General features: G+C 41.8%; 14 protein-coding genes across 19 annotated transcripts in view; 8 read left to right on the top strand and 6 right to left on the bottom strand.

Moving 5' to 3' along the window:
* fam120c (family with sequence similarity 120 member C) overlaps window positions 1-8,501 on the top strand; it is a 32,526-nt gene extending 24,025 nt beyond the window's left edge. Inside the window, 3 exon segments of the mRNA XM_061673516.1 lie at window positions 692-827; window positions 2,686-2,749; window positions 2,865-8,501. Coding sequence (XP_061529500.1) covers window positions 692-827; window positions 2,686-2,749; window positions 2,865-3,116 — 452 coding nt within the window. The 3' untranslated portion in view covers window positions 3,117-8,501.
* Window positions 8,502-9,628: 1,127 nt separating this feature from the next.
* On the top strand, window positions 9,629-15,231 carry casp9 (caspase 9, apoptosis-related cysteine peptidase). The gene is made up of 11 exons (XM_061668857.1): window positions 9,629-9,683; window positions 9,763-9,899; window positions 10,890-11,094; window positions 11,595-11,663; window positions 11,744-11,823; window positions 12,343-12,519; window positions 12,594-12,683; window positions 13,573-13,720; window positions 13,797-13,985; window positions 14,220-14,329; window positions 14,467-15,231. Exons 2-11 carry the CDS (start codon window positions 9,768-9,770, stop codon window positions 14,596-14,598), a joined length of 1,332 nt encoding a protein of 443 aa, XP_061524841.1. The 5' UTR covers window positions 9,629-9,683; window positions 9,763-9,767; the 3' UTR covers window positions 14,599-15,231.
* A 15,050-nt stretch (window positions 15,232-30,281) lies between these two features.
* On the top strand, window positions 30,282-35,135 carry LOC133400625 (L-rhamnose-binding lectin CSL2-like). Its single transcript, XM_061673471.1, has 9 exons — window positions 30,282-30,390; window positions 31,578-31,610; window positions 31,688-31,756; window positions 31,967-32,102; window positions 32,747-32,856; window positions 32,938-32,982; window positions 33,803-33,935; window positions 34,475-34,579; window positions 34,952-35,135. Exons 1-8 carry the CDS (start codon window positions 30,357-30,359, stop codon window positions 34,575-34,577), a joined length of 663 nt encoding a protein of 220 aa, XP_061529455.1. The 5' UTR covers window positions 30,282-30,356; the 3' UTR covers window positions 34,578-34,579; window positions 34,952-35,135.
* Window positions 35,136-39,328: 4,193 nt separating this feature from the next.
* On the bottom strand, window positions 39,329-55,272 carry LOC133406119 (rhamnose-binding lectin-like). Its single transcript, XM_061683445.1, is given in 18 exon segments — window positions 39,329-39,440; window positions 40,311-40,443; window positions 40,616-40,660; window positions 40,742-40,851; window positions 41,457-41,509; window positions 41,511-41,593; window positions 41,823-41,891; window positions 41,969-42,001; window positions 42,316-42,352; window positions 48,354-48,445; window positions 51,885-51,988; window positions 52,859-52,991; window positions 53,167-53,211; window positions 53,293-53,402; window positions 54,008-54,143; window positions 54,373-54,441; window positions 54,519-54,551; window positions 54,865-55,272. Coding segments are annotated over 18 exon segments (1,431 nt in total). The 5' UTR covers window positions 54,899-55,272.
* Window positions 55,273-62,400: 7,128 nt separating this feature from the next.
* Window positions 62,401-66,192, top strand: LOC133400610 (L-rhamnose-binding lectin SML-like). The gene is made up of 9 exons (XM_061673448.1): window positions 62,401-62,566; window positions 62,878-62,910; window positions 62,988-63,056; window positions 63,286-63,421; window positions 64,027-64,136; window positions 64,218-64,262; window positions 64,449-64,581; window positions 65,454-65,557; window positions 65,944-66,192. The coding sequence occupies exons 1-9, from the start codon at window positions 62,533-62,535 to the stop codon at window positions 65,949-65,951; spliced, it is 672 nt and encodes a 223-aa protein (XP_061529432.1). The 5' UTR covers window positions 62,401-62,532; the 3' UTR covers window positions 65,952-66,192.
* A 4,013-nt stretch (window positions 66,193-70,205) lies between these two features.
* On the bottom strand, window positions 70,206-74,221 carry LOC133400597 (L-rhamnose-binding lectin SML-like). 2 transcript variants are annotated; one of them, XM_061673436.1, is made up of 9 exons: window positions 74,172-74,221; window positions 73,305-73,337; window positions 73,157-73,225; window positions 72,840-72,975; window positions 71,991-72,100; window positions 71,877-71,921; window positions 71,658-71,790; window positions 71,167-71,270; window positions 70,206-70,309 (listed from the first exon to the last, which is right to left on the bottom strand). In XM_061673436.1, the coding sequence occupies exons 1-9, from the start codon at window positions 74,203-74,205 to the stop codon at window positions 70,287-70,289; spliced, it is 687 nt and encodes a 228-aa protein (XP_061529420.1). In that variant the 5' UTR covers window positions 74,206-74,221; the 3' UTR covers window positions 70,206-70,286. The 2 variants fall into 2 exon arrangements, with proteins under 2 accessions (XP_061529420.1, XP_061529412.1); XM_061673428.1 differs by having other exon boundaries at window positions 73,157-73,228; window positions 74,172-74,217.
* A 2,344-nt stretch (window positions 74,222-76,565) lies between these two features.
* On the bottom strand, window positions 76,566-79,194 carry LOC133400620 (L-rhamnose-binding lectin SML-like). Its single transcript, XM_061673458.1, has 9 exons — window positions 79,143-79,194; window positions 78,768-78,800; window positions 78,603-78,671; window positions 78,080-78,215; window positions 77,654-77,763; window positions 77,537-77,581; window positions 77,059-77,191; window positions 76,787-76,890; window positions 76,566-76,647 (listed from the first exon to the last, which is right to left on the bottom strand). Exons 1-9 carry the CDS (start codon window positions 79,171-79,173, stop codon window positions 76,637-76,639), a joined length of 672 nt encoding a protein of 223 aa, XP_061529442.1. The 5' UTR covers window positions 79,174-79,194; the 3' UTR covers window positions 76,566-76,636.
* A 1,718-nt stretch (window positions 79,195-80,912) lies between these two features.
* Window positions 80,913-101,233, top strand: LOC133405980 (L-rhamnose-binding lectin SML-like). The gene is made up of 13 exons (XM_061683114.1): window positions 80,913-80,989; window positions 81,256-81,365; window positions 81,432-81,476; window positions 81,582-81,714; window positions 82,369-82,480; window positions 98,457-98,514; window positions 98,946-98,978; window positions 99,067-99,135; window positions 99,241-99,376; window positions 100,046-100,155; window positions 100,222-100,266; window positions 100,372-100,504; window positions 101,122-101,233. The coding sequence occupies exons 2-13, from the start codon at window positions 81,287-81,289 to the stop codon at window positions 101,231-101,233; spliced, it is 1,065 nt and encodes a 354-aa protein (XP_061539098.1). The 5' UTR covers window positions 80,913-80,989; window positions 81,256-81,286.
* A 2,757-nt stretch (window positions 101,234-103,990) lies between these two features.
* Window positions 103,991-109,480, bottom strand: lrrc47 (leucine rich repeat containing 47). Its single transcript, XM_061667593.1, has 7 exons — window positions 108,855-109,480; window positions 107,872-108,321; window positions 106,521-106,637; window positions 106,311-106,426; window positions 105,906-106,008; window positions 105,487-105,576; window positions 103,991-104,680 (listed from the first exon to the last, which is right to left on the bottom strand). The coding sequence occupies exons 1-7, from the start codon at window positions 109,422-109,424 to the stop codon at window positions 104,459-104,461; spliced, it is 1,668 nt and encodes a 555-aa protein (XP_061523577.1). The 5' UTR covers window positions 109,425-109,480; the 3' UTR covers window positions 103,991-104,458.
* Window positions 109,481-109,788: 308 nt separating this feature from the next.
* On the top strand, window positions 109,789-160,066 carry cep104 (centrosomal protein 104). Of its 2 annotated transcripts, XM_061673405.1 has the most exons (22): window positions 109,789-109,870; window positions 110,562-110,688; window positions 114,200-114,373; window positions 114,504-114,642; window positions 115,361-115,423; window positions 118,073-118,149; window positions 129,945-130,113; window positions 133,210-133,365; window positions 133,481-133,696; window positions 142,198-142,410; window positions 142,583-142,750; window positions 143,453-143,620; window positions 145,840-146,016; window positions 150,379-150,576; window positions 152,792-152,878; window positions 153,081-153,168; window positions 154,954-155,023; window positions 155,149-155,257; window positions 155,336-155,474; window positions 155,952-156,019; window positions 157,331-157,418; window positions 158,443-160,066. In XM_061673405.1, exons 2-22 carry the CDS (start codon window positions 110,576-110,578, stop codon window positions 158,577-158,579), a joined length of 2,817 nt encoding a protein of 938 aa, XP_061529389.1. In that variant the 5' UTR covers window positions 109,789-109,870; window positions 110,562-110,575; the 3' UTR covers window positions 158,580-160,066. The 2 variants fall into 2 exon arrangements, with proteins under 2 accessions (XP_061529389.1, XP_061529398.1); XM_061673414.1 differs by lacking the exons at window positions 109,789-109,870; window positions 110,562-110,688; window positions 114,200-114,373; window positions 118,073-118,149 and having other exon boundaries at window positions 114,522-114,642.
* Window positions 160,067-160,379: 313 nt separating this feature from the next.
* Window positions 160,380-161,606, bottom strand: b3gnt7l (UDP-GlcNAc:betaGal beta-1,3-N-acetylglucosaminyltransferase 7, like). The gene has a single exon (XM_061666367.1). It carries the CDS (start codon window positions 161,604-161,606, stop codon window positions 160,380-160,382), a length of 1,227 nt encoding a protein of 408 aa, XP_061522351.1.
* A 2,668-nt stretch (window positions 161,607-164,274) lies between these two features.
* On the top strand, window positions 164,275-168,954 carry c1h1orf174 (chromosome 1 C1orf174 homolog). Its single transcript, XM_061673392.1, has 4 exons — window positions 164,275-164,481; window positions 165,267-165,338; window positions 166,005-166,376; window positions 166,456-168,954. Exons 1-4 carry the CDS (start codon window positions 164,473-164,475, stop codon window positions 166,594-166,596), a joined length of 594 nt encoding a protein of 197 aa, XP_061529376.1. The 5' UTR covers window positions 164,275-164,472; the 3' UTR covers window positions 166,597-168,954.
* dffb (DNA fragmentation factor, beta polypeptide (caspase-activated DNase)) lies at window positions 168,487-172,701 on the bottom strand. Its single transcript, XM_061673380.1, has 7 exons — window positions 172,515-172,701; window positions 172,186-172,312; window positions 171,888-172,073; window positions 170,716-170,795; window positions 170,482-170,655; window positions 170,302-170,402; window positions 168,487-169,335 (listed from the first exon to the last, which is right to left on the bottom strand). Exons 1-7 carry the CDS (start codon window positions 172,635-172,637, stop codon window positions 169,104-169,106), a joined length of 1,023 nt encoding a protein of 340 aa, XP_061529364.1. The 5' UTR covers window positions 172,638-172,701; the 3' UTR covers window positions 168,487-169,103.
* A 1,836-nt stretch (window positions 172,702-174,537) lies between these two features.
* nphp4 (nephronophthisis 4) overlaps window positions 174,538-273,469 on the top strand; it is a 191,303-nt gene continuing 92,371 nt past the window's right edge. For all 4 annotated transcript variants that reach the window (XR_009768367.1, XM_061673501.1, XM_061673493.1 and 1 more), the window contains exons 1-11: window positions 174,538-174,927; window positions 175,543-175,680; window positions 209,420-209,580; window positions 209,789-209,853; window positions 220,065-220,214; window positions 225,290-225,426; window positions 238,084-238,268; window positions 239,144-239,279; window positions 260,788-260,997; window positions 261,789-261,912; window positions 266,652-266,704. Coding sequence is in view for 3 of the 4 variants with exons in the window: in XM_061673501.1 (XP_061529485.1) it covers window positions 174,751-174,927; window positions 175,543-175,680; window positions 209,420-209,580; window positions 209,789-209,853; window positions 220,065-220,214; window positions 225,290-225,426; window positions 238,084-238,268; window positions 239,144-239,279; window positions 260,788-260,997; window positions 261,789-261,912; window positions 266,652-266,704 (1,536 nt within the window). In the remaining variant the exon portion in view is untranslated. The remainder of the gene's footprint in view (window positions 174,928-175,542; window positions 175,681-209,419; window positions 209,581-209,788; window positions 209,854-220,064; window positions 220,215-225,289; window positions 225,427-238,083; window positions 238,269-239,143; window positions 239,280-260,787; window positions 260,998-261,788; window positions 261,913-266,651; window positions 266,705-273,469) is intronic.

The raw sequence follows: 273,469 nt of genomic DNA, 5'->3' as shown, positions 1-273,469 counted from the left end.
GACTTCTGTCCGTTGGTACTGAGTGTACAGTATAAATGCGGTATGCAGATTGTGAGACACCAACAAGATGGGGTCACAAACAGCATCATGTTATATGTACATTAAACATATAATAGTTTCTGAAAAATCACTTACAGACAATGCATCAATAAGAATAATCCATAAGAAAATGTAGAGTGGAGCTTCCAGTTGGCTACGATGAGGTTGATGGGCCCAGATTGGGTCCGTTTAGTGCAATTTCTTTATTTTAATTTGCTTTGACTTGCGAGCCCAAACTTGAGATCCAAGCGCTATATGATGGCAGCAAGCTCAACGCACTTCACAATAAGCAGCAGAGCAGCAGTTTTGCAGAAAGCGAACAATTCTTCAAAAAGGGGGCTTCAAGGTGTTTAAACCCACTCATCCACTACGAGTATCACTAGTGGTTCACAATCTCTCTCGAGTACACCAAAGAATCACTGCTTACGTACAGTTCAGTTGTATTTAAAATAAAGTTCAATACATTAACATTTCAATAGGAAAAGATGATTTGAGAAATGACTGTTTTGTGTTACAAAGGAACAAATTAAACTCAAAGCACCACTGTACCTGAATGCTTTAATTGCACTTGGACAAGCAATTTAAACTCCACAATAGTATATCTTCTTCATCATCCTTTTTGATTGATTTATTTATTTTTATAATCCCCCAGGCATCCAGTCAATACCCCCTCAGGGAGGAAAGCTGGAAATTGCTGGCATGGTTGTTGGCCAGTGGGCTGGGAACAAACCAATACGCAGCAGAGGGGGGTTCAACATGCAGGTGGTTTCAGTCGGAGCTGGGAAAGGGTGAGTCATGAGTTGTTCGCTAGAAAGGCATGATTGCAAGTTATCAAATATGCCTGCAGTTCAGAGATGAAAGGGAAAGAGTCCAGTTTCTCTTTCTAGCGGAGAAGCTGGTAAATTCCACAAAATGCATTTTTAGATCATGTTGCACGTACAGGTCTGTTTATAAAAACTACGTGAGAATGTTCCATATAAAATGATCTCTACGGTGTCATTTGTGACAGAAGCGCGACTATAAATACAGTACCTCCTGGCGATATAGCTGCATCCAAGCCAAACAGCTGTCCAGTATATCTAATCGTACCGCTACACTGCCTTCCAAATTATTATCCAAAGAATATTGTTATCTGATTTTCCTAGTCGACACAAATGACAGTCAGCATAATTTTCAAGTTATCAACTGAACGTTCCAACAATAATTGGAACGTTTTTGAACAAACCTCCCAATGAGCTGTGCGTGTGTGTGTGTGTGTGTGTGTGTGTGTGTGTGTGTGTGTGTGTGTATATGTGTGTATATATATATATATATATATATATATATATATATATATATATATATATACACACACACACACACATTTTATTATTTTTTTTAAATAAAAAATGTAAAATGCATTGTTCCATACAATTATGCACAACAGAGTTTTAAGACATTTAATAGGTTTTAAAAAAACTGAAAATCATCATTAGTTGAATTTGAAGCATTAGGAGGTTATTTACTGAAATAAAAAAACTATTTCATCTTAACGGTCAAGTTACATTTTTGACATAGGTTTTTTTATTTTTGTATTTTTTTTTTTATAGAGTTTCTTGTTGAATTTCTTTGCACGGTGTCAGAATAGCGTCCTAAAGCTGCTGTTTGGATGTGAACTGTCTCCCACCCTCATAAATCCTTTGCAACTGGTTCCCACCCTTATAAATCTTTTGTTTAATGTTAAATATTTTGGCTATTTTAGACCTCCATAGAGTGACTGTCTTACATGGGCTTAGTATAAAAGTGTCAATTTAATTTCAAAACACACCTTGCTTTTGTCATGTGTGTCCCCAGAAAAGGCCCTTCTGACTGCTACTTCTGTTTGACTCAGTTTTGTATCCGCTTTGTCCATATTTGGCTAAGACCGCCCCCTTTTCTCTGATTGGTTGCCTCCGTGTAGAAGACCCGACCCTCACTGAGTACATGTTTGTTATGTTGCTAGCGCTAGGTTTGGAACGGAAAGGGAATGCGGAGATCTTCACTAGTTATGTTGATAAGTTTGAGAAATTCATATGACCTGATTTTAGGCCTCTCGGCAGAAAAAAGTCTGGAACACAGAAATGCCTGGACGATTTTAATTTCTATTTAATCTATCTATTCCTGAGGCACGACAGAGCTAATATAACATCCCAAATACTAGAAAACATTGGTTTTGTAAAATATGGGATCTTTTAAGATGTTTTTTGTTTGAACTACTTTCTGATTTCAGATATGGCCTCCTAATGAATATTTTCAGTTCTTTAAAACCTGTCAAATATCTTGAGATTGTTGTGTGCAATATTTTGGAACTGCGTTTTTTTGTTTTTGTTTGTTAAATGGTATTATCGTTGGAAGGTTTGTTCAAAAACATTCCAATTATGCTCTAACAATTCATAACTTGAAAATTACCCTGACTGTCATTTGTGTCAGCTATTAAGGAAAATCAGAGAAAAATACCATTTGTATAATAACTTGGAAAGCATTGTAGGTGTAAACACGCTTGTTTTATCTGGTACGGCGACTTTAGTAATTTGATATATAGCCGAATGTTGCTGAATTTTTGGCTCAATCGCGGAATCGCCTGACTCAACCTCTAGTCCTGAAGTCTTGTCTGTTTGCTCACCACAGGAGGGGTAAAGATGTCACAGCAAAGCTAAGGGGAGGGAAAAAAGCTACTGCCAACAGAACACAGGTACGGCCACTTTCCTGCTGCCGATATTTGAACATTTGAATCTGGAACATCACGGGAGAACTGAGAAGGAGCTCTCTGCCATTACACCGTCTCCTAACTCCTCCTCTCCCCACAGACATCGTCACCTCCTCCATCCAACAGTCCCCCAAAGCCCTCCGAGGAGGCGGGTTCGGCGCCAGAGGTCGCAACTCGGCAGCTGAATGGCAGCTCGGCAGCCGTGGGACAGCCCTTGGAGCTGGCCCCCCTGGCCCAGCCAATCCAGTGTGCCTTAGCCAGCAGAGACAACCAATCAGAAGGGGTGCAAGCGGAGGCCCCCTGTTGCCTTGACGACTGCCCGTCAGACGGAGCGCTACAAAAGGAGGAGTGACGATGTCCTCTGAGAGAGAGAGAGAGAGAGAGAGAGAGAGAGAGAGAGCGAGAGAGAGAGAGTTATGTGTTTGACTGCTTTTCCCCGTCTTTGTAGCCCCGCCTGCCATCTGTGCACGTGATCACATGGAGCAGGAAGCCGCCGTCGCGAGCTGCTCCGTGTGATGCGTCCAAAACAGTTGGCTGTCACAGCGGCTAAATCCCATTTTTCGTTTTCTCATGTGGTTTTATGTTGTTTTGTTTTTTTAGATTTTCTCCATGAGTCTGTAAGCACCCCACCCCTCCAAAAATAGCCTCCCTCCCGCACACAAACTCAAATAAGCTTAAAAGGTCCGCCCTATCACCACCACCACATAAGCGAGACCCCCACCACCAAAAAAAAAAAAAAACCCACCCCACCCCCCAACACCCCCACCCCCGCTCCCTTCAAGTATGGCTTCCTGTGCAGTTTCTTATGTTGTCTTTTAACGGTCCTGTGGTTCCAAACTCTGCACACAGAGGTTACATTCGCGCTTAACGGTGACAGATTGGATGTGGTTCCCACGGTTATGGCATCTGGGCCTGGTCGCCACGGTCGGTAGCTGTGGTTCTGTGCGGTTTGCGATTGTCATCTCACGTAAGGTTTGAATTACGGGAGCTGAGCGATATTCAGAGCTGAAAAGAGGCGAACCGAATCAAGTGACTCTCGTCTGTACGTTTTGCAAGATAGTCACACTGCTCAAATATTGTTTGCGTTCTTGCTTAGCACGATCTTTATAGATGGATTGACTGCACCATCATTTTAGGATACCTTTTTTAGCTTGACCTATGTAGCGTAGCCTAGCTTTTAGCTGTGCTAAGAACTCCCATGAATTTACGCACCTTAATCCTTAAAGTATGAAAGGTTTTACCCAGCCCCCCTCCACCCCCCCTAAAAGTGCATTATTATATTCTATTCCCACCCTCCTGTCCCTTTCTCCTAAAGCTTTGATTGTACTTCCCAACACAAGCACTTGATGTTGTATTTAAATGTAAAAAGTTTTTTTTAAGACAAAAAAAAGAGAAGCCCCTGATACCAATTAATTGACATTGTGTGGGGTGCGCGTCTAAGTAAATGTTAATGATGACAGAGAACTACATTTAAAGGTAGAGATATATTTGAGAGACATCAGAATGTGTACAGAGTGGTTCCAGACAAAGAGGCACTTTGTTTTTCCAAGATGTAAAACCACACTGGACGGTCCTCTGACAGGTGATCGAGAAGTCAAACACCTTGAGGCACCTTTCGAGAGTTAAAGGCCAAAAAGACAAGACTGCTGCGGCCCAGCAGATAACGGAAGGTTCCTCGCAGACCCTGCAAAGCAGCCTAAAACATTCACTAAAGAACTTTTGAAGGACACCCAGTTCTCCTTTTCTGGGAATTGTCGTCCCTTTCAGAAAAGTCATGTCCAAAGTGTATTTTAATGCGCCTAGCCGACCGCCGATGTAAAAGGGGCGCGCCACCTTAGCCTCAAAGATCCCTCCATCCTCGTGGTGGCGATTGAGGAAGTGCTGTCTTAATGCTAAGAGCAGCGCGCGCCACCGAGCTCTGGCGTGTCACTTATAGACCAACAGAATGCACTTTCCTGCCCTAGAGGAACTCTGCCGAGCAAGGCGAAGGCTTCGTGGGTGGGAACATGTCAGAGTTCCCCTCCCGCACCCCCACGAGTGTCCCGCTCACATCCGGAGACTACGGTAGTGAATTGTTTTCGTTAGAGCACTTATGTTTGTATAGAAGCAGGTGTCCCCCACAGTAGGTTTCTTCTGATAACGGAAATACAAGTTATATATACAGAACAACTGCACGTTTGAAGGCAGTAGACATCTAACCGAGCGCATCGATCGATGTGTGCTCATCACAGACTAAAAGGCAAGTCAACAAGAAAGCACCTTATTTTCATACCATGTTGATGACTTGTGCTCTTTCGCGTGTCGCAAAATTGACATGGATATTGTTTTGAAGGACAAAAACATGACTGTGTGTGAGTGTCAATGTAGTCGCGTCAGACATCCCCCTTGTTACGAACACAACCATTACAGTTGAGACGCCGACGGCCCCCCCCGGCCGGCCACGAGCGCTCGTCACGCCGCCGGGCCGCGCTCGCTGTCGTCTCTTGAACACCAAATGAAAGGAAAATGATCAACTTACAACGCAGAGTGCTGTACGTTGTCATAGGTTAAGAGTAGGTGACCACGTCAATGGACTCAAAACACTCAAGACATCACGAATAGGCTAGAGAATACGGTTCCACTGGCCGAAACGCTTTACAGCGAGACTTCCTGGGAGTCGCGTACTTAACTGCTTTCAACTATTTTGACATTAGGACATGTATTGCAATAGTACATTGTTGGAGGATGGCGTTTCTGCGGCGAGCCAGAGTGTGATCTGGTATATGATGCCCTCTACCGATTTGCTCGCCACTCGTACACACGCAGGCACGCACACACACGCACGCACGCACACACACACACACACACCTTGGACAAATAGAAATTCAGTTGCGTTTGTTACCAGCAGCATTCTCTCTGCTTTCGTGCCGAAGTGATATATTTGTGCAGTTTCAGTTGCCAGTGGAGTGCTTGTCAGTTCATTGGAGATCATTTGGTAACACATTCGACTGACTTTGAATCCCTGCACTCACTTTTGCATGGACACATGAAAAATACATGTTAGAAGTTTCAGGTAGGCACACAGACACGCACGAACACACACGCATATACGTAGATGTTAAACCCTGAGTTACACAGTAGCTAGTATGGATCAAACAGCAACACATGACAATGTAGTATCCCTCTTTTGTCCTCGTCTGTTTTCGTTCGGTAGAGATTTGATTAGTGACCTTTTTTATTTCGTTTTTTATGCTTGTTAACCTGACCACCGCTTCCCCTGCTTTGATTCATTGTCCCCTCCTCTACCGCCACACTTTTCTTTTTCTATGCTCTGCTCTTTATCTTCCACAGTGCACGCACACACACACCACACACACACACACACACACACACATGCATTTTGGTCCCCACGAAGTGACAAGACTACTAAGGACTAAGGTCCCCCCGATTCCATGTCATGAAACAAAAAAACAAAAAACAAAAACGCTGCGTGCGTATCTCCAACTTAAGAAATGTATACATAATATTTTTTACGTGAATATCTTTTGGGGCAGGATACTTTCAGCTCGATAATACAATATTTACCAAGTCTTTAACTCTTTCAAGACACATCTTCACATTGTTTGACAAGATACATCTCGATGACAAAAGTTTTTATTTCCAACTTTGAGCTGGTTTGCCTCACAGCTCGTCAAGGATTGCTTCGTGGGGACCACGCTGTCACGTCTGTTCTAGTTGATACGCTCACACACATACACAATGGTATAATCCTCCATGAATTTCTCTTTCCCCACCACGCCTCCTTGCTTGTCCTGTAGCCCTAGGATCATTTGTATCGGCGGCCGTTTTCTTTTCTCTCGAGGCTGCCCTGCCCCTTAATCAACCCAACTAACAGTAAAGGTTATATTAACGTTAATAATCAGTTTCTGTATGTATCTAGCCAGAGTTTGAAAAAAAAATCTGAAAAAAACTGTTAAATTCAGTTGTGCAAATGTGTTTTTCTTACTATTTTAATGTTATTACATCTAATCCTTCAACCATTGCTTCAGTTAGTACTGAAATACGCTTAGCCAACCTAGAGATTTGAACTGTAATAATTGCGATTTTCCTCACCTTTATATGGCATCTTTAGACAGTTTCACCATTAATGTACGTAAGTAAATATTGCCCGTTATCGATTGAGAGCCATTGTCTGCACTGTTGATTTTCATAATATCCCTGATGATAATTTTGTGGTCAATCTAAGCTGAACTCTGCGCCCTTGCACAAAGCAGCGGAACATCTCACCTGAGAACCAAAGTACACCTAGCATCCCCTTTAACCCCCCCCCCCCCTCCTCCCCACCACCACCAATAGTCTATCCCCCCCTCCCGCGAATGTCGACAGCTTGCCCTGAGTTTATAGACGAGTCAGAATATATATATATGTATAATGACATTGCAGCACATGTGATTTATGTGACAAGACTGAGGCAATGGCGGCTGTAGACCGCGGTTGTCACAGAGATGCAAACAGACAGGGAAGCAGGGAGGAAGTGTGAACAGCGATGCCGAGTGCTTGTTCGCGACTTCCACATTGACTGAATTTAGGCTGTGTGAACCCGCCGCACATGCACGTCAGATCCAGTACGCGGGAAGCAACACCGTTGGATTTAAAAAATACTCACTCGGGTTGGTAGGATCCCTTTTTCTGTCCCCTTGATTTTTCTAATGTTGTTGCCTTAATCCCCACGAGTGCACACCAAAGTGGGCCAGTTTTCCTCGAAAAACACAGCTTACAGATAGATGGCCGTAAATTGAAATGATTATCACGTCCATTTGTTTTAACTCTTCACCCCCTAAGGTGAGCATTTTAGAGTGCAAGCCTCCACTAAAAATCCGGAGGCTGTTTTTGTTTTAATTTGTTTTTAATTTGTAGATTAAGAAGAAAAAAGTTGTTTTACCAATCAGGGAAAGGATTGAGCGTTCCCAAATTCTCAGCTGTTGTTTTGCAAGGAAAACTTGACTGACAAATTGACGCAGGCCGCCCATCACGTTGCCCAAGCTAGTGGGAGTCTCCCAGAAGAGTCCGACCGACAATGTTCGACTTGCTGAAGTCCCGGGGAAGAAAAGTGCTGTGCAGTGTCAGCGTAAAACAGTATTAATGTTGTTAAGTGTGGAAAAGAATCTCCGCTTGCCTTGCTTGTACCTGCTCTGATCAATTTGCGAGATTATCACAGCATTATGTCCAGATTCAATAAAGGTCCCTATCAGTCGGTCTCTACACTGCCACTTCCCTCTCAGCAGCCCTCCTGACGGCGTATTAATAAACCCTGCATCCCCTCCACCCGTACCCCCTCCCCCCAAACCCCCCCAACCCCCCTGCAAAGGTGCTCCATTTGATCAACACGGGCATTTGTTGCCACGTTGTTCAAACATGCCTTCAGCATACACTTCAATACCCAGGACCACCCGCCGAAACTACCTGTGCAGCAAAAAGGGTTCAAATATATCCATGATATTATTGTTATAGAGATATTATCATCATCATCATCATTGCTGTTATAATTATGGTTGGTATCATTTGTCATCATTGTTAGCATTATGGAAGCACCAGACTGTTTGTGGAAAGATGAGAAGGGGGGAAAAAAAAAAGTCTGTGACATTTTTTTTTTGTCTGAGTGTTGGTAGTCTGATCTTACAGATGGAGGGGAGGAGGAATGGTTCAGAAAGAGACAACCATGGCAGTCATGTTTGTACTGGTTGGGAAATGACTTACAGTGCTGAAATAAAATTTATTCTTTTAGTAAAAAAAAAAAAATTGTCCCCAGTGATTTTTTTATTTTTATTTTTTGGGGAAAGGGGGTGGGATTTTGCATTTCATTGTTTTACTCAGTTGTGTGTGTGTGTGTATATATGTATAGATATCTATATATATATATATATATATAGATATATATATATAGATGATCACATTCTGTACTTGGTATTAATGGGGGACTGGTCGATGGAAAGCATTTTAAATGTGCAGAGGTGTCAAAAGTACTTGCACTCTGTACTTTGGTATAGAGGTACCGATACTTTTGCACACAAATAAAAAGTGATTCAACTCCTGAGTAAAAACAAAAAGTACAGAGACGTACCCGAGTAAAAATGTACAATACCAATTTTGATAACTGCACACAAAACTTAAGGCCATGGATGGGGAATATCTTGCTTCTCTGAATCTGTTGCGTACTTCCTCCATGCCACTTGTTTTTTTTTGGGGGGGGGGGGGTTTTGCTTTTTTTCCTGCCTTATAAGACCCCAAGATCTCACATGTGGTTGACATTCTCTCTCAATATTTACGGTTGTGCTCATCATTTTATAACCCCATTCAGAATTCATGAAATATTGGCAATTTTGGGGAAAATATGATTGATTACTAGACGCGGACCATGTCATTATTTTCTTTGTTATATTTTATTTAATGATCGTGCTATTCTGAAATGACAAACCCCGGCACAAATTTTGGAGAGAAAAAAAAGGCAAATCACGGACATTCCATAAAACAATTTTTATTCACTATACCACCCTTCTGGCTTTAAGAAACAATAAAAAACGGATGGCGGGCCGCTAATGCTTAGACTACTCTCTGCACGCAAACAAATATGTAAAGTTACAAAATGAGTTTTAAAAGGCTTACTGTTGATAGATAATTCTAATAATTAGAATTGTGTTGGCCCCTAATACCCATTATGATGGGCTGAGATGGACTTGTTTAAAAAATTAATTCGGGAAGTAGGGTAAAGAAGAAAATAATTAAACAATAACACTGGGTCACCGATTGAGGGCAGAAAACGCACCAAACCATGGCGAATCTACCAGGAACTAAGTAGAAGAAGAACGACAACAACCATGGTGACGTCATTGAGGGAAAAACATTACAACCAGGAAGTTGGAACCCTGATCGACACAACACGGTGATATAAAAATCTTCACTTTTGTTTTTGCACTTTTTTTTTTTTTTTTTTAAATTTTAATCCACAGCTTTTATGACAGTCCGAATGGAGGAAGGTCACAAGACGATTCTTCGGCGCTACAGGATCAATATTGTCACTAGTTTGGAGCCATCAAGCCTCTACGACCGCCTGCTTCAGAAAGGAGTTTTCACTCAAGACATGATCGATAAAATAAAGGTAGGATAGCACTGTAGTTTAAATATTAATTAAAGCTTGTGGCGAAGGATTAAAAAAAAATTGAAGGCAGCTGATCCTCAAAGGTGTGAAAATAAATGTGTTTGTCTACATGAGACCACTGAGAATGGGCTAAGTCCATTTTGTCCTTTTTTTTTTCTTTTTTAGAGAAAATGCATATTTTTCCCAATTTTCCGATGACTATTGGTCTAAATCAAGATTTTGTTCCAAACTGACTTATAGGGGAAAGTACAGCAAAATAGTGATCAGATTTAAGAAATGTTTGGCTCACGATTAATTTAATCATGAGCAAAAAACTAACGATCATTTTAATAATGTCGAAATTGTTTTCAATTAATCGATGAATTGGATGAAAAAAAATTCATTTCCATTCCTTTATTAAAAAACAGGACATTATTTCGAATTGACCTTTGTTGCCGTTACTGGTTTGAACCGTAGCGTTTCAGAAAAAAAGCTGATCAATTGTTTTCAAAAGTAAAAGCAGATGTTTGCTAATGTCTTATTTTGATTTAACACAAATAATCAGTCTGCTCTAAACTATTAATTGAGCATCTAAACTGTTGTCAATTAATTTGATTATCGACTAGTTGTTGATTAGTCGATAAATTGTTGCACCCATAGAATAAACTAAAATCTGAGCATAAACAGAATTTCTGAAAATCAAGTACACAGAATTAATCATTGCCTTATAATTCACCCAAATATAAATTCCTCAGACTTTATTGCAGCCATGAAACTTTTAAGTCAAGATGACAAAAATGGAGTTTGCCCACTCTTTTTCTCAGTGGCTCATAAGTTACTCGTCCAGGGTCTTACCCCGCCCCGCCTCTTGCACGATGTCGGGTGCGATAGACGCCAAGCTCACCCGCGACCCTAACAGGATAAGTCCTATGGGAAAACAGATGACTGGAAGAAAAAAATAAAGATGAGTGTCTATATATTCAAATAAATCAAATCAGCGTCTGTTAACAGTGTTCGGGATCAAGACGGGACCAAGCCAGGCAACTAGCGCGGGACCTGGAGACCCGCGGGAGTCTGGCCTTCCGGCTCTTCTTGGAATGTCTTCGGGATTCAGAGCAGGACACTTTGGCGCAGCTCCTCCAAAGTGGAGCCCCTGCAGGTCAGAGGTCAACCTCCAACCTCCTCATTCAGCCCGTTGTCCGGACTCTCCCACTTTGTAAGTGTGCAATTAGTTACTGTATGTTTATGGTCTTAGCACTTTGTATTCACCTAGATTTATCACATAGGAAACATTTGTTGCTGCGTATTATATTATGCGTGAATTTCTAATAACATAGCGAATTCTTGCTCAAATGATCTCAATTTTGAATAAGATACAGTGGAAAAACTAAGTTTGATGTTAAACACAGACGCAGCACAAGCAGTGCTTATATTGAACATTTGTGAAGCTTTGTGATACTGGTTATAAAAGCTAAATCTATTTGAACATGTTGGAATTTTGATGTTCATTTTTTTGTTTTTCAACACAAAGCTTATTTAATTTAGTTTGCCTAGGACATGACATATTCGTTCATTCATATTCATTTGTCAAATGATATAAAACATTTTGGGCACACCTTATATTGCATCCAATGCTGGTTTATTAGAATGAGTAACAATTCAAGCATTCTGAAACTTAACATGTTTAAAAACCACTTCAACGTGTTTCCTGTGCAGCCTCAGCGGTGGATTTCCAGAAGCAATTAAAGGCTGCCCCCATTCAGCCAATGCAGACTCCCGCTCCATGTAAGCTCCTCTATGTGTGACGGCTCTGGAGTTTGCGATTGGCTTCTTAACCGAGCATGTGTGGGATACTTTTGCCACAGCGCCGGATTCGGAAAACCTCCGGGCTCAGACGCAAGTCAGAACCCGCGTGCAAGGCAGGACACGGCGAGACAGCCTTCAAGTAAGCTACAATCTACAATAATTTAGTTTCAATACATCTTGGATGTTGCGCATTAGATTGTGTGGGTGTAGGTCATATTTCTGTCAAGTGTCTGGTAAATTTCCATTAGAATTTAAGATGTGGGATTTTGGAAAAAATCTTCAAATTGGAAACTTGCCATGAGAATTATCTGGGCAAATTACTGGAAAGGTATCATACTCAAGCAGAAATATTAGATCTTTTTTGTTGTTGTTGTTGTTGTTATAAGCAGACAGCCATTCAAAATTGACCAAGCGACGGGCGTACGTTGGGGCACTCATAAGTCAAGGTACGACAGTGCTTGCATGAAATCGGGTTGTTTTAGTCAGGGTGCTGCTAAAAAGTTCTCCACAACTATATTTTATCGAGCCAACCTTAAACTTTATAAATCACTGGTCTGTTCCCATTACTACCCATGGAAAGTTTCCAACTTTGGAAATGTGATCAGCTGGCGTACACCCATTGATGTCAGGCTGACGTCATTTCCTTTTTGCACGCCAGAGCTACAAAATGGATGCCAGCCCGCGCGGACATTGCCTCATTATCAACAACGTGGATTTTGAGCCACAAAGCGAACTGAGTAATCGCACGGGGTCCAACGTCGACTGCGACCGGTTGGAGAGACGATTCAAAGCGCTCCACTTTCTTGTGGAAGTGAGGACAAACCTCAAACAACGAGTAAGAATCCTGTTTTGCTCTTGCTTGACGCTGAAGTCGCGGGTGCGATGCTAACAGTTCTCCCCACGTTGCAGAGGATCAAACACGAGCTGTCTGATTTATCGGAGAAGGACCATTCTCCGTACGACTGCTGCGTGGTCATCATTCTGTCTCATGGGACGGAGGCAAGATGCTTTCGTATTCATAAGATGTTCACCTCATCAAATAATGTGACGCTAGCCTCTTCAGTTATTAATCACTTAGGTTATGTTATGGCTACTGTATATACAGTATTTTGCACTGCTAGGGTACCACTGTTCAGTTACATTATTTTAAGTACAGTGGAACCTTATTAAAGCAAACCCCAATATAACAGATATCGGCTAAAACAAAAATGTGTCCAAAAATAGTTTCCATTTGGCACTTAAACTGCCGTTGACAAAGTCTGTTAGTTCCATGTTAGTTTGCCCCCCCCCCCAATCCCTTAATTGCCATCCCTTTACTCAAAAGCAGCACATTTCTAATTGACAGTGCAGAAAATACACAAACATAAATTGGTTATGCTTCAGTTACTGGTTTGGTCCATAGCGTCCGTCAGAAAATAGGCAAAAACCATTGCCTTGATCATTGTTTTTCAAAGTAAAACACGATTTTTTTCAAATTTCTTAATTTTATGAAACACAAAGTTAACCAGTCTGCTTCCATGGAGGACGACACATCGGTGCGTATCGTATCGGAGAATTTTCACGAGTACCGCTACTGTGTAGAGAGAGGTACAGCATCAGCACCCGATATTCCTATTGGTCGGGCTGACAAACAACAATGTCGTATAATACTGCTGGAGTGAGTTCATAGTGGGCGTTTCATTTATAACTAATGCAATAATACAGAAGTAGATGGCCCACAATCCAATCTTGCTTGGGGCCTAATGGAAGGGAGGGCCGGCATACTTTTTGTGAAAATACAGTGGATGTACTGCTGCTCAGTCTCTTCTGTTGTGCCTTTTTACATCTGGTTGACTGAATGCCGCCCAAATGAGTCCTTTAAATCTCACGTAAGATGCCTTTATTGCAGGTGAGTCACAACCGTTTCCCCGGTGCCGTTTATGGAGTGGACGGGCAGTATGTTCCAGTGCAGTACATCACAAACTACCTCAACGGGAAACACTGTCCCACCCTGCAGGGGAAACCCAAGCTTTTCTTCATCCAGGCTTGTGGAGGAGGTAACTAACAGTGAATGCTGGCCTGTTTGACAGCAGTCAATGGTAGTCTGATGAATCATTTGTTTCCGTCATTGAGGTGAAAGAGACCGAGGCTTCGAGGTGCCGTCTGACGAGGAGGAACCGCCCAGAGGAGGAGCCGATGACCAGACGGACGCCATCCCCGCGTCCTCCAGCAGCGACTCACTGAGCACGTCTGATGAGCCCGACGCCGGCGCCACGCTGCCCACGCCCAGTGATATTCTCGTGTCCTACTCTACTTTTCCGGGTACACTCCATTACATAGTTCCGAGTGATCAGAAATTGAGTGTAGCTGTTCCAGGCCACTTGGGGGCAGTAGTGCACCTCGAGGGCAGCTATTTTATCCCCACCACAGAGGTTCTAGTTTCATCTGTGTTCGGCCTCTATTTAAAAACATACTTAGATGTTCATATATATAAATGTTCATATATAATTTGAGATTCCCCTCCTAATGTTTTTATGACTGATTAACACCACACAGGCTACGTGTCCTGGAGGGACACTAAGTCAGGCTCCTGGTACATCGAGACGCTGGACCGCATCCTCGAGGAAAATGCTGCCACTGATGATTTGGTCACAATGTTAATGATGGTGAGCTCCTCCTCACAATGCAGGAGTAGCCATGTTTTTTTTAATTTTTTATTTATTGTTTTTTTTTGTTTTTGTTTTAAGTGAAGTCATTATTATATTATTCATGAACTATTTTTTTGTATTGTCTCTCTTTGTAGGTCAATCTCGAAGTCTCCCAGAACTCTGCAAAAGGCATCTACAAGCAAATGCCAGGTTCCTTTAACTTCCTCCGCAAACTGCTTTACTTTCAAACCTCAACACTGGGAGAAAATTCCGCTAAACAAAAGTAAATATGCGCAAATTTTTACCCCCCCCCCCAAAAAAATATATAATAACGGTAATTCCCTGAGAATTTTTTTTCATATTTTGAAATAAAACATGAATAATTGAACATGTATTTTGTGTATTTCAACGATAGATGGCAGTAATTCCTTGGTTTATACTATAAATTTGTAAATTAAGTTTGTGAGATTATATATTTTTTTGCATCATTTGTACTGTGCTGTTTAGATTTGATATTTGTTTTTATTTTTCAGTACTTTTTGTAGACGGTGTAATTATTACAGCATAAAAATGTGGTTCGGGGTAGTCTTTCGAAACTACTTTCAGTGCGATGCCAGTATTTTTAAAATCACATCCCCACAAAAACAAGTGCTTTTTATGTGAACACAGTTTTATGGTTTAAAACCAAACTGATGGAGAATAATTTTGTTGCTTTTTTTATTTGGTTTGACATTTTTCAAAAGAGAAACTGTAAAATGATAACTGACTAATGCTGTTCATTGATTGTAAGCACAAAAAGACATTCAGATAATAAATGTATGCTTTGTTCACAACCGTGTAAGCTCACTGGTTTACTCTGCAAACAAAAGAACCAGTGCGACAAAGTCAAGGTCAGATCACATTTAAGTGTCGCTAAACAAGTGTTCCGAGACCTTCGCTTACAGGTAAACTTGTGAGGAATCTGTAGATGCCAAGTTGGGACTCACACAGCCCTGTGTTGACTCTTACCTAGTTACAAAAAAACTCTTCATTCAAAACAATGAGGAACTGGAGCACTGCTGGTATCCTTGTATCCCCTGGTGCCCTTGAAAGGGTTCAATTTTTTGGGAAAAAATTCCAGATCCTGGCACTCAGTTGGATAACTTTAATTTATTAGGGCTCAGCGATTAAAAAAACACATAACGGCCCACTGGCGTTCATCGGGGTTTTGGCAACAAACAATGCCGTGCAAATATAATTATAGTGCCATTGAAAACAAGTGTGTCCCTCAGGTGTGGGCTTGACGATTGCACAATTTCTGTCAGCCACTGGGGGCAGCAGTTAAAATAACGTCCATCATCATCACAGTCAGTAGCAGTTAAAACAAGGCAAAAAGATCTTCAACAAGACAAAAAAAAAAAAATGTTCTAAACATTGGAAAATTTAGTAGCCTGTGCCACCGATATGCATTTATTCCCCTTGAAAACTATTTGCTAAAATAAATCGTCAATATATTAGTGGCACGTATCATAATTCCTGGCAAGGGACTACGGACAGCAACATAAAAACAAATGACAATGTTTTCTTTGCACGCAGTGATAAAACATTTCTCTAACTTGAAGTAAGCAGAAAAGCACAACACATGATAACTTATTTACATTTTCCCATCATTTCCCTCCTGTTTATCATGTTTTTGCTTATGTTTCACATCACTTATTTAGCAGCCGCTTCTTCTGATTTTTGGCTGTAAGATCATTATCATGAACACAAGACATGAAATGCTTTATTTGATCTCCTCAGTTGAATCAAACAATGTCCGATCTCCATTTCTTTATTGTCATCGTCATCAGAACTATCCTGGTTCTGTTTTGTTAGAAGGGGGTACATTTGTTCTGCACGATTGCTCATAGGTTGGATTGCGGTGGTGATTAATCTATTCAGAAGTGCTCGTAAACATGGAATACAGCAACATCCACACAATGTCAGCATTGCAGCAAATACTGCTATTGATATTAAAAGTGATGAGACCAACATCTTATACTTGCCAAACACTTTCATCCATTCGTTCCACTTGGATGTCCACGCCAGAATGCTCTTTCATCTTGCGGTTGAGGGTGCGCAGGCCATCAATGGCCCTGGTCAAGCTGCCATCTGCAGCAGTGTGTACAGCACAGTTCTCCAAACATGGCACACACATCTCCTCTGGCCGCAAGCAACATATCTAGTGCAATTCTGTTCTGAAATGACATTAAGATGTGGCAGCCAGTTGTTCATGTACGGCTTCAAAACCGTCTTGTGTCCAATTTCCTAACGCTGTACATTGTAGTGGATGTAGTTTATTCGGTCTACGTTTTTATTGGTTGTTCACCACCAACAGATTGTAGATTCAAACCCTGATGTTACTTGATCTACTAAATTGTATTCATCAGGTACCCCTCTTGGAATTACAATTGCATCTATGTAAGTTGGATCTGCCTGGGAGAAGGTTTAGATATATGTTTCAGCAGAAGGTACCTCTGGCCTTGGGTGTTATCAGAAAAGGGAGTCATCCTAAGAACATCATTCTTCAGTAATCAAACTTGAGTGCTATAAAGGAAAAAAAAAAAAGGGAGTCATCCTAAAATGTGGGCACCCCTCTCTCTGGCCTTGGATGTTTTGGAAATGGAACTTATTTGTTAAAGAAAGGAGTACAAATAGAACAATCCAACAATGTTTACATAGTAGTACTACTCTTGAGACAGGCCAAAAACCTCCCCATATATTGATTTGAGGAGGGAAAAAGAGAAAAAACACTGTATATTCTTCATCAATAATTCCTCCATCTGGACACGACGTCGTCTTTTTGTGAGCAGAACTTCAGGAAGTAGGAGCTCCTTCGGAGGTCATCAACATCTGTGATTCCGGCTGGACCATATACATTCATCCATCTTGACACACAGTCTCCTCGTACATGGAATAATACAGCATCCGAAAAGCAATAACAAAGTAACAGCAGTAATGTTAGATATATTGTAGAAGTTATCATTTATTTGCTTAGCTTGCATTAGTATTATGGACAATGTTTAGAAAGAAAGATGTCTCGCCTTCAAGAAGATGACTCAGCAGGAATCATCTGAGAGAAGGACGTGGCAGGTGCCATGTTTTCACCTTGAAACCCTACCCTTAGTGTGTTGTGTCTTGTAGCTTAGTACGTTATGTCTTGTAAACTTAGAAACCTCCCTATTTTCAAATAAATGCAGGAGCGACGGGAGAGATTGTTCAGAGCGTGTTGAGAGGCTGTAATCTGAACAATCTCCCATGCGCCCTCCTCATGAGAAAAAGAAACCAGCGTCTTCATTCCTTTTGTGTCTATCTTTTATAATGTTGGGCAAGATAAATCCAACAGTAAATTGGTCCTTCGAGCCGGATGTCAACACACCCGAGGATTCCAGTTGTGGAGCCGACACCCAGTTAAGAGACCGTGGCCACGGCAATTGAGACCCTTTCCGGGACTGGTCTTCGTACTCCTCAACTGGGATCTGAAGGTTGACGACAATCCACAGGATTGAAGACGACTGGTGAGTTAAATTTTGTAATTTTTTTTAAAGAGTGAATGTATCGCGCGACAAAGAAGTCTGCGGCGAAATAAACCTTGTGTAATACTAGTCACTGGCAAGTAAATGGACGGCGGAGTCCTACAAATTCCGCATGGACGGCGGAGTCCTACAAATTCCGCATGGACGGCGGAGTCCTATACGTGCTAAAATTCCGTGTTAAAATAAAAAAAAAAAATTAAAAAATAAAGGACGGCGGAGTCCTAGACGTACTTAAAATTCCGTGCCTTTGTGTTTCCGTGTTTCCATGTTTTCGTGTGTTTGTTAAAACGTTACTAATTTCGTGTGTGTGTGTGTAAAAGTATGGATGTAAGAGACTGGATTGTAAGTGACAACTGAGTTTGGAAGCAGAGGCAAGAATCCTCCGCCCCATTTGGGGTAGAAGGTTGAGGTTTACCATAACTCAGACATTCATTGTCACCCAGTCATTGTTTGAATAAAGTCAGTATTAGGTCACTCTAGGTGCGAATAAACTGACTTCCAAATTCACAAAAATGGGAAACAATAACAATAAAACGAATCCAACAGAAAGCCTGACGTGTAAAGACTGGCAATGTGTACAACTTCAAAACCCTTCCAAAATAAAACATTTAAACACGCGGATAACCAAATACGGTTTCGCTGGCTAGCTAAATTCGCAAAAATTAGTTCAACTTCGAAACAAAATAGAGGGTCGACACAAAAAATAATATATCACAAATGGAAAAAGATGGATTTGACGACTTACTTTTTGGCTAAACATGGCGTCTAAAAGAGAAAAAGGATAGGAGAAAAAGAAATGCTATTGAGGCAAAGAGGGAGATAATTTTAGAGGACGCAGCAGAGTAAGATATGGTCGAAAATGTTATGATAATACCATCTGTTGGTGCTGTGGAGATAAAGGCCACATCGCACGTAACTGCCCTAAGAAAAATAACAGAGAATATGGACAAACAACCGCATGACTAAGCCAACCTGATTCCCAACTCAACAAATCCTCTTGTTTAATTATTACAGAGAATGAGGAAGTGGATTTCAATTTACAGGACATTCTGAGTTTGGACACAAAAAAAAAAAAAAAAAAAAAAAAAAAACCTGAAATAACCTTGTCAATAAATGGGAAAGAAATGAAATTTCCTTGCGATACAAAAGCATGTAGGAAAAGATCCCAGGTTCCAAACTATCGGGACATAAGGCAATAGTTAAATCTGCAAATACGCAAATTACTTTTGCCATGGAACTTGAACTTGAGCCTGTGTGGATTAGAGAGAGTTCGCCCTCAGGGGAGAACTTGTAAAATGCCAATTTTCAAAGTCCCGGAGTGCCCTGTGAATTTGTTGGGAAGAGATGGCTTATTCCAACTAGGACTTATACTCATTCCATCTTCAAATAAAAATATTGTAGTGAAACGAAAACATGAATTAAAAAGAGACAACCTCTATATGACACTAGAAAACAGAGAGAGTACATTCTATTATACAATCGATATCCCAGACAAACCACCGTTAAACATGGGAGAGGCCCTGTTGTCTGCAGCCTTGCAGCTTATCACACAAATAGAAGATAAAAAAAAAAAACAATGATGAGCTGCATATAACACTGTGGTACAAAAACACGCCAATGCAAGACCCAGTATATGAAAACAAGTTACGATATGCGACACCTGATAAAATTATTGTAGATTATCTGTACTCAGACAATGAAGCAAAAGTCGCGGCAGGAATTATTTTACCGGACAAATTAAAGGAACTGTATAAAAATACAAGTGTCCCACGTATTTCATTGTGCAAAGATTATGGGTCACAATGGAAACATGTGGGAACATTACTGAAACAAGGATAGGAGACAAATGATTGGCGACAAATAGAAAACAAACTGGAATACAGTGCGTCAACTGGTCTAATCAGGAATGCGATGTTTTGGACAACGCAGGCTGATGAAGGGAGACGCATGCATCCTGTATGATTGGACCAAATGATCCTCACTGAAATTGATGAAGAAATATTGACATAAGCAATGCTTTCGTTTCCATACCAATAGAAAAGAACAGTCAAATTTGGTTTGCATTTAAATTTGAGGGAGAAAATATATATTTACTAGATTACCACAAGGTTACTGTGAAAGTCCAACCATTTATTCACAAGTAATAATAACAAGCATGTCCAAATTCACTCCCCCAGGAGGGAGCGACATGCAAAGATTCATTAGCCTTACTGCGTCATCTAGCAGAGGAGGGACATAAAGTTAACAAAAATAAATTGCAATGGTGTAAAAAACAAGTCAAATATCTAGGACATATTCTAAGTGTGGGAGGAAGGACTATATTAGAAGACAGAAAAGCTACAGTTTTAAAAAACCCTAAACCACAAACAAAGAAACATATGATGTCATTTTTAGGTCTGACAAATTAAGGGAGAGCATGGATTCAAAACTATGCAGAAATTATTGCACCATTGTCAAAATTGATGTATGAAGCAAACCTTAAAATGACATCACCTGTTCTATGGAATACAGAGGCGGAAAAGACCTTCTGTGACATTAAACAACATTTGGTGTCCAGTGCTGCGCTCGGCCTTCCAAATTTAATGATAAAACATTCATTCAAATGGTAGATTGTAAAAGCTATGACATGACCTCCGTACTTACACAACAACACGGGGATATGCCAAGACTATGGGCTTATTTTTTGACTAAATTGGACAACGTGACGTGTGCATTACTGCATTGTGTCGGAGCAGTTGTGGCAGCTTCGATGGCAATAGAGAGCAGTTCCACGATTGTGTTATTTCATCCATTAACTCTTAAGGTCCCACATACAGTGTCTGCTCTCCTATTGCAAACCAATATGGCGTTTTTATCACCTGCAAGACATTTGTCTTGCATGGCCATCTTGCTGTCACAACCACATTTGACCGTTGAGCGATGCACAACCTTAAATCCGGCCACGCTAACACCCTTACCTGATGAAGGCACGCAGCATGATTGTCAGGAATTGGCCGAACAAACTGCTGAATTAGTAGCATTAACCGAGGCATGCAAACTAAAAATAAATAAAGATGGTACAATCTATACTGATAGCCAGTATGAGGGTTCCACAACAAGAACGCAATTCAAAGTGCAAAACTACAAAATGAAATTTACATTAGCAAAGAGAGAAAAAAAAAAAAAAAAAACTATTCAAATGGGCTGCTATATTGAGCCATGCTGTGTCACATGTCTCAACAGGAGGGATGGTAAGACAGATAAATCAATATTATACAACTTATGGTTTTAATTCCTATCAAAATAATAATAATAATAATAATTTGTAGAGGATGTATGATTTGTGCTAGGTATAATCCACAAGGCAATTTGAGGCCCAGGAGAGGAATATTGAATTAAACCAAAGTGAAGGAAAAAAGTATTGTTTGGTTATCATAGATGCATTTTCTAAATGGATCGAATTATTCTCAACAAAATCACCTGATGCTCTGACGGTGGCAAAAGCACTATGTAAAGACATCATTCCAAGATATGGCATACCTGAAACCATTTACAGCGATAATGGGACTCATTTTGTAAATCAAATAATCAATAAAATAGGAACCATGTTCCACATCCATTTGAAAAACCATTGTGCTTACCACCACCCTCAGAGTGCAGGTCGAGTGGAAAGAATGAATGGGACAATAAAAAATAGCAGAAAGAAACACGTGGGTTCATTTAACACACTGTAAAAGAGTCATTTCAGCTGAGTACTCAAATAGGGAAGGTGAGCAAAAGTCTGATAACGGAGCGGGAGCAGATGTGTAGATTCTGAAAACGCTTGCTGGTCAGTGAAGAAAAAAGACACCAACCCGTTTAGTGAGAACTCAGCAGAATGGCACACCCGCGTTGGTTACGAGATTCGATGAGTTGTTACGTAGCAACTTTGGTTACTATAGTGTTGATTTTGTTTTGTGGTACATGGGGCGTCCCACCCTAAATGATACAACGCATTTTTTAGATAGGAAATCACCTACCAACTGGACCAATATGACCAACCCAATAATAAAAAATTTGGAATCATTAACTCGTATCAAAAGGAGTACAGTTGATGATCAGAAATGTGGGCATGACCTCCAAATGCGGCAAAACTGTTAAATATTTTGTGCCCCCCAAAATCAAGATACTTTAATCATAATTCCATATGCGGCTCTCACCAATGATGCTCAAGAGAATAAGCAGAATTGGGGATTGGTGAAACAGGTTATGATTGGTCCAGTTGGTCACAAAAAATAGCAAAAGAATATAGAAAGAAGTTTAACATAAGCAAAACGGCCCATAGTTTAATATTGAAATACAAATCAAGTCACCCAGTGTGTTTGATGATGAGTTTGTGGGCATATTCTGGCGGAAAAGATCCCCACTTCCGAGTAGCATTGTGTTATGGCAACCGTGTTGAACCAGAAATGCCATTAAAAAACGTCAAAGAAAAGTGAACACATTTTAATGGTTAATAACATAACTACTTATGATTGGTTCCTTGTAGTCACAGGAGTTTCGGGACAAAATTCTTTTCTAGTAGCACCGAATAATTTCACTTGTATAAACATGATTAGTAAAGGAAAAAAAAAAATAGGACCACTTAACGACACACGGTGTAAAGTAACCTTAAAAGTCGGACCAAAATTTATGCCAGTATCACGGAGCGGCAGCTGGTGGTGGTCCGGAGATGATAGACTGTTTGATAGATTACCTAAAGATCTGGATTGTGAACTATTATCACTTTGATATTGCATGTGTCAGTACACCCTATGCCTGTTCAAGATTTAATGGAAAGGGCACCAATGTTTTTGTCCAATCTAGAACATAGACAAAAAATAGATTTATCCTGGCAGAGGCAAAATTATCCAACATAAAATATACATCAACGCCATAGGTGTTCCTCGTGGGGTTCCTAATCAATACAAATTAGCTGACCAAGTTGCAGGAGGATTTGAGTACTTCATATGCTGGTGGTGTACGATTAATAAAAATGTCGATGGGATAAACTATATCCACTTCAATGTACAGAGATTAGGAAATTGGACTCAGAGTGGGTTGGAAGCTGTGCATGAGCAGTTCAAGAACATTCCAAAACCGCATAGCTGTCGACATGCTCCTCGCAAGTGAGGGAGGTGTTTGCGGTATGTTTGGAGAACAAACAATACTGCTTCAGATGGCAGCTTGACCAGAGCCATCGATGGTCTACGGACCCTCAATCAACACTCCTTGTGGGACAGCTGGATGGACGTTTTTGGTAAATATAAAACCCTAATTTCACCAATATTAATATCAATTGCTGTTTTTGCATCCATTCTGACATTTTGTGGATGTTTTTGTATCCCATGCATTCGGGCTTTAATCAGTAAATTAATCACCACAGCCATAACCCCCATGGAGAACCGTATGGAGCTGATGTATCCATTACTGTTTGATGATAAAGATAATGATGATGATGATGATTTTGCTTTAACTGATTTGTTTCCTGATTCAGATGATTACGATGTTTAAACTACAAAATTTATGTATGACAAATTTACTCTGAGTGTAAATGTATTTGTTTCATAAAAATGATTCTACAGTTAAAAAATCGAAATGAAGTGACTGTAAGATGATATGAGAATTTGTGCAAATACATGATAAACAGGAGGGAAATGTTGGATATATTGTAGAAGTTATCATTTATTTGCTTAGCTTGCATTAGTATTATGGACAATGTTTAGAAAGAAAGATGTCTCGCCTTCAAGAAGATGACTCAGCAGGAATCATCTGAGAGAAGGACGTGGCCGGGACGTGGCAGGTGCCATGTTTTCACCTTGAAACCCTACCCTTAGTGTGTTGTGTCTTGTAGCTTAGTACGTTATGTCTTGTAAACTTAGAAACCTCCCTATTTTCAAATAAATGCAGGAGCGACGGGAGAGATTGTTCAGAGCGTGTTGAGAGGCTGTAATCTGAACAATCTCCCATGCGCCCTCCTCATGAGAAAAAGAAACCAGCGTCTTCATTCCTTTTGTGTCTATTTTTTATAATGTTGGGCAAGATAAATCCAACAAGTAACAATCATGTCGAGGGCCATGCGGTATAATGTCTTTACATAACATCTTCACTACTGTTAGTGCGTCGGAATGTTTTGTGGGGAACAGCTCTATCCGTTTAGAGAATGCATCAACGATGGCCAAACAATACTTTTTCCCTTCACTTTGGTTTAATTCATTTGAAAAGGGTATTGAGGTGCAGGAAATTTACCTCTCAAATTGCCTTGTGGATTATGCCTAGCACAAATCATACATGCTCTACAAAGCTCTACTTTTTGAATAAGAATTAAATCCATAAGTTGTATAATACTGATTTATCTGTCTTACCATCCCTCCTGTTGAGACGTGTTGAACCATGGCTCAATATTGATGCCCATTTATATAAGTTTTTTTTTTGTAAGACAGGTTTAGCTTCAGGTCCTATATACATGTTGTTTTCAATTCTTACATTATTTTTAAGCCACTGTTCTTTTTCTTTCAGTGGGCTTTGTTCTTGCATGTCTTTCTAGTTCCTTATTATTTTTAGAAACGCTTTTTCTGCTTCCTCATTCCACTGTCATGGTGATGTCATCTTTAGGTCTTCACTGTACATGAGTTTGTTTCAAGGTGCAGTTATTTCTGCATAATTGGGCACCCGTGTCCTGACAGTAATTTGTTAGTCCCAAAAAGGACATCATCTGTTTTTTTGTTAGTGGTTTGGGAGCTTGTAAGAGAGCTGTCTTTCTATCTTCTATTATTGTTCTTCCTCCTTTACTCAAATTATGGCCTAAATATAATATAACTTGACACACGGAAGTACATTCAACACATCCAGTGAGTCATAGTACAATGGCAAACCTATCCCTTGTATTACGTCACACAGAAAGGTTATGGGTTTGCCATTTACTAATGATGTCACTTCTGGTCTGTCTGTGAGTATTTCCTGAAGATTTTCAAATCCTCTAATATTATGCCAATCTGGACCCATGGCCGTCATCCACACTTGTTGGACTTTTGCATCATTGAAATAATATGATCGGCTTAAATTTTCCAGTTCCTCAACAAACTGGTTTATGTCTGCTTTATGTGGTGTCAGTCCTTCGAATGTGGAGGCGGTGGTCATTTTGGATAAAGGGGGGAAGTTACACCTCCCCCCCGTTTTCACTTATTTCAACAATTCTTTCTCTTCTCCTTGACACTGATCCTGTCTCATCATCCTCCTTTCTATGGAGCATTAATTGTTCTTTCTCCTTCTCTACACATTCTCTCTTTCTTTTCACATTCCTTTTCCTTTCTTATTTTGTCTACATTCTCTTTCCGTTCTCTGTCTCCCTCTCAAATTCTCTTTCAGTATTCTGTTTCCTCAAAATCATTTTCCTTCATTTTTTTAAGGTTTTTCTTTTCTTCTTTTTTTTTTTTTTATATATAATTGATTCCTGCAACGCGGCTATTTTGTTTGTGTATTTAACCAACCATTAAAGCCGTGTTCAGTTATCCATGTGTCTAAATATAAAATGTTATCAGGATGCTGTTTTTTTCTTTTTTTTTTTAATTTAATTTAATGAACTTCCAATCTTTACACTGCAGTGTATCCCTGTTTTTTTATTTTACTACTTCCTTTCCCCATTTGAAAGAACTTGGTTCAGTGTAATACTACCTAGGGTAGTCTTGAACACTGTTTCTTTTCAGTAGGACAGCAACTCAAATTTTCTGTTGTGGTAATTCTCACTTCAACCTTTTCAGGTGGAGAATTCTTGCCTGCGCATCCACGCCAGTCTGCTGTTTACAATCCCACTGTTTTGGTATGGAATGGAAAACCGAGTGGTTTCCCATTTCCCGTTTACACTCTCATTCAAACAGTTTTCATTCACACTGGCTCGTCAGAGGACTCCGCCGTCCTATATGGAATTTAACTACGACGCCACTTTCCTAGTTTCTTGTCTGACCCTAGAAACTCCGGAAGAGAGGACACAGATTGGCGTTCCCGTCGATCCACCTCGCGAATGTACGCTCCCTACCCAACAAAATGGACGAGCTTCATCTTCTGTTAAAGACCAGTAAAGACTTCGGACGTTCCGCGGCCATGTGCTTCACGGAGACCTGGCTTTGCGACGCTGTACCCGATGGCGCCGTCACGCTTCCCGGCTTCAACATTCATCGGGCGGACCGCGACATGGAATCATCGGGGAAAACAAAGGGCGGCGGGATATGCCTCCATATCAACGAAAAATGGTGTACGGACGTCACGGTGCTCAGCACACACTGCAGCCCGCATTTGGAGTCGCTGTTTTTGAACTGTAAACCATTCTACTCGCCACGTGAGTTTGCATCGTTTATACTGGCTGGAGTCTATATTACACCGCAAGCTAACACGAACGCCGCATTGCTAACGCTCGCCGAACAAGTCAACGAAATTGAAAAAAAACACCCGGACTCACCCCTCATTATTCTCGGGGACTTTAACAAAGCTAAACTCAACCACGAACTCCCTAAATACAAGCAGCACATCGACTGTCCTACCAGGGAAAATAATACTTTAGACCACTGCTACACTACGGTAAAAAACGCATACCGTGCTATACCTCGTGCAGCCCTGGGCTCGTCTGATCACTGCTTAATTCACTTCATACCGACGTGCAGGCAAGAACTTAAATGTGCAAAGCCTACAGTGAAAACAGTCAAAAAGTGGACCAATGAAGCAAAGATGGAACTTCAAAGCTGTTTAGACTGCACAGACTGGAGTGTCTTTGAAAATTCAGCTGGCAGCCTGGATGAATATACGGACACTGTCACATCCTATATCAGTTTCTGTGAAGAGGTTTGTGTACCAACAAAATCATTTCGGACATTCAACAACAACAAACCGTGGTTCACTGCTGAACTTAAGCAGCTTCGCCAAGCTAAGGAGAACGCATATCAGAGCGGGGACAGGGCCCTGTATAATCGAGCTAGAAACCAGCTGACTAAAGAAATTAACATTGCAAAGAGGATCTATGCAGCAAAGTTGGAAAAACAGTTTAGCGCGAACGACTCGAAATCAGTCTGGCGTGCATTCCAATCGCTGACTAATTACAAGCGACGATCCCCCCAAGCTGAGAACAATAGCACACTAGCCAACGACTTGAATACCTTCTATTGCAGATTTGAAAAGGACAGTTTCACTCCACACACCCACCCGGCCGCACCCGCGACCACAACCACACCTCTGACTTCTGCGTTAACCATCCATGAACATGATGTGAGACGCATCTTCAAACAACAGAAGATTAACAAAGCGGCAGGCCCGGACCATGTGTCCCCATCCTGCCTCAAAGTCTGCGCGGACCAGCTCGCTCCAGTCTTCACTCAGATCTTCCACAGATCTTTGGAAATGTGCGAAGTTCCATCCTGTTTCAAACGCTCCGCCATCATTCCAGTCCCCAAGAAACCTGCAATCTCTGGTCTGAATGACTACAGGCCTGTCGCTTTGACATCTGTGGTCATGAAGTCCTTTGAATGTCTCGTGCTGGACCACCTCAAGAGTGTCACAGGTCCCCTGCTGGACCCCCTGCAGTTTGCCTACCAAGCGAACAGGTCTGCGGATGATGCAGTCAACATGGGACTGCACTTCATCCTAGAACACCTCGACAGTGCAGGGACCTACGCGAGGATCCTGTTCGTGGACTTCAGCTCAGCGTTCAACACCATCATCCCTGAACTCCTTTCAACCAAGCTTCTCCAGCTCAGCGTCTCACCTGCCATCTGCCAGTGGATTTACAGCTTTCTGACGGGCAGGACACAGCAGGTCAGGCTGGGGGAGGCCACCTTATCCACACGCAGCATCAGCACTGGGGCGCCCCAAGGTCGTGTCCTCTCTCCGCTGCTCTTCTCTCTCTACACGAACGACTGCACCTCAGCGAACCCGACTGTCAAGCTCCTGAAGTTTGCAGATGACACCACTGTCATCGGCCTCATCAAGGACGGTGACGAGTCTGCATATCGACAGGAAGCGGAGCGGCTGGAGCTGCGGTGCGGCCGACACAACCTGGAGCTGAACACGCTCAAGACTGTAGAGATGATCGTGGACTTCAGGAGGCATCCTTCGCCACAGCTGCCCCTCACGTTGTCCAGCTGCCTTGTGTCAACCGTCGAGACCTTCAAGTTCCTGGGAATTACAATCTCTCAGGACCTGAAGTGGGCGAACAACATCAACTCCGTCCTCAAAAAGGCCCAGCAGAGGATGTACTTCCTGCGGCTTCTGAGAAAGCACGGCCTGCCACCGGAGCTGCTGAGACAGTTCTACACAGCGGTCATCGAATCAGTCCTGTGTTCTTCCATCACAGTCTGGTTTGGTGCTGCTACAAGAAAGGACAAACTCCGACTGCAACGGACAATCAAAACTGCTGAAAGGATTGTCGGTACCCCCCCCTACCCACCATTGAGGACTTGCACGCTGCCAGAACTAAGACAAGGGCGTGCAAAATCCTCTCGGACCGTCTTCACCCCGGTCACCGGCTCTTCCAGCTCCTTCCCTCAGGTAGGCGCTACCGATCAACGCAAACTAGAACTAGTAGACATTCCAACAGCTTCTTCTTCCCCCTTGCGATCAACTTCTTAAACACCTAACCTATAATTCCATTACAACAAGCTGGAAATTTTTTGACTTGAGTTCGTTGTCACATTTCTGTGGGGCCAATTATGTATTACTCGTGCACTCACTGTAGTTGTCTCGCCATGCTGCACTATTTGCATATACTGGCCACTCATGCCAGAGTAGCATCTGCTCCATTTGCACACTGATTGAGGAGTATCTGTAACATTTGCACAACCAACATGGTCCCAGATGATCGCACTACTCGTCACTTTAAACCGCATACACTCCTTGAAGTCTCGGCGCCCTTTGCACAATGGTCATTGCACCGGACTATTGCAATATCAGTCGTTCGAACTGCTCTAAGTGCTAGAGGACTCTGCATCTTTTTGCACAATTGTTTTTTGTCAATGTCTTTATATCCCCAAAGTGTTCTGTAAATTGACTGTCTGTTGTACTAGAGCGGCTCCAACTACCGGAGACAAATTCCTTGTGTGTTTTGGACATACTTGGCAAATAAAGATGATTCTGATTCTGATTCGAACAATGCAAACTAAAACTAGCAGACATTCCAACAGCTTCTTCCCTCTTGCGATCAACTTCTTAAACAGCTAACCTACAATTCCATTGCAACATGCTGCCAATTTTCTGTCTTGAGTTTGTTGTCACATTTCTGTGGGGCCAATTATATATTACTCGTGCACTCACTGTAGTAGTCTCGCCATGTTGTTGACCAATACTGGCCACTCGTGTGCCTGGGTAGCATCTGCACCATTTGCACAATCGACATCGTCCCAGATTATTATATATTATTATATACTAGCCACTTTAAACTGCATACATTTCTTGAAGTCTCGGCGCCCTTTGCACAATGGTCATTCCACCGGACTATTGCTCTATTAGTCATTGAACCTGCTCTAATTGCTAGAGGACTCTGCATCCTTTCTGCACAATTGTACCAGCATAACCGGATAGCAACCTTTTATTGCTCACTGAGTGTTTTATCAATGTCATTATTTCTCAAAATTATTCTCTGTCAATTGACTGTCTGTAGTCGTACTAGAGCGGCTCCAACTACCGGAGACAAATTAATTGTGAGTTTTTGACATGCTTGGCAAATGATGATGATTCTGATAATTAGTCATTTATACTGTATGCCTCTGCATCGTGCTTAGCCACGACAGCTAGCCAGCCGCAGCTTCAGAGCTGCCCGCGAAACGTAGTCACGACACACGACAGTTCAAAAAATAAACTAGCTTTTTTTTTTTTTTCAAAAACATACACGACAGCAGCGCGGAACGTCCCGGAGGTAAACAAGATTGTCAGCAATAATGTGTTAATTCGTGGATCTCAAAATTGGCATAAAATGCAAAATATCGGCCGATCCGATACACCCGATCGGATCGGCGGAAAGCCTAGCAATTACTGTAATGCAATCATTCCTTGCAGGTTTTTGAAGTTATACAGTATATGCCAACCTGCACAATAAAGATAAATCAACAAGGAAGTAGCTCATGCTCTTAGTAGTCTGACAACACCAGGTGTTGCGCTAAATAAGCATTTGGCTTTGTGCAATACTTCCTTGAGTAAGACATTCCGCAACAGCATAGCTTTCAGAGTTAGGCAAAGTTTGTTCAGAGGCTCATCTCATAATCTCACCATGCAATCTATTGTTCAACCTTTTTTCATGCATGCTGTGAATATATTGTTCTTTGCCGTTACTTGTGGTGGCGGTTGAGGAACTGGAAAAAAAAAATAGAAGCTCTGTAACATTTGAGGAGGAACAAAAAAATGAAGGTTGGAGGGTGTGGCTTTTACATACCACTTTGGGTGGATGTCTTGCAGTCATTATAAAAACAAAAGATCCCCTGAGCATCTCTAGTGCCACAGACCGGATTGTGTGAAACATGCCGTCCTGCTTCAGACTCAGCGCAGCATTGTGTAAGTAAAAAAAAAAAAATAACTATTGTTGATTTTAGAAAGTTTGAGAATTGTGAAAAAACAACAACCAAAAAAAGAGAAGTCTGTGCGAGTCAAAATTGAGAGTGGGTCAGTTAGGTTTTTAATGCCTAGCTCAATTGATAGTCATACCAAGATTTATCTATCTATATGCGAAGGAGATGTGTTGGCCTGCACGAAGCAAATGGCGGCCATGCCAGATAGACGGACCGGACAGATAGACCAATGAGCACACCTTAAAGCAGTGTTTCCCAATCTGTTTTACGTCAACAAAATTTCATGGCACAGCACAAAAAAACAAAATTAATTGCTGGCATAGATACAAAAAAAACATTATTTGTAATAAATAAATACAGATTTTGGGACCAATTAACAGAAATGTGATAGAAAAGTGGTTTGAAACTACTGCCCTATAGAAAGTTCATTAAGCAAAGTTATGTTGAGGTGGTGTTGCTCAAGGGTGTTCTGGCAAGTAAGCTGGCATTTCTCCAGCAACCAGTCTTAATTTGAGTCTCGCTGTCAAAGTGTGTCTAGGTTTCTCGACACTGGTCACGGCAATTCTTTTCTTGTCGATTTTCGAACAGGAGACATCCACCCTGCGATGCCAGAAAGACAATTATGTCAAATTTGACGGTTTCGGACCCTCCACCCCCACCCAATACAGTACAACGGGCACACTTTACAGTGGCCTTTTTTGTTGTTGTCGGCAGCCTATGTCACACCTGTGGAACAAATGCTGTCTATTCAGAATTTTCATATGCCACACCTGAGACGTGGATATACTAACTCGGCAAAGGAGAAGTGCTCACTGACACAGAAACAGATTTAGGAACAATATTTGAGGATTTGTGTGTGTGTGTGTGTGTGTGTGTGTGTGTGTGTGTAAGTAGAAAGTCTTAGATGTTTTCGTTCAGCTTGTTCAAAATGTGAGCAAAAATGAAAAAGTATTTATATTAGCGTTCAGCGTGAATAAATACAACAGCAGAATAAGTCTTTAAAGGAAAAGAACAAAAAAGGGGGCAGTGCACGCTCGGTCACGCACTGGCACAGGTGCAATGTACGTGTCTGTCTTGCCAGCTATTCATGATCAACTCATATTAAAAAAGTAACCCCATGTCAAACTTGTCCTCATCTATTTGTCTCAATCTGAACTGATGTTTGTTTTCCAGTGCTGACAGCAACATGTTTCATCCTGACAGCAGGTGACTATCAAAGTTCATGTCCAACAGTATAAATACAATACATTGACAGTACGTGACATCCATGCCGGTTTCCGCAGTTGTTCATTCTCAAGAGCGAATGACCACCTGTGATTCGGACCCTTTGAACGTCCATCGACTGACCTGTGGTAAGAAAAAAAACAGTGCACTTCAACCGTCACTGCCTTAATTGACATCACAAAGTTGTTTGACTTGCCCTAAGACAACCTGACATTTAAGATGGTTCTGGTCAACCCAGAGGTTGGTAGGCTGCCACACAAGACATAATTAGCGACGAGCGATCATTTTGAGTGCAACTACAGTAGAATTTAATGCTGATCGCTTTCTGTCACTCCCAGACGAGGGAGTGATCAGCGTGGACGAGGCTTTGTACGGTCGCTCCGACTCGATGGTCTGCTCTGAGGGAAGACCTCCGCAGGAGCTGGCTAACACGCAATGCGCTCAGCAAGGCACCTTGAGTAGCATCTCAACAAGGTATGCATTGTGCTTATTTTTGGAACGCGCTTGTTTAGATTTAACAGTGGATAAATGATGGTACACTGGTGGATAAATGTCGGGGTATCTATTACATGACAATAACATGCTGCACGGCATGTCACGTGGTGAGAGACTGTGATACAGAAACGTTTGTTAAGCAATGTACACATACAAAATGTATGTAAAATCTAAAATAATGTATATTATTATACTATGTACCCGAGTGGGTGGCACGGTGGACGACTGGTTAGAGCGTCAGCCTCACAGTTCTGAGGACCCGGGTTCAATCCCCGGCCCCGCCTGTGTGGAGTTTGCATGTTCTCCCCATGTTCTCTGCCTGCGTGGGTTTTCTCCGGGCACTCCGGTTTCCTCCCACATCCCAAAAACATGCATGAATTGGAGACTCTAAATTGCCCGTAAGTGTGAATGTGAGTGCGAATGGTTGTTTGTTTGTATGTGGCCTGCGATTGGCTGGTGACCGGTTCAGGGTGGACCCCGCCTCCTGCCCGATGACAGCTGGGATTGCCTCCAGCAGCCCGCAACCCTAGTGAGGATAATTGGTAGAGACAATAGATGGATGGATGGATAATTTGCCTTTGTGTTTCTTCTGCCGGGTGACACTTTTATTATTGCGTCTGCAGATGCAATGGCAAAAAATTATGTGAAGTGAACACGGCGACTTTCCGCAGTCCTGATCCCTGTCCTGGCATCTTCAAATATTTGGAGACCAATTTCACCTGCTTTCCTGCAAGTATGTCACCTTTGTGCAATTGTGTGTGTTGTCAACAATGTTTATGATTTAATAGCTAATGTTTTTTATTTACCCAAACAGTTACTGTGGTGGCGTGCGAAGGCTCTTTGGCACATCTGTTCTGTGGTAAGATTTACCTTTTTTTCCCATGTTGAATTCTTGTCTATGACAAGCATGATAAGATAGATTCTATTTTATTGTGTAAATGCTGAAGGCATCCGATTCACACCGTTCCAACTTCAACATATTCCAAATATTCATGTGAAGTGTGCTTGTATTTTTCTAAGGGAAAAATTACCCACATTTCCCACAATTCCACATTTTACACCCAAATTTTTCCCATTCATTTCTATTGAGACACTCAACAAATTTTTTTCCCACAATTCCCATTTCAGGTTTCAAACATTCAGTCATTCAGAACTTCTTCAAAACACATTCCCACATTCTCACAATACCCACATTCCACATTTTAAGATGTTAAAATACCCACATTCCACTCAATTCTACCTTGTTTCCTCCCGCTTCGACATATCTTGATCCAGTCAAACCATTCCAACGACGGAATGGTTTCCACATTCCTCACATTACCCACATTCTACACTGTGCACCACTGAAATACCCGCATTTTTGCCACAATAAGACAAATTCTACATGTTTAGCTACAGTTTCCTTATTTCTCAACAGATTTGCACCGTTCCTACTTCTACGTGTTCAACTCATTCCACTTCATTCAATATCATTCCACATTATTGAACATCATTCTAAATCATTCAATAAGATTCAATAACATTCCACATTATTTCTACCAGCGTTTCAGCATTCACACGCAATTTCTCCAGAAATTGCACTTTCTAGATATTAATGCTCTCTCTCTTGAATACGTATTTGGATGTTTTGATTGCCCGCATTTCCATCACCAACCTTCTTTCCCTCATCTTGTTGCCAGATGTAGGACAAGTTATTTTCATCTACGGTGCTGACTACGGACGCCGCGACCGGACCACATGCACATTCGGAAGGCCTGAGGGCCAGATACAAAATACACAATGCCTGCGCCCAAATGACATTGTGGCCAACATGTACGTTGGCACTCTTCGGGGAAGAAATCACAACCTGTTCTCATGAGAATTTTGTGAGGTTTTGTAATGGGTAGAAAACAGACAGCGTTAATGTGACTGGGTATGTTCTGACTGCAGATGGCAGTTAGCATGTCTGCGCCACAGTCAAGAGGGTTTGAGTTTATGCTCAGGCATTCCTGTGTGGAGTTTGCTTGTTCTCCCTGTGATTGTTGATCACAAGTTTTGACTGACTCGTCCTGTCACACCTGACCCATTTCATCAGTGGGGTGCACGGGGGAGGCCAAGTTCAGTGTAAGGGGGGCACCGGCCCCCCACGAGAACCGCCACTGTCTACATACCCCGCCTCTCGCCCAAAGTCAGCCGGGATAGGCTCCGGCTCACCCTCGCCCCTGAGCATGCTAAACAGTGGAAAATAGATGGATGGATAGCAGGATAGATGGATGTAGATCCCTAATATTACAGTTTTTAAATTATTTCATGACTTCCATGAATATCGTATGTTTAGCACCGCAATAAGCCGCTTTCTTCTGCATTCATAGGTGCAATGGGAAAAACAACTGTACGATCCCAGTCACCAACTGGTGTGTTTGGAGACCCCTGTGGAGGGACCTACAAGTACTTGGAGGTTGCCTACACATGTGAATGTAAGTAGTTGGTAGCCTATTCAGCATCTTGAGCTATATCTTGCTGTAGGAGAAGAAAACAAGGCTGTAATTATTTATTTTATTAACAATTGCATTCATTATTATTCAAGCACCTTAAAAAATATTTATTGTAATGTGCAGGATTTTTTCTAGTTGTAATGTTGTACAGTAGTTGAAAGCGGCCATGCATGAAAGATTTTGCAAATGTACTCAGGTGGTTGAAGAATTTTACCACAACTGTATATAATTGACTAATTCTAAAAGGAGATGTTTCTTAAATGTAATTTTACTTATTTATACACCAAGTTATTCCAAACCCCCCCCCCCCCCCTCTTGTTTACATTAACTGAGTGACTTTTGTGTTTTTTGCAGATCCGATCAGCCAACCCTCACATGTTCATTAACAAACATGGATTACCACTTTATCTTGATGCATTTCCAATATACAATCATAAATGTAAGTGCAGGTTATTTGTAGTTAACCAACATCACTGTGTACTCGTATCGAAAATAAAACTTTAAATGATGTCCTAATAAAGACATTTGGATGCATTGATTGGGGAGTGACAATTTGATTGGTTCAAAGCAGCCTTTTCCAACCTTTTTAAGCCAAACACCCCGACAGAGTTGGCAGTTTTCCGCAATGTGCAGTTCAAAAAAATACACTTCTTCACCCTTTTCTTTTCTTCTCCTCCTTCGTGACATGTCAAAGCAAGTTTTGCATCGTGGCATGTAATTAGATCCCACATAGAAGAGGTCAAAGCCTCTCTGGCAGCAGCTAAAAGGCAGTTTGGGCAAGCACGTGCACAGACATTTTTGGGGCAGGTGCTCAAGCTATAAAAAGAAACACAAAAAAAAACGCAAACGTTTTTTTCATACAATAAGAAAAAAAACTGAACAGTAGTATGTATTTATCATGTATTAATTTCTGTTAACACAATCAATCATACAAACTATTAACAAAAGAGGTGAAGGAAAAGGAGAAAAGGGCTTTTTTACCTTAATTGCTATCCATCCATTTATTTTCCACTGGTTAGCAGTGGATAAAAGTCGACATATCCCTTTTCAAATGACAGTGGGTGACCACTGGCCCACCAGACAGGGCTGGCTGGCCCATTAGGCAATAGAGGCAAATGCAAAGAGCGCCGTGGCCTGCAGGGGGCGCTTCAAAATCCAGAGGGGTGTGTGTGTGTGTGGGGGGGGGGGTGATCAATATACTGGTAACTTAAAACTATACTTACTAGTAACACTTCACTTACTTCAAAAGTTTTACTTCAAATATTAAAATTAAATAACCTGGGTTTCTCATACTTTTTGATATTCTGGGCAGCTGTCCCAACGTGCCCCTGGTGCAAGTTTACTGCAACACCAACAATTACTCAATCTGCACTCTGTTCATGTCCATGTGTATTGATTTAAGATTTTTTTTTTTTTATTTGGTCTTTTTGTCAGATACTCGAGAGAAATGTCATTACTGCCACAATGACATATTGATTAAAAATTGATTAATCTTGTGACGGTAATGACATTTCAAAGTTTTTAGCTAACTGTGCTATGCTGGTAGAGTTAGCTTAAATGTTTCTTTTAGCTAGCTAGTCCTGTACAACATTTTTATATGATTATCAAGTTTTTACAGGAAAATCTTGAAACATATTAGCACTACAAGTCGTTTGGTAATGACATGCAATAAAAATATGATGTTACTTAAGGGTACAAATGAGGAAAAAACTTACTCTTCCAGTTATCGAAATGTCTGACTTCTCTCTGCCCGAGCATGTGCTTGAGTGACAATTGTAATTAAAGCATCCACCTTTTGTGACAATTTTGTTTGTTGGTGTGCCGTGAGATTTTTCAATTGTAAAATATGTTCCTTGGCTCCATAAAGGTTGGAAATCACTGCTCTAGTCAGATCGTGTATTCTAATCAGTCAGGTCAAACCAACATTACATGACAGAAATAATGAGTGCTAACTTTCTGTAAATAAATGACTTTATTTTTAATTAAATTACTTCACCCATACCGAAACGTTAGAGCATGATTCGACAGAACGGCAGCATGTTTACGTCCAACCGTTCGTGCTACCACTAGCTTGCTAGGCTACATAACGTTTTGTTGCCTGCGTGCGAGCCGTATCGTATTAATAGCGCGTGAACATACTTCAACCGAGCCTTAAACGAACGTCCTCTCCTGTCCTGAGCACCGGTGACCACCAACACACGTTTTTCCCCATTTTGTCCTCATATTACAGTCGGGGTGATCCACTCTTGTTGTCGTCGCCACGGGAACGAGTGTATCCGGTCGCATTTGAGCTGACAAGATAAAGCTGATAAATGATTGTAAAAAACGGGATGCGGTGGTATCGGAATACAAGATTCTATTGCAGTTGTCTGACATTGTGCAATCTCGAAAGAGCAAATTTGTCTTGTAGTCTGATCCGGGCATTAAGTGTTGTCTGCCCCACACCGCCGACAGGTTTTTTTTTTTTTTTTAAATAACTTCATTGGCCATCAGATATTTACAGTACAGCGTCAAAAGACACGTGACAATGCTAAAAATAAAGTAGCTTTTGGATTCAAATATACGGTGCACAATGGCGACGTGGAGTAAATGTCTTTACTCGCCTCCAAAAATGACAATGAGCACAGCGATGATTCTTTGGGAGGTCACAAAGGAAACCCAGGACAACCAAAGTGCAAGTCTTCCTTGCCTCAGTTGAGGTCAGGGTTCGTGACTCAATCGGAACGAGACTGGGCAAAAATGGCATCCATGGCAAAAAACATTGCTAACCAAAAAAGATCAAAGGTTTGCTGTATGTTTGCAAAAAAAAAAAAAAAAAGATTCTCAAGACTATTGGGGAATTCTATGGACGAACGAGACAAACGTTGAACTTTTTGGAAGGGATATATCTCGTTACATCTGGTGTAAATGTAACAGCATTTCAAAATGGAACACACCAACAGTCAAACGTGGTGGTCTGAGGTTGCTTTGCTCCTTCAGGACCTGGATGACTTGCTGTGATTCCAAGCAATTTTTTCTTTCCCCCCAGTTTCCTGTATCCACGATTGCTACTGAAACAATGCACATTTCCCCATTGTGGGAAAACTACAAAATTGGATCAGTTATGAGTTTTGTCAGGAGGAATGGGCCAAACTGGTTGTTGGTTGTTGAAGGATATCCAAAAATGTTTGATCAGTCATACAGTTTAAAGGCACCAAATACGAATGAAATGTAGAAACTTTGGACTTTGAAGAAAGTAATGAAGAAATTGTCTTCAAAAAATCCCCAGCAATCTGGCAAATAGAAATAATTTTGGTAATCCTAATTGACCTAAAACAGGAAAGGTTTAGTCTTATTTCATGTCAGTAAGGAAAGTGTCTTTCTATAGTGTATGTAAACATCTGGTTTGAACTGTATTATATAAAACCAGCAACTACAACAAAAAGAATGAGAAACCCAGGTTATTTAATTTTAATATTTGAAGTAAAACTTTTGAAGTAAGTGAAGTGTTACTAGTAAGTATAGTTTTAAGTTACCAGTATATTGATCCCCCCCCCCCCCCCCACACACACACCCCTCTGGATTTTGAAGCGCCCCCTGCAGGCCACGGCGCTCTTTGCATTTGCCTCTATTGCCTAATGGGCCAGCCAGCCCTGTCTGGTGGGCCAGTGGTCACCCACTGTCATTTGAAAAGGGATATGTCGACTTTTATCCACTGCTAACCAGTGGAAAATAAATGGATGGATAGCAATTAAGGTAAAAAAGCCCTTTTCTCCTTTTCCTTCACCTCTTTTGTTAATAGTTTGTATGATTGATTGTGTTAACAGAAATTAATACATGATAAATACATACTACTGTTCAGTTTTTTTTCTTATTGTATGAAAAAAAATGTTTGCGTTTTTTTTTATTTAATTTTTTTATACAGCTTGAGCACCTGCCCCAAAAATGTCTGTGCACGTGCCTGCCCAAACTGCCTTTCAGCTGCTGCCAGAGAGGCTTTGACCTCTTCTATGTGGGATCTAATTACATGCCACGATGCAAAACTTGCTTTGACATGTCACGAAGGAGGAGAAGAAAAGAAAAGGGTGAAGAAGTGTATTTTTTTGAACTGCACATTGCGGAAAACTGCCAACTCTGTCGGGGTGTTTGGCTTAAAAAGGTTGGAAAAGGCTGCTTTGAACCAATCAAATTGTCACTCCCCAATCCATGCATCCAAATGTCTTTATTAGGACATCATTTAAAGTTTTATTTTCGATACGAGTACACAGTAATGTTGGTTAACTACAAATAACCTGCACTTACATTTATGATTGTATATTGGAAATGCATCAAGATAAAGTGGCAATCCATGTTTGTTAATTAACGTGAGGGTTGGCTCATCGAATCTGCAAAAAACACAAAAGTCACTCAGTTAATAGTTAATGTAAACAAGGGGGGGGGGTGTTTGGAATAACTTGGTGTATAAATAAGTAAAATTACATTTTAAGAAACATCTCCTTTGAGAATTAGTCAATTATATACAGTTGTGGTAAAATTCTTCAACCACCTGAGTACATTTGCAAAATCTTTCATGCATGGCCGCTTTCAACTACTGTACAACATTACAACTAGAAAAATTCCTGCACATTACAATAAATATTTTTTAAGGTGGTTGAATAATCATGAATGCAATTGTTAATAAAAGAAATAATTACAGCCTTGTTTTCTTCTCCTACAGCAAGATATAGCTCAAGATGCTGAATAGGCTACCAACTACTTACATTCACAGGAGTAGGCAACCTCCAAGTATTTGTAAGTCCCTCTACAGGGGTCTCCAAACACACCGTTGGTGGCTGGGATCACACAGTTGTTTTTCCCATCGCACCTATGAATGCAGAAGAAAGCGGCTTATTGCGGTGCTAAACATACGATATTCATGGAAGTCATTAAATAATTTAAAAACTGTAATATTAGGGAGGCTGGAGCTCAGAATTGAACAAACTTTTCAAACTAAACCCAAACTGTCCATCTGACCCATTTGACAGAGACATACTGTTCCGGTGCACTCCTGCAGGTGGCGGTAACGTGGATTGCAAAGTGACTGCCAACTGCTGCACCCAGGAGCCATATTTCATTCTAGTTCCTCCCACGGGATCTGGTAGGCAACCCCCGACCTCCCCGCTGGGCCCCGATGCAAGCAGATCACAACAGCAACAAGACATTCCTCAATCTGCACCTTGAGCCAAAATGTAATGGGATCTTCCGTGGCCCTTGCGCTGTTTGGTCATCGTACGTTTCATGGCGAAAAAGGCTTTTGTACCTTAACCGCTATCCATCCATCTATTTTCCACTGTTTAGCATGCTCAGGGGCGAGGGTGAGCCGGAGCCTATCCCGGCTGACTTTGGGCGAGAGGCGGGGTATGTAGACAGTGGCGGTTCTCGTGGGGGGCCGGTGCCCCCCTTACACTGAACTTGGCCTCCCCCGTGCACCCCACTGATGAAATGGGTCAGGTGTGACAGGACGAGTCAGTCAAAACTTGTGATCAACAATCACAGGGAGAACAAGCAAACTCCACACAAGAATGCCTGAGCATAAACTCAAACCCTCTTGACTGTGGCGCAGACATGCTAACTGCCATCTGCAGTCAGAACATACTCAGTCACATAAACGCTGTCTGTTTTCTACCCATTACAAAACCTCACAAAATTCTCATGAGAACAGGTTGTGATTTCTTCCCCAAGAGTGCCAACGTACATTGTGGCCACAACTTCACTTGGGCCCAGGCATTCTGTATTTTGTATCTGGGCCGGAGGCCTTTCGAATGTGCATGTGGTCTGGTCGCGGCGTCCGTAGTCAGCACCGTAGACCGCAATAACGTATCCTGGATCTGGCAACAAGATGAGGGAAAGAAGGTTGGCGATGGAAATGTGGGCAATCAAAACATCCAAATATGTATTCAAGAGAGAGAGCATTCATAATAAACACACAATCAAATCGAATCCATATCATAATGCTTGTAATAAACAGGAATTCATCATGGGGGGGGAGGTAACGCTTACCACAAAACAATTCTGCCACGGATTCCTCACACGCTATCAGAATCACTGTTTGGGTAAATTAAAAACATTAGATATGAAATAATAAACATTGTTTACATCACACACAATTTCACACAGACGACATACGTGTATCACTGCAGGTGTAATTGGTCGACAAATATTTGTAGGTGCCATCGCAGGGATCAGGATTGCGGAAAGCCGCCGTGTTCACCTCACATGATTTTTTGCCATTGCATCTGCAGACGCAATAATAAAAGCGAATTATATTTGATTAAAATAAAACACATTTGCATCAGAATTGCAAGACCTAACATTACTTGTGCTCGGTATCGGGAAGGACTCAAATGTAAGTACTTGTACTCGAATCTGAAAAAAGTGGTATTGGTGCATTCCTCATAATTTTAGAATTTAAATGTATTATTATCCATCCATACATACACTATAGACAAACAAGCATTCACACTCACACCAATAAACAACTTTGAGTTCTCAAATTAATATGCATGTTTTTGGAATGTGGGAGGAAGGCAGAGTACCTGGAGAGAAAACTTACAAGCACAAGGAATATATGCAAACTAAACCACGCCTGAAGATGTATTCGAACCCTGAATCTCAGTACTGTGAGGCACATGTTTAACCACTAGGGTACCATGCTAATATACATTATTTTAGGTTTTACATACAGTTTGTATGTGAACATTGCTTAACAAACATTTCTGTATCACAGTCTCTCACCACGTGACATGCCATGCAGCATGTTATTGTCATGTAATAGATACCCCGACATTTATCCACTTTTAAATCTAAACAAGCACGTTCCAAAAATAAGCACAATGCATACATTGCCGAGATGGTCCTCAAGGTGCCTTCCTGAGCGCATTGCGTGTTAGCCAGCCTCCTGCGGAGATCTTCCCTCAGAGCAGACCATCGAGTCGGAGCGACCGTACAAAGCCTCGTCCACGGTGATCACTCCCACGTCTGGGAGTGACAGAAAGCAATCAGCATTAAATTCAACTGAAGTTGCACTTAAAATGATCGCTCGTCGCTAATTATGTCTTGTGTGGCAGCCTACCAACCTCTGGGTTGACCAGAACCATCTTAAATGTCAGGTTCTCTTAGGGCAAGTCAAACAACTTTGTGATGTCAATTAAGGCAGTGAAGGTTGAAGTGCACTATGTAAGACAAAGGCTGATTTTTTTTTTCTTACCACAGGTCAGGCGATGGACGCCGAAAGGGTCCGAATCACAGGTGGTCATTCGCTCTTGAGAATGAACAACTGCGGAAACCGGCATGGATGTCACGTACTGTCAATGTATTGTATTTATACTGTTGGACATGAACTTTGATAGTCACCTGCTGTCAGGATGAAACATGTTGCTGTCAGCACTGGAAAACAAACATCAGTTCAGATTGAGACAAATAGATGAGGACAAGTTTGACATGGGGTTACTTTTTTAATATGAGTTGATCATGAATAGCTGGCAAGACAGACACGTACATTGCACCTGTGCCAGTGCGTGACCGAGCGTGCACTGCCCCCTTTTTTGTTCTTTTCCTTTAAAGACTTATTCTGCTGTTGTATTTATTCACACTGAACGCTAATATAAACACTTTTTCAGTTTTGCACACATTTTGAACAAGCTGAACACATTTAAGACTTTCCACTGACACACAAAAAAACATTTTTTTTTTTTACTTACAAAATGCTGCGCTGAGTTTGAAGCAGGACGGCATGTTTCACACAATTCGGTCTGTGGCACTGGAGATGTTCAGAGGATCTTCGCTTTTTATAATGACTGCAAGACATCCACCCAAACTGGGAAGTAAAAGTCACACCCCCCAACCTTAATTTTTTTTGTTCCACCTCAAATGTTACAGAGCTTATTTTTTTTTTTTTTTTGTATCTAAATTGCTTCAGGTCCTCAACCTGCACCACAAGTAACGGCAAAGAACCGTCTATGCACGGCATGCATGAAAAAACAAGGTAGAACAATAGATTGCATGGTGAGATTATGAGATGAGCCTCTGAACACACATTGGCTAACTCTGAAAGCTATGCTGTTGCGGAAAGTCTTCCTCAAGGAAATATTGCACAAAGCTTTTGTTCCAAGAAGCCAAATGCTTATTTACTGGAACGCCAGGTGTTGTCAGACTACTAAGAGCATGTGCTGCTTCCGAGTTGATTTATCTCTACTGTGCAGGTTGGCATTTACTTCAAAACCTGCTAGGAATGATTGCATCACAGTAATTGCTCAGCTTTCCGTCGATCCGATCGGCTGTATCGGATCGGCCGATATTTTGCATTTTATGCCAATTTGGTGATCCACGAATTAAGACATTATCCCTGACAATCTCGTTGACCCCCGGGACGTTCTGCGCTGCTGTCTTGTATATTTAGAATCCGAAAGCTCGTTTATTTTTTTAACTGTTCCGTGTCGTGACTACGTCGCGCGGGCAGCACTGAAGCTGCGGCTGGCTAGCTAGCGTGGCTAAACACGATGCAGAGGCACACAGTATAAATGACTAATTATCGCCTCCATGGTGGCTTCGTCACCAGATTATGTCCAATAATTAGCGGAAAACAACTGTGTGCTAATGAGAACTTTACTCAGGTTAGGAAACAAGGTGCACCAAAACACTATGAGACTTTACGGCACTGCGTCGTTACCGTCATAACATTTATCGGAATACGGCATACGGCCTGCAGTGCGTATGCTACAAGCGTGTGGAAATATTTAAACAAAAATGAGACCAGTAGCACGGTCGCTTGCAAAATGTGCTACGCTATCTTCCAACACAACGCATAATTGTAATGTCAGTGCAAATTAAGTATTGTAATAATTAATTCATATATCATATAATAATTTGTAATTGATTTATTCTTTGGCACGTTAATATTTGTGCAATTGCAATGCCTTCATTTTAGTGAGGTGAGTACACGGTCATCGTCATGAGTGCAATTGTACTCATAATAATTCTGACAATAATAATTAATCTGCTTTTCGTTGTTTTTTTTGTGGCTGTCCACAGTCCCTTGCCAGGAATTATGATACGTGCCACTAATATATTGCTGATTTATTTTGAGTAAATATTATTCAAGGGGAAAAAATGCATATTGGTGGCACAGGCTACAAAATGTTCCAATGTTTAGATCATTTTATTTTGTTGTCCTGTATATCTTTTTGCCTTGTTTTAACTGCCACTGACTGTGACGATGATGGACATTATTTTAACTGCTGCCCCCAGTGGCTGACAGAAATAGTGCAATCGTCAAGCCCACACCTGAGGGACACACTTGTTTTCAATGGCACTATAATTATGTTTGCACGGCGTTGTTTGTGGCCAAAACCCCGATGAACGCCAGCGGGCCAATATGTGTTTTTTTAATGGGTGAGCCCGAATAAATTAAAGGCTTTTTTACATTTGGTATCCCACTGAGTGCCAGGATCTGGATTTTTTTCCCTAACTTCTTTTTTTTTTTTTTAAACAATTTAACCCTTCCAAGGGCGCCAGGGGATACAGAGATACCCGCTTTGCTCATGTTCCTCATTGTTTTGAATGCAAGAGTTTTTTGTAACTAGGTAAGAGTCAACACAGGGCTGTGTGAGTCCCAACTTGGCATCTACAGATTCCTCACAAGTTTACCTGTAAGCGAAGGTCTCGGAACACTTGTTTCACGACACTTAAATGTGATCTGAGCTTGACTTTGTCGCACTGGTTCTTTTGGTTGGAGAGTAGACCAGTGTGTCATGAGCTTACACGGTTGTGAATTACTCGGTTATCATTTTACAGTTTTTTAATACCTACGCCCGGGAGGCCCATGGAAGACGTCGTGTGAGATTGTGTGACTTTCTTGTGTCGTTTGATTGGTGAACTAGATTTCAACGTCACTGGCGCTTACATTGGATGACGCAAACAGCGCCCGATGCGGAAGTCGAAGTCGTAGTCTCGCGCACGAAATCGTTGATAAATAAGCAAGAATTGATAAATAAAAGTAGCGAGCAACATTTAGATCATTGTAACGGAGTAAAAGTGACTTATTAACAGCAGAAGCTGCGGAGTTTTTTTTTCTGGTCTCGTCAACTCCTGTGACTTTGAGCGCACAGGCGGAACCTCAGGCCACATATTAGTCCGCCGCGCAGTAATATTCACAGCTACATCTGTTTGTTGATGGTGGATGTGTGGAATGGATCTAGCTGCCAGCGTTCAAGGAGTACGAAACGATTATATGTGCCACTAATATATTGATGATCGACTTTCTGGTCGTGTCATCGAACTTGCGGCCGAAGTTGTATCTCAGCTTCAGGAGGAGCAGTGTAGTTTTCGTCCTGGCCATGGAACAGTGGACCAGCTCTACACCCTCGGCAGGGTCCTCGAGGGTGCATGGGAGTTCGCCCAACCAGTCTACATGTGTTTTGTGGACTTGGAGAAGGCGCTCGACCGTGTCCCTCGGGGGGTCATGTGGGGGGTGTTTCGGGAGTATGGGGTACCGAACCCCCTGATACGGGTCGTTTGGTCCATGTACGACCGGAGTCAGAGTTTGGTCCGCAAACTCCTCAAGTTTGCAGATGACACCACTGTCATCGGCCTCATCAAGGACGGTGACGAGTCTACATATCGACAGGAAGCGGAGCGGCTGGAGCTGCGGTGCGGGCGACACAACCTGGAGCTGAACACGCTCAAGACTGTAGAGATGATCGTGGACTTCAGGAGGCATCCTTCGCCACAGCTGCCCCTCACGTTGTCCAGCTGCCTTGTGTCAACCGTCGAGACCTTCAAGTTCCTGCGAATTACAGTCTCTCAGGACCTAAAGTGGGCGACCAACATCAACTCCGTCCTCAAAAAGGCCCAGGAGAGGATGTACTTCCTGCGGCTTCTGAGAAAGCACGGCCTGCCACCGGAGCTGCTGAGGCGGTTCTACACAGCGGTCATCGAATCAGTCCTGTGTTCTTCCATCACAGTCTGGTTTGGTGTTGCTACAAGAAAGGACAAACTCCGACTGCAACGGACAATCAAAACTGCTGTCAGGATTGTCGGTACCCCCCTACCGACCTTTGAGGACTTGCACGCTGCCAGAACTAAGACAAGAGCGTGCAAAATCCTCTCGCACCCTCCACATCCCGGTCACCAGCTCTTCCAGCTCCTTCCCTCAAGTAGGCGCTACCGATCAATGCAAACTAGAACTAGCAGACATTCCAACAGCTTCTTCCCACAATTTGCACAACCAACATTGTCCCAGATTATCGCACTACTGGTCACTTTAAACTGCATACACTCCTTCAAGTCTCGGCGCACTTTGCGCCAGACTATTGCTATATTAGTCATTCAAACTGCTTTAAGTGCTAGAGGACTCTGCATCTTTTGCACAATTGTCAAAAAAAACAAAAAAATGTACCGGCATTACCAGATAACTAACAACCCTTTATTGCTCAGTGACTGTTTTTGTCAATGTCTTTATGTCTCCAAAGTGTTCTCTGTCAATTGACTGGCTGCTGTCGTCCTAGAGCGGCTCCAACTACCGGAGACAAATTCCTTGTGTGTTTTTTGGACATATTTGGCAAATAAAGATGATTCTGATTCTGATATCCGGCAGTAAGTCGGAGTCGTTTCCGGTGAGTGTTGGACTCCGCCAAGGCTGCCCTTTGTTACCGATTCTGTTCATAACTTTTATGGACAGAATTTCTAGCCGAGGCGTAGAGGGGGGTCTGGTTTGGTGGCCTCAGTATTGCATCTCTGCTTTTTGCAGATGATGTGGTTCTGTTGGCTTCATCAAGCCGTGACCTCCAAGTCTCACTGGAGCAGTTCGCAGCCGAGAGTGAAGCGGTTGGGATGAGAAGCAGCACCTCCAAATCTGAGACCATGGTCCTCAGTCAGAAAAGGGTGGCGTGCCCTCTCCAGATCGGGGATGAGATCCTGCCCCAAGTGGAGGAGTTCAAGTATCTTAAGATCTTGTTCACGAGTGAGGGAAGAATGGAACGGGAGATCGACAGGCGGATCGGTGCAGCGTCTGCAGTGATGCGGACTTTGTTTCGATCCGTTGTGGTAAAGAAGGAGCCAACCCGAAAGGCGAAGCTCTCGATTTACCGGTCGATCTACGTTCCTACCCTCACCTTGACCCACGAGCTGTGGGTCAAGAACAAGATCCCGGATACAAGCGGCCGAAATTAGTTTCCTCCGCAGGGTGTCCGGGCTCTCCCTTAGAGATAGGGCGAGAAGCTCGGTCATCCGAGAGGATCTCAGAGTAGAGCCGCTGCTCCTCCACATCGAGAGGAGCCAGATGAGGTGGCTGGGGCATCTGATTCGGATGGCTCCCGGACGCCTCCCTTGTGAGGTGTTCCGGCGACGTCCCACCGGGAGGAGACCCCGGGGATGACCCAGGACACGCTGGAGAGACGACATCCGTCGGCTGGCCTGGGAACGCCTCGGGATCCCCCCGGAAGAGCTGGATGAAGTGGCTGGGGAGAGGGAAGTCTGGGGGTCCCTGCTAAAGCAACTGCCCACGCGACCCGACCACGGATAAGCGGTAGAAAATGGATGGATTATTCAAGGGGGAAGAAAATGCATATCGGTGGCACAGGCTATAAGATTTTCCAATGTTTAGATCATTTTATTTTGTTGTCCTGAATATCTTTTTGCCTTGTTTTAACTGCTACTGACTGTGACGATGATGGACATTATTTTAACTGCTACCCCCAGTGGCTGACAGAAATAGTGCAATCGTCAAGCCCACACCTGAGGGACACACTTGTTTTCAATGGCACTATAATTATGTTTGCACGGCATTGTTTGTTGGCAAAACCCCGATGAACGCCAGCGGGCCAATATGTGTTTTTTTAATGGGTGAGCCCGAATAAATTCAAGGTTTTTTTTACATTTGGTATCCCACTGAGTGCCAGGATCTGGAATTTTTTTCCAACTTTTTTTTTTTTTTTTTTTTTAAACTTTTTAAGACAATTTAACCCTTCCAAGGGGTCCAGGGGATACAGGGATACCAGCAGTGCTCCTGTTCCTCATTGTTTTGAATGCAAGAGTTTTTTGTAACTAGGCAAGAGTCAACACAGGGCTGTGTGAGTCCCAACTTGGCATCTCCAGATTCCTCACACGTTTACCTGTAACCGAAGGAGACAGGTGCTGACAACAGAGAGGGGAGGGGGGAGAGAGAGGACGCAAACAGCCCACCAGGCAACTATAATGGAACTGCACGGCATTATGTGACAAACAGTTTTGGTTTTCAATGATAAAAATGTGTTCACATCAAAAGCACTTGTTTTTGCGGGGATGCTGACATTAAAGAGCATTTTAAAATACCAGCATTGCACTGAAAGTACAGATTACCCTGAACCACATTTTCATATTGTAATAATTACACCGTCTAAGAAAAAGTATTTAAAAATAAAAACAAATATCATATCTAAAAAGCACAGTGAAAATGATGCAAAAAATATATAATCTCACAAATTGAATTTACAAATTTATAGTACGACCTAAGGAATTACTACCATCTATTGTTGAAACACACAAAATAACATGTTCAATTATTCATGTTTTATTCCAAAATATATATTTTTTTTAAAACACATTTTCTTAGGGAATTACAGTTATTTTTTAATATTTTTTCGGGGTGGGGGGGTGGTGGGGGTAAAATGATTAATAGAATAATGACTTCACTTAATAAAAAAAAAAAAACATGGCTTCTCCTGCACTGTGAAGAGAAGGTCACCATCATTAACATTGTGACCAAATCATCAGTGGCAGCATGTTCCTCGAGGATGCGGTCCACCGTCTCCATGTACCAGGAGCCTGACTTAGTGTCCCTCCAGGACACGTAGCCTGTGTGGGGTTAATCAGTCATAAAAACATGAGGAGGGCGGTGTGGATCTCAAATTATACATGAACATTTAAGTATGTTTTTAAATCAATGCCCGAACACAGATGAAACTAGAACCTCTATGGTGGAGATCAAATATCTGCCCTCGAGGTGCACTACTGCCCCCCAAGTGGCCTGGAACAGCTACACTCAAGTTCTGATCACTTGGAACGATGTACAGACATGCAAACACCAAAGGCATGGAAAAGGTGATCCCGAGGCGTTCCCAGGCCAGCTGAAAGACATAGTCTCTCCAGCGTGTCCTGGGTCATCCCCGGGGTCTCCTCCCAGTGGGACATGCCCGGAACACCTCACCAGGGAGGCGTCCAGGAGGCATCCGAATCAAATGCCCCAGCCACCTCATCTGGCTCCTGAATCTGAGATTCGACTTCCCGACGGACCCTCCTCTCCAGCACCCCTGAATAGACCTTACCAGGGAGGCTGAGCAGTGTGATCCCCCTGTAGTTGGAACACACCCTCCGGTCCCCCTTCTTAAAAAGGGGGACCACCACCCCAGTCTGCCAATCCAGAGGCACTGTCCCCGATGTCCACGCGATGTTGCGGAGGCGTGTCAACCAGGACAGCCCCACAACATCCAGAGCCTTTAGGAACTCCGGGCGAATCTCATCCACCCCCGGGGCCCTGCCACCGAGGAGCTTTTTAACCACCTCGGTGACCTCAACCCCAGAGATAGGAGAGCCCGCCTCAGAGAACCCAGACTCTGCTCCCTCATGGGAAGGCGTGTCGGTGGAATTGAGGAGGTCTTCGAAGTATTCTCCCCACCGACTCACAACGTCCCGAGTCGAGGTCAGCAGCGCCCCATCCCCACTATACACAGTGCTGGTGGTGCACTGCTTTCCTCTCCTGAGACGTCGGATGGGTGACCAGAATTTCCTCGAAGCAGTCCGGACGTCTTTCTCCATAGCCTCACCGAACTCCTCCCATAACCGAGTTTTTGCTTCAGCGACCACCAAAGCTGCATTCCGCTTGGCCAGCATCAGCTGCCTCAGGAGTCCCACAGGAGTCCCACAGGCCCAAAAAGCCCGATAAGACTCCTTCTTCAGCTTGACGGCATCCCTCACTGTTGGTGTCCACCAACGGGTTCGGGGATTGCCGCCACGACAGGCACCGACCACCTTACGGCCAGAGCTCCGGTCGGTCGCCTCAGCAATGGAGGCGCGGAACATGGTCAACTCGGACTCCATTTTCCCCGCCTCCCCCGGATCATGAGCAAAGTTCTATCGGAGGTGGGAGTTGAAACTCCTTCTGACAGGGGATTCTGCCAGACGTTCCCAGCAGACCCTCACAATACGTTTGGGCCTGCCACGTCGGACGGGCATCTTCCCCCACCATCGGAGCCAACTCACCACCAGGTGGTGATCAGTTGACAGCTCCGACCCTCTCTTCACCCGAGTGTCCAAGACATGCGGCCGCAAGTCCGATGACACGACCAAAAAGTCGATCATCGAACTGCGACCTAAGGTGTACTGGTGCCAAGTGCACCTGTGGACACCCCTATGCTTGAAAATGGTGTTCGTTATGGACAATCCGTGATGAGTACAGAAGTCCAATAACAGAACACCACTCGGGTTCTGATGTTTGCAATTCTCTCCACCTTGACGAAGGCCCCGTTTGCAGCTGAAGATAAAAACGGCCCCTGTTCATAAGGTTGCCACTTCCTTACTTCACCAAAAGAACACCATACCGACAAGTGTTCTTTTGCACCAAACGCACCTTTTGGCATTATGGCCCAAAAGGTTCAACCGTGGTTTCATTGGATCATAACATATTTTCAAATTCACACATCCGGGAGATTAAGTGTGTTTTTGGAAAATGTATCCAGGCTTAGATGTTTTCTTTATTTGTAAGAGAAAACTTCCATCTTGACGTCCAGTTCTCGGTAATGTCACTGCCATCTTTTCTCGGTGACGATGACGGTCTTCACTGTGTTTCTGATATGTTTGATGCTTTGGAAATGTGTTATATCCTTCTTCTGACTGATACCTTTTGAGCAATGAGATCAGTTGAGATGCCGTGGAAGCTCTTTGCAGATCATGCCTAGTTTTGGGAGATGTAACTACAAAAATGTCAGGGAAAGCCTACGCACACAGCTGAAATTCATTTGAGGTTAATCAGAAAAACTTTTAAATGGAGGCAGGTGTGTGCTGACTTCCACTTAACATGACTGAACGGGATTAATTCTGAACACAGCCAAATCCACATCTATGAGGGTGTGTGCATTTGTGCTACCAAGCTAGCTGTTGTTTATTTTTATGTACCCTCTGTAAAATATTTTCTCTTTTCAATTGAGTTGTGCAGGCTGCAGGTATATAGTTGTAGAATGTTTTAAAATATGTCTTGGTCTTATTTTTGTACCAAAAAAACAAACAAACTCCACTTTCATTTGAACAGGGATATGGAGACTTTTATCCACTGCAGCTTCTTTTGTTAATAGTTGTATTATTGACTGTGTTGATTGTGTTAACAGAAATAAATTCATGTTAAGTACTTACTACTACTGTTCAGTCTTTTTTCTTTATTGTATGAAAAAATATTTTTGAGATGTTTTTTTTTTTTAGCTTGAGCACCTGCCCCAGAAAATGTCTGTGCACGTGCCTGCCCAAACTGCCTTTCAGCTGCTGCTTGAGGCTTTGACCTCTTCTATGTGGGATCTAATTACATGCTACTGTGCAAAACTTGCTTTCATAGGTCACAAAGGAGGAGAAGAAAAGAAAATGGTCAAAAGGTGTATTTTATTTTTGAACTGCGCATTGCGGAAAACTCTGCCAACTCTGTCGGGGTGTTTGGCTTAAAAAGGTTGGAAAAGGCTGCTTTGAACCAATCAAATTGTCACTCACCAATCCATGCATCCAAATGTCTTTATTAGGACATCATTGAAAGATTTTTGTTTCCCAATAAGAGTACACAGTGATGTTGCTTCACTGCCACTAACCTGCACTTACATTTATGATTGTATATTGTAAATACATCATGATAAAGTGGCAGTCCATGTTTGTTTACGACCCTGCAAAAAGCACAAAATAGTCACTCAGTTAATAGTTCATGTAAACAAGGGGGGTGTTTGGAATAACTTGGTGTATAAATACGTAAAATGACATTTTAAGTAACAGCTTTTAGAATTAGTCAATTATATACAGTCGTGGTAAAATTCTTCAACCACCTGATTGAAGAGTACATTTGCAAAATCTTTCATGCATGGCCGCTTTCAACTACTGAACAACATTATAACAAGAAAAATTCCAGCACATTACAATAAATATTTGCTAAGGTGGTTGAATAATCATGAATGCAATTGTAAATAAAAGAAATAATTACAGCCTTGTTTTCTTCTCCTACAGCAAGATATAGCTCAAGATGCTGAATAGGCTACCAACTACTTACATTCACATGTGTAGGCAACCTCCAAGTACTTGTAAGTCCCTCTACAGGGGTCTCCAAACACACCGTTGGTGGCTGGGATCACACAGTTGTTTTTCCCATCGCACCTATGAATGCAGAAGAAAGCGGCTTATTGCGGTGCTAAACATACGATATTGATGGAAGTTATGAAATAATTTAAAAACTGTAATATTAGGGAGGGTGGAGCTCAGAATAGAACAAACTTTTCAAACTAAACCCAAACTGTCCATCTGACCCATTTGATAGAGACATACTGTTCCGGTGCACTCCTGCAGGTGGCGGTAACGTGGATTGCAAAGTGACTGCCAACTGCTGCACCCAGGAGCCATATTTCATTCTAGTTCCTCCCACGGGATCTGGTAGGCAACCCCCGACCTCCCCGCTGGGCCCCGATGGAAGCAGATCACAACAGCAACAAGACATTCCTCAATCTGCACCTTGAGCCAAAATGTAATGGGATCTTCCGTGGCCCTTGCGCTGTTTGGTCATCGTACGTTTCATGGCGAAAAAGGCTTTTGTACCTTAACCGCTATCCATCCATCTATTTTCCACTGTTTAGCATGCTCAGGGGCGAGGGTGAGCCGGAGCCTATCCCGGCTGACTTTGGGCGAGAGGCGGGGTATGTAGACAGTGGCGGTTCTCGTGGGGGGCCGGTGCCCCCCTTACACTGAACTTGGCCTCCCCCGTGCACCCCACTGATGAAATGGGTCAGGTGTGACAGGACGAGTCAGTCAAAACTTGTGATCAACAATCACAGGGAGAACAAGCAAACTCCACACAAGAATGCCTGAGCATAAACTCAAACCCTCTTGACTGTGGCGCAGACATGCTAACTGCCATCTGCAGTCAGAACATACCCAGTCACATTAACGCTGTCTGTTTTCTACCCATTACAAAACCTCACAAAATTCTCATGAGAACAGGTTGTGATTTCTTCCCCAAGAGTGCCAACGTACATTGTGGCCACAACTTCACTTGGGCCCAGGCATTCTGTATTTTGTATCTGGGCCCGAGGCCTTTCGAATGTGCATGTGGTCCGGTCGCGGCGTCCGTAGTCAGCACCGTGGATGAGAAGAACGAGTTGTGGACCTAGCAACAAGATGAGGGAAAGAAGGTTAGCGATGGAAATGTGGGCAATCAAAACATCCAAATATGTATTCAAGAGAGAGAGCATTCATAATAAACACACAATAAAATCGAATCCATATCATAATGCTTGTAATAAACAGGAATTCATCATGGGGGGGGGGGAGGTAACGCTTACCACAAAACAATTCTGCCAAGGAGTCCTCACACGCTATCAGAATCACTGTTTGGGTAAATTAAAAACATTAGATATGAAATAATAAACATTGTTTACATCACACACAATTTCACACAGACGACATACGTGTAGGCGTGCAGCTGAAATTGGTCGCCAAATATTTGAAGGTGCCATCACAGGGATCAGGATTGCGGAAAGCCCCCGTGTTCACCTCACATGATTTTTTGCCATTGCATCTGCAGACGCAATAATAAAAGCGAATTATATTTGATTAAAATAAAACACATTTGCATCAGAATTGCAAGACCTAACATTACTTGTGCTCGGTATCGGGAAGGACTCAAATGTAAGTACTTGTACTCGAATCTGAAAAAAGTGGTATTGGTGCATTCCTCATAATTTTAGAATTTAAATGTATTATTATCCATCCATACATACACTATAGACAAACAAGCATTCACACTCACACCAATAAACAACTTTGAGTTCTCAAATTAATATGCATGTTTTTGGAATGTGGGAGGAAGGCAGAGTACCTGGAGAGAAAACTTACAAGCACAAGGAATATATGCAAACTAAACCACGCCTGAAGATGTATTCGAACCCTGAATCTCAGTACTGTGAGGCACATGTTTAACCACTAGGGTACCATGCTAATATACATTATTTTAGGTTTTACATACAGTTTGTATGTGTACATTGCTTAACAAACATTTCTGTATCACAGTCTCTCACCACGTGACATGCCATGCAGCATGTTATTGTCATGTAATAGATACCCCGACATTTATCCACTTTTAAATCTAAACAAGCACGTTCCAAAAATAAGCACAATGCATACAATGCCGACATGGTCCTCAAGGTGCCTTCCTGAGCGCATTGCGTGTTAGCCACCTCCTGCGGAGATCTTCCCTCAGAGCAGACCATCGAGTCGGAGCGACCGTACAAAGCCTCGTCCACGGTGATCACTCCCTCGTCTGGGAGTGAGAGAAAGCGATCAGCATTAAATTTTACTGTAGTTGCACTCAAAATGATCGCTCGTCGCTAATTATGTCTTGTGTGGCAGCCTACCAACCTCTGGGTTGACCAGAACCATCTTAAATGTCAGGTTCTCTTAGGGCAAGTCAAACAACTTTGTGATGTCAATTAAGGCAGTGAAGGTTGAAGTGCACTATGTAAGACAAAGGCTGATTTTTTTTTTCTTACCACAGGTCAGGCGATGGACGTGGAAAGGGTCCGAATCACAGGTGGTCATTTGCTCTTGAGAATGAACAACTGCGGAAACCGGCATGGATGTCACGTACTGTCAATGTATTGTATTTATACTGTTGGACATGAACTTTGATAGTCACCTGCTGTCAGGATGAAACATGTTGCTGTCAGCACTGGAAAACAAACATCAGTTCAGATTGAGACAAATAGATGAGGACAAGTTTGACATGGGGTTACTTTTTTAATATGAGTTGATCATGAATAGCTGGCAAGACAGACACGTACATTGCACCTGTGCCAGTGCGTGACCGAGCGTGCACTGCCCCCTTTTTTGTTCTTTTCCTTTAAAGACTTATTCTGCTGTTGTATTTATTCACACTGAACGCTAATATAAACACTTTTTCAGTTTTGCACACATTCTGAACAAGCTGAACAGATTTAAGACTTTCCACTGACACACAAAAAAAAATTTTTTTTTTTACTTACAAAATGCTGCGCTGAGTTTGAAGCAGGACGGCATGTTTCACACAATTCGGTCTGTGGCACTGGAGATGTTCAGAGGATCTTCGCTTTTTATAATGACTGCAAGACATCCACCCAAACTGGGAAGTAAAAGTCACACCCCCCAACCTTAATTTTTTTTGTTCCACCTCAAATGTTACAGAGCTTTTTTTTTTTTTTTTTTGTATCTAAATTGCTTCAGGTCCTCAACCTGCACCACAAGTAACGGCAAAGAACCGTCTATGCACAGCATGCATGAAAAAACAAGGTTGAACAATAGATTGCATGGTGAGATTATGAGATGAGCCTCTGAACACACATTGGCTAACTCTGAAAGCTATGCTGTTGCGGAAAGTCTTCCTCAAGGAAATATTGCACAAAGCTTTTGTTCCAAGAAGCCAAATGCTTATTTACTGGAACGCCAGGTGTTGTCAGACTACTAAGAGCATGTGCTGCTTCCGAGTTGATTTATCTCTACTGTGCAGGTTGGTATTTACTTCAAAACCTGCAAGGAATGATTGCATCACAGTAATTGCTAGGCTTTCCGCCGATCCGATCGGCTGTATCGGATCGGCCGATATTTAGCATTTTATGCCAATTTTGTGATCCACGAATTAAGACATTTTCGCTGACAATCTCGTTTAAACACGATGCAGAGGCACACAGTATAAATGACTAATTATCGCCTCCGTGGTGGCTTCGTCACCAGATTATGTCCAATAATGCGCGGAAAACAACTGTGTGCTAATGAGAACTTTACTCAGGTTAGGAAACAAGGTGCACCAAAACACTATGAGACTTTACGGCACTGCGTCGTTACCGTCATAACATTTATCGGCCTGCAGTGCGTATGCTACAAGCGTGTGGAAATATTTAAACAAAAATGAGACCAGTAGCACGGTCGCTTGCAAAATATGCTACTCTATCGTCCAACGGAACGCATAGTTGTAATGTCAGTGCAAAGTTAGTATTGTCATAATTATTCATATATAATATAATAATTTGTAATTGGTTTATTCTTTGGCACGTTAATATTTGTGCAATTGCAATGACTTCATTTTAGTGAGGTTAGTACACGGTCATCGTCATGAGTGCAATTGTACTCATAATAATTCTGACAATAATAATTAATCTGCTTTTCGTTGTTTTTTATGTGGCTGACCATCGTCCCTTGCCAGGAATTATGATACGTGCCACTAATATATTGATGATTTATTTTGAGTAAATATTATTCAAGGGGAAAAAATGCATATTGGTGGCACAGGCTACAAAATTTTCCAATGTTTAGATCATTTTCTTTTTTTCTCTTGTTGAAGATCTTTTTGCCTTGTTTTAACTGCGACTGACTGTGACGATGATGGACGTTATTTTAACTGCTGCCCCCAGTGGCTGACAGAAACTGTGCAATCGTCAAGCCCACACCTGAGGGACACACTTGTTTTCAATGGCACTATAATTATGTTTGTACGGCATTGTTTGTTGCCAAAACCCCGATGAACGCCAGCGGGCCAATATGTGTTTTTTTAATGGGTGAGCCCGAATAAATTAAAGGCTTTTTTACATTTGGTCTCCCACTGAGTGCCAGGATCTGGAATTTTTTTCCAACTTTTTTTTTTTTTTTTTTTGACTTTTTAAGACAATTTAACCCTTCCAAGGGGTCCAGGGGATACAGGGATACCAGCAGTGCTCGTGTTCCTCATTGTTTTGAATGCAAGAGTTTTTTGTAACTCGGTAAAAGTCAACACAGGGCTGTGTGAGTCCCAACTTGGCATCTACAGATTCCTCACAAGTTTACCTGTAAGCGAAGGTCTCGGAACACTTGTTTCGCGACACTTAAATGTGATCTGAGCTTGACTTTGTCGTACTGGTTCTTTTGGTTGCAGAGTAGACCAGTGTGTCATGAGCTTACACGGTTGTGAACAAAGTATACATTTATTATCTGAATGTCTTTTTGTGCTTACAATCAATGAACACCATTACTCAGTTATCATTTTACAGTCTATTAATACCTATGTCCGGGAAGCCCATGGAAGACGTCGTGTGAGATTTTGTAACTTTGTTGTGTCGTTTGATTGGGGAACTCGATTTAAACGTCACTGGCGCTTAAATTGGATGACGCAAACAGCGCCCGATGCGGAAGTCGAAGTCGTAGTCTCGCACACGAAATAGTTGATAAATAAGCAAGAACTGATAAATAAAAGGAGCGAGTGACATTTAGATCAGTGTAACCGAGTAAAAGTACCGTGACTTATTAACAGCAGAGTAATATTCACAACTCCATCTGTGTGTTGATGGATCTAGCTGCCAGCGTTCAAGGAGTACGAAACATCCTATGACGTAAGTGACGGCGACGCTTACCCCCACCCTCCCTTCCAGGAGGCATTGTTTGTTGCCAAAACCCAAATGAACGCCAGCGGGCTAATATGTGTTTTTTTAATGGGTTAGCCCAAATAAATGAAAGGCTTTTTTACATTTGGTATCCCACTGAGTGCCAGGATCTGGAATTTTTTTCCAACTTTTTTTTTTTTTTTTTTTTTGACTTTTTAAGACAATTTAACCTTTCCAAGGGGTCCAGGGGATACAGGGATACCAGCAGTGCTCCAGTTCCTCATTGTTTTGAATGCAAGAGTTTTTTGTAACTCGGTAAAAGTCAACACAGGGCTGTGTGAGTCCCAACTTGGCATCTACAGATTTCTCACAAGTTTACCTGTAAGCGAAGGTCTCGGAACACTTGTTTAGCGACACTTAAATGTGATCTGCCTGTGTGGAGTTTGCATGTTCTCCCCGTGCCTGCGTGGGTTTTCTCCGGGTACTCCGGTTTCCTCCCACATCTCAAAAACATGCATTAATTGGAGACTCTAAATTGTGAATGTGAGTACGGATGGTTGTTTGTTTCTATGTGCCCTGCGATTGGCTGGCAACCAGTTCAGGGTGTACCCCGCCTCCTGCCCGATGACAGCTGGGATAGGCTCCAGCACGACCGCGACCCTCGTGAGGAGAAGCGGCTCAAAAAATGGATGGATGGATGGATGGATGGTCTTTTTGTCAGATACCCGAGAGAAATGTTATGACCGCCACAATGGCATATTGATTAAAAATGGATTACTCTTGTGATTATGTTTTGATGAGTTTTTGATGGCAAAATTAAGGCCTGATCCCCCAATTAGTTTTATTCATCGTGAAATATTTAAAACGGCAGTTTTTCTTCTGCTCTCACAGGTGCAAAGGGAAAAAAACCCTGCACGATCACAGCCAGCAACGTAGTGCTTGGAGACCCTTGTAAAGGCACCTCCAAGTACTTGGACGTTGCTTCCACATGTACATGTAAGTAGTTTACTTTCTTTGCATCTCGTGCTAATTCCTATTGTAGAAATGCTTTTTATTTAATTTGGTGGTATTCACCAATTGCAAATTATTTGTAAAGGTTACAAACAAGGTCAATGCAACTATTACCAGGCCATTTTTCTTTTTGAAAGTTCTGCAGTTGCACTGTATACAGTACTAGACGAGTACTGTGATACCTAGCTGTCAAAATTGATTTATAGTACTAATATTCCTGTGCAGTTTGGCAAGTGCTTGCGTCAGGCTGTCACTCCTGTATTTCAGCACAAACATTTTACCATGCTACATAGCAAACAGAATCTGCTAGCTTCTCTCCAACATCATTTGAAAGGCCATAGAAGGGCTAACAGAAATTGGAAACAGTGTTGCAGTACTGAAACCTTATATGGATATGGAGACTTTTATCCACTGTAGCTTCTCTTCACCGCTTTTGTTAATAGTTGTATTATTGACTGTGTTGATTTTGTTAACAGAAATAAATTCATGTTAAGTACATACTACTGTTCAGATTTTTTTTCTTAATTGTACGAAAAAACATTTTGGAGATGGGTGTGTTTTTTAGCTTCAGCACCTGCCCCAAAAAATGTGTGTGCACGTGCCTGCCCAAAATGCCTTTCAGCTGCTGCCAGAGTGGCTTTGACCTCTTCTATGTGGGATCTAATTACATGCTACAATGCAAAACTTGCTTTTATAGGTCACGAAGGAGGAGAAGAAAAGAAAAGGGTGAAGAGGTGTATTTGTTTAACTGCGCATTGCGGAAAACTCTGCCAACTCTGTCGAAGTGTTTGGCTTAAAAAGTTTGGAAAAGGCTGCTTTGAACCAATCAAATTGTCTCTCCCCGATCCATCCATCCATCGATTTTCTGAGGTGCTTTTAACTGCTGCCCCCAGTGGCTGACAGAAATAGTGCAGTCGTCAAGCCCACACCTGAGGGACACACTTGTTTTCAATGGCACTATAATTATGTTTGCACGGCGTTGTTTGTTGCCAAAACCCCGATGAACGCCAGCGGGCCAATATGTGTTTTTTTAATGGGTGAGCCCGAATAAATTAAAGGCTTTTTTACATTTGGTATCCCACTGAGTGCCAGGATCTGGAATTTTTTTCCAACTTTTTTTTTTTTTTTTTTAAAGACACTTTAACCCTTCCAAGGGCTCCAGTGGATACAGGGATACCAGCAGTGCTCCAGTTCCTCATTGTTTTGAATGCAAGAGTTTTTTTGTATCTCGGTAAGAGTCAACACAGGGCTGGGTGAGTCCCAACTTGGCATCGACAGATTCCTCACAGGTTTACCTGTAACCGAAGGAGACAGGTGCTGACAACAGAGAGGGGCGGGGCGAGAGAGAGGACGCAAACAGCCCACCAGGCAACTATAATGGAACTGCAGGGCAGTATGTGACAATCAGTTTGGCTTTAAATGATAAAAATGTGTTCACATAAAAAGCACTTGTTTTTGCGGGGATGCTGACATAAAAGAGCATTTTAAAATAGCCAGCATTGCACTGAAAGTACAGATTACCCTTAACCACATTTTCATATTGTAATAATGACACACAATTGAAGATTCAAATTGAATTTGCCTCATTTCTTTGTTTTTGTGTGTGTGTTTGTTTTGGCCTCCAACTTGAGCCAGGCCCATCTCCACCTGCACCTGATGCCAGCTTCAAGCATCCTCCTCTTCAAGCGCTCTCACTCTGGAAATGAATTGGCTAATATCATTTTCTGTTTCACTTCATTTTTCACTATTACCAACTTCAAAGGCTAATAGCAAATGCATCCTCCAAGAAAATATTAAGTACAATATTTTTCTCTTTTTATTGGCCATTTCTTAATTTAAAGTCACTCCATTCTGTGTTGTGACATAATCCTTAACAGCGGTCCGTCGCTTATTACATTTAACATTAACATCAGTAAACTAATGACATAATTGTAGCTGCATTTCCTACTTAATACAAAATGTACTAGCTGAATAGCTCTTGTCGCCGATGTTATGTGTGCTTTGCGGTTCTACTTGGGACCACAACCAGGGCCCCCACCTGCAGCACCTCAACGCGAAAATAGAAAAGACCAGCGCAACAAATACCACACTGGCTGATCTGATGAGCAAAAATGTTGCACTGTGTACAGTACGAGAAGTGTACTGTGATACCTCCATCCATCCATTTTCTGAGCCGCTTCTCCTCACTGGGGTCGCGGGCGTGCTGGAGCCTATCCCAGCTGTCATCGGGCAGGAGGCGGGGTACACCCTGAACTGGTTGCCAGCACAATCGCAGGGCACATAGGAACAAACAACCATTCGCACTCACAGTCATGCCTACGGGCAATTTAGAGTCTCCAATTCATGCATGTTTTTGGGATGTGGGAGGAAACCGGAGTGCCCGGAGAAAACCCACGCAGGCACGGGGAGAACATGCAAACTCCACATAGGCGGGGCCGGGGATTGAACCCCGGTCATCAGAACTGTGAGGCGGACGCTCTAACCAGTCGGCCACCGTGCCGCCTGTCACTCCTATATTTCAGCACAAACGTTTTACCATGCTACATATCCAACAGAAGTCGGCTAGCTTCTCTCTAACATCATTTGAAAAGCCATAGAAGGGCTAACAGAAATTGGAATCAGTGTTGCAGTACTGAAACCTGAACTGCTACCTCAGCACAATTGGAGCCCCCAGCTACAGACCTGCATTTACTCATCCATTCTTAAGACTAATTTCTGTAAATAGCCCGTAGATGTGTATGGAATAGCTTTTATTTCGGGGGGAAAGGGCTTAATGTACAAAATTACTGTCTGAACAGCATTTTATCTATACTACAGAATAAGGGATTTTAATATCCTCCACTTCTATATGTAGAATTAAAAAAACACATACTCAGAATTTGAGTAACTAGGTAAGAGTCAACACAGGGCTGTGAGAGTCCCAACTTGGCATCTACAGATTTCTGAAATGTGATCTGAGCTTGACTTTGTCGCACTGGTTCTTTTGGTTGCAGAGTGAGCCAGTGTGTCATCAGAATCAGAATCATCTTTATTTATTAAGCATGTCCAAAAAACAGCCGCTCCAGTACGACAACAGACAGTCAATTGACAGAGAATACTTTTGAGGCAGAAAGACATTGACAAAAACAGTCACTGAGCAATAAAGGGTTGTTAGTTATCTGGTAATGCCGGGACATGATTTATTTATTTCATTATTGTTTTGACAATTGTGTGAAAAAATGCAGAGTCCTCTAGCACTTAGAGCAGTTCTAATGACTAATATTGCAATCGTCCGGTGCAATGACCATTGTGCAAAGGGCGCCGAGACTTCAAGCGAGTAGTGCGATAGTATGGGACAATGTTGATTGTGCAAATGTTGCAGATACTACTCAGTCAGTGTGCAAATGGAGCAGATGCTCCTCTGGCATGAGTGGCCAGTATTGGTCAACAACAGATATGCAAATAGTGCAGCGTGGCGAGACAACTACAGTGAGTGCACGACTAATGTATAATTGGCCTTGTTTCCTAACCTGAATAAAGTTCTCATGACCACACAGTTGTTTTCCGCGCATTATTGGACATAATCTGGTGACGAAGCCACCATGGAGGCGATAATTAGTCATTTATACTGTGTGCCTCTGCATCGTGTTTAGCCACGCTAGCTACCCAGCCGCAGCTTCATACAAGACAGCAGCGCAGAACGTCCCGGGGGTCAACGAGATTGTCAGCGATAATGTCTTAATTCGTGGATCCCAAAATTGGCATAAAATGCAAAATATCGGCCGATCCGATACAGCCGATCGGATCGGCGGAAAGCCGAGCAATTACTGTGATGCAATCATTCCTTGCAGGTTTTGAAGTAAATGCCAACCTGCCCAGTAGAGATAAATCAACTTGGAAGCAGCACATGCTCTTAGTAGTCTGACAACACCTGGCGTTCCAGTAAATAAGCATTTGGCTTCTTGAAACAAAGGCTTTGTGCAATATTTCCTTGAGGAAGATTTTCCGCAACAGCATAGCTTTCAGAGATAGCCAATGTGTGTTCAGAGGCTCATCTCATAATCTCACCATGCAATCTATTGTTCAACCTTGTTTTTTCATGCATGCCGTGCATAGACGGTTATTTGCCGTTACTTGTGGTGCAGGTTGAGGACCTGAAGCAATTTAGATACAAAAAAAAAAAAAAAAGCTCTGTAACATTTGAGGTGGAACAAAAAAAATTAAGGTTGGGGGGTGTGACTTTTACTTCCCAGTTTGGGTGGATGTCTTGCAGTCATTATAAAAAGCGAAGATCCTCTGAACATCTCCAGTGCCACAGACCGAATTGTGTGAAACATGCCGTCCTGCTTCAAACTCAGCGCAGCATTTTGTAAGTAAAAAAACAATTTTTTGTGTGTGTCCGGGGAAAGTCTTAAATGTGTTCAGCTTGTTCAAAATGTGTGCAAAACTGAAAAAGTGTTTATATTAGCGTTCAGCGTGAATAAATACAACAGCAGAATAAGTCTTTAAAGGAAAAGAACAAAAAAGGGGGCAGTGCACGCTCGGTCACGCACTGGCACAGGTGCAATGTACGTGTCTGTCTTGCCAGCTATTCATGATCAACTCATATTAAAAAAGTAACCCCATGTCAAACTTGTCCTCATCTATTTGTCTCAATCTGAACTGATGTTTGTTTTCCAGTGCTGACAGCAACATGTTTCATCCTGACAGCAGGTGACTATCAAAGTTCATGTCCAACAGTATAAATACAATACATTGACAGTACGTGACATCCATGCCGGTTTCCGCAGTTGTTCATTCTCAAGAGCGAATGACCACCTGTGATTCGGACCCTTGGAACGTCCATCGCCTGACCTGTGGTGAGAAAAAAAAAATCAGCCTTTGTCTTACATAGTGCACTTCAACCTTCACTGCCTTAATTGACATCACAAAGTTGTTTGACTTGCCCTAAGAGAACCTGACATTTAAGATGGTTCTGGTCAACCCAGAGGTTGGTAGGCTGCCACACAAGACATAATTAGCGACGAGCGATCATTTTGAGTGCAACTACAGTAGAATTTAATGCTGATCGCTTTCTCTCACTCCCAGACGAGGGAGTGATCACCGTGGACGAGGCTTTGTACGGTCGCTCCGACTCGATGGTCTGCTCTGAGGGAAGATCTCCGCAGGAGGTGGCTAACACGCAATGCGCTCAGGAAGGCACCTTGAGGACCATCTCGGCATTGTATGCATTGTGCTTATTTTTGGAACGTGCTTGTTTAGATTTAAAAGTGGATAAATGTCGGGGTATCTATTACATGACAATAACATGCTGCAGGGCATGTCACGTGGTGAGAGACTGTGATACAGAAATGTTTGTTAAGCAATGTACACATACAAACTGTATGTAAAACCTAAAATAATGTATATTAGCATGGTACCCTAGTGGTTAAACATGTGCCTCACAGTACTGAGATTCAGGGTTCGAATACATCTTCAGGCGTGGTTTAGTTTGCATATATTCCTTGTGCTTGTAAGTTTTCTCTCCAGGTACTCTGCCTTCCTCCCACATTCCAAAAACATGCATATTAATTTGAGAACTCAAAGTTGTTTATTGGTGTGAGTGTGAATGCTTGTTTGTCTATAGTGTATGTATGGATGGATAATAATACATTTAAATTCTAAAATTATGAGGAATGCACCAATACCACTTTTTTCAGATTCGAGTACAAGTACTTACATTTGAGTCCTTCCCGATACCGAGCACAAGTAATGTTAGGTCTTGCAATTCTGATGCAAATGTGTTTTATTTTAATCAAATATAATTCGCTTTTATTATTGCGTCTGCAGATGCAATGGCAAAAAATCATGTGAGGTGAACACGGCGGCTTTCCGCAATCCTGATCCCTGCGATGGCACCTACAAATATTTGTCGACCAATTTCAGCTGCAGTGATACACGTATGTCGTCTGTGTGAAATTGTGTGTGATGTAAACAATGTTCATTATTTCATATTTAATGTTTTTAATTTACCCAAACAGTGACTCTGATAGCGTGTGAGGGCTCTTTGGCACAATTGTATTGTGGTAAGAGTTACCTTTTTCTTCCCCCCCCTCCCCCACCATGATGAATTCCTGTTTATTACAAGCCTTATGATATGGATTTCATTTTATTGTGTTTATTATTAATGCTCTCTCTCTTAAATACGTATTTGGATGTTTTGATTGCCCTCATTTCCATCGCCAACCTTCTTTCCCTCATCTTGTTGCCAGATCCAGGATACGTTATTGCGGTCTACGGTGCTGACTACGGACGCCGCGACCAGATCACATGCACATTCGAAAGGCCTCCGGCCCAGATACAAAATACAGAATGCCTGGGCCCAAGTGAAGTTGTGGCCACAATGTACGTTGGCACTCTTGGGGAAGAAATCACAACCTGTTCTCATGAGAATTTTGTGAGGTTTTGTAATGGGTAGAAAACAGACAGCGTTTATGTGACTGGGTATGTTCTGACTGCAGGTGGCACAGTTAGCATGTCTGCGCCACAGTCAAGAGGGTTTGAGTTTATGCTCAGGCATTCCTGTGTGGAGTTTCCTTGTTCTCCCTGTGATTGTTGATCACAAGTTTTGACTGACTCGTCCTGTCACACCTGACCCATTTCATCAGTGGGGTGCACGGGGGAGGCCAAGTTCAGTGTAAGGGGGGCACCGGCCCCCCACGAGAACCGCCACTGTCTACATACCCCGCCTCTCGCCCAAAGTCAGCCGGGATAGGCTCCGGCTCACCCTCGCCCCTGAGCATGCTAAACAGTGGAAAATAGATGGATGGATAGCGGTTAAGGTACAAAAGCCTTTTTCGCCATGAAACGTACGATGACCAAACAGCGCAAGGGCCACGGAAGATCCCATTACATTTTGGCTCAAGGTGCAGATTGAGGAATGTCTTGTTGCTGTTGTGATCTGCTTCCATCGGGGCCCAGCGGGGAGGTCGGGGGTTGCCTACCAGATCCCGTGGGAGGAACTAGAATGAAATATGGCTCCTGGGTGCAGCAGTTGGCAGTCACTTTGCAATCCACGTTACCGCCACCTGCAGGAGTGCACCGGAACAGTATGTCTCTATCAAATGGGTCAGATGGACAGTTTGGGTTTAGTTTGAAAAGTTTGTTCTATTCTGAGCTCCACCCTCCCTAATATTACAGTTTTTAAATTATTTCATAACTTCGATGAATATCGTATTTTTAGCACCGCAATAAGCCACTTTCTTCTGCATTCATAGGTGCGATGGGGAGGAAAACTGTGCAATCCCAGCCACCAATGGTGTGTTTGGAGACCCCTGTATAGGGACTTACAAATACTTGGAGGTTGCCTACTCCTGTGAATGTAAGTAGTTGGTAGCCTATTCAGCATCTTGAGCTATATCTTGCTGTAGGAGAAGAAAACAAGGCTGTAATTATTTCTTTTATTTACAATTGCATTCATGATTATTCAACCACCTTAGCAAATATTTATTGTAATGTGCAGGAATTTTTCCAGTTGTAATGTTGTACGGTAGTCGAAAGCGTAGTAGCATGAAAGATTTTGCAAATGTACTCTTCAATCAGGCGGTTGAAGAATTTTACCACGACTGTAAAAAAAAAAAAAAATTGACTAATTCTAAAAGCTGTTACTTAAAATGTCATTTTACGTATTTATACACCAAGTTATTGCAAACACCCCCCTAGTTTACATGAACTATTAACTAAGTGACTATTTTGTGCTTTTTGCAGGGTCGTAAACAAACATGGACTGCCACTTTATCTTGATGTATTTACAATATACAATCATAAATGTAAGTGCAGGTTCGTGGCAGTTAAGCAACATCACTGTGTACTCTTATTGGGAAACAAAAATATTTCAATGATGTCCTAATAAAGACATTTGGATGCATGGATTGGTGAGTGACTATTTGATTGGTTCAAAGCAGCCTTTTTAAGCCAAACACCCCGACAGAGTTGGCAGAGTTTTCCGCAATGCGCAGTTCAAAAATAAAATACACCTTTTGACCATTTTCTTTTCTTCTCCTCCTTTGTGACCTATGAAAGCAAGTTTTGCACAGTAGCATGTAATTAGATCCCACATAGAAGAGGTCAAAGCCTCTCTGGCAGCAGCAGAAAGGCAGTTTGGGCAGGCACGTGCACAGACATTTTTTGGGGCAGGTGCTCAAGCTAAAAAACACCCATCTCAAAAATCTTTTTTCATAAAATTAAAAAAAACTGAACAGTAGTATGTACTTAACATGAATTTATTTCTGTTAACACAATCAACACAGTCAATAATACAACTATTAACAAAAGAAGCTGCAGTGGATAAAAGTCTCCATATCCCTGTTCAAACGAAAGTGGAGTTTGTTTGTTTTTTTGGCACAAAAATAAGACCAAGACATATTTTAAAACATTCTACAACTATATACCTGCAACCTGCACAACTCAATTGAAAAGTGAAAATATTTTACAGAGGGGACGTAAAAATAAACAACAGCTAGCTTGGTAGCACAAATGCACACACCCTCTTAGATGTGGATTTGGCTGTGTTCAGACTTAATCACGTTCAGTCATGTTAAATGGAAGTCAGCACACACCTGCCTCCATTTAAAAGTTTTTCTGATTAACCTCAAATGAATTTCAGCTGTGTGCGTAGGCTTTCCCTGACATTTTTGTAGTTACATCTCCCAAAACTAGGCATGATCTGCAAAGAGCTTCCACGGCATCTCAACTGATCTCATTGCTCAAAAGGTATCAGTCAGAAGAAGGATATAACACATTTCCAAAGCATCAAACATATCAGAAACACAGTGAAGACCGTCATCGTCACCGAGAAAAGATGGCAGTGACATTACCGAGAACTGGACGTCAAGATGGAAGTTTTCTCTTACAAATAAAGAAAAACATCTAAGCCTGGATACATTTTCCAAAAACACAATCTCCCGGATGTGTGAATTTGAAAATATGTTATGATCCAATGAAACCACGGTTGAACCTTTTGGGCCATAATGCCAAAAGGTGCGTTTGGTGCAAAAGAACACTTGTCGGTATGGTGTTCTTTTGGTGAAGTAAGGAAGTGGCAACGTTATGAACAGGGGCCGTTTTTATCTTCAGCTGCAAACGGGGCCTTCGTCAAGGTGGAGAGAATTGCAAACAGTTCCAAATACTAGTCCGTGTCAGCACAAATGTGTGGCGACTCCCATTTAACGAGTTTGAATGTGATTGCTTACTCTGAATACAGCTACACATAATCTGAGTTGTTTGTTTTTATTAATGCAAAGGATTTTTTTCAATTAAGCTGTAAAAGATAAAAGGTCACAATACTGGTTGGGGGTGAGGGGACATCACACACACACAGGGTAGAATTGATGGCAGGTAGGGTAATTTTTTTCTTAAATACATAGTTCATTTATATAAGCGAAAGCGCTGTGTGTGCGCATGTACCCGATTTGGGGTTTAGTAATAATTTTGTAAAACTCGTTTAAATTACTCATTTTATAGAGTAAATTCTCATTTAACTTTTTTTTTTTTTTTTTTAATTCTACCAGCTATCACATTTAATCTCAGCATTCTGTTTGGTTGGGAAAAAAAAAAAAACACCAGGAATGTCACAAAAATAGAATTTATTTATTATGGTGCAGTACAATAGTTCATCTTCAGTTATGAATGTTGTGAGGAAAAGCTACTACAGTAAGCACTCACTATCGTGGTTCAGACTTTGTGGCCTCAGCAACTCCGGGATTTCTAATTGGGAGCATACTGTATCCGCCCACTTTATCGCAGTGTCTGAAGCTTACCATGTATTTTTATTAAATTGTTTTCTTCTGGGCGGCACGGTGGCCGACTGGTTAGAGCGTCAGCCTCACAGTTCTGAGGACCTGGGTTCAATTCCCGGCCCCGACTGTGTGGAGTTTGCATGTTCTCCCCGTGCCTGCGTGGGGTTTCTCCGGGCACTCCGGTTTCCTCACACATCCCAAAAACATGCATTAATTGGAGACTCTAAATTGCCCGTAGGCATGACTGTGAGTGCGAATGGTTGTCTGTTTGTATGTGCCCTGCGATTGGCTGGCAACCAGTTCAGGGTGTACCTCGCCTCCTGCCCGATGACAGCTGGGATAGGCTCCAGCGCGCCCGCGACCCTAGTGAGGATAAGCGGCTCAGAAAATGGATGGATGTTTTCTTATGAAGTGCGGTGAATGCTGGCAGCACAGGCATGGAGTTGTGTTCCTGTGACAGACTGTGGAAATGCCGCACTCAGAACGGTCTTTTGTCACACCTAAATATGGACAATTTAGAGGCTTCCAGTTAACGTGCATGTTCTTGAAATGTGGGAGGAAGCTGCAGTACCTGGGAGAACCCTACGGACGCACAAGGAGACCACAAATTCTTCACTGGAAGCCCGGCGCCAAGATTTGAACCCTGAAACTAACCGAGGAAAACGTTCTACACACTGGCCGGCCCATTAGGCAAATGCCAAGAGCACTGTGGGTGCTTCAAAAGCCAGAGGGAGGGGGGCGGAGGGAAAAAAAAAAAAATATACACACTGAACTTAAAACTATACAACACAGTTCAAACCAAATGTTTACATACACTATATAAAGACACGTTCCTTACTGACATGAAATAAGACTAAACTTTTCCTGTTTTAGGTCAATTAGGATCACCAAAATCATTTCTATTTGCGAGATTGCTGAGGATTTTTTGAAGACAATTTCTTCATTCATTTCTTCCAAGTCCAAAGTTTAGACATTTCATTAGTATTTGGTGCCTTTAAACTATGACTGAGCAAACATTTTGAATCTCCTTCAACAACCTTCAATAGTTGACATGTATTTTGGCCCATTCCTCCTGACAAAACTCACAACTGATCCAACTTTGTAGTTTTCCCACAATGGGGAAATGTGCATTGTTTCAGTAGCAACAGTGGATACAGGAAACTGGGGGGGAGGGGAAAAAAAAAAAAATTGCCTGGAACCACAGCAAGTCATCCAGGTCCTGAAGAAGCAAGCAGCCTCAGACCACCATGTTTGACTGTTGTGTGTTCCATTTACACCAGATGTAACGAGATACCCCTTCCAAAAAGTTAAACTTTCGTCTCGTTAGTCCATGGAACGTTAGTCCATGGAACTCTTTAGAATCATTCAGGTTTTTTTTTTTTTTTGCAAACATACAGCAAGCTTCTTTTTTGGTTAGCAATGGTTTTTGCCATTTTTCCTCTCATTCCTATTGAGTCACGAACCCTAACCTTAACTGAGGCAAGGGATGCTTGCACTTTTCTTGTCCTGGTTTCCTTTGTGACCTCCCGAATAACTCATCGCTGTGCTCTGTGTAATTTTTGGACGCTGGGCGCTCCTGTGAAGGTTCACCGCTCTTTGACATTTTCTACATTCGTGGATCATGGCTCTCATTGTGGTTCGCTGGAATCCTAAAGCTTTAGAAAAGGCTTTGTAACCCTTTCCAGACTGATTTCAATTACTTTCTCACTTGTTCTTGAATTACTTTGGATCGTGGCATTTTTTGGTCGACTTCAATTTGAATGAGAATTTCTTAGAATGAATAGTGGCAGTGTTGTTAAGGCAGAGGGATGGCCAGAGACATTGCAGAGGGGAAAGCAGGCAAACAGTGATGGCGTTGTGACCAAAATGAGTGCTATCAAGGATGACAGCCAGACTCAACCTTAAAAGGGAGCAACCTAGAGAGAAAAGGTGCTAATAAAGAGTTTTTTCAAAGTTATGTTTGAGAAAATTAATGGCACACCAGGACTGGATTTCCTGTAGTCTGAGAGAAGTGGGTGGTAGGATGGCGGTACGTTGGGTGGGCAGGTAGAGCTGTGTGTTATCCACGTAGCAGTGGGAAAATGGCATTGAAGTCATGGAGAGGAAGGTTTTTTGGGGAGTGTGCACGATGGAAGAAAGGCGCATTTTATGAATTAGTCTTTTTTTAATTAAAGAAAGTTTACAATTTGAAAAACAAAAAATGTTCAATTGACATTTAGTATTCGACACCATTTTAAATAAGCAGCATTGTACAACCGTGTCCTTCTGTAGTTGCTGTATGACCCAGATACAGCAGGACTCTACCAGTTTGAGCTAGTAGGGATAATCCCCCGGATCTGAAGAGGGGAAAAAATAAAAAATAAAAAAGATTTAAGCCATTGTCCAAGACGTACGTTTTTTGGGGGATTCGATGAGCAATCAAATGAAAAGCAATTATATACAGTTTACTCAAAATTAAATCCATTATAGTATGTGCAAAAAAAAAAAAAAAAAAAAAACACTGCAACCTTTCTAGTATTGTCATGATAAAATTGTGAATTAGATACTATACCTGCATTTGGAAGCACCAAAGACTACAGTACCAAAAAAGCAGTGAAATTCCGAGCATGTATCTATTTATAATTCTAAATATAGATGTGGACTATATTAACTGAGTTTATTCTGTAGTTTTGCCAAAATGCTACTCACACTAAATTTGCACATTAAGCCCCCCCCAAATAAAAGCTATTCTATACACACCTACGGGCTATTTACAGAAATTAGTTGAGAACAGATGAGTAAATGCAGCTCCAATTGTGCTGAGGTAGCAGTTAAGGTTTCAGTACTGCAACACTGATTCCAATTTTTGCTACCCCTTCTATGACTTTTCAAATTATGGTTGAGAGAAGCTAGCAGACTTCTGTTTGAAATGTAGCGCGGTTTAAAAAAAATAAATTTAAAAAAAAACAGGAGTGACAGCTTGATTCAAGTACTTTCGAAACTGCCCAGGAATATTAGTACTACAAATTTCTCACTGTACTCTTCTAGTACAATTCTACAATTTTCAAAACCAAAAAGGGCCTTTTAATAGTTCCATTGACCTCGTTTGTAACCTTTACAAATAATTTGCTTATTGGTGAATACCACCGAATTAAATAAAAAGCATTTCTACAATAGGTATTAGCACGAGATACAAAGTAAGTCAAGTACTTACATCTACATGTGTAAGCAACCTCCAAGTACTTGTAGGTGCCTTTACAAGGGTCTCCAAACACTGCGTTGCTGGCTGTGATCGTACAGGGGTTTTTTCCATTGCACCTGTGAGAGCAGAAGAAAAATTTCATTTTTAAATATTTCACGATGAATAAAACTAATTTGTGGATCAGGCCTTAATTTTGCCATAAAATAAACTAGTAAGCAAACCTTTCCAACCAACACTGCAATACTGTTCCACTCCTGAAGGTAGCGATAGTGCATTACAAAACAATTTAGTCTTCAATTAGCCTAAAAATTGACACCGCCCAGAGAAAACCAAGCAAACTCCACAGAGGATCAAACACTCTCCACTGAGGCAGTGTGTGTCCAACCACAAGGTCCACCGTGCCAGCCCACAATCATAACCACTCAAATAGTGTTTGTTTTCTGCCAATTATATAAACTTTAAATCACGAGAACATGCCATTTCGTTCACGTGTGCTACCGTACCTGCTGGCGACAATGTCAGTTGGGCGCCGGCATTCGACATTATCTATCTCATATTGAGACCTTCTGTATGTACACGTGGTCCGGTCACGGCGTCCATAGTCAGCCCCGTAGACAAAAATGACACGTCCCCAATCTAGAATCAGAATGACAGCCAATAAATGTAGAGTCAAAACTTCCAACGAATTAATAAATTAAAAGATTACGGTGGCTCAATCTTACCACAATACAAACGTGCCACTGACGACTCACACGCCACCACCCTAACTGTTTGAGTAAATTAAAAACATTAGCCATGAAATAGTACACATTCTTTACAGACTGCAGGAGACATACACGCTGGCACACAGGTGAAGTTGGTCTGCAAATATTTGAAGGTGCCAGCACAGGGATCGGGAGTGCGGAACTCTTCCACGATCACCTCACACGATTTCTTGCCATTGCAACTGCAGACAAATGGAAAGACTCAGCAGAAGAAACAAATTCAGTGTCAGCTCTCCTTTAAAACTTGCAGTTACGAGAAGAGCAAACCCAGTCTTGCGCTCATTTATACACGCATGTTTTTGCCATGCTTCGATTGGAGAACATTCTTCAGTCATGTTTTTAATATAAATTTGATATGCTTCCAAAATGTTGGCTATCAGGATGAACCTAAAATGCACCAACTTAATTTGATCTTCCCTAAAGTCAATGGTTCAGTACTTTTTTTTTTTTTTTTAAAACAAGGAGCTAAAGGGTCAAATCAATTGAGCTTTATTCATAAAGCGACCAATAGGTCCTGATTCTCTCAGAATTGGTATTTAAACAGGCCTCATTTTGACATCATGAGACCAAGATTACCTAAATTAATAAAACATTACCTCACCATTGCAAGCCTTCAAGTAGGTTGCAACAGAGACTGGATCGGTCAGAAAGGCATCAACATTCACATTGCTGGAAATTTATTTGCACAGACGTGGCTCAAACCAAACCTCTGAACTGAGAGGCTGACATGCTTTCCATACACTATAGAACTATTTTCCACTGTGATTGATCAAGTCAATTACCTCCAGTAACAAGCACTGAAGACATCTGATGTCATGTCTAGTTAGTGTCCAAGAAACTCTTTCAAGGCAATGCTGTAACTTTTAAAGCAAAACAAGTACGTTTACTGATAAGGCTCTCTCAAACAAGCCCAGTGCTTACATTGTCCCGAGTCTTTCAACAGTGTCTCGTTGAGCGCACAGTGTGTTAGCCAGCTCCTGTGGAGGTCTTCCTTCACTGCAGACCAGCGAGCTTGACCGGCCATACAAAGCCTGCCTCACGCTGATCACACCATGTCCTGTCACACGGCCAAGAGCGACAGCAGTCAACGTCAAACCGTACTGTTGCAGCACTCAAAATTATTCAACATCCATTGCAAATTATGTCATGTGGGAAAAGGTTTTGGGTGACACTTCAGCCAGCGATGGGCTTCTGCTTTAAATGCACCGTTTCATTTAAGACAAGGGCTGAGGTCTTACCACAATATAGCCGATGGACTTGCCAATGGTTAAAATCACAGGTAGTCACTTGCGAAGCACAATCGACAACTACTGAAAACAACATGAAAAACAATCTTTAGGAAAAGGAATTATACTGCTCATGTTGGAAATGAACTTTGATAGTCACCTGCTGAGAGGACCAAACACATTGCGGTCAGCACTGAAAAACAAAATTCAGATCAGGGCTGTCAAAGTCAGTCATGTGCCACGTTATAGTTTTGGTTTCCCCTCACAGGGCCGTTATGACTGAAACCATGAGAATGCTTAATCACCTGATATTACACAAAACAGAAAATTCAATGGATAACTACAGAAATTTTTAAATCAGAGGTCAAGGATAAATTTGTTCAACTATTATTCGAGTAACTGTTGAAAGGGGATTGCTAACAAAACAAACAAAAAAATCCTTACAAATGGCTTCGACAGTGAATTTTGGTACATATTTTTAACCAAGAATCATGGAAGCTGACATGACTTGCGTTCCACGGGACACAAAATGTGGCGGACCGGATCAGGCCCCCACAGGCCAAGTGTGACACCCTCGCTTTGGAAAGACAAAAGAGCGGTCATAGACATTTTTGATTTGTAGAATTAAAGTATATCTGTTCATTTCTATTGCGCAAGACAGCACTTATTCTCAATAATTGAGGACATGCGTTGTGAGTGTGGGACCGCTGCATGCAGTGGACATTCCCAAACTTTCTATCTTAGTTCTGCCGGTTTGAACAGATACTTTTGTAACTGAATAAGTCAATTCTATTTAGGTCTTTTGCACAAGGTGGTGTTAATCATTGATGACTAACGAGACCCACACGTGCATTGCGTGGACCTGCTCATTAATGTCCCCTTTTATTGCTCTACAAATAGAGCCAGCGATAAACAACTTATACACACACTGCTTTTGTGAGCACTTCCAATAATGTCCTAGATTATTTTTTTTGTTTCTTCTTAAAAATCGACTTGGAACAGAACCGTGTGGAAAGGGCATACTCACACAGTGCTGAGCCGAGTCTGAAGCGGGAGGCCATGTTCCACACACGAACCAGTCCGTAACACTAACGACGGTCAGAAGAGGACCACTCGCTTTTATAATGAATGCAGACTTCCACACAAGCTGCTAATCAAAAGCGACGCATTCCCACCCACCCCCATAACACGCACACACACACACGTCCCCGTTCCCGCCTTGCAACGTCTTCAACCGTCCGTAATTGTTACATTTATTGATGGGGTGGACACCACTTCCGGAATCTCACCTCTCTGTACCCCCGCGGTTTTATTTGGTACAATACAATTAGTATTCTTTAACAAGTCATTATACGCTTTTCCGAGCTGCGTTTGAACGCCTCGTGAGCAGTCTGTCCGCACTCACGTGATCAATCACCACACAGCGGATGGGATTTTACTTTTGTTGTTTTCATAAAGGTCTGGGAATGAACCATTGTATAAGTGGATTTGTCCAGCTCAACCATCAGCCATACACTTAAGTTTATTATTTTTTTTAATTAGGGTGTTAAAAGAAACCTGCTTGCGGTTTAATATGACTTCAATACCTAATGACACATCAGCCATATCCAATATGGCAGACTCGCTGACGTACGCTGCAATGAGCCCAACCGCTCCAGGTCAGGTATGCACTATGTACTGTTTATTTAGGCCGAAACTACGAAAGAAGTTAAGAAATGTAATCAAGTACAATATATTGTATACACAGCATCAAATGCCTATACAGGCTCAGGGCGTCCGTACATACAATCGCTATTTGGGATGAACATCACCTTCCATCTGTGAAGCCGACCCTTGGCGCGATGCAGGAGCCAATCATGTTGAAGCGGGGCGGGTCTTGCAGAGAAAGGCCGTGGGATTTCCAAGAATACTGTGAAACGTGCCCCTCCCTTTCCGGGTGTTCGTAATTGTAATTTGGTTCGTGTTTTTGTTAAAATGTTTCGTGTTTTGTTTTTGTGTTTCGTTTTTTGAAATGTGAAAGTGTTTGGTTTTTGTGTTTCTTGAAACGTTAAAGTGTTTCGTTTTTGTGTTTTCTCAAATGTTAAAGTGTTTCACAATATGTTATATTGTTGTCCACTTCCAGGCCACCGTACGAAACAGCAACATGAAATGAATCAAATTTAGAGTATGAAGTTTTCAAACTGCTATAGTAGAGATTTGAATTTAGACTGACATCACTGCTCCCTCCCTCCCGTCTCTGATCAAAGCCACGCCCCTCACCACTATGAACGATGTTTACCCTTGTTTTGTCTCAGGATCTGTCCAATTCCTGCTTCTTAAATTTCAATATTAATTCTGCCAGGTCATGCAGTATTAACATATTGACTTTTTTTCCCCCCTCCAACTGCAAACTCTACCTCTGATTAACAAATTTAAAATTATGTAGCCTAACATGAATTTACCCCCTCCTTAAGCTAATCACTCTCAAAGTGTTTTGTTCATATACTCAACATGTGCTATAAGTTATGCCAGGTGCAGATATGATTCTTGTCCACTTGGGTCAGAATCTTCACGGCAACTTTCCTGTTGAAAATTAAATTTGAATTTTTCTTCTCGTTTATTCCTCTATCAGAAACACTGTGCAGATCAGCGGTTTAGGAGTGCTGACCACTTGACAACTTTGTACATTTTAACAATTTCATTCCCACATTTATGAAAGAAAATCATAACACTTTTTGGGAAAGTCAGTGACTGAACTGTCAAATCTGGCAATGGCTCTTTAAATGTTGAGCCACAGCAAAAGAAGAATGGATTGGAATAATAAAATAAATGCAACCCCAATCTCTGGGGCAAGACTTCATTTTTATACGGCAGCACATTAACTGTATGCATTTCTTTTTCCCGGCATGGTTTGATGAAAACCATAGTACTGCATTTCAGTCATGTGGTGTTAACATTTGAGCTGAACCAACTTTTGCGGGGTAGGAAAAAACAATTTAGGAAGCAGGCTGCCTACTTTTAGCTTTCTTTGACTCTCCTTGTGTGTACCGAGATCATGGTATACATTGCAAAGTAGCTAGGTGGAATAAACAATTTCACTTTTTTTTTTTTGCAAAGTGGGTGTAGGTAGTCTTAGTCATAACTTGATTAAAGCAACCTTATTTAACTTTCACAGAAAGATTTACATTATTTTATGACAGCTTTAAGATTCTTCCCCCCCCCCCCAAAACTATAATGCTGGCTTTTAGGCAAGTGATTAGGGCATTGAGTGCAGTTGGCTTAAATTGGGAAAAAGTCTAATGACTCAAGTAGTCTCTTCCAAAGTCTTTCATCCAAATAGCTTTATTAAGGCATTTAAAGATACTCTACCACCAACACACACACTGATGTTTAACTGGCACAGAGCCAACATGCACATTTAGTATTATATCATTTAAATAAGCAGCACATTTTAACCACAGAAAAGAGTACAGCAGCAGTATGGACTCCAGTATAGCAGTACTCCACTTTTGTTTACGAAGGATCTGTAAAAAAAGAAAAAAAAAAACTCAAACATTGTATAAATACATTAAACATCTCTAGAGAAAAATCAATGCTATACAGTAGTCAACCCCCCCAACATTTTTTGTTCAGAAAGTTTGAGATGCTAAATACAGTACTCACATTGGCATGTGTAAGTAACCTCCAAGTATTTGTAGGTGCCAGCACAAGGTTCTCCAAACACATCATTGCTCGCCGTGATCATACAGATGGTTTGTCCATTGCACCTATAAAACAAAGGCTTAATTGCTGTGCTTTTTAAAAAAAATACCTAAAGTAACACAAGCCACACAAGGCCTGGCAAAATATTTAAAACCTTGACTGTGAGGACGGCACCAAAACCACACAGTTTGTCACAACATGCTGTGATTTCGTTCCTCAAGTGTGCTCCGTACCTTTTGGCAACAATGTCAGTTGGTTGCAGGCATTCAACATTGTCTATCTCGTGCGGAGACCTTCTGTATGCACATGTGGTCCGGTCACGGCGTCCATAGTCGGCACCGTAGACAAAAATAACGTGTCCCAAATCTGACAAGATGAGGGGAAAGAAGGTTGGTGATTGAAATGTGGGTAGTTAAGAGCAGTGATAAATGCCTGTGACACTTATTTGGGGCCGGCTATATGCTGGAGTATGAGTGGGCATGCCCCCCCCCCCCTCCTGTTTAAGGAATTCAAGTTCCTTAAACATGTTAATGCATTTTTTAGTTTGGTGTATTATTGTTACGCGAGCCATTCGGTTCACGCGATTTGTGCATGGGTGATTACGTCATAGTAGGTGGAAGATGGTTAATATTTCTGCCCGTCCTCCTCAAGTATGCATACTGGCCCTGCTTCTAACAGTAATTCAAATTTAAAACTGGTGTTGAATCTTACCGCAATACAAATGTGCCACAGATGACTCACAAGCCACCACTGTAACTGTGTGTGAGTAAATTCAAAAATGTTAGTTATGAAATGATACACATTCTTTCCAGCACGCAGGCGACATACTTGCGGGTAAGCAGGTGAAGTTGGTCTGCAAATATTTAGCGGTGCCAGCACAGGGATCAGGGGTGCGGAAATAATCCAAACTCAATTCACACAAATGTTTTCCATTACAACTGCAGACAAATAAAAAGCATTACTGAGCAGAAGAACCAAATGGCAGCGGCAGCAGTCATTGTCATAAGAGCAAACCACTACTCACATCCTTATATAATTACATTTAAGGGCTTTGAAATAATTTACAACTTTGTCTTAGATACTTTATTCATCCAAAGAGGGGAAAATACATTTCAGAAAGAATATTTTCCATCCATTTTAAATAGCACTTGTACTCATTAGGGTCACGAGTTGTACACTAAAAAAATTTTTAAGGCGATGTTGCATTTAAACCAAAACAAGCATATTTACCAACAACACTAAGCCGATGCATACCTCGTCTTAATGTTTTCCACAGTGTTTTCCCGAGCGCACAGTGTGTTGGTCAGCTGCTGTGGAGGTTGGCCCTCAGCGCAGATGAGTGGGCTTGAGCGACCGTACAAAGCCTGCTGCATGTTGATCACTCCAGAACCTGTCACACACCAGGAAAGAGAGCAAATCAAATGTACAACTTGCACCCAAATTGAAACAAACCCCATTGCAAATCATGTCTTGCGTGGGACAAAAGCCCAGGTTGCCCTGAACTATTCATGTTTTAAAACACCCTGTGAAGTAGCAGTCACCAACTGGTGTACCGCAGTCCAGGTCTGGACCCACACTTCAAGCAAAAGTTAGGATTTAAGACCTATGGGGGTGCTTCAATTTTAAAATCAGTGTAGCATTGCAAGATTCACGGTAGTGACAAAACACATTTGTTCCACTTTACAGGGCCTTAAAATGAAAAGGTTCTTTTTAGGAAGTTAAACTTGTTTTGTCAGTCAAGTCAGTGGAGCTTTAAAGACGAAGGCTGAAGTCCTACCACAAAATAGGCGATGGATTTGCCATGGGTTCGAATCACAGGTGGTCACTTGGTTTACAGAATCAACAACTGTAAAAGAGCAATATAAACACTGTATGAACAAGTTTTGAGGCAACAAATGAAATGCACTTTTATATATGTTGGACTTTTAGCTTTGACTGTCACCTGCTGTGAGGAGCAAACACGTCACGGTCAGCACTGGAAAACAATCATCAGGTTTGATTGGCAAAGCGTAGCCATGAACATTTCAGTCCTTTTATTTCTTTAGCTTGAGGCGGCATTCATCATTAATGACTGACGAGACGCACATGCGCATTGCGAGAAAGTCAAGCTATTGCCAAGTACTTAGGGTGAAACCATTTTGATGAGAAAAAAAACTAAACCTTGCTCATTCAATGCTATTTTATCTCTTATTATGACCATAAAAAGAGCTAGCAAACAACAATAACCTATGATATGATTGATTTTTTTTTTTTTTTTTCCTCAGTCACAAACTCAACAATTTACTCTAATAGCTTTGCGTCAACAGTGAATACTCACACGGCACTGAGTTGAGTCTGACGAAGTACATGTTGCACACTATTCAGCCTGCAGCACTTGTAGGAAGCTCAGAGGAGAATCACTCGTTTTTATAGTGGCTGCAAGACTTCCACCCAAGCAGCTGATCAAAAGCCACGCCCCATGGTCCAGCCTTGCAGCACCTCTTCAACCAAGTCTGTAATTGGCTACATTTACTTACAATGTATAACACACGCGACCCTAATATGGTCACGTTATATAAACAGTATATCCTGCAGGAGCCATTCATCTGGATAATGTCCATGATGACTCTTTTTAAAAAGACATTTAATTCATGAAATTACTGAGAGTGAAGCTATTAAGTGGGATGGCAATTTTTTTTTTTTTTTTGCCATTCCACAAAGTAATTTTCACTTCATTTAACTTGATATTGAACATATTAGTTCGAATGTATTATATATATATGATTATATATGATTGCACACATTATTCCTTCACTCCACAGTCACACCCTCGCGGTGGTAAGCTACTTGTATAGCAACAGCAGTGATAATTATTAACTATTTTGGACAGGTCAATGGTCAGGGGCCCTTGACAGTTCAGTTCCCCCCCCCCCCCAATTCGGCACCTCTGCATAGCAATCAACAACAACAAAAATAAAAAATAAAGTAAAAATGGTTTCATTATTATTATTGTTATTATTATTATTACGATGAATTATATTTCAGTCATCATGAGCACTATTGATAAATGGCTCCTCCAGGATTTACTGTATGTATTGTGACTGTCACTCCACTGTATAATAAATGCATCCATTCCAGACTTTATTGAAGACATGCATGCTGCAATTAAGGTTGATGCGGTGAGGGGGCGTGGCTTTTGATGAGCAGCTTGGGTGGAAGCCTTGCAGTCATTATAAAAACGTCCGATCCTCCTTTGAACAGCGTTAGTGCTACCGACCGCATCGTCTAAACATGTTCTCCTGCTCCACACTTCGCTCAGCGCTGCGTGAGTATTCACTTTTGAAACAAATCTGTTCCAACTTCCAAGGCAGTTGTTGAGTTCAAGAAGAAGAAGAAGAAGAATTAGGAGGGGGTGCAATTTTAGTAAATTTGAGAATCGCCAACAATAATCTGGATGTGGCTAAATTAGGTTTTTGAAGCTCTGTAGCTTCATAATATATAACTTACCCTAACATCATCATCTTGTCTTCCCACGCAAATCACTTGTCTCGCCAGTGTAAGTACGACCCTGAGCAAAATAAATGCGCTGAATGAAATGATCCAGAAAGTTAAATCTATTAATCTCATCAAAATGACAAATCTAGCAGGTTGTTGTTCATAATAAACACCACCCAGCCACAAATGAGTAGAACTAATTCAGTCAAAAATGCCGGTGGCCACAATTTTCTCACTCTAAATTGCTGTTTATTTTCCAGTGCTGGCAGCAACTTGTTTGCTCCTCACAGCAGGTGACTATCGAAGTTCATGTCCAACATATAAATGCAGTACATTTCCTTGTTTAACTCCCTATTCATACAATGGCATTTCTTTCTGCAGTTGTTGATTCTGAAGAGCAAGTGACCACCTGTGATTGGTACCCTTTGAGCATCCATCGCCTATACTGTGGTAAGAGTTCAGCCTTTTGTCTTTATGGTGCATTTCAATCACAAGACCTTCACTGACTGAAATTGCAAATGGTGCCACATTTAATTGCTGTCACTCACTTCCAGAACATGGAGTGATCAGCGTGGACCAAGCTTTGTATGGTCGCACAAGCGCTCTGCTCTGTGCTGAGGGCAACCCTCCGCAGCACCTGGCTAACTTGCAGTGCGCTCGCCAAGGCACCGTGGACAACCTCAAGACAAAGTACATGCGTTGGGCTTATTTGGCAAGCATTAACTGTAAACCTGGTTTTGGTTTAAACGTGGATTCATTTAACAGTGACCTAACTTGTTGCTATGCTATAACTTGCCATGACAACACCAGAGAAAGAAGGCATTTTAAGTCTAAGTTATTGGTATTAGAAAAATGACTGACTAGAACAGCCAAAGAATGATCTTAGATCACTTAAGCATGTAAGCTGGGGTTTGCGCTAACACTGCCTTATGTTTCTTCATGCCATTTGTCTGCAGTTGCAATGGAAAGACATCGTGTGAATTGATCATGGAGGATTTCCGCACTCCAGATCCCTGTGCTGGCACCGCAAAATATTTGCAGACCAACTTCACCTGCTTGCCTGCAAGTATGTCACAGGTGTCATGGAAAAAGAAATGTAAAAGTTCATATCTAATATGCTTTTAATTTACAGTTACTGTGGTGGCGTGTGAGTCGTCAGAGGCACATTTGTATTGTGGTGAGACTGAACTTTTTGATCAACGCCTATTGTAGTTGGCTGTTTTGATTCTACACTATTTTTAATTTTACTTTTTTCCTCATCTCCCCACTCATTTTGATGCAGATTTAGGACGTACTATTTTGGTCTACGGTGCTGATTACGGACGCCGTGACCGGACCACGTGCACATACAGACGGCCCCTCAGCCAGATAGAAAACGCAGAATGCCTACACCCAACTGACATTGTCGCCAGAAGGTACGGTAGCACACTTGGAAAGAAATGCCAGCCGGTTTTCGACAACTTCGTGGGGCTATGTAATTGGTAGAAAATTGACTGGAACAGTTTTCATTTTGATTGCGGCTGGCATGGTGTAGATTTAGAACGTCTTCCTCAATCAACGGTTCAAATCTCTGTTCAGCTTTACCTGTGGGTATTACCTTGGCCCGCTACCTTCTTGGGTTAATACTCTAAATTGTCCTCAGGTGTGAATGCTTGTGTACTCTTCAACCTGTTCAAGGTGCACCTTGCTGGGATATGCTCTAGATCACCCTTTCCCCTGAACAGGATAAGTGGCATAGAAATTAGTTTGTTGCAGAACTGTTTATGCACTTTGCTATAAGCATGTGGTCCAAGGAAGATCCCATTACCATTTTGGCTAAACGTGCAGATTGAGTAGTCCATTGTCACTGTAGGGTTGCTTGGATCAGTTGTCAACCAGATTCAGATGACTGTTTCCTGTGTGCAGCAGTCACTTTTGAACTGTTTTTAATCATTGCTTCCACCTGTAGGAATGGAGTAAAACTGTCATGCTGTTGATTTTAGGATAATTTAAAAACATTTAATGACAATACTTGAACGTTGCAATTATCTGTGTAAATAGTTTTAGCAAAACTAAGCCTACGTTCATAGGTGCGATGGGAAAACCAGCTGCAAGATAACAGCCAGCAACGCAGTATTTGGAGACCCCTGTGAAGGCACCTACAAGTACTTGGAGGTTGCTTACACATGTACATGTAAGTTGGTACTATATTTTGCATTACAAGATGCTTTTTAAAATTAACACTTTTTTTGAGTGCACAAAACATTTGCCTTTTGTCATTTCTGCAGAGCCTGGGAATAAGCCCTCCAAAAGTGGAGTCCTGTCATCGTAATTTGAGTCTTGTTTCAATAAACTGATCATTAAATGAGTGTCAAACATCACTGTACTTGTCCAACTGAAGAAACAGCTTTTTTTTTTTTTTTTTTTTTTTTCCCTTCTCCTCCCACTCCCTGATTTATCAATCACAGCTTCACTGGGAAACTTACTTGAACATTTGTAAAGGCACACCTTTACTAAATTAAGGTTGACAGTGCCGCATTAAGTGAAAGGAGTTCTGTAGACTCGAGGCACAGATCTGGGGAAGGGTACAAACTATTTGTAACTGTTTTGATTTGCAAATCCTCCCATGGGTTAAGTTTTGAACTGCCTTTTGGAGATTTTAAACTATTTTTTTTTTTTTTTATTTTTATTTTTTATTTTTATTCTAGTGCAACATTGAACTTAATTTCAGCTGACCTTTGTGATTGGGGAAAAACTGCATATGGGTCTGGAATTTGACCAAAATATTTGTAGTTTTTTTTTTGAAGGGGGGGGTGTCATTTTTCATGAGGAAAAATGTATTTCCCCCACAATTAGACTGCAGCCTTTGAACTGTTTAATTGGAACGCGTCAATCTTCACAGATCCTGCTGCTATTTGCGCTTTGTTTTTAACGACCTGTTTTCTGAAGTGTTGGGGGACAGCGTTATGTTCCGATGGATGCAGAAATGCAATGCACTGCGTGAGCCTGAGCGCTACTGGAAGGTGGTCAAATGCCCCTGTGATGTATTCTTGCACTTAAGTGTAAACTAGTTTATCACGCATTGTTTGTATTTACACCTCAAACATTAGTTGAAACATATTGCTGGTGGTGGGTGGAATCCTTGTACAGTAATTCCTCGTTATATTGCAGTTCACCTATTACGGCTTCTGTGCATCATGGATTTTACAATTCCAATGAAGTTGGGACGTGTTAAACGTAAAGAAAAACTGAATAAAATTTGCAAATCCATTTTCTACCACTTATCTGAGGTCTGGTCACAGGGGCAGTAGCTTTTGCAGGGACGCCCAGACTTCCCTCTCCCCAGCCACTTCACCCAGCTCTTCTGGGGGGATCCCTAGGCGTTCCCAGGGCAGCCGAAGGATGTCGTCTCCTCCCAATGGGACATGGCTGGAACACCTCACCAGGGAGGCATCCGAATCAGATGCCCCAGCCACCTCATCTGGCTCCTCTCGATGTGGAGGAGCCGCAACTCTACTCGGAGATCCTCTCGGATGACCGAGGTTCTCACCTTATTTTTGAGGGAGAGCCCGGACACCCTGCGGAGGAAACTCATTTCGGCCGCTTCGATTCGGGATCTTGTTCTTTTGGTCATGACCCACAGCTCGTGACCATAGGTGAGGGTAGGAACGTAGATCGACCGGTAAATAGAGAGCTTCGCCTTTTGGCTTAGCTCCTCCTTTACCACAACGGATCGATACAAAGTCCGCATCACTGCAGACGCTGCACCGATCCGCCTGTCGATCTCCCGTTCAATTCTTCCCTCACTCGTGAACAAGACCACAAGATACTTGAACACCTCCACTTGGAGCATGATCTCATCCCCGACCTGGAAAGCGCACGCCACCCTTTTCTGACTGAGGGCGATGGTCGCAGAATTGGAGGTGCTGCTTCACACTCAGCTGCGAACTGCTCCAGTGAGAGTTGGTCACGGCTTGATGAAGCCAACAGAAACACAGCATCTGCAAAAAGCAGAGATGCAGGACTGAGGCCACCAAACCAGACCCCTCTACACCTCAGCTGTGCCTAGGAATTCTGTCCATAAAAGTAATGAACAGAATCAGTGACAAAGGGCAGACTTGACTGAGTCCAACAATCACTGGAAACGAGTCCGACTTACTGCCGGATATGCGGACTAAACTCTGACTCTGGTTGTACAGGGGCCGAACAGCCCATATCGGGGGGTTCGGTACCCCATACTCCCGAAGCACCCCCCACAGGACCACCCGAGAGACATGGTCGAATCGCTTCTCCAAGTCGACAAAACACGTGGACTAGTTGGGCAAGGACCCTGCCGAGGGTGTCGAGCTGGTCCACTGTTCAACGGCCAGGACGAAAACCACACTGCTCCTCCTGAATCTGAGATTCAAGTTCTCCTCTCCAGCACCCCTGAATAGACCTCACCAGGGAGGCTGAGGAGAGTGATCCCCCTATAGTTCTTTAAAAAGGGGAACCACCACCCCAATCTGCCAATCCAGAGGCACTGTCCTCAATGTCCACGTGTTGTTGCAGAGGTGTGTTAATCAGGACAGCCCTTCAACATCCAGAGCCTTGAGGAACTCCGGGCGAATCTCATCCACCCCCGGGGCCTTGCCACCGAGGAGCTTTATAACCACCTCGGTGACCTCAACCCCAGAGATAGGAGAGCCTGCCTCAGAGAACCCAGACGCTGCTCCCTTATGGGATGGCGTGTCGGTGGAATTGAGGTCTTCGAAGTATTCTCCCCACCGGCTCACAACGTGCCGAGTCGAGGTCAGCAGCGCCCCATCCCCACTATACACAGTGTTGATGGTGCACTGCTTCCCCCTCCTGAGACGCCGGATGGTGGACCAGAATTTCCTCGAAGCTGTCCGGAAGTCTTTCCCCATGGTCTCACCGAACTCCTCCCATGCCTGAGATTTTGCTTCAGCGACCACCAAAGCTGCATACTGCTTAGTCAGCCGGTACCCATCAGCTGCTTCAGGAGTCCCACGGGCCAAAAAGGCCCAATAGGACTCCTTCTTCAGCTTGACTGCATCCCTCACCGTTGGTGTCCATCAACGGGTTCGGGGATTGCCGCCACGACAGGCACCGACCGCCTTACGGCCACAGCACTGGTCGGCTGCCTCAGCAATGGAGGCGCGGAACATGGTCCACTGGGACTCGATGTCCCCTGTCTCCCCCGGAACGTGAGCAAAGTTCAGTCGGAGGTGGGAGTTGAAACTCCTTCTGACAGGGGATTTCGCCAGACATTTCCAGCAGAGCCTCACAATACGTTTGGGCCTGCGACGTCGGACCGGCATCTTCCCCCACCATCGGAGCCAACTCACTACCACGTGGTGATCAGTTGACAGCGCCACCCCTCTCTTCACCCGAGTGTCACGGGTGACAATGACACGACCACAAAGTCAATCATCGAACTGCGATCTAGGGTGTCCTGGTGCCAAGTGTACGTGTGGACACCCTTATGCTTGAACATGGTGTTCGTTATGGAGAATCAGTGGTGAGCACAGAAGTCCAATAACAGAACACCGCTTGGGTTCTGGTCGGGGGGACTGTTCCTCCCAATCACTCTCTTCCAGGTCTCACTGTCATTGCCCACATGAGCATTGAAGTCCCCAGCAGGAGCGCTCTCCAGCACCCCCTCCAAGGACTCCAAAAAGGGTGGTGTTGGATTTATCTTACCCAACATTATAATGAATAGACACAAAAGGAATGAAGACGCTGGTCTCTTTACTCATGAGGAGGGCGCATGGGAGATTGTTCAGGTTACAGCCTCTCAACATGCTCTAAACAATCTCTCCCGTCGCTCCTGCATTTATTTGAAAATAGGGAGGTTTCTAAGTTTACAAGACACAACACACTAAGGGGAGGGTTTCAAGGTGAAAACATGGCACCAAAACCTGCCACGTTCCGGCCACGTCCTTCTCTCTGATGATTCCTGCTGAGTCATCTTCTTAAACGAGACATCTTTCTTCCTAAAAATTGTCCATAATACTCATGCAAGCTAAGCAAATAAATGATAAGTTCTACGATATATCTAACAGGTGGGTACTCTGAACTGCTGTTTCGTGCATAGGCACAAGCAACAGTCAGGATCCATCCCCCCACCCGAAGGCGGAGGGAGGCTACCCTCTCGTCCACCGGGGTGAAGCCCAACGTACAGGCGCCAAGCCTGGGAGCAATAATTATAGCCACACCTGCTCGGCGCCTCTCACCGTGGGCAACTCCAGAGTGGAAGAGAGTCCAACCCCTCTCGAGATGACTGGTACCAGAGCCCAAGCTGTGTCTGGAGGCGAGTCCGACAATATCTAGTCGGAACTTCTCGACCTCACACACCAGTTTGGGCTCCTTCCCTGCCAGAGAGGTGACATTACACGTCCCTCGAGCCAGCTTCTGTAGCCGGGGATCGGATCGCCAAGGTCCCTGCCTTCGGCCACCGCCCAGCTCACACTGGACCCGACCCCTATGGCCCCTCCTACAGGTGGTTAACCCATGGGAAGATTTGCAAATCATGTTCAACCTATATTTAATTGAATACACTACAAAGACAAGCTATTTGATGTTCAAACTGAAACTTGTTTTTAGCAAATAATCATCTAACTTAGAATTTTATGGCTGCAACACTTTCCAAAAAAGGTGGGACATGTGGCAAAAAGACTGAGAAAGTTGAGGAATGCTCATCAAATACCTGTTTGGAACGTCCCACAGGTGAACACACTAATTGGGAACAGGTGGGTGCCATGATTGGGTATAAAAGGAGCTTCCATGAATTGCTCAGCCATTCACGAGCAAAGATGGGGCGAGGTTCACCTCTTTGTGAACGAGTGCGTGAGAAAATAGTCAAACTGTTTAAGGACAATGTTCCTCAACGTACAATTGCAAGGAATTTTGGGATTTCATCATCTACGGTCCATATCATCATCAAAAGGTTCAGAGAATCTGGAGAAATCACTGCATGTAAGCGGCAAGGCCGAAAACCAACATTGAATGCCCGTGACCTACGATCCCTTAGGCAGCACTGAATCAAAAACTGACATCAATGTGTAAAGGATTACACCATGTGGGCTCAGGAACACTTCAGAAAACCAATGTCAGTAAATACAGTTCGGTGCTACCACCGTAAGCAAATCAAAAAAACATTTATCAACAACACCCAGAAATGCCGTCGGCTTCTCTGGGCCCAAGCTCATCTAAGATGGACTGATGCAAAATGGTAAAGTGGTCCCACGCATCCACATTTCAAATTGTTTTGGGAAATTGTGGACGTCGTGTCCTCTGGGCCAAAGAGGAAAAGAACCATCTGGACTGTTATGGACACAAAGTTGAAAAGCCAGCATCTGTGATGGTATGGGGCTGATTTAGTGCCAATGGCATGGGTAACTTACAGATCTGTGAAGGCACCATTAATGCTGGAAGGTACATACAGGTTTTGGAGAAACATATGCTGCCATCCAAGCAATGTCTTTTTCATGGACACCCATGCTTATTTCAGCAAGACAATGCCATACCACATTCTGCACGTGTTACAACAGCGTGGCTTTGTAGTAAAAGAGTGCGGGTACGAGACTGGCCTGCCTGCAGTCCAGACCTGTCTCCCATTGAAAATGTGTGGCGGATTATGAAGCATAAAATACGACAACGGAGACCCCAGACTTTTGAACAGCTGAAGCTGTACATCAAGCAAGAATGGGAAAGAATTCCAGCTACAAAGCTTCAACAATTTGTGTCCTCAATTCCCAAACATTTGATTGTTGTTAAAAGAAAAGGTGATGTAACACAGTGGTAAACATGACCTTGTCCCATCTTTTTTGGAATGTGTTGCAGCCATAAAATTCTAAGTTAATGATTTGCTAAAAGGGTTTATCAGTTTGAACATTAAATATCTTGTCTTTGTAGTGTATTCAATTAAATATAGGTTGTAGATTTGCAAATCATTGTTTCTGTTTTTATTTAACACAATGTCCCAACTTCATTGGAATTGAGGTTGTAATTCACCATATCACTAAATTGTTTTTGGTATGTTAAAATAACCATTTTCTAACCTAAAAAAAATAAAAATAAAATCAAAACGGACAAGCAAAATACCCGTTTCGTGCGCAAGCTTAGTTGGACTGAGCGCTAAGATTTGTTTGTTGACAGCGTACGTCTCACAGTAACCCTTTTACTTTAGCAATAACAATTAAACGCTTGTATCATTGGAATAAAAGTTTTAAAAAGCCCCAAAAGGCGGTTCAAAACTTTCAGTTACAAATAGTTTGTACCCTTTCCCAGATCTGTGCCTCGAGACAATCCAGTCTCAAGTCTTCAGACTTCCTTTGACTTAATGCGGCACTGTCAACCTTTTAGTAAGGTTTGCCTTTACAAATGTTCAAGTAAAGGTTTCCCAGTGAAGCTGTGAGTTTGATAAATGAGGAAGAGAAGCAGTTTCTTCAGTTGAACAAGTAGTGATGTTTGACACTCATTTAATGATCAGTTTATTGAAACAAGACTCAAATTACGATGACAGGACTACTTTTGGAGGGCTTATTCCAAGGCTCTGCAAAAAGAACAAGAGTCAAATGTTTTATGTACTCAAAAAAAGTTTCAGATTGTGTTATTTTAAAAAGCATCTTGTAATGCAAAATATAGTACCAACTACTTACATGTACATGTGTAAGCAACCTCCAAGTACTTGTAGGTGCCTTCACAGGGGTCTCCAAATACTGTGTTGCTGGCTGTTATCTTGCAGCTGGTTTTCCCATCGCACCTATGAACGTAGGCTTAGTTTTGCTAAAACTATTTACACAGATAATTGCAACGTTCAAGTATTGTCATTAAAAATGTTTTTAAATTATCCTAAAATCAACAGCATGACAGTTTTACTCCATTCCTAAAAGGTGGGAGCAATGTTGATTAAAAAAAAAAATTGTTCAAACGTGACTGCTGCACACAGGAAACAGTCATCTGAATCTGGTTGGCAACCCAACAGTGACAATGGACTACTCAAGCTGCACGTTTAGCCAAAATGGTAATGTGATCTTCCTTGGACCACATGCCACCCGTTTATAGCAAAGTGCATAAACAGTTCCGCAACAAACTCATTTCTCTGCCACTTATTCTGTTCAGGGGAAAGGGTGATCTAGAGCATATCCCAGCAAGGTGCACCTTGAACAGGTTGAAGAGTATACAAGCATTCACACCTGTGGACAATTTAGAGTATTAACCCAAGAAGGTAGCGTGCCAAGGTAATACCCACAGGTAAAGCTGAACAGAGATTCGAACAGTTGATTGAGAAAGACGTTCTAAATCTGCACCATGCCAGCCGCAATCAAAATGAAAACTGTTCCATTCAATTTTCTACCAATTACATAGCTCCACGAAGTTGTCAAAAACAGGCTGGCATTTCTTTCCAAGTGTGCTACCGTACCTTCTGGCAACAATGTCAGTTGGGTGCAGGCATTCTGCATTTTCTATCTGGCTCAGGGGCCGTCTGTATGTGCACGTGGTCCTGTCACGGCGTCCGTAATCAGCACCGTAGACCAAAATAGTGTGTCCTAAATCTGCATCAAAATGAGAGGGGGGGGGGGGGGGGGGAAATAAGGGGAAAAAAAAAAAGTGTAGTCTCAAAACATCCAACTACAATAGGCGTTGATCAAAAAGTTCAGTCTCACCACAATACAAATGCGCCTCTGAAGACTCACACGCCACCACAGTAACTGTAAATTAAAAGCATATTAGATATTAACTTTTACCTCTCTTTTTCCATGACACCTGTGACATACTTGCAGGCAAGCAGGTGAAGTTGGTCTGCAAATATTTTGCGGTGCCAGCACAGGGATCTGGAGTGCGGAAATCCTCCATGATCAATTCACACGATGTCTTTCCATTGCAACTGCAGACAAATGGCATGAAGAAACATAAGGCAGTGTTAGCGCAAACCCCAGCTTACATGCTTCAGTGATCATTCTTTGGCTGTTCTAGTCAGTCATTTTTCTAATACCAATAATTTAGACTTAAAATGCCTTCTTTAAACCCCCCCCCCCCTCTTTTAAGTGCACTTTTTTCCAGGTCAGCTGCAGCATATCTTAGCAGACAAAGAGGCAGGGGTAAACACTGTACGGTCAGCCAATTGAACAGGAAAATAAAGTCAGCGAAGGACAATTTCGAGTCACCTGTTAAGACATTTTTTTGCTTTATGAGAAGAAGCTGGAATGCAGAGATCACAGGCAAATTGTGCACAGAAGGGCTTTGAAGAGATTCAAACCTTGAACCTCACCCACAACAGTGAGGCACATGTGCCAACTGTTCAACCACCCTGTGGCCATTATAGTTTAGCCAAGTCTCTTACACCGACGAGCTTGTTTCACCATTATCCGCTGTCACCGATTTGATAACTGCCTGTTCAATTACAGCAAAATGCAGTGACATATCTGGTGTTGTCATGGCAAGTTATAGCATAGCAACAAGTTAGGTCACTGTTAAATGCATCCACGTTTAAACCAAAACCAGGTTTACAGTTAATGCATGCCAAATAAGCCCAACACATGTACTTTGTCTTGAGGTTGTCCACGGTGCCTTGGCGAGCGCACTGCAAGTTAGCCAGGTGCTGCGGAGGGTTGCCCTCAGCACAGAGCAGAGCGCTTGTGCGACCATACAAAGCTTGGTCCACGCTGATCACTCCATGTTCTGGAAGTGAGTGACAGCAATTAAATGTGGCACCATTTGCAATTTCAGTCAGTGAAGGTCTTGTGATTGAAATGCACCATAAAAGACAAAAGGCTGAACTCTTACCACAGTATAGGCGATGGATGCTCAAAGGGTACCAATCACAGGTGGTCACTTGCTCTGCAGAATCAACAACTGCAGAAAGAAATGCCATTGTATGAATAGGGAGTTAAACAAGGAAATGTACTGCATTTATATGTTGGACATGAACTTCGATAGTCACCTGCTGTGAGGGGCAAACAAGTTGCTGCCAGCACTGGAAAATAAACAGCAATTTAGAGTGACAAAATTGTGGCCACCGGCATTTTTGACTGAATTAGTTCTACTCATTTGTGGCTGGGTGGTGTTTATTATGAACAACAACCTGCTAGATTTGTCATTTTGACGAGACTAATAGATTTAACTTTATGGATCATTTCATTCAGTGCATTTATTTTGCCCAGGGTCATACTTACACTGGCGAGACAAGTGATTTGCGTGGGAAGACAAGATGATGACGTTAGGGTAAGTTATATATTATGAAGCTACAGAGCTTCAAAAACCTAATTTAGCCACATCCAGATTATTGTTGGCGATTCTCAAATTTACTAAGATAGCCCCCCACCCCCTCTTCTTCTTGTACTCAACAACTGCCTTGGAAGTTGGAACAGATATGTTTCAAAAGTGAATACTCACGCAGCACTGAGCGAAGTGTGAAGCAGGAGAACATGTTTAGACGATGCGGTCGGTAGCACTAACGCTGTTCAAAGGAGGATCGGACGTTTTTATAATGACTGCAAGGCTTCCACCCAAGCTGCTCATCAAAAGCCACGCCCCCTCACCGCATCAACCTTAATTGCAGCATGCATGTCTTCAATAAAGTCTGGAATGGAGGCATTTATTTTACAGTAGAGTGACAGTCACAAGACATACAGTAAATCCTGGAGGAGCCATTTATCAATAGTGCTCATGAAGACTGAAATATAATTAATCGTAATAAAATTAATTTAACCATTTTTACTTTTTTTTTTTGTCGTTGTTGATTGCTATTCAGGGCCTCCGAATGACTGCGGTCAAGCCAGCCTCCACTCGTAAAGTAGCAGTCAAGCCAGCCACCCCTAATTTTGTTCCCAATAACACGGACGTCAATGCTCTTCAGTTAAGGAATGCAACCAGCAAGGTTAATTTGAATCTTGAGATGCATAAAAAAAAAGTAGTTTATTTGATGTCTTCGGAAAAATAAATGGTTAATAGACTGCACTTATATAGCACTTTATCGACATCATCACAGAGCCCAAAGCGCTTTACAAAGTCTCACATTCATAAACCAACGGGCGACTGCTGCCATGCGAGGCGCTGCCAGGCCCACTGGGAGCAAAGTCGGGTTCAGTGTCTTGCAGTAGGACACTTCGACATGTGGACAGTCGTAGCAGGGATTCAAACGTGTTCTACCTACTGAGCCAAAGCCACCCCAAAATAATCCCCTTGGTATCGCAAAACAACTCCAGGGGCCTCATGTCCAAAGACTTGCGTGGATTTCCTCCTAAAACATGACGTACACTCAAATCCAGCAAATGTCATACGCACAAAAATATTCCGATGTATGAAACTCTGCGTACTCATGAATCCAAGCACATTTCCTTTAGTGCATTCCAATCAACATGGAAATGAGCGCACATGTTGGAGTAGCCAACTCTTCCCTGCCCACGCCCACACTTGAATATGCAAATCATATTTAAATGAACCCTGCACCTGAAATGCCGATCTCTACGTGATCAGAAAAAAAGGAAAATGAGCAAGAGAGTCAGCTGCTCTCTTACCCTCTTAGAACTCATAACAAATGTTATACAGTAATCTACACTACACTGAATTCTCAGTCCTTATCTCAATTGCATTGTTGAAATCAAATGTTGTCGGGTATGAATTGTTCATCAGTGCTAATTATTCATGTGTCTCTGGTGTTCAGATTTATGGTAACAGTTTCCCATCAGCACCTCTAAGTGTCGCCAAAGCACCAAAAGCTGCAGAAACGTGCGTACGCCAGCCATGCAGTTGGCGTGAGGCGCCGCACATTTCCACGGTCATGTCACTCTTGATACGTCTGAACTTTGCAGTGAAAAAGAACGTACGACACGTTTTTGTGCGTACGCACCTTTTGTACATGAGGCCCCTGGAGACTAGACAGGTGTTTTTTTTATTATTATTATTCTCTTATTACAGGGCTTTTTGTGTCCTTGATGTAAAATTTAATGAAAAAATATTTAAATAGATTTTTTCAATAACCAGCAGTGGGCGTGCCTGATTATAATTGTTGTTTAAAATTGCATGTTAATATTAGTATATTTGGACATTTTTTGAGTGGTTTTATGGTGGTATTTTACAGTTTTCACCCTGTACCTAGCACAGGGTTTGGATATATGAAGCTCTATCTTTCTACTAAAAAAATGCTAAAATGGTGTAACTTTTATCATAAATTCCTTCAAATATAATAGAATTAATGATTTCTCATCGTATATACAAAACATTTCCATTTCTGTCTTTTATTTTTACTATAATATGTCTGTCCCTTAAAGTTGCTGTGAGTACCGCCACATTGACCATGTCAGATCAATAAAGTTTATTCAAAATCTGATTATTGAATTCCCTGTGTCATTTTGTCTCGTCACTCAAGCACATGCTCGGGCAGATAGAAGTCAGACATTTCGGTAACTGGAAGAGTAAGTTTTTTCCTCATTTGTACCTTTAAGTCACATATTTTTATTGCATGTCATTACCAAATGATTTGTAGTGTTAATATGTTTAAATATTTTCCTGTAAAAACTTGATAATCATATAAAAATGTTGTACAGGACAAGCTAGCTAAAAGAAACATTTAAGCTAACTCTACCAGCATAGCACAGTTAGGTAAAAACTTTGAAATGTCATTACCATCACATGTCATTACATCACAAGATTAATCAATTTTTCATCAATATGCCATTGTGGCGGTTATGACATTTCTCTTGGGTATCTGTCAAAAAGACCAAATCAAAAAAAAAAAAAAAAATCTTAAATCAATATATATGGACATGAACAGATTCTGACTCACAGAAAGATGCCAATTAAGGTACGGTAGGTATATATAGTTTTTGTGACATTTTATTTTTGAGAAAAACGAAAATCAAAAGTGCCCGAAATCAAATAAACACCCACATGGTGACTTGCCCCCTCCTTGAGCAGTCACCTTGTCGTGGTGGAGGGGTTTGTGTGTCCCAGTGATCCTAGGAGCTAAGTTGTCTGGGGCTTTATGCCCCTGGCAGGGTCACCCATGACAAACAGGTCCTAGGTGAGGGACCAGACAAAGCACGGCTCAAAGACCCCTAATGATGACGACAAACAATGGACTTCGTTTTCCCTTTCCCGGATGCGGGTCACCGGGGCCCCCCACTGGAGCCAGGCCTGGTGGTGGGGCTCGAAGGCGAGAACCTGGTGGGCGGGCCTGCACCCATGGGGCCCGGCCGGGCACAGCCCGAAAGGGTAACGTGGGTCCCCCTTCCCATGGGCTCACCACCTGTGGGAGGGGCCATAGGGGTCGGGTGCAGTGTGAGCTGGGCGGTGGCCGAAGGCGGGCGATCCGATCCCCGGCTACAGAAGCTGGCTCTAGGGACGTGGAATGTCACTTCTCTGGCAGGGAAGGAGCCCGAGGTGGTGTGTGAGGTCGAGAAGTTCCGACTAGATATAGTCGGACTCGCCTCCACACACAGCTCGGGCTCTGGTACCAGTCCTCTCGAGAGGGGTTGGACTCTCTTCCACTCTGGAGTTGCCCACGGTGAGAGGCGCCGAGCAGGTGTGGGTATACTTATTGCCCCCCGGCTCGGCACCTGTACGTTGGGGTTCAGCCCGGTGCACGAGAGGGTAGCCTCCCTCCGCCTTCGGGTGGGGGGACGGGTCCTGACCGTTGTTTGTGACTATGCACCAAACAGCAGTTCAGAGTACCCACCCTTTTTGGAGTCCTTGGAGGGGGTGCTGGAGAGCGCTCCCGCTGGGGATTCCATTGTTCTGTTGGGGGACTTCAATGCTCACGTGGGCAATGACAGTGAGACCTGGAAGGGCGTGATTGGGAGGAACGGCCCCCCCGATCAGAACCCGAGCGGTGTTCTGTTATTGGACTTCTTTGCTCGTCATGGATTGTCCATAACGAACACCATGTTCAAGCATAAGGGTGCCCTTAGATGCCGGTCCGACGTGGCAGGCCCAAACGTATTGTGAGGGTCTGCTGGGAACGTCTGGCAGAATCCCCTGTCAGAAGGCGTTTCAACTCCCACCTCCAACAGAACTTTGCTCATGTTCCGGGGGAGGCTGGGGACATCGAGTCCGAGTGGACCATGTTCCACGCCTCCATTGCTGAGGCGGCCGACCGGAGCTGTGGCCGTAAGGTGGTCGGTGCCTGTCGTGGCGGCAATCCCCGAACCCGTTGGTGGACACCAACGGTGAGGGATGCCGTCAAGCTGAAGAAGGAGTCCTATTGGCCCTTTTTGGCCTGTGGGACTCCTGAGGCACCTGATGGGTACCGGCTGGCCAAGCGGAATGCAGCTCTGGTGGTCGCTGAAGCAAAAACGCGGGTATGGGAGGAGTTCGGTGAGGCCATGGAGAAAGACTTCCGGACGGCTTCGAGGAAATTCTGGTCCACCATCCGACGTCTCAGGAGAGGAAAGCAGTGCACCACCAACACTTTGTATAGTGGGGATGGGGCGCTGCTGACCTCGACTCGGGACATTGTGAGTCGGTGGGGAGAATACTTCGAAGACCTCCTCAATTCCACCGACATGCCTTCCCATGAGGAAGCAGAGTGTGGGTTCTCTGAGGCGGGCTCTCCTATCTCTGGGTTTGAGGTCACCGAGGTAGTTAAAAAGCTCCTCGGTGGCAGGGCCCCGGGGGTGGATGAGATTCGCCCGGAGTTCCTAAAGGCTCTGGATGTTGTGGGGCTGTCCTGGTTGACACGCCTCTGCAACATCGCGTGGACATCGGGGACAGTGCCTCTGGATTGGCAGACTGGGGTGGTGGTCCCCCTTTTTAAGAAGGGGGACCGGAGGGTGTGTTCCAACTACAGGGGGATCACACTGCTCAGCCTCCCTGGTAAGGTCTATTCAGGGGTGCTGGAGAGGAGGGTCCGGCGGGAAGTCGAATCTCAGATTCAGGAGGAGCAGTGTGGTTTTCGTCCTGGCCGTGGAACAGTGGACCAGCTCTACACCCTCGGCATGGTCCTCGAGGGTGCATGGGAGTTAGCCCAACCAGTCTACATGTGTTTTGTGGACTTGGAGAAGGCGTTCGACCGTGTCCCTCGGGGAGTCCTGTGGAGGGTGCTTCAGGAGTATGGGGTACCGAACCCCCTGATACGGGCTGTTCGGTCCCTGTACGACCGGAGTCAGAGTTTGGTCCGCATATCCGGCAGTAAGTCGGAATCGTTCCCGGTGAGGGTTGGACTCCGCCAAGGCTGCCCTTTGTCGCCGATTCTGTTCATAACTTTTATGGACAGAATTTCTAGGCGCAGCCGAGGCGTAGAGGGGGTCCGGTTTGGTGGCCTCAGTATTGCATCTCTGCTTTTTGCTGATGATGTGGTTCTGTTGGCTTCATCAAACCGTGAGCTCCAACTCTCACTGGAGCAGTTCGCAGCCGAGTGTGAAGCGGCTGGGATGAGAATCAGCACCTCCAAATCTGAGACCATGGTCCTCAGTCGGAAAAGGGTGGCATGCCCTCTCCGGGTCGGGGATGAGATCCTGCCCCAAGTGGAGGAGTTCAAGTATCTTGGGGTCTTGTTCACGAGTGAGGGAAGAATGGAACGGGAGATCGACAGACGGATCGGTGCAGCGTCTGCAGTGATGCGGCCTTTGTATCGGTCCGTTGTGGTAAAGAAGGAGCTAAGCTCTCAATTTACCGGTCGATCTTCGTTCCTACCCTCACCTATAGTCATGAGCTGTGGGTCGTGACCGAAAGAACGAGATCCCGGATACAAGCGGCCGAAATGAGTTTCCTCCGCAGGGTGTCCGGGCTCTCCCTTAGAGATAGGGTGAGAAGCTCGGTCATCCGGGAGGATCTCAGAGTAGAGCCGCTGCTCCTCCGCATTGAGAGGAGCCAGATGAGGTGGCTGGGGCATCTGATTCGGATGCCTCCCGGACGCCTCCCCGGTGAGGTGTTCCGGGCACGTCCCACCGGGAGGAGACCCCGGGGATGACCCAGGACACGCCGGAGAGACTACGTCCTTCGGCTGGCCTGGGAACGCCTCGGGATCCCTCCGGAAGAGCTGGATGAAGTGGCTGGGGAGAGGGAAGTCTGGGCGTCCCTGCTAAAGCTACTGCCCCCGCGATCCGACCCGGATAAGCGGTAGAAAATGGATGGATGGATGGATGGCGACTTGCGTCTCCTGGAAACTATCCGGTTTTGCTGGTGAGTGAATCGGTTATCACCTTGTTTCCCGAAGTCTTAAGAGACGTCTTCTTGGTGAGAGCGCAAGCAATATTTTGGATTCAGTCTTGAGAGTCACGGCGATATCGCCGCCAGTGAGAAAGGGGTCTCGAATTGTCCGTAGGTGTGTATGGTTGTTTGAATATTAGCTCAAGGTCTACTCTGCCTCTTGCACCAGCTAACCCTCTCCAATGAGCAAAAGTTGTTGTGGAAAGTGGATTTATTTATTTATTATAATTATTTTTTTAAAATAAATGCATAAAACTGATTTCTGAGAAACTATAAGTGGGCACTGCATGGACCAAAGATCCTACTACATTTTGGCTTAAAGTGCAGATTGAGTAATTGTTGGTGTTGTCGTAAACTTGCACCAGGGCCACGTTGGGACAGCTGCCCAGAATATCCACGAGTTTCCTCGTAGAGGATCAAACCCTCTCCACTGAGGCACGTTTATGAATGTGAGGCTTTGTAAAGCGCTTTGGGCACTGTGATGATGTCGATAAAGTGCTATATAAGTGCATTCTATTTACCATTTATTTTTCGTAAGACATCAAATAAACTACATTTTTTTTATGCATCTCAAGATTCAAATTAACCTTGCTGGTTGCATTCCTTAACCGAAGATCATTGACGTCCGTGTTATTGGGAACAAAATTAGGGGCTGCTGGCTTGACTGCTACTTTACGAGTGGAGGCTGGCTTGACCGCAGTCATTCGGTGGCCCTGCATAACAATAAACAACAACAACAACAAAAAATAAAAATAAAGTAAAAATGGTTAAATTAATTTTATTACCATGAATTATATTTCAGTCATGATGAGCACTATTGATAAATGGCTCCTTCAGGATTTACTGTATGTCTTGTGACTGTCACTCTACTGTAAAATAAATGCATCCATTACAGACTTTATTGAAGACATGCATGCTGCAATTAAGGCTGGCGTGGTGAGGGGGCGTGGCTTTTGATGAGCAGCTTGGGTGGAAGCCTTGCAGTCATTATAAAAACGTCCGATCCTCCTTTGAACAGCGTTAGTGCTACCGACCGCATCGTCTAAACATGTTCTCCTGCTTCACACTTCGCTCAGCGCTGCGTGAGTATTCACTTTTGAAACAAATCTGTTCCAACTTCCAAGGCAGTTGTTGAGTTCAAGAAGAAGAAGAAGAAGAATTAGGAGGGGGGGGCAATTTTAGTAAATTTGAGAATCGCCAACAATAATCTGGATGTGGCTAAATTAGGTTTTTGAAGCTCTGTAGCTTCATAATATATAACTTACCCTAACATCATCATCTTGTCTTCCCACACAAATCACTTTTCTCGCCTGTGTAAGTATGACCCTGGGCAAAATAAATGCACTGAATGAAATGATCCATAAAGTTAAATCTATTAGTCTCGTCAAAATGACAAATGTAGCAGGTTGTTGTTCATAATAAACACCACCCAGCCACAAATGAGTAGAACTAATTCAGTCAAAAATGCCGGTGGCCACAATTTTCTCACTCTAAATTGCTGTTTATTTTCCAGTGCTGGCAGCAACTTGTTTGCTCCTCACAGCAGGTGACTATCGAAGTTCATGTCCAACATATAAATGCAGTACATTTCCTTGTTTAACTCCCTATTCATACAATGGCATTTCTTTCTGCAGTTGTTGATTCTGAAGAGCAAGTGACCACCTGTGATTGGTACCCTTTGAGCATCCATCGCCTATACTGTGGTAAGAGTTCAGCCTTTTGTCTTTTATGGTGCATTTCAATCACAAGACCTTCACTGACTGAAATTGCAAATGGTGCCACATTTAATTGCTGTCACTCACTTCCAGAACATGGAGTGATCAGCGTGGACCAAGCTTTGTATGGTCGCACAAGCGCTCTGCTCTGTGCTGAGGGCAACCCTCCGCAGCACCTGGCTAACTTGCAGTGCGCTCGCCAAGGCACCGTGGACAACCTCAAGACAAAGTACATGCGTTGGGCTTATTTGGCAAGCATTAACTGTAAACCTGGTTTTGGTTTAAACGTGGATGCATTTAACAGTGACCTAACTTGTTGCTATGCTATAACTTGCCATGACAACACCAGATCTGTCACTGCATTTTGCTGTAATTGAACAGGCAGTTATCAAATCGGTGACAGCGGATAATGGTGAAACGAGCTCGTCGGTGTAAGAGACTTGGCTAAACTATAATGGCCACAGGGTGGTTGAACAGTTGGCACATGTGCCTCACTGTTGTGGGTGAGGTTCAAGGTTTGAATCTCTTCAAAGCCCTTCTGTGCACAATTTGCATGTGATCTCTGCATTCCAGTTTCTTCTCATAAAGCAGAAAATTCTTAACAGGTGACTCAAAATTGTCCTTCGCTGACTTTATTTTCCTGTTCAATTGGTTGTCACCAGTACAGTGTTTACCCCTGCCTCTTTGTCTGCTAAGATATGCTGCAGCTGACCTGAAAAAAGTGCACTTAAAAAAATAGGAGGGGGGGGGGGTGAAAGAAGGCATTTTAAGTCTAAATAATTTGTATTAGAAAAATGACTGACTAGAACAGCCAAAGAATGATCTTAGATCACTTAAGCATGTAAGCTGGGGTTTGCGCTAACACTGCCTTATGTTTCTTCATGCCATTTGTCTGCAGTTGCAATGGAAAGACATCGTGTGAATTGATCATGGAGGATTTCCGCACTCCAGATCCCTGTGCTGGCACCGCAAAATATTTGCAGACCAACTTCACCTGCTTGCCTGCAAGTATGTCACAGGTGTCATGGAAAAAGAGAGGTAAAAGTTAATATCTAATATGCTTTTAATTTACAGTTACTGTGGTGGCGTGTGAGTCGTCAGAGGCACATTTGTATTGTGGTGAGACTGAACTTTTTGATCAACGCCTATTGTAGTTGGCTGTTTTGATTCTACACTATTTTTAATTTTACTTTTTTCCTCATCTCCCCACTCATTTTGATGCAGATTTAGGACGTACTATTTTGGTCTACGGTGCTGATTACGGACGCCGTGACCGGACCACGTGCACATACAGACGGCCCCTGAGCCAGATAGAAAATACAGAATGCCTGCATCCAACTGACCTTGTCGCCAGAAGGTACAGTAGCACACTTGGAAAGAAATGCCAGCCTGTTTTTGACTTCGTGGGGCTATGTAATTGGTAGAAATTTGACTGGAACAGTTTTCATGGTGCAGATTTAGAACGTCGTCCTCAATCAACGGTTCGAATCTTTGGTCGGCCTTACCTGTGTGGGTATTGCCTTGGCACGCTACCTTCTTTGGGTTAATAGACTCTAAATAATTGTCCTTGTGTGAATGCTTGTGTACCCTGCTGGGATATGCGCTCGCTCACCCTTCCCGCTGAACAGGGTAAGTGGCATAGAAATTAATTTGTTGCAGAACTGTTTATGCACTTTGCTATAAATAGGTGGCATGTGGTCCAAGGAAGATCTCATTACCATTTTGGCTAAATGTGCAGCTTGAGTAGTCCATTCTCACTGTTGGGTTGCTTGGGTCAGTTGCCAACCTGATTCAGATGACTGTTTCCTGTGTGCAGCAGTCACTTTTGAAAATTTTTTAATAAACATTGCTCCCACCTGTAGGAATAGAGTAAAACTGTCATGCTGTTTTTAGGATTATTTTATTTTTTTGACAATACTTGACAGTTGCAATTATCTGTAAATAGTTTTAGCAAAACGAAGCCTTCATTCATAGGTGCGATGGGAAAACCAGCTGCAAGATAACAGCCAGCAACACAGTATTTGGAGACCCCTGTGAAGGCACCTACAAGTACTTGGAGATTGCTTACACATGTACATGTAAGTAGTTGGTACTATACATTACAAGATACTTTAATTTACAGTTGCTTTTAAAATTAACACAATCAATATGAAACTTTTTTGAGTGCACAAAAAATTTGACTTTTGTCCTTTTTGCAGAGCCTGCGAATAAGCCCTCCAAAGGTAGTCCTGTCGTTTGGGTCTATTGTTTCAATAAACTGATCATTAAATGAGTGTCAAACCTCACTACTTGTTCAACTGGGGAAACATTGTTTCTTTACCTCAAAGATGCTTTGGAAGAGCCTATTAGCTGTTCCGCGATGCACCCATAAGTTCTGACACTTTATAATTTCCTTTGACTAAAAGCCAGTGTTGCATGAAGTGGGTCCCACAAGCTCTGCGTGTAAAAGTGACTTAAATGTTTTCAACTTTTTTTTTTTTTTTTTTTTTTTTTTTTTTTTTTTGGGGAGGGATATAATTTGTCACAAGGAAAAATGTAGCATTTCCCCCACTATATTAAAGACTGCAGCCTTTGACCTGTTTAATTGGAATGAGTCAATCTTCACAGATCCTGCTGCTATTGCGCTTTGTTTTTAACGACCCGTTTTCTGAAGTGCTGGGGGACAGCGTCATGCTCCTATGGATGCAGAAATGTTGTACTGTGTGAGCCCGAGCGCTACTGGAAGGGGGTCAAATGCCACGTGATGTATTCTTGCACTTAAGTGTAAACTAGTTTATCGTGCATAGTTCGTATTTACAACTCAAACAGTTGAAACATATTGCTGGTGGTGGGTGGAATCCTTGTACAGTAATTCCTTGCTATATTGTGGTTCACCTATTACGGATTCTGTGCATCATGGATTTTTAGAACCCCAATTCCAATGAAGTTGGGACGTTGTGTTAAGTGTAAATAAAAACAGAAAATTATTTCCAAATCATTTTCAACCTATATTTAATTGAATACACTACAAAGACAAATGTAATGTCCAAACTAAACTTTGTTTTTAGCGAATCAATAACTTAGAATTTTACAGCTGCAACACATTCCAAAAAAGCTGGGACAGGTGGCAAAAAAGACTGGGAAAGTTGAGGAATGCTCATCAAACACCTGTTTTGAACAGGCTAATTGGGGAACAGGTGGGTGCCATGATTGGGTATAAAAGGAGCTTACCTGAATTGCTCAATCATAAGCAAAGATGGGGTGAGGTTCACCTCTTTGTGAGAAAATGGTCGAACAGTTTAGGACAATGTTTCTCAATGTACAATTTAGGGATTTCATCATATACGATCCATAATATCAAAAGGTTCAGAGAATCTGGAGAAATCACTGCATGTCAGCGGCAAGGCCGAAAACCAACATTGAATGCCCGTGACCTTTGATCCCTCAGGGGGTACTGCATTATAAACTGACAATGTGTAAAGGATATCACCACATGGGCACTTCAGAAAACCAATGTCGGTAAATACAGTTCGGCGCTACATCCATAAGTGCAACTTAAAACTATACTATGCAAAAACTATCCAATGAGTCCGCATTTCAAATTGTTTTGGGAAATTGTGGATGTCGTGTCCTCCAGGCCAAAGAGGAAAAGAACCATCCGGACTGTTATGGACACAAAAGTTCAAAAGCCAGCATCTGTGATGGTATGGGGCTATGTTAGTGCCAATGGCATGGGTCCCTTACACATTTGTGAAGGCACGATTAATGCTGAAAGGTACATACAGGTTTTGGAGAAACATATGCTGCCATCCAAGGAATGTCTTTTTCATGGACGCCCCTGCTTATTTCAGCAAGACAATGCCAAACCAAATTCTGCACGTGTTACAACAGCGTGGCTTTGTAGTAAAAGAGTGCGGGTAGTAGACTGGCCTGACCTGTCTCCCATTGAAAATGTGTGGCGCATTTTGAAGGGTAAAATACGACAACGGAGACCCTGAACAGCTGAAGCTGTACGTCAAGCAAGAATGGGAAAGAATTCCACCTACAAAGCTTCAACAATTAGTGTCCTCAGTTCCCAAATGTTTATTGAATGTTGCTAAAAGGTGATGGAACGCAGTAGTAAACATGACCATGTCCCAGCTTTTTTGTGTTGCAGCCATAAAGTTCCAAGTTAATGATTCGCTAAAAACATAGTTTATCAGTTTGAACATTAAATACCTTGTCTTTGTAGTGTATTCAATTCAGTATAGGTTGAACATGATTTGTAAATCATTGTTTCTGTTTTTATTTATATTTAACACAACATCACAACTTCATTGGAATTGGGGTTGTAATTCACCATATCACTAAATTGTTTTTGGTATGTTAAAATAACCATTTTCTAACCTACTAAAAAAAAAAATCAAAACAGACAAGCAAAATACCTGTACAGTACACGAGCTTAGTTTTACTGAGCACTGAGATTTGTTTGTTGACAGCGTACGTCTCACAGTAACTTGTTACTTTAGCAATAAATGTGAGACAATTAGACTCGTCGTTTATCATTGGAATACTTCAAGTCCTGTCATGCTGCCCAAACGTTCTACCTTCTAAAGGTACGCAGTAAGCGCCAGAGGAAGATGGTAGCAGCTAACGAGCTGAACAGGCGCAACTTCTCGACATTGAAAGAGAAATCCTTTACCTGTTTGAGCAGTACATTTGAAATCGGCATTAAGTACAGTAGGTCAGTACCCTTATATAATTTTGTTTAACAGTATAGAGTTTTAAGAGTGTGATAGCTGTTAAGAGTGTGTGAAAGATTACAAAGTGTGAGACTGGGGAGATTCATACAGCTTTAATATGATAAAAAAAAAAAAATGGCCACCACAACAGATTTCACTTATTGCGGAGGTAGTCTGGAACCTCACACCCGCGATAAATGAGGGATCACTATCTCCAAAACCACTTTTCAAGAAAACACAAACGGCATGTTTGTTGAAGCGATCACGTATCCTCAAAAAGAGCAAGCCATTTCCAACACTTTAGATTGGTCAAAAATAAGGGGATTGGCCAATAGTATCAATTTGTGAATAAGTAATGAAATTGACCAAATTTTGACACAGATTTGGTCCAACGGCAGCAATATTGGGTTGCATTGTAAGGAAAAACTGGACAGCTTTATCATGTTTGTATCTTCACTGGTACACTGACTTGAATAAATGTTTGTCTTGAATTAGTTTTAAGGGTGTGGGAGGATAATTTTGGGTTTAAACTACAGAAAAATGCATTTTTAGAGGGGGTTTTGAGTTTTTGCTTCAGTCCCAGCGCAAGACTGGGGGATTGCTGTACAGTACTACCAAATGACAGTCAAGTTGGGGATATCTCTGGAGAGGTCTGTCTTGGACGGGTAGACCACCTTCAGGTTCCCATCCTGGTCGACCGTTCGGACCTGCTGGATGATCAGTTCACTGCACGCGTCCGCGCTGGCTGTCGTGTCCGGTGGGGCGCCCCCTTCTCCGTCAGACCCCGCTTCCTCTCGATGCTCGGCTGTGAACTTGTTCAACTCTGCCATTTTCTGCAAAGAAAACAGGAACGGGCAAACTGAGGTTAGCATGAAGTGTATTGTTTTAGCTTTTAAGAGCAAGAACACGATATTCACCTAAACTGCAGACAAGGGTTTTGTATTGAAAATAAATCTACCACTTTATTTTGTCGAAGTAGATGCTCAATCATCCAGGCCCTGGCTGATGAAAGAGATTCAACCTTTGCGGATTACCACTTTATTTCATAAATTGTCAGTTTGTTTGCATATCACTCCCAAATCACACCCTCCATGTCTGAAAATCTCAATGTTTTAAGTCTGTGGTGCAGTGTCATGACAATCCATATGTTTTAGTAGTTGTTGCCAGCAATTTGGGCCCATGAAAAAATATCACATTGGGCTGCCTAAAATTAAGATGAAAATACATATGTTCTTTTAGGCCTGTGTCAGTCATGATCCCCTCCAACACTTTTCTTGGAGGGCTCCCGTTTTCTACCAAAATAGAGAAACGATTACGGCGACAACATTCATTCACACAGAATGGACTGCTGACGGTGACCTAATATGTACTGTATAAGTCAACAGTGCATCGCAGGAGCACTCGCTTTTCAGTTCATATGAAAATCAAAGGGCATGGGAAATAATCGAAGTAGAAGTAAAGTGTATCGACCAATAGTATTTTGTTGGCTTAAAAACAGCATGACACAGACACACAACCTCATCAAAATCTACAAATCATAAGGCAAAACTACTGGGAAAATGTCATGACCTATTTCAAAGAATGACATTCTTAAAATGTGAATGATAAAGTCATGTAATTTTAAGCAAAAGAGGCTTACTGCAATCAGAGCGTCCATGACATCTTTACAGGTCTGCAGGCTGTTTGCACTTGTCACCTCCAAGAGCAATTCTTTGGTTGTCTTCTTGATCTGTAAAGGACAATCAGCAAGTAGTGATCCAGGCCGTGCTCCTTCACATAAGCTCATTTGAACAGTGCCGGACTTTGGCAAGATCCCCCACCAACCCCTCCTCCCCACTCTGCTTCCCACGATGGCCTGCCCTCAAATTGCTCTTTAAATGTTTAGGTTTGCAATCACTTCATTGTTCATTTCTGTTGTGCAAGGTTGTTGTTATCACGCATAACGGGCAAGGAACACTTGCATTACAATTGGGCTCGAGCATGGCCTCGTGTGAGTACGCCCTTTGAACTTCTGAAAATCCTAAATGGTGATATAATTGTTTCATAGGAATGGCACACCTTGGTTTTCTCACTGTTTGTGATAGGCGGGAATGAGATCACGTGTCCCTCTGCATCCACAATACAGGGATATAGCGCTTTTCCTTGCAGAAGCTGCAGGTATCTGGAAAAAGGTGGTAAGCATGTATTGTCTTCATTAAAAAAAAGTTATTTAAAACTGAAAGATACTGTAACATTTCAGGCGTACTTGAGATTTTGGAGGAAATATAAGAGCGTCACCAATATTTTGAAATGCACTTGCAGTGGATATTAAAAGCCTACACATGCCTGTTCAAATGCAAAGCTATTGTGTAGACAGTTTATATCCACTCTATTTCAACACTTCGTTGCTACTTCAGGTCCTTTGGTGGACTTAAATTCTTTTCCCAACAGAGGGAAATGGTGCGATTAATTTTCGGGACTGACTTGTGGAGACCAGTGACGTTCTGCCTCTTCTTCTGCTTCCTCAGCTCGTCAGCCTCCAGTTGAAGATGTCTTATCAGCTCGACAGCCGTCATCTCCTTCCGACCCAGCGGCACGATCTGATGAGGCAGGAAAAAAGGGGCCCTGATTTCAATTTACAAGACTGGTGAATTTCTGCCCATCAGAATTGTACCGAGTTTGATGTTAGCCTACTTTGAGCTGTGTGGGAGGTTTGGCGTCATAGGCCAGCGGACCTTTGAGAAGCTGCACATCATGAGTGGCGATGGTCGCGATGGTCCTCTTCCCACATATGTCCTCATGAAGTTTTGTCTGGGGGTAAAAAAAAAAATTGCCGTCCAGTCACATCATTGCCACATTTTGTTCTTTTTTATTTTATGAGTGGGTGTGACTGGGTTAGAAAATAATGTTGATTAAACTCTATCCATCCATTTTTGACACTGCTTGGCCTTATTAGGGTTGCGGGTGAACTCAAGCCTTTCCCAGCTGATTTTTTGCTGGATGCGAGGTACACCCTGGATTGGTCATCAGGGAACACAGAGACAAACAAACATTCAAACTCATATTCAGAGCTATGGACAATTTAGGGACTGCAGTTAACCTACCATGCATGTTTTTGGAATGTGGAAGGAAGTTGGAGTATCCGGAGAAAACCTACGCAAGCCCGGGGAGAAAATGCGAACGCCACACAGAAAGGCTGGATCCGAGATTCGAAACCCAGAACCTCGGAACTGAGAGACAGATGTGCTAACAACTCGGGCAACATGCTGCCTGTATAATTAAATATTTCTTAGAAAGCTAAGATAGCAACCTAATTATTATCTCGTATTGACCAGTGAGCCATATAACCAGGTCGTCATTGCAAATCTGTTCTCAATTGCCTTACCTGGACAAATAAAGGTTACATTTTACAGTGAGCCCCCAACTATTTGCAGTTCACATTCACAAAATCACCTATTGGCATTTTTTCAGTGGACCCTAACAGCTATTCGCTAAACAACAAACCTATTTACAGTATTTGCGCTTTCATTACAGGCGATTTGGAGCCAGGTGCATAAAAAGAAGACTTGCACACGAACAGGAGAATATGTCCCAAAAAGCTGCTGTCATGCAACTGATCCACCGGTCACCCTTCACCCTGTACGACGGGGCCAACGCAGAGTACTGCGTGTTATCCAGAATCCGAAGACAAGTTTTTTTTTTTATTTTTAACCCGTATGTGCCCTGTGATTGCTGGCAATCAGTCCCCTGTGCACTCCGCCTCTGGCCCAAAGTCAGCTGGGCTAGACTCCAACTTACACGCGGCCTTAATGAGGACAAGAGGTATAGAAAATGGATGGATGGATGGATGTGCTCTACCCTTTCAATTTCTACAGAACCCTGTTAAGGTAGATTGGGTCTAAATTAAATGTGCCCTCCCCTGCTGGTTGCTGCCAATGCTTCCATTGCTTAAAAACACCTTGACCCCATAATGATTGTCAAAACAGTAAAACAAACAAAAAACGATAACTTGATTTATTTTCTTTTTTATACCCAGCGGACTTACTTGTGCCACCAGGAACCGCTTGAGAGAACTCCCAGGTTTCAGGTTCATGCCTCTGACCACACAGCACACCAGGTAAGGTCGTACATCCTTCACCTCCGCGCTGACTCTGACCGTGAGTGCCTCAGGAGCGTCGGAAACACGGAGAACCCTCACCACCATCTTGTTGACTTCTTCCAACTCATCATGTTCTTCTTCCCTCTTCTTCTTTTGCTGTTGCCTCCTCTTCTTGTCATTCACGGTCCGTCCCCCATCCATGTCGCCTCTCTCCTCTCCCTGCCTTCCTTTCCCTCTCAGGTAGTCGAGGATGGACTTCGTCTGGCAGCCATTCACCATCTTCTCCAGGCGCTTGTCGTTCAGCTTGTTGCCTCTGAAGTTGATCTCCTTTAGCTTGGGGCAGTCGCTCAGACTGGATGGGATGTCACTCAGCTGGTTGTTGGAGAGATCTAGCACCTTAGATTGCGGACACCGGTAGAACCAAATTCAGGTCACAAATTGACTGCAGCACTTTGTAATAATGCAGCAACTTCAGCATGCTGGTCAGAATTGCAATGGGGACTGAATTCTATTTGTTTCACGTTATATTACAACTATATTACGAAGAGGCAACAAAATGCTATGATTGAATTTTTTTCTTGTAATACCATGACTATCATACATCTGTATTCTTGTAAAACTGCATTACCTTTTTCCTCATTAAAAATTGTTTCTGGTAATATCATCATTTACTTCTCAAACTGTTACAATTTCCCCCCCCAATGGTAATAGTAATGTTTAATGGCATACTAGTAGGTTGAAAGTGGCACTACTAGTGGAAAAAAAAATTCTACTATAGTCATTCTAACATCTTCAATTCTGCCACCTCCAGCTGTCTCCTGATATGATTGCTACTGTCTGGCGGATCTCACTCTCCCCTTCGACAAAAACATTCACTTTAGTTCCATACGAACATAATAAATGACAAATGTTATGGTGTGGACTTTCACCTTCAGAGCTGACAACTTGTGAATATCTCTGCCAAGCTCCACGATGGCGTTATCCGAGGCCTCCAGGGTGCTGAGCAGGTCCAGTCGCTCCGAGTACAGATCGCTCGGGAAGCCGCTGATGCGGTTCTTGGAAATGTTGACGCTAGAAAGCTTGGCGCATTGGCTCAGTCCGTCCGGGAGAGCCTCCAAACGGTTGCAGCTCACGTTCAAAGTGGTTAGCTCCTGGAGCTGCGTGATGCCATCCGGTAAAAGGCCGAGGTTGTTGGATGATAGGTCCAGAACTTTGAGGGACTTGAGGCTGCTGATGACATCTGGGATACATGCGAGTTTATTCCTGCACAGGATGAGACTCTGAAGGTTTGTCAGATGCTGGATGTTCTCGTGGATCTCCGTCAAACTCGGACACTGGCTAACCTCGAGATAATTAAGCAGCGTGAGGGAATAAATGGCAGACGGAAGACGCCCGTGTGATGAAATCTTCTTGTCGGCTGTAGCCCCTTGCAAAACAAGTTCACGTCTCTTTTCTGCCGCTGCTTTATCCACTTCTGGCCATGTTTTCATTGCATCCATGGTGGCGACTCTTACTGTTGCTAGCAGGCTAACCAGGAAATCCACAACTTCCGTTCAAAGTCTTCGAAACAAAAGATCTTTGCACACTAAATAATAAAAAAATTAGCGTAATAATTTGCGTCCTTCAACGGGTCGAAGGACGATTGAAAGTAAAACTACATATAACGACTGTAATTTTATCTTGCTTTACCAATACTGAGTAAAACAATGTGTACCCCCAAAGCCTAGATTTGTTACCTTAATTTTGAAACTCGAATTATCCGGTTCTGGATCCAGCCAAAAGACCGCAGGAAGTTACGAGTGGCATTTTTCGTGTAAAACTACATTGACCACAATCCATTGCGGGGGTACCCTGCGTGTCCTTGCGCATGCCCGCATAGGTTGTAGCCTGTGTTTATTGTGATGAGGCTCTGGTACGAGCTGTCAACATTACGGTGATGCTCGCGGTAAGCCGAATTTGAATGCACCAAAATGATGCTTGTTCTGTCTTACAACTGTTTAAAACGTAAACGAGTCAGACTTGAAGACCTTTATAAGTTAGTGTAGTTGGTTAGAGTTTGCCAAAACAACGTCACAACACAGCTAGTGTATAAGGTCAGCCATGTTGGTTTATGGTTAACAGTTGGTAACCCCCACCGCCCGCCCATCATCTTTTAGTCGGCGTGGAGAAATAGTACTACTCAAAAAATGTTTCTATTTAATTCCCAGGGTCGTTCCCAGCATTAAAAACATCTCTTCATTAAAGTATTACTGGTTAGAAACAGTCGACATAATTTCAGCTAAGTAATCCATCAGCAGTGTAATAGTACAGTATAATAATGTAATTGTATCATAGTGCGTTGAAGTTCGTTGTTAATACATAATTTATGAAAGAGAGAAATGGCTCGTCTATTCATGTTTTTACCTGTTATATATATTAAATCATTTAATAATATTAAATAAATATATGAAATAACTTATATGAAATAACCAGACAGTAGTACAAGGGTTGTTAAGTTGGTACAGAAAAGTGTTATTGTTTTACAGACCTAAAACAGCAACTCTGAAATACCATCATTAACAACATGTTCACTAAAATAACTTTAATCTCCTAACAATTCCGTATGTGCCTTGCTTGGCTTGTTTGCATTGTTGCAGTTTATGGCGGAGGGATGTCCAGGAAGATAAGATTTACTGTGCTCAGTTCTTCCAGTCATGAGGACAACTTCAGTGCACAGGAGCTCATGGTCCATGCACCCACTGTCAGTGGTTGGAGATCCAGCAGGTAACCACTGATTGTACATTTTCAAATGAGGGTTCTCAACACTGGTAACATTTCAGAATGCCTAAAAATCAGCAAGAAATGTAAATACACCACCGATTTGCATTATTTCTGTATCTTTTTTTAATCCTGTACAGACACCTGAGCATTGTCCTGTCACATCACAAATTCATGTCAGCCTAGCTTTCTTCCTGATTACTTTATTAGATCCTGATGGTTTTTCATGTGCTGGAAAACCTCAAGCCCTGTTATTTCTATAGTAGTATAGTAGTACTCTTCTAGAGTTGGATAGTATCATTGCTGATTTCTACAATATTAATAAGAGAACATTTTCCACTTGCTTAAGTAACTTTAGAAACTGTGGAACCAAAGGAGACATGTTATGAATTTTTTTAAAATGGTCCCCAGGTGCGGCACGGTGGACGACTGGTTAGAGCGTCAGCCTCACAGTTCTGAGGACCCGGGTTCAATCCCCGGCCCCACCAGTGGGGAGTTTGCATGTTCTCCCCGTGCCTGCGTGGGTTTTCTCCGGGCACTCCGGTTTCCTCCCACATCCCAAAAACATGCATTAATTGGAGACGCTAAATTGCCTGTAGGTGTGACTTTGAGTGCAAATGGTTGTTTGTTTGTATGTGCCCTGCGATTGGCTGGCAACCAGTTCAGGGTGTACCCCGCCTCCTGCCCGATGATAGCTGGGATAGGCTCCAGCACGCCCGTCCGTGACCCTAGTGAGGAGAAGCGGCTCAGAAAATGGATGGATGGACGGTCGCCAGGTTTTAACATTTCTGCTTTTGTCAAGAATAACAGCACACTTAACACCAGTTAGGCTTTGCAAATGAACCTCTGCTCAGCCCAACCCTCCTACACTACCGGGCCAATGCTGAGTACGACTTTGGTTTCTATGGTGGACAGGGGGCGGAGCTTGGGCGCTGCAATGAGGCAAGCGGCAAAGAAGAGAGAAGCGAGCCCCTTAAAGATAAAGTCGCAGTGTACTTTTTAACTTGTAGAGGCAGCATATCATCACCAAGACGCTTGCAAGGATCTGCACAATAATTGCATGATCCTTGCATGTGGCGCATGCAGCAGACACATTGCCAAACACAAACACCTCAGCCCCACGATGAAAACTTTGCCAAAGATTCGAATATGTGCCTTTTATCAGAAACTTGTGCTGATAGTGCTGTTAGCTAATCCTGAGCCGTGCAAACACTGCAGCACTACTTGACTGGCTTCCGAGAAGTGCTTGAAAATATCGGGTCTTTGTCTTGCCGCTGAATCACTGGCAGAGAAAATTGTGTGGGGGCCAGATGTCATGTATGATCTGAACTGTGAAACAAAATTCAGCAAAATTTGGAACAGGTCATTTACAGACACATTTTTGGAAATACGCAGCTCACAAAAGATTTACTTGGGGTCCATATGTCCCCTTACGTGTCTTAGTTTATCCATTCTGAAACTAGTCAACCCCCAATTTGTTCAGATTACAAAACTATTTTTCCCATAGGAAATAATGATATTTAAAAAAGCTGTTCCAGAGTCGGCGGCACGGTGACCGACTGGTTAGAGCGTCTGCCTCACAGTTCTGGGGACTGGGGTTCAAATCCCGGCCCCGCCTGTGTGGAGCTTGCATGTTCGCCCCGTACCCGGGTGGGTTTTCTCCAGGGACTCCGGTTTCCTCCCACATCCCAAAAACATGTGTGGTAGATTGAAGACTAAATTGCCCATAGGTGTTAATGTGAGTGCGAATGGTTGTTTGTTTCTATGTGCCCTGCGATTGACTGGCGACCGGTTCAGGGTGTACCCCGCCTCTCGCTCGAAGATAGCTAGGATAGGCTCCAGCACTCTCGCGACCCTTGTGAGGATAAGTGGCTTGGAAAATGGATGAATGGATGGATGATTAGAATACACGATCTGACTCGAGCAGTGATTTCCAACCCTTATGGAGCCAAGGCACATATTTTACAATTGAAAAATCTCACGGCACACCAACAAACAAAAATGTCACAAAAAGTGGATACATTAATTACTGTATGTACTTCCTGCCATCTAATAGAAGACCATTCATTTTTTCTGTCTGTCACTAGGCCTCACTGGCATAAAAAGATGAACAAAGATATACATTATTTATTGTAAATATAATTTTTGAGCAATTAAGTACACAAGTCTATACAGTAAACGAACAAGCCGTTTTCCATCTTGTGATCGGATCGGTGATCGGTTATCGTTTTTTTTAAAGTCGGTGATCGGCCCTAAAAATCCTGACCTTGTAAAGCCTAGTGCCAATAACGGTGAGCAGGACTGTACAGTTGAAACGGGTAGTTTACATATACTATATAAAAAGCAGAGGTGGGTAGGAACGCGCCACATTTACTCCGTTACATTTACTCCAGGTAACATTTTGGGTAAATTGTACATGTCAGACTAGTTTTAATGAAGCATACTTTTTTTTACTTTTAATTGTATTTATGTTAAGAAGAAATGGTGCTTTTACTCCATTACAATAATCTACATGCCACTTGCTACTTTCATTCATCAATAATTTCGTGCACGATCTATTTTTAGACTTTCATAGTTGGATATTTCAGTCCACTTCTAACTTGAGAAAACACGTTGCGGTAAATTGCAGATGTAACTTCTCTCTCTCTCTCTCTCTCTCTCTCTCTCTCACTCTCTCTCTCTCTCACTCACTCACTCACTCACTCACTCACTCACTCACTCACTCGCTTTCTCTCTCTCTCTCTCTCTCTCTCTCTCTCTCTCTTTCTCTTGCTTTCTCTGTTTGTCTCTCTCTCTCTTACACAGACTTTATCAATAAATCTGGTCAGCAAACAGTTTCTTCATTCAGTCATTTTAGTGGCTAAAGCAAATAATGTTTCTGTAAGGCCCTACGCATGTGTTGTTGTTGTTCTTTTTTAATTGTCCATAGGTGTGAATGTGAGTGCAAATAGTTGTTTGTTGATATGTGCCCTGTGATTGGCTGGCGACCAGTTCAGGGTTTACCCCGCCCGCAGTTAGCTGTGATAGGCTCTAGCATACCCATGACCCAAGTGAGGACAAGCTGTGTAGAAAATGGATTGATGGATTAACCAGGTAAAAGACCAGGTAAAACAGAACATCTCTTTTGCAATGGTGACCTGGCCAAGAAGGCAGCAAGTTAAACGTCAAGTCCAAGTCAAACACATTAAAGTTTATTTCAGTTGTTTATTTTCACCTCCCCTCTCAAAAAATTCAAAAATAAATCAGTTCAGTTGTACAAATTATGGTGGAAACACTAACATGGAGTCACTAAGCCAAAGTTTAGTGGGATTTGGTGATGTCTCACTTGGCGTCATGAGGGTGGTTGGAGTTCGACTGAAGATTTTGAGGCAATTTTTTAGATTTTATTGCATTGCACTTTTGAATGTATCATTATTCATTCATTTTAATTTTCCGACTGCTGTATGCCTGATAGAATGAGAGTACAGCTGGATTTGATTTTACTTAACAGGTCAAACATAATAGAAATGTTCCACAGGTTGTGTAGCTACCCTCAGCACATCACCCTGCAGCTGGCGGAAAGATGTCGAGTGAAGAAGCTGCAGCTGCTGGCCCACCATTACCTCATCCCAGCAAAGGTGGAGTTCCACATAGGAGACACTCCTCCTGATCCCACCACATCAGTGTTCATTGATCAGCTTCGCAGGCTTGGGTGAGACTACTGAGGATAATTTTCAGCTCTTAATCTTTAGTGAAACAGATTTTAAAATTGTCTTGAAACATGTTTTACTTTACAAAAGCAATAACACAACAAAGATCCAACTCTGATGCTCTCACCACAGTTACGTGTCTCTGTCGGACAACGAGAAGACCGGTTTCAGAGCTCGGGAGCTGAAGTCCGTCCACGTAGACGCCGTCGGAACATACCTGAGGATAACATTCCACAAGCATTATGCTAACCGTCACAATCATTACAATCAGGTAGTTTACCAGTTCTTCGTACCAATTCTGAAGCTGATACCTACATGGTTGAAAGGATAAATCACCTTACCTTAGGTAAATATTTGTAGATTATATGGTTTAATATATATATATATATATATATATAAAAGCAACAATGGGGTTAAAAGAATTCCACCTACAAAGCTTCAACAATTAGTGTCCTCAGTTCCCAAACGTTTATTTAATGTTGTTAAAAGAAAAGGTGATGTAACACAGTGGTAAACGTGACCCTGTCCCATCTTTTTGGGAATGTGTTGCAGCCATAAAATTCTAAGTTAATGATTATTTGCTAAAAACAATAAAGTTGATCAGTTTGAACGTTAAATATCGTGTCTTTGTAGTGTATTCAATGAAATATAGGTTGAACATAATTTGCAATACATTGTATTCTGTTTTTATTTATGTTTAACACAACGTCCCAACTTCATTGGAATTGGGGTTGTATATACAGGGTGATTGAAAGGTAACTCCCATATAGAATTTTAAATAAAACTCAATGCAATACACTTTCTTCTCATGTTCATTTCTTGTAAGAATTATAGTTCAGAAATAAATTAAAAACAGGGAAGTTACTTTTCAGTCTCCCTGTATATGTGTGTGTGTATATATACACACATACACATTTATTTTATTATTAAAATGTTTTTTTTTGCAATTTTCTTGTCATTGCCTCACAGACATTTATTTGGGATTTCAGGTTGCTTTGGTGGCCTTTAATGTGCTGGGTGATCCCCTTGATGGCAGCGCTTTTCACACCATTGTAAGTATCAACCATTTCTGAAGTTACATCTGTACAGCAGCAGGTGGCGCTGTTGTGCTCTAGTTTTTTAGACCCATTTCCTGGACAGCAGCTTCTCGGACAAGGAAATGTATATCCATCCATCCATTTTCTTTACTGCTTATCCACACTAGGGTCGCGGGCGTGCTTGGAGCCTATCCCAGCTATCTTCGAGCAGAAGGCGGGGTACGCCCTGAACCTTTTAGTCTCAGGAAAATCCCTCTACCATTTCAACATTTAGTCATCGTTGAGCCTAACATGGGCAGGATGTTGGAATGACCTCACAGTCAAGAGGTTCTGGGTTTGAATCTTGTTTTAGGCCTGTGTGGTGAATGCATGTTCACCAGTGTTTGGGTGGGTTTTCTGGGTGTACTCCTTCTATGTCCTATAAACATGCATGTTAGGTTAACTCAGTGCTTCTCAATTGTTTTCTGTTACGACCCCCAACACCCCCCACCCCAGGAAGAATAAAAAAATGTGTGACCCTCCCACCCGCAGCCCCCGCGAGTACACCCTATATAACATTGTATATAAAGGATAATCTATTCTAATCCTTATAAACATTGAAGAAAGTACAAAAGAAAGTGGATGTACACTGCAGTGGATGTGCAATTACACTTTATTCTCGTACGGCAAATCATGTTCTTCAGGGTCTCACGCGTCCCCGCCGGCATCGCAACCCACCCCACTATTTCCGAAGCACTGGGTTAACTGAAGACTAAATTGTCCATAGGTTTGAGTGTGAATGGCTGTTAGTCTATATGTGCCCTTTGATTGACTAGCAAGTGGCAACTAGTCCACGGTGTACCCTAGCTCTCGCCCAAAGTCAGGTAGCATAGGCTCCTCCTCTGACCCTTATGAGGACAAACTGTAATGGATAGAACATGTTTTCAGCCTGTAGGAGTAAATCTTTAAAATCTAGTAGTGTTATCCATATACTGTGTATGCTTGAATGATGGATGTGATAAGAATCCAGTAACGAGATACAGCGAGTAGAAGTTAGGGCGTAATCCCACAGGAGGCCCTTAGTTAGTCAGTGTAATCAAATAAGCCTGCAGACAGATAACTACTGAGGTAGGGAGAACACTTTATAAAATTCCCCCTCCAACACACACACGCACACGCGCACACACAGTGGTACATAAAGACACCGACACACTCCTGTACAGATTCCAGTGAACAATCAGTGCATTGTTTTTCTTGCAAATCTGACTGAGCACCTCTACCTCAGCACTGATCCCACCTGTACGGGGTCAATTGTTCACGTATACTGTATACTCCTCTGTTGTCCCATGTTGTCTTCACATGGTTCATGCTGCATGTTCACAGTGACATTCGTATTCATAGCAGCAAGGAACACACCAACTTAGTCATGAATGTAACTATCTTCTTGATTTGCGGCCTTTATCAACACCTTACCATTGTATCACTTAGTGTTGCGTCAGTTCATATCACTATTTTTAATGATGCTTCCGGGTTATCTTATCAGTGATGGGTGCTCCGGGCCAGCAAGACCTTCTGTTCTGGCCTAAACACTATCAGAAGCACTGGTCTATATTTATAACCTGAATTCTAATGTTGTTACTATGAAATTGTATTAATTTATTCTGAAGTCAATGGTGAACTCTATAGTGCTATATATTAACAAGCACTGTTGGGAAAGTCCATTTTCTATTCAGACGAGTTCAAAGTTCAGTTCACGGTTCCCAAAATATGTTCAGTTTATAGTTTGTCATGCAAAATTTTGAAGTAAGTTCACCATTCCAAAAATTAACTTGTTCATATTTCTTTGTTTTTTCTCAATATGTTGTTGACATGCTATTACCCTCAAAATTACAGTGGCCTGGAAGTGCAAAACAATATAACAAATTGTGAACATTTCAGAAAACAAAATAACAAAAGCCAAAACACTTTTACATTTCAGAAAACAAATGAACAAAAAACGAAACACTTTTACATTTCAGAAAACAAATTAACAAAAGCAGGAACACTTTTACAAAAGACGAAACAAATTACAAAAGACGAAGACGGCTCAGAAAATGGATGGATGGATGGATCATGACAGTGTGATCATACAGAGTTTTAACTACGGCATTCTTATCCAAATAATAATTTTCCTCGTAATTAATAATTACAATTATGTATTGTATTACAAAAGAACCTCAGAAGAACAAATTCACTCCCATTTACGTGTCCCTGAACGCACCTCGCGTTCTCACGCAGCTGCGCTGTGCCTGCTCTGAATGGCGGCCGTGGTGGCACTGAATCGGTTGCCAACTGCAGCATTTATCCGCCAATGTATGAAGGCTTGTATATTGTGTGTTCAGGCGGGTTTGTCCTGGAAGTCCCTAACAAAACCTGCCACTCTTGAATGAAAATGAACTTTCGTTGGAAAACCGTTCTTAGACGTCAGAATTGGCGTGTTCTCAATTACGTTCATCAGGCAGAAATGAACTAAGTTCTGTTCACCTTCGCACAAAATATGAACGAGTTCATGAACTTTCGTTCATTGAACTTGTTCAGGTACAACACTGTAACGAGCATATCCTTTGTGTGTGCGTGCGTGTGGTTTGTGTGGCATGCGCGGTGTGTGTGCTTGCGTGCGTAATTTCTCCATCTGTTTACCCCCAGCCAAGCAGAGAACAGCTGATCGAACACTACCTCAACGGCACGCAGCTGGAAGCCGCTTTGGATGCGACCCTCACGGGGTGAGACACGGCCATTAAACCCCGGTGTCTTTGTCTCGTGACAATAACACTGTGCAATGAAGCTTTTTATTCTCAAGACAAGCAATAAGGCATTCAAGGTCACTTGCATTTGAACCAAGTGGTAAGCCAAGAGTGCAACATAGTTCAAAATGTGTGTGTATTTACAGTGGGTCTGGAAAGTATTCAGACCCCTTAAATTTTTCACTATTTGTTATATTGCAGCCATTTGCTAAAATCTTTTGAGTTCATGTTTCCCCTTATTAATGTACACACAGTACCCCATATTGACAGGAAAAAAACAGAAAGTTGTTGAAATTTTGCAGATTTATTACTAAAGGAAAACTGAAATATCACACAGACATAAGTATTCAGACCCTTTGCTCATTATTCAGTAGAAGCACCCGTTTGAGGTAATAGAGCCATGAGTCATTTTGGGACTGATGCAACAAGTTTTTCACACCAGGATTTGAGGATCCTCTGCTATTCCTCCTTGCAGATCCTCTCCAGTTCTGTCAGGTTGGATGTTGAACGTTGGTGGACAGCCATTTTCAGGTCTCTCCAGAGATGCTCAATAAGGTTTAAGTCAGGGCTCTGGCTGGGCCATTCAAGAACAGTCACGGAGTTGTTCTGAAGCCACTCCTTCATTATTTTAACTGTGTGCTTAGGGTCATTGTCTTGTTGGAAGGTGAACCTTCTGCCCAGTCTGAGGTCCTGAGCACTCTGGAGAAGGTTTTTGTCCAGGATATCTCTGTACTTGGACGCTTTCAACCTTCCTATGATTGGAAACAGTCGTCCTGTCCCTGCAGCTGAAAGATACCCCCACAGCACGATGGTGCCACCACCATGCTTCACTGTTGGAACTTTATTGGACAGGTGATGAGCAGTGCCTAGTTTTCGCCACACATACCGCTTAGAAGGAAGGCCAAAAAGTTCTATCTTGGTCTCATCAGACCAGATAATCTTATTTCTCAACATGTTGGGAGTCCTTCAGGTGAATGGTTAAGATCATCGCCTGCCACCGTGGGGAACTTAGGTTCAAGACCCCGATTGGACCATCCGCCAACATCCCTCGGACTCACGGCTGTGGTATCCTTGAGCAAGACACTGATACCCCGAAATGCTCCCCGGGCGCTTCAGCTGCCCCCTGCTCCAGTATGTTCCACTAACATGTGTATGTGTTCACTGTGATGGGTTAAATGCAGAGAACACATTTTGTGTGAATGCATGCATGTTCATGCAAATAAAAGATGATGATTCTTCTTCTTCTTCTTCTCCTTGCGGGCTTTCATATGTCTTGCACTGAGGAGAGGCTTCCGTCGGGCCACTCGGCCAAAAAGCCCCGACTGGTGGAGGGCTGTAGTGATGGTTGACTTTCTTGAACTTTCGCCCATCTCCCGAGTGCATCTCTGGATCTTCTTTACCTCGCTCACCAAGGCTCTTCTCCCTCGATTGCTCAGTTTGGACGGCCAGCTCTAGGAAGTGTTCTGGTCGTCCCAAACGTCTTCCATTTCAGGATTATGGAGGTCATTGTGCTCTTAGGAACCTTAAGTGCAGCAGAATTCTTTTTTTGTAACCTTGGCCAGATCTGTGCCCTGCCACAATTCTGTCTCTGAGCTGTTCAGGCAGTGGAAACCAGAGTGCCCGTAGAAAACCCACGCAGGCACGGGGAGAACATGCAAACTGCACACAGCGGGGCCGGGATTTGAACCCCGATCCTAAGCACTGTGAGGCAGATGTGCTAACCAGTCGTCCAAGTGCTGCCATATATATATATATATATATATATATATATATATATATATATATATATATATATACACACACACACACACACACACACACATACACACACACACACACACACACACACACACACACACACACACACACAGTGAACCCTCGCGACTTCGGGGTTCGACTATCGCAGCTTCACGACTTCGCAGATCTTTTTACAGTGCAATTTTGCATGCTGTTTTTTACAGCGTACAAACCCCGCATTGTATTCTGCGTCCTGATTGGCTATGGTACTGTAGACCAATTTGAATCCATGTCCTTCGTGCCATGTCTCCTGTACAGCACAGAATGCATTCGGCTTGCTAAATTTATATTAGTGTTCGATTGCTAGCAGTGTGACTCTAAAGTGCCTCCTGTTTGCAAGCTTTCTCCCAGCCATAACCAACGTCGACGAAACATGCTGCACCGACAAGGGCACCTGCGATCGCATCCAAAAGGTGCTAACTATCAAAGGTGGCCTGTCTCTTTATAAGAATCTTCTCGCCCAGAAGAAAAATAGAGCGGCAACAACTACCTATAACTATGTTCTTCTCTCAGAAAAAGACAGTGGAAAAGGGCGCTACAGCTGAGCGGCGTCATTACGAAGAGGGACGGTCAGAGGAAGTGTGAAATATGCGCAAGTCACAATTAATAATTTATTATGTTTCCAACCTCATACGTTGTTCATTCAAATTATATTCGTTATTTCTAAAAATGTTCATCATTATTTGTCAGAAAATGTTCGCATTTTTATTTCTTAAATGTTTGGGCCTTAAAACAGGTTTTGACCTTTTTTTTCGTTATACAATAATATTAACAATAATAATAAGTACAACAACAACAATAATAATAATGTACTTATTTTTCTTACAAAGTATGAACTTTGAGCGTGTTTAAACGAGAGAAATGTGAGAAAATGTTAATGGTGAGGTTTACACCCTTAAAACATAGCATAATAATTGTAAAAAATAAAGTTTCCTACTTCGCAGATTTCACCGATCTAGGGTTATTTTTGAACAACTGTATATACACACACACACACACACACACACACAGTGGGTACGCAAAGTATTCATTCATATATATATATATATATATATATATATATATATATATATATATATATATATATATATATATATATATACATACACAGACCCTTTCCAAAAAATTTGAATATCATGGAAAAGTTTATTTATTTCCATAATTCCATTAAAAACGTTAAACTTCCATAGATGATAGATTCAGGGACCACAATTTAAACAATTGTAAGCATTTATTTATTTATTTATTTTCACATAATTTTGGCTTCCAGTTTATAAAACATGAAATCAGGAATGCAAAAAATTAGAATATTGTGAAGAAATCACCATTTACTTTTCCGTTTTTGTAGAAAAAAAAAGAAAAATTAGGGTGACATTAAATCAATCAAAATATGGTACTTTCAAAATGATATGTTAATGTTCAATACTTATTTGGGAATCCCTTTGCTTTAATCACTGTCTCGATGCGCCGTGGCATTGAGGCAATCAGCCTGTGGCATTGCCTGGGAGTTATGGAAGCCCAGATTTCCTTGATACTTGCTCTCAGTTCTTCTTTGTTCGTGGGTCTGGTGGCTCTCATTTTCATCTTGATAATACCCCATAGATTCTCAATGGGGTTTGGATCCGGCCAGTTGGCTGACTAGTCAAGCACTGTGATGGCAAGGGCATCAAACCAGGTTTTGATGCTTCTGGCGGTATGGGCAGGGGCCAGGTCCGGCTGGAAGATGTGATCTGCATCTCCATACAGATCCTCAGCAGAAGGAATCATGAAGTCCTCTAAAACATTCTGGTAGACTGTTGGCAAATCTTTTTCTGACAGAATAAGTAAGGAAGAAATCTTGTCTTTGTGGGGTTTTATTACAAAAACGAAACGTCTTTGCAAAGAGAGGAAAAGGTACAAGTCTTACGAGTTGTCACCCCTTACTGAAGCCCAGACAAAAATCCCCTTTGTTATAGCGAACTGAGAGAGACAGTGAAAGAAAACAAAAGAACTACCTTTGTCCAGCTGCACTCAATTTATCTTTACCGAATAGCAGTTAGTAGTCACAACATAGCTAAGGACAATTAGTACGCACAGTATGACCGGGAGAGAGCTAGTAGTCACAACATAACAATAAGTGAAGGTTGTATAAAACTAATAGAAGTAATATTTGGTATATATAAAACGTAAATTTTCCAACACTGCTCCCCCCACCTTTTGATTGTATTAATCTATTGTTAATCACATAAAAAAGGAAAATTACTAAACTTTATTCCATCCTAACTACCTAAAGGTTCACACTAAATAATCAAATATTAAAAGAATGGGGTGTGGCAGAGATACTGTATGAGTGGTCTGTCAAAGCAATAGGGGCACACTGACCTGACCAATCGGGAATGAGTCTAGTGCTGACATATAGGGAACACAGGTAGCGTCAGAAAGAGCTTGGGAATTGTTCAGAGAGGAATTAAAGACAAAGGTTGTGCATGGTACAAATATGGCAGCAATGACGATTTTGAGAGCGTGCCACATGAAGAAAAGTGGGGGCATACAGAAACCAAACATTTATGCTGTAGGAGGTGCTATTACCAGAAGTAGTGGCGATCATATAGAACTAAAGAAGCTCGTCATAATTGTCACATCTCGTAAGGTACATAATTGTGTCAACTGTCAAAGTGGGAGGATCAATACACAATTCAACACACATTTTTATCACAACAATTATTAGAGTTGACGCTGAACCACTGGGGTAGGGTTTTAGTCATCGTCTTTCCTCTGTTCTTCTGCCGGGATACGCAAGTGCGTGACCTTTACGGTCATCCGTCGTAGAAGGTGAAGGAAACGGAGGAGTCGGCACGGTAGGAGGGGCTGGGACCTTCTTGCAGTGTGATGCGTGAACCCACGTGGCTCTTTCAGCAACTTCCACTGCAGTGTAGGTCACAAGGATGATTTGGAAAGGTCCCAGCCAGTGTTGCTGTCTCCACGTTTTCCGCCAGATGTTTTTAATCAGCACGAAATCACCGGGTTTGATGTCATGCAGAGGTCCGTCAGCCAGCCTTAGGAGTGCTGGTTGGACTTGTTTCCTGAAATTGATTAGTCGATAATGTGCAGTACCGGAACGTTTTCTTTGCCCATCAGCAGATTTGGCTTTGGTAGACCTGAATGGATCCGGTCCACTGGCGTGGCTGCAAAAACAGTCTCAAAAAAGGATAGGGGGCACACAAATCTTCATATATACCTAATTTTATTGACTTCCCAGTATTTATTTGTCGGCGGTAGCTATCATGTGCTCTGAGGTCAAATTGAAATCTGTCAGACAGCTGTTGTCAGAGAAAAGAACTATAATAAAATTCTTAAAATCATTTTGGTCAATTGTGCTCCCACCACTTCCTTCAATTCTTACTTTAACATATCTACCAAATCCAGACAGTATTTTGTAAATGCATCGATCGTTATTTCATTACATAGATTATCAGTGTAGTGTCAATATGGTCCAACCCAATATCCATTATCAACTCTATACTAGCATAATTATTTGTATATTATCATTATCTTTGAGACTGATAATCAAAACATTACTAAACGTAAATACATAAAAAGTTCTCAAGACACATCACAAACATTTGGGTGGAATAAAATCTCCAGCTAAGTACTTTTCCTTTCCCCCAAAAACCTGCATCTGTATCAACACGAGGTCATGTAAATAACAAGTGAAGGGTTTTGAGTAGTCTGGCAATCGAAGGACTTTCTTCCGTTAGATAAAATCTGCCTCAGCATTTTTGTTCAAGGGATGCCAATGACACAGTCAGTTATGCATAATTACTGATTAAGGACCTGCGATAATTTTTCATGCCTAAACGTAACATCTGTATCATTATTAGATTTTTCATCTGAAGCTTTGGGTTTGAAATTTAGAAATAAAATTTTTCAGACAATAGTCAAATGTATCTTTGCTGTATGCCTGTATCAGCTAAGAATTTCAGTCAGGCCCCTGTGTTCTTTTTTCAATTTAGTCTATAAATCATGGAATTTGTGTAATTTGTAATATGTATTCCGCATCTGGAAAGCCACTATATCATACCATATTGACCTAATGACAAATGTGCACAGTTTAGTCTATATCGCTTCATATGTCAACCCAAATAGGTGAATGTTCCATAATGAGTTCAAAATTATCAACATTAAATGTTTGTAGAACAATCATCATACGTATCACTATGATAATGCCAATATCGGTCCTCTGTTTGCAGCCTATTGAATTTGCTCTAAGTGAATCTATAAATTCAGATTTTGTGGCAATCAATTATGTGTCAAACATAATGCAAGGTGTGATGCGACTTGTGCTGCTAAGCACAAAGATCAAACAATACACTGCCTTTGTGCTCCAGACCACAAAACAAGACAAAACCAAAAACGAAACCAACAAAACAAAGAGAAGAAAACAAAAACAAGAAGTGACCCATCACTTTAGCCAAATACAAAAAAACAAACACAAAACCATTCTCGACAACCAAAAAGCGGTTAATACCGTACGGAATTTGGCCCAGTGGGTATCGACTTCAATACTGGACAAAATATCGTCAACAGCATCCATGCGAAGTGGATGCTGGCAGTGTTGGTGGATCGGTAGTTTAAGTTCAATTGAATCGGCGGATAGTTCCTAATTAACCCTATGTTTGCTGGTAGAGCAAACGGTGGGATTTGACTTGGGACTTGGGAAATGTCAAGGAAGCGGAAAAGAACATTGCGCATGAAGTTCAATTCGTAAGGACGCAATCCAAAGCACGTATGCGCGTTGTGAAAAATCTGTGTTCTTTGACAGTTAAACAAAACACGAATCCAATTAGCTTTGCCCCAACGGATACTTACTTTCTTATAATCGCGGTGAAGTTTGCTACGTCATGGAAATGTGCACATAACACACACAGCTGCGCATAAACACACAGACAACATGACGTTAAAAACACACACAGCTGCGCATATACACACACACACAGACAGTCATGTCTGCAGGCTGCAGCCTATAGCCTTTCAAAAATTCAATATCTGTTTGATGTTGAAATTGTTAAAATTGTACTATATTTAACTTTGAATGCACACTGAATGCACACTGATAATTATCCAAATCTAATAACGTAATCCAATCAATATTCTTATTTAGTCTGAACGTTGAGTTGCACTATTCAAAGATTTTGAGCAGCCTTGTTTTCTCCTTTTTTACCCCAATGGAATCAATTTTTTTATCAGTAGCTTTTCCCATTCAGGTCTCTCAGCCTCATTCTCACTACTGCATAAAAACAAAACAAACTCTTGCCCCACAATATCACAGCGTTACACTAGTTAATTACCAATCCTTAAAGAAGAAACATTTTTCCACCACTTATTTTCCCCTTCAGCAACAGCTCACAACACATTGCTTAAGTACTAACACGCACGCAGATACTTACAGTATCCATAGTGAACAACAGATCGACCTATAATCAGTCAAACAACGCACTTTCACCAAACACTTGGTCAAGATTCCAGCATTCGTCTCTCAAATATCACACACAGACATAAACATACATTCACCAAGACATCAGTAGTCAGCAGACCGGACAGTCACTCGCACAAAGTGGTTTTTGTGCATAAGTTGAACACACGTCTTGCCAGTCAGATTGTCTTATGTCTTCAGTCTCAAATACGTTTAAACCTAATGTCGTCATTTTAATTGCTGTAAATCACTTGTTACATTTTTTATTTATATAAGGTGCTATATAAATGCCTTTGCTTTGATCATTTGACAGTATTCCATTGTTTCAAACAAAACTGTTAACTCTGCGAGTGCAAACAAATTGTGGTTCTGAACTCAGTGTTGTGAATTGCGCATTTTCACAAAACTGATATTTTCACCCCTCACAGTAAGTAGTTAACATTTTGCTTTTCACATTTGCGTTAATTTATTTATATCAGTGGAATTAACCATGAGTTTAACCAGGATTTTCATTTATGTAGAACCCAAAAATAAAAATAAACATTTGTTTATTTAAAATGTGTCAATCATCAATTAAAAAATATGCATTTTTAATTATTTATCCCAGACCAAATAGCCACTGGTGAATAGTTCCTCGAAACCTTGAAAAATTACAAATCGTCTTACATTCCGGGTGATTCCTCTATCACCGTAGGTCCCAGACCAAACATCTATGCGGGGAATAGATCCTCAGAAAATTACACGTAATAATTCTACATTTCAGGCACTTCAATTTCCAATTTATCTTTTTTATCTCTCGTCTTTTGTTGTCATGATAACAACAAAAACAAAACAAAAAGAACAAACAACGGCGCTGAGAGATCCAAATATATTGCTAATGCTGCCAATTTGGACTGGTTTTGGAGAGGGGGAGGACATCTTTCTAATTGAAAGGGATCTATCAATTATACTTCATAGTTGCATACATTAACTCCATAAGTGTGTATATGAATGTCTGGTGGTGACTGTAAGTTAAATAACTAACCTAAGCGAAGCAGTGGTATCAGTGCCAAGCGCGTCTTCATTGCAGAAAAATAACAAAAGGAAACAACAATGGTGAATGCATGTGTCCTGGATGATCAATCACTCCCGGGGTCCTCTGGATTGGCAATCAATCCTAGAATCCCACTTCTGACACCAACTGTTTTCGCAAATCTTTTTCTGACAGAATAAGTGAGGAAGCAATCTTGTCTTTGTGGGTTTTTATTACAAAAAAGAAAAGTCTTTGGAATGAGAGGAAAAGGTACAAGTCTTACGAGTTGTCACCACTTACTGAAGCCCAGACAAAAATCCCCTTTGTTATATCGAAGTGAGAGAGACGGGGAAAGAAAACAAAACAACTACCTTTGTCCAGCTGCACTCAACTTATCTTTACTGAATAGCAGCTAGTAATGACAACATAGCTAGGGACAATTAGTACGCACAGTATGACCGGGAGAGAGCTAGTAGTCACAACATAACAATAAAGCCTGTGAAGGTTTTATAAAACTATCCATCCATCCATTTTCTGAGCCGCTTCTCCTCACTAGGGTCGCGGGCGTGCTGGAGCCTATCCCAGCTATCATTTGGCAGGAGGCAAGGTACACCCTGAACTGGTTGCCAGCCAATCGCAGGGCATATACAAACAAACAAAACCATTTGCACTCACATTCACACCTACAGGCAATTTAGAGTTGTCAATTAACCTACCATGCATGTTTTTAGGATGTGGGAGGAAACCGGAGTGCCAAGAGAAAACCCACGCAGGCACAGGGAGAACATGCAAACTCCACACAGGCGGGCCCGGGGATTTAACCCCAGTCCTCAGAACTGTGGCCACCGTGCCGCCCCCACGAAATAAGGAATTCAAAAAAATTGTAAACTGTGAAGAAATCAGTTTGCAATTTTGCAGGCCATAAATGTTTTAAACTGAGTGTCACACACTAAGCATCTACTAAACTCAAACCACCTGCACAGGTGTCATTAAAATGCTTCAGTTTGGTTCAATTGTTTGAGTTCAGGTTCAGTTCAGTTTTGGTTCAGAATGGGGAAGACTGCAGACTTGACAACTGGCCAGAAGACCATCATTGATCCCCTCCATAGGGGATGGGTAAACCACTAAATTTCATAGCTAAGGAGGCTGGCTGTTCACAGAGTGCCATGTCCAAGCATATCAATGGAAGGACAAAATGTGGCAGGAAAAGATGCACCAGCAAAAGATAAGACAGTGGGCTTATCAAACAGAGAAGATTCAAGAATCTACCAGAGACCCAGAAAGAGTGGAATGAGGCGGGAGTCACAGCTTCAAAAAGCACCACATTCAGACGGATCCGGGAGATGGGCTACAACTGTCGGGTTCCTCGGGTCAAGCTACTTCTGAGCCTGAGCCAACATAGGAAGTGTCTCAACTGGGCCAAGGAGAACAAAGACTTGACTGTCGGCCAGTGATCCGAGGTCCTCTTTTCCGATGAACGTAAAGTGTGCCTTTCATTCGGTAATCAAGGTCCAAGGGTTTGGAGGAAGACGGGAGAAGAACTCAAGCTGCTTGAGGTCCAGTGTGAAATATCCACAGTTAGTCATGATTTGGCGAGCAATGTCCAGTGCAGGTGTTGGTAAACTCTGTTTTCTTAAATTCAAGGTCACCGCAACAGTCTACCAGAATGTTTTAGGGGACTTCATGATTCCTTCTGCTGAGGATCTGTATGGAGATGCTGATGGAAAATGTATGTTTTATATATACCAAATATTACTTTTATTAGCTTTACACAGGCGGCACAGTGGACGACTGGTTAGAGCGTCTGCCTCACAGTTCTGAAGACTGGGGTTCAATCCTCGGCCCCGCCTGTGTGGAGTTTGCATGTACTCCCACAATTTTTTAGAACAGTATTGCCTTTAAATGGTTTCTGCGTAACAGTTGAAAAGTTGGATCAAATGCTGGAGGGTTGAAGTGCATCAGTTGTATGAATACTCGTTTTTATCAAGGCTTTCGTCAGGTATTTTATTTATTTATTTATTTAATTTGCCTCTCAACAGTCCGAGCAATGCTTTTTTTTTTTTTTTTTTATAAATCAAATTCAGGGGAATTTAATGATTTGGCAGCCAAGTTCTGACTTGTGCGTCAGTGTAATCAGTGTACCAGGGAATTGTGGACTGAAAACGTTCCACATTTTTGGAACACAAAATGCGATTCAAATGAAAAATCACTGAGCTATTTGGTGACATGGTGTGTACCTCATTAAACATGGACCAGATGAAGTGAAGCAGAGCGTTATCTCAGGAGATTAGAAAGAAAATTATAGACAAGCATGTTAAAGGTAAAGGCTATAAGACCATCTACAAGCAGCTTGATGTTCCTGTGACTACAGTTGCACATATTATTCAGACATTTAAGATCTACGGTTCGCAAGCCAACCTCCCAGGATGTGGCCGCAGGAGTAAAATTGATGACAAATTCAAGAGACTGATAAGTCAACTGGCAACATAAGACCCCAGAACAACTTCCAAAGAAATTAAGTGAACTTCAAGGTCAAGGTACATCAGTGTCAGATCGCACCATCTGTCGTTGTTTGAGCCAAGGGAGACAACCAAGGAGGACACCACTGTTGAAAATAAATCATAAAAAAGTGAAACTGGAATTTGCCAAACTGCATGTTGACAAGCCACAAAGTTTCTGGGATAATGCCCTATGGGCAGACGGAGACAAAACTGGAACATTTTGGAAAGGCACACCATCGCTATGTTCACAGATGCAAAAATGAAGCAAATTATGAAAAGAACACTGCCCCTTCTGTGAAACATGGAGGAGGCTCTGTTATGTTCTGGGGCTGCTTTGCTTCATCTGGCCCAGAGACAAATGTGCTGCCCAGTGTCAGAAAGCTTGGTCTCATTCACAGGTTATGGGTCTTGCAACAGGATAATGACACAAAACACATGGCCTGAGACAACTGGAGCAGTTTGTTCATGAATGGTGGGCCAAAATACCTGCTGAGAGGTGCCAGAGTCTCATTGAAAGTTACAAAAATCATTTGATTGATTTTGCTGGAGAACAGTTCAAGGTGTACCCCGCCTCTCGCACGAAGTCAGCTGAGATAGGCGCCATCACACTCGCAATCCTATTGCGGATAAGTGGTTCAGAAAATGGATGGATGGATGCAATAAAATATTAAACTCAGGGTACCATTATTTTCGTCCTGTCTCATGAGTTTGTTGAACAACAATTCACGAGCAATGTCTGATTTGTATTGGTAAATTTTTGTAAAATTATTTATTACTGCTTTTGTCAGATTGAAGTAATTTGTGTGACCACTGTTGATTTTTCTTTCATTAACAGAGAGGTACCAACAATTTTGTCCACGTGTGTATATCCAGTGTATATATAAAGTGTGGTGTGTGTGTGTGTTGTGCTACAAGTCTTTGTTTGCAAAGAAACGTGTATATTTGTGTTGAGGTTGGTGTCACATTTTCAAGAAATGGCATTGAACACTGTTTGTCTTTTTATTGAACCTAGAAAATACGATTCCACATCCCCCTTGGATGACCTAGCTTTTGACATGTACCAGGACCCTGAAGTGGCCCGTATCATCCGCCAGCTGCATAAAAAAAAGCAGGATATGGTTCACCAGGAGAGATTCGAGCACGCCAAGTATCTGAAGCAGGCTATAGCCGATCTTCAAAAGGTAGTATCGATTCTGTGCCTGGAAAAATAAGGTTTTCACATGCTACACAATGCATAAATAATTTATATTTTGAGCGTGCCAGATATCAAGAAAAACAGCAGCCAACAATATTTGGCCTCTGATTGTTCATTTTGTTCACCCCAACCCTACCACCCCCCAAAAAAACAGTCCTTGTTAAGCATTGCTCAGATTCCCGTTACTGACCCGTTTGTATATAGTGTTGCCATGCTCACCATGAATTCTTAATAAGCTCAACAGCTGCAGTCACTGTTCTCAGGTTTTGTCTCTTCTTCTGCCTACTTACTCAACCACACAGCTTTCTGTAATCAGATAGCAGCCACACTTGCCTTGTCAGCTGCACTGCTGTCAAAGATGTTGCCATGTTAATCTGAACGCTGTGTGTCATCAATGGTGAATTTTATTTCATCCACAAAAAAAGGTTCTTCATAGAGATCCTCTTTAGAAAAGCATATTGAGTGTCATTTTGTCAATAGTGGAATTTCTTCACAAATACATTTTAACTTTCTGTTGCCCAGTTTCTAGCTTGCAAACATACAGTACCCTCCAAAAGTATTGGAACTGCAAGGTCAATTCCTTTGTTTTTGTTGTGTTCTGAAGACATTTGGATCTCAGATCAAAAGATGAATGTGAGACAAAAGTTCAGAATTCTAGTTTTTGTTTCATGGTCTTTACATCAAGATTTGTTAAACAACTCATGACAGAGCACCTTTTGTTTGAAGCCACCTACTTTTCAAGTAAGCAAAAGTATTGGAGCAGACTTTATTAAATTTACTTAAAGTGAATAACATTTCATATTTGGTGGCATAACCCATACTTGCGATAACTGCATCAAGCCTGCGACCCATTGACTTCACCAGACTGTTGCATTCTTCATTTGAAATACTTTTCCAGGCCTTTACTGCAGCCTCTTTCAGTTCTTGTTTGTTTCTGGGGGTTTATCCCTTCAGTCTCCGCTTCAGGAGGTAAAATGCGTGCTCTATTGGGTTAAGATCTGGTGATTGATTTGGCCAGTCTAAGATCTTCCACTTTTTCTCCCTGATGAAGTACATTGTTGTGTTGGCAGTGTATTTTGGGTCATTGTCTTGTTGCATGATAATGTTTCTTCCGATTAGTTTGGATGCATTTTTCTGTAAATTTCCTGACAAAATGGTTTTGTAAACTTCAGAATTAATTCTGCTGCTACCATTATGAGTTACATCATCTATAAAGACTAGGGAGCCCGTTCCAGAAGCAGCAATGCAAGCCCAAGCCATGACATTAGCGCCACCATTCTTCACAGATGAGCTTGTGTGTTTTGGATCTTAAGCAGATCCTTTCTTTCTCCATACTTTGTCCTTTCCATCACTTTGGTAGAGGTTAATCTTGGTCTCATCATTGTTCCAAAACTTTTGTGGCTCATCTCTTTGCTTCTTTGTAAAAGCAATTCTGGCCTTCCGATTCTTTTTGCTGGTGAATGGCTTGCATCTTGTAGTATTGCCTGTATATTTCTTCTCTCGAAGTCTTCGAACAGTAGATTTTGATACCTTCACCCCTGCATTGTGGAGGTTGGCAGTGATGTCACTGACTGTTGTCTTTGGATGTTTCTTCGCAGCTTTCACAGCGTTTCTGTCATCAACTGCTGTTGATACTCTTGGCCGACCTGTTCGATGTCTTTTGCTCAGTACACCAGTAGTTTCTTTCTTTTCCAGGACATTCCAAATTGTTGTATTGGCTATGCCCAATGTTTGTGCAATAGCTCTGATCAATTTTTTCTCTTCTCTCAGCTTCAAAATGGTTTGCTTTTCTCCCATAGACAGTTCACTGGTCTTCATGTTTGCTTAACAGCAAATGCAGTTTTCACAGGTGAAAGAAACCCAAAGCCAAAAACAAGCACTATCAAATGTTTAAGCAGTCAATCTAAAAGGCAACACTTGAGCAACTAGAAACATTCCTAAATTTTGTTAGTTTAACTGCCGTAATTTGTATAATGCACATTCCACCCCCCCACAAAAAAATCTTCAGTCAATAGTGCATATTATACTTATGTAGCAGATATGGGTTGAATAAAAAAAAAAAAAATTTTGGAGGAAAAAGTGAGCTGGAAGCAACGCCTGCGTCACTTCCGGTTTGTTCTAATTTTAAATTACAGCATTATAAATCAAGCTCTTTGATATACATGAGGGGCACGACGTCACTTTTTATGTGGATAAAATTTAGGAGAACCAACGAGAAACCATTTTATCAGTCTCGTAATCTGACGGTGGCTGCACTTTAGAAAACTTTGATTAGTTCTAGACGTTCCAGAGGTTTTTGTTCCGGACCCAAACACAATCACACACAATGCAGGTGGTGAATTTTATAGAAAATGTTATACTCTAACATTGGGGAATCTACAGGGTAAGAACACGGACAAACACAAAACAAACAAGGTACAGATGAACATTGGCAAAGGAACTGACTTGTGATGTGAGATTAGCAGAATGGGCGTGTAGTGAATGCATATATCTGAGGATTCCTGTTCTCGTTAATTTAAACCCAAATATGCAATAGGTATAGTAACATTTTGAAAATTATTTCACAGTGAAATGAGGGCGATGAGTAGATATGTTTTAGAACACCCATTAATTAGTTTTAAAGCAGCAGTGTTAAAACTCAACACTAGGATGCACCACAATATTAAATACATTATTAAAGAACAAGTAAACCTCAGTATTAATATTATCATAATTGATTAGAAAAACAAATTTGGGGAGGGTCCCCACTAACATTTATTGCATAGAAATATACCAATGGATAGAAAGTCATGGGTGTGCATTATCCATAGGAAGAAGGGTTTTCCTGATTTTTGGAGTCGATTTTGGGGGAGCGCGTGATGCTCGAGTGCGGGGGTGGGGGGCTGGTACCAAATGAACCGCGGACCGGTTGGGAATCACTGCTCTAGTATTTAGGGCAGTATAGTAGTTCACTTTGTGAGGACTTGGTTTGGTTTGGAGACCAAGAGATGACTGGTTCAAGACAAAAAAAATAAAAATGGTAGTTCTCTATCCATGGTCGCCTGTTCAGCACCCTGACAAGACCTCTACTCCATCTGGACAGGCTGGGGAGCATTTGGCAAGGTTTGATGTGGAAACGCAAAGTGCGATGGAAAAGAAGGAATATGACCTTGCTGAGAAAAAGAAAGATGAAATGGATGAATACCGGAGGAGTGTCTACCAGCAGCTGGAGGTTCACAACGTGTTGGATATGGGAATGGTCAGTCACCAAATACAGACAGTGATACTTAAGTTGCTATGTTGCTTTTTGGGGGGTTTGGGGGTCATATTATTTTTGTATACTGATTTTTGTTGCTCTTTTTCCCAATCTCTAGATCACAAGTGCATCTGAATTATGTCCATCCCAGGAGGTTCGATCACCTCTTTGCTCCCACCCCTCACTCCCCGCCAAAACCTTTGACACAAAAAGGAAAGAGAAAGCTTTTTCCAAAACTCCACAGAGCCATCTGTTAGACTCTGATGCACATTTACCTAAACAGAGCAACTCACCTGACACACCATGCGCCTCATCTGCACTCCCAAAAAATGATGTAAGTCCACCGTGCCACTCTCTCCTACGTCTGTTTTGGAAATACATTATGTCCACTGAGGTCGAACACAATTCTTTCCGGTACCCTGGTTGACCTCCTGTTTTGAGTTTAGAATTTTATAAATACAAAAATTACGAATAAAAGTCATTACTTGGTTTAAGCAAGTCACAAGTCAAGTCATACAATCTTGCTCCAGTTGCATATATTGGAGTGAACATGTTTTTTCACAATTTCCCCCCCCCCATAAATCATTACACTAAAAAAAGTATTAACACCTTATAAAAGTTAAATGAACAAGTGAGATTATGATTGATTGAATTTATTGCACCGAAGTGTTTTAAAGTTGTCTTTCAAACTCAATTTAACGTATGAAAATTATCTTCACACGTAGCTAATCACAATTTGTACTGTACTTAGTAATAGTGGAACGCACTTTTGGCAACAACATTTTTATTGCTGTGATCGAAATGCAAAGTGATCCGATACAGCAGACCTATAACACACCTGGCATCTTCTTTGGCAGACTCTTTGGTCATCCCCGCAAACGTCTCCGCACTTACTTTTTTTTTTTTTCTTGTTTTTTTTTTTTTTCTTTTTATCTCCACAACACTTGCAATGCCACTTCACTTCTGCATTCAGCTGTTGGCATTATATTTTAGGGGCTACTTTTCTCTCGAGAGTGCATGAGTGAGAGAGAAAAAAAGGGACACATTTGCGTACCTATGAACCGAAACGAAAGGTCCGGATAATTTTCATAAACCGTCCCACCCCGAGTTAATGTACGTTACTTAGCTGTACTAAAACGTTCACAATCACACAATTTTTATTTTCCAGCTTCCCAAACCAGTCTATGAAACTTAATGTGTGACCAGCTGGCGAAACTGTTATATTAGCTTACCTGTCTATGTGAGTTTTGTAGTGACGGATGAAGTTCGACGTTGTTCGTGTTGCGTCTTTAATGCGCGAGTTGCAAAACATGCAGGTTGCCATCCTCTTTTTGCAGACTTCATAAACAACATAATCCTTGAATGCAAATTGTATTCTCTTTGGAGCTCCTTCCATCATTGTTCATGCTGGTGGCTACGTCACACTGGCAAGTCTGCAACAATGCAGACTGGGTTACCAGGTTGGTGCGAATGACCCCTCAAAACGTTTATTACTTTAAAAAATGTATATAAATAAATGAAAAGGCAAAGTATCTCAAATAAAATGCAGATTTCCAACTCTAAACGAGATGACTTGTCTCTTGGCTACCAAGTCAAACTCAAGTCAAATCTTTCTGAGGTATTTGGCAAGCAAGTCACAAGTCATAAAACTGGCAACTCGAGTCATTTGACTGGCAACTCGAGTCAAAAGTCATTTGACTCGAGTCCCCCCCAATCTCTGGAATTTAGGTTTCACAAGGTATGCTGAGGTCCTGCGTGACTTCATCCTTTTGTGCAACTTTAGGCACATCGCACACTAAGCATTGGGACTGAATGCAACTGAAGTGGACCATTGTAAAACAAATTACAGTTGGTGACTGTTCAGCACACACTGCAGCCCGCATTTAGAGTCGCTGTTTTTGAACTGGAAGCCATTCTACTCGCCTCGTGAGTTCTCATCATTCATTCTCGCCGGTGTCTACATTCCACCTCAAGGTAACGCGCTCTCTAGTATTGTCTTTGTTTTTGTGTTTTTCGTCCGTCTTTGGAGACCTTACACGACTCACTTACACAAGAGGAGACCTGCTAACCATCAAGGAGGCTACTCCGGACTTTCTTTCACCAACTTTCGAATATCCGCTAAATTTTTTCCCCGAGTTAAATCACCGGAGCGGCGTCCGCGGTTTTCGGCGCATGGAGAAGGAAGCGGCGCCACAGAGGGAAACGAGCCGGCATTCAGGTGAAACTCCGCAAGAGAGGACACAGATTGGCGTTCCCGTCGATCCACCTCGCGAATGTACGCTCCCTACCCAACAAAATGGACGTTGCTTCATCTTCTGTTAAATGCCAGTAAAGACTTCGGACGTTCCGCGGCCATGTGCTTCACGGAGACCTGGCTTTGCGACGCTGTACCCGATGGCGCCGTCACGCTTCCCGGCTTCAACATTCATCGAGCGGACCGCGACATGGAATTATCGGGGAAAACAAAGGGCGGTGGGATATGCCTCATATCAACGAAAAATGGTGTACGGACGTCACAGTGCTCAGCACACACTGCAGCCCGAATTTGGAGTCGCTATTCTTAAACTGTAAACCATTCTACTCGCCATGTGAGTTTGCATCGTTCATACTGGCTGGAGTCTATATTACGCCTCAAGCTAACACGAACACCGCATTGCTAACGCTCGCCGAACAAGTCAACGAAATTGAAAAAAAAAACACCCGGACTCACCCCACTGTCACATCCTATATCAGTTTCTGTGAAGAGGTTTGTGTACCAACAAAATCATTTCGCACATTCAACAACAACAAGCCGTGGTTCGCTGCTAAACTTAAGCAGCTCCGCCAAGCTAAAGAGGACGCATATGAGAGCGGGGACAGGGCCCTGTATAATCGAGCTAGAAACCAGCTTACTCAAGAAATTAACATTGCAAAGAGGATCTATGCAGCAAAGTTGGAAAAACAGTTTAGCGCAAACGACTCTAAATCAGTCTGACATGCATTCCAATCGCTGACTGATTACAAGCGACGATCCCCCCAAGCTAAGAACAATAGCACACTAGCCAACGACTTGAATACCTTCTACTGCAGATTTGAAAAGGACAGTTTCACACCACAAACCCACCCGGCCGCACCCGCGACCACAACCACACCTCTGACTTCTGTGTTAACCATCCATGAACAGGATGTGAGACGCATCTTCAAACAACAGAAGATTAACAAAGCGGCAGGCCCGGACCATGTGTCCCCATCCTGCCTCAAAGTCTGCGCGGACCAGCTCGCTCCAGTCTTCACTCAAATCTTCCACAGATCTTTGGAAATGTGCGAAGTTCCATCCTGTTTCAAACACTCCACCATCATTCCAGTCCCCAAGAAACCTGCAATCTCTGGTCTGAATGACTAAAGGCCTGTCGCTTTGACATCTGTGGTCCTGAAGTCCTTTGAACGTCTCGTGCTGGACCACCTCAAGAGTCTCACAGGTCCCCTGCTGGACCCCCTGCAATTTGCGTACCAAGCGAACAGGTCTGCGGATGATGCAGTCAACATGGGACTGCACTTCATCTTAGAACACCTCGACAGTGCAGGGACCAATTATGTATTACTCGTGCACTCACTGTAGTTGTCTCGCCATGCTGCACTATTTGCATATACTGGCCACTCATGCCAGAGTAGCATCTGCTCCATTTGCACACTGACTGAGGAGTATCTGTAACATTTGCACAACCAACATTGTCCCAGATGATCGCACTACTCGTCACTTTAAACCGCATACACTCCTTTAAGTCTCAGCGCCCTTTGCACAATGGTCATTGCACCGGACTATTGCAATATTAGTAATTCGAACTGCTCTAAGTGCTAGAGGACTCTGCATCTTTTTGCACAATTGTTTTTTGTCAATGTCAATTGTCAATTTTTTGTCAATGTCTTTATGTCTCCAAAGTGTTCTGTAAATTGACTGTTGTACTAGAGCGGCTCCAACTACCGGAGACAAATTCCTTGTGTGTTTTGGACATACTTGGCAAATAAAGATGATTCTGATTCTGATTCTGATAACACGAACGCCGCACTGCTAATGCTCGCCAAACAAGTATACGAAATTGAAAAAAAACACCTGGACTCACCCCTCATTATTCTCGGGGACTTTAGCAAAGCTAAACTCAACCACGAACTCCCTAAATACAAGCAGCACATCAACTGTCGTACCAGGGAAAATAACATTTTAGAACACTGCTATACTACGCTAAATAACACATTCCGTGCCATACCTCGTGCAGCCCTAGTCTCGTCTGATCACTGCTTAATTCACTTAATACCGACATACAGGAAATAATTTAAATGCGTGAAGCCTACAGTGAAAACAGTGAAAAAGTGGACCAATGACGCAAAGATAGAACTTCAAAGCTGTTTTGACTGCACAGACTGGAGTGTCTTTGAAAATTCAGCTGGCAGCCTAGATGAATATACGGACACTTTCACATCCTATATTAGTTTCTGTGAAGATGTGTGTGTACTAACAAAGTCATTTCGCACATTCAATAACAACAAGCTGTTGGTCACTGCTAAACTTAAGCAACTTCGCCAAGCTCAGGAGGACTCATATCAAAGCGGCGACAGGGCCCTGTATAATTGAGCTAGAAACCAGCTGACTAAAGAAATTAACATTGCAAAGAGAAACTATGCAGCAATGTTGGAAAAACAGTTTAGTGCTAACGACTAAATCAGTCTGACATGCATTGCAATCGCTGACCAATGACAAGCGACAATCACCGCAAGCTGAGAACAATAGCACACTCGCCAACAACTTGAATACCTTCTACTGCAGATTTGAAAATGACACTTTCACACCTCACACCCACCCAGCCGCATCACCGACCACCATCACACGAAAAGGATGTGAGACGCATCTTCAAACAACAAAAGATTAACAAAGCGGCAGGCCCAGACCACGTGTCCCCATCCTGCCTCAAAGTCTGCGCGGACCAGCTCACCCCAGTCTTCACACAGATCTTCAATAGATCTCTAGAACTGTGTGAAGTACAATCCTGTTTCAAATGCTCCACCATTATTCCAGTCCCCAAGAAACCTACAATCTCGGGTCTAAATGACTACAGGCCTGTCGCCTTGACATCTGTGGTCATGAAGTCCTTGGAATGTCTCGTGCTGGACCACCTCAAGAGTGTCACAAATCCCCTGCTGGACCCCCTGCAGCCAACTGAGCGAACAGGTCTGCGGATGATGCAGTCAACATGGGACTGCACTTCATCCTAGAACACCTCGACAGTGCAGGGACCTACGCGAGGATCCTGTTCGTGGACTTCAACTCAGCGTTCAACACCATCATCCCTGAACTCCTTTCAACCAAGCTTCTCCAGCTCAGCGTCTCACCTGCCATCTGCCAGTGGATTTACAGCTTTCTGACGGGCAGGACACAGCAGGTCAGGCTGGGGGAGGCCACCTCATCCACATGCAGCATCAGCACTTGGGTGACCCAAGGTTGTGTCCTCTCTCCGCTGCTCTTCTCTCTCTACACAAACGACTGCACCGCAACACACCCGGCTGTCAAACTCCTGAAGTTTGCAGATGACACCACTGTCATCGGGCTCATCAAAGACGATGACGAGTCTGCAAATCCACAGGAAGTGGAGCGGCTGGAGCTGTGGTCACAACCTGCAGCTGAACACGCTCAAGACTGTAGAGATGATTGTGGACTTCAGGAGGCATCCTTCGCCACAGCTGCCTTTCACGCTGTCTAGCTGCGTTGTGTCGACCGTTGAGACCTTCAAGTTCCTGGGAATTACAGTCTCTCAGGACCTGAAGTGGGCGACCAACATCAACTCCGTCCTCAAAAAGGCCCAGCAGAGGATGTACTTCCTGCGGCTTCTGAGAAAGCACAGCCTGCCACGGGAGCGGCTAAAGCAGTTCTACACAGCGGTCATCAAATCAGTCCTGTGTTCTTCCATCACAGTCTGGTTTGGTGCTGCTACAAAAAAGGACAAACTCCGACTGCAACGGACAATCAAAACTGCTGAAAGGATTGTCGGTACCCTTCCACCCACCCTTGAGGACTTGCACGCTGCCAGAACTAAGACAAGAGCGTGCAAAATCCTCTCGGACCCTCCACATCCCGGTCACCAGCTCTTCAGGCTCCTTCCCTCAGGTAGGCGCTACCGATCAATGCAAACTAGAACTAGCAGACATTCCAACAGCTTCTCCCCTCTTCCAATCAACTTCTTAAACAGCTAACCTACAATTCCATTGCAACATGCTGCCAAATTTTTTGTTTATTTATTTTTTTATTTGTCTTGAGTTTGTTGTCACTTTTCTGTCGGGCCAATTATACATTACTCGTGCACTCACTGTAGTTGTCTCGCCATGCTGCACTATTTACTTATCTGTTATTGACCAATACTGGCCACTCATGCCAGAGTAGCATCTTCCCCACTTGCACACTGACTGAAGAGCATCTGCAACATTTGCACAACCAACATTGTCCCAGATTATCGCGCTACTAGTCACTTTAAACTGCATACACTCCTTGAAGTCTCGGCGCCCTTTGCACTATGGTCATTGCACTGGACTATGGCTATATTAGTCATTCAAACTGCTCTAAGTGCTAGAGGACTCTGCATCTTTTTGCACAATTGTACCGGCATTACCAGATAACTAGTAACCCTTTATTGCTCAGTGACTGTTTTTCGCAAGGTCTTTATGTCTCAAAAGTGTTCTCTGTCAATTGACTGTCTGTTGTCGTACTAGAGCGGCTCCAGCTACAGGAGACAAATTCCTTGTGTGTTTTTTGGACATACTTGGCAAATAAAGATTATTCTGATTCTGATTGGTGTGGTGTTGGACTTCAGAGAGGCCATTTACAGAGGGTACGGAAAGTATTCAGACGCCCTTAAATTTTTCACTCTTTGTTATATTGCAGCAATTTGATAAAATAATTTAAGTTCATTTTTTCCTCATTAATGTACGCATAGCACCCTATATTGACAGAAAAAACTGAATTATTGAAATTTTTGCAGATTTATTAAAAAAGAAAAACTGAAATATCACACAGCCATAAGTACTCAGACCCTTTGCTGTGACACTCACTATTTATCTCGGGTCCATTTCTTCTGATCATCCTTGGGATGGTTCTACACCCTCATTGGAGTCCAGCTGTGGTTGATTATACTGCTTGGACTTGATTAGAAAAGCCACACACCTGTTTATACAAGACCTTACAGCTTTCAGTGCATGTCAGAACAAATGAGAATCATGAGGTCAAAGGAACTGCCTGAAGAGCTCAGAGACAGAATTGTGGCAAGGCACAGATCTGGCAGAGCCCTGACTTAAACCCAATTGAGCATATCTGGAGAGATCTGAAAATGGCTGTCCACCAACGTTCACCACCCAACCTGACAGAACTGGAGAGGATCTGCAAGGAGGATTGGCAGAGGATCCCCAAATCCAGGTGTGAAAAACTTGTTGCATCATTCCCAAAAGGGTGCTGCTACAAAATACTGAGCAAAGGGTCTGAATACTTATGGCTGTGTGATATTTCAGTTTTTCTTTTTTAATAAATCTGCAAAAATGTCAACAATTCCGTTTATTTCTGTCAATACTGGGTGCTGTGTGTACATTAATGAGGAAAAAATGAACTTAAAATATTTTAGAAAATGGCTGCAATATAACAAAGAGTGAAAAAATTAAGGGGGCCTGAAAACTTTCCATACCCACTGTACATTTCATTTAACTACGAGCACCTCCTTTAAGTCTCTGTGCTGTTGATATAGGAGGCACGCAGGAAGATTATTGGTGGTAGGATTCTTTTTACGCTTTACTCACTAGCTCCCGAGATCAGCCCATTTGCGGGTTTTAGTTTCTCTTTAATTAAAAGTATGCAACAAGTGACTGACTCCAGCGGCTGCCAATGTGGCCTCAAGACCGATCTTTGAGACGGTAAGAGGAAACCGGCTTCCAACTGGCCCTAGGGGCAAAACAGAGCAGGATGTACCAGATGGTGCTTGAGTATGCCTCAGGGGTTGGGGCAATCATCTATCATCATGTTAATTGTCAATCAATCTCTTTTATCTATTTAAATACTGTAAGTACTGTAGGCATTTCTTTTTACAGTTTCATGCTACATACATTAGCTTGAACACAATCCGTTTTGGGGACATACTCTAGCCACCTTAAAACCTTTATTGACCAATGTCTTGATTACTACTTTAACATTATTAACAGTTGGAGACATGCTAAAGAAAGTTATCCATCCATCCATCCATCCATTTTCATCCATCCATTTTCTGAGCCGCTTCTCCTCACTAGGGTCGCGGGCGTGCTGGAGCCTATCCCAGCTATCATCGGGCAGGAGTCGGGGTACACCCTGAACTGGTTGCCAGCCAATCGCAGGGCACATACAAACAAACAACATTCACACTCACATTCACACCTACGGGCAATTTAGAGTCCCCAATTAATGCATGTTTTTTGGGATGTGGGAGGAAACCGGAGTGCCCGGAGAAAACCCACGCAGGCACAGGGAGAACATGCAAACTCCACACAGGCGGGGCCGGGGATTGAACCCCGCTCCTCAGAACTGTGAGGCTGACGCTCTAACCAGTCGGCCACCGTGCCGCCCACTGTTATTAATCAAAAAATTAAATCACTAAAACACTGATTATGATTATGCTGGACCAAAGCATTGTGACACTGCTGGAAAATTACTGCTTTTTGTAATCCCTGTAACAATTTAAAGGTTCTACGATAATTTGTGGATGTTTAAAGAGACAGTAATAGCAACAGCCAAAAGGATTACAGAAGATTACATATTTGCTGCTGCAGTCCATTTCAACAGATTTCTCTCTTTAGTTTAGCAGTGTGTCTCATGACGAGAGGCTGCCAACCGCCTCCAGAAAGGATCAGGCAGCGGCGGCCACCCAGAGCCCTGCAATGGAACACTCTTTCCTACTTGACACCCAAAGTAGCCTACTTAGCCCTGAGGTGGGTGGAGAACCAGAGCCCCTATCGGAAAAGGTTCAGAGAGAGGCTGGCCATTCAATAGAGGTCTATGGCGAGAGTCTGGTAAGAATCAGAAAAAGTGAAAAACTGTAGAGCCCAAAAAGTCACTAAACAGTTAATTAATTAATGCACATCTACTGTGTATGTGGATTGAGAAAACAAATGAGTTAAAAAATGAACAATGTGATGCCTGCATGCAGTTAATCATTTTCCTTCCTTGAATACTGTTTTCTAGGTGGCAAGTGCGTATTCTAAATCCTGGTCAAATAGAGAGGCTGCACTCCTGGCAGTGCACAAGAAGCTTTTGGAGGTACCCTCCACGACTCCCAAAGATGAGCTGAGAAACATGATAAGAGCTGCAGTCTTCTTGGTCAAAAGGGCTCTCCTGGAGAAAGTTTCACCTGTAACTCTTTCCTCCTTGTGACTTTTGTTTTTTTGTTAAATTCCACTAAGGATTCTACCAGTATATGTCTACCTCACTGAGGTTTTCCGAATATGCATCAACAGTCATTGTCAGTGTGTTCTCTGGAACCCAGTTACAAGCAGAAGTCATGCTTCTGGTTTTGAAGCATAAGCGCTCACACACACGCGGAACAGTGTTCTCCCTGTATATGGTGACCCCAACCTCCTCTCCCAGAGCTTGCTTCCTCCTAAAAAAAAACATTACAAAGATAGCCTTGTAATATCTCTCTCAGGTGTAGAGTAGCAATAATTCTTTTTATTTATTTATTTTTTTTTTCTTTTACCTGAACCAACATTTTCATAAATACATTCATACATACGGTCTCCATTAAGGTTTCAGCATGTATGTGCCTAAGTAGCGGTTATATTTAAATGTACCTTGATTGTTCAGTTGTGTAAGATCATATAACTGCACCAAGCGTTTGTAAATGCTTACAGCTGCCTTGAGCCCTTATAATATACAGTAAACAAAAATTCACAAATAGTGGGAATAATCTGCTTGTTCCTTGAGAATTAGCTACCAGTTTTATGTCAGGATCAAATACTTATGTTGGCTTTCTAGCAAATACAAATAGAACCTGCTTGCAACAGGCTTACAACTCACTAAATCGAAATGAGCCGAATGTCCTCTGCCTCAACTTAGGTTTTCCAAGCCTCCTTGAAGTTGCTGTTCTTCATGTTGAGCCAGCTGATCCCAGGTCTGGGCCGGGTTGAGGTTACCTACTGTTTGGAGAACACGTGGCCCAACCTGCTGGCCAGGACTGGAAACTCGACCAACCGTCTGCGCATTACTGCCATGGCCTGCATCCAGGTATTGTGTCACAATGACACAGCTCTAAAATCCTGCATCTGGGGTCTAAAGCCCGGTAGATACATAAAGACAATTGGGCTGTTTTTGTCCCGATTCTAAACCCGACCAAGTACGTCAAAGGCAATCGGTTTGGCCTTTGACGGATTGTTCTTAGGTCTGAGGTGTGTTAAGAGTGGATTGGTCCCAATTATAGGTCCAAAACAGGTAGAGGCCGACAATCTTAAATAATGAACGTGTTCGAAATTTATGATCAAAACTCTTCATGTGTGAATTGAATTGTTACGTGGACGGAATTTAGCCAATCAGCGCCCTGCAAATTGTTTTTTAACATAAAACAAAATCAAAACTAAACATGTCCAACCCGTTGTCGTATTTTGTATAAAAGTGGGTTCCCCATTTTTCCAAAGAAAGTCTGTTTTTGACGACAATGGTCTCGCCGCAGGTCTCCTCTGAAACCTTCAAGTAAGTTTTACAAAAGTGTTCTCTAAACTAGGGATGTCCCGGTACAACTTTTTCACTTCCATTCTGATACTGATATTGCAGTCTTGAGTTTTGGCCGATACCGATATCTGTCCGGTCCGGTTTCAGCATAACAATTCATAATTTACTTATTTTGTAGTATGGAATGTTAGAAAAGTCTTGTGCAAGTGATATTTACGATGGCCTGGAAGTACAAAACAATATAACAAATTGTGAATCACTTTCACATTTCAGAAAACAAATTAACAAAAGCAGAAACACTTTTACATTTCAGAAAACAAATTAAATAAAGCCAAAACACTTTTCCATTTCAGAAAACAAATTTACAAGAAACGAAACACTTTTGCATTCCAGAAAACAAATGAACAAAAATCAAAACACTTACATTTCAGAAAACACATGAACAAAAGCAGAAACACTTTTACAAAAGACGAAACAAATTACAATTGAGACAAACCGGAAAGGAAACGTCCCATATCACAGATTGACGCGTAAGATTCCAACATGCATTCTTGGAAATCCACTTCAACATGATTGGCTCCTGCATCACGGGAAGGGTAGGCTACGCAGATGTAACGAGATGTCCATCCCAAATATGTATCACATTTGTAAAAAATAAAAAAAGATAAGTTTATTATGGTTAGGTTTGGTAACAGGGTTGGGGTTAAGGCAGTTTAGGATGGGTTAAGGTTAGGATTATGGTGGTTAAGGCTGGCGCACACCGAGCATCGTCGCCTAACCCGACTGAACTATGGCGCAGTGTGTCTGGTTTGGCAACTGTTTCCAGACACCCCTTCTCTAAACTGCTCCTACACCTATTACTTACGACTACTACTAATATTATTGTTGTCGAAAGACATTTTGCACAATATTATGCATCCAACATTGTGGAAATGGATTAACCCAGTGCACAAAGCAAGCGTCTATGAGGTGTCCGGAGTTAATGCGGCACAGTTCTATATGTTTAAACTGGAGTTGGACCCACAGCAGTATGATAAATCTGGATGTTATTGAATTATTACACAAGGTAAAATTCATATAGGGTTTTATGACTGTGGTGGCGATGCTCATGACTGTTAAGTTAAATAGTGTGTTTAAATGTCGATTATCAGAAGCTAAACTGTGTATCCAAAAACATTGCAGCTCTGCTTAGCGTTTAGATTTGCCATGATACTCATTCTGTGTCGTCCACCTCGCTCGCAAGAAAAGAAAAATGGCTGCTCTTCCGCAATGTAGTTGCCACTTCTTTGGTGGAGAAAATTGTGTAAGGCGATATTATTCCTGCTTGAAGACACATTTTCTGACATATGCAGCTCACAAAACAATTACTTTGTTAATTAAATTTTAACACTTGATTGGTGGGCAGGGAATCCAGGGACATAGATATCGATATCAATGAATAGAGACAGGTGTCCTAAAATTAATGTCTATTTTGCTTGGATTACTTGCGCATGTGTGTTGAGCAAGAGAGTCAAAATGTCTTGTATATCTCTTCGAATGAAAATAAATGTATCTTCAGTAGGTATAGCGTGTGTCCCATGTTTCCACATTCCAATCACTTGCTAAAATGGCACAGCTGAGTTTTTCCATCTTCCATGCCACTCTAATTATACACTCACACACATACCTTTACTTCCAGCCAGATGTTTCTGTTGATGGATAAATTACAATGTGTAACATCACACGGATATGACTTGACAGTGGCTTACACCGTATTGTCTTTCTTGTTTGCCGTTTAGGAAATTGCTGTCCTGAAGGATGTTCGGGTTTTGCAGTTTATCCCACTTGAGCTGGTGAAGCCTTTCAAATCCAACTTCCCCATCCGCCTGGCTCAGAGTCGAGCTGAGATGCTCGAAAGTCTCCTGGAGGAGCTGGGCACAGAGAACTCTGGATTCACCCTGGAGAATGTAATGATGGTAAAGGACTTAAATTGATCGATTGAATGTCTTTTTTGCTGTACACGGACAACCTTTTAGAAGGCTCTCAATGAAATACGTGTAAAAACCAAATTTTAACCCCAGTGACTTATTACAGTACTTTACAAGAGGTTTTCTACTATACTAAAAAAAAAAAAAAAGACATTCTAATTATCTTAATAAGATTATGATACACCATTGTAATCTGTAATTTTATTTCATTAAATTTCACTAAAACATTTTCTTTACCAATTGTCTCAAATAAATCAAATGGTTCTACTTTCTTATAGTGAGGTACGCGGTTTTAGTTCAAATATTATTCCTTGTCTGATTTAGGGCTATTCTTATACATTTGCTATATGCCTTACAGGACATTAAAAAACAGGATTTGTCATTGAAATTGGATTGCTAAACTTGTTTTCTGATTTTGAAGTTGTTTTGGAAAAGTAACCTCTTTTTCGAATGCAAAATGAGTACGAGGCCAAGTTTGTACTATTTCTATTACAGTGGGCGCCCACATATTTGCGGTTCGACATCTGTAGTTTCACCTATTCACAGATTTAAAAAAAAAAAGGGGGGGGGGGTGATGGGACTTACACCCGTTTTTCGTGGTAACCGCTTATTGAAGGTATTTTACCACTTATTCACGCTTTTAGGAAAAAGAAAACAAAATTCAAGGCAACTTCGCAGATTTCCGCTATTCCTCGATCGGCCGGTCCCTAACCCCCACGATTACCAGAGCTCCACTGTATTCACATCATTTACATGAATAAAATCTTTGGGATCAGACTGTGTTAATTTTTCTAATTTTTACAAAACCTTTTCCACAACTGAGTGAGTTGTAAATAGGCTTCACACGATCAGGATTTTTGGGGCCGATCACCGATCAGCGAGTTGAAAAAAACGATCACCGATCCGATCACAAGATGGAGGAATGTGTCTATTTCAATTACCTGTTCATTTACTGTATATACTTGTGTACTTAATTGCGCAAAAAAAATATATTAACAATAAATAATATATCTTTGTTCATCTATTTAAACCAGTGAGGCATAGCGACAGACAGAACAAATGATAAATGGTCTTCTGTTAGATGGCAGGAAGTACATACAGTAATTAATGTATCCACTTTTTGTGACATTTTTGTTTGGTGGTGTTCCGTAAGATTTTTCAATTGTAAATATGTTCCTTGGCTCCATAAAGGTTGGAAATCACTGCTCTAGTCAGATTGTGTATTCTAATCAGTCAGGCCAAACCAACATTACAACATGACAGAAATAATGGGTGCTAACTTACTGTAATTCAATTACTTTATTTTTAATTAAATTACTTCACCCACACTGAAACATGAGCGCATGATTCGGCAGAACGGTGGCATGTTTACGTCCAACTGTTCGTGGTACCACTAGCTTGCTAGGCTACATAGCGTTTTGTTGCCTGCTTGCGAGCCGTATCATATTAAAAGTATGTGAAAATACCTCAAGCAAGCCTTAAACGAACGTCCTCTCCTCTCGTGAACACCGGTGACCACCAACACACGTTTGTCCCCATTTTGTCCTTTTAATACAAAGTCGGTGCGTGCTACTCTTGTTGTCGTCGCCATGGTAATGGGTGTCTCTGGTCGCATTTGAGTTTACAAGATAAAGCCCAATGATCGTAAAAAACATGATGCAGTGGTATCGAAATACAAGATTTTATTGCAGTAGTCCGACATCGTGCAATTGTGAAAGAGCAAATTTGTCTTGGTAGTCTGATCCGGGCATTACGCGTTGTCTGTCTCAGACGTGTTGTCTATTCCACACTGCCAACATGTTTTTTTTTTTAATAACTTTATTGGCCGTCAGATATTTCCAATACTACGTCAAAAGACGCGCGACAAGGCTAAAAATAAACTAGCTTTTGGATTCAAATCTACTGTGCACGATGACGACGCGGAGTAAATGTCTTTTGCAGAGCCCATCAATGACGTCATTGATCGTATTGGCGAATTATGACATTAAAGCTGATCAGATGATCAGCATAAAATGCTAAATATCGGCTAATACCGATCAGCCCGATGAAATCAGTGTAAAGTCTAGTTGTAAAGTAGCTGCTGATGTTCGAAGCCATATGCAATCTGCAAAATCTAATTAAATTGGCAAAATATTCTTTCGTGTTGACATCTATCCTGCTTATTCTCCATTTATTTTGGCTCAGTTGCAGTGACTAACTGAAAAGGGAAGCACACGCCGTGTTTTTGCTGAGGTCACCTACTTTAGCCAAACTGACTGTCCCTAAGATCCAGTCATTTTCTTCCCCCAAGCTTTCAGCAATGACCTAATATCCATGTGAAAACTATCCACATGTTGACCAGGGTGGACAAGTCAATGCTTGTCCGTTCTGTTTACTTTATCACCCTTCACCCCTTTTAGGACTCTCCCTGAATCCTTTATCAGTGAGGGCAAATTGTTAGGTTTTCCATTCAGGTGGTCCTCAATGCTTGTTTGCACATGCTTGCTCTTTGTGTGGAACGCCTCCCACATTTGCTTGGGAAACATTACCAGTCATGATTGAGACGTGACATGGGGAGTAGGGGGGGCTTTTCTTTGCTCGTGTAACATTAAACAGTTCAGCAAGAAACTTGCATACATGGTTTGCGGTAAGGTTCAATCTTTTTCACAGCAATTAGATTTATTATAGCTACACCAGAAACATACTGGACATACGTACAACCCATTGAAGTCCGTCTGTATGGTATAATGACTGTCTGTCATTTTTCCCTACTCTCTTTATTAGAATACTTAATAAAAAACACTACATACATAGGTATATTTGTATAAGCTGCAGAGAAATGTTGTTTGACACTTTGCATTTTAAGTTTGCAAGTTAACTATTATCTAAAAATTATACACCTTTATGGTAAAAGCTGAAGTGAAGGATAGCTCAATGAAACTTACGCCTCTAAAACAAAATGGAACGGAATCCTCGTTAATGTCATTGTTAGTGTAAAATAACTACTTTGAAAAAGGTCAGTAAGACAAAAAACATTTGGCTTTTGCTCAGCAACTTAAGGTAACAAACAAACAAACGTACAATATGCACATGCAGCTAAAACTTGAATTGATACAGTAAACGTTAACTGTGTGATATCATGTGACAAATTTTTTTGATAGCCCAAGAGTGTGTTAAGACAGGGGACGGTTTGAACATGTTTCCTTTTCCCGCTGCTGTTACCTGGGTGCTCTGCCTGGTGAAATTCTGTCAGGACTCAGCTTAGGGGCCCACTACGGAAAAAAGTATGAGAATTGGGAAAGGGCGGGTGGGATCAGTTCAGTGTCGTTGCCGAGGTGTCCTTGAGCAAGCCGCAGAACCCGTCCGTAATTGCTTGGGAGCATTTATTGTGTATACACCTCTCTCCCTTAATGCGCCATGTTACCGGTCTGTTTGTGTGTGTTATAACAAGTTTTAAAGTTTAAATTTGTTTAAACCTGACTTGTAGAATTTATTCGTATTCTTCTCTTTGTAAATTAAATTGCGCTAAGTTGTCTGTCGAGACAACAGAATTTAGTAAGTTTTGGTGGCCTTCGTGCTTTTGTGTTTTTAAATCTGTTTTTGGATTTAAAAAAAAATAAAAAATTCTCTGCCAAAGTGGCAAAAATTATTCTGTCATTAAAAATAAAAGTGATTAGCACATTTGCCTCGCAGTCAGAAGATCCATCTTCAAATCTCAATTGATACATTCTGTGTGGAATTTGCACACTCTCCCCGTGGTTGTGTGGGATTTCTCTCTGGTGTGAATGTGAGCATGAATAGTTTTTATTATGTACCCTGCAAAACCTGGAGACCAGTCCAGTTCTGGATGGACGTTTTTATGATTAAGCAACTGATGGTATCGTGGCTTACTTGCCGAACTTAAGCCTGTGTGTGTTCAGTTTCCATCCAATGAATGAATGTACGTTATGATTATGATTATGATTATGGTGTGAATGGTTGCCTCTCTCTATATGTGTTCCCTGTGATTGACTGGCAACCAGTCCAGTGTGGAGTCTGCCTTAAGCCCAAAGTCAGCTGCAATGTATTCCAAGCTTCCTGAAACCCTGAACAGAATAAGGGTAATTAGAAAATGACTGAATGTTTTATTATTGTCAATGGCATCAATATGCTCCCCTAAAAAATTTATCAAGTCTTGGGACAAAATTCTTAATCACTTATTTAATCAGCCCATTTTCTTACCGAGACACAATTCTATATTTCTGACATTGTGGGAACAGGCTTTTTTTTCCTGCTTGAACTTGAATAGAGATTGTGGGCCAGACACTCTCCCAGGTTGCAGAACATCAATGTACATCAATAATAAAAAAAAAACTGATTTATCTCTTTCAGTTTTGTACCGCAGCGCTGGAGCACGGTGCGTCCGCGGTTCGAGAGGTGGCACTGCGCATCATCATGTCCATGTACAAGCAGCACAGTTCGGCTGTCCTCAGCTACCTTCCAACGCGTAATGCTTCTCGCAACAACTTCCTTTACAAAACCTTATTTGATGGCTTTTCCAAGGTCGACGGACAAATGGTGGCGACTCAGGTAAGACTTTTTATCTTTTTTTACTTATATAAGTAAAATATGATGCATGGAACATGAAATTGTTGCATGATATCGGACTTTTTCACAATATGCTGTTTGTGATAACTTGGTTATTTTTCGTCAAACTGCTGACCCAAGAGTGTGGCCATGTTTTTTTTGTTGTTTTTTTTAAATATATATTATAATCAATGAGGAGCAACGCCCCATCACCAGACATTTTCAAACTCAAACTCAAAACTCACCTGCTTCATTCAGTTTTCGATGTATGTATCTTTTGTATGTATCTTTTGTTCTGTGTTTTGTTTGTTTGTGTGTGTAAAGCGACCTTGAGTTGTGTGAAAGGTGCTATATGAATCAGTTATTATTATTATTAGCTTGGAAGTGAACAATGGGGCTGTTTCACCCGAAGGATGGACGGGTTTTCAGATGGCACCATAGAAATGTCTTTTTTTTAATTTTATGCTGCAGAGAAAAAAGGAAGATTGTAACTTTTCTAAATTCCCCGACTTAAGCCAGGATCAATGCTAGTTTTTATGGTTAGAAATTATGGTGGAAAATAAGTATTTGGACACCTACAAACAAGCAAGATTTCTGGCTCTCACAGACCTGTAACTTCTTCTTTAAGAGGCTCCTCTGTCCTCCACTCGTTACCTGTATTAATGGCACCTGTTTGGACTCATCAGTATAAAAGACACCTGTCCACAACCTCTAAACAGTCACACTCCAAACTCCACTATGGCCAAGACCAAAGATCTGTCAAAGGACACCAGAAACAAAATTGTGGACCTGCACCAGGCTGGGAAGGCTGAATCTGCAATAGGTAAGCAGCTTGGTGTGAAGAAATCCACTGTGGGAGAAATTATTAGAAAATGGAAGTCATACAAAACCACTGATAATCTCCGTCGATCTGGGGCTCCACGCATGATCTCACCCCATGGGGCTCAAAATGATCACAAGAACGGTGAGCAAAAATCCTAGAACCACACAGGGGGGACCTAGTGAATGACCTGCAGAGAGCTGGGACCAAAGTAACAAAGGCTACCATCAGTAACACACTACGCCGCCAGGGACTCAAATCCTGCAGTACCAGACGTGTTCCCCTGCTTAAGCCAGTACAGTACAGGCCCGTCTGAAGTTTGCTAGAGAGCATTTGGATGATCCAGAAGAGGATTTGGACAATGTCATATGGTCAGTTGAAGCCAAAATATAACTTTTTGGTAAAAACTCTACTTGTTGGGTTTGGAGAAGAAAGAATGCTGAGTTGGATCCAAAGAACACCATACCCACTGTAAATCATGGGGGTGGAAACATCATGCTTTGGGGCTGTTTTTCTGCAAAGGGACCAGGACGACTGATCCGTGTAAAGGAAAGAATGAATGGGGCCAAGTATCGTGAGATTTTGAGTGAAAACCTCCTTCCATCAGCAAGGGCATTGAAGATGAAACGTGGTTGGATCTTTCACCATGACAATGATCCATGATGGGCAACGAGGGAGTGGCTTCGTAAGAAGCATTTCAAGGTTCTGGAGTTGCCTACCCATTCTCCAGATCTCAACCCCATAGAAAATCTTTGGAGGGAGTTGAAAGTCTGTGTTGCCCAGCGACAGTCCCAAAACATCACTGCTCTCGAGGAGCTCTGCATGGAGGAATGGGCCAAAATACCAGCAACAGTGTGTGAAACACTTGTGAACATTTGACCTCTGTCATTGCCAACAAAGGGCATATAACAAAGTATTGATATGAACTTTTGTTATTGACAAAATACTTATTTTCCGCCATAATTTGTAAATAAATTCTTAAAAATCAGACGTGATTTTCTGTTTTTTTCTCTCTCAAAGGTGAGGTATACCTATAATGAAAATTACAGGCCTCTCTCATCTTTTTAAGTGGGAGAACTTGCAAAAATGGTGGTTGACTAAATACGTTTTTGCCCCACTGTACAAGTTGGCTTTTATTGTATGACTGGCATGCATGAAGAATTTACTGTAATGCTTGTGAGTCACCAAGCGACGAAGCTTATTTTTTACCATTACCTAATTGGCACACTGTTGCGCCTCAGTTATATACGTCAGTAGTACAACCTTGCTGCTCCAACAGTCTGCAAAACCTTAAGATGGTAGGACATGTCAGGTCGCACTGCTTGTAATGCAAGTAAAAGTAAACACAGATGATGAATGATGTATTGACGTTGTTATTAATTCATCCGGCCTATGAAGGGCGGTGGTCCAAGGGATGGGCAGGGGGAGAAGGAGGAGGGGATCCACTCTCTGCAAAAGCAGCTGCCTGCCATGAAGGAGTTAACAGTAGGTGGAGTTGTCATCACACCTCAATTACATGACACCTTGTGAAGGCCTCTCAACATTTATAACGTCACTTGACTCTTGTACAAATAATTGTGGCACTTTGGGACAAGGACACCTTCTATTGTCAAGCAACAATTTGAATGTTTGTGTCGTCATCTTTTGGACTGTGACTCTCTATTCACGCGTGTGTGTTTTGTTCAAGGAGAGGGACAGTAAAAGTACCAAAGGACAAATGGCCAAGAAAGAAGTTCCTAAAGTTGGGAGAGGGTCTCAAAAGGCTGGTAAACAAAGTATGTGCATGCAGAACCAAATCAGCTTAATGCCTTCCAACGGTTTATTTTTGGTCTTGAGGGTGGTTACAATGTACCCGTAATCTTTTGTAACTTCAAGGACAAATGATGATGGCCTCGAGCATTACCTGTTCGTTGTGGATTGCTATCACAACTTAAGGAGTTGAAAAGGTCATCATTGCTAACATTTGGCAAAGCCTATCCAAGTTTAGCTCTCTTGCCCTAATCCGTTTTTTTTGTGTGTTTCGTTTTGCCCAGCAACCTTTGAAACCCATGTAACTTAACACCTCAGCACCCAATGAAGTTCCATTTGAAGTCCCGAAATTGAACTTTATAGTTGTATCAATCATGAAGCACCTACTATTTTACATTTTACTCAACTTCATTTATAGAGCACTTAAAAAAAAAAATCATTTGATAAAACAAAGTACAGTACATAAATAAAAATCGAACAAAAGATGATAACTAAATAATAAATAAAATATTATTACAACCCCAATTCCAATGAAGTTGGGACGTTGGGTTAAACATTAATACAAACAGAATGCAATGATTTGCAAATCATGTTCGACCTATATTTAATTGAATGCACTACAAAGATAAGATATTTAATGTTCAAACTGATAAACCTTATTGTTTTTAGCAAATAATCATTAACATAGAATTCTATGGATGCAACACGTTCCAAAAAAGCTGGGACAGGGTCATATTTACCACTGTGTTACATCACCTTTTCTGGTGCCTTCACAGATGTGTAAGTTACCCATGCCATTGGCACTAACACAGCCTCATACCATCACAGATGCTGGCTTTTGAACTTTGCGTCCATAACAGTCCGGATGGTTCTTTTCCTCTTTGGCCCGGGCCAAAGGACACGACGTCCACAATTTCCCAAAACAATTTGAAATGTGGACTCGTCGGACCGCAGAACACTTTTCCACTTTGCATCGGTCCATCTTAGATGAGCTCGGGCCCAGAGAAGCCGGCGGCGTTTCTGGGTTGTTGATAAATGGCTTTTGCTTTGCATAGTAGAGTTTCAAGTTGCACTTACGGATGTAGCGCCGAACTGTATTTACTGACATTGGTTTTCTGAAGTGTTCCTAAGCCCATGTGGTGATATCTTTTACACATTGATGTCTGTTTTTTATTGAGTGCCGCCTGAGGGATCGAAGGTCACGGGCATTCATTGTTGGTTTTGGGCCTTGCCGCTTACATACAGTGATTTCTCCAGATTCTCTGAACCTTTTGATGATTTTATAGTCTGTAGATGATGAACTCCCTAAATTCCTTTGCAATTGTACGTTGAGGAACATTGTCCTTGAACCTTTTGACTATTTTCTCACGCACTTGTTCACAAAGAGGTGAACCTCGCCCCATCTTTGCTTGTGAATGACTGAGCAATTCAGAGAAGCTCCTTTTATACCCAATCATGGCACCCAAACAGGTGTATCATGAGCATTCTTTTTTGCCACCTGTCCCAGCTTTTTTGGAACGTGTTGCAGCCATAAAATCCCAAGTTAATGATTATTTGCTAAAAACAATAAAGTTCATCAGTTTGAAAATGAAATATCTTGTCTTTGTAGTGTATTCAATTAAATATAGGTTGAACATGATTTGCAAATCATTGTATTCTGTTTTTATTTACGTTTAACACAACGTCCCAACTTCATTGGAATTGGGGTTGCACATAAAACCCACCAAGGCAGCAAAATATAAAAACTCTTGTATTTTACATTGTTTAAAAGTTACATCTGTTGTGACAGATTTCATCTTATTTTTTTGCAGTTCTCAAATTGCCTCCGAACAAGACAACACGCACAGTAGAGGTCCACCAATCTGTCACATATCTGGATAAGTAAGTGACTTCATTAAGGCATGTTGAGCTAACTACTATTGACATTTTATTTCATGTATAGTAGATGCTCCAGATTTGTGACCGTTTTAGTCGATTATTGTTTTTCATTCCACTTTTTTTTTCAGCTTGTGTATATTCTGCGGTAAAACCGATGATTCTTTCACCGACGATGGATTAGACCTTCACTATTGGAAGCACTGTCCAATGCTGAGACGCTGTGATGAATGCAGACAGGTAAACTGCCTCATCAGCAAAAAGTTGTCATTCTTCTAATGGAACGTTCCTGCATACTCTTCTGTGTTGTGTTCACAGGTAGTGGAGATCGCGGGCTTTACAGAGCACCTACTAAATGAATGTGAAAGTAGAGCCAAGTTCAGCCAGTGCCAGCGCTGTTCAGAGGCAGTGGCCACTGAAGATCTGACTAGACACGTCCAGGGTACCACTTGCAAACGTGAGTTTCCCAGTAAACATTTGCATGACTGATCGACTGGATGAGGTGATTAAACCTCAGAGCTCTTAGACAGACGTGCTAAGCACTTGTCCATTGTGCTTCAATATTACAACAAACTATAAAACGAAGCAGACAAACACATTTCTAAATTTGGCAAAAAGCTCTGCTTTATTGCTACCGAAATAAAACTCGTACTATGGAAAACCGGTGATCTGAAACACCAACCATGTGTCAGTATTAATAATTGACAAGTTTGAGTCTTTTGTGTTGCTTTAAAGTTCGACTTAAAAGACCATTATGCTTGATTTGGAGATCGGATATTCTTTAATGCGACCCAATGAATGACATCCATTGTTGAAACAATGCCTATTTTTAAAACGTCTGTCTTTCATACCACATTTTCATTTCCTCTCCAGTCTTTTAGGGATGTCCTCTTTACCTGTACGGTAGCTTAAAGGTGTCCCATTTCTGTCTCAGCCCCCATCTCAGGTAAACACTCCAGCCACTGCCCTTTGTGTCACACCAACTTTTTGCCGGGAGAAGAGGTAAGATTCTGAACATCAGTGAGCAAGCTAAACCAACTGTGTTACCACAGCCCTTTAAACCTTTGATTGGATTCTTTAACGTTTTGTGATTTTTAGTGGGAAGGCCTGAACTATGTCACTCACAAACCTTTTATTTGGTTTATGCTAATGCAAACAAATAAAATAATTCTTACTATTAGCAAGGGCCTCCTATCCAAAGACAAACCAGGGCCTTTCACAGAACCTGGGCTTGGATTTCAATCTGTGAGACGTCCCCCTTTACCCTGAAACCAACACAGAAGCTAATGAGTGTGTAGTGTAAAAGATCAAAGAGGTGTGGAGGTAAAACACTGCTATTGCCGACCCCTTTAAAGACTTCAAAAGAGGAGACGTCTTTGTACCTTGAGGTTGTTGTTCTTCTCGAGATGAAGTAATTGCAAAAGCAGGCCAGAAGAGCCCCATCTTTAATGGCGTTCATTAAAAGAAGCATGCATGGAAGGGAAAGGAGGCTTGATTTTGTGCTAGTCGATGCAAGGATGCCACAAATATACACCAGACCCTAATTAGAGGAAAACTATTGATTATTTAAATAATATACAGTAGTACAGGAGTAGTGTATGTGTGTAGTTAACCCTTTGTATGCTCTCTGCGATAAAGTCTCGCCAAATTTGCTGAGGTTGTGTGTGTCATCACTGCATAATTTTTTTTTTTTGTCTTTCCCAATTGCACTAACTCGGCTGTGTTCGACTTTAAAGGGTAGTTTTTTGTTACATTCATAAAATAGTGGGAAATCAGAAAACATCTCCTTTGTTATTCCTTTTTTTCTTTATATTTAAAGAATTGTGAATTAGTTACCAGGTTTTCTGTTAAACACAGCAACAGCTGTGTCTTTGGATTAAAACGTCTGAGCCCCAATCTGTTATCCAGCGCTTTTTTTTTTTTTTTTTTTTTTTTTATCAATTGGTGATTTTGCCCATCAGCCATTATCATAGAGTGCATACAAGCACATAATGTTCAAGGAGACGTGACACAAATGGATTGTATATAAACGTACTCCGCTCTGATTTCATCAAAAATCAAGACATGACATGTAATTTCTTCGTGCAAACACACCCTTCAAAATTGCTGAGGGGGAAAAAAACATTACCAGAAAGTCACGCTCTGGCTGCCAGAGCCCTGAACAGGATGCCATGAAAGGCTGCAGTGTTGTAGAGGGAAGGAGGGCCGCCATTCCGCCGTTGACTGGGCCTACAGTTGCCCGTGCCCGTCACAGATAAAAGGCGCTTCCAGGGCATGACTGAACTTACTGAGCTACTTTTGTACCTGTTGCAGGCCTGGAAGGCTCACCTCACGGGTAGGGAGGGCTGCAAACAAAACTCACGCAGGACCGCGGTGTCCCAGAGAACCCAGCCAGCACAAGGTGAAGCATTCATATCCCCTTGTCCACACATCCACCAGCACAGCACCCTTTTGAGAGAGCATTACTAAGTGCAACTTTTCCCAATTTGGCTTCCTAACCTTGTGACAGAATGTACTTTGCTGGATATCAGGATGTATATTTATTTTATTATTTGAATCATTTTTTTATGACAGTTCCTCGACTCCTTTAGAGCTACAATATCTGCAATAGCTGTTAACTTTTACAAACACAGAAATGCAAACATGACATGTGTTTACTCCTCAGGATGTACCTCGGTGAAAGCAGAGCTGGACGACGCACACTAGTAGTGAATACTGCTGCTACTTTTACACTTAATGGTCATTTTTTATTTGATTCTCAAACCCGCTTAAGCTAAAGACTCCAATTATATTATCGTTTGTCAATCGTGACACAATATAAACTCACCCGGGACCCATTTTGGGAGGGGGGGACCAGGGTGCTGACGAAACCAATCGTTGAAGGGGGGGGCGGGTTGTGCTGAGATAAGTTTTCCGTTAAATACATTATAATGAGGACATCACTGCCTGGCTGGCTGTGCATTAGGAATGAAACGCCTAACTGATGCTAGGCTCTATGTGACTGACTGGGCAGCAAATGTATGGCACCCCTGCTAGTCACTAAAACATTTGAATAAACATGCCCCATGTTACTTGACAAACTCATTTGTAATTGCACATTTGCACATGAAGTTATTTAACCAATAATACAATACATTATAGCCATATGTACAACAATCCCCAGCAGCCGGATTGGACCACAGGACATTCTGATTATGGCCTGCGTGCCGTACGTTTGACACCGCTGCTTTAAATGTTATGGGTGCTGCTTTCAGAATGACAGTGTCATCACTATCATCTTTTTGCTTATGAGCAAGTTTACCTGTCTGCAATTCATTACACTTTCAATGTTATGGAGGCTGCTTTGTTCTGGTGATAAATAGACCACACGACGGGGTCTTTCATCGCCGTCGAATGTCTCACAAGTGACGGTTCTCTCTTTCCAGGTACGTCTGTTGCTAGCACAAAGGTCACACACACGTGGTCGGCGGGCACTCGAGGTAGAGCCAAGCCTTTGGGAAGAGGCAGTCACATCCCACCTCTGGCACCCCTCGCTCGAGGACATACACCAGGGAAGCGGTGATTGTTGAAGAAGAGACTTCACTTTGTCACTATGGAGGATCAACAGTAAACACCAACCATGTGTCAGTATTCCTGCCACCCTACAATACAGATGCCATGGTCTTTCGTAAAAGAGATTCTAAGCCATGTGATTTGAATACGTATCAGTTCCTCTCATTTGGGATTATAATAAGTTTAGCTTTGCAACTTTTACTCAATTCAAATTGGTAATGTACCTAAATGTGGATCGGACTTCCTCGCTGTTGCTCTCGTGAGAACGTAATGCTGAATTTAACACAAAATAATTCATACCCTGGCCGAATTTTGAGTTTTTATTTGTTTAAAATGTATCTTTTAGGTGGTACTGACACAAGGACCTGGCAAAATACTAAGAAGCTCTGTTAGATTACAATATTCATATCGCTGATTTTATCCAACAGCTTTGCAGAAACAATGTTTTGCCCCATTCTAACATGATCTTGATAACTTCTACCATAAAATAGGGCGCTCCAGTAAACTAAAGAAAAAATAGGCCTGTATTAATAAAGGTTATGATAACTTGGTAACATTTACCTTTTTTGTCAGCATTTTTAATTTATACAATTATAAATATATTTGCCCAATTTCTTTTTTTCCCAACTTTTTTTTTTTATCGTTTCCAGCCCGCAGGTACCCATTTAGCAATTGAAAGATTGACTCTAACTTATCATATGACCAAGGTCTGAATCGTTTTGGCCAACAAAATATATTTGTTTCTAATCAGACTGCACAGCACTGTCTGTGCTGTGGACGATGCAAAATCTCCGTAATCAATGAGGTGTATGCAAAGTATTTATTTATTTTTTTGTATACCACACCCATGTAAGATGAAAACAAGAAAAAGAGTGATGAGAGCAGTAGGGAAGATTAAAATATATGTAGGAAAAAAAGAGTAAGTTGCGAGCTATACCTAATAAGCAGAAGACTAGATTCAAGACAGATAGAGAGTTGAGTGCGTTACGCTGCTGAAGTGTCCGGCATATGGCAAATAGAACCATTCGTGTCCGAGATAACCCCTGATGACATCACCGCGGGTTATTTTGTCAGATCTGACAGCTCTCCCAAGAGAGACATGCTATCATACAGCTGTTGATATATGTCCGGTGGCGTTCCATAGTCAGTGACTGTTGTCTTGCCAGATGAGATGCGCACTTTAGCAACTCTGCACCATTGCTAAAGCTTTCGGTAGTGCGAATGTAAAGGTTATTTGACTTTCCGTAGGTGTGTGTATGTAAGTATGTAATCATGGTCATGTACGTTTTTGGACTATGTACGTCATCAGTGACAATGACAACTTTTTTTTTTCCTGCAAAAAAGTACCAGCATTTCATGAAATAAATATAACAATGGTTTTGATGTTATTACCAAATAGGTTTTCTTTATTCATCAATCAAACTAGTCGCTTTTAACAGAGATGAACAGAGACCTTTAGTTTTTATTTACACTGTAATAAAACAAATAAAAACAAAATCCACAGATTTTCAGACAGTTTTGGTTTCCTTTTACCCCGATTTGGTTGATGTTGTTGCACAATAAAACTTGGCAATATGTTGGTAATGTAAGGCACGGACATCCATCGCGCATTCAACACTTGATCCATGAGGCTTAAATTTGAAATGGCACTTAGAATTGCACTGTAGACCTGTATGATAGTGGTTTCCCAAAAGTGAAAAGGACTCCGGAGTGGACAGATGACTGTTTAAAAAAAAAAAAAAAAAAAAGGCCTGATATTTCAACATAATCAAGTCCTCTACTTTCCTTCATGGATTTTTGCATTGAAATGTCATACAGAGGTCCTCCGTGCACAAACCAGTTCGTCGTGGTGCACCAGGCTCCACATCTTGAGGAGTTCCTGGGCGCTCAGTTTATGCACCACGATGAGGTTCTTGTAAAAGCACGGCTCGCTGTTCATGGGGCTCACCCGGCGCCTGGTGATGCCGAAGGTCCTGAAGCCAGAGTGCATCTCCGGGCTCACACGGAGGCTCTGCAGGCACATGCCCAAAAAGACGTCGTCAATGGGGTACAGCTCCATGTCCTCGGAGACCACGAAGAGTCTCCTGGCCACCATTGAGGACATGAGGAACCCCCCTCCACCCACATAAGGAGGGTATGGCTTATCAAAGAGCTCCCTGGGGATGTAGTATTTACTCTGTCTGTTCCGGATGGGAATGGCCTTGGAAATGGTGTCCCCCACAAACAGGGTGGTCTCGCTGTGCACCTCCACTTTGAAGGCGATGAGGTCCAGCAGGTTCTTGGTGTTCACAAACACATCGTCGTCCCCTTTGAATATAAACTGCACGCCCGCGCAGTAGATGTCGAACCATTTGAGAAAGTTGACCTCTTTCAGAGTCAAGTTGAAGAAGGTGTCCATGAAATCCCACTGCAGGATGTCCCCGTAGATCTGGTCCTCGTATTGGATCAGCTTCTGCAGGTTCTTGGCATCTTTGCCAACGGAAGGACTCCCCAAAAGAAAGAGGGTCTTTACGGTCTTCCCTTCCGCTGTGTGCTCCCTGCCCCAGGTTTTACGCACCGCCTCGCGCCGATCGTGGTGCTCAATGACGGACTTGACCACCATAAGGAGGTGCACCCCTCCGTCAGTGGCCGTGCACTTCTCCGGGTGATCGATGAGCATCGGGAAGTACCTGCAGTGGCGGTGCAGGACGAACTGGTGAAACCTCGGGTCCAGCCTCCGGAACAAGTCCTTTGTTTTCACCGCAGCGTCCTCGCTGCAGTTCAGCACCTGCACGTCCCAGAACGGAGCGCTTCGGTTGGAAAGCCGCTGCGCGCCCGGAACCGTCGGGTGGTTATGGCTCATAGATGTCTGCTTGCTGTCCTCCTTCTTGGACGAAAAACACTCCCCGCACCAACCGGCGTGCCTCCTATACGTGCCCATGTTGTCCTTCTCGGGAACTTTGAGCTTGTGGAGCAAGAGAAGGGAGGCGAAGAACAGGGAGAGGCTCAGCAGGGACTTCAGCAGACCCAGACGGTTTCTCCGGAGAAGCTGCTCCATGGTGCTCAGTGCGATGGACCGCGGCTCTCCGAGGCTTCCCCTTGCGCCACCATCGTGATGTTTTCCTCAACTTTGCGTCTCCCGTCTCCAGCACGCCTTCTCTCGCGGTCCCCCGCGGGCCCTGTGCCGCCGGATAACAGAATGCGCTGACACCGTGGCCCCGGGGCTCTTCTGGGCCATGCTGGCGCTGAAGTGGGGACGCAGGTCGGCTTCCGAGAGCGGTGGAAATACGCAGCGAGGCACGTACGATGGACCCCGGACTTGTTTGTGACTGCGAACACGGGCGCGCGCGCAGACCCACCCCCGGTTTTACTCAACTCTCCTCCTCCAAACATCCTCCCACTCCTCACCGTCATTTTTTTTTTTTTTTGGTAACAGGTGTCAACTGTACGTGTGATGGAAACCCAAGGGGAAATCTACACGTGGTATATTTGGACTTCTTTTGGATTCGAGTGGAGTTAACAGATCTTCTAATGGCTTAAACGGTTCACTTGAAATGCTACAGTGGCAATTTTGGCAATTTGTACATATCTGTAAGTGCCTGTGTTCATCGTTGTCGCTCTGCATCTTTCGCGCAATTCATTTCGATTTGATAAGTATGAGTGCACTATTGCACACTTAGATATAGATGTATATTTGCTCACGACTTTCTGTACATTTGTGTATGTGTCCTAAATGTATATATTTTTTAACGACAATATAGGGACGAGAGTGACTCCAACTACCGACGACAAATTCCTAGTATGTTATAACATACTTGTTTTATTATATATATATTTTTTATTATAGCTGATTATTATAGCAAGTTTCCCGTATTTTCACATTTATACTTGAATTAGCTGTCTGTATCGGACAGGAAACGCTACATCCAGCTACGAGAACTGTGCCTTGTTTCATTGTAAAGAATAAAAACACACGAGTTGTTTTTCAGCAAGTAAAATTCGTTGCCTTTAATAAATTACAAACAAAATGTAATTCCAACAGAAATGTTTTATCCATGCGCCATCAATGGGTCTGACCAGGCTCTATTGGATTTACCTCTGGCGCCCTCTAGCGGACATGATGGTAAATTACAACCAGGAACGTTAATGCGTCTGTACAAGTCGAGTGCGGACGCTCTCAGACAAGTCAGAATCATATTTATTGGACAAGTATGTCAAAAACACCGCTCTAGTACAACAACATACAAACATTGCGACCAAAAAAACAACTACTTTTGAGACATAAAAACACATTACGGAGAGTCATTGAGCAATGAAAGGTTACCGGTAATGTGGTAATGCTGATACAGTGACAATTGTGCAAATGACGCAGAGTCCTCAAGCAATTTATAGCAGTTTGAAGTGACTAATAGAGCGATAATCTGGTGCAGTGGAAATTGTGCAAATGGTGCAGATAGTTCTCAAGCACACGGGTGGCCAGTATTGGTCAACAACAGATATGCAAATAGTAATGTAGTAGTTGTCTCAGCAGAGATGTGCAAAAAAGTGACAGCATGTGACCATGGAATCGTAAGTCGACTGTTTAAGAAGTGGATGGCAAGAGGGAAGAAGTGTATAAGTTTGCGTTGATCGATAGCGCCTACCTGAGGGAAGGAGCTGGAAGAGGTGGTGAGCAGGATTTGAAGGGCCCAAGAGGATTTTGCATGTCATCTCTACAGTCTTGAGCGTGTTCAGATCCAGGTTGTGTCGGCCTTACCGAAGCTCCAGCCGCTCCACTTCCTGTCGATACGCAGACCCGTCACCGTCTTTGATGAGGCCGATGACTGCGGTGTCGTCTGCAAACTTCAGGAGTTTGACAGCCGGGCGCGTTGGGGTGCATTCGTTTGTGTAGAGAGAGAAAAGCAGCAGAGAGAGGACACATCCTTGGGGAACTTAGTCAAAAGAACAATGTTCATGTTTTTAACCCTTGTGTGGTTTTCCTATTTTTGTTCATCTGTGGCTCTTGTGGACCTGCTGCACCTTTAACAAATGTTGACTCCATCCCAATTACATTTACAAGCAATATATGCAGCATTTTTGGCTACTAGTTGCCCTTTATCTGTGTTTGATCCAGTTTATGTGTGCCTGTTTTCCTTTGTCTCTTCATAAAAAAAGTCATATCATAAAAAAGAAGTCAATGATAATCAAGATATGAGTGGGAGAATGTCAACACTTGAAAAACAAAGCTATTGATTTTTCTTTGTTTCCCCCCACACTTAAATTCACTAGATAGGGGTCGAGTGGGCTCAACATCCAGTATGCAATAGTGGTGCATGAGCCCCCTCTAGTGGTAGCAGAAGAATCACTGACCAAGTACAGTTTAACGTTTTAGTCCAATAATTTGCATTTAATCTTAAAAAACTGTTTTTGTTTTATTTAGGTAAACATTTTATTAAAATATGATGTGCATTACATTGCAATTAAATTGTTGAAGTACAGTATTTTAGATTTTATTTTCCTATATTTAAGAACATTGCTAATGTTTAAACTGTGTATAATGCTACAGTGGTTTACAATAATACCATATGATGATATAATATTTCTCGTTTTGGATTATGTTGGTTGTAATGTTCGTATTTTTTTTTTGGGAGGCGGGAGTTGGTATCATGCGTACGTGAGCGTGAGATTTCGTTTCCGGAAATGACGCCACGTTGGCATCGTCTGACGTCACGACGCTGCGACCCGAACGCGAACCCCTAGCAGCAGGATATACGCGCGAGGCAAGGCGTCGCCGAGGCTATACGAGGACAGCGACCAGAGGTAATGGTCGAAAAACAACAACAACAACAACAACATCAACGACGTCGTCAAATCGGGAAGACATCAGTCGTATGTAAAGCCAACGTCATAACCAGTCAAAATAGGAGAAGTGCCTCGAATCGACGATGCACAAGGTAAGTTTCTGGCTGGGATTGATGATTGACAGATGAAATCGATTCAGGTTACCGCTTCGCTCGTGTTACTGTTCGCTTGGAACGCCGTCACTGGAATTCAGCGCCACTTTAGGGAGCGTCTAAAACGACATTAAGTGAAGTTAAGCTATTATTGTTATTATTACGTTAAGCTTTTTAGACGGTAACCAACTTCAAATTGAAGTTCCGCTAGCTCGTACAGTTTTAGCTAGCGAACTAATTTCCGGACATTGAGTTGAAAACACAGGAGGGTGTTAAACCAGTGGTCAAGGAGGTACGTTCTTCACTTCACGTTGTTTTAAAAAAACAAACCAAACACTTTAATGTTAATAGTGTTGCTTGTGAGTTTTCTCATTCATCCAGGTAATTTCCTTCTCAGGGCATTGAATCGATCGGAACTGGACTGTTGTGTTTGTCTGAGAAAGACGGTTCACCTATCATCCGAGCAGGCTTCATTCATTCATGCAGTTACACTTACTGTCCTTTACCTAAACCTAATAACCCCCTGCAATTGATTATATATATATATATATTATGATTTTGAAGTCAAGGAAAAATTAGTGGCAAGCTCTTGCGGACCACATAAAATTACAGTAAGGGCCAGATCTGGCCTGTGGGCCTTGAGTTTAACACCAGTGGTCTACGGTATACAGTCATACCACAATCAGGACACTTAAAGACCGGTGCTTTAGAATGTTAAAACACTTGATGACAAAAGGTGAATAGGTGGTTAACGATGACTGATGGATGTTTTTTTATTATTGCAGATGCCCGGTCAACTCAACGATTTAAAGCACAAAAAGAGGAAGAACATCTCTGAGGCCACCCCCCCCCCAAAGGTTGGTTGACTTGGAACACGTCGCACTTAATGTTCCCATTGGCTCTGCTGTCAATAGTCTTCAATTGGAGGACTCATATTACAAAGCAGCTGTGACTCCTGAGGTTAAAAATAACATTTGGACTTTGTGATGTTCTTATATTAGAACAAGCTAAAGGGAGGCAAAGGGGAAAAAAAGAAGAAGAAAAAAGTCAATGTATGCTTCCTTTTGGCAAGATAAGTTAGTCAGACTAACTGACAAATGTTAAACGGCAGTTCAACAGCAGTGCAGGTTTGAGAATCTAAATTCTGAAAGTCTTTAAACGAGCGGACTAAATTGGGTAACCTGGATTATAATCTCCCGTCATAATGAAGCCAAACGTGATGGTGATGCTACTACATGCTGCATTCCAGGAAACCAGAAAGTCTTTCCAAACTGGAAGTTCGTTGAAAGTAAGATTTCTTATACTTGAAGTGGGAGCACATCAATGCAGCCATGGCGGGGCCCAGAGAGTGGCACTGAAAAAATAAAAATAAAACACTTCCTAAACTTCATTTACTGGTTTTATTACATATCACAATTGAACCAAACAAAATACAGTGGTGCCTTGATTTATGAGAGCCGCAACGCTGAGGTGATGACTGATTGCAGCAGCACTCAGAGCCTGATCTTGCAACTGGGTCACAGGGTTCCACCACAAGGAGGAAATGCATGAAAAGTCAGAAGACTCACTCGACAGCAGAGAGCAGCTCAGCGGGTGGCGCTGACAACAAAGTGGCCGGTGACGCAGGGCGAGCGTCTCGCATCAGCTGCGAGTGCCTCCAGTCCACAGGCAGGCGGCGATGCTCAGCATCTCCTCTGCTGGACGGACAGGAGGGAAAAGAGAACACGCTGAGGGCGGCCCTGTTGCTGGACACCTGCGCATGGTACGATGTGCAGGACAGGTCCGAGCCTGAGGACATGGATTGTGACGAAACGGACAAAAACATGTTCCCCGATGACGACAGCAACCAAATTCTTCCTGTGGAGCAGTTCTTTGGAAATCTGGATGCTGTACAGGTAAGCCATTGATGTGATTCATGTGTCCCTTCAAAAATATGTTGCCTTCATTACAAAAATAAGGTCTCTCGCCGGGCAGGATTTTCCTCAAAGAACATCAGCGACTTCCTCGCGTCACAAGAAGCAGCACAGGCGGCGGCATTACGTCGCTCGAGAGGACAGCGACGAGGATGAGGAGGAGGCGGGCCTCCCCCAAGGAGACAGCGGCGGCACTTTGTAAAGAGAGACTGCTCTGATGGACATTTCAGAACTCCAGAAGAAAAGTATTTCGTCCACTCAGCTGTGACAAGCGCCACGGTAATTTGAGCAATTTTGGTACTGCGGCTGACGTTCGAGGAAAGATCCAACTTTGACACGCGAGTATGGCGAGCCCAGCCTTTTCTTAGCGCTGTTGTAGCGGACGATCGGCCAACTAACCTCAAGACAAGCCAACGTTGCTTGGATAGCTTCAAAAGCCTGCTGACAATAGTTGCACCCGATGACATCCATGACATGAATTGAATCAACAATTCTGCCTTGACAAATATTTTACGAATGCTCAGTTATGATTGACACTGGTGCTAATTTAACAATGTTCATTATTATAAAACCGCGGTTTTATAAACAGTTTATCTTAGCGATTCCATGAGGGATGCAAAATAAGTGCAACATAAACATACAGTGGTTCCACATTCTTTAATGCATCCATTTTCATATTTTTGTCATTTTAACCGATCTTCCATTATATGCAGAAAACGTGCCTTTTTGTGGTTGTAACATGGCTATTTTTCAGGAAAAATGTTGTCTCCAGTATTGTTTGATATTTGTTTTAATGTAGGCTCTCTTTAGTTGAGACAACAAATGTGAGTGTCGGCCATTAACACACCCGAAAACATCTTACTAGTGGTCCGCTCAACCAAACTTTTGCAGCAGAAGGCAAAAAGATCAAAAGTTTTGTGTAGACACGCTAATTCACGCCTCCACCAGCCCCCCGCCTCTCATCCAATCACAAATCTAAGAGCAGATGTTTTAGATTTGTGATTGACCGTCAGCGCGAAAGACAAGATAAGATTGCGGCACCCAAGTTTGCTGCGGCTACTTTTGGCTCACGCCAGTTTTGCCCAACCAGGACTAAACATCAAGACCATCTGCCAGCTATCACTTTTTGGTTTTCCCCTTTTTTTTATTTTTTTATTGCAATCTATCACAACGAAGCGGTAGCCATTGTATGCAACCGCGAGCCACAAATCAGCGGTTTCCCACCAGCACAAGGCCGCCCCCTGAGTATTGGCACCAGTGATGCAACTCCTGTTAAGAGTTCATTGTTTTAGACCAGACTTTACCGCTACAGTAATTCTTTATCCTTTACCTTATTTTTAAAGGTTCAGTAATGTTTGAAGATTTTTGTTAGCGCTTAAAATACTATTAAAGTGTTTTGGGATCATAGTTTGTTATATTGAAGGTTTTATACAGGCAATTTGAATCACTGAAAGGGGAGCGTCAATTATTCATGGGAATTATCGATCAGCGCGCAGACTTGGTCTCCATTTCCCTCAAATAGTGGGGGACCACTCTATTGTTAAAGCTAAACCCCTCTGACAGCGTCAATCAAAACTGATCTTTTTTTTCTTCTTCTTTCCAATCTTTATCTTTTGTATTGGTTATCGCTAGATTGTGTGGCTGTACCAAATGAATTGTCTTTATTCCCCACAGCACTGTATTTTCGAGTGCCAAGTTTGCATTTTGCCTCAATTCACTGGTAGATTGAAAATCTCTTGACATCCACTTACTTATTTTGCGTATCTAACCAATCCCTCAGAATTCAATTCTATAAATACACAGGAAAGCACACGTGCACAATGCCGCAGTGTGTGAATGTCGTCGTCGTATTCAAACATTCAGATTTTCTAATGTCAAAAAGCATTTTGATGAAAGACATATTGAAGGTGCTATTATTAAGACTTTGCCATGTAAAGAAAATGAAAATATTTGAAATCCATCCTGTAGTGTTTGGAAGCGATGTATTGAAGTGTTTGTTTCACACCAGCGGCCAAACTGAGATTGTTAAAGTAAGATGTAATGTGGAATGATGCAACTTGAATTCAGCACCTTTTTTTTTTTTTTTTTTTTAAACATAGAAAGGTCCATAACAAGTCGATTGAAAATGAGCATTTAATATTTGAAATTGTTTTGGATTGTCATGTTCATATTCCTTTCATGGGATTATATGCTGAGGCAGTTTTAACGCTGCACAACTGTGTGTACATGTATAGATAAAACCATTTCTCAATGCAGCTCAGTATACACCGTTGCGTACTCTGTCACATTTTCATAAAAAGTACACTTCTGATCTCGTCATCTGTGAGTGTCATAGCTTTTGCACTATAAAATGATCGCATCTAAAGCATGTTGATCAGACCATCTAGCTGTTTTATTTATTATATATATATATATATATATATATATATATATAAATTGTTTAACTCCATGCCTTATTCATGCTGAATGCTTTTCTTATTGTACAATGCAACTTTCAGACTGAGTGATTGTCTCAAACTCAGCATAAGCATTTAATGCAATAAACATTGCCGTGCCAAGATTAACAACAAATGGATGTTTCATGTTTTCTTGCTTCATTTTAGGTGGCTACAAGTGACATCTTGTCATTCCTTGGTGGGGGAAAAAAAAAAAAAAAAAAAGAAAAGCGGAGTAGGTGATAAAATCAGGTTGAACAAATATGTTACAAATTCATTTCAAGCGCATCTTCTTCCCTTGGCGCTTTGTGTTTACTCTTTTAAAGATTTTGTTTGGGTCACACTGCAGCTTGTGGGCTCCCTTCTTGTGGCACACGATGTGGACCAGCTTCAGATTGTCCCGTGTAAACAGCAGTCGGTAGAAGTAGGTCAAATTGATGTCTTCGCTTGTGTGATTCTGCAGCGCTTCCATGAGGGCAGGAATTATCGTCCGCTTTTTTTCAATCCTGTATAAACAGAAGGTTTATGTTTTTATGCTCACTTTTGTTATGTACATTTATTGCGCAAGAGTATTGGGGCCACACTGAGCAACCAAAATACCAGAATAGAGTTGTAGAATAATGAGACAAAAATTACGAGAATGTTAAATTTCATCAGCAAAGAAGTGTAAATTTAAGGAAAATAAAACGGTGATATTACAAGAAGAAAGTATTAAGTAAAGCCTGGTGTTTGTAAATATGTACATTTTTGGAAATTGCCACCTTTGCCGCTGTAAAACCAAAATTTCCCCCAACGCTGGACAAATGAAGGCTCATTCTAATTCTATATCCATCTTCTGTACCTATATTACACCAATTACATCACTTCAGCAAAACGTCTTATTAGCACAAAGCAATGTTACAGGAAAGAAAGGGTTACTTACACTAAACTAATGCAATGAAACAAATATTCATTTTAGTGTTGTCCTAAATACTCGTTCATACATTTACTTAAGTTAAAAAAAAAAAATAATAATAATCTTAATTCTGTGCGCGCGCTGTTCCAAATCCAGATCTCACTGGCCATCTTGTGGGTTTACTCATGTACTCCAATATACCATTGGAGTGATGATGGCACAATTAAGTGTATTTATTCTGGGGAGAATGTCAGTGCGTTTCTATAAAATGTAAGAAGCAAAGCAAATTTACAGTATATAGCGCATTTCATACACGCGATAACGCAATGAAGATAAGCATCCAAGTACAGTGAGGAACACAGAGTGTTCATAACAATGCTTCAACGGACAATAAATCCAATTCACCCCCTGGATATCAATATGCTCAATGCTTTCCGAGGGCACGTGAAGGGTTAGTAGTTCTTGTCTTGGAACATATTTGACATTTCTTCCACAAATCTCTCAGTGGAAATATCGCAAATGTATTGTCAGTGCAGATAAGCCATGGCTCCCCTGTACGGAAGTGAAATTGTCAAACCTGTGGTCCAAATTCCAAGTGCCGAACACGATGCGGCTCTCTCTGCTGCCGTACGGATTGATGGAGTGGAGCGATGCACACTTTGTCTGGTCGAAGGAGCCCTGGGGACGCAAGTGTGCAAGAGCTGTCCCGTATCAGTGATTCTGCGTTTCCAACGGTGCTAATACTCCGTCCCAGTACCTGGCAGGTGAACCAGCCTTCTCGCGTACAGAGTCGATGCGGCTCCTTTTGAGTGCGGTCAAAGTAGCGGCCGTTGAATTTGTCTGACTTCAGCATCTCCAAGATGCTCTCTGACGCTTGCAAACACTCTACTCGGACTTTAGCCTTCCTCGCGGATTTCGTGGCTTCATCCAACTGTCAACAGAGAAGAGAAACTGGTACATGTTGGAGCTGTCACATGCTTTCGGGCTTTACCTCTTTCATGTAGCTTCTTATCCTTTTTTCGCAGTTGTACTTCAAGTAGGCCGACTTGGTCTTGAAGCGAGCTTCCACACCTGTGTGGAAAACGCAATCAGACACACGGGGCTAAACGGGGGGCAGGAATGACAAATACATCGGTGTCAAACACGTGGCCCACAGGCCAAAACCGGTCCGCACGGGGGAACACTCTGGCCCGCAGGATGAATTTGAAAGTGAAAAAATAGACATTGGGCTGGTGGGGACTCAGGATAATTTGGAGAATTAAAACTTGAGTGACGGACTCTAGCTTTTTTTGCAGCAAACTCGATTCAACGCACTTGACAACAAGCAGCACTTTGGCAGATACTGCAGTGAACAAATTGAGAGAGAGAGAGAGAGAGAGAGAGAGGGGAGGGGGGGGGGCGGGGGAAAAAAAAAAAAAAAAAAAAAAAGGCTTTAATTTGTGTATTGCCATTCCCAGTTTGAATTTACTGTCAAACTAAACAAAACAAAGACAATTACTTATTGTGTATTTGGAACAACCACACAACTTGAACGCAAGAACGTCCGCTAGCTTAACGCTAACGCACAATGCAAAACGGCGCAGACAAACCAACCGATATCGCGGCGTCGTGACTCTTCAAGCAACGGGCGTGAACACAAATGGTGACGCGACGCCTGTGGACAGACAATGTAACTATGCCCACCGGCATATACTCTTTATCCTCTGCAAAAAAAACGAGTACACGTGCACCTTAGAGTCACTTAGTTGTGAAGTTATTCTTTGTTTGAGTCAGTGTGTCTGTGTTATACTCCCCTTTAGTGGCCGAGGCGCGCGCACCAGAAGGAGCACGACGAGTGGCTGGATTTGTTTCATTCGTTTCATTTTAATTGGATTCTAGTCGTCGCGCTCAATATCAAATATCAAGTAAACGGTAATCGTTAAGAATGGTGTTGACCAAAGAATATGGTGCCAAACAAAACAATTGTTCGCAGGTGGATGGAAGCATACTGTTGAAATCTGTTTGGTTTAGAACACAAGCACGATAAAATAGCCTATGCATAATATGTTGACTTGGCCTACAAATGTAACAAAAGTTTATAGAGGACTTTTATGATGGTTAGGTTACATTTGAACTCTGGAATAGATCATTTGAATGTTCATGATATGGTATGGGGAAAATCACCCCTGAACCAGTCTTCGTCCTCATCTCTGCTCTCCAGCTCAGACCGGTCTTCCAGGTTCCGGAGAAGGTCGCTCAGTATTTTGCGCCTCTTGAGAGACTTCTCATCCGAGAGGAGGCCCTCGGCCGCCCGGACGAGGCCTGCGGCGTGCCGGTCCGAGCTCAGCAACTGGGCAATGTCGCACGCAGCTGATGAGAGAGAGAGAGAGAGAGAGAGATTAAGATGTCACCCATCACCGCTTCAGAACTCATACGGATCTATGATGCCCCAGCCAGAAAAGCAGGTGCGCCTGTCACTTACCTCCGCCCCATGACTGATCTTTACCGAGGAGAACAAGTTCTGTGTTGGCAGACAAAGTTGCGAAGAATTCTTTTGTCACCCTCGTGCCGTCTGCGTACAAACAAACATGTGCACCAGAAAGTGGCAACTGCAAAACAGCAGAACATCCCAATCTTAATATTGTGTATTTTTAAGAGTGCACAGTGGGGTTGTCATGCACTCAGAGACAACTTACTGCCGTGACAAAGTGGTTGGCAAAATTGTCTTATTTCGTTAACCGTGCGCTGGTCTGATCAAAAGTGGCCCACTTTCACGCCAGTTCAAAACGACACCAGAAGAAAATGACAAACCTCGAATAAGCTGCAACCCTTTTTAAGCAACTCCTTCAGGTCGCCCGCTGCAACTCCGTACTTTTTGTTTGCGTGGAGGCTCCTGATTTTAAAAGGCCTGCTTTCACCGAAAAGCGCAAACATTTGGCCGCTTATCTTTGCGTCTTCTTGTCGGTCACTGCTCGCATTTGCGTCAACATGTTGTCGATTCAGGCCATCCGTGAGAAGACGAGCTAATATAGCTAGATACCTCATTGGGCACTATATTTACCGTCGACGTCCCGCCATGTTGGATGTGGCGAAGTACATCGTTCGATGCCTTGTTTACATATTTCCTTAAGGGATGACCTGGAACCAACCGTTTGCCACTCAAAGCCAGCTCGCGAGGAATTATATTTTACCATTAACATCATTTTGCGATCGTAATTTGCTGCCTTTTGTCGTTATTACTATGAATGAATAATAAATATCGATATATATATAATGTTGTTAGTAATTTGATAAAAATCTATCATTGATAAAAAAACAAAAAACAACAACACTGAATACAAAAACGAGCCATCAAATTCAATTATATGTAAACAGTGCTCTTTAGTCAGAAAATCCACATCACATCTGCATTTGAGGTTCTGGTTAATGACAGCTTAAATATGTAATATTAACATCTCAATATTTAACAGTGTTTATGGCAGCATTAAACATGAATGAAATCATTCGAAAAACACATACAATTGATTGGTCATTACCTATGTATTTGCCCTGGAGAGATTATGGGGATAATATAGTAAATGAAATTCTACTATTATTCATATAGTACTACTATATGAATAATAGTACTAATAGTAAATTACTAATAGTAAATTCTACTAATATTCATATAGTAAATGAAATTCTACTATTATCCAGAGTACATAATAGTTATTAGGTGTGCTACATACGCCTGGAGCGGTAAAGGTTCAGTAGATATGAAACAATTTGAAATTATAATTAAAAATTACGTACGTTCTTTTTTGGTGCCTATCTGTTCCCCAAATATGTTACAGTGTCTATGTGTATGATTGGGTGAAGGAGAGACGTACACTTTCATTGACATTGCATGATACTTCGGGCAGGTCTGCCACATCCAACATGTCAGAGGCGCTTACATTTCGAGCCCACCCGCTCATTCAACCAATGTACATGTCTATGCGATTAATTTGAATTTCCGTTAGCAGGGCGAGCTGTCCCAGGATGCATTGCGTTTTCCCATCACTATCTTTCCAAATAAGCAATATTTTAAATAATATACTGTCTTTTGGTGTGTTTTCTTCGTTTCTAATCTCCCTATTTATATCGAAATAAGAATACGCTTACACGTTTACTAGTCCGTTCGTGTATAGTTTATATAAACTACTCGCTGGACTGGTTTGTATGGCTTCCGCTTTCTCGTTTGAACGAACACGCATTAACTGTGCTTTGCTGCCCCCTGCTGTATTTTGTGTATAGCGTCTAATTTCACGAGTTTGTCGTTGTGCGGAGATTCATGACTAATTGCGTATGAAAATCATTTTACGAAGACAATGAGCACAAATAAACTACTACTGCGTATATATTATGGTTACAATTATAAACACTAGTACTACTACTACGACTAGCCTACTACTACTACTACCGATGATGACGATAACAATTCAAAGACAAAATATGTAATAAAGAAATCAGTAAGTATAACATAAACTTAATGAAAATAATAAAGATGTTGTTAAAGATATATTTGTGAGTTGCCAGCATGGCAACGTGATTAATACCATAGCAACCGACGCTACGCGATAGGCGACACCAAGTGCAAGATGGGGCAAACACACATAGCCATCACAAAAAAATATCCTCCTTTGTCATATTCCACGATGAAATACATCGCTACCGCTTTACATATTACGTGTTACTCTTAATCGGTTGCATAAACGTTGTCGTCGTAATCATAAATATTCGTGGTGCAACGCTTGATTTTGCTCATGACCTCCCCCCCCCCCCCCGCGCCCAAGATGGGACGGTCCCATCTTAACATGGCGATCCCCCTGTGTCTGCTTCGGCGAAAAGCGACCACGAGTCCTTAAATAAACGTGTCCCTTCCTGAGTGTTTCCCCAAGTCTCCGATGTTAACAGGACGTCTATTAGTTATGTAGGTGTATTGTGAACGACGACACGGATATATGTGAGCCTCTGAAAACATTTGCCCGCAGGAGAGCCCACTCACAGTGTCGCCAATGCTAGAAGTATGGTGAAAACAGAGGACCTGGCATCCATGGCGGACTGCTGGAGAGACGTGTTCGAGAGGGGACGCTTGATTCCACCGGTCGGGCAGACGCTGCGCCAGGCTGCGGACAGCCACCTGACTCAGTCCCACGGCGTTCAACTCACCCTCACCCGGCTCACGGCGGCGCATCCACCGAAGGTGACGACCGCTAACACCTGGCTAGCTCGCTAGCGATGAAGGGAGTGTTGCTAAAACAAAAATCAGAAAAATAAAAATGGAAAAAATAAAAAAAACCTCTAATAAAGAGTTTTATTAGAGTTGGATAGTGGAACAACACAGCCTATGTACTCGTTTGTCAAATCAGTTTTCTCCATTTAAATGAATTAAAACTCCACGAATCCGCTCCCCAAAACGAACCTCCCCACATTTTTCATGCATTTTCCAAATAAATAAATCCATCTTTTATATTAGTGTTTCACAACTTTTTTTTTTTTTTTTTTTTGAGGTAAGGCACCCATTTTAACATTAGAAAAACCTCTGTGCACGACACGAAAAAGTCACAGCATGTATAAACACTGAAATAGTAATGATCTCAAATTGAAATCTCTTAAATTTAAATATGAAGGAAATCAAGGGGAAAAAACAATATTGTCAGATTAAGCAATTATTAAAATCGTTAGTTGCAGTCCGAGTTGATACATAAATTAGCCTCTCATTAATTTTTTGGCATGATGGAACATGCACCTATAAAAATATTTAACTTATTTGTGGAGTCTTTGTTATACACAAATTTGGAGTTTTCCCTCCTCACAGGAAACCCCGGAGGTTGAATCAGATGTGACCTACCAGCTGCGAGTGACGTTCTTTGATAGAAATCACCAGTACTTCTTTGGGCGAACATGGAAGAGCACTCCGCAGAAGATGAAAAACAATAAGATGACCCTCAATGAGGTAATGTTTTTATTTTATTTTTTTAAAAACACATGTTTTTCAAATCCACAATTCTATCAGTGATTTACATGTTGTTTTTTTTTTTTTTTTTGTTCTGTGTGCATTTATCGTGACTTATCATTGGTAAATATTCAATTCTGCTTGTCAATTGTTGAAGGTGCTTTTTTGGAACAGCTGGCACGCGCATTTATTTTTTAGACAAACGTAGCACAGTTTTCAAGATATTCACACATACACACACACACACAAGTTGAGAATATTCACACGTGTGGAACACTGCCGCCTAGCGGGTGGAGGGACCGGCCTTCCCACACGTGTAAATATTCTCAACTTGTGTGGATTTGAAAAACATGTGTAAATCGCGGATATATTTGTGTAAATAATTTTGAGCGAACTCTCTCCCCATAATTTTCTGGTCAAATAGTGCACATATCAAGATCTGTTTATTGATCATTTACTTTCCAGCTTACACTAACTATGTTTAGCAGTTCTATTCGGTCTCTGAAGTCCTTCTGTCATACTAATTCTTATAATACATTAAACCTCACCTGTAACCAGTTTTTGTGCGGTTTCTAAAATGCCACAATATACCACAAGATGGCACCAAAGCCCTAGCTAATAGGAAAGTAGTAATTGGTGTCAAGGAAGTATGTTAAAGTGATTGCATCTCGGCTGTTCTAAGATCTTTGTATGTCAGGTAGGAGTTAAGTTTAGCCTGGGTTTGTGGAAGGTAGGGTGAGTCGTCACCGTGTGTGAATGTTTTTGGTCTACCGAGTCGCTTTCGAAAAGCTCAAACTAACAAACGAAGGTCTTGTTATTACTTGACAATTGGAATTTTTACAGGTTGCCAAGGCAAAAGATATGCACATTTTCTTTTATCATCTGTAAGCCTTTTTGTAATGTTGTAATGATAATGTTGTAAGATGAGTTTGAAATGATAATGTGTTTTTGGATCATAGTTTGTGTTAATGAAATACAGTAGTCCCTCGTTTATTGCGGGGGTTATGTTCCAGAAAACCTCCACGATAAATTTGAGAGTTTCATATCGGCAGTTTAATGTAAATATGTGATGCGTTAGAGGGGCACTGTTACTTGTTTGTTCACTTGAGGTCATCATCCACACACTCACATGGCTTTAAAAGGTGGGTTTGCTCTGCTTGAGTGACATGAAAGGCGACCCATGCGAACATAAGAAGAATGGGCGATTTGCTGGCTAAACCATTGGGCATTGTGCCTAAAAAAAGTAAAAGAGCACATTTGTCCTTATGTGAGTCATTGCTGGCACATTATAGTCAAATAACCACTAATATAAACTGAACCAAAAGATGCGCAAGAGAGTAACTGCTCTATACTGATCATCCCAAAAATAAAAATGCGATGCACTGACTCGGTAATAAGTGAACCACAATATGGTGTAGGAATACTGTTTAGGTAATTTTTGTGCAAACATTTTGGCGGGGAGCATATTTATTTTATTGTATTTTAGACTGTACACTGACGAATCACAACATTGTAACAATTTCAACCATATAATGATATCCAATACAAGAACTGCTTCAAATATTCTGCTTTAACAGAAGTACAGTAAAAAAATCTTCAGTTTTGATTGACTGTGTCAGAGAAGTATTAATATAATGTGTTTATTGTTGTGGTTGTAGTTAGCAGTGGTGTACAACTGTACTGTTTCATAATGAGTGCTGTTTCTCATATTTTTTGACTCACTCATAACTAATTGAGGTCACCAAAATATTAGACAAAGCTATCATTATGTTGCCAGACCGAAAACTAAACCACAATAATAAACATTGTTAATTGAATACCTCTCTGACAATCATTAACATTATCACCTTGCAGAATATCGATACAGCTCATGTCCTGGATATCGTCGGTGTGCGTGTTGTTAATTTAGATGATTTACTGCTGTAGTGTGATGAGCCAGTAAACCTTTATCTACTTGAGCATCTCTAATCGTGAAACATGTAATGATATATGCAGCATATGTTTTAGCTAATTAGTGGATTCATAAATGATATGATGAATTGCACTCATCAGTTGAGGTCACTTATTTATCAAAACATGTCCCTGCCCTTACATGAAATGCATTGGGCGCAGGGCAGCACAATTCCCTTGTTTGGTTAAGCCGTTTATCTTCAAGTACAAACCCCAATTCCATTGAAGTTGGGACATTATGAAAAACATACATAAAACAGAATACAATGATCTGCAAATTAAGGGGTGTCCCGATCCGATCTTTGAGATCGGAAGTCGGTCCGATGTCAGCAAAAAAAAAAAAAAAGAGTATCGGATCGGACCAGACTGGATCTAAAATCTCCGATTTTACCACTCTTATACAAGCAGTCCGCTCCAGCACTGCTATCCAGCAGCCCCCGGACGGCATGCAGAGCCCACGTGACCACAACAACAGGTTGCTAAGGTGCAAACATAGTAGCAAGGAGTAAGAGTGAATTTCAGTTGCTTTGCTTCAAGTCATTTATTGACAGTCCCGTTGAAGGTCACTGTAAAACTAAACACACATAACAAAAGAATTACTTATTGTTCAAATAACATCACAGACTTTGTGTCTTTGTTTTTGTTCAGAAAAATCGCTAGCTCAAAGCTAACACACGGTGAGTAAAAAGCACCATTGACGAGCTAACAAAAGTTATCATCGAACTTGCGGCGCTTGTAGCTCTCAAAATAATGAATATTGGTACACAAACGCTGTATAAAGACATACAAAAGGGCAATATAACGATGCTCTCTGGCATACATTCAAACTCTTTGAAAAAGACTTAGATTAAAAATATTCGATCGTGACTCCCTCTACTTTCTTTGTTACTCTGTGTGTATCTCATTGTGTGCATCACACTGCCCCTCAGATGCCAAGATGTGCACAGCAGGAACAACAAATAAAACTATGCCCCAATAAAACTATTGCTACACGAGGAGAAACCAAATACTGTTCCTTCACACCATATACGGACAGTAAGAAATAACAGAATTTAACTTGAATTGTTATTTTGCTCTTTAAAAGTGTCGTTTGTTTGAAAAACAATTTCCAGTTATTTTTCATAGTTTTCTATCCAATCTATTCAAATGTTGAATATGCTTATGTTTAGTGTTAGCAGTGGTTATGTTGCAATTAAAATTTTTAAAAATTGGTTTTATTTTTCAGGATTTTATAATATGATTTTTGTTTATTTTATTCAATTGCAGTATATTCCTATGTTTAACGTTACTTTATGTAACCCATTGATTGATAATAAATGGGTCAGTTTTTCCTTATACCTACTGTTGCTGATTATCGTTCTCCGTTTGAGTAATATCATTTCATCAAGGCTTTTCTAACATTCCATCTACAAAATAAGTAAATTACATATGATTATTGCTGATATCGGATGAGACCGATATCGGTGTCGGCCAAAACTTAAGACTGCAATATCGGTACCGGACGGGAAGTGAAAAAGTTGGATCGGGACATCCCTACTGCAAATCATTTTCAACCTACATTCAATTGAATACACTACAAAGAAGGTATTTAAACTGATCAGCAGTGTTTTTTATTTTTGTTTTCCGTGACCTTCAATCCCTCAGGCGGCACTCCCTTAAAAAAAAAAAAAAAAAACGGCATCATTGTGTAACGGATATTGCCACGTGGGCTCAGAAACACTTGAGAAAACCATTTTCATTTAAAACTCTAACATGCGCCGCGAAAGCAACACAACACAAACAAATTCCGCTGGATTCTCTGGGCCCGAGCTCATCTGTGATGAACTGACGCAAAGTGGAAACGTGTACTGTGGTCTGACGAGTCCACATTTCAAAATGTTTTCGGAAATCATGGACGTCGTGTCCGCCGGGCCTAAGAGGAAAAGGAACATCTGGATTGTTATCAGCGCAAAGTTCAAAATGTAGCATCTGTGATGGTATGGGGGTGTTTTAGTGCCCATGACCTGGGTAACTTGCACATCTGTGAAGTTACCGTTAATGTTGAAAGGTACATACAAGTTTTGGAGTAACATATATGCTGCCATTCAACTTTTTTGCCATTTTTTTTTCAGTGATGTGCCTGCTTATTTCAGCATGACAATCCCAAGCCACATTTCGCAAGTGTTATAACAGCGTGGCTTTGTAGTAAAAGAGTGAGTACTTGACTGGCGTGCCAACAGTCCAGACCTGTCTCTCATTGAAAGTGTGTGGCGCATTATGAAGCGAAAAATACAACAACAGAGACCCCGGACTGTTGAGCAACTGAAGTTGCACTCAAGCAAGAATGGAAAAGAATTCCACTTACAAAGCTTCAACAATTTAATTGGTGTCCTCAATTCCCAAACGCTTATTGAGCATTACTAAAACGAAAGGTAATGTAACACAGTGTTAAACACATCCCATTTCCCATCTTGTTGCAGCCATCAAATTCATAATGAGTAAATATTTGCAGGTTTATCAGTTTGAGCATGAAATAGCTTGTCTTTATAGCGTGTCCAATTGAATATAGGTTGAAAAGGATTTGCATTGTATTCTGTTTTTATTTACATTTTACACAAGGTCCCAACGTCATTGGAATTGGGGTTTGTACAACATTTGCTACACTTGCACAATGGAATGAGATCCAATACAAGAGCTGGATCAACTATTCTGATATCGTCCGTTTATATGTTGGTATAAGGAAACTGACTTGGCCTGATCTTAACTGGACACAGCATCATGGTCAAGCCTTTTATCATTTTCTTCAGTGAGATAGAAATATTGGGACTAAAAGAGCGTCTTGTAAAGACTGACAGCCCTGTCAGTCGTTATGCCGTGTTGTCTTTTACGGATTAAAAGTTGTTCTTCCCAGCATCATACTCTAGCTCCCTATCACCATGTATCTGAATATATTGAGGTCAAACAGCTTAAATGTCATTTTATACAAAGAGCACTGCTGAGCTCTTGTATAAATTTTGTTCATTTTTAAAAGAGTCTCACTTCTCGAATGGAAGTAATAACTGGGGAGGTGGCTGGTTGTTAAATATGTGTCACACAATTTTCTACACAATTCTCTTGCTGGATGATCATCTGATCCAACAATATATCTCAGGCCTTTCGCTTATCTACCATAATCATCATCGCCTGCAACAATAGAAGACCTGCAACAAGCGTCTGAATTCTATTATCTGTCTAGGGATGATAATAATAATAGAAACCAGATCATATCCTATTGGGATGATAAAGTGGGCTGGGCCTGGCTTTGTTATGCTACAAAAGCCCTTTGTGACTGGGCCTTGTGAGTGGCAAATTCCTGTTTGATATCCAAATAATACTAAAAGGGAGCTACAGGGGCCTCCCCAACCTCCTCCAGTCAGCTGTGATGGATTGATTTTAATATTGTGTGAAAGGCAAAGATGCACAGTGATTAAAGAGAGACGGGCCTTCATCCTACAAAACAAGATGCCATACAGTGAGGATTTCTGCCGCGTCTCTTCGCACACCTTTTATTTATTTATTTTGTTTGGAAAAGGAGCACATGCAGATTGGGATATGGTATTTTTCAAGCTGCAGTTTTATGAACAAGGCTGCATTTTAGAAAACAGTCTTTTAATACAGCCCTTTAACAACCATTCTGACTCAATATTTGTTTTATTTGACTTTTAATAAAAATGAAAGCTTTGATGATAACAACAGCAAAAGTATGGATGATTACCTTACAAAGCACACAGAGGACATGGAAACAGGAGTTCAGAACATTTAGAGACAGAATCTCCCATCTTATAAACAATATTTAAAGAAATGTGGAGCAACACTAAACTCTTACTATGTCTCTAGCTTTACTTTTATAGCAACAGCAACAATGGCAGCAACATATTTAATTTTAAGTCCCTCATGCCTGGATCAGACAAGGAGACAAATTTGGTCTTTCACGATTGCACTGACGATTGTCAGATTACTGGCATAAAATCTTGCCGCATCTCAGACAGTGGCAACACTACACGACATGTATTCCGATACCATCGTAGCCTGTCTTTTACGATCACTGGGTTTTATCTTGTCAAATCGAACACTGTCGGAGAGGCGGAACCACAAAACTTGTCACCGGTCAATGCGACATACTCTCGTATGTATTTTATTGTGTCGGGGGGAAAAAAAGAACAAAATGAGGTGGTTTGCTTGATTGTTTAAGGTATGTTCACATACTTTTAATATGATACGGCTCACAAGCAGGCCACAAAACATGTAGCCGAGCAAGCTAGTGCTAGCACTATCAGTTGTACGTAAACATGGCGGCGTTCTGTCGAGTCATGCTGTAAAGCGTTGGTAAACATTGGTTTGTGCGTGTGAAAAAAATGTTGACAACAGCGTGCAGGTATGTTGACAATGGCAAGCATGAGAGACGATGGGCCGGTCACAATACTCAATCCTGTTGGTTGACGTCAAAGTGCGAGTTGTCGTTGATATGTCACGCTTCACAGACGATATAAAAAAAAACAAAAAACATGCTACACTTTTCATTTTGGCGTCGTAGGGCTATCGTAGGGCCAAATTGTCACACTAAAAGAAATTTTGTCGTTCCCGACAAAATATGTCAGGCCCGATCTAGGGAATCGGCTGCGATAGCTAATCGGGCCAATATCGGCGCTAAAATCCTGTAGTCCGGTCGAGGCATAAGGGCAATTTCCTAAAAGAAAAACAACATAAAATATTAGGTATATGAATATTAATAAAAACCCAAATATTGAATTACCTGTTTAAAGTGAAGGTTTTCCACTACAGTGATAAGACATGATTCTGTATATACAGCGGCTGAAATAAGTATTTAACGCGTCACCATTTTTCGCACTTAATATACTTCCAAAGGTGCTATCGACAGGAGAATTTCACCAGATGTTGGGAACAACCCAAGTAATCCATACATACAAAGAAAGTAAAACAAATAAGATCAGAAATTAAGTTGTGTGTGTAAAAATGTAAAATGACACAGGGAAGAAGTATTGAACAGATGAAGAAAGGGAGGTGAACAGATGATTCTGTATATACAGCGGCTGAAATTATCTATTGCAGATTTGAAAAGGACAGTTTTTTACAAGATGGCGCCTACCAGTGTGGTCGCCTCGGTAACGCGCTCTCCAGTATTGTCTTTGTTTTTGTGTTTTTCGTCCGTCTTTGGAGACCTTACACGACTCACTTACACAAGGGGAGACCTGCTAACCATCAAGGAGGCTACTCCGGACTTTCTGTCACCAACTTTCAAAAATCCGCTCAGTTTTTTCCCCGAGTTACTCACCGGAGCGGCGTCCGCGGTGTTCGGCGCATGGATGCGGAAGCGGCGCCACAGAGGAAAACGAGCCGGGATTCAGGTGAAACTCCGCAAGAGAGGACACAGATTGGCGTTCCCGTCGATCCACCTCGCGAATGTACGCTCCCTACCCAACAAAATGGACGAGCTTCATCTTCTGTTAAAGACCAGTAAAGACTTCGGACGTTCCGCGGCCATGTGCTTCACGGAGACCTGGCTTTGCGACGCTGTACCCGATGGCGCCGTCATGTTTCCCGGCTTCAACATTCATCGAGCGGACCGCAACGTGGACTCATCGGGGAAAACGAAGGGCAGCGGGATATGCCTCCATATAAACGAAAAATGGTGTACGGACGTCACGGTGCTCAGCACACACTGCAGCCCGCATTTGGAGTCACTGTTTTTGAACTGTAAACCATTCTACTCGCCACGTGAGTTTGCATCGTTTATACTGGCTGGAGTCTATAGTACACCGCAAGCTAACACGAACGCCGCATTGCTAACGCTCGCCGAACAAGAAATTGAAAAAAAACACCCGGACTCACCCCTCATTATTCTCGGGGACTTTAACAAAGCTAAACTCAACCACAAACTCCCTAAATACAAGCAGCACATCGACTGTCCTACCAGGGAAAATAATACTTTAGACCACTGCTACACTACGGTAAAAAACGCATACCGTGCTATACCTCGTGCAGCCCTGGGCTCGTCTGATCACTGCTTAATTCACTTAATACCGACGTACAGGCAAGAACTTAAATGTGCGAAGCCTACAGTGAAAACAGTCAAAAAGTGGACCAATGAAGCCAAGATGGAACTTCAAAGCTGTTTAGACTGCACAGACTGGAGTGTCTTTGAAAATTCAGCTGGCAGCCTGGATGAATATACGGACACTGTCACATCCTATATCAGTTTCTGTGAAGAGGTTTGTGAACCAACAAAATCATTTCGCACATTGAAAAACAACAAGCCGTGGTTCACTGCTGAACTTAAGCAGCTTCGCCAAGCTAAGGAGAACGCATATCAGAGCGGGGACAGGGCCCTGTATAATCGAGCTAGAAACCAGCTGACTAAAGAAATTAACATTGCAAAGAGGATCTATGCAGCAAAGTTGGAAAAACAGTTTAGCGCGAACGACTCTAAATCAGTCTGGCATGCATTCAAATCGCTGACTAATTACAAGCGACGATCCCCCCAAGCTGAGAACAATAGCACACTAGCCAACGACTTGAATACCTTCTATTGCAGATTTAAAAAGGACAGTTTCACTCCACACACGCACCCGCGACCACAACCACACCTCTGACTTCTGCGTTAACCATCCATGAACAGGATGTGAGACGCATCTTCAAACAACAGAAGATTAACAAAGCGGCAGGACCGGACCATGTGTTCCCATCCTGCCTCAAAAGTCTGCGCGGACCAGCTCGCTCCAGTTTTCACTCAGATCTTTAACAGATCTTTGGAAATGTGCGAAGTTCCATCCTGTTTCAAACGCTCCACCATCATTCAGGTCCCCAAGAAACCTGCAATCTCTGGTCTGAATGACTACAGGCCTGTCGCTTTGACACCTGTGGTCATGAAGTCCTTTGAACGTCTCGTGCTGGACCACCTCAAGAGTGTCACAGGTCCCCTGCTGGACCCCCTGCAGTTTGCCTACCAAGCGAACAGGTCTGCGGATGATGCAGTCAACATGGGACTGCACTTCATCCTAGAACACCTCGACAGTGCAGGGACCTACGCGAGGATCCTGTTCGTGGACTTCAGCTCAGCGTTCAACACCATCATCCCTGAACTCCTTTCAACCAAGCTTCTCCAGCTCAGCGTCTCACCTGCCATCTGCTAGTGGATTTACAGCTTTCTGACGGGCAGGACACAGCAGGTCAGGCTGGGGGAGGCCACCTCATCCTCACGCAGCATCAGCACTGGGGCGCCCCAAGGTTGTGTCCTCTCTCCGCTGCTCTTCTCTCTCTACACGAACGACTGCACCTCAGCGAACCCGACTGTCAAGCTCCTGAAGTTTTCAGATGACACCACTGTCATCGGCCTCATCAAGGACGGTGACGAGTCTGCATATTGACAGGAAGCGGAGCGGCTGGAGCTGTGGTGCGGCCGACACAACCTGGAGCTGAACACGCTCAAGACAGTAGAGATGATCGTGGACTTCAGGAGGCATGCTTCGCCACAGCTGCCTTGTGTCAACCGTCGAGACCTTCAAGTTCCTGGGAATTACAATCTCTCAGGACCTGAAGTGGGCGACCAACATCAACTCCGTCCTCAAAAAGGCCCAGCAGAGGATGTACTTCCTGCGGCTTCTGAGAAAGCACGGCCTGCCACCGGAGCTGCTGAGACAGTTCTACACAGCGGTCATCGTATCAGTCCTGTGTTCTTCCATCACAGTCTGGTTTGGTGCTGCTACAAAAAAGGACAAACTCCGACTGCAACGGACAATCAAAACTGCTGAAAGGATTGTCGGTACCCCCCCCCCTACCCACCATTGAGGACTTACACGCTGCCAGAACTAAGACAAGGGCGTGCAAAATCCTCTCGGACCGTCTGCACCCCGGTCACCAGCTCTTCCAGCTCCTTCCCTAAGGTAGGCGCTACCGATCAACGCAAACTAGAACTAGTAGACATTCCAACAGCTTCTTCCCTCTTGCGATCAACTTCTTAAACACCTAACCTATAATTCCATTACACAATTTTTTGACTTGAGTTCGTTGTCACATTTCTGTGGGGCCAATTATGTATTACTCGTGCACTCACTGTAGTTGTCTCGCCATGCTGCACTATTTGCATATACTGGCCACTCATGCCAGAGTAGCATCTGCTCCATTTGCACACTGATTGAGGAGTATCTGTAACATTTGCACAACCGACATGGTCCCAGATGATCGCACTACTCGTCACTTTAAACCGCATACACTCCTTGAAGTCTCAGCGCCCTTTGCACAATGGTCATTGCACTGGACTATTGCAATATTAGTCGTTCGAACTGCTCTAAGTGCTAGAGGACTCTGCATCTTTTTGCACAATTGTTTTTTGTCAAAGTCTTTATGTCCCCAAAGTGTTCTGTAAATTGTTCTGTTGTACTAGAGCGGCTCCAACTACTGGAGACAAATTCCTTGTGTGTTTTGGACATACTTGGCAAATAAAGATGATTCTGATTCTGATGAAGAAAGGGAGGTGCAAAAAGGCATGGAAGGCCATAAATAATCAAATAGCAATCCAGCCCCTTGTCAGTGCAAATGAATATCAGCGGGTTCAGTCCTAATTGATTGCCTACAAAAACGTCTCATTGCCAAGGTGTGAGTCAAGACACATCTCATGATGGGTAAGAGCAAAGAGCTGTCTCTAGACCGTCGCAAACTAATTGTTGCAAAACATAACGATGGCACTGGTTACTGGCGCATATCTAACCTTCTGAACGATCGAGTGAGCATGGTTGGGGCCATAATACGTAAGTGGAAAGCCAATCATACCACCAGAAATTTGCCTCGATCAGGTGCTCCTTGCAAGATTTCTGACAGAGGAGTGCAAAGAATAATCAGAAGAGTTGTCCAAGAGCCAAGGACCATCCGTGGAGAGCTTCAAAAAGACCTGGAATTAGCAGGTACTGTTGTCACAAGGAAAAGAGTGAGTGATGTACTCCGCCGTCATGGCCTGTATGCACGCTGACCACGCAATACCCCATTGCTGGAAAAAAAGCATATCATAGCTTGTTTAAAGTTTGATGAACAACATTTGGAGGAGCCAGTTAAATACTGAATGGAACTGTTTGGATGCTATAATGCACACCACATTTGGAGGAGAAATGGCACTGCACATCACCTTAAAAACACCATACCAACAGTGAAGTTTGGAGGTGGGAACATTATGGTATGGAGCTGCTTTTCAGCAAACGGTACTGGTAAACATCACATTATTGAAGGACGGATAAATGGGCAAATGTATCGAGACATTCTTGACAAAAATCTGCTGCCATCTACGAGGATGATGAAAATGTAACGAGGGAGGACATTTCAGCAGGATAATGAGCCAAAACATACTGCCAAGGAAACTCACTTGGTTTCAAAGAGAGAAAATGCTAGAATGGCCCAGCCAATCACCTGACTTGAATCCAATCGAAAATCTATGGAAACAACTGAAACTCAAGGTCCATAAAAGTAGTCCACAGAACCTTCAAGATTTGAAGACTGCTTGTGTGGAGGAATGGGCCAAAACCACACCAGAGCAATGCATGCGACTAGTTTCTCCATAAAGGAGGAGTCTTGAACCTGTCATTGCAAACAAAGGCTTTTGTACAAAGTATTAAATAAATACCAGTTGGCGTGTTCAATACCTTTTCCGTGTGTCATTTCACATTATTACACACAACTTAATTTCTGATCTTGTTCGACCGTTTCGTATGTATGGAGTACTTGGGTTGTTCCCAGCATCTGGTGAAAGTTTCATGTGAATAGCACCTTGGGAAATATATTTAATGAGAAAAATGGTGACATATTAAATATATTTAGGTACATCTCAATAAATTAGAATCGTGGCAAAAACTTGTTAGGTAGTACAATTTCAAAAAGTGCAACTCATGGAGATGCATTACACAGACTCAGAGTGGGATATTTCATCATATTTTTTAAAATAGTTATTATTTTAATAATTATAGCTTGCAACAAATGAAAACCCTAAATTCACCATCCCTACAAACTACAATATTCCATAACAAACAATAAAGAAACAATACAATTATATTTAATGTAGAAATTAGGCAGGAATTTGCCCTCTGAAAAGTAATTTCCCAAGTATTTAATAAATATATATAATGTATAAATACTGAAATAAATGGGCTTTTCTACCATATTCTAATTTATTGAGACCTACCGTATAAACTGTATTTTCCTCCAAAATATTAACACCAAGTAAAGGAGTAAACAGCAGAGGGCAATGTTGTGCATCAAATGGCACATAATGGCTCAACTGAGTGCAAGAGACGCAATAGGAATATCACGCTTGCCCTAGTATCTCTCACTGTGATCACCTCCTTTAACTGTGTTCACTTGGAAGAGCTGCTGACCTGCAACATGATCAACTTTGAACAAAAGTTTTGCTCCTGTTCCTGCAAACTTTGATTGAATTTGTTTTTTTTTTTTTTGTTTCCAAATTTTATTTATGTACTAAATAGACATGAGCGTGTTCTTGTATGTACCACGTACTTGACCTTTGGCACAATATCTAAAATGAGCAATGACAATAAACTTCAATTGGTCAGATTGTTCAAAATTCTACCGTGCTTGTAAACAAAAGCCCCCAAGTACAACAGTTTAGGTTGAATTTGTTCACATTTTTTCTCTTCCCTGAAAAGAATTCTGTTGAGACACAAAATAGCTGAGCTGCGCCATGAGACTTTTTGGCACCCTGCCCTTCGGTACCGACTGCCGTGGTATTTTACATTAATGGGCAAAGCTAGCCACACAGAATGGGACTCGAAAGAACCCCAGACATGCTTTTACTGTTGTCAAGCTTCCTGTCGCTGTATCCTAAATGTACCATAAAAGTCGTTGTTATTTTTTCAAACAGCTATGTGCTAAGAACAAAGACACAAGATGCATGATGTCCTTTCTCCATTGCTGCCCTTTACCTTGTCACATTCAAAACTATTAACATAGTGAAGAGAATAAAGAAACTCCAGTCAACCGATTCTTGCAACACTTTCTATGAAGTAACCAATCTGCAGAAGTATCAGGTGGAACATTCCTCCACTCACTTTCAATTGGTTTGTCTGATGCTAGATCTGGTGTTGCGATATTTTTAAAGCACTTCAAATTGGTCCCACACCGAACTATGCTCCGCTTCGGCAAAGTAGTTTAGATTCCTTTTATTGTGCCATTTGTTGGGTGGCGATGATCGTGAAATCCACTATCTCTGCTTGCTTTGGCTTAAAGACCAAAAATGGGAAGTCATTTCTAATGTCCATCTGTATTTCATTGGTAAGATATATTGTGTCAGACTGGCATTCCAAAATTTGACCCAAAGAAGTGTGCATACATTAATCTTTATCCAATTTGTCTGCCTTTGTTCATGAAAGAATAAACCGGTTTTTAAAGTTAAGATGGTTCATACTTTCTTGCAATAATGAAATGGAGGCCTACAATAGCATTGCAAATTGGACCTGTCAGTGAAGCGGCTCTTAAAAACTTTTGTCCTATAGAGGCGAAATCCACAAAGTCTAATTCAACAGAAGAAAAACTGTTCTCATAACTCTGGCATATTTTGTTGCCATTTGCAAACCTCGCTGTTTTGCCTTTTTGATTGCAAGCACGAGTTACGTCTATTCAAGCGTGTTTGCAACAGCAGCCACAATGGAAGAAGCTGTGCCCTTTTTTTTGTTTTTTTCTTCAGTGCTTTCAGGAGAGGTGAGATTAATTTCATGTCAACACTTCTAATTACACAAGACATTTCGAGGAGTGCTGTTGTATTGCTGTACTGTACATATCTGACTGTCCTTGACTGAATGCAAGAAAACAACTTGCACTTGAAGCAGAATGTTTTATATCTATTCATCCATCCTTTACTGCTTGTGCTCATTAGGGCAAGCTGGAGCTTATCCCTGCTGACTTTGGGCCAGAGGCGCAGTACAACTGGACTGGTCGTAACTTGATCTCAGTTTTAGTTTCCTGTAATACTGTATATACCAATCAATTAAATTCATTAATTTAATAAAGAGCAGGATCCTGTGCCACTGTTGAAAATGTCTGTACTGCTATTTTAATCGGTGCATCAACAAGGTCATTTTGGAAGAAACAAATTAAACTGAATTTATAAAACAAATCACCTCATCTCTCTCTCGCTGTCTCTCTCAATATCTTAATAGGCATAACATTCATTGAAGACTCTCAAAGGACCACTTTTACCTTTAAAGTGAGGTTCACATGATTGATGGCGAAATCACTGTTATCACTATTTATGGCCAATCTTTAGCCTGCGTCATATAGGTGACAGTATTGATCTGTTTTGCACAGACTGAAAGAACAGACAAGCCAAGTGTTTACTGTTTTGTTGTTTTTCTCATACATACCTTTTTACTCTAGATTTAATCTTTTTTTTAATCTCATATGGGTGTCAATTTAAATACCATAGGAAAAAAAAAAAGCCCAATGAATAAAATGTGTTCATGGTTAAGGTTGCATATTATGAACGATCAGGTGATTCCTGTATTGATCGTTAAAAATGTAGTTTATTGATTTTGTAATGGAAAGGTAAAGGGCATTTTTTTTTCTTCCAATTTTTTTAGTTTACTCTATTGTAGTCCACTTGCATTGAGTACAAGTGGGGTGCTGATCCAGCAGATATGAAGAAAAAGTTAGCTTTGTGTGCCGTTTATTCCCTTTTTGCCACTAATGCCACCTATAGGTCTGGAGTCGAACAGTGTTTTTAATCAAACAATTCAGAGGGATTTTTTGGCTCTCTGCTGAGTCCCATTCTATTTTTAACTTTTTGACTTAAGCACAGCAATATCTCTTTTCTGTTGCACTTGATTTAAAAAATGTCGCATGCTGGACTTTGCATGTGTGTAATTAAGTTATCTGTACGTATAACATCTCATTCCACCAGCAGGTTTTTCCTATCAAACATTTGCACGAGCTGGATGTGATGCAGCAGGGAATGTTAAGTTATATAAATCAGGACAAATGTTGCTGCTCCGCCAGTGTCATTGGGCTCACATTGTAAACCAGACACGCAGCGGCTGTATTTGCTCTTGCGTTCCTGTGTTTACCATATATGGGCGACTGTGTGGCTTGTATTGTCAGTCTATGGAGGTCTTTACAGCATTTAGGCTCTTTCAGCAGTTCTCCATACAGACATTCGTTATTCATAGCTTGTTTTTTTTTTTTTTTTTTTGTTGACAGCAATTGCACCTTGCAGAAAATTACACACAACCACAAACGTGAAAACGTGTTTAGGTGTAAACATTTTGTATGAATACAATGTTAAGATGCCATTTCTGTTAGACTAATATTTGTTGAGAGAATTGGAAGACTTCATTCTGAAATGGGAATTATTTAGTTGTGCTGCAAGAAATGATGGAGAGTCGAAAAAGGCATTGCTAATGCTTTTTTTTCCTGCATTTGGAGGAGAAAACTGCGACCAAGTGTAGCCTTGCAAAGCAATCACTAATTAGTAGTGAGGGAAATCAGTTGAATGTTTCAGCCGGCAGAGTGCTGACATAAAAAAATAAGCAACGATAAGAGCTCTGAAACCAGTTATGCACCTCATTTGTTAGCGAATCTCGTTATGACTGATGCGTCCGATGGGCTCTAGTTTGAGGCAGATGAAGCTGACTTGTGTTGAGTTGATTTTGTGCAGTGGAAAAGTTGCATTATTTTGGTCATCCTTTGTCGAATGTCATTTACAATTTTTGGAATATTGCTTTCAAAAGTTGTCCCCATCCTGCCTCAAAGTCTGCGCAGACCAGCTTGCTCCAGTCTTCACACAGATCTGCAATAGATCTCTGGAACTGTGTAAAGTACCATCCTGTTTCAAATGCTCCACCATCTTTCCCAGTCCTCAAGAAATGGTAAATGGACTGCACTTATATAGCGCTTTATCGACACTATCACAGTGCCCAAAGGGCTTTACGAAGCCGCACATTCACACACACATTCATACAACAATGGGTGACTGCTGCCAAGCAAGGCGCTGCCAGGCCCACTGGGAGCAAATTAGGATTCAGTGTCTTCCCCAAGGACACTTCGACATGCAGACATTTTGAACCGGGATTCGTACCAGCTACCCTTCGGTCATTGGACGACCCGCTCTACCTACTGATCCACAGCCGCCCTAAACCTGCAATCCCGGGTCTGAATGACTACAGGCCTGTCGCCCTGACATCTGTGGTCATGAAATCCTTTGAACGCATCGAGTTGGAACCCCTGCAGTTTTCCTACAGACAAAACAGGTCTGACGCAGTCAACATGGGACTGCACTTCATCCTAGAGCACCTCGACGGCGTGGGGACTTACGCGAGGGTCCTGTTCATGGACTTCAGCTCTGAGTTCAACACCATCATCTGCAAACTCCTCTCCTCCAAGCTTCTCCAGCTCAGCATCTCGCCTGCCATCTGCCTGTTAATTGACAGCTTCCTGACGGGGAGGACACAGCAGGTGAGGCTGGGGTACACCACCTCATCCACACGCACTATCAGCACCGGGGCACCCCAAGGATGTGTCCTCTCGCCGCTGCTCTTCTCGCTCTCATGAACGACTGAACCTCCACACGCCCGGCTGTCAAACTCCTGAAGTTTGCAGACGACACCGCAGTCATCAACCTCATCAAAGATGGTGGCGAGTCTGCATATAGACAGGAAGTGGAGTGGCTGGAGCTTTGGTGAGGTTGCCACAACCTGGAGCTGAACGCGCTCAAGACTATATATTATCGTGAACTTCAGAAAGCATCCTTTGCCACAGTTGCCCCTCATGCTGTCCAACTGCCCTGTGCCAACCATCGAAACCTCAAGTTCCTGGGAGTTACAGTCTCTCAGTCACAGTCTGGTTTGGTGCTGCCACAAAAAAGGACAAACTCTGACTGCAACAGACCATCGGGACTGACAAAATCGTCGGTATCCCCCTACCCACCCTTGAGGACTTGGACCCTGCCAGAACTAAGACAAGAAGATGCCTAAATCCTCTTGGCTGTTTATTATTGCTCTAGAGGGGCTCCATTTACCGGAGACAAATTCCTTTAGTGTTTTTGACATATTTGGCAAATAAAGAGCATTCAGATTCTGATAAATATGTAGAAATGTTCTCATTCTGCACACAATTTGAGGATATACACAGTTACTGTCAGATTCATGACACGTCCGCAGCGGGCAATTTTCTTTGCACCCATGTGCATATGTTAATGAATCAGAATTCTGACGAAATGATGGGATCATGTCAGCAGCGTCCTATCTGCATAAACCGCGCCTCTATTTCCTTTCAAAGGGCGTCCGTCTGACGTATGTCAGCCAATGCGTGGAGGTGACTGATCCAAAACTTTGATAACTTTCTTCATCTTTTTTGATATTCAAAAGGTTGGTATCATCAGAAAGCTTGCAAAACACACAATCTGATAACATATCATTGTAATATTTAATCATTTATAATTAATTTTGGAGTTAAATTACAGAATGTCGCACAAAACAACCATACAAAAACAATTTTAGCTGAGAATGAGCAAATACTGCATACTTTATATACAACTAGTAAGGAATACATACAGTGGGTACGGAAAGTATTCAGACCCCCTTAAATTTTTCATTCTTTGTTATATTGCAGCCATTTGCTAACATCATTTGTTATTTTTTTCCTCATGAATGTATATATTGACAGAAAAAAATGAATTGTTGAAATTTTTGCAGATTTATTAAAAAAGAAAAACTTAAATATCACACAGTCATAAGTATTCAGACCCTTTGCTCAGTATTTAGCAGAATCACCCTTTTGAGCTAATTGAGCTCTTTTTGGGAATGATGCAACAAGTTTTTCACACTCTGATTTGGGGATCCTATGCCCTTCCTCCTTGCAGATCCTCTCCAGTTCTGTCAGGTTGGATGGTGAACATTTGGTGGACAGCCTTTTTCAGGTCTCTCCAGAGATGCTCAATTGGGTTTAAGTCAGGGCTCTGGCTGGGCCGTTCAAAAACAGTCACGGAGTTGTTCTGAAGCAACTCCTTTGTTATTTTAGCTGAGTGCTTAGGGTCATTGTCTTGTTGGAAGGCGAACTTTCGACTCAGTCTGACGTCCTGAGCACTCTGGAGAAGGTTTTCATCCAGGATATCCCTGTACTTGGCCGCATTCATCTTTCCTTCGAATTCAACCAGGACGACTGGTTGCAATCGAGCTGAAAAACAACCCCACAGCATGATGCTGCCACTACCATGCTTCACTTTTGAAACTGTATTGGCGAGGTAATGAGCAGTGCCTGGTTTTCTCCACACATACCGCTTAGAATTATCGCCAAAAAGTTCTATCTTGGTCTCATCAGACCAGAGAATCTTATTTCTCACCATCTTGGAGTCCTTCAGCAGTTTTTTTCTTTTTTTCTTTTTTAAGCAAACTCCATTTGGGCTTTCATGTGTCTTACAATGAGGAGAGGCTTGGGCCACTCTGCTATGAAGCCCTAACTGGTGGAGGGCTGCAGTGATGGTTGACTTTCTAGAACTTTCTCCCATCTCCCGACTGCATCTCTGGAGCTCAGCCACAGTGATCTTTGGGCTCTTCTTTACCTCTCTCACCAAGGCTCTTCTCCCCCGATTGCTCAGTTTGGCCGGACGGCCAGCTGTAGGAAGGGTTCTGGTCGTCCCAAAAGTCTTCCATTTAAGGATTGAGGAGGCTACTGTGTTCTTAGGAACCTTAAGTGCAGCAGAATCTTTTTTTGTAACCTTGGCCAGATCTGTGCCTTGCCACAATTCTGTCTCTGAGCTCTTCAGGCAGTTCCTTTGACCTCATGATCCTCATTTGCTCTGACATGCACTGTGAGCTGTAAGGTCTTATATAGACAGGTGTGTGGCTTTCCTAATCAAGTCCAATCAGTATAATACTTGAATACTTTCCATACCCACTGTATTGCACAGCAAAGAGGCATTTGTAGCTGATAAGATTCTTGGAATTAGCGTTGGAAGCGAAAGGAAATATATGAGTCATGTATGCCAACCGGAGTGCATCGTTATTCACGCCAGCGGGAGTTTGTGAGTGAATAGATCTATTTACATCACATCTGCACATGCAGAATCACAGAAAAAATATATTAATGAGATTGTCGTGGTGATTAGAAAAAATACTGAAGCCATGGGGAAAAACTAGGAATTATGGCTGCTCTGATTGCACTTGCTCGTTGAGTGACAAGGTCGGTTGTGCATCCAGACAGCCGTCGAGGGACAAACATATAAATGCACATATCCTACCGTAGAAGGCAACTCTTGAACGGGACGAGCGTAAAAGTGATGACAAGTTTCCTTTTAATTATTTAGCCCAGTCAACCCATTAGCAAAGTTCTGGTTAGAGTTATCATTATTGCCAAAGATATTAATATTGTTTTTATGAATGACGAGTTCCAATATGTAATGCATCTTGAGTAAAAGATGCGTGTTTGATGTATTTTTGGAAAAATATGTCTTGGTCTGTGTTTTAGTTTAGACATTTAGTTTTGTTTCATGTTTTCCTGTGTTCTCATGTTGTTCATATCTTGTATGCTCATTTAGTTATTGTGTCCACCTGTTCTCGTCAACCCTCTAGCTTGTGTACTTGTCCAGGTGTTCCTCGTTGCCTCGTCAATTTGTTTGTTTAGTTCCCTGGTTTCTTGCAGTGCTTGTTGGTTCATTGTCGAATGTCGTTTTTCCATGTCATTTGTTGTTTCAGTAAGTCATGTCACGATTAATGTCTTGTTTCCTGTTCCTGTTTTGGGTTTACTCCAGTGTTTCTTTGTTACTTTGATTATTGATTTTGGGACTTTGTTTCGTTAGCTTTTTGTTAGTATCTTCTGGCAGGAAAGGAGAGAAGGAGACTTGGTGGTGGAACCTCACAGGACAGGAAATCATACAAAGAAAAAGGTTAGCTAAGAAGAAGTGGGACACTGAGAGGACCGAGGAGAGGCGAAAGGAATACATTGATATGCGACACAGGGCAAAGGTAGAGGTGGCAAAGGCCAAACAAGAGGCATATGATGAATGAAATGTATGGCAGGTCGGACACTAAAGAAGGAGAAAATTATCTATACAAGCTGGCCATGACAGAGGGATAGAGATGGGAAGGATGTGCAGCAGGTTAGGGTGATTAAGGACAGAGATGGAAATATGTTGACTGGTGCCAGCAATGTGCTGGCTAGATGGAAAGAATACTTCGAGGAGTTGATGAATGAGGAAAATGAGAGAGAAAGGAGAGTAGAAGAGGCAAGTGTGGTGGACCAGGAAGTGGCAATGATTAGTAAGGGGGAAGTTAAAAATGCATTAAAGAGGATGTAAAATGGAAAGGCAGTTGGTTCTGATGACATTCCTGTGGAGGTATGGAAGCATCTAGGAGAGGTGGAGTTTTTGATCAGCTAGTTCAATAGAACTCCCGCGCGTGAGAAGATGCCTGAGGAATGGAGGAAATTTGTGCTGTTGCCCATTTTTAAGAACAAGGGTGATATGCAGAGCTGTGGGAACTATAGAGGAATAAAGTTGATGAGCCACACAATGAAGTTATGGGAAAGAGTAGTTGAGGCTAGAATCGGGACTATTTGCGAGCAACATGGTTTCATGCCTAGAAAGAGTACCACAGATGCATTATTTGCCTTGAGGATGTTGATGGAAAAGTACAGAGAAGTTCAGAGGAGTGACATTGTCTGCTTTGTAAATCTAGAGAAAGCCTATGACAGAGTACCCAGAGAGGAACTGTGGTACTGCATGCGGAAGTCTGGAGTGGCAGAGAAGTATGTTAGAATAATACAGGTCATGTACGAGGGCAGCAGAACAGCGGTGAGGTGTGCTGTAGGTGTGACAGATGAATTTAAGGTGGAGGTGGGACTGCATCAGGGATCAACCCTGAGCCCCTTCCTGTTTGCAGTGGTGATGGATAGGCTGACAGATGAGGTTAGACTGAAATCCCCGTGGACCATGATGTTTGCAGATGACATTGTGATCTGCAGTGAAAGCAGGGAGCAGGTGGATGAACAGTTAGAAAGATGGAGGCATGCACTAGAAAGCAGAGGAATGAAGATTAGCCGAAGTAAGACAGAATATATGTGCATGAATGAGAGGGGTGGTGGGGGAAGAGTGAGGCTACAGGGAGAAGAGAGAGCAAGGGTGGAGGACTTTGGGGTCAACCGTCCAGAGCAATGGTGAGTGTGGTCAGGAAGTGAAGAAACGGGTCCAAGCAGGTTGGAACGGGTGGAGGAAGGTGTCAGGTGTGTTATGTGGCAGAAGAGTCTCTGCTAGGATGAAGGGCAAAGTTTATAAAACAGTGGTGAGGCCAGCCATGATGTACGGATTAGAGAGAGTGGCAGTGAAGAGACAACAGGAAGCAGAGCTGGAGGTGGCGGAAATGAAGATGTTGAGGTTCGCTCTCGGAGTGACCAGGTTGGATAAAATTAGAAATGAGCTCATCAGAGGGACAGCCGAGGTTCGATGTTTTGGAGACAAAGTTACAGCAGACTTTGATGGTTTGGACACGTTCAGAGGAGAAATAGTGAGTATATTGGTAGAAGGATGATGAAGATGGAGCTGCCAGGCAAGAGAGCTCAAAGAAGACCAAAGAGAAGGTGGATGGATGTCGTGAGGGAAGAGATGAGGTCAGTTGGCGTTTGAGAGGAGGATGCAGGAGATAGGCTTACATGGAAAAGGATGACGCGCTGTGGCGACCCCTAAAGCGACAAGCTGAAAGGAAAAAAATGAGTTTCGTTAGATTTTTCCATGTGCTTTGGTTGCCTGTTTTTGTAAATATATCACTTTTTTGTAATTCCTGCACTCCTGCCTGGCCTCCTTGCTTACCTGCACTTGGGTGCTCCATGTTTTGGCTTGCCTTCCACCACCACGAAAACCCTACCCTAACAAAATGATCTTGCGTTATTTGTGCGCACGCATGGTCTGAGGATGTTCTAAATTTATTCGCAGAGTACGAACAAAAACAAGTACGAACATGTTGATAAATCACAGGTTTGTGCGTCAAACGTGGATCCGCATGACTTAAGCACAAATCTATGCATATATACGGTTAGTGAATGAGGCCCAATGTCACCACCAGCCTTATAATACTATAAACTCCAAACTAACAAATTTTTCCTGCCACACCACATTGATGCTAAAAAACAAACAAAAAAAACTTTTAGGTTTTTTAATTTATTTTAATTTAATTAAATTTTTTTACCAATATAATGTGGCAGTCAAGATTAAGATTCTTCGACCTGTTGCTGATCTACTTACATTAACCAGGTTGGTTTGATGACTTGTTTAAAAGATTTAGAAACTGTTCAAATGCTTTCTTTAATATTAAGAAAATGAGGCCAAGATAGGTCATGAACTGTATTTTCACTTTTATAGCTCAATTGCATTTTTTTCCTCTTTTCGAGATGGGAAGTAAAAATAAACTGAAATAATGTGGTCGCAGTAGTGTTAATATCCTCTTATGACTAGGATATGACTGTTTAGAATTTAACCAATAACATTCAAACTCATGTTAAATGAGAGTCATCACACACCTACCCACTGTTTAAAGTGCCTCTGGTTAACCCCAAATTAATTTCAGCTGTTCTAGTAGGCTTTCTGTGACTTTTGTAGGTGCTTTCTAGCAGGAACCTGATGGTTTTGTGCTAACACTGATTGCACTTCGGAACTGTTCATACCTCTTGTACCTTGTCTAATGCAGCAGTTCCAGCCAAAGAAAAATAGCCCCCAAATACTTTGCTGCCACCACCATGTTTCACTTTCGGTATGGTGTTCTTTTGGTGGTAAGCTGTCTTGTTTGCGCCAAACATTTTCGAATTTTTGCTAAAATGTTCAGTCTTGGTTGACTAACACATTTTCCCATATGTTTGGGAGATTTTGTTCTGGTCCAATTGATCAACAATTTAAAGCTCCTTCCTCGCAAAGTGCTCAATATTAACATTGTTGCATCGCAATTGGTTAGAAAATGTTGCAAGCTACATTACACATGACTGTAGTTACAGTATGTCATTGTTAACTATTCCATTTAATGAGAATGATAGGATTAGACATCAGTGCAAAAGGTCCCCTGCGTCAGAACTCCTTGAAAGTTTGAAGAAAATCTGTTATGAATTGTTTATAAGTGTTGGCAAAGAAAGTCTAAAAGATGTGGTGGACTGCAGCCAAATCCTCGCTTTTCTGGGATTACAATTTAGAAGCAGCACGAGCCGTATAAAAGCGGCCAGTTGACTTGCCATCTGGTATGAAAGCTCATTAGCCCAAAACGACCTAGAGGAGTCATGCCTTCAACTGCTAAGTGCACCGATAAATGACCAGCAGTGAACCCGTATCGAGTGTTGTTTTCTCGTTTCGGCTGTTCGCAGTGTTCTTTCAAAAGGTATGACACTCCCTTCAGTAAATGTAGCGAGCCCATGAAACCCTCCGTATGAAAAAGCCTTATGATTGATGGACAAAGGAGCCTCTATGGCAGCACAGAGAGGCTTTCCGGGTACCTCTGTGCTTAATTCCTGCTCCCAACTGGCATGCCACAGAGACAGAGAGAGCTATACACTTCAATTATACAAGGGGACGGTGGGGGAGAAGTCTGTGAGGCCTGCTGGAGAACTGATCAATATTTCACCTCCAAAGGGACAAAACATCTCGCGGAGCAGCTGCTGCTTAACAGCCTTACACATTGGCGTGGCACAACCCGCACCACACAGCCATTCACTGGGAATTGAATGGAAGTCAGAAGAGTCATGTGGCCAACATGGCCTTCTGTAAAAGTTGAAGTTGGTGAGAGATGTGTGAAGGTGTTTCGCTGTTTGTATTCTTTGTCTGTCAGAGTACAGAGGCAACTATGATGGCATCATTCTGGGAAAGGAAGTGTTTGTCTTCCTTGCAAGTATACTGTTGCTGAAATGACTGAAAGCAACGTGTAATGATATCGGCAGGTGCAGGAAGTGTTTTGGAAATCTTGTTGGTAAGCTATATTAAAAGCTCAGTTCTGGTGTTATGGCTGTTTGCAGAAGAATTTAGTGGGATTGACATTTAGGGTTTTTTTTTTTTTTTCATTTGAATCTTACACGTACATGTTATAGTCACGAGATCCCTTTCTATATACAGTATATATTTTGGTTGAAATCATTGATCATTGAACAATATTTTAATTATTTTGTTTGTACAAAGTACTCTGCAGTGGTGTAGAATTGTAATGTGTCATAATGAGAACTGTGTCTAATATTTTGTTAAACAGGCAGCACGGTGGATGACTGGTTAGTGCGTCTGCCTCACAGTTCTGAGGACCGGGGTTCAATCCCCGGCCCCGCCTGTGTGGAGTTTGTATGTTCTGCCCGTGCCTGCGTGGGTTTTCTCCGGGTACTCCGGTTTCCTCCCACATCCCAAAAACATGCATGGTAGGTTAATTGACAACTTTAAATTGCCCGTAGGTGTGAATGTGAGTGCGAGTGGTTGTCTGTTTGTATGTGCCCTGCGATTGGCTGGCAACCAGTTCAGGGTGTACCCCGCCTCCTGCCCGATGATAGCTGGGATAGGCTCCAGCACGCCCGCGACCCTAGTGAGGAGAAGCGGCTCAGAAAATGGATGGATGGATTTTGTTAAACATGTTTAGTTACTTAAGAATAAAAAATATTTGGAACAGCTCTTAGTATGATGGATTTTGGTCAAATTCAGAATGGTTTGACTTCGCAAGCATTTGACTTCAGACTTCCACTGGACTTGGTTGCTATTGATTGGATTATCACTTAAAGTTCAACATTTTGAGCGTAGACATTTCCAGTGTTCCTCTTATCCTCTTATCCACTACAGATTGTTGTGCTCCACTTGCATTCCCACTGCGCACACACACGCACACAAATGCACACACGCACACACACACACACACACACACGCACACGCACACGCACACACATACACACACACACATAGCCTGCGGACTGACTGTGAGGCATTTCAGAACAACTAAATGTCAGGGGACCAAAACCTGGGTGAAAAACCGAGACTTTACCGAGCGAGGACTGTAATCTGTGGTTCGCTAAACCCTAGATGTTTCATTATGTAGGATATGTTTTTATTTATTTATTTTTATTTTTATTTTTTAATTGGCATCATGTGTGGCACTGGGTACACCAGAGGAAGTGCAAACGTGTGTAATGGGAGCCTGCATCAGTGATGGTAACTAGAAGTTTGGTAGCCTCAAGCAAATATTCTAATCTGTATTGCGTTGGGTTTTCTTGTTTACTCCTCTCTACTTCAGACGAGACACATTCCCTCTTGACCTTCAGCCAGTTTCCAGAATCATTTGTTTCTCCAAGTCAGTTTTAGAGCCATCATCCATCCTTGTTGGCTGTGGCTATGTTCATCTGAATTCTGTTTACTTCTTCGTTTAGTTATACAGTTAGTTCATTTGCTGATTACTAGCTTTTTGATCTAACAGTGAAAACTGCTCATTACTACTGCATTTTTTTCACCTAACAAGCCCCATTTCCAGTGGTGAACTTTTTACTTGCTTGCTTTGGAGGGTCAGTTTCACAGTAACTTGTGGTCTTATTGGCAATACCTCGTTGAACATTCATCCAATCATTCTGAGATGTTATGAATATATTCAGAAGGCATCTCTTGGCAAGTCCCATCATTTTTTGCCCAATCCATATGGGGCCCCACAAATGCAAAAGCATTTACCTCCCCAATTCAGCCTTTGGCTTTCAGACAGTAGACTCTAAGCCATGGTGAATTTGATCTAAGTTGGTCAATATGTAATATAGACTTGTCATTTCCTTGTTGTATTTTCAACATTATGGAGCTCAACACAAAGCCTTGGGAGACTGGTATACACGTCAATAAAATTTGTGCAAAATCAGCTGAACAGCATGGTTGCTGTCAATCAAAAGATATTTGCAGGCCCAGGGTTAATCAGCTAATTGCCCATGCAATCACTCATTTACTATTCGTCCAATCATGAAACTTTGAGGATACCGACAGAACATGTGCTTTGACATGTCCCCCAAAGTATTGTGAGACCAACCGAATGAGGCCACCACAAATGGTAAAATGCCTAAAACACAGTTTAAAACACTGCTCAATATGATCGTATGATTAAGTTGAAATTTTACATACGAGTCCAGCTCAGTGGGCCTCATTCACGAACCATGCGTATGCACAGATGCGTTTGACACACAAATCTGTTAATATGTTTAAAAATGATTAACATGATATTTATGTTGTCTTTGTCTGTGTTTAGCAAGTTTTCTGATGATACCAACGTTTTGCGAAAAGGATTAAAGTTACAAAGTTCTTGGAGCCATCACTCGTGACAAAATTTCCGCCCATTGGCTGAGATGCGTCAGACGGGCGCCCCTTAAAAAGGAAATGTGCACGGCTTATGCAGATTGCGGCTCGCGGACACAACCTCGTCGTTTGGAAGGAATTTAGATTCTGTGACTTACGCATGGTGGTGTGAAGAAAATTGGCTGATACGCACGTGTCATGAATCTGACGGTGGTTTTGCGTATATATGCTCAAATTGTGCGCAGAGTAAGAACATCTCTTCATAGTGAATGAGGCCTTAAGTGTTCTGTGTGCTCTCCAACGACAAAAGAATGACAAAAAACGAACATTAAAATATCTCTGGAATTTAAGTGATAAATGGAACCATTTGTGGTGGCCTCTGAAGGAGAATGTCCGGCCATCTGTTTGTGCCCTCAAGGTGAAACAAACTTTGGATATGCAGCAGGACAATGATCCAAAACACACCAGCAAGTCCACCTCTGGATGGCTGAAGAAAAACAAAATGAAAGCTTTGGAGTGGCCTAGTCAAAGTCCTTACCTAAATCCTATTGAGATGCTGTGTGGCATGACCTTAAAAAGGCAGTTCATGCTCAAAATCCTTCCAATGTGGCTGAATTACAACATTTATGCAAAGATGAGTGGGCTAAATTCCTCCACAGCGCTGGAAGGGACTCATTGCAAGTTATCGCAAACTCTTGATTGCAGTTGTTGCTGCTAAGGGTGGCCCAACCAGTTATTAGGTTTGGGGGGCATTCACTTTTTCACACAGGGCCATGTAGGTTTGGATTTTGTCTTCTCCCATAATAATAAAAACACATTTAAAAACTGCATTTTGTATTTACTTGACTAATATATAAATTAGTTTGATGATGGGAATGATGATTTAAGTGTGACAAACATGCAAAAAAAATAAAAATAAATTCAGGAAGGGGGCAAACACTTTTTCACACCACTGCATATGTATCTCAAATATGAATTCATGATTTATAAAATCCACATAACTTGGTACCATCACTTTTTTACTTTCGCCATAAATGATTTTTTGTTAAGCATTTCAAGCTCTCTGTCCTTGCTGGATATAAATTGCATCATTGTCAACCTCTTTCCTCTGAGGAATTTCATATAATTGGGCTGTGAATTCAGTAATTGCTGTAGTCATCTTATCTTTGGCTGATAGATCAGCTTTTCCTTGTCCTCCGTCTGTTCTTTTTTCCCACTCTCTGTTGTCTGCACGACATCAACTCCCCTCCCCTTTCTTTATCCATTGCTCATCTTAGGGAGACAGGCAACATTCATTGTTTTTACTCAAAGAAAGCAATCATTATCGCTAGAGAGCATTTTTACACTGTTTTTTTTAGGTTTGTAGATGCCCATTTATTTATTTTGTTTGTTTGTCTGGTGATAAGCTATTTCTTATTTCCTTATGATAAATATACAGTACTTATTGGTTTATCAAGAAAAAAAAGTGGTATGAATAATATTCTCTGGTATAAAACCATGCTTTAGATTCAGTAAAATGTTCAGATTCATTATTATTATGATCCAGTGTATTTCTTTAAATTTAATTTTTTAATTTTAATTTTGTAATTTTTTTTTTACAATGGGACATACAAAGTCAAACAGTCCTACAAGTATAAGCAGAACTTAAGCACTGTGAGTAATTAAAGTTTAAAATAATACATGACACTGAAATACGACTTGGTTAACAGTGGATAAAAGTATTGGGACACCACGGAAATCTTTTAGCGTGAATGTAAGATTGAAGATTTTGCTCGGCTTTGTTTCCTGTTGGTGCCCAACCAGTCACAATTCTCAGCGAACCTTCTCCAGATCTTCACGTAGTATTGAGAGCAATTGATTTTGAATGACATACAAACCATAATAGCTGATGCAGCTGAGGTCAATGGTCAAACTCCAGATATATTATTATGTTTAGCTCTCTGCAAGGACCAATCTTGTCAAGGTTATTGTCCTTTATAAAGGCAAAAAAAAATATGATATATGGTTTCCAACATAGGATGGTTTTAATAGTTCACTTTTTCCCTTTTCCACATCTGCAGATGTTGGTGGGGATTACAAAAAAGACCTGAATTTGTATGTGATTCAATATTGTCATAGTTTCCAGTAGTAATAGCACTAATGTATGAAGAAACATGAATAGTTAACAAAAGTAAGAATTACATTAAAAACAAAGAGAATTATAAGTATTTTATATACCAATGGACTATTGCAAATCTATGGAAATCGCAAGACTGTCAGGGCATTCAGTCTCATAAAATTTGGTCCCAGCCACGGGCCACGTGTCCGTCAACAAGATAAGGACCAACTACACACAAAAACTCATGAGAATGACATAAGAGCAAAATAAATGTTATTGAACCTCTGTGGAAGAGGCTGATACCTACAGTCGAGCGGAAGCTCAAATAGTTTGGTGTGAGGAGTTAGTCAAAAATATTGTTAAATTAAAAATATTTATTTAAGGGTGAAATTACATCACTGACAGTTTTGGCTGTCACTTAAGTCTTCGTCAGAGCTGTCACAGCTTCCTGGTGTGACTTGTCTATAAAAACAGCGGATCGGGCCAGGAAACCTTTGCATTGTTTTTTTGTGTTCTGGTGAATCTTCCTGCTGTTTCCTTCTCACATTCAACCACACATAGTTTGTTTAAAGGAATGTCCTGCGATTGGCTGGCGACCAGTTCAGGGTGTACCGCCTCTCGCCCGAAGTCTGCTGAGATAGGCGCAGCACAACCGCGACCCTGGTGAGGAAAAGCGGTTCGGTAAATGGATGGATGGATGTTTAAAGGAAGCGTTTATTTCTCCCATCCCTCATCCTCACAACCATCTCATCTCTCCAAATTTACTGACAGCCGTAGAATTTCTCTATCATCCGTGCAAATACAGTATGTCATCCCGCCAAATCCAGTGACAGCCAAAGAATTTCACACTGAGAGAATGTGTAATGTAACCTGCTGATTTTGTGGCAATAAAATGACTTTCTTTCACTCTCTATTTGTTGGTAATGCCTGCCAAAACTAGTATGAACGCCTTACGGCCGAGAATCCTCTCGAGTGAACATCCGTGCATATTTTCATAGAACTTTTTATCTTTTAAGAGCGAAATCTCAGGGCGTAGTCATGTGGAAGTCAACAGTGAAGTGGGAGTTTGCAGATACAGTGGGTACGGAAAGTATTCAGACCCCCTTAAATTTTTCACTCTTTGTCATATTACAGCCATTTGCTAAAATCATTTAAGGAAATGTTTTTCCTCATTAATATACACACAGCACCCCATATTGACAGAAGAAAAACAGAATTGTTGAAATTTTTGAAGATTTATTAGAAAAGAAAAACTGAAATATCACACAGCCATAAGTCTTCAAACCCTTTGCTGTGACACTCATATATTTAACTCGGGTGCTGTCCATTTCTTCAGATCATCCTTGAGATGGTTCTACACCTTCATTGGAGTCCAGCTGTCTTTGATGATACTGATTGGACTTGATTAGGAAAGCCACACACCTGTCTAAATAAGACCTTACAGCTCACAGTGCATGTCACAGCAAATGAGAATCATGAGGTCAAAGGAACTGCCTGAAGAGCTCAGAGACAGAATTGACCAAGATAGAAATCGTTGGCCTTAATTCTAAGCGGTATGTGTGGAGACAACCAGGCACTGCTCATCACCTGTCCAATACAGTCCCAACAGTGAAGCATGGTGGTGGCAGCATCATGCTGTGGGGTGTTTTTCAGCTGCAGGGACAGGACGACTGGTTGCAATCGAAGGAAAGATGAATGCGGCCAAGTACAGGGATATCCTGTACGAAAACCTTCTCCAGAATGCTCAGGACCTCAGACTGGGCCGAAGGTTCACCTTCCAACAAGACAATGACCCTAAGCACCCAGCTAAAATAACAAAGGAGGTAGCTTCAGAACAACTCCGTGACTGTTTTTGAACGGACCAGCGAAAGCCCTGACTTATTCCCAATTGAGCATCTCTGGAGAGACCTGAAAATGGCTGTCCACCAACGCTTACCATCCAACCTGACAGAACTGGAGAGGATCTGCAAGGAGGAATGGCAGAGGATCCGCAAATCCAGGTGTGAAAAACTTATTGCATCATTCCCAAAAAGACTCATGGCTGTATTAGCTCAAAAGGGTGCTTCTACTAAATACTGAGCAAAGGGTCTGAATACTTATGGCTATGTGATATATCAGTTTTTCTTTTTTAATAAATCTGCAAAAATGTCAACAATTACATTTTTTTTTTTTCTGTCAATATGGCTGTAACAACATTTTTTTTCTGTCAATATGGGGTGCGGTGTGCACATTAATGAGGAAAAAAATTAACTTAAATGATTTTAGCAAATGGCTGACATATGACAAAGAGTGAAGAATTTAATGGGGTCTGAATACTTTCCGTACCCACTGTATACTGTATTATAAGCTTACATAATGCATCAAAGCTGAATTGTGAACTGTCAGTGCTGCTTCTGGCTACTTCCCACCCAAGGCTTGCCATCCATCCGAGCACAAACAACTTGACTTTGGAAGAATGTTTTTTTTTTTCTGAACAATTTGTTTACATTTCAAATTGCACAACCTCATAGGCTCAACTTGAGAGATTTTACTGTGATTTATTTTTCCTCAATTACATTTATAACTATTCAAAAATGGTCTGTTTCTACAGCATTTTGTCCTGTTAAATCCAAACTGAGCAAGTGCTCCACGGGGCCTCTTTCCCCTCCTCCCGTTTCTGTTTTCTTTCTCTTTGCCAGAAATTGGAAGAGAATCAACGTGGAGATGTATCAAAGCAGTGAGAAAGATACAAAAAAAAAAAATGAATTGCACATTTTCATCTTAATTTATTTTTAGGAACCATGTCCACATCTGGATTACCCTCAGTCTCTGGACTCTGGTCCCTTGACTGCAATTTTCCACTTTGTGAAATGGGGATGGCAGTGTAATTTGTAAAGGTTCAAGAGAAGTTCAGTCATGATGTGGCTTCATTTTGAGAGAGGAAATTGCTTGGAATTCCGTCAATATTGACTGACAGACATCGTGTTGGGGGTCGACCTGCACCGTATGATAATTGTATGAATGTTTTTTTCGTAACGCTTCTGTTTGTTTCTTATGTCCGACAGGAAATCGTTGCATGTTTAATCATTCACTGATGAATCAATAAATAAAAAGTAACAAAAAAATAATACACTACAACACCATTACTAATGATTCAGTCAATATTTCGTGCAGCTCCTTTAATCCCAGAGTTTATATATTTTCTTTGGTGAGTATTTGAAAATTAGTTCATATGATTGATTAAAAAAAAAAAAAAAAGAGATAAATCTAAACAATTTCAAAACTTTTTTCACCAATAATGTGACCTGTAAACTTTACAACTCAATTGAAAAACATATTTACAATATTACAATACAATATTTTAGAGATAAGTAAAAATAAACATTTATGATAACGTGGTTGCACAAGTGTGCACACCCTCTTATGTGGGGAATGTGGCTGTGTTTAGAATTCACCACTCATGTTGAAACTCATGTGAGTCAGCACACTGCCACCATTTTAAGCGCCTCTGATTAAGCTCAAATGAAGTTCAGCTGTTCTAGTAGACTTTTCCTGGCATTTTTGTAGTCGCATCTTACAGCATAAGCCATGGTAAGAAAATAATTTCCACAGCATTAGAGGGATCGCATTCTTCAAAGGTATCAGTCCGAACAAGGGTACCAAAGAATTTCCAAGGCATGAAATGTATCATGAAACACTGTGAAGACAGTCATCATGAATTGGAGAAAGTGGAACAACTGTGACATTATCAAGAACCGGGAGTCTCTCGAAAATTCATGAAAAGAGAAGAAAACTAGTTAGGGTGTCTGCCAAGAGTCCGACAGCAGAGAAGGAGCTTCTGAAATTTCTGGCAAGTACTGGTTATTTAGTACACATGACAACAATCTCCTGTCTTCTTTATATGTCTGCGCTACCAAATCAGGTGGCATGACGGAAGCTTTATCTTCCAAAGAAAAGCATTCATTTTACAAAAAACACTTGAAATCTCCCAAGAGCATGTGCGAAAATGTTTTATAGTCCACCGAAACAAAATTTTCATGTTTTGGCCATCACTCCAAAAGGTATGTTTGGAACAAACACAACAGTGTTCATCACCAAAAGAAGACCATACCTGCAGTGAAGCATGGTGGTGTCAGCATCATAAACGGGGGCTGTTTTTCTTCAGCTGGAGCTAGGGACTAGTGAGTGTTAGCAGAGTCGTCTATTTGTGAAATGGGGATGAGAGGCGCTTATTTGTTTCAAGTGGACAACATGCCGATTAATGGAGGCAAGTAGCACTATTTGAGATAATACGGTGAGTTGACAAACAAATGGATGGCCTGGACGGCCTGGACTTCTTCGACGGTGTCAGCCAACCAGTGTTTGTTTCAAAATGCCTCCGTTGTATTCGCTATTTGTAACACGTCGTTTAACCCAATGTTTCAATGATTTGAAAGGACCAAAGTGGCAATACCGTAGATGTTTCTTAATTGGTGCCATATGAATTGCTGGTGTTTACCACATCTTGTCCAAAGTCCACTGGGATAGGCTGTAGCTCACCCGTGACCCTAGTGGGGGTAAGCTGTATGGAAAATGGACGGATGGTTTCTTAATTAAAATTTATACAACAGCTCAGTGGTGACTTATAGTTGGGTTTAAAGGTCCACTAAGATGTATTGCATTATGAAAAGTCAATCTTGTTTATAGTTTTGAAGAATACAACTGGGGCAATATCAGAAGGATAATGTGTGAATCTCACATTCGAGCCTCTCTGTATGTAAATGAGTGAGAGTCTGTGCTGTAGGTTAGTCTATTATTTTCAATTTGAATGGCAAAGCGGAGTGTGGAAACAATTACCACCACAATTGCCTCGCTCAGACTACAAAGAGTCCCACCAAAAGGCTTAAGTGTCCTCTTCTGAATGCACGTGAAAATAGCCAGGTTAAAACCTTTGCAACTCTCTTCAGCAGAGGGCCTCATCCTCGTGAATGTGAAATGTGTGCTGTCAAATCCTCCACAGTCAGGTTATCCTGTCCATCTTGGATGTTTGACTACTATCACTTCATGTAGTTATTCCATTCAGTACGCTCACTCAGAAGGTCCGTTTGTTTGAACGAGTCATTTGCGAAAGACAACACTACTCGAGCCCCGTCAACCCATGCGCTCCCCCCTAAGAAAGAAAATGCAAAATACTTGATTATGTACAGTAAATGTGTTGTGACACGCAATTTGGTGCACATTTCATATTTCCAGTGCGCATGCACGCCTACGCATCACTTGTGTGCACCTCTGTCTATAGGGATCTTACAGATCCACCATACTGCATGGGCAAGCAGGTTAAAAAAAAAGAAAGGATGTTTGTCCTTGAAATTCTGTGTCGCTTGATGAAGTCATTTTATATTCTGGGCAAGTCTCCCTTTTTCTGAAAACAACATTCTCCTCTCCTCCAGATCCTGTACTTCCATACATCTCTGCGGTTACCCAGCACCGTGTTGGTGTTAGAGCTCGTGGCATTGTCAACGAGGTCAGACCGTTCACAACAGGCCCTGGGGCAAGGCTTCACAGTTTTGGATCTTTTTCCCAACAAGATGGAACCTCAAGGGGACAGACGGTGATGAGCCTATCTTAGCTTTTCATAGCAAACAGAGATTTTGTTTGTCAACAGCTGATAGTATGGAATGGACTATGGCATTTTCAGGACACTACTGGTAAGTGTCCTGAAAATTCCATAGTGTTTGTACTTAAATCTTTGCTATACAATGTCATACAAACAAGGCCAAATATACCAAATCATCATATGTTTTACTTTCAACCTGTAGACTGAATCTACTTCATGGCTCACCAAGAGTTCTTCTACACCCACTGCTCAAGGACGTTGTTGACTGTAAGAACCTTTTATATCATTTATTTTACAATAAATCTCTAGCTTTGCATGTTTCTTTAACTGGAATTTTTTAATGTGACCGAAGTAATGCAGAGATACTAAGATGCTAACTATGCTGCCTTGGCTAGCCTGGTTAAACTCACTATTTGTGTTTAGGTTTGCAATCAAGGGTTTGGAGAATCTGTCTGTGAATGTTCTGAACTCCTGATTTTGTGTGAAAACAAAATTTTCACGAAAAGGAAGAGAGTGAAAAATCTTAATTTACACCCTGAACTGGTCGCCAATCGCAAGACACGTATAAACAAACAACCATTCCCACTCAAAGTCACACCTATGGGCAATGTAGGGTTTTCAATCAACCTACCAAGCATGTTTTGGGGATGTGGGAGGAAACTGGAGTACTCGGAGAAAACCCACAAAGGCATGGGGAGAACAGGCAAACTCCACACAGGCGAGGCCAGATTTGAACCCGGGTCCTCAGAACTGTGAGGCAGACGTGCAAACCAGTCGTCCACCGTGCTGCCAAACCGTCGTTGTGTTGTTGTTATTGTCACTCAGTGCAAACGAGTTGAGACAACAGCGCCTGTGCTAATTGCAGCCAAGCATTGCACTCAAATCTGCCCTAACAATCAAATAAAATATTGTAATCCTCAAGAACCACTGAATCCATTTTCATGCTCTTCCCAAACAAAATACTGATAAATGCTTTTTAAAACTAATGGTTAAGCTAATTCAATTGGAGCAAGCACACTCATTTAAAAGGTTATGTTGTCATTGTAATCTAATGTAAATGTTACTTGGGTTAAGCATTTGAGTACAAATCCTGTGGAGGTTTCCCCTTAATCTCTTAGTTATTTAAAGACAGTATCTTAAAAGTCAAACTATAAATTACAAAACACCGTAGTCCTTTGCAGTATGAATAACAATGTGCTCAGTGAGAGCACAGCGTTCCTGTCTTGGCTATCATGTCCCATGAATATTAGAAAGGCTTCTTTCAAACTGACTCTTACATGAGTTGAATTATTAACAACACGGCCCGTTGTTTTGTCAAACGTTGCTCTTCTGTTTCAAGTGGCACACTGCTTGCTTGCCACTTTTGGTGTTTTAGCCCTTTTATGGCCATAGCCCTTTTTCTTTCCCCTGAGTTCTATCTCCAGCAGTATGACAGGGGGACGCTGTGTCTTGATGTGAAACCTTTTGATTGGGGAATTTATTGGATTGAGGTAAGAACTGTAAAAATAAGTCATTTGTGGTGCTGGATGAGAAGATGTATGTTTTCTTTCAGCGGTCAGTCATGTCCTGTGTTAAAGATTTATGATGAAAAAATAACCCCCCTTCCCCTTTTATTCACTTTGCCCGACTTTGCAGCTTCAAACTGCTGCATTTTCAGCACGCTTGTCAACCATGTATGTTGCTCGAAACTCGTCAAAATTAGAAACAATACAGTGTTCATGAAGTTGCATTTAATTTTCTTCTAAATTTCCAAGAGAACAAAACAATCGGACAAAAAAGTGTGTGAACCCTTTGGAATTTGTTAAATTTTGGCATAAATTGGTTGTAAAATGTGGCCTGCTCTTCATCTAAATCACAAGAATAAACAGTCTGCTTACTCTAATACTACACAAAGAATTATGTTTTCATATTAAATTTCAAATACCATGTTAACATTCACTGGACAGGGAGGACAAAGTAAGTGAACCTCAAGGCTACGGATTCTCCAAGAGCCAATCAGAGTCAGGTGTGAGGCAACCTGGAGTCCAATCAATGAGTCAAGTTGGTAGGCGTCAATCATTGCCAACTGTGGGCCCGTGAAGCACTTTGAGACTCTCTTGTGATTAAGGGCTATACACATAAACCTGAGTTAACTTGACTTGAGGTGTGGCTGAAAGCTACTCTGGTCAGTAGAAAACACACACCAGGTTTAGAATTGTCTCTTGTTGCAAAGTCCTGTGATTAGGAATTGTTGACTTGTATGAAGCTGGAAAAAAGGTTACAAAAGTGTCTCTAAAAGCCTTGCTCATCAGTCCTATAAATGGAGAACATTCAGCACTGTTGCTTCTCTTCCAAGAAGTGGCTGTCCTGTTAAGTTGACTGCAAGAGTACAGAGTAGCGGAGTATGTGCGATAAGGTAAAAAAAGAACCCTATCAGCTGAAGACTTACAGAAATCGCTGGCACATGCCAACAACATGTTGGAAAAACATCCACCATACTAAAACATTAAACAAGAATGGAGTTCATGGGAGAACACCATGGAGGAAGCCTGACTGTCTAAAAAAAAACTGCTGCACTTTTGAAGTTTGCTAAAGAGCATTTGGATATTCCACAGCACTACTGGCAAAATATTCTTAGACAAATGAAACCAAAGTTGAATTGTTTTGGAGGAACACACAACGCCAGGAAAAATGGTAAAGCACACCAACATCAAAACCTTATCCCGACTGTGAAGCATGGTGGAGAGAGCATCATGGTATGGGTGTGCTTACTTCCGCAGGGCCTGGACAGCTTACTATCATCAACGGAAAAATGAATTGACAAGTTTATCAAGATATTTTGCAGAGGAACTTTAGGCCATCTGTCCAACAGTTGAAGCTCAAAAGAGGATTGGTGTTGCAATGGGAAAAATCAACGACAGAATGGCTTCAAAAGAAGAAAATACAAGTTCTGGACTGACCCAGTCGAAGTCCTGACCTCAACCCAATTGAGTTGCTGTGGCGTGACCTCAAGAGAGCTGTTCACACCAGACATCCCAGGAATCCTGCTGAACTGCAACAGTTTTGTAAAGCAGAATGGTCCAAAATTCTTCCTGATCGTTGTGCTCGTCTGATCTGCAACTACATTGACATTATTGCTGCCAGATGAGGGTCAACCAGTTATTAAATCCAAGGGTTCCCTTACTTTTCCCCTCCCTGTCTTGTGAATGTTATTTCGAATAAAAATATGAAAACATAATTGTTTGAGTGGTATTTGTTTAAGCGCACAGACTACATTTCTTAAACCAATTTATGCAAAAATATAAGAATTTCCGCAGGGTTTACATGCGTTTTCCTCCCACTATATATAAAATGTTAGCAAAGGTGGCAGCTTTCTTTTCTTTTTTACCTTGTCTTTAAAACAGTGCTCCTTGTATGCAACACTGTATTTAGTAGTTTTGTGACATAAGGCAAGCCACCAAACTTTGGCCCTGCAGAGTCCGGCAGTTGTGCTCACATGTATACCAGCAATGTGTCCACAGAGAATTGCATTCTGTGTGGAAACATGTAGCAGAACCAGATAGAACATTGATTCATGAATATGTTCTTCCTGTAAGCTGAATTTCAATCTAGTCCTGTGATTGCTCAATTATTTTTTGGGGAAAAATACATAGGCACAAAGACAATGGGCATTCACGTTCCAATCTCGGTAACGTGAGCTGCAATGCATTTGAACCTTGTGATGACTAAGCCATTTTCCGCTGGGATTTTAAAATCATGCACGATTCCATTCACTCTGCACATCTTACTCAACTCTCTGTGGCAAGGATTTCTTGTACTGTGATTGGCTGGCTTTTCAGCACCACTGGGCAAAATCGACATCAATCATTATAGGTTTGGTCCGTAGCATGTCAGCGAATAGGGAAAAATGTTGATCAGTTCTCCGAAGTAAAAGCAGATGTTTGCAAATGTCTTATTTTTATTGAACAATAATAATCATAATAATTGAATAATCAGTATGCTTTCATGGATGACTACAGAAATACAAGAATATTTACTGTTGAGAGGCTGAAATTCTGAGGATTCTGAGTTTAATAAGGTCTCTAAACAATTATTCGATTATCAAAATAGTTGTTAATTAATAAGTGATCGATTAGTTGTCGATTAATCTATTAAATGTTATGCCTCAAATGCTCCATTTAATTACATTACATTTTATTATATTGAATTATATTTTAGGGCCTAACATTGAATAGACTGAATTTAGCTTTATTGGCCAAAACACATCTTTTGAAACAAAGCTGTAACACAAAAGTAATGTGGAGGTACACAATTCGGAGACAGTAATCTAATCGAACTAATTAATTCGTCACAATGCAGTAGTACATCAAGTCTAATTTTGGAAGTAGCCTGCCCAACACATCGAATGTACTCATAGAGTAATTGTAGCTTTGCACAAGTCTTGGAATTACATCAGTCTAACATTTTCTTACTTGACAGTGACATCCTATTTGTCGTCCAATCTGTTGCTTTCTTCTTTCCCACTCAACCTTGTCCCAAAAACCACTGCTACTATTTGTCTGATGTTGAGCCATTTTTATTTTTTTTTTGTACCTCGGATCTCTTTCGTTTTCACATCCCGTGCCAATCTGCTGCTCAGATGACTCTGTGGGATCAAATACTGCTCACTACAGCTGTAAGGAGTCTTTTTTTGGGCTAGTTTTCTAATCTATGCATACAGCATCAGACAGGTACTCGAGGATGATGCATAATGGATAACAAGAAATAAATGATGAAAAAGTTGTTGGCAACTGGGCACCAGCTGTGCCAAGAAAGTTCTATTTGATACCTACTGCTCTCATTTTCTCTCCTTTCAGTTACTTCTGTATTTCATGCTAGGGAGCGTATTTTAACTGAAAGCAGCTTTCACCACTTTTTGTTGTTTGTGAAGCTGAAATGAAGCTCTGTTGTAACCTAAGAGAATTATCTAAGCAGTTTTCCTATTTTTTTTTATTTTTTATTTTTTTTTATTTTATTTTTTTTTTGCTTTCAGCATTTTTGTAGCAACTGAGCTGTTGGAGACAGTGAAAAATGGTGGCTCGAGGGGAGAGCTCATAAATATGTTGTATTCCACCACCTTTTTGCTTAGTTAGTCTTTAAAATATATTCAGATTCAACTTGAAATGAAGTTCCAATGTATGTACAAAAAAACAACAACGGATATTGTGTATCCCTGGTGCAGTAGTAGTAGTATTGTTATTTTTATATATATTTTTTTTAAATCATCCCACCGGCCGGCACATAGATACGGATGGGCATAGATAAATGTCTCCATGCGAGACTGTGTGCACAGGATTTAAAGCCACTTTAATTGGACAGGAATTGAAGTTGGCTGTGATCACGCCCACAGCAGCGCCCTCATGTCCCTCTTTTAAATGCTCTGGGGTGCGCTATCCACGAAATTATCAACACTGGGTCTAACCCACCTCCATGCAGAGTTATGCAATGTGTAGCGCCGGATTTACACAAGTCACAAAAATAGAGCCTTAACTGGTGCATATGGAACTTACGGTACATCCAAATAATTTATTGTGTTGTTATAAACGTTGTCTTGTGTTGTTAAATACTCCTCCAACATCATTACTGTATTACTAAAGTAGACAAATTGACATTTGTACATGTGTAAATTTGAGTGGTAAAATATTGAATTATAATTAAAAAAACAACAACAAACAAATGGACAATGTATGGAACATCTATTGGCATACTATTGGGTTTATATGCAGGTATGCACGCTTTGTTCCAGGACATTTTGATGAGGAATTACGGTTTGAGCCTATAAGAGCAAATGCAACTTGTCCAACCCCAATTCCAATGAAGTTGGGATGTTGTGTTAAACATAAATGAAAAGAGAATACAATGATTTGAAACTCATGCTCAACCTATATTTAATTGAATACACTACAAAGACAGGATATTTAATGTTCAAAGTGATAATCATAATGCAAATAATCATTAACTTATAATTTTATGGCTGCAACACGTTCCAAAAAAGCTGGGACAAGTGGCAATAAAGACAGAAAGTTGAGGAATGCTCATCAAACACCATCCAGAATCTGGAGAAATCACTACTGTAAGTGGCAAGGCCAAAAATCAACATTGAATGCCCGTGACCTTCGATCCCTCAGGCGGCACTGCATCAAAAACCGACATCAATGTATAAAGGATATCACCACATGGGCTCAGGAACACAGTTCGGCGCTACATCCCTAAGTGCAACTTGAAACTCTACTATGCAAAGCAAAAGCCATTTATCAATAACACCCAGAAACGCTGCCGGCTTCTCTGGGCCCGAGCTCATCTAAGATGGATTGATGCAAAGTGGAAAACTATTCTGTGGTCCGACGAGTCCGCATTTCAAAGTGCTTTTGGAAATTGTGGACGTCGTGTCCTCCGGGCCAAAGTGGAAAAGAACCATCCGGACTGTTATGGACGCACAGTTCAAAAGCCAGCATCTGTGATGGTATGAGGCTCTGTTAGGGCCGATGGCATGGGTAACTTACACAGCTGTGAAGGCACCTTTAATGCTGAAAGGTACATACAGGTTTTGGAGAAACATATGCTGCCATCCAAGCAACGTCTTTTTCATGGACGCCCCTGCTTATTTCAGCAAGACAATGCCAAACCACATTCTGCACGTGTTACAACAGAGTGTTACAACAGAGTGCTGCCTGCACTCCAGACCTGTCTCCCATTGAAAATGTGTGGCGCACTATGAAGCGTAAAATACGACAACGGAGACCCTGGACTGTTGAACAGCTGCAGCTGTACATCAAGCAAGAATGGGAAAGAATTCCACCTACAAAGCTTCAACAATTAGTGTCCTGCGTTCCATACGTTTATTGAATGTTGTTAAAAGAAAAGGTAACACAGTGGTAAACATGACACTGTCCCAGCTTTTTTGGAACGTGTTGCAACTATAAAATTCTAAGTTAATGAATTTGCTAAAAACAATAACGTTTATCAGTTTGAACCTTAAATATCTTGTCTTTGTATTGTATTCAATTACATATAGGTTGAACATGATTTGCAAATCATTGTATTCTGTTTTTATTTGTTTAACACAACGTCATTGGAATTGTGGTTGAAATATTAATTGTCTCTGATGCTGCTGAACGTGCAATCATTAATCTTTTCAGAGTGAAACATTGTGATGCTGTTGAGGCTTGAAGAAAGTCACCAAACCACCATTTGCTCACCTTGCAGATGCTCTGTGTTCTGTGTTGATGGCTGAGATTGTCTTGAGTCACGTGGTTGTATGACCTGTTTGAAAGATGACATCATCAAACTTATTGCTCACACCGCGGGCCCCGTATATGCAGCAGACGCCTTCCTGGAGAAGCACATTTTCCAATTTGAATGCTGTCGTTTCGGTAAAGACCTGGAAAATGATCCTGGTGGTGTAAGGGAATACTTCAGCAGGGTCACTTCCAAATGGAATGTTGAAAAATGAAAGCCTCTGCATGTTGGTTGTCATGCCATCAGGAAATTCACACCTGAAAATATTACACGGACGCGCAATGGAGATGTATAATTCTTCCTTCGGCGTATAGAAGATTATTTTTGACTGGAATATCATGTACACTTTCCTGTGCAAAAGTCCTACTCCTTTAATTTTGCTGTAGACTGAAAACATTGGCCAAGGAAGAACCCCTTACATTCGTAACAACCTTTTTTGCACTGCGGACCGGTTAGGATTCGGCATTTTTCTCACGGTCCGGCTGTGGTGGTGGCGCGTGTGTGTGTGTGTGTGTGTGTGTATATATATATATATATATATATATATGACTGAAAACATAGGTTTGCTATCGAAAGATGAATATGAGACATATGAGACAAAAGGTGAACAATTCATCTTTTATTTCAAGGTATTCAAATCTGGGTATGAGATACAACTTTGAAGATAGATCCTTGTGTTTGCATTCACCCATTTGTCACACGAGCAAAAGAATTAGAGCATGTGACTGACTTGTTGCCCTTGTGTGTCCTATTACAGTGGCTAATCAAACAATAAATAGTACTAAATGTGTATGGTAAGCTTCAGAGTTTGCGGGTAGCTTTTGAAGATATTTACACTCATTAGCAGTACAATGGAACCTTGAGTTGCAAATGACTCTTTTTACGAACAATTGGGTTTACATACAAAGTTTTCGTCGAAGACTTACCTCAATTTACATTATTTTTGGTTTGCAAACGGTCTGAGTCATGATCACTGACTCTGTGGATATTGCTTTGGATGTAAGTTGAAAACTAGTTGTTTGCTCCGCGGCGTAAGGCAGAAATCTGTTCTAGGCGCAAGTTCCGCCTTCACATCCTTGATCATCCAGTCACAAATCTATAAGCATTTGTGATTGACGTGGTAAGAAAAAGTACTAAAGAAGTAAAGAAAAAAGTAGTAAAGAAAAAATACTATTTACATTATGTATGTTGGTTATTGAATTGTAGTGTCTCTTTAATTAAAACAACAATTGCTTAATGTTGGCGTAATCATGTCAATATAGCGCTAAATGGAGGCGTTAGCTAGGCGGAAGTTCCTATGAAAAGGGAAACCGTTAAAGATAGTGTAAGGAAGCACTTTTCACAGATGAACAGAAAGATCTGTACGTTATGCAACCTTCATTGACTGTGCGTCATGCAATGCAATTGAAAAGGTAGGCACTCTGTATCTTTGTTTTTTTTCCCTTTCTTTACTAGACTGACAAAAGTGAGAAAGTACTTGCTGGTGATTGCGTGAGCGAGGCAATAAAAAATATGATCAAAACAAATGTGCAGCCAATTGACCAACAGAGCAATTAATCTTTCAAATGACAACGTGACATCCCACTTTCAGATTTTTTGTTTTCCCCCTTTCTGAACAGAAAAAGAAAAGTTTCCCTGGATCAGTTTGTTGTGCCATCATCAACCAATGGAACGCCACATTAGCAAGAAGAATAAGAAGGCAAGGTTCAAGACTGAAAATACCTGGGTGAAAGTTTTATGGACAGATGATACAATGATTAAACTTAACCAAAATGGTAGAAAGCATAATTCTTTGAGAAAGAATATCTTCTAAGTTGTATATCGGATGTAAATGCCTTGTAAATAAAGCCTAAAATGTTGATCCCTTGTCTCATATTCAGCTTTTGATGTCAAATGCAATGTTTTCTTAAAAAATGAATAAATTGGTTTCAAACTTCCAATACTTTTGGATGTAGTAAAGACTAAATTGTGGGACAGATAAAAACAAACAAAACACAAAACCAATTTCCACAAACGTCTACAGGGGTGGTGCATAGGCCAAGGAAGAACCCCTTACATTAGTGTTCCCCAACCTTCTTTGCACCGCGGACCGGTGCAAAGAAGGTTGTATATATATATGTATACATATATATATATAATATATATATATATATGTATATATATATATATGTATTATAGACTGAAAACATAGGTTTGCTACACAAAGACACACACACGCTTGCCTCGCTTCTGCTTTCTCCTGGCGCGTCCACTGTGGGCGCGAGGCAGGAGTGGGGGTCGGAGTTGTTGTAGGCAGCCAGACCAGACTGCAGTTCCGTAGCTCCACAATGAGAGTCGACTTTTAACTCTGTGAAAGTAGTTCTGCCTGTGTCGAGCAGAAACCTACGACTGTATCTGTATCAGAGCGGACTTGGTGCGTGAGCGTTAACTGTTGCGATAAACCCGTATTTTAAGTGGGACTCCTGATATAGTGGTGTTTAGTTTGCAAACTTTTCATTCAAAAGAACAAATCTTTTCAGTTAACGCAATGAGCTGAATTAGTTTAGGAAATGATTTTGTTCTTTGAGCTCTGCCGCCGTTAGCCAGCCCGCTCGGACCGCAAACAGAAGCGTTCGAGCCGGCTGGGACCGGAAACGGTAGCGTTCTGTGCAGTCAATTGAGGCGTGCACCTCTTCCGGCGGAGATCCGGTCAATTTTCAAAATAAAACACATTGACACGTGAATTGTAATACAACAGAAATGATATAAATTGGTCATTCATTCTCTGTGGCCCGATAACAAATGCTTCACGGCCCGGTACCGGTCCGCGGACTGGTGGTTGGGGACCACTGACTTACATTTTGCGTGGCTCTGGCTAAAGGTTGCAGATACAGTAATATATTTTCACCCTTGAAGTCACCGCGGCATCAATGTAACTGCGCCCCCACTGAAGCCAAATAGCACCTGCCGTCTGTTTATCAACCTCCATGAACCAGGAAGTAGGCCTTTAACTAACAAGCAGATGGACAAACAAACTCAAATGTGATTCTTACTTTTGTTAACGGTTCAATCTTGACATAACTCTGGTTTCTGAATGAACACAACAATATTTTGGGGTGCCCTAGACGTTTGCACCGTACTATATGTGACTAATTTGTAGTCCGCACAGAAGTTTGCTTGTATCTTTTGAAAGTATTTGAACATACACGAGTTAACGTGTATCCAAATTGTTGTGTTTGCAGACAGTGATCACCTGAAAGCTATTGATGAAGCACATGTGGAATGTGTGCTAAAAGGTCACCCCGCACTGACTCCCATGATGCACCTCCTTCCAGAGAATGTGCTTGTGTCCAGCAAAGAGAACATTCCTGGGCTTGCTACTTCTCCAACAGGTAAAATCCCCTCCTTTAAGCGATCACGTGGGTCCTGATTCTTCCTGAGTCTATATTTAACGGGTTGGTATGCATTTTAAACTAACACAAAAATAGGTATTTGAAAAGGCAGAACCTTTTTTTGATTGAGTGTTTAAGTATATCAAAATAAAACCGCAAGAAAATTCTAAAACCCAATGATGTGTTCACTATTGCAACACTGGAACTTGGAAACTGCCCTTGATATTAACAACATAATGGGAAATAGCAAATAATTGTGTTGATTTACATCCATTTTCTGTACGGCTTATCCTCACTAGGGTCGCGGGCATGCTGAAGCTATCGTTGGGCGAGAGGCAGGGGTACATCTTGAACTGGTCGCCAGCCAATCGCAGGGCACATATAAACAAACAACCATTCCCACTCACATTCACACCTGTAGGCAATTTAGAGTCTTCAATCAACCTACCATGCATGTTTTGGGGATGTGGGACGAAACCGGAGTGTCCGGAAAAAACACACGCAGCCACGGAGAGAACATGCAAACTCCACACAGGCGGGGCCGGCATTTGAACCCCTGCCCTCAGAACTGTGATCCAGATGTGCGAACCAGTCGGTCACCGTGCCACCTGTAGTATTTACATATTCATGGTAATAAATAGGAAATCTGACAAATTTCAGGTTAACGTGAATCTGAAATGTACAAACATAGTTGAAATGAAACTATTTGTTTTATTTTGTTTACATTTTGTAATAAAAGACATCGAAGCTTAAATAAATGGTTAGATTTCATGCATGCAATTGTTACATGCAATTCATCCATCCATCCATTTTAATACAGCCACTTATGGCCAAATACAATTACTTAAGATTGTGATGACTGCACTGGTTTAGGTCCCTGTTAGTTGAAAATATATGTCTTGTAAATTTGACACACCACAGAGAAGGGTATTGTTAACTACCCTGCCACATTTATATGTTTAAAACAATTGCCAAGCATGTAAAATGAGGCTTCAAAATCATGACAAATCCAGCCTTTTTTCCTGCGCTCTAATTCTGCGGACGTGTCCGCTGAATGCGCTGAAACTACGCGCTGCTAAACTGTCAAACCAAAACCACACATCGTTCTTGTACACATCCCTCCATGTCGCAAAAATATACCCACTTAAAGCATCCGGTGGCAGGACTATATCCCACTGGGTCGTCGTGAGGATTTTAACAATCAAAAATGCACTCCTTCAGTCACCTTTTTCCTTTCTTTGTGGGAATCTGTGTCTTCCATGACAATTGGCCCATGTTTTTGTGGTTCAGTAAGATATTACACAGTACAGTATATTGTATGCCTAACCTCAGAACCTGATAGTGTCGCAGTTTCGTTATTGAGGTTCAAAGAGGCGCCTGTGAATTGGCAACCTGTTCCAACAGCTCTGCTTTCTCATAATTTGGACTTTTGCATCATGTAAACCTGTTTTGTGTCATGTTAACCCATTTTGGACTATATTCTGCGATATGACCTTGACATTGTTTTGGCGCTTGTTGTGTGCGCCTTCACCGGCAGAATGTTTACAGCAGCTTTATTACTTTCTTCCCTATTTTACTCTTTCCACTCTTTTTGTGTCATTCTGGTCCATTTGCATTATTGCAGTGTTTTGGCCGTGCTATTTTATTGAGCGGAGAATATCGGTGTTATTGTCTATGACGCTACAACCGTTTGCAGCTTTCCTCCAGAATGCAGCCGGCCGGCCAGCTAACGTCCACTTGGCAAACATGCATTCCCAAAGGAGATATGGAGAGAGAAGAGAGCCGGCGATTAAGTAAAGTGAAGTGAAAAACAAGGACTAAATAGGACAGGATAATTGAACCATTACTAGCCAATGGGCGGACCATTGGCTGTTAGAAATGTGCAGTTGTTTGTCTACAAATTTTTTTTGGATGGTCCACTTCAGTCGCTTTCGGCCACGTTGCTCAGTGTGTGGTGGGCCTAAGTAACTTGTAATTGCAATGGTTAACCACTGTTGGAAATGAAAGTGCTCAAGTTTTTCTGCAATGTGGTAGAGGTGACTCATGCCAGACACCCAAGTGCATCACTGGGCGCTGTTTTAGCCATGGGCCAAAAATCAGGAAAACGGTTTAGTTAATCTAATAGATTGCATGCGTTGTTGGCAACAATTCTATAAATGGCTGCAATATTATCACCCCCCCACAACATTTGGCTGAACCAACATGTCTAGTGTCAACACACGCTGCAAAGCTGGCAAATAAAGCTGTGCTGAAAATGCTTTATTTTGGGCAAATGCACAATTACTGACCAGAAAGTCAAGTTTTGCCTTAATTTTACAGCAGTTACAATAGTTTCATAACATGTGAGAAGAAAAAAAGCAGTTTCAAGTAACTTTAGTTTTTACTGTTTGTATGAAGACCAATTTAAATGCAAGAGAACAGGTGACAAAAAAGACCAGAAGCTAGTGTTGTGTTCATTTTTCACAGTTTGTACCTCCAGCCTCTTTGGGAACTTTTTTTCAATCAGAACTTGAAAATGTCTAAATTGCTCAGGAAGTGAGTTACGCAGAGGAAATGTGATGAAGTCTGTCACTGCAGAGCTGCAATCATTGGGAGTTTGTGGAACGGTATGGTAACAGGCTAATCCTCGTCATGTTCTGGCTATGTGAGCAGTGGAGACCTAAGATGCCTTTTAAGACCCCGGTGGCTTGATATTCACACCTCTTTCAAAACACTTGCAACTCTCCGCTTTCGAGACAACAGCCGCAATCAAATGCTCAATGGTTACGTTTACTGCTCCTGAAGAGATTAAAATCAGTCTTGATCTGTTGTGTCTGAGAGGTGTGATTGTCCACTGTTTCTCTTTAGCCAAATGAGAACCATCACTCATTTCTGTGTTTGTTTTGCAGTCGCAGACATTTGACAGCGTGGCGCAATGCAATGGGGCAGCCATTCAGAAGTAGTGGCAACTCCTAGACAAAACAATGTTTTTAGTTCCATAGTACCTTGAATGCCCCAAAATTTATACAGAGGAGTTTGACCAAAATTTGGGTGAAAAATATAACCTAACATTAAAACAATTTTCTGATTTGAAGTATTATCATACAGTGGGTACGGAAAGTAATCAGACCCCCTTAAATCTTTCACACTTTGTTATATTGCAACCATTTGCTAAAATCATTTAAGTTCATTTTTTTCCTCATTAATGTACACACAGGACCCGATATTGACAGGAAAAAATGGAATTGTTTAGGTTTTTGCAGATTTATTAAAAAAGAAAAACTGATCTATCACATAGCCATAAGTATTCAGACCCTTTGCTCAGTATTTAGTAGAAGCACCCTTTTGAGCTAATACAGCCATGAGTCTTTTTGGGAATGATGCAATAAGTTTTTCACACCTGGATTTGGGGATCCTCTGCCATTCCTCCTTGCAGATCCTCTCCAGTTCTGTCAGGTTGGATGGTGAACGTTGGTGCACAGGCATTTTTAGGTCTCTCCAGAGATACTCAATTGGGTTTAAGTCAGGGCTTTGGCTGGTCAGTCACAGAGTTGTTTTGAAGGAACTCCTTGGTTATTTTAGCTGGGTGCTTAGGGTCATTGTCATTGTCTTTTTTGAAGGAGAACCTTCGGCCCAGTCTGAGGTTCTGAACACCCTGGAGAAGGTTTCCGTCCAGGATATCCCTGTACTTGGCCGCATTAATCTTTTCTTCGATTTCAACCAGTCTCCCTGTCCCTGCAGCTGAAAAACACACCCACAGCATGATGCTGCCACCACCATGCTTCACTGTTGGGACTGTATTGGACAGGTGATGAGCAGTGCCTGGTTTTCTCCACACATACCACTTAGCATTAAGGCCAACAATTTCTATCTTGGTCTCATCAGACCAGATAATCTTATTTCTCACCATCTTGGAGTCCTTCAGGTGTTTTTTGGAAAACTCCATGCAGGCTTTCATGTGTCTTGCACTGAGAAGAGGCTTCTGTCGGGCCACTCTGCCATAAAGCCCCGACTGGGCTGCAGTGATGCTTGACTTTCTCCCATCTCCCGACTGCATTTTAAGGATGATCAGAAGAACTGGACAGCACCCGAGTTAAATATGAGTGTCACAGCATAGGGTCTGAATACTTATGGCTGTGTGATATTTCAGTTTTTCTTTTTTAATAAATCAGCATAAATTTCAACAATTACGTTTTTTTCTTTCAATATGGGGTGCTTTGTGTACATTAATAAGGGAAAAAAATGAACTTAAATGATTTTAACAAATGGCTGCAATATAACAAAGAGTGAAACATTTAAGGGGGTCTGAAAACTTTCCGTACCCACTGTATTTTTTGGTGTGAACCATGGACCATGGAGCAACACATATATTGACGATGATATTTCTTTCAGTTGTCAACAAACATTTGTTGCAAACTGTGATGGTATTACCTTTGGTGGTGGTCTCTACTCTTTTCAATACCCCGGTGCCTCTGCATGACCCCAATCTATATCTCCGTGTTAAGTTTAGTATCAATTAATCCAGTATCTGTTGCGGTATGTCATCTTGAACTAAAGTAGTTAACATTTCCAGATATAAAAGCAGCTGTTCTAGTGGCTTTAGTGTATACAAACAGCAAAAGTGACAACTTTATCTTTAGATTAAAGCAGTGAACGGAATTTTATTGACGCATCTCTTGGGTCCGTGAAAAATAAAGCTGCCATCACCCAGCAAGTGTTTCTGGAAGCAAACACTAAGCATACAAGCAAATGTTCTGCTTAGCTTCTTAGATAGTGCTCACACAAGTTGTACTGGCATGGATGTAACACTGGATCATGTCTTTTCTACGTTCATTCTTTGCTTTAGGACAGCACAACTTGGGCTGTGCCAGGAGAATGTGTCATAATTTACATCAAATAATCTTTTCCACATGTGACCTGCAGTTACATTCGTAACATTGTTTTGTATCTGCCATCCAACATAGCAGAGTTGGAACACAGTGTAAAGAGGGCAAATGCCCGAAGCGAAGCTGGAATGCTCTCCGAAGCAAAGAAGGAAATCCCACAGATACAAATGGCATAAACATACTTTGATGCAAAGTTTTCTCTGTCAACAGGCGATGGGCTTTTGAAACCTATGCTGCTCAAGATGCTGCCCTTCACCCTGAGCAGACTGACAATCTGCTTGCAGCCGTCCCTCGAGGCCTTTGAGAGTCAGCTGCTGCAGCTGATCAATGCCGACTGCCAGAACACGGTAAAGCGTTTCCGCCTTGACACAAATGGCCTTTATCCACCTTTCACATGCCACATTGCTGATAACTGGAACAAGTCACCTATTAAATGATTTTTCAGGGTTTATTTCTTTAAAAAAATGTTTTGCTATTGCTTGTGCACCTAAGATGAGCAATTGCTGAGAGCAAACATTTCAGAGCACAGACCTCCACCAAGACATTTCTAATAAACCCATAAATGGAGGAGGAGGTAATATGTAATGCAGTCCCATATAAGCAATACAAATTACATTTTGAATGTGATTTTCTATTTAAATTGCGATCAACAGCAAAATTACCATCAGAATGAAACTTTGTCGACGACCTTGCAATTACATAGTACATTTTGTTCAAATGTGGGAAACCATTTGACAGATTATACTCTCACTCTCGAAAGGTTTTACGTCTAATACAAAAAAATATATATATATATTTTGTCTCTTTTTTAAAAATAACATTTAAAAATTGTTTGATCATTATGTGTGTTCTAATCAACAATGAATAGAAACATCTTCAGAAAATAATGTCAGATAAATAATTTATCTAATATATATCTTATTTATTTTTCAAGACACCCTGTGATGCAAAGCTTATTCTATTGGTCTACATACTTCAAAATTAAAGAGACATAATTGAAGTGTTTATGTGTGCTTATGTTATACACATGCACATACTGTATAAAAAGATGTTTTGGAGGCTGATTTGTGAAATTAAAGATGAGCGTGATAGACTTGACACGCCTCTATGAGGATTATTTCCTACATCTTGGCACTTTTCTTTATCTCACTCTTTATCCAATCTGCAAACACAATTTTTTTTTTTTTTTTTTTTTTTTTATATATATATATATATATATATATATATACAGCTGCCACTGCACATTACCTACCAATGAAATGTGATTTATAGTAATGAATTCTCTTCTTGTTGGGGTCCAAAGAAATGCGAATACTTAATCATATTTGACATGTGCAAAAGTGGCCTCGCTATTCTTGTGTGACAGCAGTCACACATACATACATACTAATGTTGTTTTGCGTCCAAATATACTGTACCGTAATTTGTCGTGTGTAATGCGCATCCATGTTTAATACGCACCCCCAAAGTTGACCTCAAAATTCTGGAAAACCCTTCTACCTATGTATAATAATTTTTTTTACAATACATGATTTTGCTTCTACCCATATCATCAAAACATGAAGTAAATCTGTATTTTGTTCATTTTTTCAAATAATTATTCTGAATTTAAGCACTTTATTTGAACACTTAATACTTTCTTTTTATTTACTTGCTCTTATTTTGAAATTGACAGCCCTACTTTTATTTAGTGAATGAGAAAACACACAGTTGTGCTCATATGTTTAATGACCAAGGCAGAGTTTGTAAGATGGGTACAATTCTTTAAAGAAAACATGAAGAACAAAACATAACCATAAATGAATCAATGATGGATGTTGTTCAGTCATCAGTCGTATTTCCATCCATCCATTTTCAACACCACTTATCCTGGTTTGTGTCGCGGGATGCTGGAGCCTATCCCAGCTGACTTCGGGCGAAAGGCGGACTACACCCTGAACTGGTCATCAGTCGTATTTAAAAAAACAAAAACAAAAAAAAACCCAATATTTCACAAATTCTGCCAAGATATGTAAACTTATGAGCACAACTGTACATACGGTATATGCAGTCGTAAGTACCCCTGTCATATTGGAATGAAAGTGTACAGCTTTTTCCTAACCTCTCGATGGCAGCATACTTTTCTAAAATGGGAAAGTCTTTTTCATTTTCCCCTATACCCATGTCGCACCATTGATTTTTGACATTTTTGGCACATTATACATGAGAAATTACAGTATATGTACAGTATATTATTATTATTCTCCCGCTCGTCTTTTTATTATGCTTAATGGCAGCGCCGCTGCGCCACGTATTCAAAGTTAAGAAAACATTGTATGGCTTTTTTTTCAGCTCAAACACACATTTGTTACAAATTATTAAGTTTTTTTTCTATAAGAAATCCAAATCAAAGTGATGTAACAACCAACTCATGACATTCTCATTTTTGACATTGGACTCGAATTATGTTCTATTTTATTCTGTTCCTGGTTACTCAAAGTTACCAAGCTAATTGACCTCTGTAATGCACTACAGTTTATGGAGGGATTGTCAAGTAAAATGCAGTGGAATGTCATTTTTTGATTTCCAAACAAATTTTTTTAATACATGCAAAGTGGACTGATCTGTTCCAGGGTCCAAATCTTAATAAAAATGCAACTTTTAAATTGTGTGACTCATCGGTGTTGTCAATTCAATTAATGAAGTATTTTTTCAAATTCAAAAGAACTTTTGAAAAATATTTTTTATATCACATTGGGCTCTGGAACGTAACCTCTGTGATAAGAAACTGTATATTAATTTTTTTTAAAATGATGCTGATATTCCTGATTTTCCTGATTTGAGTTCTTCTTTACTTAAACCTCGTTGAAAGTAGAATTCCTTTTTCTGTAATCCTAAAATCCAAAGAAAAAGCAAAACAGGAGTGTCGAGTCAATTCTTTTAATGCAAGCTGTACAGATGTCTCGTGCAGGACACTGAGGTGTTGCTTTCTGTTTCACGCGTCATGGTCCACAACAGCGGTTTGCACACCAAAGTTTTAAGTTGTGTTTTGTCCAAATTCCAAATGTTATACCCTAAGGTGTGTTTGACTTAAGAAGTTTCACTATGCTTGTAGTGAATGGTACAGTCTGCACACCATCTTGTTCGATTTGGCAGGTTAGCAATCAATGCTTCCATATCGAAAACAAAACAATCAATTAAAAGATGTGCCACAATGTAGTCTCCCATTTTCACTGTGTGGCAGCTGACACATTGACATGAATAATCTTCTCATTTAGACATTCAGTGTGTCCCCCCCCCCCCCCCTTCCTTTTTGTACCATGTGCTTTGCATCTACACAGATTAGTGACTTCTTCATTTTTATCTGAGCACCGTGACGACATTCTCGCGTCTTTGAGAGGTGTTAATATGCAAAGAAGTCACGTCGATTGCAGCGTTTAATTAAACTGCGCATGAATGTGCATGCGTGAGAGACAACTCCATGCGGATTGAGAGAAAAAGTGTGTGTGACCTATTGAAGTGTGACTCCCACTGAATTGTCATCAAGCTGTCTTTGCAGTGACGCTGGCGCCTCACCTGCCGACTCTTTTTTTTTTTTTTTTTTTTTTTTAAGTTGTGTGAGCGAATGCGCGTTTGAGTATTTTTGACTCCATGCCAGTGTGTAAAAATTAGGTGCGAAAAAAAGAGGAATAGGGTAGTGGATAAATGTACAGTGCAGCATGAGACAAATCCTTGGCGCTGCCTGCTCGTCTGGCATACAGTCGTGGACCTCACATAATCTCCCCATAAGTGTGTCTATTTTTAGCGAACAAACTATCACACTGACTTCTTGTTTCTTATCTTTTCTAGCACACATCATATAGCCAGTCTCCGAGATTTTGTGCTTTGCACAACCACCCTTTAAATTTGTAATGCGTTTTAATGAGCACATGGCTAATTTGCTCTGCGCTCTTGAACCGCTGCAAACACTCACTGCCCCCTGTTTTAAGAAACTAACATTAACCTTAACATTAACAACATTCATCTGCTCTGCATCCTGAGCATGTTCGACTCCCCCATAGCAGAGGCTACATCATCACCTCAAACGACCTGCAGCAATGGTTCACCTACGCCTGCGATAAAATCCATTACTCTTAATAAAAAGGCCTCAGATCTTGTTGGAAATTAAGTAACATACTGGCTCATGATCAAACGGCGAGGGAGAACAGGAGACGACGAAGAGGGGAGTGAGCAGCAGACGAGGACCGGTGCCGCGCCGGAGGCAGAACAAAAACGCCTAAGGCTGATTTAATGAATGGAGAAAGACTGCCAACAAAGCTTCAGGAAATTTAATTTGTCCTAAAATAGGAAAAACCCGCTCAACGTCTTACATGTCCGCGACGCGACCCCCCCCCTGACCCCGCCGCACATTGAGCCATTGCATACGTGGACGTACGTTTGATGCTGCATTATTAAACCATAAAAAGACAGATTAATAGTTGGAAGAAACCTACATAAACCATTTTGGCCACAGGGCTTGCTTTTTTTACCCACAGGTACATTATAAATGTAGTTAAGTATTGTTGTAAGACACAATAATATGTTTACTTTCTAATGTACATCATTTGAATGGTTTAGGGGAAACCCAAAAATATATGTGTGTCTCTCTACTTTAATAGGTACTATAACACCGCAGTGATTAGAGAATGTATATGTACGCTTGATATTGAACTATTGACAGTTTCTCTCGTCCGTTTTTCAACAGCTGTTATACACTACGTTGGTGTATATCACCCGCAACAGTTAGGGAGAGGGTGAGACGGGGACAGTTGGACTTGGCACGTCATATCGAAGCAACGTAATCCTGAATTCCAGCAGTAGGGTGCGCCAAAAGTCGCGGATTATCGACTTAAACTTTACATTGTGGTATGCAGACACGCGGGTTTCATACTTGCTGACACAGTATCGCCCCCTCTGGTCACAAACTAAAGTAACAAATTCTACTGAAGCCTAATTTCCGCTTTTAACATTAGTATTAAACTAAGTATTCTTCTTTTGTTGTTAGACCCTCAAATCATGAGCGACACTGGCCCCTACGTTCACAAATTCTGTCGGGAAAAAAAGGGTTTCACATGTGTGGCAACATTTTTAGTCTGTATGTAATGAAATGTTTTACTGATGTGTTTGGAAGCAAAACATGAAAATGGAGCATCTGCAGCAAGGCTTCGACATATGTGTGTTTGTGTGTATATTTGACTTCACATTTCCGCTCCTGATTCATGGAAGTGTTTCAGCAGTGGGGCAAAAAAGGATTTACTAGAAGCGCTTCAGCAGTTGAAATGTGCTAAGGAGTAAGGAGGTGGGAGGACAAAAGCAGCGTGCTAATGATGCTGCCACTGTTTCTCGCAATGGATGACTCACGCTCAACATGGGGGCGCAAACATCCACAGTGTGGGTAGCAACACGTATGAGTGCCCATGTACATGAGCACATATGCAGTCACTCACTCAATCAGTATCTCCCAAATGACTGCGTTCCACTTTCACATTCATGCCGGATCAGGGCACAACAGTGCAGTGGATGAGTGTACATGTAATGCACGTATCATTATCAACATTATACATTATATTGCAGCGATGCATGTTCAAAGAAGTGACCACAAAAAGTCAGAGACGCACCTCCACTTTTATAATTTGGGCTTTAAAACTATTGCTGGATGATGTAACTCACTTGATAATTGTCTTATTCAAATCTCATGTGCCTTCCTACCTTCTTCTCTCACACTCTTCTTAAGATGGCAGTTTTATGTCGCGTATTATTACCTTTTACAGCTGCAGCCTTGACAAGGGTGCCACGAAGCGTTGGCGCAAAAACGGACAAATAGCTGACGGCTGGTCGCCCTTTATAGGGAGAGGAATCGTGTTTGGTAATTTAAAACGTCAAATGGGCACCACACATGATTGGGGGGTGGGGAAGATTTGTAACAATAAACTTAATAAATATTTTGTAATTTACTACAATAATTAAGTGTTAATTCTGTCACGGAGAAATAATCCAATTTTGTAAGCGCTGTCTGTAGCATTTTAGGAATAGGGATTTAAACGCTACTTAAAAATATATAAAATAAAATATATTAATTTACGTGTCCCAGATTTAATTGAACTCTAACAAGAACCAGTAATGCTTTTGAAAAGAAGAGGGTCATATCTTTTACTGTGCACGAAATTGTTAGTAATTGTCACGTAATTGCTTTGTATATTATAGTTGTACTACTCGTTAACAGCGCTAACGTTAACAGTTTTTTTCCCCTTAAAATTATTGAAAAATCCAAAAGATAGAGCGCCGTCTGTATGCTACGGTTGCTGTGTAGTTATAATTAAAATAATAATGACACTTACATTAACTCAGCCTGAATAGTCTCCAGTTTTGTCGGCTGGAATAATAATCATACAAAACAAGCATAGCCTAAAATGGCCTCACAGGGTAGGAAATTAGAGGACGAATGGATAACAAAGAGACTTGGCAAACGGATCAAATGTAATGGCAGATAATTACAACGAGATAATTTTGGTAATCAGAAAGAAGAGGGAACATAATATTGCTGGCAAGATAAGATAGATGATTTAATTATCCTATGAGTCCATTTTTGGGGTGGCATATTACTTATCTCAGCTAAAATTGAACAAAGAGACTCAGTCTTCTCAAATGGCTGTTTTTGTTTTTTGTTATTATTTTATTTTCTCCTCAACTTTCTCCTGTGTGTTAAGGAGAAGCATCAAGAACTAGTCTGGTAGCCTTAGATCCCAGATGGACATCTTTAATGATCGCAAGGGCCACAAATGTTTTATGGGATTCCGTGCTTCAGAGAAACAGTCATTTGGTCACTTTTCTGCAATGAAGGAGCCACATTACGAACGTGACAACTTCAGAAAAAAACATTGCACTGAGTCCTCAAGGCCAGTCGTCCCCAAACACTGGTCCGCGGACTGGTACCGGGCCGTGAGGCATTTGTTACCGGGCCGCAGAAAAGAATTACCAATTTATATAATTTCTGTTGTATTGCAATTCACGTGTCAATGTGTTTTATTTTGAATATTGACCGGATCTTCTCCGCCGCAACAGCTGCGAGTCTCAATTGTCACGTCGAGACTGCACAGAGCGCTTCCGTTTCCGTTCCCAGCCGGCTCGAACGCTTCACAGACACAGACACATATACACAAACGCCACCACAACCGGTCCGTGAGGAAAAATGCCGAATCCTAACCGGTCCGCAGTGCAAAGAAGTTTGGGGAACACTCCTCTAGGCCACATTGATATTGTCTGTCAGAGTTGTTTTTGATAAAGACAAGCACCCACGAGCATAGTTCTATCACCGGATATTTTCTCTCAATCTATATTTTCCTCTTTTTCTTAGAGAAATCATATGGTTTAACATAATTTAATTTCCCTTCAGATTACTATTCAGGGGTGCTGGAGAGTAGGGTCCGTCGGGAAGTCGAATCTCAGATTCAGGAGGAGCAGTGTGGTTTTCGTCCTTGCCGTGGAACAGTGGACCAGCTATACACCCTCGGTAGGGTCGTCGAGGGTGCATGGGAGTTCGCCCAACCAGTCTGCATGTGTTTTGTGGACTTGGAGAAGGCGTTCGACCGTGTCCCTTGGGGAGTCCTGTGGGCGGTGCTTCAGGAGTATGGGGTACCGATCCCCTGATACGGGCTGTACGACCGGAGTCAGAGTTTGGTCCGCATATTCGGCAGTAAGTCGGACTCGTTTCCGGTGAGGGTTGGACTCTGCCAAGGCTGCCCTTTGTCACCGATTCTGCTCATAATTTCTTTGGACAGAATTTCAAGGCGCAGCCGAGGCGTAGACGGGGGCCGGTTTGGTGGCCTCAGTATTGCATCTCTGCTTTTTGCAGATGATGTGGTTCTGTTGGCTTCATCAAGCCGTGATCTCCAACTCTCACTGGAGCGGTTCGCAGCCGAGTGTGAAGCGGCTGGGATGAGAATCAGCACCTCCAAATCTGAGACCATGGTCCTCAGTCGGAAAAGGGAGATCCTGCCCCAAGTGGAGGAGATCAAGTATCTTGGGTTCTTGTTCACGAGTGAGGGAAGAATGGAACGGGAGATCGACAGCCGGATCGGTGCAGCGTCTGCAGTGATGCGGACTTTGTATCGATCCGTTGTGGTAAAGAAGGAGCTAAGCCGAAAGGGGAAGCTCTCAATTTACTGGTCGATCTACATTCTAAGATCCCGGATACGAGCGGCCGAAATGAGTTCACGAGAGGAGCCATCTGATTCGGATGCCTTCCGGACGCCTCCCTGGTGAGGTGTTCCGGGCACCTCCCACCACGACGACCCAGGACACGCTGGATAGACTACGTCTCTCGGCTGGCCTGGGAACGCCTCGGGATCCCCCCGGAAGAGCTGGATGAAATGGCTGGGGAGAGGGAAGTCTGGGCGTCCCTGCTAAAGCTACTACCCCTGCGACCCGACCTCGGATAAGTGGTAGAAAATGGATGGTTGAATGGATAGCTCCAAAGAACTTTTTCCTCCTCAGTTTGTCAAGCGCCATGCCTGAACGCTAAAGGGACTGCGTTGATTGGATCCACAGCTACTGACAGGAGGAGGATGTGCACTGAGATCACCAAAATAAGAGAGAACAAACTCATGTGTGTCAACGTTAAGACAGACGCAACCGCGCAGCACCTGTGCGCTCATCACGCCGAAAAGCTCCGGCTGTTTGACGCTGGAAATCGAGTACAATTTATCTTTGGGGGCTGTGCATCCATTTCATTGTTGCCTTTAAGCTTCTTAGCTGTAAAATATTCATATTTCAGGCAAAGCAGGAAGAATTCTGTAATGGTTGAAGCCAGTGAGTGTCAGAAGAGGGAAGAAAGGAGAAACTGATGATGTGTGGAAGAAGAAATGGTGACATAAATGAAAAGGCTTGGGATGGGGAGGAGCAAAATGCAGAGAAAGAAAGGGAATGCAAACGTTTTAATTAATGTTTTCCTATAAACTGCTTTGGTTATTGCTTTCATACTGAAACACGTCTATGGGCCTTCCGATATATGGGAAAGAAACACCATTTTCTCTCATCTTGCCTGTCACAGAATAGAAAGCTACAATCCTAATTATAACCCAGATGTCACTAGAAGCACATTTATATGCCCATAAAGTATGCCACCCTTCTTCAAAACTTTACAATTTTTTTTGTAAAGTTTTGAAAGTTCCAAAACTACAAACAAAGAAGTTGTGGAGCCACAGTTTCACTCAGAAATCCATTCAGCAAACGTTTCTGTGTACATTTTTGTGCCCTGCACTAACCAAATGAGAAGGGTCGATGAAATAAATGCAGTTTCTATTATTCACTCAAAGCAACCGCTGAAGCAGTGTTAATTTCAAGAAAGTGATGTAAAATGTACTGCTTTGACTTATTTTGTTCAGTTGGAAGAGGAAACTGTTATGACACTGTTCTTTCTTTGCCCAAATTGAGTTAATTGGATCTTTGTATCCATTTTTGAATTGTCATAACTACATTTCGGCAAACTTTCTACCGGTGATATCAAGGCAAAAGATAGCATTTTAAGCACAGTGTTTCAGCCCTGTTTGTGGGGTTACTTCTGGCAGGTTTCCTTTTTGTTTTGGAATACTTCCCTTTGACGTCCCACAAATGGATTTTATTTTGTTCCGAATACCTGTGTAGCGTATGCATAGGTACTCATTGTAAGTTGTTGGTCTACCATTGTTTTCCTCAGCTGATTAGCGCCCCCGTCAGAGAGTATGTTCCGCTGAGTTGTTTTTGTGTTGAAAATATGCTATACTCTCCTGTCAGCGACCATCTTAGCTCTGGCACTTGGCGAAGGTGACAAACATTAATTGGATGGAAGCTTCCCTATATGATCCAGCTGGAAGACAGTCATGTAACACCCCCAATGCCAAATGAGAGCAGCCATGGTTTTAAGAGACCATACGTACTGTAGAGCACTGAGCTGGTGAGTCACCGCATCCTCATCTAGCAAAATGAAAAGACAAGTCTGACAAAACGCCCCGCAGTGGCCCTGCAGACAAGGTCTGCTGGGTATTCATTATGAAACCTTGGCACATCCATTTTGACTGCCTGAATCTCTCCCACCGTTACAGAACTTGAGCTAAGACGTGTTAATGGAGAAAGTTAAATACTAGCATCAGTTGAGGTTATGGCAGGAAAACCAAATCCACTGTCCCCAAATAACAGAATAATATGGTACACTCAACCATTGCTTATTAGTAAGATGATAAGTAGCAATAACAAGACAAGCATAGTTAGTAGTAAACAGAGAGCGGAATGATTGAGACCGTCAGAGTAGATCTGTAAGTTTCAAGAAAACAAGCGGTGTTTTATGTAGGTTGTACAGTAATAAGACCCGATAGAGAAGGGCAAAAAAAGAGAAGCAGAATTGAAATGCTAATTTGATTGTGAAGATGTGGGTGGATGTGGAGAGAAGGCTGGAGCTGCGAGAGGGACAGGAAGCATTAATGGCAAGAACAGAAAGATAGAGGTAGAGTGTCTGTGTAGAAGATGCTTCGGAAAGGAAGAGATTGAAGTGTCGAGGAGTAGAAGGTAAGCCACCTGGTTGGTGGTACAAACACAATCTTCTTCCTTGCTTTGCGAGGTGTCGCTCAAATGATGTGTACCACTGTTGGTGTGGGATGTGAACATTAGTACAACAGCTCCAACTTTTCAAACATACAGTGTCTTATGTTTGTAATCTGCCTCGATATAAAACAGAAAGTGTTCATATAATCGTACTTCCAACAAGTCAAGAGCTCGCCCATGGGATGTATAATATCACGATTGCTGATGTTCAAACTGCTTGATAAAAGGGAGACATATTACATAATATCAAACTGTCAAGGTGATGAAAGCAGCTGCTTGTAGGGACACACTGTGAAAAATGTACATGCACAAAATTGATTCTTTTGACATCCAAGTTAATCTTTTGTGAGCTGTCTATTTTCAAAAGTATGACTGTGAGCAAGCCGTTCGTTGTCAATTTTGCCAAATTATAACAAACGAATGGGGCTGATCTACATCATGTCACCCCCCTCCCTCCCCACGCCATTTTCAAGGATGGATGAACTACGTGGAAGCACTAAATGATGATTGAAAATCAAAGCTGAAAGCGAAGGTTTCCAGCATTGCCGTTCCATAAGCGGCACGTGGTAGCGAAAGGAAGCGGAGGGTAAGACATCTTTCAAGGCATCTGAGGGGTGTGTGGTGAGCAGTGGCTCTTTTAGATGACATAAGAGACCACCCCCTCAAAAGAGTCGAATTTCAGCCAGGGGCAAAAAAACAGGGTGAAACGTGACTGTAATTCCTGATATTTTGGGTATTTTAGAAAAGCTCATCACAGACATGTTGAGAGATCTTGGAACTGCTGTAAATTTTGAAAACAATGCGCTAATATGAGTCCTTTTATTAGGAAACAAACACACTGTCACTAGTAGATAATTGGATGAATGACAATAGTACCAAACCTACTAACCCTAACTGCTTTGAAATTATGACAAAATATTGTGTTTTATCACGGTATATCTGATATTGATGGAATTTGTTGCTGATGAACTTGACTTTTTTTTTATAGTATGTGGTTGCGCATGCTTATTAAAAGCTTTTAATGACAGTCAAGCTTGTGCTGTTGTCAAATATCAGAGAGAAACATTTCATAGAATTTCCTACGACAGTGGAACCTTGAGCCAAAGTTGTGTTTGGCTTTTTCTTTGCATTTATACAACCCTTATTTCAAAGAATAAATCACCATCATGCATGACTGAGCATACCTCAAAGTGAGAATGTTGGATAATTTAGTTTTCCTCTTAGATTACGATCCATTTTCTGTAACGTTTGTCCTTGTTAGGGTCATGGGCGAGCAGGAGCCTATCCCAGCTGACTCTGAGAAAGCAAAAATGCCTGTACGGTTAATAAAGGTTTCATGATGGCTACAGTTTGACCCTGGAAATTATTATTTCTAGTTTCATCGTGTCCTGGAGGAGGTTGCCAGCATCCCGGAGCAGATTGTGTTTGACATTTAAAGGATCAATTGTAAATTGTTCTGATTGCATGTTGCATGCATGTGGACTTGACAATTTTATACAGCGATTTCGGCAGCGATGCCTATAGTGGGGGAAATTCATGCAATAAGTGTACAACCCCAATTCCAATGAAGTTGGGACGTGGTCTTAAACATGCATGAAAAAAAGAATACAATGATTTGCAAATCATGTTCAACCTATACTTAATTGAATACACTACAAAGATATTTAATGTCCAAACAGATAAACTTTATTGTTTTTAGCAAATAATCATTAACTTTGAGTTTTATGGCTGCAACACGTTCCAAAAAACACTGAGAAAGTTGAGGAATGCTCATCAAACACCTGTTTAGAACATCCCACAGGTGAACAGGCTAATTGGGAACAGGTGGGTGTCACGATTGGGTAGAAAAGGAGCTTCCCTGAATTGCTCAGTCATTCACAAGCAAAGATGGGGCGAGGTTCACCTCTTTGTGAACGAGTGCGTGAGAAAATAATCGAGCAGTTTAAAGACAAAGTTCCTCAACGTACAATTGCAAGGAATTTAGGGATTTCATCATCTACGGTCCATAATATCATCAAAAGGTTCAGAGAATCTGGAGAAATCACTGTATGTAACCCCTACAAAGGTTCAACAATTAGTGTCCTCAGTTCCCAAACGTTTATTAAATGTTGTTAAAAGAAAAGGTGATGTAACACAGTGGTAAACATGACCCTGTCCCAGCTTTCTTAAAATTCTAAAAACAATCAAGTTTATCAATTTGAACATTAAATATCTTGTCTTTGTAGTGTATTCAATGAAATATAGGTTGAACATGATTTGCAAATCATTGTATTCTGTTTTTATTTATGCTCAACACAACGTCCCAACTTCATTGGAATTGGGGTTGTACATCCTCAAACACGAAGTAGTTTGGCAGATAATGTATTTATTTAATTATGTTAGTCACTGTCTCTTTTCACAATCATTTTCAGCAACAGCCAAGTCAAGAGGGTTCACTGAAGACGGTTGTCATCCAGGAAAGAAGGCTCCATGTAGGGGTTCACAATGGCTGGGGTTTCATTGATACGCCTCAAATAATGGTGTTGGAGCCCCTAGCCTCAGGGGTCAAAGGACGAGTGGACAGCGTCTCCAAACAGGGCACTCAGACCAAGGACAGGTGAGCAGGACTTTAACATAACAACAACAAGACATATGATTCCTTTGTTATGATTATTTTTGTACAATAATATTTAAGACCTTTTTAATCATTTGAAGGAAGTGTGTTCAAAAAGGTGTAGTTTGTCTGTAGGGCATAAAACACTGAAACGCTTTGTAGGTTTGCCCTTTATAAAGTTCAGTACCTGGCAGATGTCACATCCAATATGGCGGATGCACGGATGTATCGCAGCAACGAGCCAACCAGCTGTGTTGTGTGAATGAGATGTCTATAACTCCCAGTCCACAAACTAATTAATGCCTTCATCTTGATTAGTTTGGGTAATAAGCAACTGTCTAAATGTGTGCCATTTATGGACAAAAATGTCTTTTTTAAACAAAATTTTTGTGTCAAATATTTTTATTCCATTCAAATGTGTTTCTTCTCTAATTCTCAGATAGTTTTTGTCAAATTGACTAATGTTTTCGCATCATTAGTTTAGTAGCAGAAATCTTATGAAAATAAGGCAGTATTATCCTAATATGTAGGAATGTATAATCGATAAAATGTATCTCATTAGTCATTATTGCTGATTTGTTGATTCCAGATATCAGAGAATGGGAAACCATTAGAAAAATAATAATAAATGATAGGGTCAGCTGACTTTCTGCGTTCTGGAGTGAAAAAGGCAAACATTGCTTGACGCTACTCCAAAGTACGCTCTTGCCTATGTAGTACGCAAACTGTGAATGGCAAATACCAAGAGTGCTCTTCAATCGCTCACGTAGGTGGTCACTTCTTGTTTAATTCAATGGTTGTGCATGATCACTCGTTTGTTTCTTTGTCTCCCCTTCGTGTGTGTGTGTCTGCGTGCGTGCATGTGGTTACGCCCTCAGCTCTGCAGCATCATCGGCCCCCCAGACTCTGGGCCTTCGCAGCAACTTGGAGCTCAGGCTGATTAATCATCAGGCCGTAGCTGTCGTCTTCCAGCTGGAGTATGTCTTCTCTGCTCCAATTGGCCGAGAGACAATGGTAAGCGGGATATAAAAACACATTTGACACACACTTAGTGACAATAAATTTGAAAATAATGTGAATCAGAATCACAATCAGAATAGTTTTTATTGCCATTGTCAATGAAAGGTACTTTCACAACTAGGAATTTCTTTGGGTCCAATGGTGCAAAAAGAAACGTAGTTATTGTAATAATTATGAAGTGAAAATAATTAAGACAATTAAAAAATACATTGAATTTTTAAAAATAGACGATAACAGATTTCAGGTTATAAAAGTGTGATAAATCCATAAAGGCCATCAATAAATAGACTCAGAAGAAAGTAAAATAACATAATTGCTTCACTTGACTGGTTACATTAGTCAGTCATTTACATATTCATGTAGAGTTTAGCCTATTGTACCATTGGCATCTCACCTAGACTGCGTGGCGACAGCTACCATAACTTTGAGTTAAATGTTTTTGCTAACCCCTCGACCTATTTTGTTGTGCTACCAGTGGACCAAAATTTTCTCCTGTGAATGGAAACTAAAAATATCAAATTCGCGAATTGGCCACAACTTGTGAACACAAGTCCTCTGTTTCATGTTCATAGGTCTAGAGCAGGGGTGACAATACTTATTCAGCCTGTGAACTACTAATAAAAGCATGTCAAAATGATTGACTTGCTAAAAAAAAAAAAAGGCAAAACATACTGTATATTTATTTATAAATATATTGCATATTTCTGGCGTCAGATGAAATCATCACATCTCCAAAACCATAAATTTTCAGGAACCCAAAAGAACTTTGTTGAGCCATGAACATTGCATGGTCAAAGAGAGCAAGCCTTTTTCAACACTTTAGATTGGTCAGTAAATTGTGACAATAACAGACCCACATGGAAACTGACCACTAGTGTAGATTTGTGAAAAAATATGAAATGAACCAAATTTGGACATAGGAGGTTTCCACCCGACAGAGACGATATTCTTCATAAATTGGCATTCAATGCATAACTGCATTAACCCATGTTGCACAATACATCTCTGTACATTTTATGTCAATACTTTACTGTGAGGATTTGCATTGAATGGAATCAGCCAGGGAAGTATATACAGTATATATATATAGTTCAGACAACAGCTACTGATAGCCAGCCTCAAGCACACTTCCAAATGGTTAACAGTCAATTTGAAACAGTATTTGGACCGAATAATCTTCATGTGGGAAAAGTCTGACTCATGTAAAGAAGTGGAGCCCGATGATGCAGTCAAGTTTCTTCATGTTGGGGTACTTTTCATCTGTGAGTACGTTCCAAAACTGTCCATGAGCCCTGGGTTTAAGATGAATGTCATTGTCAGCTTGTGGTGTCAAAATCTCATCCTCCACGCCAGATGAAACAGTCTTGCAATTTGTAAACCAAGGTCAGTATCTTCCCAAAAAGGGTAGCACAAGTATATTGCGACTGGCTCCAATAAAGCAACTGGCATTTTAGTTCTTTAACCTTTCTCTTTCGTAGTTCACTTTTCAGAGGAAAGTCAGTGATGTAGCTTTTATGAACAGTCTGAAAATTCTGCTGCACATTTCCCTTCTTCAGAGTAGCAGTGGTAGACTTGCAGATGAGGCAAGTGCTCCTTGAATATGACATTGTGCGTGGGAGGGGGGTGGGGTGTTCTCCCGTTCCAAGTTTGTTTTTTTGTGGCTCAGTTGGGAGAGTGGACCGAGGAAGAACCCATCAAGCTTTGGCGCAGATCCAAATGTACTGTATATGCTGATAAGTAATTGATTTTACAGTTGCAGTCGACTTGCATTTGGGCCATCCGGGGTACTGACCCGCCAGATCCAGCAAACGGATCTGCCGTGAAAAACACCGTATGGCAGTGTGCGTGCCACTGACGAAGCGTACCGCCTGCAGGACGGAAGTTAAATGGTCGTGGTAGCGTGACCTTCTTAGGGCTGAACCTTTGATGAGGTTGTGTGAACAATTTCTGTCTTGTGTGGGAGGGGAGCCTTTGTGCTGCTGTGTGCATGTGTTGACAACAGTGACGCCTGAAATCTCACTTCACTTGTGTTCACGTCGAGCTTTGCCAAGAAAGCTTGCACAGCGTCGGCTGACTGCAGAAAATGTCATGTGTCACTCAGCTACCTTGAAAAGTGTGATGAGACAATGTCAAATCTGTCACCGATGTGCCAAATATTTTCTTTTCCTTTTAGGTTTAACTTCTCACTGCTTGAAACCCTTTACTAAGTTCGCACTGGACGAGGTCTGATTGCCACTACTCCCTCTTCAAATACCAATCAAGGCCTTGTGGAAGTGTGTTTTTAAACCTCAACTTTGACACAATGTATGTTTTGCTATTGTATTCTTGGAAAGGCAACAATAGACGCTGGCCATTCACTTAGTGTATTGCAAGGCTATTCAATGAAATTACAATTGCTTCTATAATGGATGTGAGTATTGGCTGCTGGCTCTGTATTATTTTGATTTGTTAGTGCTGTGTAGCTTTGAATGGAGATACAACTCATCAGAAAACTGTAAAATGCACTGTAAATCACAACCAAGGCTGAGGAACAGTTCAAAATATATCTTTTAAGGATAGAGCAGCATATACAGTGATCCCTCGTTTTTCACGGTTAATGGGGACCAGAAACCCCCGCGAAAGGTGAAAAACCGCGAAGTAGGATTTGCCCGCCCAGGAATTGCCATGTATGTGGGTACCAGAATCTTTAAAATATGAAAACAGTATTTATGCTTTACATATTTGAGACAAAGATTACAACAGTACACGTATTTACTGAAATCTTGAATTATAAAACCTTATACAGTAATTAACATTCATCAACATTGCCTTCTGAGAGAGGCGAAGAGGCTTGCGTTGGTGGCGGAGGAGAGGCTCTCACTTGACTCGTAGAGGCTTTAGGTTCACTCGGAGACTCTTCTGCTGGAGGCGCTGATGGTGTAGCTGGGGTTTTACCTTGGAGAAAAACATGGTGATGGGTAGTTGTTGAATTAGTTTTTTCTTTTGCTTCAAAATTCCACTGTCCAAGGACATTACCCCGTCTCTTATTACGCGGCGTTACCACACGTTTCGCTTCCTTATTGAAGCAGTTTTGCGGATGTTTGCTTCCTCTTTCTTGATGTACCGCACTGTAGATTCATTCACGCCATAATGGCGTGCCACAGGTGCATAACTTCTGCCCTCTTTGATCATATCTAAAAGTTTCACTTTTCCTCTGATGGTCATCATCTTCCTCTTCCTCTTGGGCGCCCGGAGGAAGCTTTCGCAGGGGCACAGCGCTTAGGCGGCATTGCAAGGGCTTAACTCATCCCAAAAAGTTACCGCTTAAACAAAAAAAGTTATCACGAACACAACACTAAGATACAGTATACGAGACAGTTAACAGCGTGGACGAGACTGGCGAGACACAACAAGGGAAGATGCTGGGTGAGGCTGCGATGATGCGCAGCCAATCAGCTCACGGGATAAATCCACTCGTGCTCTCATTGGTCGATGTCGCGCCGGGAACCAATCACGTGCCTTGTATGAGTGAGCGGGGCATGTACAGTACAGTACAGGCATGTACAAAGCCTCTGAGTCAACTCATCTCTTTGTTTGGCATGCAGGGAAACCTTCTCTCTCATGCATCAACATGAAACAACGTGTCTTTCCGCAATATGGCTGCTGATATGGCTGTATTTTTCCATTTTTATCATGGGATATGCACTTAAATACCCTTGAATCTACCCTCCTGACACAATAGTAGGTACACCTACACAATCTAAGGCGGGGCAAAACAGAAACCATTGAGGTTTGTCAGAAAAGTTCCACAATTAGTGTCACAAAAGATATATTTTAAATCCAAACTACATGTTTTCCCCTTCAAAGCAATCTCCCTGGAGTCTAACGCACTGCCTAGCCTTCTCTGCCTTGCCTTCATGCCCTCCTGGGAGGGTTCTTCCGGGATCCTCCACTGCTCTGTCATCACGGCCATCTTGATGTTGACCACGTCTTCAAAACAAATCCCTTTGCTCGTCCTCTTGAGCTTGACAAAGAGGGGAAAAAAAACAAAAGGAGCCAGGTCGTGTAAGTAGGGAGGTCGCTCCATCACGACGATGTTGTTCTCAGCCAGGACCTGATGTTCGGATGTTCAGGGCACTCTGAGCAGGCGTGTTGCCATGGTGAACATCCACGAGTTGTCCCGCTCCAAGTCTCGGCTTTTCTCGCGCAGCGAACGAAGCAAATGTCGCAGAATCTCTCTGATCGTCTGGCCCTGTGGGAAGAACTCGCACTGGATGATGCCCCTCACAAAGTTTAAGAAAATGCCATCAACATGACATTACAATATTTTCTCTCAAAAGACTTTTGAGATAAAATAAAATAGACTGCTATTTTTCTCTTCAAAGTTGGTTACTGTCCGCTATAACACGTTTCTAGCCAGGCCTATGGGACAAGTGCACTGTATCATTCAATCACTTATTTTGGGGTTTTGCCACTTCATGTTTTAATGGGGTAGGAATTACGCGAGGCTTCTTCATCTGTTTCCTGTTAATTACTCCTCGTCCCCCCTTCATAATAATGATACTTGTCAGAAGTGTAGCGTATTCCCTGCCATGGAGGCGATGATAAGTGACTGGGTTGACACCAGATGCAAAGCGAACATGACAGAGGATATGTACAGTATATGAAAGCGGTGTAGAAAAACGTTTGATGGCTGCAGTGAGCTGAGGTCACAGTTACATACTCAAGGGCGATTACAGTGAAGGGGAAAGTTTGGTGTTTGGGAACTTTTGTTACATACCTCATATGTCAATAACTGGGCTGCATCACACTGCAAGGTGTTTCTAATGTTGTACTTATATAGTTATTAGACACTCAGTTTGATGCACTACCAATCCAATAACACTAATAATAAACATTATTTAGTGATAGCTCTGTGCACTGCAATTGACTGGCGATCCCTCCAGGGTGTAGCTTTCCTCTAGCCTGAAGTAAGCTAGGATAGGCTCATGAAACATCGGAAAATATTCACAGGTAGAGAAAATATCGGAAGAAGGAGGCAATAATGAATATGGAATCCCAGAATTGGTTTAAAATGTTCAATGCAAATGTCTAATTTAATGCAATTTGTCATTTCACATACTGGTACCAAGCTGCATGCTAATGCATGTAACTCTTCCTCAGTGTGCAACCAGGTGTTGCTGTGGAGCGCTACTTTCAAAGGTCTGCTATTTCAAGGGAAAACCTTTGTGGAGGTCTAATAGAGAGCTAATAATAATGATCACTTATGATTGAAAAAAAAACATAACAAAACAACGTTTGAATGACCTGCACATCACATACAGGTATGTATGTGCCCAAAAAAATTAATATCAAGGGAAAGTCCATTTATTTCAATAATTTGGTTCAGAAAGTGGAACTTGTATGTTATATTAGTTCACCACACACAAAGGGAAATATTTCAAGCCTTTATTTGTTTAAATTTTTATGATTATGGCAGAAAGACAAAAAATAAACACATCCAGTATTTGACAAAATTAGAATATCATGACAAAGTTTATGGGGAGAGATATGTCTTAAAACTTATTTGCACGTGTTTTTCAAATCCACAAATATATCCGTGGTAGAGGGCTGCAATGAGCGGCACGGTGGGCGACTGGTTAGAGCGTCAGCTTCACAGTTCTGAGGACCCGGGTTCAATCCCCGGTCTCGCCTGTGTGGAGTTTGCATGTTCTCCCCGAGCCTGCGTGGGTTTTCTCCGGGTACTCCGGTTTCCTCCCACATCCCAAAAACCTGCATTAAATGGAGACTCTAAATTACCCGTAGGTGGGACTGTGAGTGCGAATGGTTGTTTGTTTGTATGTGCCCTGCGATTGGCTGGTTCAGGGTGTACCCTGCCTCCTGCCTGATGACAGCTGGGATAGGCTCCAGCACGCCCGCGACCCTATTGAGGAGAAGCGGCTCAGAAAATGGATGGATGGATGAAGGGCTGCAGTGATGGTTGGCTGGCGTTCTTGATAAGATAAATTATCTAATTCATGTAGAACCCTTCAAATTACAAGACTGAGGAAAAAGGGTTGTCGTCACTTTGCCTAATTTTTACAAGAGATCGACAGGCGGATCGGCGCAGCGTCTGCAGTGATGCAGACTTTGCATCGGTCCGTTGTGGTGAAGCCTTCTTCTTCACCACCTTCTTCGCCAAGCCGAAAGGCGAACCTCTCAATTTACCGGTCGGTCTACGTTCCTACCCTCACCTCTGGTCACGAGCTGTGGGTCGGGTTAGTTCATGTTAGTTTTCCTCAGTGTCTTGTGGTTTTCCTGCATCTGGCCTGCCCCTCATGTCTCCACCAATAAGCTCTTTCTAGTCATAAAATAAATGAAATGATTTTATCCTTTCATGTCAAAGTGTAAGGAAGTACGCTCCTTGGACTGACTGTGAGAGTTTGTCACTTTTGTCTAATTCAGTGTTTTCCTGGTGTCATGCTGCTTCTGTCCAATTGCCCTGTCTCCTCAAGCGCTTGATGGTGCATGTCAATTACGCCATGCAATAGAGTCACACTGCATGAGGCCTTATTCAAGAGGATGAGGCTTATTGTTGTCTGCCTTGCTCATGGTGACGCGCATTAGATCTTCACTAATGGAACCCTCGATCAATGCTAAACAGAGGCAGGAGGTATTCCTGGCCTACAACTTTTGGTCCTTTTGCCAGGAAACAATTTGCCAAGGGGTGAGGGGGTGGCTGCAGCCATCCAAATTTCTGACAAAGGGAATGAGTGACTACCTGTAGGTCGCAATTGTAACTTACAGTGTACAGGCGTAGGAAGAATAAACTGTTTGTTTGTGTTCCCCCTAAGAAATAATGGAAATTGATCCGTTCCATAGCTCCAATTTCATTTATTCTAAGTCAGTGATCCCCAACCACCGGTTCGTGGACAGGTACCGGTCCGTGAGGCATTTTTTACCGGGCCGCAGAGAAAGAATGACCAATTTATATAATTTCTGTTGTATTGCAATGCACGTGTCAACGTGTTTTATTTTGAAAATTGACCGGATCTTCTCCGCCGCAACAGCTGCGCGTCTCAATTGACACATCGAGACTGCACAGAACGCTTACGTTTCCGGTCCCAGCCGGCTCGAACGCTTCTGTTTCCGGTCCGAACGGGCTGGCTAACGCCGGCTGAGCTCAAAGAACGAAATCATTTCATAAACTAATTCGGCTCATTACGTTAACTGGAAAGATTTGTTCTTTTAAACGAAACTTTTGTGAACGATGCTCGACACAGGCAGAACTACTTTTACAGAGTTAAAGGTCTACTCTCATTGAGGAGCTACGGAACTGCAGTCTGGTCTGGCTGCCTACAACAACTCCGACCCCCACTCCTGCATCGCGCCACGAACGGCGAAGGAGGAAGCAGAAGCGAGGCAAGCGTGTGTGTGTGTGTGTGTGTGTGTGTGTGTGTGTGTGTGTGTGTGTGTGTGTGTGTGTATATATATATATATATATATATTTATATATATAAGCAGAACAGTTTTGTTTTGCATGGCCTTCATTCTGGATTCTTGCTTATTTTGCTTTCACTTTTGATGTCAATTTCAAGTTGTTTGACCTCTATTCCGAAGGTCCACTTTATTGCATTCCTGTCCTTAGTGCTCCAGAGACTACCAAGCACTAAGTTCCTTCCTCGAAAAGTAATTGACAGCTTGATCGAGCTCTTTCCCGGCACCATACTTGTGACTCAAAAACCATGTTGACAGTTTTTGATGCAGGTCAAATGGGTCCTTCATTTCAGCAACAGCCATGAATGAATGTGCCTGTCAAGCACGTCTTATGTTCACCTTTAACCCTGACTGGACATGAGGACTGGCACAGTCAATTACGGAACATCTGAAGAAATGTAACCATTTTTTGTGACCTTTCAAACCCTTTTACTGAGTGAGCTCTTATTTGCTTCTATGCAGACAGAGAATAGAATTGCGAGCAACATCTTAATCATTCGTTTGCTACATAAGGCCGCAAAACAACACAAACATAACAGGATCATCAGTAGGCAGAATACTGGAGCTTTTTTCACAGAGTATACTGAAAAGCTAAAATGTCCTACCCTATTTCAGTCTGGTTTGACAAATGACAAACTCCAAGTCAGTTGACCTTTAGGGTGGCAACAGAGCATAATTTTAATATAATTGAGTGATTTGCGCAATGAATCTGTCAGAAAACTGGAGGATGTGTTGCTGCAGACATTAGCCTTCAAGGCAAGTATAAAAAATTATCCGCTAAATGATTTTTCACAAATGGTGTTTAAACAAAATGAAACTGGCATTCAAGGAAATTCAGGGCTGAAATCACCTCAAAAAAAAAAAAAAAAAAAAAAAAGCCAAATGACGGAACATAAAATGTGCAGAGGTTCTTCATATTTATTATTTATTAGAATTATTCATATTTATTTGGAGCAATGTGCGCTAACCTCCTGAATGAAACATTATGTGGTTGAATTTAATCATATTGGGGCACTAATTTTGCCAGCCAGAGGAACTTTCAATTTCCATGTCTGTTCCAGGTACAATACAGTATATACTGTACATATTGCAATAGTTGCAGCAAAATAACAAATGTGACATGATTTCTAGTTTTTGTTTGTTTGTTTGTTTTTTAGATGAATTGGTTAATTAGATATGTAAATGCCCTTAAAGCCTTCTTCGCCCTGTGTTTTTCCTCAACAAATAGCTGCAATCGATTGGTTGATTGGCACACTGGTGGATGTGGAGACAGATGCAGTGACACGGCCGAGTTTATTAAAGGTGTTGGTATACAGCTTCTCCTCTGGGCTACAGAGACTCTTGTTTGGATTTTAATTGGCTGCTAACAAATACATGCTATCAGAATCAGAATCATCTTTATTTGCCAAGTATGTCCAAAACACACAAGGAATTTGTCTCCGGTAGTTGGAGCCGCTCTAGTACAACAAACAGTCAATTTACAGAACACTTTGGGGACATAAAGACATTGACAAAAAACAATTGTGCAAAAAGATGCAGAGTCCTCTAGCACTTAGAGCAGTTCGAACGACTAATATTGCAATCGTCCGGTGCAATGACCATTGGGCAAAGGGCGCTGAGACTTCAAGGAGTGTATGCGGTTTAAAGTGACGAGTAGTGCGATCATCTGGGACAATGTTGGTTGTGCAAATGTTACAGATCTATCTAGATTGTGCTGTCACTTTTGTGAAATACTTGCAGTATGTTCTTAGTCGTGTGTGTAAATACTTGTGTTTGTATGCCCAGTTATCGTGGGGTCCTGCAGGTTTTAATGATGAGTGCGTTTGCTGAGTGAATAACATGCTCATTAAAATACCGTGTTTCCTATGATTACCCGTTTCTCTTGACCACTTATCGCACTACATCCACTGCAAACCCCTCCCACCGGCGTTGACCTCATATTCAAAGAAACCCGTTATATTTAGTTTGTCTCTGATGTGAAATGCCACGTAAATGTTAATTAAATGTTAATCAAACAGCTTAAGCACTGTAATGTCATCAGGATTTGAAAGTGTTATATTTAGTTGATTTGTGGCTCATTCTCCGGCAGTCAATCCTACCTTAAGGCACTATTTTTCCCTATCGTACATCAAGAGGAAAAGTTGAGTTACAAGGGAAGGGGAGGTTTTATATATATATATATATATATATATATGCCGCAGAGACAATATTTTGCCTGCCTAATTAAAATGAATGTCAGCTCTCCCCCCACAGAGCAGTATATCAATCTCCCCTCTCGATAGGCCCAGAGCGAGTCGTACCCTGTCACAGTCTGCCAGCAGTGCCGTCTTTCTCCAGACGGATGCACCACCTAGAAGCCAGACAGACAGAGGCGATAATGTTTGCACATCGAATGGCTGCTTTGTAGACGGTCAACTCACACTGAGGCAGTGCTCGCACTCTGGAGGAGCTTAAATCCCAACTTGAATGATAACGGCAGTTGTGCAAAGTGGCTAGTGGCATTTTAGAACCGTTTGAGCCTTGAACATCTGTTGAAAAATCAGTTTACACTGGTAATTGTCAATCCGCTATCCCATGTGCAGTTTTAAAGCAAAAGAACATAGGCCTCTTCCTCTTGTTTTCAAAGTGCTTTACCAATTACTTGTGTATTTGCTTGTTCATTTCCTGTTTTTTTTTATCATGTTAAAGCTTTCAGAACTTCACCATAGTCTACGTAAGCTGTAGCCATGGCATTGCCAAACGAAATGGGACTGTGGTGCGCTTTCTGTAAGCTAAAGCGCTGCCTTAGTGCGCCTCTTTTGCACAATTGCTGGAATGACTCACTTGAATTATTTAATTAGGCATTACATAGGACAAAACTCGGTAAAGGTGAAGACAAATGACAGGCGATAAATGCAACAGGCACTGTGGAGCTGGTAGTAAAGCAATAACAGGTGACAGAAATGATACACTGCTAACTGCCACTTGAAGAAAACACAGCATCACAGCAGCAGAAAGCTCCAGCTCCAGTTTGACTGTAACGGCAGTCATAAAATATTTTGCCTGTATTTTTGCCCCTAATAATACATATATAACCTATGCACAGTGATTGTGGCGACCCTTCGGGTCTTAATAATGTTGTATATAGAATTTCATAGAGATAAATGGACACGATTAGACCAACGACGTTATTGGTATTGCTAGAAATGTCCTCTCTAGGGATGGACATTTGACTAAATTTCCTATGGGAACTGAATCAACAGTGCCTCTGCTGGTTGCATCAAAGTAGTGCTTTACATTTCCCCTCAATTGCTTCAAGACATGCTCATTTCGCACCATTGACAGAAATCAGTTGTTTCGCTCATCCCTCACCCTGCCAAATTTCTCCAATATGCTATTCACAGCCTTTAGGGGCCATGGTTTTATTGTATCTGGGGATTGCAATGATGAGCTGGGAGTTACTATTGCTCACTATTTTACTCCTCTCATCATTCACGCAGAATTAAAAAAAAATAAAACTTAGCGTATTTTCACGACCATAAGGCGCACTTAAAAGTCTTAAATTTGGACGGGGCGCCTTATATTTGCACCGAGTTCCAAAATCTGTAAATGATGTTGTGTGACTTTGATGAGCGCTCTGCTTGACTGACTGGGAGCATGTCCTGCCGACACGCTGCTTATATAGAGTAAAGGCGGACGTGACTGAGGACAGCATGCGGACGTTAATGGGGGAAGGGTGCTGGTATGTGTATTGTGCAAAACAACATCGGTTTGGCTAAGGACCCCCGAAAATGGCACCTACGAAGAGACACCCTTATGAAGCACAGTTTAAACTGAAAGCTATCAGTTACGCGGGGGAACATGGGAATCGAGCAGCCGCGAGAGAATTCAAGATCAACAAATCCGTGATTCGCAAGTGGAGGAAGCAGGAAAACGGCTGCATCATTGCTGAACAGCCCCCCGGCAACGAGACTGACTCCAACAATTACGAGAGGGAACCCGGCATGTTTGATGGAGAACTTTCCCAGCTGTTCATTTGCCACAATTCTGTCTCTGAGCTCTTCAGGCAGTTCCTTTGACCTCATGATTCTCATTTGCTCTGACGGGCGCGTGACTTTTCTAATCAAGTCCAATCAGTATAATTAAATACAGCTAGACTCCAATGAAGGTGTAGAACCATCTCAAGGATGAGCAGAAGAAATGGACCGCACCTGAGTTAAATATATGAGTGTCACAGCAAAGGGTCTGAGTTGTTATTGCTGTGTGATATATCAGTTTTTCTTTTTTAATAAATCTGCAAAAATGTCAAAAAAAAAATTTCTGTCAATATTGCGTGCAGTGTGTACATTAATGGGGGAAAAAATGAACTTAAATATTTTAGCAAATGGCTGCAATATAACAAAGAGTGACAAACTTAAAGGGGTCTGAATACTTTCCATACCCACTGTATATCTTTTTTTTTTTCTTAGAAAATGTCACTGATGGTTGTAGATGGGGGCCATTATTTCTATTCTGTATTTCCAGTTGTGTTCATTCTGTATTTCAATAATATCCAAGACCTTGTCAATGTGCATATTCAATGAAGTGAAAGCATTAAACACGCCTTGCAAGAGCGTCTCCTTGAAGCGGTGCTCGAACGCAAGGTCTAATTTTCCCAGCACAGTATAGCCTGCTCTGTTCATTTGGACTGCTTATGCAGATGGATGAAAATGTGAATGGTTTAGTGCGCTTAAGTTAATGATCTCGGCGCGTGTACGCTTCCTCCCTCCTGGGCTTTTCATTGTGGAGAGTACGACTACAGTTGTAGGAGCTCCGGGCTGGTGCCTCCTTTTGCCTTCTGAGCTGAAATAATGACTTGAAGAACCTAACAGACATGCGGTAATAGTAATAACTGTCAGGCCTAGTTTCCCATCAGTGCTCACATTCGCCTAATTTAAGATTAATCTATGCTGTTCTAGCAAACCCTTCGTTGGGTTGTCTTATAATTTTCTCCCAACACAAAGCCACAGCTTTAGTTCTTCTTACTGCAAACTTTTCTGCTTTAAAAAACAGAAGATGCAACCAGCTCTACCCCTGAATAGTTCTATATCTAACATTAGTGGTGTCACTTTCATGTGTAGGAACAAGTCATACTTGAGCATGTAAGTGATGATGAATATTGGACTTTTTATGACTTTCTTACCATTCCTCCCATTTTCAGGGATAATGGAGTTTCAGCTGTGTAAGATTTGGAATTCACAATCTGTCACCTTTGGATGATTTTGCTCCCATTTTCCCACTGTCCTTTATGTTCCCCCTTTAAGTTTGGCGATTACTTTTTTTTTTGCTCCAGGTGACAGACATGAGGTCTTTATTTCCACCCCGCCATGTGTATGAAACATAGTTGTTATTTGTCTAGAGATGCTGCAACATTGTATTTTACATCTGCAAACAAGGTTGATGGGTTCTTCTCCTCGCAAATGTTTTTTTTGTTTTGCCTGTTGGAGCAATTACGCATGCAGTGACATTGCCTGTTATTGTTTTCAGTCCAACTTTATGAGGAATGTTGGTGTTTCCTTGTTTTTGCCGTTGGCTACTGTATCTACTCCGATTCCTCTGCAAGTGCACTATTAAAACAAGATTCTGCTTTCTCTGCTGTGTAAAAAAATCCAGTTTTTTCTTTCTCCAAATATTCTGTGACACTCAACAGTCAATTTATTTTGTGGAAACTGGCTATTGATAATTTTGTAGCCAACTTGATGACCAGCAACAAACCTGGTTTAAAGCATTTAATTCAAATGGCAACTTCCGTCATTATTTTAAATAGCTGCCTCAAAACAATAGCGAACTGGTGGATCTCTAATATATTTGGATCCATAAACATGTTTTGCCTTAGAAAATTCATTAATTAATTTTCCGTGCAGTTTATCCTCACTTGGGTCGGGGGCAAGCTGGAGGCTATCCCAACTGACTCCGGGTGAGAGGCCGGGTACACCCAGAACTGGTCGCCAGCCAATCGCAGGGCACTTTTCAAGAAACAACTATTCACACTCACATTCACACCTACGGGCAATTTAGAGTCTTCAGTTAACCTTCCATTCACGTTTTTTGGGATGTGGGAAGAAACCGGAGTACCCTGGGAAAACCCACGCAGGCACGTGGAAAACATGCAAACTTCACACAGGCGGGGCAGGATTTGAACCCGGGTCCTCAGAACTGAGACAGATGTGCTAACCAGTCCCAGAGTAGAGCAGAGCGTGAACTTTCCCTTCAAGTACTACACATTCACTCGCTGCTCGGTCTGCTCACTCATCCACTTAGCTACCAGCTGTCAACTCCATCGTCTTCATCTTCCATGGCACTAACATACTCCATCTCATGGCTAACAAAGCGGCATCCAATCAACCTTAGGCTAACACTAGCAGCTAATATTAGCAGTAGTGCTAAAACACTCACAACTTTTACATTATCAATATTCTTGGGCTGTATTTGTGAACTCACAGGCTGGGATACACAGAATTGGCACTACTTGGAATATGAGTCTGACCAGATGTGTAAATTTTCCTCGCAACTTACACTTTTTGAGAAATTATAATAGCATGTGAGCATGGTTTGAAAATCGTTCGTGATCTAAATCTGCGTATCGTTGATAATGAATTATTAAAACTCAAACTATTAGATAACATACTGTCGGGAGCATTCCCTGTTGCCTGTTTGTCTCCCTGCTGTACTGTTTTAGTCCCTCCTTCCTGTATGGCCATTGGTCAGGTTTTCAGCCACTGCTCATGCTGTCATTGGATGGTCTCATATCAATCACTACAGCAGCACCACCGATTGGATGTGATGTGAAAGTTTGAAACATGTTGTATAACCTCAACTGGAATGAGACACTGATCTACATAAAATAGTATTATACAGTATGATTGTGAAATACATTGCAAAAGTTGCGTTTTCAATTTTTTTTCATGATTTTTAGGAGCATATGTCTTGCCATATGTATCGTATTTTCACGACCATAAGGCGCACTTAAAAGTCTTAAATTTTCTCCAAAATGGACGTGTGTGCATTTATGTGTGCACCGAGTTCCAAAATCTGTAAATGTTGTTGTGGGACTTTGATAAGCGATCCGCTTGACTGACTGGGAGCATTTCCTGCCGACACGCTGCTTAAATAGAGGAAAGGCGGACGTGACTGAGGACAGCATGCGGACGTTAAAGGGTGCGTGTGAAAGAGGAGGCTAAAGGCACGCCCCCAGGAGGTATATAGCGCCGGTATGTGCATTGTGCAAAACAACATCGGTTTAGCTAAGGACCCCCGGAAATGGCACCCACGAAAAGAAGCACTTACGAAGCACAGTTTAAACTTCAAGCTATCAATTTACGCGGAGGAACATGGGAATCGAGCAGCCACGAGAGAATTCAAGATGAACGAATCCATGGTTCGCAAGTGGAGGAAGCACGAAAACGAGCTTCGCCAAGATAAGAAGACGAAGCGCCGGGCGCGCGACGCCATATGTGAATGGATTGTGGATGCCTGGGCTAAGGTATCTGCTTTGACTGTTGTTCGAGCTTTTGCGAAAGCCGGCATCATTGCCGAACAGCCCCCTGGCAACGAGACTGACTGCGACAATGACGAGAGGGAACCCGGCATGTTTGATGGAGAACTTGCCCAGCTGTTCATTTCGGATACAGAAGATGAGGACTTTGATGGATTTGTGGATGAGGATTGATAAAAAAATAACGTGAGTACATTGTTAAATACTTCAATAAAGTACAACGGAACTCAGTTTTGCTCCCGCTGCCTTCTTAAAAACATACGCTATATTTTAGCGTGCATGCATGCTAACGTATGTTTTAAGATAGCGTATGTTTTACCATGTCTGCGCCCAATAATACGGTGCGCCTTATATATGTGTTAAATACAGAAATAGACCCCGTGACTGAGACTGCGCCTTTTAATACGGTGCGCCTTATGGTCATGAAAATACAGTATTTAATGTAAAACTTTAAATTTGTAGTTCTAAAAATAATTCTTTATTAAGACTGTTCAATTGATAGTTAAGCATATGTGTCGCTGTGGGTGTTGTCCTGTCTCTGGGCAGCATGAAAGTTTTGGTCTAAATAAATTTTGCCTGTGGTCTTGTCTCCTCTGTCTGTCTGGGGTGAGGCGGACCAATGTGGCTCTGTCTCTTGGGCTTTGTATGAACTGCGAGTGGGGCCCTGTGCTGACTTCACTCTGGAATTGTGCCTCTTCCCTCCACTACTCTGTTCTCAGCCATGTCATGTCTCTAAGTGATTTTGCACATGCGACGGGTGATGTGGCTCTATTGATTTTAGGTTATTATTGTTTGTTTGTTTGGATGTTGGGCATAGTGTTTGGAATAGTGAAATCGTCGTTAGCGTGTTTGCCTTACAGTCAGGAGATCTGCGTTGGAATCTACACTGGACCATCTCTGCTGGTGTGTCAATATTGTATCACATAGGTGGGGGACTTCAGTCATATTTCTTGTCTCTATTACTAGCCTCGGACTTGAATCACCAATTTTAGGACTTGTGACTTGCGTGGATGTAACTTTTGAAAGACTCAACACACAACTGCCGGGTCATTAACAATTTTAAAGATGCATCGCTTACATCAACAAGTCGAAGTAACTGTTACAACTACTCAAACATAATTGGTCATTTGTTTACATTCATACATTTTTGTAATGTAATATCAAGTACAGTTTTTTAGCCCAAGAAATGACCTGACTTTACTTGCTTGATATTTAGTGGCGACTCGACATGCTTGATTTTTGCTGCGTTAGGGTGAGTGTGTATGTATTGGAACTAGGACACACCTGAAACAAGTAGTGTGTAAAATTGTGGGAAATTCAAAAGAAATCAGCCAAGATATCAGGAAGAGCATTGTGGACTTGCCCAAGTCTGGTTCATCCCTGGGTGCAATTTCCGGATGCCTAAAGGTGCAACGTTCATCTGTTAAAACAATTATATGCAAGTATAAACACCATGGGAATGTCCAGTCATCATCCCGCTCTGGAAGGACACGGGTTCTGTGCCCCAGAGATGAATGTGCTTTGGAACTGAAATGTGCATATCAACCCAAGAACAAAATCAAAAGACATTGTTAAGATGCTGACTGAAGCTGGTTAGAGTGTATCATTATCCACATTGAAACAAGTACTGTACCGACATGGGCTGAAAGGCCACTCTGCCAGGAAGAAGCTATTCTTCCAAAAGAAACATCAAAAGGCGATATTACAATTTGGAAACGCAAACAGGGACAAAGAACGTTTGGAGAATTTTTGGAGAAATGGTCTATTGTCTGACCAAACTACAATTAAACTGTTGGGCCATCAAGCATCGTTAGGTTGGGAGGAAAAAGACGGAAGCTTGCAAGCCTGAGAACACCATCTCAACTTTGAAATACAATGGTGGCAGCATCATGTTGTGGGCTTGTTGAAGGGATTGGTGCACTCGACAAATTGGATGGCATCTTGAAGAAAGAACAATGTGGAAATACTGAGGCAAGATCTCAAGACATCAACCAGGAAGTTAAAGCTTGTGCGCAAATGGGTCTCTGAAATGACAAATGACAATAACCCGAAGCATTCTGTTGAAGATTTATGGGCAGACTTGAAAAGGCATGTACAAGCTAGGTGGCCGACAAACATGGCTACCCCGGTTCTGTCAGGAGGAATGGGCCAAATTTCCTGCCAGCTATTGTGAGAAGCTTGTGGGTATAAACGTCTGACTTTGACTAAAATTCATGAAAAAATAGCCTAAAAAAATCTGACAGTATTTATCAAATATTACTAATTGTGTTAATCATAATTGACCTAAAACAGGAACAGTTTAGTCTGATTTCATGTCAGAGAGAAACAAATATATATTTTTATACAATATAAGCAAACTTTTGGTTTCAACTGTGTGACTTGCTGACACTTCTGCTGTATTGTAACAGACAACGATACAACGCATCATCAAATGGGGCATTTTAGGGTTCACTGTATTTTACTGCCACAAACATACTGTATGCTTGATGGCTGTCAGTATCTGTGGGTGTTGCAACTAAATGAGACTGTCCGAGTAACTGTGGATGTGTCAAACCTTTCAAGCCAACACGCGCGAGCATCAGTGAAACCACCTGCTCCGGTATATTTTGCAGATCACAATGCCATTAAACCCCACCTCCAGTCGCACTTCTCATTGTCGTCCTCTAGCTTTTGTGTGTGACTAAACGTGGACTGTGAGTGCATGGATTACATGCCTGCATGTGAATTTCACCCCGTGTTCGAATGATGCTCTTTTTGTTTGTTTGTTTACTGAGACCACAACTAAACAGTCCCTGTGAGATTACTTTAATCCTGTTGTTTCATACCCCAAGATCTCTGAGTTTTATGCAGTTTATATGTAGATCACATCATTTCTAAGTACAAAAACTAGGCGTTGAAATGGATAGCGGATTCGTGCCGCCTTGAGATTTTCTTCTCAAAAGGATATTCTTTTATTTTTTTTCTCCCATTGTCTATTCTTTTCAGTGTGACTGCACTGCTTTTGAAAGATCCCTTCACTCAACGTTGAATAAGTTATTCCTTGCTTAATCTCAGTCATGGATGTACATGTAATACATGTTTAAAGGATATACAGTATAGCATTGGTGTTAAGATTAACTCACAGCCCCTTTCGCCTTTCATATTCTCACTTAGAGTACATTCTCAGTGCAAGTGTTGAACATGAAGTTATTCTCTCATTCCAATGATCGAGGTACTAAACGTGTGCGATAAGTGAACGACAGATAAAAGCTCTCTCTCCAAGGCTGTAGGCATCCATGTAGAAAGGGCCCCCGATTGGTGCTTTGTCTCTCTCCTTCTCTTAGAGCTCAGCCAGTATTTCTGCCCCCGGATCACTCCTACACAGCACCATATTCATTGAATAATACAAGAAGAATGTTTGCTCATGTGCTAGACAGTCACGTTGCTCTTGCTTCCTTTTCTGCTATGCTCGAAACACGGGTGACACGATCTGTCACCTTCGGATTTCTGTCGACTTCCCGGGGTAGCCGACCATAACATTTCCCAACGGAATATTGACATACATGCTTAATGTTTCATATGGTGCGCCGTATTAATCCTCAGCGAAGGTATTGAGCAACAGAAAATGTCTTCTCTTAGTCAGTGCTGTGATCTGTTTTTTTGGCTGCTGTATAGTTCTGCCGTTCCAATTCAGTGAAAGAGTTGTGCTTTTGCTACTTGGGGGTCAAATTATAGGCTGAAGCGAACACCCTCTCCATAGGAATTGAATATTGATCTGCAATTCACTGTGTCTTATTTGTGTGACGCACTCGAGAGTCTCATTAGATGTAAACAAACAGACAGAATAACAGCTTAGAAATCATTGTGATGGTTCTCTAGCCTTGAAATAGAAGAGCTTCTCTTGAGTTTCCATTGAGACCCTGCAGCATCTACGTAATGTTCTGTAATATTTGCGGACCACAAACGTCTTTGTTTTATGTTATCTCTTCGATACCTTGAAAAAGCCTCTGGCTGTCTTTTGAAATCATCCATTGACTCAATCAACTTTTATTCTTCCACTGTATTGTGGCATGTGTTTTCATTGAAGTCCCGCCTCTCTGCATGGTCTGACTGTACTGTTGTTGGCTAGCTGACCTTTTAGTCAATGTTTATGCAGAGGTGGTCTATAAATGTATCACTCACTATGCACAGAACTATGATTTAAAAAAAAAATGTAAAAAAAAATATATATATATATATATATATATATATATATATATATATGTTTTTTTTTTTTTTGCATAGTTGCCTTTTTAAACCTCGGAGCAAGGAGTAAGGCACTGGGGAGAATATTTCATTGATCGTAATTAAGATGTTGACCAAATTAAACATTTTAATTCATGACCCATCTCCTTTTATTTGCCTGAATTTTGTTATAAGGACTTGTTTTCATCATATGCCTCACAGGTCTGAGATTTGGGGTTCAAATCTCAGATCTGGCCTTCCTGTGTGGAGTTTGCATCCCCGGCCACCTCCCACATTCCAAAAACATGCATTTTAAGTTCATTTAAGACGCTAAATTGTCCATTGGTGCAAATTTGAGTGTGAATGCTTGGTTTTATATATATTTATATATATATATATATATATATATATATATATATATATATATATCTCTCTCTCTCTCTCTCTCTCTCTCTCTCTCTGCCCTGTGATTGGCTTGGTCTCCAGGCCAGTCCAGGGTGTACTCCTCCTCACGCCCATGGATGAATAGATGATTTCATGCATTAGTCACAGGGAAAAGAAAAAGAAAGAAAGAAAAACAGTCCTGAATATGCACTTTTTTTGAGAATCGGTTTAATAGGTTTTGCGTAATCTTGCTAGTTAACAAACAAATGGTCATGAAAAAAAACCTCCTTGTCAGAGGTTTCTTCCTTTGTCTTCCTTAGCTTTAATATCAATAATATCGATAAACCGTAGAAATTTTGTAGGGTCGTAACGGCCTGTACTGCATTACATATAATAAATAATACAAATCCTGAAGCAACATTTTCTTATATTGACATCCACACTATAAGTTAACGTTGCTGCACAAAGACAGTCGCTTGCCTGAGACAAAACTGTAAGTAACTGTATGTATTATTTATACCGAGTTAAAATAAAAAAATTAAAAAAACACAGTCTCCCTTATTCTGTGGCTGACAAAATAAAATGCTTCTAATGGGCTTGTCTAAACATTCTTATGATGAGAGCTGATGATTTTGATGATTCCAGATTTGTCGTACAGCAACACATACTGTAAAAGGACACATGCTGACATCTATGTCAGGATCACCAAAGGCACTCGTGATTGCATGGCATTTAGGCATTTTTATTTAATTTTTTTTAAATGACTGATGACCTATAGCGTAGGATTATTGTTTTTATATAAAGAAATGGACTCAAGGGTATTGTAAGTATTGAATGGACCATTATGGGTTTCATATTGTTTTGAGCAATGTGCGCTATCAGGCTCCTTGTGTATCCTGCGCCTTGTGTATTCAACGTGTGATTGATTCAACTTTGATGAAGCTGACCAGCTTATTAATCGATCTAGCAAAAGCTAGAGACCCCTGTAGAGGATTTAAAGCTTAGACCTTTTTTTTATTTATTTATTTTTTTAACTTTTACAAGTATTTCTTATATAGAGGTGCAATTGAACAGACTGTAAATCATATTCATCTGCAGCAAAGTCTGTGTGACCTACATTTTAGGTTTCCTGCACAGAGGAAAACCCAAAATTGTCTGCGGTGCTTACAAAGCCAATACTGCACAACAAAGTAGTAGTAGTTTCAAGCTGTAAAAAGAAACACAACACAAGATGTGTCATCAGAGATGTGTTACTGCAGTGCGAAAATGGGTGACATTTTATGTACTAAATGTTGCTAATTACATGAGAGAGTTTGCTTTTGTGTGTGTGTTAGTTCAGGCTAAATATCAATTTGAAATAAACATCACTCATTTGTCCTTGTTGGCGTGAAACACTTTTGCTCTTTAACTAAACTGTATTCGACAACTGAGGACATGCCTGCCAAATTTAATTCTGACCGTTACTCACAAATTTAACAGACAATTAGTTGCAGCTAATATGATGTATGCTTTCAAGGGGCATAGTTTGTAGGCAGCGGTGCAGGCTCCCTCAAATTTTCACACTGCTTTTTATGTCGAGTACATATTGTGAAGCAAAAATGGGTCTTATTTATTTTAGCTTATAAGTCAATTAAATACATGTCTGAATTGCAAATGGAAGAAATCCTGAGAGTAGATGAAGGAATACTGTATCTACTTGAGTTAGAAATTCAAATGTTTTTCAAGAATAAACCAAGCAGGATTACATAAAAACTCCTTAACTAACTTTACTTTGTGGGTATGGCTCTGGTGCAATAGTGGTTAGCATGTCTGCCTCACAGTTCTGATGTTCGAGGTTCGAATTTTCGCCTTTATGTGTGGCGTTTGTATTTTCTCTCCGTGCTAGCGTGACTTTTTTTCTGGGTACTCAGTGATTTCTGTGTTCCTGTGTCGTTTCCCATCACACAGCTGTCTGCCACATCAACATCCCGGGCAGCCTTCCTGCAGTGCCTCCGTTGGGCGATGTTGTGTCCGTTCCAGGAGCAGACGGACTGGAAGGGGGAAGAGACACAGCTGGCTTTGCAAGGGGGTTCAAAGCCAAACCCTTTAGGAGTCATGGTCTACAACTCAGCCATAACTCAGAGCGCTGCGGCACCCTCAAACTTGGGAACAATTCAGGTAACACACTATTGTAAAGGAATTCTGGGAAAAGTCCCTGAAAGCAACGGCACTGGGAGCATTGAGAATATTCACATCTTAACTTTTTCTGTTAAGCCACACCCATAGCACAGAACCGAGGTGCAACAGTTTCCTTAATTCCATGATTGTGCTCGGGGCACCTGCAAAAGTGGGTGAAGGAAGTTATTATTATTATTATTATTATATATTTTTTTTTAAATGAACCCAAGTAAATGCAGCCTTTAAAGCACAGGTATCAAAAGCAAGGCCCGGGGACCAGATCCGGCCTGCCAGAGCATTTTATGTGGCCTGCGAAAACAAATCATGTGTCGACTGCATGTTTCTAAAATACCAACATTGCAAATTGTCTTCACTTTTAACAACATTAAGATATTGCACGCGTTGTTTGTTACCAATGCCCCTTTTAAAATAAAGTGAATAATAGTTGAACTTTCTTTTACTGGCTTTTGATTTCAAAACTAGTCATTCATCAATTTGTTGTGTGTATGTAATAAAATGAGACTGTTATGCATTCATATGTGTTCAGTCATAACAGCGCTCTGAGGGAAACTCTGAGGAGTTTGACACCCCTGCTCTAAAGCATTCATTCATCATTTCATTTTTATCTATCTCAGACTATATTTGTGACAAGTTTTGCAAGAATTATTTATTTTTTTTCTTCAAAAACCTTATGTATTACATTTGTCTGCATAAATCACTTTACCTTACTCTTTTACTCTTGCGTTATTTGAATGTTTAATGTTTGAATGTTTAACACCTTTACCTCTTAGGATGTGATCAAATTTCGGCTGGCCCCCACTTTGGACAGAACAACATCCAGTCCAAAGACATCTCTGAAAACAAAGCCAGAGGATTCATCACGTCATGGAAGATCGTCTTCGTCGCCAACTCAAAGTAAATCACGACTAGTAGACGTGTCAGAAATTTTTGAAGTTCTTTTTTTCATTGCTTACTGAATGTAATGAATTTCCTATGCTTAAAGATAACTGACAAAACAAGTGTGTAGTAACACTCAAGTTGGCATGTCCCGTAAACAGCATCCACTATGCAGCGTTGATGATGAGCACACGCCATGACTGAGGCCGAAGGGAACTGCAGTCAAAGTGCAAACACTTGGGCTGATCTTGATCCTGCCTTTCTCCCTCGTGCATGTCCGAGAGGTCAACTGTGGCTTACACACAGCAACTATCCAAAAAGTCTCACCCTACTACAGCTTGAAATTTGGATACTAATACTTTGTTGAGCTAGTCATTGCTAAAATCTTGTAATCTATCAGCATAACTCTGGGGCGGGCAATTCATTTTCCAAAGGGGCCACTGTTGTTCAGGGTCACGCCAACATGCTAACCTCCATTGTGTTCCATAGTAATTTTATGTATTCCTATAAAGCGTGAATTGTATTCTTTGAATAATCTGCTACTTGTGTAGAAAAAGTACGTTATTATTAGGAAATAAATATGTTAAACAAAATTATAAGCAGTAATTATAATTATACATATACACACTGCATTAATTGAAACAATACCACCCTCACTTCATTCCTGAGTTTCAGCGACCTAGGTGGTTCGGTATTGTCTCGTGCCAACAATTGACATTACATATAGAGGATTAATTGCATGTAAAGTAAGCGTTCCTTTCTGGAGCATGTACAGTAATGGTAAATGCATATATACACACGATTCAATGTTACATGGTCGCATTCACGAGAAAAACCTGTATGATTTTTACTTACGTGCCAACATAAAAGAAGAAAAACAAATTGTCAAACTAACCATTCCGCAATATCCTGTTTTTGTGACACAAACTTGTTCGGAGTCTTCTCATGATCTGGGTCAGACTCTGGTACCCCTGGACTTTCTCCTCCAGCCAGAATCTCCCAGGATTCATGGTTGCTAACTTCTTGTGGGAGCAAAGAATAGTGTTGATCTGCGCCTTCATGGGGCCAAGCAAAACAGCAGATTGGCAAAGTCCATAAATGTCACTTGGTTGAGCGTTTTCAAAAGAACATGTGTTGGAAGGAAACAACAAAATTAGTCTTTAGTTAATTCCTTGACTTCGTTTATTCATGAATGGATAAAATTTGTGTGTGTTGTTTTTCTTGCAGACAGCTTTTGCCATCACTTAGAAAGGTCTTCATTGATCGATTTAGATCCATGTTGGTAACGCTGAGGAGCAATATTGACGAAGATGTAATTTAGGTTCTACATCTAAATATTACAGGGCCACATTTAAAATGGAAAAAAAAAAAAAAACTAAAAGAAAAGGATTATAAGAATAAACTTGCACTTATAATAATAAAGATGAAATATGATAAAAATCATGACTACAAGAAAAACAAGATCCATAATTACAAGACAAATAATGTGCATGTACAGTATGTATGTATTCATTTGTTTTGTATAAATTTTTTTTTTTTTTTTTTTTAGTCTTTCAGCTGCTTGGTCATGCAGAATGTTGCTTTTTACAGTTTTTCGATGTAAATGCTGAGTTTGAACTACTCCCTCTGTGGTTGCTTGTACAAATTCAATGAAAATTACTTGTACCAAAGTCCAAATCCTACAAAGGTTTTTATCTTTCCTGTCGTTTGCTGAATGTATGGAGTTCCACCAGAAAGTATTCACACCCTTCACGTTGTCCACATTTGGCTATGTTACAAGACTTATTCTCAAGCTGATGTGATGTATAGTTTAAAAATAAATATACATAAAATATCCCATAATGTCAAAGTATCAACATATTTTCAGACATTTGTGCAATTTAAAAAAAATAAAAATAAATGTAAACATTCACACATGAAAGGCACATAAGTATTCACACCCTTTGCTATGACACTCAAACTTAAGCTCAGGTGCATCTGATTTCCACTGATCATCTTTGAGATGCTTCTACAACTTAAATGTTGTCCACTTTTGGTAAATCCAGTTGATTGAACATCATTTGGAATGGCACACACCTGTCTATATAAGGTCTCATAGTTGGCAGTGCATATCAGAGCAGAATTCTATGGAATTGTCTTCAGACCTCCGAGACCGGATTGTGTCAAGATGCAAATCTGGGGAAGGATACAAAAGAATGTCAGCAGTATTGAAGGTCCCGAAAAGCACTATGGACGTCATTATTTGGAAATGGAAGAAGTTTGGAACCACCGGGACCCTTCTTATATCTGGCCGTCCGACCAAGCTGAGTAATCAGGGAAGAAGGGCCTTGGTCAGAGGATTGACCAAGGACCCTATGGTATCATGGGTGTGTGTTATGGTTGTTGTCTTCCCCCTGTCTCGTACACGCCTTCCCCACCTGTGCCTCGTTTACCCTAATTACCCCATGCATTTAACCTCGTGTCTCATTCTTTCTGGTCACCAGTTCGTTGTACCTTGTTGTCATGTTCCACCAGTCCTTGTTTCCATGTCACCGACTCATAGTAAGCCTTGACCCTGTTCTGATTATTGACCTTGCCTTTTTGCCTCAAGTTTTTTGGATACTGTTGCCTTTGCGAATTGCCTGCCTGTGTACCGACCTCTGCCCCTTTATTAATCTTCTCATTTTGAAACTGTCCATTTGAATTGGAGTCGTGCATTTTGGGTCCTGTCCTTTGTTCCGTTCATGACATATGGTCACTAAGGTGGAGCTCCAGTGTTCTTTTTGCGGAGATAGGAGAACCATCCAGAAGGTCAATCATTGCTAAAGCACTCCACCAATCAGGCCTTTATGGTAGAGTAGCTAGATGGAAGCCACTTCTCACTAAAAGGCACATGGCAGCCGTCTTGGAGCTTGCCAAAAGGCACCTTAAGGATTTTTCAGACCTTCAGAAATACCTGGCTAACATCATCCTTACTGTGAAGCATGGTGGTGGCAGCATCATGCTGTGGGGCTGTTTTTCTGCTGCATGAACTGGGCGACTGATCCATATAGAGGGTAAGATGACCGCTGCCAAAAAAAAATATTCAAGAGAACTTGCTCCAGAGTGCTCTGGAACTCGGACGAGGGCACCGATTCACCTTCCAAACTGAGAATGACCGAAAGCACACAGCCAAGATAACAAAGGAGTGGCTTCAGGAGCACCCTGTGGATGTCCTGGAGGGGCCCAGCCAGAGCCCGGACTTGGATCCAATCGAACATCTCAGGAAAGACCGAAAAATGGCTGTCCACCGATGCTGCCCATCCAACCTGACTGACCCTCAGAGGATCTGCAGAGAAGAATGGGACAAAATGCCACAAAACTGGTGTGCCAAGCTCCTAGAGACATACCCAAGAAGGCTTGAGGCTGTGATTGCTGCCAAAGGTGCTTCAGCAAAATATTAAGCCAAGGGTGTGAATACTGATGTACCTATAATATTTAAATCTTTACATTTTCAATAAATTTGCACAACTGTCTGAAAATAAGTTTTTACTTTGTCATTGTGGGATATTTGATGTAGATATTTTTTTAAACTACTCAAATCAGTTTGAGAATAACTCTGTAACAGCAAAATGTGGAAAAAGTGAAGGAAAGTATAATATAATGTACTATATATATTATTTTCTGGTGGAACTGTATATACATATATCTTATATATATTCCATTCCGCTGACACACACAGTGTGACCTTACATTGGCCTGCTTTAATCACAATTGAATTGCTATGTAGGTATGATGAGGTAAAACACATTCCCCACCAGCTTGAGAAATTGTGAAAAGTGAAAGAACTCAAACCAAAATGTCTGTCGATGAGAGGTAATGCAAGAGCAGGTTTGTGACAGAGAGCCAGCATTGCTCTGTGTGCATGTTGTCTGAACAGATGGGAGCTACAGTGAGACACCCCAGGCAGACCAAGCAATTTCCAAAAGATCAGTCGAGCTCCAGCACAGAGCGCGACAAAGAGTAGGAGGAAGGACAAAGAGATGCAGGGAAACCTTTCGTTCCGGAATTACCATGGCAACTAACCAAATACCTCAGGAAGAATCATTGTTGGGCTTTAAACTCACGATGACATCTAAATCCAACTCTTTTTCAGGGTTGATACATTTGCTACTTGTTTAAATATCTTTAGTATTTCTCACACGTTTTGCACTTCCTACTAGGTTGCAATGATAGCAAAGTAAATTTATTTGGGAAAAAAAAAAGTAAATACAGATATCTTCATCAGGTACAGCAATTTTTTCAATCATACAAAACAAAAACAAAAAAATCTTAACTTTTCTTGAATTGGTGCAGCTTTTATGCAAACCACAACTCATATTAGCACATTGCTTGGAATGTAGCGTTTTGGCATCGACTCATTTTTCATTTAGTTGTTTCAAGTCAATACTGCTTCTCATTCTTTCTGCATCCAACCAGTGCTTTTTGTGCACACCCACAATAGTGACCTCGAACATGATATCTTTGAGTGCTGAGGGAACATGATTTCTATTATTCGTCCAATACATTATTTTATAATTAGATCAAACTTAGTGGCAGTGACGCGAGAGAGTTTTTCATTGGTGTTGCTCAATTAATGTACCATTCAAATTTTTAATTGGAAGAGTATCCTTTTGTGGTCATTCGCTCAGGATGCAAGACATTTCCTCCCCTTGGTGCAAGTTCAAGTGAGAGATTTAATTTTATATGGTCAATGCTAACATTATTACTCAACATCTTTTTATGCATATATTTTGCAGGTCAAAATGACATCCAAGCAGTTTCATCTCCAGAATCACCACGGGGCCCCAAGGTAAGCTATGTTGAGGTCAATTCCATTTAACCTTTGTGTTTTTCTGATATTTCGTCAAAGCTTCTGGCATAAATAGCTTCTGGGCACTATATAAATATAAATACACAGACACACACAGTGGGTACGGAAAGTATTCAGACCCCCTTAAAATTTTCACACTTTGTTATAGTGCAGCCATTTGCTAAAATCATTTAAGTTCATTTTATTCCTCATTAATGTACACACAGCACCCCATGGCATGCATGGAGTTTGCTGTGTACACATTATTGATGAAAAAAATAAACTGAAATGATTTTAGCAAATGGCTGCAGTATAACAAAGAGTGAAATATTTAAGGGGGTCTGAATACTTCCCGTACCCGCTGTATATTCGCTCACCTGCCTTAACTCAGATACTTAAGTGACGTCCCATTCTTAATCCATAAGGTTTAATATGACATAGGTCCACGTTCTGCAATTATAACATCTTAAACTCTTCTGGAAAAGCTTTCCACAAGGTTTAGGAATGGGTTTATGGAAGAAGCCCAATTGTGAGGTTACACACTGATGTTAGACGAGATGGCCTGGCTCTCAGTCTCCGCTCTAATTCATCTCAAAGGTGTTTTATCGGGTTGAGCTCAGGATTGTGCAGGCCAGTCACGTTTATCCGCATCAAACTCTCTCATCCATGTCTTTATGAACATTCATTTGTGAACTGATGCACAAACATATTGGAACAGGAAGGGGCCATCTCCAAACTGTTCCCACAAAGCTGGAATTGCCGAACATATTTGACCCTGAGCTCCAGTGAAAGGAACTCTGAATGCTTCAGCATACCAAGAGATTTTGGACAGTCAAACAGTTTGGGGATTACCCCTTCCTGTTCCAGCATGTCTGTGCACTGGTGCACAAAGCAAGGTCCATAAAGACATGGATAAGAGAATTGGGTATGGATGAACTTGCCTGTCCTGCACATAGTCCTGCCCTCAACCCGATAGAACACCTTTGGGTTGATTTTGAGTGGACATTGAGACGGTCCTCTGGTCCAACATCAGTCTGTGACTGATGCTCTTGTAGCTGTAAAGAGTAGACCAACATCATATTAAACCCTATGGCTTTAGAATGGGATACCACTTAAAACCATATGTGAGTCAAGGCAGATGAGCAAATACTTTTGCCAAAATAGTGTATATACTGTATAATGTGGTCTGATCTTTAGATAACAGGAATAAACGAACAGTTTGCTGAAACTAATCCCATGCAAAAATGTCATGTTTTCATATTTAAATTAAGTGAACCTCTAGGCTATGGATTCTCCAGGAGCTAATCAAAGTCAGGTGTGAGCCCAGATTGGAGGTGTGGCTTAAAACTGCTCTGGCCACCGGAAAACACACACCAGGTTAGAATTGTTCCCTGTCAAGAAACAATGCTGGATGTTTACCATGCCATCGCTCAAAAAAGCACTCAGAAGACATACAATTCAGAATTGTTTTCTTGTACAAAGCTAGAAAAGATTTGCAAAAGTATCTCTAAGGATACGTCCAGACTGCAGGGCATGATGCCCAATTTGTATTTTTTTTTTAAATCTGATCTTTTTATGTAGTTGTTCACATTACAAAAACAAATGCAACTTCTATTGTGGACGGAATGAGTCTGTGAAGTAATACACATGCGCAGAAAACAAGATGTCACCTTGTGCATCTGCGCCACGTTTACAAAAGTAAATATATGCCCCCTCGCGTACGTCTCATCATGATGCATTTGTGGCAATTTGGAGCAACCGGAGCCAACAGTTTTTTAACAAAATATTTATCAGTTCTGTGGCCTCTTCTTTTCGCCGTTGACTGTTTTCTGCTCCTTTGTCTACCATTGCATTTGTGGCGTGTATGTCTTGTCGAACAATTGTGACGTTTGTTGCCTTTTGATGACATATATGTCGGATGAGCGAGACTTGTGTGCCCATACTGCCCTCGCATCGGATACATATCCAATTTATATCCACATACTAAAGAGGATTGAGTCGGATATGAAAAAAACTGAATTGTACTGTTCACATTGACATGAAAATATTAGATACATGTCACATTGGGAAAAAAAATCGGAATTGACCTGCAGTTTGAACATGGCTTGAAAGTCTTGATTTTCATCAGTTCACGGTGAGACAATTTGTCTATAAATGGAGAAAGCTCAGCAATGTTCCTTTTCTTCCAAAGAGTGGCCGTCCTGTAAAGATGACTGAAAGAGCACAGCACAGAATGCTCAACAGGGTAAAACGAATCCTAGAGTGTCAGCTGAAGACTTACAGAAATCACTGGCACATGCCACCATCTCTATTTATAATTCCACCATATGTAAACCATTAAACAGGAATGGGGTACATGAGAGAACACTAAGGAGAATGAAACAGCACACCAACACCAAAACTTTATTCAAACTGCAAAGCATGGTGGAGGTTGCATCATGGTATTGGCGTGCTCAGCTACCTCAGGGCCTGGACAGCTTGCTATCATCAATGGAAAAATGAATTCACATTTATCAAGGTATTTTACAGAAGAACTTGAGGCCATCTGTCCAAAAGTTGAAGCTTAAAAGAGGATGGAACAATGATCCAAAACACAGAAGCAAATCAACAACAGAATGGCTTCAGAAGAAGAAAATATGTGTTCAACCCGATTGAGATATCTATTCACATCAGACATCCCAGGAATTTTAGTGAACTGCAACAGTTTTGTAAAGAGGAATGGTCTAAAATTCACCCTGATTGTTCTGCACAGCTGATCTCCAACTACAGGAAACGTTTGCTTGACGTTATCGCTGCAAAAGGCGAGTCAACCAGTTATTAAATCCAAGGGTTCACTTACTTTTTCCTCCCAATCCTGTCAATGTGTACATGTTAAGCTCTATACAAATATGAAAACATAATTGTTTGTGTGGTATTAGTTTAAGCAGACTCTTTTTTCCCCTTGTGGTTTAGATGAAGATCAGACTACATTTTATCCACAATTTATGCAGAAATAAGAAATTCCAAAGGCTTAACATACCTTTTCCTCCCAATATAAGGACAATTTAGTCTTGCAACATAGATGTAAAGCAGCTGCTATTTTTGAACATTTTGTCAGTAGTGTTTATTGTTGTCACCAAACTGTGATTAAAAATACAATTTTGCATCAGATGTGTGGTATTTTTCAAAGATTGGTTACATTTATTGTGTTTTTCTGCTTAAGCATATTTCTTTCGGCTAAGGAACCACCTCAGACTTTCATTTTTACACCAAACGTCCAACATTTTAGCAATTACTGCGACTACTTTCAATATTAATTGTAGACTGAAGTATTACAGTGGTCTGTAACAGTGAGCAGAGTGTTTGCTTACATTTTCACTGTATAACCTGAGAACGTCTCAGATGTTTTATGAGCTGACTAATGACTGAAGTGCGTTCGGATCTGTATAGCTCCTACATTTATATGAAAGACTGAGTAAATAAGGGTGTGAAGCACAAGTCATTATTGCTGAGGCTGCTCTGAGTGCACACCATAAATCTACTTGGCTATGTATTCATCTATCATTTTAATGGCGCTCCAAGTCTTTGCATGAAGAGGTGAAACGGGAATCAATGTGTGAAGCCACGCCATTGCTTTTTGGAAACCTAAAATCTATCTTCACTAGCAAATTTATTTATATAGGGCGTTTCTCACACAAGGTAACTCAATGTGCGTTACATGATTAAAAGCATTTAAAAGCAAAGAAAGAAACAGCTTATAAACATTTAAAACAAAGAGAAGAAAAATAAAATGAAAGTACAATTACAATTAACGTACAGTGCAAGAAATATCACTTCACTAGTTGTGCAGCAGTAGTCACAAATGCACTCGTTTCCCCTCCCTCAACTTTCAAAGACACAGCTATAAAAATGAGTGTTTCAACCAACTAAACCCATTTCCCTTTCCTGTTCAACAAATTTCTCTTTCCTTGTCAACATGACTGTCAAGTGCTGATTAATCAATGGCATCCTTTTCTGGGATGGCAAGTGTAAACAAGCCTTTCTCACTGACTGTTGGCAGCCATTGTTTGATCTGACAACTCTCTCTTGCTTGCATACATTATTGATTTTTGGCCCTCAGTTTGCTGCTGTGCAGAATGCTAATTATGCTGTGGTATTTATAGCCAACGTTCGGGCGAGCCGTTGACTTTGTCTACGTTGATGATGATATCTTGCATCGGGTTGTGGATTTGTTTCATGGTCATGCTTGTGTTCTGTCAACCCAAGTGCTCTTGTAGTCTCCAGGCCAGGGTGCAGCCGTGTAGCATTTTGTTGCTGGCACTGGCTGATCTGGCAGCTGCTACAGCCTCAGTCATAACTCATTTTCGCAGATGTCTTTAATGTTGAATAGTTACGCTTCATTCTTGTCTCTGATTCCTTCACAAAAGTCTTGTTTTGACGCGTTTCTATTTTAGCACTGCAACTTTCATTGCTTTGTAAAGACGCTTCTGTCATTGCTCTTCAAACTCAAGATGCAAACATAATGCATGTTTAATCATAACAGTGTCTTATTATCTGTTTGTCTGTCTGTCTGTGGCTGTCTGGCCATCCATCCTTCCAATGGTTGACCATCTTTGGATGATGGTTTAACCAAAGGTTTTGTGTGACTCTTAAGGCATATTTATTTTTTGTCAAATTACAAATAGTACGACCACTGTTACAGTCAAATTTTAAGACAACTCTGTATTCACTTTCTTACTTTCCACACCACAAAGAGTGGCCGTTCAAAAGAGATGGATGAAACTGCATTGTATTATGAATACCAGCTGTATTATCTTGGAAAGGAAGCATTCTATTGCACTGCTGCCAGACCCTGGAGAACTGGCTTCCCTAAGATGCAGAGATGCAGTAATTACACCTCTTTTCATGAAACAACAAGAGAGCAAGGCCATTATTACTTTCTGGCTCAACAACTCTTTTTGTACGATTATACAAGTCGGAAGCCATTTTGTTTCAACGTTCGTTGAAGGCATTGCAAGTAGCTTTTAATTATTCGACTGGGGATTTGTCCTTACTACAGTTAAATATTTCTGCTCCACCACATCAGACAGATCATTGCTGCCAACACAAATACATTTACATAAGTTAAAAGCAGCCTTGACTTTTCAAATGTATAAAAGAGCACACCGTGGGCAACTCCAGAGTGGAAGAGAGTCCAACCCCTCTCAAGAAGAGTGGTACCAGAGCCCAAGGTGTGTGTGGTGGGGAGCCCGACTGTATCTAGTCGGACCTTCTCGACCTCGCACACCAGCTCGGGCTCCTTCCCTGCCAGAGAGGTGACATTCCACGTCCCAAGAGCCAGCTTTTGTAACCGGGGATCAGATCGCCAAGGTCCCTGCCTTCGGCCACCGCCAAGCTCACACTGAAGCCGACCCCTATGGCCCCTCCCACAGGTGGTGAACTCATGGGAAGAGGGACCCATGTTACCCTTTCGGGCTGTGCCCCGCCCGCCCCATGGGTGCAGGCCCGGCCACCAGGCGCTTGCCTTCGAGCCACACTCCTGGACTGGCTCCAGAGGGGGGCCCCGGTGACCCGCGTCCGGGCAAGGGAAAACGTCCCACCGGGTTTGTGCCTATTCACCAAACAGCAGATCAAAGTACCCACCCTTTTTGGAGTACTTAGAGAGGGTGCTGGAGAGCACTCCCGCTGGGGACTCCATCGTTCTGCTGGGGGACTTCAATGCTTATGTGGGCAATGACAGTGAGACCTGGAAGGGCCTGATTGGGAGGAACGGCCCTCCTCGATCAGAACCTGAGCGGTGTTCTGTTATTGGACTTCTGTGCTCATCACGGAGTTTTCATAACGAAAACCATGTTCAAGCATAAGGGTATCCATACGTGCACTTGGCATCAGGACACCCTAGGTCGCAGTTCGATGATCGAGTTTGTGGTCGTGTCATCGGACTTGCGGGCGCATGTCTTGGACACTCTAGTGAAGAGAGGGGCGGAGCTGTCAACTGATCACCGCCTGGTGGTGAGTTGGCTCCGATGGTGTGGGAAGATGCTGGTCCGACCTGGCAGGCCCAAACGTATTGTGATGGTTTGCTGGGAACGTCTGGTAGAATCCCCTTTCAGAATGAGTTTCAATTCCCTCCTACGACAGAACTTTGCTCACGTTCTGGGGGAGGCGGGGGACATCGAGTCCGAGTGGACCATGTTCCGCTCCTCCATTGGAGCGGAGCTGTGGCCGTAAGGTGGTCGTGCCTGTCGTGGTCGGTGCCTGTTGTGACGGAAATCCCCGAACCCGTTGGTGGACAGCAACGGTGAGGGATGCCGTCAAAATGAAGGAGTCCTATTGGGCTTTTTCGGCCTGTAGGACTCCTGAGGCAGGTGATGGGTACCGGCTGGCCAAGCGGAATGCTGCTTTGGTGGTCGCTGAAGCAAGAACTCGGTGAGGCCATGGAAAAAGACTTCTGGATAGTTTTGAGGAAATTCTGTTGCACCATCCGGCCTCTCAGGAGGAGGAAGCAGTGCGCCATCAACACTTTGTATAGTGGGGATGGGGCGCTGCTGACCTCGACTCGGGACATTGTGAGTCAGTGGGGGGAATACTTCAAAGACCTCCTCAATGCCACCGGCACGCCTTCTCGTGAGGAAGCAGAGTCTGGGGTCTCTGAGACGGGCTCTCCTATCTCTGGGGTTGAGGTCACCGAGGTGGTTAAAAATCTCCTCGGTGGCAAGGCCTGGGGGTGGATGAGATTTGCCCAGAGTTCCTAAAGGCTCTGGATGTTGAGGGGCTGTGCTGGTT

Source organism: Phycodurus eques, chromosome 1 (assembly GCF_024500275.1).
Source record: "Phycodurus eques isolate BA_2022a chromosome 1, UOR_Pequ_1.1, whole genome shotgun sequence".
NCBI lineage: Eukaryota > Metazoa > Chordata > Actinopteri > Syngnathiformes > Syngnathidae > Phycodurus > Phycodurus eques.
The sequence above is the reverse complement of the archived record's forward strand: the minus strand, read 5'-3'. Positions and strand labels throughout refer to the sequence as shown.

Bases quoted from the DNA above. Each gene is read 5' to 3' on its own strand.
- casp9 (XM_061668857.1), top strand. From the start codon at position 9,768: ATGGAGGAAGGTCACAAGACGATTCTTCGGCGCTACAGGATCAATATT. The intron at 9,900-10,889 runs GTAGGATAGCAC...GTCTGTTAACAG, and splicing joins ACATGATCGATAAAATAAAG to TGTTCGGGATCAAGACGGGA. The intron at 12,684-13,572 runs GCAAGATGCTTT...CCTTTATTGCAG, and splicing joins TTCTGTCTCATGGGACGGAG to GTGAGTCACAACCGTTTCCC.
- LOC133400625 (XM_061673471.1), top strand. From the start codon at position 30,357: ATGCCGTCCTGCTTCAGACTCAGCGCAGCATTGT. The intron at 30,391-31,577 runs GTAAGTAAAAAA...TTTGTTTTCCAG, and splicing joins CAGACTCAGCGCAGCATTGT to TGCTGACAGCAACATGTTTC. The intron at 32,857-32,937 runs GTATGTCACCTT...TTACCCAAACAG, and splicing joins TTTCACCTGCTTTCCTGCAA to TTACTGTGGTGGCGTGCGAA.
- LOC133400610 (XM_061673448.1), top strand. From the start codon at position 62,533: ATGCCGTCCTGCTTCAAACTCAGCGCAGCATTTT. The intron at 62,567-62,877 runs GTAAGTAAAAAA...TTTGTTTTCCAG, and splicing joins CAAACTCAGCGCAGCATTTT to TGCTGACAGCAACATGTTTC. The intron at 63,057-63,285 runs GTGAGAAAAAAA...TCTCACTCCCAG, and splicing joins CGTCCATCGCCTGACCTGTG to ACGAGGGAGTGATCACCGTG.
- LOC133400597 (XM_061673428.1), bottom strand. From the start codon at position 74,205: ATGGCCTCCCGCTTCAGACTCGGCTCAGCACTGT. The intron at 73,338-74,171 runs GTGAGTATGCCC...TTTGTTTTTCAG, and splicing joins CAGACTCGGCTCAGCACTGT to TGCTGACCGCAATGTGTTTG. The intron at 71,922-71,990 runs GTATGTCTCCTG...TTACTCAAACAG, and splicing joins CTTCACCTGTGTGCCAGCGT to TTAGGGTGGTGGCGTGTGAG.
- LOC133400620 (XM_061673458.1), bottom strand. From the start codon at position 79,173: ATGTACTTCGTCAGACTCAACTCAGTGCCGT. The intron at 78,801-79,142 runs GTGAGTATTCAC...ATTGTTTTCCAG, and splicing joins CAGACTCAACTCAGTGCCGT to TGCTGACCGTGACGTGTTTG. The intron at 78,216-78,602 runs GTAGGACTTCAG...GGTGTGTGACAG, and splicing joins AATCCATCGCCTATTTTGTG to GTTCTGGAGTGATCAACATG.
- LOC133405980 (XM_061683114.1), top strand. From the start codon at position 81,287: ATGGAGGATTTCCGCACTCCAGATCCCTGTGCTGGCACCGCAAAATAT. The intron at 99,136-99,240 runs GTAAGAGTTCAG...ACTCACTTCCAG, and splicing joins CATCCATCGCCTATACTGTG to AACATGGAGTGATCAGCGTG. The intron at 100,267-100,371 runs GTGAGACTGAAC...ATTTTGATGCAG, and splicing joins AGAGGCACATTTGTATTGTG to ATTTAGGACGTACTATTTTG.
- lrrc47 (XM_061667593.1), bottom strand. From the start codon at position 109,424: ATGGATGCAATGAAAACATGGCCAGAAGTGGATAAAGCAGCGGCAGAA. The intron at 108,322-108,854 runs GTGAAAGTCCAC...CCGCAATCTAAG, and splicing joins ACAAGTTGTCAGCTCTGAAG to GTGCTAGATCTCTCCAACAA. The intron at 106,638-107,871 runs GTAAGTCCGCTG...TTTTACCCCCAG, and splicing joins AGCGGTTCCTGGTGGCACAA to ACAAAACTTCATGAGGACAT.
- cep104 (XM_061673405.1), top strand. From the start codon at position 110,576: ATGTCCAGGAAGATAAGATTTACTGTGCTCAGTTCTTCCAGTCATGAG. The intron at 118,150-129,944 runs GTGAGACACGGC...TATTGAACCTAG, and splicing joins TTGGATGCGACCCTCACGGG to AAAATACGATTCCACATCCC. The intron at 155,258-155,335 runs GTAAACTGCCTC...TTGTGTTCACAG, and splicing joins GCTGTGATGAATGCAGACAG to GTAGTGGAGATCGCGGGCTT.
- b3gnt7l (XM_061666367.1), bottom strand. From the start codon at position 161,606: ATGGAGCAGCTTCTCCGGAGAAACCGTCTGGGTCTGCTGAAGTCCCTG.
- c1h1orf174 (XM_061673392.1), top strand. The intron at 165,339-166,004 runs GTTGGTTGACTT...ACTGGGTCACAG, and splicing joins AGGCCACCCCCCCCCCAAAG to GGTTCCACCACAAGGAGGAA. The intron at 166,377-166,455 runs GTAAGCCATTGA...CTCGCCGGGCAG, and splicing joins GAAATCTGGATGCTGTACAG to GATTTTCCTCAAAGAACATC.
- dffb (XM_061673380.1), bottom strand. From the start codon at position 172,637: ATGTTTGCGCTTTTCGGTGAAAGCAGGCCTTTTAAAATCAGGAGCCTC. The intron at 170,796-171,887 runs GTGATTTTCCCC...TTTTCCACACAG, and splicing joins GGACGAAGACTGGTTCAGGG to GTGTGGAAGCTCGCTTCAAG. The intron at 170,403-170,481 runs GTACTGGGACGG...TTGCGTCCCCAG, and splicing joins AAGGCTGGTTCACCTGCCAG to GGCTCCTTCGACCAGACAAA.